Consider the following 269,233-nt stretch of genomic DNA (forward strand, 5'->3'; position numbering starts at 1 on the left):
AGGAGGAAGATGAAGAGGTTGCTCTGTGGCTTGCTTTAACTTTTCACTCATCCCCTGGAAGCCCACATGGATAAGATATAGGATTTGCATCTCTACAGATCAGTAAATAACAGTGATAGGTAAGTGATAGTGATAACAGCTAAAAAAGGTCATCACGCCTCTTACTACATGTTCAGCTACTGGCAGCAAACGTTCATGAGCAAAACTGTAAAAATTCATGAGCAGGCAGGTATGCTAACCTGTTTCCTTTGGGCAGTTAGTCTCATTGCCGTTATGTTAGAATATGGGTGTAGGTCACTTCACATTAGAAGTCCTTGCGGTGCTCTGTGTCTTCTTTACACAACCTCATTGAAAATACTAGATTACAGCTAAAATTGATCATTTTAATGAAAGTGTACTGGATCATGGTGGCTGCTGTGAATTGCACTGGGTACCTCATCAAACAGGCAATGGACAAAAATGCCTTTATGCCCCGGTCCTGTACTTACATGCCTGAGTTAAACATGTCCATAAGTGTTTGTGTGATGAGAGCTTATGTCAGCAAGTTTTCCTTTGTGGTGCTTGACCTGTGTTTTTTCTTGTATAGAGAGAAATAAAAAGGAGCTCAGTTTCCTAATGGGTTTAGAAAACAGATGACTGTCTTATGTTTCTCACAAGTTGTGAGCTGGCCTGATACTTGAAAATGCTGATGCAGGGCTGTTCTTATGTAGTATGGGGCTCAAAGGAAAGCTTGGGACCTACATTTTTGCCCGTATAAATAATCCTTGTTTTGCTTTCTTAAGCTCCTCAGGGCTCATACTGGTTCCTAGTATAGATCCCATCCCCTCTTCCTCTGCTCTACCGGCTAACTTTCTCACTTCTTCAGTCCAGGACCTCCTCCCAGGTTTTTACCTCAAATAGTAGGTTCTGGTACTGCTGCTGAATCAGTAGCTAGCTATTGGCAGTAGCTGGTTAGGAGAGACGTTCATATGTTAATGACTCTGTGCTCCAAACACTAGCATCAGCTGAACGTGAGTCCATATTTTATATATTCCCCTGGACCAATCAGCTGATGTGCAGTACCGTGAGATGGATCTTCAAAAACAGAAGACATGAAAAAGTTCACTTGGGCTGCTTATAACCAAGACTAGTCTTGATTTAAACTGCTCAGCTGTGGCATTTTTATGTAGCTATAAGAGCCATTTTAAAATTATAATTAAAGGTTTAAAAACAGGTTTTGAGTTCACTAAGCCCTCCTTCTCACTTGATTAATCAGTGATTTATACATATATAATGACTTTAACTGACTTAGGGAGTAATTTATGTCATGATGTGCATGACATATGGATCTAAATAGACTAAAGAGAGGGAAAAAGGAACCATCTGTTTTCTAGAAAACCGTCCACTCTCAGGATTCAAGAACTGTGTTTGAAAAACATGTTTAGAAAATCAGGAATGAATTTCTCCAAATTTCTTGTGCTGTCTGGATGACATTCTCATCAGGTACATATTGCCCAACAAACAAGGTTAGGAACTGGATTTTTTAAGCTTTTGCAAGACTTCATATTCAATAAGTTGTTCAAAAGGCTGTATTTTTATGAACATATATAAATTGTTTTTTTTTTTTTTTTGTCCTGATCTTCACTCTGCTCATGGAACACTGTTTTCACAGCTGCAGGATGGATACAGAGATCCCAACACCCCACTGCCCATGTTTAAACACTACTTGCACCAAACAAGAAAATGGAAGTGGTATTTCCTGGGAGTAGCAGTGTTTTATTTAGAGCAGGGGTTTAAAAGCAGAGGTATCATTCTTTGTGCCACTTAACCTACATACCTAGTAGGGTTTGTCAAGTGAGCAATCTCCTTGTGCCCTTCTCTTATGCAATACGAGCAAGTTAACTATCGTAAGAATGACATTTATGTGTATTCTTAAATTCGCACATGCAAACTTTGTATGATCTTCAATAGGACGACTCACACCTGCAAACTTAAGCAAATGCACAGGCGACTGTGGGATCAGGGCTTAACTTTCTGCCTGAGGGGGAAAAATCGTATAGATGTGTGCAGCAATTAAAATACAAAGGTGGACTGGTGTGTGTTCCAGAAACTATAGACAGCAACTGCAAAGGCAGTTGCAAGTTCTTTTATGTTCTGCCTTTTCTTTGGTTGGTTGTTTTTCTTTTTTTTTTTTTTTTTTTTTTTTTAATACTACAGGGCTGTTGTTTTTTAAATTAACTATACCTGTAGCAAGCTCAGTATTCAACAGGATGCTGGAGAAAACATTTCCCGCCAAGGCTACTGTTAAAGTCAGCCTCTCCTGGCCCCCTCACCGGTGTCTCCGCGAAGTACGGAGACAAAACTCCCGCCCCGACCTGTCGCCCTCCGGGGAGCACGGTCGGTCCACGGGGCAGCGAGGCCACGGCCCCCCGCCGCCGCCGGCGCCCCAGCAGGGGTCAGTGCTGCCGCGGCGTGCGGGGCCGCGGCCGCCGGGAGGGGCCGCGGCGGCGGCGGCGGCGGGAGCCGGCGGGGAGGGCCGGCGCCGGGCACCGGCACCGGCACCGGCATCGCCCCCGCCCCACCGCCGGCAATCGGCACAGCTGAGCCCCGGGAAAGGGCAGCGAGGGTCCGGCTCCGGACCTGGGATGCCGGTAGGGTACCGTGAGATGCGACGCGGTGCCGCGGGCCTGTCCGCGTGCTGCGCCGGTGCCGGTGCCGGGCGGGCGCGGAGCAGCCAGCCCACGGGCGGCGGCGGCGGCGGCGGCGGCGGCGGCGGCGGCGCCTCCTCCTCAGCCTGGCAGGTGCCGTCTGCCGGCCTCCGTCTCAAAGCCGCCCCGGTCCGCCGCCGCCCGCCCGGGGGGAGCCCTGCGCGGCGGTCGGCAGGCGGCGGCCGGGCCGCTGCCCGGCGCCCCGCGGCGCTGTCCCCCCCGTCCCTCCGCCCCCGCCAGGGGAGGAGGCGAGAGCGGCTGCCGGCGCCCTCCCTACGTGGCCGCGGGCAGCCGGGGGACGCCAGCCCCGCGCCCGCCGGGCACTGCCGCCGCCCCGCTCCGCTGGCAGGGTCCGCAGCCGGAGGGGACGCCCTCGCCGGGCAGGGACCCCCCCCCCCCCCCCCCCCCCCCCTCCCCGGCCGCGGCGGCGGCGGCGGCGAGAGCTCCCCGGCGCCCGCTCCTCCACACAAAACAAAGAGGAGGCGCGGAAACGTGCGCGGACGGGGCGGGGGACGGGGCGGGTGGGCGGCTCGGTACCTCCCCGGGGCGGCAGCGGCGGGGGAGCCGCCGTGACAGCCAGCCGCGGGCGAGGGTTGCGCCCTGGGCTCCTTCGTAAAAAGCCGCCGGTCTTTTTGCTCGCCCTTTCCCACAGGGAGCGCCCGGCACCCGCCGTCCAGGCTCTTCCGCGGGATGGCGGCGGCGGAGGGCCGCCCCGTGGGGCTGGGCGCTGCGCCCTAGCAGCCGCCGGTCTCCAGCCGCTGCGGCGGGGCGCGGAGCCGGGCGCGGAGCCGGGCGCGGAGCCGGGCGCGGCCCAGCCCCGGCTGCGCCGCCTCAGCCCCTCTCAGCAGCCGCTCGGGGCTCTTCTCGCCTCCCCGCCCCGTCCCCGTCCCCTGGCAGCAGGCATGGGCTGTTTCTGCGGGGTCCCGGAGGAGTTCTACTGCGAAGTTTTGCTCCTGGACGAGTCCAAGCTGACCCTGACCACCCAGCAGCAGGGCATCAAGGTAAGGGCGGCCGGCGGGGCTGCGGGATGCGCAGCGGGCGAGTCCGCGGGGCCGGGCTCCGGCGCCCTGCGGTGCGGCTGCTCGGCGGCGTCTGCCTCCCCGCCGCGGCTCGGGAGCCGGCAGGGGAGCGGCCGTAGGAGAAAGGGTTTTCGGGATCCCGCGGGAGGCGAAAACAGGATTCCCTAACTTTCCTTGCGGTCGCGCGAGGGACCGACGGATCGGGAGGACGCGTGCCGGTGGGGCAGACGTGGCTCTGGAGACTTGACTTCGAGATACTCATTTAAACGAGCAGGTGCCGACCCCTCCGGAGCACTCGGGACACGAGTATTTTTCTGTACGTGCTACCAAAAGCAAACAGAAGAAAGAGAAAAAGGCGGCTGTCTACACGGGCTGCTGCGTACCCGTGTTGACTCACTCCCCGCTCCCTCTGCCTCCGGCCGCTGCGCCCTGCCGTGCCCTCCCCGGAGCCGCTCGCCTCGCCTCGGCGGGGGAAAGGCCGCCGGCAGCGGGGCAGAGCCGGGCGCCGCCCCCCGCCCCCGGGCCGGCCGGGCAGCAGCTGCCGAGCGGAGGGGGTGACGGTCCCGCCGCCCCTCCCGGCCCTGTGGCCGGTGGCCCGGTCGCTGGGAAAAAGCTCTTGGCGCTGCTGCTGCCGCACGCTCGGCCGGGATGAGCTCTTCAAAGTCGTCATCTGCCGAACGCTGATGAGGGCTGACGGAGGATGTGGAAACGGAGATTCTTCTGAGGGCCCTTAACTTGGTCCTGTTTGGTTAAGCCTGATGACAGCAAATGGCACGTCTCAGGCACTTGAAGCCCTTGTTTGCAAAGCCAGGGACTTGAATTTATTAGCAATGGTGTTGGATCAGAAAAAAAGAAAAAGGAATCGGTTCTTCTAAAATTTATTCTTGGAAAGGGCTGCTCTGTTTTAACTAAGACATTTGAAGAATAAAAATCTGTATGCCTGTATGTCACAGCTTGAATGAGTAAAGTTTGGTGAAGCAACTGGGGAAAGGAAAACCCAAACCCGGGGCCGGGGGGGGGGGGGGGGGGGGGCGCGGGGAAGGGAGTCTAAATTTAACAATATAGTTTTAGCTGTAATCTGTGGCACTGCCAGGTCTACATGTAATTGTCAAGCTTTGCTGAATCGACTGCCTGGAAATAGGCTCATAAATCCATGCTTAGCACAGAGGAGTAGGCAAATCGCTGTGACACTGGAATTCAGTACCTACATAGGGTCTTTGAAGCCTAAATTTAGACACTTCTGGAAAACTTAGCTTTATGTGTGCAGATGTGGGTATGTATGTTATGCATTCATATATGCTCTTGTTGCCTGTAAATGTGCAGTCGCAGAAGAAGTATATTAAAAGGATGATCTGCAAAGATAGCCCTATGGTTTGCTTCATGAATACAAACCCTGAAAGGTGATGGGTTTGTGCAGTGTCTAATAAAAATTCATGTCCCATGGGAAAGAAAGGGTCTGGAGACGTAACTTCTTTTTAAGAACGCGTGACTTGCAGTGTTGGGAACCGTCTAGTTTAAGATGAGGGTGTGGTTTCCTGCCATTCTTAGTGTGATCTGAATGTGGTATGATGCTGAAGATTTCACCCCTTCCACCTGCTCCTTCTCTGTCTTGAATCTAACCATGGAGCAGTCATAGAGTCAGTTGGAACAGAGTCTGGATCTGGCAGAAAACTGGTAGTTTGTTAACATTTCGGGGTAGGCACTGACACTGCACAAGCAGTGGGGAAGGGAGGGAAAGGAGAATCTCCCTTTTTGTAGCAGCCTGTGGGTTTTTTTTAAGATCAAATTTGTATAATGTGAAACCACACCCTAGCGCTGTAGCTCCATGAGCCTCTGAAAACTACAGAGAGGAACTGCATAGTTCTCTCCTCGCCAGTGGTTCCCACAATTGTGTTCTCCCGTACCTTTGTACTTGCACAAGTGTTTGCGCAGCTGTGTGTGAAAAGCAGCGCACGTCCAGCTGAAGGGCAACCACTGGTTTTCCTTTTGCTGGGTTAGTCTTCAGCTACATCCGTGCCCTGACCCGGTTCACAGCTGGAGGAGGGCAGAATGGGCTCTTTCAACTGAGTTCTGGCTTATGCCATTTTAAACTGCTCAGGGAGCGTCCGTGTTGTTTTTTTTCTACAGGCTTCCACTGAAGTTACATGATTATTTCTTAGTAAAACAGAACTTAAATTTGCCATGTTCTGTCATTTGGCACTTTAACCTTGAAATACGAATGTTTTGTTTTAAACCTTTTGTTAGCATGTACACATCTAAAAATGCAGAGTCTCGTATTTGTTTTTATAGAATTTCAGCTTTGGCACCGAGTTACAGATTATAAATGTTCTCATGTATTTTATTTTAAAACAAAGATTTTCTTAGAATGTAAGATTCTGGATGTGATCTTTCATTTGTCTTCACAGTTTTAATTCGGTTCCCAGCTATGGACGAAACATGGTTTTGGTACTGTTTCACAAATCTTGAGCTATTACAAGAGCAGAGATTTTAAGTGGTTATACAAGCAACTTTGTTCCCTTCTTTTTCCCCACGCAGATGCATGTCTGCTGGAAATAAAAACCACAACGTAATAGCTATTTACTCTCTATGTACTTACTTGATATTAGTGGATTTAGTCCTACTTGCTTTGAAGGGTGGAATACTGAGCTCTCTGACTGTAGGAGTCCTAAGCAACTCAAGTTTCTTCAGTGAATCTGAAATAAAGGCATGAAGCAGATACTTGTTTCTGAACTGATGCAGAGTTTTGAAGATGCATTGTTTAGTTATTTCTGACTTGATGTGCTTGACAGCAACTATACACTGCAAAATATGATGTTTTTGAATTACCTTTTTATTAACACATTCTTGGTACTACAGTGGGCTTTAAGTTGTACTTCAGATTAAAACAATGAGCAGAGGTGGCACAAGACTAAGACTCTGAGTGCAGTTTAGAGATCCTTGTCTGTGAATTTCAAAGAGCTTGTTAGGGAGAGGAAAGCGTTGTTTTTTTCTGGTTCCAAGTGGGGAAGCTGAGGTCCAAAGAGGTCGAGTGACTTTTCCATGTCATGCAACAGGTCCATGTCAGTCAGGAATAAAGTTCCCAGCCCTCTAGGCTGGTGGCAGCTGAGCAGTCTGTTGTGGGCCATGCTGTCTGGACGGGTTTGTGGTGATCTCTTCCTTGTAGTTGCTCAAACTGACTTTTGCTTCTCGTAGTTTGTTTTCTCACCATTACCAGTGCTGTCTTGCTGTTCTCCCTTTACGGCTTTGTGGTTTAAAGTCAGAGCACTGTTGTGTGAAAATGTGGAAGCTGGCTCTCCAGCCTTCAGGGTTACAGCAGGCTGATAATAGCTAGATAATCGGGAAGGGGCATAAAATATCTCATAATCTCAATTTTTATGTTTCCCTACAGCACATTAACAGCGAGAGATATTTTGGAGAGTACCTGTTTTGAGATAGTGAAGCAATGGCAGTTGATAGTCCAGACAATTTTGGATTAAGAGACTATTCACCAGGTCCTGGTACAGTTTGTCTCATCAAGGTATATGGTTTCAGATTGGGGTGCTATTCCTCTGAAAAGGATGTTCAAGATGACAATTAAGAAATGGGTTTTTAACAGACTGTTGCTACAAATATGGTAGGAATCAGCTGTTAACTGAAAAATAATAACTTTTCCAGGCCTGTTACTTTCATTCATATTCACATAGATTAGTCATGTGACTTAGGCATTTTTATGGTACAGTACTACCTTCTGAGGAGGTACAGCTTATTTGTTGATGTCAGAAGACGTGTCAATAGTGTTTTGACGTGGTACCTGACTGATGGGTTGAGGGCATTAACATATTTTGGCTCTGTTAGGAATTGGAGTAATTTTCCTCGCAGAAGGAGATTGGTGTGCCTTGTTGCTCAAACTTGTTATTGGAGGTCAAGCAAACCTCAGTGGGCCCTTAGAAAATACTATGAAGCCTATCTGTGATTAGCTGTTTCAGAAAGAACGGTCATCCTGTAATGCGTATGTAACAGGAATTTAACAACTCTTTTACTTATTTGTCTTGAAAGCATTATTTAAAGCAAATGTTTGTTTTCTTTTTCCTGAAGAAGTTAAAATGTTATGAAACATCTCTGTTTTATGTTTATATCTCTTTGGTTGCAATAAAATTCTTCAAAAAACAGTAGCTACTTCTCCAGTGAGCAAACTCTCTAGTCTTAAGCCATCCGGTCCTTGCACTTTTGAAGTAATCCTTGAAATTCCTCTGAGCACTATTTCTGTGCTGTCTGTGTCCTACTTAATTTGACGTGTGGCGGGCCAACAGCAAAGTTTGATTGTAAGAGAAGTGATGAAGAGGATAGATACACTAATTCTTCCTGGAAGACTCCTTTTACAGCGTAAGTTCTGTACATTATTTTATCAGGTAGTACCATCTAATAGTGATTTTCTGGCCAGCATAACACTTACTTGGTATGTTAAGGTGTTAATTAGTACTTCTGTGATATACAAGGCTGTCTGTCCCTTCATATGTGGCCCTCCATACAGAGATGCATTTCATGGTTTGTAAACTACAGTTAGAGGTCGAATCTGTATAAGGTACTCGGTCTCCGAAGAAAGTGTGTGGTTTTTATCTGAGAAATAAGCAGACAGATTTTTCTGCATGATGATTTACTGAGAATTTAACAAAATGAGATCCAACAATCTAAAAGCAGGCTTCAACATCTCAATATGGTTTAAAAAAATACACACACACCCCCCCAATACCTGAAGCAGTGAGTGACTGAGGTTAAGAAATGTATTAAATGAGTTGATACGTGAAAAACATGAGTGGGTTCATCAGAATATGATACATGTTGTTAAGAAACTTACAGAATAATTGAAAATATGATTTAGTGTGATATATAGAAATAGGTAAACGTAACGATTTCTTGGAAGGTTTTCTGGGGATTATCCTTGCATTATTCTTCTTCACTCCCCAGTGAAGTTTGTTGGGTTTTTTTTGAGTCTGAGCAGTTCAAAATGTCCCAGGCTTCATGCCTTCAAAATTTAGCATATACGGAAAATGTGGGGTGCACTTTTGGCTGAAGCTAATTTAGCTCTAGGGACTCCAAGGAATCAATATGGGAATGCTAGGCTCCTATTTTTTTCCCTGGTGAAAATGCTTAATGAATACACAGTCAGGAGGAAGTAGAGCCCTATGAATAGAAAGAGTTTACATTGTGTTAATTACTGTAATTGAGAGTTGGCATTAAAAGTCAAATTGGTAGTCATTTGCTATGTGAATATGGAATGTATTCTTTGTGATAGTGATTTCTGCTGGTTTACATTTATACATTTTTTAAAAAGGAAAGTATCTTTCTGTGAGAAATTTTCTTAATTATGCAGGTACACTATTTCAGAAATCCTAAAAACCTTTTTAATGATAGATTGCAGTTGCTTTCTGCCTAAGGTAATTTGCTTGGTACCTACAATAATTACTAAACTGTAATATCAAAGCTCAAGCATATTCTTTCCTTTGCCCTGTTTGGTATTGATTAATAGATACTTTCAAGGTACATTCTTCTAGATGCTCAGAATATTGTTTGAAAAGCATACTTAATAAAAAGTGAATTGGTTAGAAGGACACAGTCTTGAAACCCAGCTTTTTTTTTTTTTTTTTTTTTTAACACCGAAAACAGTATTTAGAAAAACTGATACCATTCCAAGTCCTGTTGGCAACCTTATAATTTCTTCTCTTTATAAAGCTACAGTTTTCTGTTTTGTGTGCATATTTTGCACAGCAGCAGGGAAACTAAACAGATAATGTTGTCAAGCTCCAAGTGTAAATAAGTACATGTTTTGTTCTTTAATATCATAGATACAGTATGTCTAAGGATTGTTCATAACAAAGCAACAACAACAAAAAAATTAACAAAAATGTAGATTAATGATACTCTGTAGCACTTCCATACTGGAAAGATGCTGTTCTTTCTTGAATTTCTACTATAAAATAGTCATCTGATTGCACACTGAGTACAAGATGGTGCATGTGGAATTGTGCACTATTTCAGTCCTCTAAAAATGGACTGAAACAGTGCGCAATTCCAAATTAAAAAAGAATGAAAGGAACAAAAAGGGCTCACAAACCTTGCTATTAGGTACTGCTCAAAATTACTGTCACATATTTGAAATAGATTACTAATTTCACCAGTATCTTTACAGATGAGACCAGCAATTTTAAATACCCCAGGGAATAAACATAAAATAAATGAACACTGAGACACTTTATTTTCCCTAGGTGCACTTAACTAAATTAATGAAACCAGCATGACAGCAAGAAGGAAATCCATTAACTTTGAAATGAGGTTACCTCTTAGTCAACCTGAGGTTTGAGCAGTAACGTTGTCAGAGGGGTCTGTTTTGGTCGTTTCAATAAGCCATAATTTCTTAATATAATCAGGGCAAATGTAAGCTGCGTGAGGCGGCCTTTTAGTTAAACGCTTTTGGATTTCTGCAACTCGAATTGAGCATTTCTTACATTAGAGTATTTAGTACAGTTAAATACAATCTGTTGATATTTTATTCATTTTAGTTTATTAAAGTTCTAAACTAAAATTCAACTGCAGACTTGCAACCCTTCCACTCAAGAAAAAAAGAAAACTGCTAAAAATTACCATGTGATGTGAGGGGAACTGTTGAAGAGACTGAATAATTTGACAAGTGCTTCAGAAACAGAATTTCATTAAGAAGCTATAGTTTTAGGTCACTTCACACTCTAAAATATCTGTTGCCAAGATGGTATTGAACACGTATGAGAAAACGAGAAGTTATGTATTGGTCCTGTTGCATTATTACTAATATCCATAGTTTTGGTAGAAAGATGAGAGGTTACTGATGCCTTCTCCTTCATTCTTGTCAGTGTTTTTTTAATTTAAGAGCTTGTTTCCCTCAAGAGGATTTCATTTTGGTAGTGATATAGCAGCTATATATTAGCTGCATTTATTCAAACGTGAGATCTTTGCAAGTGAATAATCATATTTCAATATCTGTGTCGAATTTTGCAGACTGCATTTTTAGTGCACATTTTAGATACTGCCTTTTTGATCAGAACTTGTGCTTGCTGCATACCAATTTAATTTTATAGTTTAAAATGAAGATTGTAGTTTCAGTATTGATTGTGCTTTTGTTCCCACTTCTTCCTTTGCATCCTGTGCTGGGGATGGTTGAACACTGTAGGCACTAAGGTCAAAGGGACACGCTTGGGGTCAACCCATGCTATTATTTAGGAGTGGAAAACCAATAGAAACATTGCAAAATGGAGCTCTGCTCCTTTGGTTTTCCTGCAGCATTAAGAGGGGTGCCTTCCTGGTTTGCCAAGTGGGAAACGTGCATTTTTATTTTTGGTAGAAAGCTGTATTGCTTGGTTTGTGACCATAAATACTAATTTTTTTAAAGCTAAGATTTCGGTATCGCCATAAACATACCATACCTTGTTTTGCCTGTTGTCCCACTGGTTAGAAGTAGACTGTGCTTAGTGAATCTTTGGGAGGCAGGTGCTTACCTGTAAGAAAATGGGTCGCGATGGTCCAGCCTGAGGTGTGTAAGGGAACACAGGCAGCAGTAATCACACAGCCAGGGGATCTGCATTCTGTATTTGAGGGAAGGAAAAGGGAAACAGTAGTATTGGGGAGGTTAGAAATCGAGAGAAAGAGAAACAGTTGGGAATATGAGTGAAAGAGGAAAATACATGCTATGATGACAAGGGAAGAGACCTTTTGTGAAATGTAATTCTAGTAGTACCTTTCCAGAGCTGGAAAAAACACACCTCAGTAGTTTCTTTAAGTTGATAGTACAAATCATCATTATTGAAAATAACAACTAAAATTTATAATACCCGTGTAGGGATTTTTTGATCATTCTTCATGGAAATCTTTAGTGAGTTGTATGCATCGTTAACCTATAGTACCAGGATGTTATGTTAAAGCTTGGTTGTTAGAAGTCTCAGAGGTTTGTAAGGATTCCTTTTAAACAAACCCTTCTTTGTCATTGCCCCTGGTGAATTTTTTTAAGCTGTCTTGGTGTGACACGAGGGACGTGCAGACGAGTGGGACACCCTCCCTCCTATCAGGTGTTTGTATTAGTTATGTTTAATAAGGGCAATCCTTTACATTCTGTGAAATCTGACTGCTTCTTCAGCTTACATTTAAAATATATAATAAAGTCATTATAGTCCTGGATAGTTACTAATGTGGAGGAAAAACTGGGCTATATTTTGTATGGTTCATGTACTTATTTATATGTCAGTACTTACCTTTTAAACTTTTCACAGTTACAAACAGCTCTCTCTAAGCCAGGCAAGACAGTCTGTCTTCCTGTAGTTCTTGAACTTTTGGGTATGTGGGTAAAATCTGTATGTGGTTGAGTGAGCCAGTTTGATAATAAGTGGCTCAGCACTTTACTATCTTTCCTGTGTTCTCAGGAAAATGAGAACTGAATGCACTGAGGGATAAATTCTTTGGCTGTGTGAGACTAGAATGCCTTTTAGTAATGGAAAAGGAGGATCTTTTATATCTCAATTGCATGAAAAGTATTTGGAAGGCAGAAAATGGCAGTTTCCCTATGTAATTAGTGGTAAAATTTGGCACGGCTGCTAATGTATGTAAGCACATGCTTTAACACTTTGCAAAACTAAAGGCAGTTGAGCATCTTGCAGGATTGAGCCAAAAGAATGGCTGTCCAGATAAAAAACAGCAGACCTGGTTCTTGTTTTCCACATACTATATATTTCACTGTAAGTTCTCATTTATGTCTGAGAATAGGTTATTTGTAGTGTCACAAAAAATATTTTCTGTCTATAGTAATATGCACTTTTTATTTATTGAATACTGAGGATCTAGTTTATTATTAATATTTTAAATAAATTAGATAGGTAAAAAATCACAGTTCCGGTTTTAGTTCATCAGTTTTATTCAGATTCTTAGTGTCACAGTGTAAAAAAATTGCGGCAAACTTCTTTCCTATTTTGGTGGATGAATGGTGGCTAGAAGGAATGTAATGGGGCTTAGTTCTTTTTCCTCTCAGAATGCCAGAACAAGAGTTGTCTATATAAGGGACTGCATTCAGAACCATAAGGGAAAATACACCTCTTTTTATGCCATGTCTGAGTACCACCCACAGCAAACTGGTTAAACTAGCTACTCAGACTTAAAAAAAAATGGGAAGAACACTTAGGTAAGTAATGAGGAGTGAGTTCGGCACTGACTTACAACTTGAAGCAAATGGTTACATACCCCTTCTGAAAAGAGGTAATCTCTGAATATTAGTATGACACGTAATACAAAAGCAGACGCTCCACGTCTTCCTACTGGGGGCATCTTAAACTGTCCTCAAAACTAGCTAGTGTTGGCCCACACCAGAGACAGAATACTGCTGCATTCGTTAGGACTTGCCTCTGCTCTAATTCTGTTCCAGTGGTGTTAATCTGTTTGCCTATGGTATAGAAGATGGCTGTTGTCTATAAAGTAGAGAACCTTCTCATCAAGGCTGTTGAAGGGAAAGGAAGTCATGCGTCAGAACCCAACGGGAGCGGAGAGCTGTGACGGCTACTCCTGTCTCAGTTTTTGTTCCTGCTGAGGAGCCGTCACATTCTCGTTTCCTGTGGTTTTCTGTGGCTCTGTCTGTACTGTACTGCCTGGAAAGGCTGTATGAGGGAGCGCAAGGAGCCCGTTGCATCCTGGGCTCAGCGGTGCAGCTGGCCACATCTGCACTGCCTCGCACGCAGCCCAGACCTCCCCCTTTGGGGGTCCTTGGAAGTCTGCTCGATGCTGACAGACAGTCTTTTGTCTGTACAGTTGGTTTGTTTATTCAATATGCCGGAATAAAAGCAAGCTGAGTCTCAGACTAATCGTAATGCCAGTTGTCGTAGCGTGACTGTAAGGGGTGAGTGATATGTATTGGAGTGCCTTGAAGGTGCGTGCATTGCTGGGTAATGTTGGAGGCTGGCTCGAGTGACTGAAACTAAGCTGTTTATATAGGGGAGCATGCAGCAAGTGATCCTGATGCTGCACCTGGATCTCCCTTCAAAGGAAATTAGGACACTTCAGAAGGGGTCATGGGAGAAAGGTAGCCTAAGTTCAGTACTGGCGATCAGGAGAAAAAGGCCCTGGGCAAACGAAGGAGAGATGCAAATTGGCAGTGTGGTTACACTTGAAAAAACTTTTCCCGTATCACTGTTTCCTCTGTGAAAGAAGGGAAGAAAGCCACAAGACCTTTTAGTGGAACCTTTTGAAGAGGTGTGTGAATGTCCTGACTTGCCCTCAGCTTTTTAGGTTTAATTTGCATTGGCTGCTTTGGGTAGGGGGAGGAGGGAGTGGGCTTAAGGTGTTTTTTAATAATATTTTCAGGATGAAATAAAGCCCTTAAGTTCAAAAGATCAAATATTTTGCCTCTGTTTTGAAGTGATGTCAGGTTCTTCAGCCATGTTCGTCCCCCTATTCTTTTTTTTCTCTCTAAAAGTCACGAAAAGCAGGACCTGAATGTTCCAAAACACGTGCCTATATGCCTTTTCTTTTAATGTGTAACATTGAAGTTGGCTGAATGCTTCAGTTCTCTTTTCAACGTGTATGTTCTTTACCTGGAACATAGCAAGCTCTGAAGTTGTGGGATCGTATTTGGAAACAAAAGCTTTTGGTGTCTTTCAAACGTAGCACAATTATTCTGGATTATTTTGAGTAGTGTTTTGTTCTTCTGTGTTAAAGCTTGACAAACTATAGTGCCTTTAAAATCACCTCTACAAACTGTCTTTCTCCAAAAATGGGACTTATTCTCTGTTTTCCCAACACTCCACATAGGTATGGATGAGATTTACTATTAAGAAAATGCTCCTGGTCTTGTGATTCCTTCAGCTGTTCCTCCAATGTCCCTGGGCTGTTCCTGCAAAAGCCAATTCTCTTCCTTAGGCAGCAATTTGGTAATAACATTCCTTCTTCTTATGAAAGCAATAGTGAATTACCAAAGCCTTTCCCTGATTTGGGAATACTTGAAATTGTGGACCTGGTTTCAATTCCAATGAAGACCATTGGTGTTTTGGTGTGCTTTGGCACCAACTTCAAGAGGAGCCGTATTGGACCCAATTTTTCTGCAAGCAGGTTCAATTAGTAAAAGATGACGCTGAAAATAAATGTGTTAGATCTTGTACAAAGATGTTAGATGTTGTTCACATAAAAGAAACTTATAAACTTTCTACCTTTTAAATAAAAGTTAAACTTTTCCTTAGTCATCCTTGGCCTTTCATCAGCGTTCAGATCTTCAGTTTGACTGTTTAGAGCATGAAAGCTCTGTTTGTGCCTTTCATGACTGAATCTTTATTCAGTGATCTTAGATCTGTTTTCCTCTTTTCCCACTTTCCTGAAAAAATTCTGCTATAGAAGCAGGTTTCATGGACTGTCTTCTGAAGTCCAAAGACAAACTGCAGTGCAGACCATGTTTGTTTATGATGTCTGCTGCTTTGTGAATAGGTGAGCGAAAGTCAGTATGGATGGTCAGAAAAAGAATAGGTTTGTTTTTGATATTGTGTGTGTGTCTGTACAGAAATCAGAGGGATCTTGGTGAAATTAAGATATTTGGGGAGAGGAAACTATAAAATGTCAAAAGGAAGTAAAGTTCCTCAGTACTTCCTTTCTTTTGTTGTAAATCTTTCTTTGCAGTGATTTGTCATGTTTGTGTTTTTCTAAGAGCTCAAAATTTTTACTGTAGCATGCAGAAACTCCAGAAGAAGGCAGAAGTCCTGCAGGAAGGCACGCTTCTGACATGGCATGCTTTGTTGAGGGGAAGGTTTGATTGGAAGGGAATTAAACCACCTGCATTGAGTTCACCAAAAATGAATCAAACCCAGCTTTTTGTTACAGATGTGGTTTTTTTTTTCCTGTTGCATAGTCTGTATCTGAGCCCATGACATTTTCTATTTTCTTGATTTTTAAATATTTTTTTTAATTTTATTTTTTTGTCCATGAGTATTACCTAGGTCAGGTTTGAAGCTTTGCGGTAGGGCAGCATACAGAAATACTTTTGTTGCTGTGTGTGACATACATGTAGTGTGCTTATAGAACCCTCTCTCCAAGAATATTAATCCAGAACTTTTCATAAGCAAATTATGCACCCAAAGAAACTCCAAAATCAAATGGGTAAGTGAAAGTTTCTTCAGTATTATTTAATCCTACCATGTGTCTTCACTTGATGATTCAAAACAGCTATATTTTTATATGCCTGCCTTACTCGAGCATAAGCATGTGTTTGAAAAGTCACAAAAGTACAAGCCAGTGTTCATTACTGCATTCACCTGTCTTTCAAAGTGATACAAATGTATGCTATGCCCATCTCCATGCTCAACTTGAGGTGATTGTGCTGTGTGTGTGTTTGTATCTAATCCACCAGTGGATTGCTATACGTCTGTTGAAACTGCCTTTGCCTGCAGTGGATTAAGGTTCTTCATCTTAATATGCATTTTTTCCTACATAAATCTCACCACATAGAGCAGATGGACTTGGTATTATCATCTGTAAGAAGAAGGACATCTAACAGGCTGCTGCTTATTATCTAGTTTCTCAAGCTTCTTCTGATTCATATTCCTTTTCTTGCATTCAGAAAGAATATGGGGTAAGAAAAATCACTTGAACTGCGGAAAAGTAGTGTAATTGAATTTTGAACATTGATTTGAATTTGAACATTGAGTGTACAAAAAATGAAGTGAAAGAATGTACTCAAGCAGTAAATTACAGGAGCTAGCAGAGTATACAGTGCCTTTAAGAAGCAGGTGTTTGCTGTGAAGTTCACCACGCATACAAATGTGCTTGCATTTTGAAGGCAGTTAGGAACGTTTACGGGGGAACAGGAAACCTGACCAGCCTGATACAGGCTTTTTCTATTCAGTACAGTCTCGCAAAAAGGAAAAAAAAAATAAAAAATCATCATGCAGGGAAAAGCATGATTTAAAGGAAATCGCAATAGTGATTGTTTTAAGTATACACAAAGGAAGCCTTCCGCTCTGTCAGGAGCACTAGCCATTTTTGATCTGGAAGGAGGGACTGACCATTGAATTAAACAATGCTTTTGACTCTATTAGTTCATGCTCCAGCATTCACGACACATGCAGATTTAGGTTATTTTTCAAGCGTACAGTTGCTTCCTCCTGCTGGAAGCTGGGGCTGGAGTTTTTGGTAGTGATACGTTGTTGTAGTGGTGGTAGCACTTGAGCACGCTGATAAAACATCAAAGTACTCCGCAAACAGCCATGCAAAAGCAGGCCCTGCCCCAGAGAGATACCAGTCTAAGGGCTGCAGCAATACAGGAGTGAGCAAATTGGCAAGTGTGGGAGGGGAGCTGGTTAGGATGGAGGAGAAAAGAGGCCAAGTTGCCGGTCCAGGCGGTGTTGTCTCTAGGCAGTAGCATAGCTGATTAGTCTGGGGTGGTGGTTCTGGTAGTATAAATTTGCAGAATTCTGCAAATTTGCCCCAAATTTGGTGTTTGCCCCAAATTATAGACGCATATTATGGGTAGCTCTGAACTGATGCGTATCCAGTTCTTGCACGGCTGATTTTGGTTAAGTGTGTTCTGTTCTCATCGCAAAAAAATTACAAAGGTAAACCAGCATGGAAACAGTTTATACTGGTACAAATAATTTTGTACTTACCTAGCTTAACCTTTCCTTAAGTGAGAAAGACAATAGGTTAGCATTAGAAGCTCGACCGCCCATGCCTGGGGCAGGCTGGGAGGGAGGTACACTCTGGTTGCGGGAACAGTGTGAATTGAAGAAGGTTTCTAGGCAAGCCTGAAGATTTTAAGCATCTCTAACACAAAGCTGCAAAGGTAGCTTGTCTGCCAAAGGCCTGCAAGGTAATTCCACAGTAAGTACTGACCTTATCAAAACACAGAACCCACAATCTATCAAACACGTTTGATCAACCAATCCGCCCTGCCAGCCCATCAGACCCCCAAACCTCAAGATTTTCTCTGCATGCAAAAACTGTCTTTCTGACTAACTGGATGTGCTTTCATGGGGAGGTAAAATACAATCCCACTGGAGTCTGTTTGGCTACACATTACGGTAGTGCTCATGTTATATAGGCTACTCACTTTTGGGAAGAGGAGTATGTTGGAGAAGGTTAAAGCACCTTTAAACATATATCTATCTGTGCTAAGGATTAGAGCAGAAGAAATATCCTAGTGAAATAACAGACTTGTTTGAATCCTGGTGGAACTGCTGATTTTTATGATTTTTTTATTTTAGTCTCCTTCATTTAGATAAACAGCTGGATCTGCTTAAAAGAGTTTTTTATTTTGAACAAAAGTTTATTCTGGTTTGGGGCTCTTGCTTCAACTGGGAATTATATCCTCCAGTGACACTTGATTAAGCCAAAAGAAGTCAAGTCAGTGGTTAGGCTTTAGTCAGCTCACACATATTCTGCTACAGGAGAAGAAAATGATACTATCCTTTGTTGGATTATCTCACATGTCATTTATGCAATAATGTATCAAAGCAAACAAAATTCTAATCAAAACAGAAAAAAATTATGCATATGAAAAAGAAGAAATTGGAAGGATCCAATCTTGGTGAGGAAGATCCTGTCAATGTCAATGAGGATTATTTTGTATCCTGTAATCATAGGCAGGATTGGAATTGTACACAAAGGACACAGGCATGATACTTATTTTCGCAAGTATTCAGGTGCTTGCCTAAGACTCTTTCAAAACTCTTTTCTAAAGGTTGTGCTTGGCACTCAGGTAATTCTGAAAAACTGTCTCAAGGCCTGAATTACCAGTTACAGAGTAAATATCAGTACAACAGTATCACTTACGTCAAGGTGCATTTATGATGCCTGGTGTATGAGAGCTAGACTCATGAGCTGAAACTGGGAAGCAGCATCTTAACATTATGAGTCGGCATTTTCTTACTCAATGCTAGAAACAGAAGTTAGAGGATTTTATGCTGTCGAGTCTGTATTTTTAATAAATGAACAATCCCACATAATTAAATGTGGATTTAACAGTTTTAGGGAACAGCTGCTGCTGACACAAAGAAATGTTTGGCTCTAAGCAAAACTGTAATTCTTCACATATGAACATATTAAAACTATATTTCAGAAGGAAGGTTTTACTGTTACGGAGTCATTTGTGTAGTGACGTGGAGCTGAAAGTTCTGTGATTCAGGTAGATGTGTTAACCTATCTAAAATTAAGTTCTCTGGTGCGACTACAGTATCTAAGTCTTTTACTTGCATGCAGTATTTGTGGGCTCTGCCGATTCTTAGAAGATTCTGTCAAAAGGTTTGGGCACATGATCAAGCTGGTAAGTGTTCAGCTGTGGAAGCTATCTACATGCATGAATAGGAAATATTTAGTAATTCAGTTTAGCTTGCAATAAGAGGATTTAGTTGCATTACCTTTCATTTGCTGTTGGCGAAGAGCCTGCACAGGTTGTGGTAGTGGTGGTTCAGCTTACTCAGGTATCTTCAAGGGTCTCTGATTTCTCTGGAAGGCTTCAAATCTGCAATGCTACAGTCTGATTCTTATAGTGGATTTCACTTTGGTGTTTTTGTCAATGCAAACTCTTGGAATTTCTTTCTTGCTCTCATTTAAAATAATTTAAACTTTCTGTTGTCATGGTTGCAGAGAGGAACTCAAAAACATGAACCCTGCTGACTCCTAAAACCAGTAAGCCTGCATATTTCTGTGAGGAAGCTCAGAATTAAAGCAAGTGCTGTGATTATTTTTTTTTCTCCCCTTGAAGGTAAAGCCATCATTTCTAAGTGGCTAGGATTGCTTCTGTAGAGCAATAGGGGTTGAAGGGAATTAGATGAATAGGATATATAGTCAATTTATAGTGAATTGCATTACATGAGGGCATGGTCACAAATATGTGGCTCATTCTTTACAGGTTCTTTTGGTCTCATCTGTTCTTGAAAACCTCAACTAAAGGAGCCTCCCAGGAGCTCAGCTGCAGTCCATTGTTACTCTTCCACTTAGAAAACTTTCCCTGACATCTAGCCAGGGTCACTTTTGTTTTCAGTTAAGCTACTTTTCATTTTTTCCTAACTTGAGTGGTTCTCTGCATAGCGTACTTTTGATCCTTAACCTTTTTTAACATTCTTTTTTATAGCATGGTAGGAGACTTGATGCCAAGAAGTTCTGGAAGCTTTGACATCGGGCAGGGACAGGCACTCAGGCAATTGTCTGGTACTCAAGGTGAGGGAGGTTAGGCATATATGGGGCATTAGGTTGTATACAGATGTCTGCCACTACCGTCTCATACTTGTGTACCTAGGAAGAATATCAGGACTGGTTTGCTTTACCTTAGCTGTTTCTCTCCTGCCCAATGTTTTTGTGTACCCTTACGAAACTTCATCTTTGTTTCTGCAGTGTGTCCTCACTGAAATCCTGCTTTGCGGTTCCCTTTCTTGAATAGTTCTTCTTCTTCCATTATTTCCTTCCTGGATGATAAGGAGAGAGGACTAAATTAATCTGAACAACCTTCTTAGTCTCCCCTCAACTTCTTTTGTTTTTTCCTAGTCTGGTGAGAGGGAGATAAAGGCCTCCCAGCAAGCATATGGCAGCATATACCTTGCACTGTCAGTGATACAAAAGCAAAAAACTTTGAGGAGCGATTTCATCCATGGGTAGAAGGTTGTGCATAGGTTCCCTTTCTCACTGTGTGCAGCAAATCAACTAATGTTGTTAATACATTTTAAACAGCATATACTTTTATACTCCTGTATGGATACTCCTTAGATGTTGAGCAGCAGTGGTCCTCAGGCTGCTGCGTCTAAGGATTATTGTTCTGCTGTGTTTTTCTGAGCGTCTCCATGCAGAGAGGACTTAACCTTGTGACTCTGCAAAAGCTTTGGCAGCTTCTCCCTCCCCTGCTCCAAACCACAACACACTTTCTGAATGTGTATCATTATCTCTGTGCTTCGTGTTGGCTGTCCCTGGAGCTATTTGCTTGGCAGAACATTGCCCATTCCAAGGCAGCTTTAAACTGCGCCAGGCTGGGATCCAGCAGAAATCCAGAAGATGTGACATGAAAACTGTCTTCTGAAGATGATGAGGAGACTGAAAACTGGTAAGATTGGTCTGCTGGCCAAAGTCTTGAGATGGTATGTAAGTGAGCAGAGTGCAGTTCTTGCTTCTATGAGTTTAACCCCTTTGGGAGGGTCTGGACTTCAAGTCTTTGCACTTATGAAAGGGGTAAATTATATTTCCTTTTTTTTTTTTCTTTTTTCTTTTTCCTATTTTGTTTCATTATTTTGACTTTAAGTTTTGGGAGTTAGGGACTAGTAGATGTATTTTTTACAATCCCTTCCACAGGGAACTACAGTCTCTTTGTGTCTCATCTCTGTAAATGATGATGATGGTAATAGAGCAGAAGGGGCAAGTGATGTGAGAGGAAATAAGCAGTGCGGAGTGAAACAGCTACTTCAATTAAAATCGATTTTATCAGATATAAGTCCTTCTACCAGATACAAGTTCTCATAGAGTTCTTTGTTAGAAGATCTGAGAGGACCTTGAGGACTAGAAATGTATTCAGGCAAAAATCAGGGGTTTTATTTAACCTCAAAGAACGGGCTGACTTAAAACAAACCCACAAAACAGAAGCAGGGAAAAAAAATATGCAAACAAACCTCACCACCAGCTCTGCCAACTTCCTGACCCCTCTCCCCTTAAAAAAAAACACGCCTGCAGCCATAGACAGTTTTATTTCTCTCTGCAGACTTAATTTCTAAGTTTGTTGGCTTGTTTTTATGCATTTGATTTTTGACATCTCCATGACGCTGTTGCATCCAGTGTGCCTTCCCATTTTTAAAAGTTTGTATGAATTCACTTGCCAAAAATAAAACTCACAATTTTAGAAAGATTTCAGAAAACTCATGATGACTAGAAGAGCCCTCTGCTTTCCAGAAGTTCCTCAGAGTGAACTCATGTCTTCCACAGGCAAAGCTACTTGCAATTTAGTCTCAGGCTTTGAAGGACCTGAATGTGTAATGGCTTCTTATTATGCAGGTCTCATCTTTCATATTTGAAAAGTTCTCCAGTGTCTCTGTGGTCATGTTGTTCTTCCGACACTGTAAGATTAGGCTGAATCTGTAAATAGTATTAACCAGCTTTCTTGCCAACTGCTATCCAGGCAGCAAAATTACAGAAGCAGAAAAAGGGCGTTGAACCAGTACGTTCCAATGTTGCTCCAGTTTGGGTTAAGTTTTACCGGCGTTCTGTAGAACTTAAGAGTAACAGTTTGTGTTGGTCTCCGATTTGGCTCTTGGCTTGCTGAGATGCTGTCTTCAGCAGCAGCCTGTTTTGAGTTATCTACCTGATGCATCTCCTGGGGAGGGAGGAGTACTACCTTCATTCTCAGGACTGGCATTGCAGTTGAATTTTTGTCATCTGGCCTCTTCTTTTAGGTTCCGAAAATCCTGAGTGCAGTAGAAATAGAATGACACGGCAGAGGTAATATTCCCTTCCATTCATGCTTCTTCCCGCCTAGACTTGCTAATGTTTGTATCTGTGGCGGCAGACATGGGAAGGACAGGTGGTATGCTACAAAGACCTTTGTAAAACTATGAACGCTCGGCCAAATTAAGAGGAAAAATGTTTTTGATTAAGAGAGTCTGTGTTCCTTGAACTCTATCCTAGTGAGAGCTGCGTGTTTCCCCTCTCCTGACTTGGCCCAGCCCTCTCTGAGGTAGCCTGAGGTCTACTTTAATTTACTCCAGTTGGCTGTGGTTCCCGAGGAGTCGTATGCCACCTGGCTATGGCTGGAACAGGGCTTACCCCAGCCGCTCCCTTTCCCCACCCTGAGGAGGCGCAGTGGGCAGGAGTGGGTGGGAGCTGGATCTCCTGGAACGCAGCCCGCCAGGTTGCCCCGAAGCGGGGAGCTCCCAGCTTGCTGAGAGTTTCCACGCCGAGCTGTTGGAGGCGCAGAGAAGGACTGAATGCCTGATGACCTCCTTCAAATACTCCGATATCTCCGTGATGAAAGGCTTGAATGCTACCGTCCCAGGCCCTGTCATTTTAAAGACAGGCATTATGACCTCTGCACTGAACTCGGTGTGTCTGTCAGGGACCTTCTCTTCTTAAAACCCTTCTTTAAACAACACTGTGGTTGTAAGTCAAAGGTGCTAATATTTTGTCTCTGAAGCCTTTGCAAAAAATGTACCTGCACAAGCAAAATAGGGATATTCCAAAGAGAAGTTACTTGCCTTAGCTAATTTACAAAAGATGAGTTTATTGTTCATCTTCCTGAAGAGAGTTTTATCATGCCGTTTCACTTAACTGAGTGCATATGAATAGTAAATGCAATGCATAATTACAGAATACAGTGTCACACGATAAAGGCAGGTCATGTCATACTTCATTCAACCTGTAAACTGTTTTTTTTCCCCCCACTCCTCTGGATTAGAAATACTTTAATAAATGCTATTATATCTACAGTTCTTCCTTCACCCCCTTATGTAAGGCCATGTTTTGGGCGTCATGATTAAAAATGTTTGTGCTGAAGTGTAGGAATTGATTTCTTGTCTATGGTTTTTTCTAGAGCTATTGTTTCTTTAAAGAAAAAAAAAAAAAAAAAGGCACCTCTACTGATGGTATGCTATCATCAATACTCTTTCCAGTGTTACCTTCCTGCTTTATGTATTTATTAAACTTCATCATTTATATCTAGGCCCGCTATTGACTTCCGCCTTTGTTGATGGTAGAATTAATGCAACCACACTCGTAATTTATTAGGAATTGGGATGCCATTACAAGAGTTTACAAAAATAAAGTGTTGCTCCAATGCATTGGACCAGTTCTCAAAAAATGTGTTTTTAATAATGGGGAATTGTTCTCCGCAGCCTTCTCAATAGGGTCATCATTCTAGAAGATACATCTTAAAATGCGCAATATCGTTTTGCCATAGTGTTATCACAAAAGCAGAACAAAGTATGGTTTCTTCATTTTCCCATCTTAACCGTTTCCTTTTACTTCAACTTCGTGTTGCAGTAGCCTGTTGTCAGCAAGGGAAAGTTTCACTTTACAGTTCAGCAGATTAATTAGTGGTGAAAAAAATTCATTATCTCTCTGGTTTACAGAACCTGGGCTGGTTTGAGATTATAGTGAACTACTGTATTTTAAGCTCTGTAACTGAAAAATCTGAAACTTTGAGTAAATATTGATGGTGAATATGATTTTTTTTTTGATTTTTGAGCATCTGGACGTGTTCTGTGCAAATTACCTGCAGACTGAAGAGAATACCCTGAAATTGAATAAAAGATTACACAGTGTAAAAATGCCTTTCAAAACCTTTTCCTCCCTTTTTGTGTGACAGGGGATGTGGTGAAAACAGGGGGGGAAAACCCCCATAATCTGAAAAGTTTACTCATTATAGTCATCAAACAAATGCGTTATGTAGCAGTTTTGACCGTATCTTTATTTTGTACTGTAGTGTTAGCTTGTTCACAAAGCTATTATTCATTCTCTCCCCAGAACTTTACTTTTCATCAGTAAATTGGCTATGTATTAATAGTAGTGTCAAAATGGAGGAATTACGCTGATGCATTTTTGATAAAGTGAAATAATTGTTTTAATTGGTATTATATTGAAGGTCCATGCCTGACTCTGCAGTATTTGACGAAAAAAGTATAAAATACACATTTTCTAAGTTTATGAAGGGACTGAGCTTCCATACAAAACAGACTCAAAACATTTTACTGTCATGTGTAAAATTACTGCATTGTGTGTCCCTGTTTCTTTAATATTGCTTCCTTTGATCTGGCAAGTTCAGTAGTTTGCTTGCTGAGCAGTTGAGAGTGGAGTTACAATAAAGTGTTGGCAGTTTGTAATTAAGCTTAGGCTTAATGGTGCCAGTTCAGTTATGTTAGATAATTTTTTTTACCCATTTTACGTTTTGACGAATTAATATCCCTATCCTGCAAGTCCAGCACCAGTTGTTGACAGTGTTATTCCCAACAGAATGTGGGAATGTGTTAGTACCATCTCTTGGTAGATAAACAAATGGAGCAGTAATGTGTGTGTGTAGATGATAAATACAGGTGTATTTTGCGTGTGTGTATATATATATATATATCACTTATATATGAAAAAGAATATAATATATATATAGAAGTATAAACATCTACTTATCTATCTATCTATCTATCTAAAAAAGTAATCGAAAGGCCAGAGGTCTTTTCCAGGAGACTAGTGGCTGAAGGGTGCAGTGTGCTGAAGAACGGCTGAACTGCTGTAGCTAATGTGCCACTCCTAAAAGTCTGGAAAAGGTTTTTGAACCACTTGTAAAGAAACACAGGGTGCTCAGTATTTTCGTGTGAGCTAGTTGACAATGGGATGAAAGTTAAAGATGTGTTGTCCGTGTAATGTGTGATATTAGTCATCTTCACTGACTAGGATGTTGTAAATTTGAAGAATTGGAATTGTATCTTTATATATGTAGCTTAGTTAAGTGTGGCACTCAGCGTTGTGACAACCAAGTAAGTTGACAAAAAACCCCTCACCCTCCACAACTTCTGGCTTTATTCCCCACTTCTCTGTTGTGTGCATGAGGGCATGTTTGTGAATAGCTCTTCGCATTTTGTTTTCCTCGTGTATGTAGTGATCTAGGTTAGTTGCACAATTGTTACGTCAATGGAAATTTTTCCACTGATTTCAAAAGGCTGAGGATCAGACTTTCTTGAAAAAGACCTTTGATAGCCTTGACAGGGGCCTGGAAAAAATGGGGGTGCGTGTGTATAATTTTCTCAAAAGAAATTTTTAAAATTCTGTATTATATAAATGTTGTTCTAGCAGAACTAGAATTGGTGGAAAAAGCTTCAAAACATTAGTATTCACTGGGATCTTTTAATTTTAGATGCAATTGTGCACACATGCATACCATAAAGATTGCTTCATGTGTTAATCATCTTTGTCAAGAGACTAATTTAACATGTATAAAAGTATTTACATAAAAACACATGATTTAATACAATGTTATGTGACTGCATGAACTCACTTTTTAGCCATTTAAATGTAGTGTATTGGTTCAAATTTTCCAGTATCTTTTTCAGAAAACATAAAGCCAGGATTATCAGGTATTGTTTTCAAGTGTTAGTGGCATATTTGGCATCTTACATAGCTTTGTATATTTCCATTGACTATGCATTAAACTTGTGAGTTATGTAAATGTTCCAGAGTAGATCTTTTGTAATGGTTATGTTGTTTGTATATGTTTTATCTAGGATTTTTTTATCAGTTTCTTCTCCAGTGTTTTTTTTCTTTGCAGCCTTTCTTTTCCAGTTCAGCTACTAGTCAGTTTTAAATCATCATTAATCAGTCTCTTCTCATTGCTTGCATTGGATACTAGAGATTATTCTAGCTGTATAGTGTTAACATTGAGAGGTATTTCCAGGTATTTCTGCCTATGACATGGAAAAAACAAGGTATCGGGGAAATGAGGTCAGTGGAGACAGAATTGCTTGCCCCAGTGGCAAAACCTTCACAATAGCAGGGAGCATGAAATCACCCTGGAAGCAAAGAGCTCATTTGGTTTTGGTTTTCTGAACGACATTTACAGTGCACTGCCTGAGTAGGCCAGGTGTGTTTTTGTGCTTTGTTTGTGTGTGGCAGTGTGTTCCGAGTAGGAGTGGGGCCAGACTGGGAAGGCTTTGGGTATGATCTGAATATTCCCGAAGTTTCTGTTAGTACAATGTTTAGAAGTGGGTTTATAGCTATTGCCTGGATTTTAAATAGTTCGGAGGCTTGTGAAGAAAATAGCAGTATTACAGTTCCTGGTTCATGACAGGTTTTGTAGAGCATGACTGTGGAAGTAATCTGTCTTGACATGACTGCAGGGTGCCAGTCTTTGCTTGATGAAGTCAGGTATGCTTCTGACAGTGTCACAAATGAACACGGTCTTGGACAGTTTTAAAAGTGAATAAACAACAAATCTCAACAGCACATCTGAGTCTGTTTCAGAGAATTTTGTAGGTTATGCGTGTGGTTACCAACACATTAGTAACTTTATGGCAGAGCAATTAAAATTTTTTCTTCATTCCTACTTGGGCAAACAGGGACTGCCAAAAAGCCTCTGTTTCTAGATCACTTTTCACAAATTTATCTGTCCTGTATTCTGTTTGTGAAATACTAAACCAGCTTATCCTTTCACCTGTGTAATAGCAGCAAGCCGTGGAGAAGTTGGGGATTGGAGAAGGCAGGTGGTTTTTTTTGGATTTTTGCCTTGTAGATGGTGGATAGTATGATGGGAATATAAAGCCAATCCAGGCTGTGTGCTGTATACTTCACCTTAATGGGAGTGTTCTGTAATTAGACTTACACACTGTACCCAAGAGGAAGTAAAAAATATGTTTGTTTTTGAAACCAGTTATGGATAAACTGCACAATAAATTGACGCCTGACAGGCTCTTTTCTGTGCTTTTCCTTGTGCAGTGCACCGTGGTTGCTGCTTGGTTCATATTTCATCCCCACTCTCTTCTTAACCTTTTTTTTTCTTTTATTCTGTTTCTGTTAGGTGTTGTGAGTATATGTGTTTTTTCTTTCTGTCTCCTTGGTTGCTTGCTTGCGCTTGTTACGTATGGTCTGTCTCAGTGTGTTGTGTACGATCAGATGATGGTTCTGCAGAGCCAACAATTTTACAGCTGGAATCTCACAGCAGTGCGAGAGGAGGAGGACGGGGCAGAGTGGATGTGCGAAGCTCGTGTGCTGCTTCCTGAAGGCAGACGTTTGTGCAGCCCCCTTTGCGAGGCAGGAGAAGGCAGAGCTGAACAAGGTGCTTGTTATTTCACGTGTGGCGCGGTGTTTGCAGTGGGAAGAAAGAAGGACCCGTGCTATCTCTGCCTCTGCCTCTTCCTGCTCTTTTGCTCTGCCTCCGTTTAATGCATCTGTGGCTTTCTCCTTCCTGATTGCAGTTCAGGGACACCCATCCTTCCAGTTGCTGCCCTATGTTCTTTCAGGTTTGTAGCAGGAATAAAAAAGGTTTACTTTAGGAAAACAGACTGCGGGGCTGAAATCTTTATTTTGTTGCCCAGCTGTGTTGAAAGTAGACCTCAGCTGCTATGTGTTACGTTACCTATCAGTACATGAAGCCTAATGCATGACTGCTTTCGGTACAGCACGAGATCTTTTGGTCTCAGGCACGTGGCTTTCAGGCAAGAGGCAAATTTTGTAAGTTCATTTTCTCATTCACTCAGCCAGAGAGATCCCACAAAAGGGAGCCCTTCATTTTAGTCTTTTCAAAATGCATCCGTGTCTTCACTTAAAACTTCACTTAAAAAGAGCCATCAGTATAACAGGGTTGGTTGAAAACAGCTAATACTGGGTGCATTGCTGCCATTCCTAGGGCTTCCCAGCTGAGGGTGGCTTACCTGCCAGGTGTGTGTGTGTGAGTTGTGTAGCCATGCCTGTATCTGCAGGGTGGAAGAGGGAGGGGGTTGGTTTGTTGCATAGCAGTGGTCAGAATTGTTTGGAAGGAGATTAGAGCTGATGGCAATTAACAAAGCCACCCCTTTTAATAAATCCAGTTAGCAAACAATTGATTTCCATCATTTTTCAAAACAAAATCCATTCTTCTCCTGGTTGTTCACTTCTTGTTGAGAAGGGGAACTGAAGGGTGTTTTTTAAGTTATCCATTATCTCTTTTTGGTGTAGATCAAATCAGTCATGATAAGTTGAGTTGCATGTGTGTCATGCATATGTAAGTCAAAGTGTGACACTTCAAAAGCTCAGAGTACTTCAAGATAATTGTGAACATGGAGTTTGTGGGGTCTGGTGTCACACAGATAGATAAATGTGAGTGAAATACACGTACAGAAACCTGTCAGACAGGGTGAAGTCTGAAAGGATCTGTTCAGAATTTGCTTCTGTTTATTTCATCTAAAGAATTTAGTAATTCTTTATGTTCTTTAAAAAAGCAGCATCTATAAGAAGAAAATACAGCTTATTTTATGGCAGATTGTGTCAAATTGAAGAGAAAAACCCCCATCAGTGTGAAGGGAAAAGGATTTTGTTTCTGCTTTAAGTGCTAATTTCAATGCAGCTTCAAATTTGGAGCAATCATTATATAAAACTACCCATCCTTTGGCTCATTTTTGCTAGCTTTTATAGTTCCATAAACCTGCAGAGCCTGATCTGACAGAACAGCCTGTCTGATAAAAGAACCCCAAGAAGGCTAAGTGCTTAAAAATTGGCATTCATCTTCTTTCAGACAAAATGCATTAGAATATTCCTTTGTACCTGAAATGAAATTATTGTTTTCTTGAGCTGCTGTCATGTTTGTTCGATTATTTTACTTTTCATAGAATGAAACCCAGAGCCTCAGGATATCTACTGACATAGCAATTGCAATGGAATATAGAAGTCATTCTTCCAGCCCTTTCGCATTGTTCCTGCTCATTTGAGAGCACCTTTTATCCATCAGCATTTGAACGCAGTACTGCTTTCTTGCTATAAACAAAATGACCTTTCTGTGAATAAATTCTAAAGACTAGTGAAGGGATGTAGTCTGTTGGAAATAGAGAATGATACCTGGTACTGAAGTGGGAAAGGGGGATGAAGTGGATCTAGTGTATTTACTGAGTAATCATCCATATTCTTTGTTTGATATTATATAATATAGCTATGACATAAAGCACAGTGGGTGGTATATGTTTCTTGTAAAATTTAGCTTAACCTTTCTCAGGAGGAGATCCACAGAAGGTTCCGCTGCTGCCTGATGCAGTGAGAAAATCTGAGCACCACCAAAGCTAGTGCTTTGATCTAGAAGTAGAGTTTTCCCTGCCAGTTTTCACCCCTTCTGGACAGAAACAAGAAATTAACTCCTCCACCACAGAAATCTTCAGCTTCAGGATTGCACCCCTCCCCCCTTCATGGTACATAATTTGTTCATTCACTTTCATGGTAATGTGCCTCTGGACCCTTAGTGTTGCTGTTCAGGAGGATTATGGAGAGTTTGACTGGCAATGAGCCCATCTGCTCCCCGCAGGAAGGGGGGCATTAGGAAGGAGTAGTGATGTGGGATGTCCATGGTCATGCGAGTGAAATGGGGCTTAATCTAGAAGAAACAGAACGGTTGAGGTCTGCTTTGGCTCATGATGTGTTTGGCAGAGCACGTGTATATCCATTATTTCTCCCCTTTCCTCTATCCTTCTCCAGTTCTATGCCAGTTCTTCAACATACCCACGCCCACGTAAACTCATTCGATACCCATATCTTCCCCTACCATGAGCAAATAAGGCTTCACGTAAACATTTACCAGCTGAGTGAAGCAGGGGAGAAGCGGGCCTGAGTTGCAGCATGGCACTGGGTAGGAGCGGAGGGTTCAGGAGGGTCTGCTGGGTCCTGCTGTCAGTGGAGAAGAGGTGGGAGGGGGTGCAGGGGAATGGTCAAGGGTGTAGGGGGAGCACCTTGTGTGCAGGGGGAGTGGCAGGAGATCGGTGAAGGGGAATGATACCTAGTGCATGGTGAAAGCCATTTGCCGTGGTATGCGTGGAGCGTGATACCTGCTGATAGAAAACGCACCCTGGGAAATGCCCTCAGACGAAGCATGTCTTGCAGCTCGGTGTAGTTGGTGTCCCTTAGCAGAACAAGGAGTCGGGAGGGTTGTTGTTACTGGTGCTGGCAGCTGGTCAGGTGGATGAATGCAGCTGGCGGTGCTCTGAGGAAACTGGAAAGATGAACATGGGAATCAAGTGTCCAGGCTTTGAAATATACGTGCTTCTGATGTACTGGTAGACAGCCACACATCTGTGACTGGAGCTGCGATCCATCACTACAGTAAGTACATCCTTCATTTTAGGGTGACGTCCTGCTAGCAGTCCTGACCCAGAAACCATTCCCTCTTCATTAGTTGGTGATAATTTAACTATATGCAGTACTGCCTCTCCAGGAATTTGTGCTGAATTTTTAAAAAGGCAGTGTTGAGAATGCAAGGTTTCAAATTAAGAATTACTGTCACCTGTTAGGTTGTTCAACATGCTTATTATAATTACTGTTAATTATTTTTTTATGTTTAACGTGGATTTGTGTAGATACGTTTCACCCATTTGAACTTACCCTGTCTTTTGTTGTTAAAAAGCCATCTGTCAGCTGTCTTCCTTGTACTGATACCGGGAGGCACTGACCAAGTCACCCCTTTGATCTCTTTCTGATAGACCGAATATTTCAAGTTTCTTTTGACCCCTCCCAAATCACAAGCTTTCCAGAGTTTCTCTGTTTTTTTTTAAACCCCAGTCTGAACCATGTTTAATTTCTTGAAGTATAGATGCAAAGAACTAGCTATGTTTATTGAATTGTATGAAAGTGTTGCCACCTTCCTACCTGGATACTTTTCTGTTCATAGGGCTGTTGTATTCTCCTCCTGTCCCTGCTTAATAACGGCATCACTGTGATCTCATGTTCACTTGCTTATTTGTGGTGATACCCGAGTGCCATTCAGAGCTGCAGCTTTTCAGGACACAAACCTTACATCGTAAAATTGGCATCATTTTCTTGTTATAGATGATCTTGAGCTTTGAAGTTGTTAGAATGCATGCTTTCAGAAAAGCCAGTCTTACCAAGTGACTGAGGTTATTTTTGCAAATATCTGGTTTGCCTCATTATTTGTCACTTCAGTAGTTTTTGGGATGTCTACAAATTTTACTGGGGTGGTTTTGTATTATCTTACAGGTTGTAGATGAACTCTTGCAAACCCTTGCCTGAAACTGGAAGACAGTTCTTTACTAAAAACTGTATTTGGGGGTTTATAATTTGCCCCATTTTTATTTAATTTAATTACTAGTATTTTCTTTTTTTTATAGTGTTACTTTTTAACATTGGCTAGGTCAGATGTACTTCTTGTTACTAGAACTCTCCAGAACAGTGTTGCAGTTATAACAGGCTCCTCATTTTGAGTGCTTTTGGGGCACAACCAGATCCCTATCATAATGCCCATTTATTTTATACAAAGGAAATTGCTGATTTTTATTTTTTTTTTTCTCCCCTGACTGTGGTTAATTATGTTTGGGAAGGAAATGTTACATCTGAAACTTCTGGTGCTAGAGCTGAAATGATATGAAACGTCTAAACAAAGCCTTCCCCCCCTCCCATCCTCCAGAATCACGTCATTATTGAACCATATCATCAGACTTCCAAAGGCTTATTCTGTTACCTATTTACACATTTGTATTGGGTTTACACGGCAAGGTTTTCGTAGCAGGGGTCTGCAGGGGTGGCCTCTGTGAGGGGAGGAAAAGTGGAAAGGAAGGAGTGGCAGAGAGGATCTGTTGTAGACTGATCGCAAGCCCTGTTCCCCATCCCTCTATACTGCTTGGGGAGGGGAGGAGGAAGAGGAAGTCGGAAATGAAGTGAAGATGAGCCTGGGAAGAAGGGGAAAGTTTTTTAAGTTTTGTCGTTGTTTCTCACCATCCTACTCTTATTTTTAATGGGCTGTAAATTAAATCACTTTTCTGCAAGTTGAGTCTGTTTTGCCCATGACAGTAACTGATGAGTGATCTCTGTGTCCTCACCTTGACCCGTGAGCTTTTAATCTTATTTTCTGCCTCTGTCCAGTTGAGGGGGAGTGAGGGAGCAGCTGGGTGGGCATCTGGCAGCCAGCCAAGTCAACCCACCATAACAATAAAGATTTTTGACAAAAAATGTTAGCAGTCCTATTTCCTTGAATTAGAACAATAATACATTATTATAAAGGGTTATGATAATGCTGCTTATATTAATGAATAACAGTATTGGATAAATGGAAATAAAAAAAAAAACAACCAACCGTCATACACGTGCTTGGCAATAGTCATGGTAGACAACTGCTTTCCCTCCCCAGCTGTAGCAGTGAGTTGATGCATTTTGTTTTATTCTACCGCTGTAGGTAGTTCAAAAATACTTTGCTGTCTTTTAAAAATGAACTAATTATGAGAGCTATTTATGCTTGTTTTAATAATCTTTATTTTGTTACTTCTAATGCATTTTCAAATACAAATCACCTTAGTCTGGCTGCAGAAGGAATAGCTTTTTGACGCTTTTGATAATATCATTTCTTAGGGCTTTATATTGCATTATAGACTTGGTGTAAAATAATTACTTTTTTATCTGTTTTAGTATTGGTGCATTATAATTCTATTCATCCCTTAGTGAAAAATCAGAAAAATTGAAGAAAGGAGGAAAAAATGTCAACATTTATTGTTCATGGAAGACCTTTGCAATTGTTTCTTACTGCAAACTCCAGTCAGTGGCTTTTGGAACCGCAATTAATGCTGATAATGAATTACTGATACTTTATTTTGGAATGTGACCAACATCTGAAGAGCTGAGGGTGGTGAATTAATGTATGGAGAAAATTCAGTACCTTGCAAGGTGTGTGTGTATTTATCTGCTAATGTCTTGAACATTGACATATCTGCTCTACTAAGGGGGACTTGCTTTTTGAGTTTTTGCTTTCTTCTTCTCTAAGTCCATGCCCCACATAGGCTTACTTCTTCATTATAACTGTATGTACTGTATTTAAATTAACAGGCACAGGTGTATCATGGTGGGCTGTAAAGAGTGTGCCCTCTGTCTGCTTCATTAGCCTGTCCGTAGAAGCATGTGGGTTTTTTTCCATTTATTTAATGTCATAGTAGTTGTGGGAACACAGAAGTTACCCATTCAGCTGTGTACTCTATATTATCTTCTGTTGAAGCTTCTTCCTAGTACAATCAGACTTTTCAGTGGGCTTAAAAGTAAAGTGCATATGTTGAGATCTGTTCTGCTACCAAAGTGTTACTAATAATTTATAGTGAAAAAGACTACTTTTATTATTACTGTATGGAGAGAGAGTAGCAGGCCTGAGGGCATCTCCGGGTCTTTCCATGAGGTTTGTAATACATGCACTTGTAAAACTCACTTGTGTCATGCCGCACAGAGCAATATGTTTTCTTTTTGTATCTTCGTTAACTAATACCATGTATATCATATCTCAGAGTGGAGACTGTATTTTCAAATGCACTCCTAAAGACTGAGTTAGCAGAATGAGACCTAGTATTGTGGCTTTGGTTTCGGAGACCGTCAAGATTTTGTTTCTGTTTTAAAGTATTGGCATGCTGGTTGAAGGCCAGCAAATTAGGAATGAAATGGGATTGGCGTTTACGTAACATTTATCTTTTTCTCAAAGCTGGAAGTTTCTAATTGAAATACATGTTAACTGGGTCCTGGAACCTCCTGTGGTGGTGCCTTTTTACTTCAAAGAGATAAAATGGCCTGGTATTGATTCACCTGTCCTTCTGCATGGATGATGCAAGCACTGGCTGAAGTCAAACTTGCCAAATTTTTTCATGCTCATCATGGGAACCGCTCTTTCCCTGCTTGTAACAATCTCCTCTGCTGGGATGCTGGCATCCCACATGTTAACAGCTCCACAACTTCCCATGCCAGAGGCGAGTGGCAGGCGCCGGTGCCTGGCCATGGCCTTCTCAAGCTTGCAACGGGTTTGCTGCGTATTCCTCAGCCTCAGGGTGGCTCTGTGGCCTGCCAGTATTGCATGGTCTGGATGGAGGACATGGAGGACTCGTGTGCATCCCGAGATGTGTCTGTCTCGCAGACCTTGTGGGCTGGATTTCAAGGAATTCGGGAGGTCGGAGAGAGACAATAGCATCTGAATAGTTAGGTGTGTTATCATACGCATGAACGAGCCAACGATGTTAATAGTCCTTGTTAATGCCAGTTTTCTGTATTCTTAAACTGGGCCATTTGAAACATTTGGAAGTAAGTTCTCGTGTTTAAAACGTGTTCCTTTTGTGGAAGCTGCCCGTGGAAAATGGTGTGATTTCAACTAACAGACGACCTTCTCATCCACGGTGTAATTTGTGGATTGAGACCTGGTTCAATTCTTCTGTTTTATAGAGGAATTGGACCAAAGCCTAATGCAACAGCTTTAAATCAAGATTTGCTGGCATATCTGTGTGGGGTCCAATTATCTCAATATTCCTTTCCAAAACAGTGCCTGGGGCGGCAGTACCACAGATTTGGGCTGAAATTTTGACTTAATTTATTTTCCTTCTAACAGTTTTATGAAGATAAGAAAATGAAGGACCAGTAAGATAAATATCTTGTGCATTATTAACATAAATGTCTTACATGCTAATTGATTGCACCTATTTAAACGAGTGTACATGTATAACCAGATGAACGCATCGGTTAGTTAGCTGCCTATATAGCCAAGGTTATGAAAGAGGTTATGAAATAGCATTTCACCCTGGGATATTAGCTTGATGTTTTGGGTCATGAAATTACATAAGATCAGAATGTTTTCTTACATCTTTCCATACGAAATAGTAAATGAGGGAGTATTAGAAATGTTCCCTGAAAGGCATGTAAGTATAAAGTTTTAAGGAGCATGCTGGCTTGAAAGAAACTTTCCTTTTAAATGTTAGGCTTACACAGTTGTGATGGTACCTAGCACATTATTAGCTGAGCCAGGACTTTAAAATTACCTTGCTTGGTTACAACTAAGAAACATGTCCTGCCTTTAGAACAATCAGTTTTTAACAAAGTTGGGCTTAAAAATTTTTAAAAATAATTAAATTACTCGCAAGTGTTGTTTTGGAGATGACTTTTGAGCTGTGAGGATGCTATATGGTCTGTCTGAGTTTTGCGGGCAGGTAGCACTTGTTTCTCCCTTAGGGGAAAAAAAAAAAAAAAAAAAAAAAGAAGAAATTCAGATGGAGATACTTAGAATTTGGTATTCAACTTAGTATTTTTCAGATACTGTCTTTCTCATTTCCATATATAAATGAGGGATGAAGAATAATCTTAGCTTTAAGAAGAAAAATTGATGCATCCACAGATTTGGCTGTGAAATGCTTGAGCTATAAAGCTACAGTAAGGAAACTGTCTATGTCCTTTAACAAAAGTTACACGTAAAGGAGATGTTTTTCTTTATCAACAGACTGTTTCCAAAACATAGCAAATTTGGCTTTGTGGCATAGATGGCAGGAATTACACCATTAACAGCTACAGTTCAGTGCTAAGTTCTGATATATCTGCTGTATATAATGGCACGGCTCTTTTTTAATTTTTGCCAGTTCATGAGCAGTAATTACTGAAAAGTAAAAGATTGATTGCCGGTTTCTGTTGGGACTGGTTTGCTTTCCTCATCAAGTTACTCAGTGTAAGTAAATTCACTGTTGCATTGCCTTTCCCAGAGGAAAGTCAAAGCATTTTTCTGTTACAATAGAGGTGATCATAGCTAGCCCTGTTTAAGCTGTCCAAACAGTTTTCTCTTTTCAACAATAATAGTTCATAGTAGTATGTATAGCTAAATCGGTTGAATAAAAATCGGTTGTTTGAAGGACAAAAGTACATGTGAGAATTGCAAAGTCAGTCATCTATGTTATAATTAATGCTAAGCTCTCAGATCATACTGTGCTTGAAATGGCTTCTGTGTGGGTCACTGAGATGCTTGTGCCATTGTTTCAAAGTGGACCTGTTAGCAGCATGGTAATTTATTGAAAGCAGGCTGCTTGAACTAAGAGACTTCTGTTAATAATTATTTAAAGGAACTCAGGACAAGTCTTGCTGGCCAAGAGTTTTCTAACTATTCTCTTTCGAAACTCCTCAGAGGTGACGTTTCTGGAAATTGTGCTAAAGGTAAACAGAGATTAATGGTATGATTGACTTTATGTATAACCTATCTTTTGGTGTGTTTGCTTTTAAAGTTAAGCAGACTTGCTGGTTTAACACTAGAATATATATCACTGTAGTTAAGAGTTGTAGTTAATATCTAAGAGCTTTGGATAACTTTTTTGAACTCCTGTTTTCCTTTTATATAAACATAAGCAGTGTAAAAATGAACATAAAATATTTTCGAGGGGTTAATGTTTATGCGTGTGTGCACTGTGAATTAATCATATGCCATCAAACTTTAATAAAAATTGTTTTCAGTTTGTGTCTTTATACCTTTAAGATATGCTTTCATAGTTAAAGGGAATGGCATTGACTTTAAAGTTACGTTTCCAAAGTTAAAGTGAATAGCATTAAACAATATTTTATTGTCTTGGAACAGTGAGTATACTTTTTTTAAACTTTTCAATAAAAAAGTAATGATAATGCCTGTTGACTACATGCCTATACAAGCTCTGTTGGGAGTTTTGCAGACCACTTGCCAATGCTGGGTTTTTTTTTCCAGTGTTTATAGTGATACCAGTTATACACATTTCTTTTAATATTTTCTGTATGAAGAAGAGGTTTCTTTCAGCATCCCTTAAAGCCAGGGATAGGGGCATCCTTACCCCAAACTACTATTTTCATGAATTCATGTTCGAGTCTAATTTCAGCCAAATGCAGGTAAAGTGATGCAGCATTACTCTCTTCTGTAGACTGTGTAAATGTATGGCTGTTATTTATGTGATAGGATCATTTAAGTTGGAAGGAACCTTTGGAGGTCATGTAGTCTAGCTGCCTTCCAAATTAGAGCAGATTGCTCAGGACCCTTCTCAGATGAGCTTTGACTACCTCTAATGGCAGAGGCTCCGTAATGTGCGGGCAACCTGTTCCTGCACTTACTGACTCTCCTGTAAGTAATTCCCCTTACTGCATCTTGTGATCACTTCCTCTTCTTATTGTGCGTCTTCGATGAGCGTCTGGCTCTGTCATTTCTTATTGCGACTACATCCTCCCTTGACTTCTTCTCTGCAATGCAGACAAGTAAGTTCTCCTAGACACTTGGTGTACGTTCACGTGCCGCAGCCCAGTAGCCACCTTTACGGCCCTCTGCAGAACATCATCCCAGTTTATTTTTGTACAGGACTTGGGTGAACTTACTGTTGTTTCCTTTTGTCTCTAACCTACCAGGCATATTTGTTTAGTTTATAGCTGTTAAGACTGCAAACATTCCTTGCTTTTACATTAACACTAGTGTAGTGTAAAAGAAACTTCCAAGTTGAGCGGAAAGCTCAAAAGGCATGCTGGATTCCCATTGGTGTGGTAATCTGTGTGGCTGCGGTGCCAGAACACTTTACAGCTCGCTGCCCTTCAGCTGAATATCAAAAAGGTGGTGAATTGCACCTTCACTGAAGCTGCATCGGACCATCTTGTAAACCACTAACTTGAGGTGTTCATGACAAGTGCTAGAGGTGCTGTGTGTGATTAATACACCTTTGTCCTGTGTACCCCATTTATTCTACTTCGTGACGGTCCAGCTGTAACAGAAGTGTACAGTTTGGGTCTGTAAGAACATATCCTTGCAATTTTGTCTGGTTGAATTTCACCTCATTTCTATTGATCCTGTCCTCCAGGTAGTTTTCTTTCTGTAAGGTAGTCTATCCTCTTCCTTTGTACTTCTTAAATTTAGACAGGCATTTGTATTAACTGCAGAAATGCAAAAAAAGCTAAATGATGCATGTTCCGCCTTAGAGGAACCTTAGAGGAGCTTGTTTTGGTAATGTTCTTTTAAAAAATGAAAAATCTCCTGTCATTTTTCTTTAGCCAGCCTGTCTGTTTTACAGTTCCTCTACTAAACTATACTTTATCCAATTTAATTAATAATGTCTCGTGATACCAAACCAGGTATTTTACTGAGGCTCCGACTGGTGAGACGTACTGTGTTTTCTATTCTTGAAAGTCACTTCTCAGCAATGAAGGGTTAGTTCCTTAGTACATCAGAACAGCCTACAACCAGCGAAAATGTGTCTTGTTGCATCCTGTTTACCTGTGTGGCTCTAATAATTGTTTTCTTCAAAATTATTCTAAGTTTTGTGTGGTAGAGAGGTCAGACTCACAACCCTTTTTTACAGAAGAGGAGGCTTAATCAATGTGGTATAACTCAGGCAGCCAGTACAGAGTGAGGCGTAGACATGAGTTTTCTCATGCCTGCCCATACATAATATGCAACCCCGCTTTTATCTCTGTCTAGAGTATGATGTTAATAAATTATCAAGACTTTTGATATGTAACTTCTGATCCTAATGAGCCTAGAACTCCACCAGAATGATAGAGGTGTAGATATGCCAGATTGACTGCTACCAGTCTTAGCTATTTCAGGTCTGGCTTATGAAGGGAGGCAAAAATAGGTATTGCAATATCTGTAAAATGACTTGGAGGGAAATACTAGTCCTCTTCATATTTCTAGTGGCAATCTACTCTGCTTTTTATTTTTAATGAGGCATTTGTTTCTAATGTAAATCACCGGAAGAATTTGGCAGCAAAATAGCCTTTTCCATAAACCAGAAATCTTAGACTTCCCAGTCTAAGTTCGTTAGGTCTTAAATTAGTGCTTAATGTAGTAAATGTTGTCTGTTTAAATGCTTCTGTGAAATACAGCTTTTTTTGAGTAGTATCTTGTTTGTGCGGTGAATGCAGCAATAGGAGACAATGAGTTGAATGTCTGCTGTCAAAACAGCTATGTCACCAGTTGGCTTGTCAAACAGTGAAATATTTTGAAGCCTAGTTATGCCACTTGGTTTCAATAATGGACTTACATACCTTTTCTCCTTCATGACATATCTGAGAGCAAACATTGTATAGAAGAACACAGTAAGGCTTACAGTAAGTATTCTGCTGTTTGGTATACCAACAATGTTTTTGACTTTTCAACAGCTGTGCGTTTAAACTATTCAAACATTTCCTTTAGATTTGCCACCTGGAACAGTACAGCCAACTGCTTTGTAACAGTTGTTTGAACTTTGGGTGTTTTCAGGTGTTGTGAATTGCCCTGTGGACCTAACTGAAGCTGTTCTAATCTGTATCAGCTGAAGACACTGCAGAGTCTTGACTCCCTAAGGACTTGTTGCACTAATAAAATTAAACAGATGGGGATTTTTCTTCTGCCATTGTTCAGTTAATCTGTGATAATGCATTTACGATCCTTAAGGAATGAACTTGAAATTGGGTTTCATGACCAGGAGTATAATTTTTTTTTTTCTTTCTCACCTGAAAAAAAGCAGTTGCATAATGAATGTAAGGTTCACTGGTGTATATTTGAAGGGTAGACTTCCTTAGTATAATTTGGGTCAGTAAGCTATTTTAGCTACTTGGATCTTAGTGTTGTGTGATGAAATCACGTCTAGGAAGAAAAGGCTAAATTCTCCTCTGACATAGCTCATCTCTACTGACTTAAGTGGATTTATGCCCCAAAATAATAAGGGACCAGTGAATACACAAATAAGCATTTTGGTGAGTAGCATTTTGTTTCTTATTACAGAAAGGATGAATGATCATGCTTGCAAATGTGGAGGTGAAAAATGGAAAAATTTTGATTCTCACTGAGGTACTGAGGGAAGAAGTCCAGAGAAGGCTTTCCTATCAGATCAGGAGAAGCTTTAACAATTATACTGAACATACATGTGGACAAAAGGAAGTCAACACAAATGTGCAAGCATCTCAGTCTTTGAATATTAGCATACTCTTGCCTTCTTACCTTTAGTGGTAGATGTACTCCAGTTTCAGTAAGAACATATAATGTTTTTATTTTTGCTAATTCTATTTTTTTAAATCAGGATTTAATCCTGTAATGACGGACTAAAGGGGAGTGATACAGAGGGCATATGTTAAAGTGTGATGAGAAACTGCCCCTGTCAGCTGCAAACAGTTTTGTTAATCAAATCATTTGCCTAAGTGGTAATTGTTGCCCTACCTAAGCTGAAAGCTGTAGTATTGTTTGGGTTATTGCAACTCTGAACAGGGCAACAGATAAGTTCCCTGTCTTTAGCAAGACAGTAGAGTCAAATTGTATTTCTGCTTCAAAAACGTGAAGTTACTGAAACCAGCAACTCTGAATTGAGCAAAATGCGTATCTTGGTTTCTGAGTACAGCAGCCTGCACAGACTATTCTCAATGTAGCTGTGCAAGAGGAGGTGATGTCTCCTCTTATTTTACTTGCTTGCCATTGTCTGCACTTGATTATCATACTATGCTGCTTCTGTGCCAAAATGTGACATCCCCAAATCCGTCAATTCCCTTTCTTGAGGAACTGTCAGCAGCTTATTCAGGCTTTGAAAATGTCTTCAAAGCATGGTGTCAGTGCTGCCTTTCTTCACAGTGTTCCCAAGAGAAGGTTTTGCTCTCATGGCAGGCAGTGACAGCCAGGTAATAGCTGAGTTTATAAAAGCCTTCAGACAACTCTAAAGTGCATAGATGTGAACAGTTTGAATGTAAAAGAGTGAAAACTTCTTCATTCTGGAAGAATGTCTGAGTGTGCCTAGGACAAGGCAAACCTTCAGTGTCCAACTTGGTGTTTTCCATATTTTGTTAGTTAACCTGGATGATCTTTGATCATCCGTCTATCAGTGAGGGTTGTTTTTTGGGTTTTGTTTCTTTTTTTTTTTTTTTTTTTAATTTACGTTAGAATATGGTGAAGATACTGGGATACTGTTGTCCACTCATCCATGAAAGAGAGCAGTCACTGCCTTTTGTGGGGTATTGCATGGCAGCAGGTCCAGGCTTGGCCTTAGAAGTGTCAAAGCCACTGACATTAGGTAATGAACTCCTTCTTAATAACTGGATGAATAACATGTACATCACTGGTGTAGTGTGGTACTCCTTCCAGACCTAAGCTAGATACAAGTCTTGTTTTTTAACAGCATACCTGTGTCTAGGAGTTTGCCAACTTGATGTTAAAATCTCAGGAGTTTTGCATAACTGGATGTACCAAGTGCCTTGGATGCCTGTTCTGTGGCTAGGGTAACTGATCACTACCCCAATGTAACTAGTACGGTGTGGGGGACTTGTTTATGTTAGTACTGATTAGATACCTATAGCCTAAAAAAGCCCAGCAGGTTTCTGACAGAGACATCAGCAGGCTGTGGTTGCTCAAAATCTGTTAGAATTGTACAATTTAACTGAGAGATCTGTGCTACCCTGGTTTCTTTTCAGTGAAACCAGATGAGTTACGCTCCCAAGAGCAGCTCCGTGGAGTAGGAGCAGCTGTGCAGGATGGCGTCCACCATCTCTTCAGGACAGGGAAGGGGATGCGTGGCACCTTTGGTGTCTGGGTGAGCAGCGGCTAGATTTGTTACAACTGGCAAGTTGAGTGAGACTGTCCTTGAGGACATTTGTTTTGCTGGTATTTGTATTGCATGAAATTATAAGATAGCAGAGTTTGCAGGGCAGATAAATGAATGCCTTGGTCCTTTTTGGTGCCTGAGGCATTGTGGTACATCATGGTGGCTTCGGAGCAGAGCCTGGGAGAAATAGTGCTGGGATGAATCTTTACTGTGGTGTAGGTGGATACTGGGCTAACACCTGTTAGGAAATAAAATGTTTGCTTTAGCCTTTTATGGTGCAGAAATTTTATGAAACCTACCTGGGAGGTTTTGACTCGTGTAGAACTGCTCCTTTCAGTGGGAAGACAGTCTGCTTGCAGTCCTACTACCTGTCCTCCTTTTATTAGCTACATGGGATGAAGTTTCAGATCTCACCCTGGCTGGAAAGCATCAGTATTTTGGGGGCTGCTTTAAATAATAATAAAGCCTCTTCAACTTTTAAACAAATACAATTATTTAAAAATAATTTAAGGTGTACATTGTAACTGTGCACATTGAGATATATATATATTCTAAAGCTCTGATTTTGGGTGTTGTCTCATGTAACAGTCCTGACGTAGTTATTGTCAGCAGAGAAGTTTTGTAAGCAAGAGTTTACATCACCAGAAAAAAATGATGCAAAAATTGAAAATCTTTATTTTACAAGGAAAGGTTCTTAGTAATATTTCACTCTGGAATATGAGTGTCACTGACTTTGTAGTAGCACTTCAAGAAGCACTGCCTGGGCATATCTCATTACTAGTCTGTTGCAAAGTGATGAGTATAGGCATGGTTGAGGTCCACATGAAGTGGCATGCCTTGAAAACTTACAGAAATGGTGCCTCTTAGTTAAAGTGGAAGGGGGGAACCTAGGGGCTCTTACTTTATTCAATCTGCTGATTATGCTGCTAGTTTTACTCTAAGTAAACTGTATTATTTTATCCTCAACCAATCAAATCAAAACTGAAGGATTTGAGCCTCTTGTCTTCAAACAAAAAGATTTTTTTGCCTTTGGATTTCAGTGTGAATAGGATCATGTCCAAATCACACAGTAAGCTATATTTAATGTAAACAAAAGTAATGCTGCCAAAAGTCTTGTATTCAACACAGATCAGAGATGAATCATTTTGGCTTCCAAAAATGGGTATAACCAAGTACATTTCAAGCAAGCTAAAAATGAAAGTAGTGATTTTCTATTTGAAATTTAATGGTCTAGTCTACAGAACATGTTATGATTTGCCTGCAGTGAAAGGAGTGCACTGGGCATATCCAGTACTTTAATTCACTTTAGAGCATGATCGTTTGAGGTTTATCTAGTGCTCTGTGGCAGGGTACAACTGCAACAGAACTGGATGATAGAGACTCCTGACAATACACTACTGACTTAAGCTGAAAGCTCGTGATTTAAACAGAAAAGTTTTTACAATCAGTCTTCAGTTTCATGGTTTATTTTGCTTTGATTAGAATCATCAGCTTTTACTCTGTTCAGTTATTGGGAGGGAGCTGGGAACTGTTTACTGCTTGGATCCAAAGAAAGGTGACTGAGCTTATGACTAAGCTCCACTGTGAGCAACTGTTGGCCTTACACAGAGTTTAGGCTGAAGGCTTGCAATCTTATTTCTAACATCAGTCTAAAATCCTCTATCTCAAAAAGCCAGTAATAAAATTCATATTGATTTAAACAGGATCAGGTTTTCATTCTATCAAAATTCCTTCTGAGTGAAAAAGCTGAATGAGTTCTTTTCACATCACCAGTGGATTCTAAACAGACTGTTTTTGTCTTCTGGTATTAATCAACATTTTTTTCTAATGTGAAATATGTTTGTGATTTTTTGCCTGTATTCCAAAAGCTGTTTTAGAAACTATTTTCCTTCTTGCATGAGATGTGTGAGCAGACTCACAGAGAACAGCAGATAGACACTCTCATTAGCAAAGGATAGCATGCCTGAGGCGTTTTATTAATTAACCTCTTGAGTCTGATACTGAAGACGCTGCAAGGATGCATTTTTCATTAGAGTCACAGTGTTTAGACTGTGAGCATTGAGGGGTTAACTGCTCACATCTCTGTGAACACTTTTGTTAATGAACAGACATATTCATTAGTTTTGTACTAAGTGTAGAGAAAGAAGGGTTTAGTTCAGCAAAATTCTGTGTGCCATATTTGTGTATAGATCTTGATGCTATGCTTATCACTAATCTGCCTGTCAGCTGGGAGTGAAGAAATTCATCCAATGTTGCACATATATATAATCTCTTTATATTCTCCTTCATGGAGATGTGTTACAGAAGTGCTGATTAGGAAGGTTTTTGTTTTATTTTTGTTTCTTCAGTATGTGGAATATTTTCATTAGCACAGGTAGGCAGCCACCATATATATCAATATTTAACATTATATATAAAATCTCATTTATATCATATTATATCATGTATAAGATGTTCACTTTCTTGTAGGTTCCATATCAAAGAACAAGAACCTTCTGTAGGAATAGATTTCAAAGCCAAGGTATAGCGGTTCTTTGGTTTGTATCCTTATGTTAAAGACACCTTTCCCCAACAACCTCAATATGTTAAACATTTATTAAAAATAGAGATGGTGGTAATTTTATTTTTATTGTTAAGTTTACATGTTAATCAGGTTGTGCATACCGTTTTAGAAAAATGATTCTGGATGATCTTTAAAGATATACAGTGCATATGAAACCTTATTTTCTATGCGTAATCAAAATGTGGTATATCTGAAATTTTTACAGTTGAAAAAAAGATTTTTCAGAATGTTGTCTATAATGTTACATGCTGTAAACTTTCAACACAGATTTTTGGTTAAGTAGGTACTGAAAGTTGTCTGAACAGTGACCTACTGTTCCTTGTACGTGAACATGCAAAATTATGTTCTTATGTATGCGCAGTTTTCCCATAGCATATAAAGGCACTTCAAAATATACTAATCATTTTAGGGAACAAATGAAGACTAAGCAGTGAGAAAGTAGTGTCCTTGCCTGAATCACTGGGATTAACATCAAATTACCACTTGAAACATTTAAATACTAGAAGGGGAAAGGAATGGAGGTCACAGGTAAAAAAAAAGAATTGGCTGAAAGTTTCCCTTAAAACCACACAGAATATTTTTGTGCATTACTTTTTTAGAGGAAGAAAGCTGGGTTTTCACTACAGCTCCATGCCCAGGAATTAGTTCAGAATAATACTAAAATATCTGAGGAAATAGCTATAGATTCAGTCTGAAAAGCTTGTGGGATCTTCCGTAATGGAAGGTGCTAGGGAGAGGGTTGTTACCACTGCTGAAGTTCCTTGGGCTGTTTGTAGGTTTGCCAGTCATCAAGTTCTGAACTCTGTGATGAGTTATGTTATTTCACAAAGTTTCGTTCAAAACATCTTAGTTATTTCCCAGAGTGAAACAAGGAAAGAAATTGGCTGTCAAAGAAGAAGAAAGCCAGACAACTTTTGTCTGAGAAACTCTTGAAGCAAAGCCTTGATGAATGTTATCAGTGCGGTCACCATGCCAGAGATGTGTTGTTCTCTGCTCTTTTAAAGATATGCCCACAATAAGCCCATTTGTGATGCTGAAATATCACTCTCGGGAGAGATTTCCTCAAACTTTCTATCAGTTAAATCCTGTAAGGATGCTATCTCTTGCTCTCCCTATCAGGTCCCGGTGGCCACTGCATCTGTGTAATTGGTGTTTCTGGTGCTTGAGTTTGGACACCAGATCTGAAAACATTTTTCTTGCCATCTGGATTTGTCAGGTGTGCTTCTGCGTTACCTGTCCCACACCACCATGGAGAAATTTCCTGGCTTGATTAATGTGAGGACAAGGGCCAAACTGGTGGGAGGGGGTGAAAAAGTAGATTGGAGAAGGGTCAAAGTAGAGGGGGGAGGAAGGGCCTGTGATTCAGTGCACGGGGAGTTCAGGGAATATACAGGAACCCGTGGGGATGACAGGCTGAGGGAAGTGGCAGTGTATGTGACAAGGGAGTATGAACATGGAGGGTGTGATCTGCAAAGAGACTGGTGATAGGAAAGGACAACGAACTGGGAAGTGGTTAGGGAAAACGGGGGGGGGGGGGGGGGCGGGGGGAAACACCCTGACATTGACATTGTAGGTGGATCTAATCATGGAGCTCAGGACTGGCAGCCAGGGATGAGGAATGATGCCACACAAGTCCTGTGTGAATTGGGGTGGGGGAAACAATTGATGGCAACGCTGACACAGTACATACATGCAAGAGGCTAAATTAGTGGTTTGCAGGTTGCTTTAATGCTTTGAGTTTTTATTTTGTATGTCGTTATTTGAAGTTAGCCCTTGCCTTGTGTGTTTGTTCGTGCACAGGGGTATGACTCCTTAAAAAAATCCTGGCTTGGATTCTGGTTTATCTGAATATGCAGGGCTGAAATCTGCCATGATTCAGGAACTGATTGACAGCTGAAAGAGGCACCCTTGCTGTGAGGGTGGGGGTGAGGGGGCAGGCAGCACTAGTCGGAGGGTGAGGGTGGAGAGGAGCTAGGAGCTGTGACAGATACGTCCTTTTCATCCCACTCTGCTGCCGCGGGTCTGTTAGAGTCCTTCCTTTCCCATGGAGGGGCTCTTTTGTTTTTTTCAGTCAAGGTTGTTAAAGTTGAATGCAGCCCAGTACCAGTAAAATGGTAATACGATCCCGTGCAGTGTGTGGCACTGGATAGCAGCTCTTCAGGACAGCCAGAAACTCTAGAAGGGGCAGGAGAGAATGGAGGTGTATAGAGTTCCCCATTAGCAGCCATTACAGCCTGCTAATAGGTAACTTATTCCTGTCCTGGTGCAAACATGTTGACTGGTTTTTTTTGTGTGTGTGTGTGGTTTGCTAATGAGCGTATATAGAAAACTACTTCTAGAACAAAAACACTTGCAGCATATCGTCCATTGCTCTCATAAGGAATGTCTACTTCAGAAAAAAAAAAAGAGGGCAGTTAAAAAATTTTCAGTCTTGATTCCAGGTGGTTATTATGAGACATTTGATTAAGAATTAAGTTTCCAGTAGAATCTAATCAGCTTTATGGGAAGCACTGTGTCAATTAAGTTATCAAAGCTGTACAGAAAAAGTATACACATTTTTTAGGATAACAAATGTATCCTTTCACCTTCTGTCAACCTTGCAGGAGTAAGTAATTTTCTAGTGTCAGTCAAAATGAGAAGTTAAATTCCACCGAACTGGAAATAAAACTTTTAAAAATAATTAAAATGATACAACATTTTGGAAGAACTTGGGGATGTGGCAAATCTTCATTACACAGACTGTAAAAGGACAGTACGTGTTTCAATGAAAATATGTTCAAACACAGGTGAACTATAAACTGAAAATAAGCACCCTCATACATGAGCGACAAGTTCATATATAGAAAGTTGTTGTTGACTGGTTGCAGCGTAGACTCCATTGAATTCAGTACCCAAATATCCAGTCTGCAATTGACAGGTGGAAAGAAATAGCTCGACTAGTCTGCAGGAGAGCGGCAAATGAAAACTACCACGATGTTTTCTTGGCAGGCAGGGGCTCCGCGCGTCCCGATTAGGGACCGCAGGCGCCCGGCGAGGCAGAAGGCAAGCACGCGCGCTCTGGTAACGCGTGCGCTTCTCACGCCCGCCCGCCCGCCCGCGCGTTCATGTTCAGTAATTCGGCACGAGCACGGAAGGCGCATCCCCCCCGGACCCGCCCAAGGCCGCGAAGCGGCGAGGCGGGACGAGGCCCTTTTCCCTCCCAGGCTCCGCCGTCGAGCAGGGCTCTCCCGGGTGGGAGCACGGCGGCGGGCGACAGCCCGCGTCCCCGCCCCGGGCTGCCTGGCAGCAGGCGGCGGGCGCCCGGCAGGGGCCCGGGCCCGGGGCGGGGGCCCGGGGCACCAGCTGCCCTGCGGGACGGCCCGCTGCGGGCAAGGCTGCCCGCCGAAGCCAGCTGCGCCGGGACCGGCGGCGGCAGCGGGAGCAGGGGCCGCGCTGCCCCCCGCCCCGGGAACAGCCCCCGCACGGGCAGCCCGCGGAGGCTGCTTCAGCCCGACCTCGCCTTCCCGCGCCGCGCCACAGCCCCCCGCCGGCGGCAGAAGCGGCGGGGCTCGGCGGGTCTCGCCCGAGGACAGCGCGCAGAGCCGCTCCTGCTGCAAGCGCGGGGGGCTCGGCAAAGCCTGCGAGCGGGGAGGCGGGGGGGGTGGGCTTCGGCCGTCTCTGCGGCGCCGCGCCGGCCTCTCTCGTCCTTCTGGCCGCCGCCGCCGCCGCCGCCGCCCGCGGACAGCTCTGCTTCGCGCCCTGCCCGAGCTGCCTTCAGGGGAGCCGCGGTAGCGCTCACTCTACCGAAAGGTCAGCGCTGCAGCATCGGGGGCTGTGCCTCTTGCGGCGGGAAAGATGCAAGGGAGCCAAACGTGTGTGCTCTGAAAAGTCTTGCTTAGTGGAGAGAGAGGGCTGCTCTTTTTTCCTCCGGTTTCCCCCTCTCATGTCGCCCATGTCAGAGACAGAAAAGGAGCCTCTGTCCTTTCACGAAACGAATTCTCTCTTTGGCTCTTCCATTAATCTTGCATCTGAGAAGGATTCCACTGTTCTTCTGGTAACTTTTTCTCTTGAACTGCTTGTCATGCATCACTCTTGACTGAAAGGTAACGAGAGAGCTCAGTTAATTGAATTAAACAAAACGAAGTCTGATACGAACACCTTTGCTTTTGAAGAAGGAAAATGGGAGAAATTTTTAAAAAGTGCTTTTCGAACTGAGCTTGACAGACGGCTTTAAGACGTGACTTGACTTGAAGACACAGATTTAAACCTCGGTGTTATTCCACTGTAGCCCTTACTCTTGAACACGGGGAGTGCAAAAAAGGTTAAGGAACAAACTGAGAATTTATTTGGGAATTACTGTCGTAACTTACCGACTCCACAACCAGAGCTTTGAAAAAAGACTTGGAGAAAGAAAGCGGAGGCTAGAGGGAAAACAAAAAAAAATACGTTGGGTAACGCAGGTAGAAGTCGGGAAATAGCAGAAATTAAGTATCCTAAAAAACAGAAGAAGAGGCTATTTACACTTACAAGTCATATTGAAGGAAAATACGGTCAAGAGGTTAACAGTGTCACCAGGGCCAAGAGCAAGTGCTAAGCAGGACACCAGATCTGGGCTTTGCCTGGGGAGAGGGAGCATGAGAAGTTGGTTTGCTCTTTGGTCAGAGAGACTTGTGGTGCTCTGTAGAAACAAGCTTTTGCAGGTAGGCTCAGCTCTTGACAGTACAGCCATTCATTCATTCTGAATGAAAGAAATGGCGAAATAAAGGACTAACAACGTGTATACTGATCTTTTTTTCCTTCCCATTCTTCTTGCTCCTAAAAAATCCCCAAACAATCCCCTGCCACCGTTCTACTAATAGTTTGAGCCAACTTCTTATAACAACAACAACGTAACCATATTACTGTGTTACCGCTCGGCTTAACAGCTGAAGTAGTAGTAAAATCCTGAAACACTTTGACAGAATCAGTGTCTCCTCTTTAATTTTTAACATTTTCTGTTTCTGAAAGCCTTTAAGTATTTAGCTCATTACTGACATTCTCCCTTGATGGTCTTGCACTTAGAGCAGTTCATCAAAACGTACAACATACTTAAATTGTAAGTTCTTGAGCTCTAAAACCGCTGTGCGTAATGAGCTTAATGTGCTCCATAAAAATGCGTATGACACCTGATTTAAAAGAAGTATTTAGACCAACGACTGTAGGAAAAGTTAGGAAGGTTAGAAGTGAGGCTTTGGTACTTACTTCCTTTTGCACATAGGTGGAAATCACAAAGTCTATCAAAGAGGTGGAATAGAACTAAACACAGCAGAACTAGACGATTAAAACGAAAAGACTGTGCCTTTGTATTTATTCTGCAGTTTGTATTTTGGACATACGGTGACAGAACCAATCTAAGAAATACTGCTCCAGTGAAACATAGGAAATAAAGGAAACAGGGCAAAAGAAATAAGGCAAAACAACTGAGAAGGTGACAAAATGGAAACTCAAAGTGCTTCAGCACACATTTATTTCAATACAGGAAAAAGCAGACAACGTGAAAAGCAGATTTTTAAAACTGCAACAAATTTATATGAGAAAGGTTTCGAGGAAGGCTTCAATGACTTGAAGTTCTGCAGAAACCCTGTCAGGAAGATTAATTAGAAAACGTGGGATGCTTCCTTCCTTTGGAATGAACGTGCCAAAAGTACATCGTACGTCATCTTCTCTCTGCCAGGTGAAAACCCTGCTGCGGCTCCCCTGAAGGCAGCTCGGGCAGGGCGCGAAGCAGAGCTGTCCGCGGGCGGCGGCGGCGGCGGCGGCGGCCAGAAGGACGAGAGAGGCCGGCGCGGCGCCGCAGAGACGGCCGAAGCCCACCCCCCCGCCTCCCCGCTCGCAGGCTTTGCCGAGCCCCCCGCGCTTGCAGCAGGAGCGGCTCTGCGCGCTGTCCTCGGGCGAGACCCGCCGAGCCCCGCCGCTTCTGCCGCCGGCGGGGGGCTGTGGCGCGGCGCGGGAAGGCGAGGTCGGGCTGAAGCAGCCTCCGCGGGCTGCCCGTGCGGGGGCTGTTCCCGGGGCGGGGGGCAGCGCGGCCCCTGCTCCCGCTGCCGCCGCCGGTCCCGGCGCAGCTGGCTTCGGCGGGCAGCCTTGCCCGCAGCGGGCCGTCCCGCAGGGCAGCTGGTGCCCCGGGCCCCCGCCCCGGGCCCGGGCCCCTGCCGGGCGCCCGCCGCCTGCTGCCAGGCAGCCCGGGGCGGGGACGCGGGCTGTCGCCCGCCGCCGTGCTCCCACCCGGGAGAGCCCTGCTCGACGGCGGAGCCTGGGAGGGAAAAGGGCCTCGTCCCGCCTCGCCGCTTCGCGGCCTTGGGCGGGTCCGGGGGGGATGCGCCTTCCGTGCTCGTGCCGAATTACTGAACATGAACGCGCGGGCGGGCGGGCGGGCGTGAGAAGCGCACGCGTTACCAGAGCGCGCGTGCTTGCCTTCTGCCTCGCCGGGCGCCTGCGGTCCCTAATCGGGACGCGCGGAGCCCCTGCCTGCCAAGGAGATGGACTAGGTGCCACGGCTGTGTGTGCAGAGTATTTTCTGTAAAGCAGAAAAGTAACAGTAACCATTATCTTAAGCATTCCAAATGAGTGGTTGCATGCTGTATTTTTGAATTTCATTATTATTGTAATGGTTTCTCTCTTTGATGGGGGAATTACTCACAGTGCATGGGAACAATGGAAATGATCATTGGTATTCAGTTCTTCAGAAGAGCTCTTTTCTGTGAAAAGTTGAAATGCATTATTGTTGATACCTTAACTCATCTGTCATACAGTAAATGTAGACTTCAGAGAACTGAATAATGTTAATATTAGGGGATAGATTAGTGAACAGATTTTAAATTAAAATCGATATGGCCAGAGTCCCTCTATGCAGAACTAGCTGCTGCCATTTTATGAAACGTCCACGACTTATGCAAGATCGATTTTAAAGCATTGGTAAGCATTTAATTACATTTCCAGAATTTAGTTGTCTTTCCATTACTTATTTGCTTGCTCTAATTGCCCTTTGTTGTCTTCGCTGGACTTTGGTTCCTGCTTGGCGCGTTTATTATAGTGTGTGTGCATGTGCAAATCGTACTACTGTACCAAGTAAATATAGTTGCTTACATCTACCTCCTAAAAATGGAGCCAACTGAGTTGAAGTAGTTTCCCACAAGCCAAATACTTTGTTCTATATTTATTTTTAACTTTTTTCTTCTATATATCTTTTCTCAGAATCAAGTAGATCAATTTACATCTATCTGTGATAAAGCCTCAAAGTGCACTCTAGCCAGTAGTTACAAGGGGAGAGGTTTAACTAGCTGGAGACCCAGCTCCCCAGGAATCTTCCCTCTCTTGAGGAGTTGGCCCCTGAATGGATTTTTAAAGGTATTTATTAATTCGGGGCAAATACACTAATTGAAAAAAAACCCAAACAAATAAGTCGTACCTTTGGACATTTTTCTACAATAGCATTTCCTAGCTGGAATGCATTAGATTGGTCATTAGTAAAAACAAAATGAGTCTACAGGCATCTTCACATACAGCACTTAAAAGTCAGTGTTGCAGGTTACATCCAGCAGACAAGATCGGGTGCTCTGTTGAGTCTTGGGAACAGGGATGAGGAGGTTTGTGCATGTGTCCGTAAGTTTGTGAGGAGTTCTCAGAAAAAAACTTCCGCGAACAGGTCGGCATGTCTGTTGTCAGTGAGAGACAAGGAGAAAGGGCAGGACGGATTAGCACAGTTTGGATGGTATGTTTGTACGATGCATAAAGGCAGTCTGTGGTGTTACTTTTGCATGTGTTAAATCCTCAGTTTCTGAGAAGTATTTACTTCTGTTACGTGATTTTGTTGGGGAGTGTCTGCACGTATAACGCTAACGTAAATTCTTCTCTGGACACGCATTCTAGAAATTAAGGTCAAGGTGTTTTATCTAGGTGAATATTTGTAAATATTTAGCATTGTTAATTTAAAGATTTTTCTCCGCTTGAATATGCGGTGTGCAAATTGAGGCCTGGCTAGTTGACTGCCTTGGGGAAAAGGGGTGCTTACTCTGTGTTGGTAGAGACCACCAAGAAGTTTGATTTTAGAGCCTTGTGCCTTGCTGCGTTTATAGACGGAAGGTGATAGAAAACTGCAGTGGTGTCTAGTCTTTTCTGAGCTTGAGGTAAGGGGGGGAAATGAACAAAGAACAGTGAGAAAGTGCTGTTTGGAGACACCCATTTCTGTTACATATCTACCAGGAACGGGATTAACTGGTGGCTCTGCTCACCCTCAGTTGCATGACTGTGTGCTGCTTTGTGCATGATTTTCACCTCTTCTTAGTAACCTTTACTTAGGGCAAAATACTGACGTTTGGTCTCTGAAAACGCTGCGTAAAGCTCGCTGTCTGGAGTACGTCTGCCACAGTATACCGATGCTGTCCGGCTGGTCGATGCATCTGAGGCGGTGCTGACACACACGTCAAGAGCTGTGCTTCCTCTGCCTTTCCCTGCGCCTCGGCGGGGGGGCGCGTGCTGGTGCCCACGCTCCACCGCCAGCACGTACAGAGCAGCTCGTCTACCGCGTGGGCAGTAGCTGCTCTCTAGCACATAGGTAGCAGATCAGATCCGCTTCCCACTTGGAGGGCTTGTTAGCAGCGCGACCCACTCAGCCCTGTGCTTGTCAGGGCAACGTGGGGACGTTACGCAGGTGTTGCTGAATGTCTCAGCGTGATTGTGTGTTGTGCCCCATAGCGTCCTCTTTGTTCTTCCGTACTCTAATATTATTGAACTCCCTTGTTCAGCATTAGAAACCTTCTGCTCCTGTTCTGTATTGTTATCTCCTGCCAGTATATTAGGAGAATAACTAACTCAGCATCAGGTGTGTCTTTCCAGTAGACGCTTGACAGCGGTCGCGGTGTGGGGAGGCATCTCAAAAGGCAACAGTTACGTTCAACCAAAATTTTAGGCCTTTTTTTTTCAGCGAAGGCTCATTAATTCATCTGCATCTTCCTTAGCATTTATGAGGTTGTAAGAGGTAGAATCTGTGGCTTGAATTACTTTCAGGAGAAAGGGTTCATGATGGGTGCTTGAACTAAAAGAGGCGATGTGTTTTTCATTTGGTTTTTAATAAAAAGAGGCTTCACTACCTACACCACTTTTCTTTCAAGAGAGGGACTAGCACCCTACTGAGGCAGACATGGCTGCATGTCTTGCTTTGTCTTTAAATTCAGTTAACATCGATCATGGATCTGATTTGGCCTGCGCTGCTGTGTACAATACAAAAGAGAAATTAAAAAAAAAAATCCAACTAGAAAAACCTCACTGGAGCTACAAAGCAATGAGCAGTGTGGAAGATAAGAATTCCTGGTGACTAAATATACAGTAGTGTGAATACGTTAAAATACAGGACAATTTTTAAAAGAACGATTTCTTTTTTGATTAAAAAAATACAGTTAAATCAGATCTCTCCTGAATGTTCTGGCTGTCATTTTCTTTAGCCAGTAGAAACCTGCCTTTCTGGTTTATGAAGCCACAGTGCTAACATGTAAAGGAAGATGTTATGACTCATTCGAACAATTCTTTGTTCTCTCTTGAAAGCACTGCTGCTGATATTTTCAAATATATTTGGGTTCACCCCTAAGAATGCCAGCCTCTAGCAAGTCTGAGCTTTAATGCAAGGCAGATTATGTAATTTTTGCAGTGCCCTATCATGGGAATGTAATCCTGTTAATGTCTTCGATAGTTTTAGTTTGCCGTTTTGCTGAGCTTTGCTGTAATTTTATCAGGGGAAATAAGATGGCTTTTCTTAGTTTGCACAACTTTCTTCAAATGCGGTAAACATGTATTTCAGGACTGAGAAGAAGTCACTTAGCAATTCATCAACAAAACTGCTTTCTTAACTCCACATGAAGAGGCAATTTACTTGCATGAAACCCTGAAATCAGGTGGCTTACAATGAGAACTTTAATTGAAAATGAGGTTGCAGTGGTTTCAGCAAGGGTCAGCGTTTTACCTGGAGGGTGCTCCTTAGTGCTGGGAAAATATGAGGTTAAGGAAGGTGAGGTTAGAGGGGTGTGGGGATACCTGCTGGCTCTCATCCTGGCAGTTCCCTTGTGAAGCCACTGCCTTGTGTGCGTGCAGGCATTGCTGAGGGATGTGACGGGGACTGGTGAGGAGGGCTGCGGAAGACCACTGCACACAGTCTGTTTTGGCTGAGAATAACCAAAGTGTTGAGCACCTTGCTGCTATAGAGGTGGAGAACCCCCAGCCATTTTAAGTTGGATGGTTTTGCTCAGCATTTCCCCACAGCTGGACCATCTGTCTCTGCAGGACCTGCAACGATGGCAACGTTAACTGAGCTGTGTGGAGAGAACAAGTTAACAAGCATTTATGTTTTCTCTCAGCCTAGCAATGTAAGTAAAAAGCAGTTAAAAAGCTTTTTGCACATTGTTACCATTTATCTCTGAAAGGAAGGAAGGGAGTCTTTAATTTCAGCCAAACCAGGTGTGAGACATGCGTGTTTCTTGGGGATAACACGCTAGCTTTAGCCTCCACAGGAGGAAGGGTGTCCCAAAGCGTCTTTCTTTATGTGGACCCCGTTGCAGTCCTCACCTGACTGAAGAAAAAGACTTCCAGCCAAGAAGGCTAGCTGAATCCTAAAGTGGTGCTGGGTTAGGTAAGTAAAACTCCTGCGAGACGTAAGCTTCTTTGGCATGTTAGTATGTTTGATTACTCCCTGGAGCGTGCATTATTGTTGTAAGATGCCTGAATGGAAAAGTCACAGCTTTGTCTCTGCTGCTGGATTACTGTTTCTTAGTTCTGCTAATAAAACTGATGCTACAAAGAGCGTTACTGGTCAGACAAAAGAGTCAAAAGCTCTTGAACAGCAGGTTCGAGTTTCACACTCACAGAAGCTCAGCATGCCTTCAGTGGGCGCCGCTCCGTGCCCCCCTGTGAGCCATGGTGCTGGCAGCCCTCTTTATGCCTTCTGCAAGCATCTACTAACCGCGCTTCGGTTAACTGTGTCAAAACTCTGAGCAGCTGATGGTGGAGCTCCTTCTTGTCTATAATATTCTTTTAAGGTTTACTGCGCAGTTGGAAGTGTCGCCATCATTTAACCATGCAGGTTGTTGGAGTCAGGGCTGCTTGTTTATTTTGAGCTTTTCCTGGGTCTGTTTCTATAGATGCCTGTCCAGTCCTTAGATCCCAAGACATTGTTGTACTGTTTAAATGATAATGGAAACAGTTGTAATGGTGAAGGTAGTTTGCCTTATATGACGTATGAATGATGAGAATGATGTATGAATGATGAGATAACTATGTGTTTTTTAGTGGGTCATCTCTCCTGCTTCTTTGAATAACAACTGATTTAAAGATAAAATGAGGCAGGACAATTACTGCTTCCGTCTTGAATGCCTGCTGTCTAATAATTTAACCTGTATTTTTAAAAAATTTTCTTAAGTTTTGTTGTGTTTCTCTCTTTGCTGTAGTGCTCCTGACAGTCCCTCTGTAGCTAAGAGGGGCTGATTCTTGTCTTGCATCGTTCTTACGACCCAAGTTCAGTTTCTCGTTGAGGAATCTGGTGATAAAATCACTGTGTTGCTCTGCTTTATCCAAAATGTTAAAATGAGATTTAGTGAATTTGTGCTTACCTTAGTCATGTTTTCCCCCCAAATTGGTTTCTGTTTTGTGGCCGATTATTAGTCTCACTGTACATGCTGAGGGGATATGTAATTACAGTTGCTTAGTGTAAACAACCTGTCTGATGGCTTTAGACTGGTACACACGGAGAACCCTTCAAGAACATCTCCTGGTTTAAGTAAATATACAGTAAATGTAGGGAATAGCAGGGGCACACAATTCCCAGCCTACCAGAGATGTTCACCTTGTCGTGGCTTGCTTAGAGCGTGAGTGGCCGTCTGAAATTGCTGTATTGGCCCTGCCTGTGTGACTAGGTACAAATCCTGACCAAATGCACCTGCTGAAAAAAAAAGGTGGATGCATCTCCACTGTCATGGTGTGATTGATACTTCACCAGCAAAGCTAAATTAAATGATTTTCTAATCAATATTATTTGCCATTTTGATTTTGAAATTATTTGTTCATAGGCTAAAAAGTGAAGTAGCACGAACAATATCCCACAGCTTCCTCTTCCTATTTCTTTTCTCTCCATTGATTTACTACAATCCAGCAGTTTATACAATATAAAGCAGTTAACCAAAACCTAGTTATAATTTATGTCCATATTTTCTTTTGGAATTTAGGACTGTAATAGTCAAAGGCTCTAACTGATTCTAGTGGGGATCGTTCTGTGTAATTATTCTCAGTCTTCCTAGTCTGTTGCTGGCTGCCAGGCAAACTGACGAATATGAGGCATTCAGGTGGAAGTGAGCTTTTTATAATGCATTCTCAACAGTACAACGTTGTTTGCAGTATCGTCCCCAGCATTGTTAGCAAATACTGGCATAGACCCTCAATGAAATACTATTCAAGAAAACAATAGGATTATTTCAGTTCAGGGTGTTGGATTGCTCCCACTTCTACTATCAAAAATATTTTAAAAGAAAACAAATAAAACCTAATCTTCTTTACAAAGAGTAGTAACAGAGCAGCTGATGATGTACAATTTAAATCTTAAGGGCTAAGCTTTGCCTCCTGATCTTTGTTGTCAGAGTTTGGGTGACAGGCCCATACTGGAAGGAAGAGTATGATTTTAGAATTAAAATATGTCATGGGAATTAGAATTTTGATCAGAGAACAGAAATTTTCTAGAAAAATGCTAGGTTCCCCGGTATCGTGCTTATGCAAGTACACTTGAGTGTTGGGTTTTTTGTTTTGTATTTTGTAACCATTGACCTGCCTACTACCTAATAGTATTTACAGAATGATTGATTAAGCATGTATGAGGACAAAATATGTTCTTCTGTACAGCGGAAATTTTTGTTAAAGGCACCAGGAACTGCCTCCTTTTTTTTTTTTTTTTTTTTATTTTTATTTAAGACAAAGCTAACTGAATGCATGAATGCCACTGCACATAGCTGACAAAGGCAGAGCATCTTTGTGAAAAGGCTCTGTAAATTCTTTCCCACAGAAGTCAACGAAAGGGTCGGTTGTCCTGGGCTACGTATTTCGTCACTTAAACCTAGTGGAGATAGATTACTTTGGACTGCGCTACTGTGACCGAAGTCATCAAACGGTGAGTAAAAGACATGGCAGATGGGATCCTCCATATGTAAAATTTACTCTGTTTGTGCTGTTTGCCTGTAGAGCATTAGGTTGTCATACTTTCACTATTTCCTGGCTTAGGTTTCCAGTAGTAATTTCTTTGTGTTTGTTTGCATTAGAGTCTTGGAATAGCCATTAACATCCTAGCTAGGAACAGAATCAAATGCTAAATGTTGAAAACTAAATGGAGAAAGTATAAATAGTACAAAATGATGATATGGAGGTAGGATTAATATTTTTTGCCTTTTAATACTGTGCCCCGAAGCCTGTGCTTGGTGTACTATGCTGTCCAGCTTTGCGTGGCCCTGCGGTGTTTGGGAAGCAGCGCCCCTGAGCGTGTCGTAGGCTGCTTCACTTGAACCATGTGCTGAACGCCAGTTTCAGAGTGTACGGTGTGGTTGGTGTGGTGACTGCCTGCTCACTGGTAGAGCCCCAGCAGTCAGGGTGCTGGCAGTGACATTTTCACTCTGCCTGAACCACCTCCTGGAGCCCATGCTCTCTTGAGCCTTCTTGACAGGGACTCACCAGATGTCTGAGACATTTTTCTACCAGGAGATTACAGTCCTAAGTAGGCAAGAAAGTCGAAACCAGGATGAGATGTTTCAGCCAAAGCAGGCAGTGGCTTGGGGCAGCATTGTCTGGAGTGCCCCCCCCCCCCCAAAAAAAAAAAAAAAAAAAATGGCCTGTGCAGTCAGAGGTAAGGAGCAGGGGATGCTCAGCAGGTGGGACCAGTGCTGTATTCATAGGGTGATCTTCGTATTCCTGTAATTTTATAAAGAATAATGCTTGGCCTGTGGTTAAATTAAGTCAGGCAGTTATGCTTTTAAAGTCACTCGTCTGTGCTGAGAGTCCTGCACAAGACCCTGACCTCAAGAGATGTCATGTTTCATCTAAAAAAAATAATAAGTTATTGAATGGGCTAAATATTTGCCAGTTTCTTCTGTTTAGCAGAAGTTGAATGTGTAGAGGCTGAAGTCAGAACAGTATTAGAAGATGATTAATTTCTGCTAAGAGCTACAGACTGCCCTGTTCAGTGTGTCTTTATTTCTGTGCCATAGACTAGGCATTTATGAATTCAGTTCCTTGGTAAGCTTCTAAGCAAGCTTCATTCCGCGGAGGCGAAAGTCAGATTCAGCTGTGAACTAAAGGTAGACTGTTAAAAACAGTATTTTTGATTTCTTGAGGAAATTGAGGCGTGAATGAAGAGCAGGTAGGTATTTTTTGCTCTCAGAAGTGTTTCCCTTTTTCCTGTAGAGGCAAATAAAGTCTTTTTCCTGTAGAGGGAAATAAAGTAGAAATGCCTATTACTGGGAGCATTTCCAGAGGCATACACACGGGTGTATATAGCATTATGAAAATAAGAGAAGATTACGTCTCTTCTGTGAAAGGCTTAATACATAAAGGCGCGTTGTAGGACGCATCCTGCTAACAGACTGGATGATTTGATTGTACGATACCGGTGCATTTTGTATTATGGTAGCGTGCATGAGCTGTAGACTATGACTCCATTAACTCGGCCTCTCCAAATACGAATTCAGCCTTTTTGCCTTTTTTCTCTCGCATGATGCTCCGGTGGTGTATATTTGACGTTAGCCTTCATCTTTGTTCTCTGGCCCGCCCCAGGTCAGGAAGGCACTGTGCTTCTTGATTTTTCCCATGGATTAGGAGGGTGCTCACACCGCTTCCCTCCTTCGCCTGCTCTTGCACCGACACCGGCCGTGTCGTGGGGGTACGTACAGTTTGCTCTAGCTTAGACACGGAGCCTCAGCCTCTCTCTGCCTGGAGGTCGACCGGCCGGCGTGTTGCCCGGCTTCTGCGCTGGTGGGCAGGCGTCTCTGCTGCCTGCTTGTGTTCTGGTCCCCTGAGGGGAGAGCCGTGTGTCCGTCGCCCCCCGCCCCCCCGCCTGCGGGTTTTCTTTGCAGGGAAACCCCAGGTGTGTGGGAGAGCGGTGCGCACACGGGCTCTGTCCTGACACGCAGCTGGGAAGCGGCCGGGAGGCACAACCGGAGACCGCAGCGCTGGGCCGCCTTATGGAGCGCACCTGCCCTGCCGCCTGGGTGCTGCCACAGCGACCCACCGACTTCGTGCTGCAGGCTTCGCACCTGGGCTGGGCTGTGGCAAAATACCGTCAAAACGCCCGTTCCTGTTGTTTGTCTGGGTGCGGGTAATCAAAAGTTGATGCTGTTTCCACCTGCACAGTTCATAAACGAGTAAGCCCCCGTGCTGCTGTGTTCGGTTTTGCGTGTTTTATGACCGCTGTTGCTGGCTTGCCGTTTTTAGCGAAATCTTGTAAGCTCTTAAGAACGGCCAGCATAAAGGGAAAGCGTCCATGCGACAGACAACACCTTGTGCTTTAGCTGTGAGCGTATATTGCGCACTGAAAGTGGCTAAAACTTTCTGGGCTGTTGTGGGAATTAGTCCTGTAATGGCTGGCAAGAAGCCTAGATTTTAATTTTGGACTGGAGTGTTTTGGATGGGCCGCAGTAGATTTCCTAAGGGAAGGGGAAAAAGGTTGCCTTGCTAATTAGTTTTAAAACCATGGTCCCAAGTTAGTCTGAGACGGAGAAACGTGTTTGGAGGTTTGGCTACCTATTAATACATTGCTCATGGTGGGGAATATTTTATTTGCTCGGTCGGGTTTTTTGTCACACTGTATATTTAACTGAATGATGAATAAAGCACGGCGGACAAAACTATGTATTTTAAAGAACACAACCCAGTCACAAAAGAACCATTTTTTTCTTAAGGGTCTGAAAGAGCTTGTTTAGTTATTTTCCCCATTACTTTTGCATGCCTCAGCACTTCCAGGTGGTCTTTTAACTGCTGCGTTGGTGTGCTACCTCTTATGTGGGTGGTATCATAATTATTTTAGTAGTACCAGTAGGGTTTTAATCAGTGAACAAGGTTTCACTGTGCTATGTAGTATATGAAGGCATAACATTAAAACGGCCACTTCCTGAACTAGCAAGCAAACTTATAGCGCATGAGAGAGAATAGCGGGATGCAGCAAACAGGTTGACAGAACTGGGTGGCACTGGGAAGACCATGAACAGTTAAGATAAAGCACAAATCGGATGGTGCTGTCTCTAGAGTAGTAATTTGGTCATACTACACAAATTTTGCTTTATTGGCATTCCAGGTTCCCCCAGACTCTCCACGGTAAATGGACAGTATTTAATTTGCAAAATCAGGCTCTGGAAGATTACAAGTTGCCAGAACAGAGTAAGCTGTATCTATCTTGTGCTCTGAGCAAGACAGGACTCCTAAGGAAAAAACCAAAAAGTATCTCGTAATAATTAATTAAAATATAACATTTAATAATGAATTTAAAATCTTGTAATATAAAACTGTACCCGAATGAACAGAAGGGTTGAACTAATGTTGTAGGTTGTCAGTGGTGTTTCCTAACCTCTGAGTGCTTTGGTTGACAAACTACATGGTGCTTTTTAATGCAGCACACAAGTACCTTTTTTGGTGCAAATACTTTGAAAGGAAGACCGGTTTTCTTCGAGTGCCACTGAATCTCTCGGTGTGCTTCATCATCAGCCTTCACCGGAGCCTTTTGCATTGCTGCAGCGACGGCTGACACTCAAGTTAGGCTAAGCCGAGACCAGATGCAGTCTTTATGCTTCCTAATCTGGATGGTCCGCAGGGTCCCGACTGACAGGGCTTTTTTGTCTTCTGCCTCATCTGCCGGAAATGCGGGACATTGTGCCCCATCCGGTATTCTCAGGCAAGACGTGACCACTGGAAGCTGAAGGTGGCTTAGGAAACCGTCCTGCCTTTTAGTCTCTTACCGTTTCAGTGTTCGGGGATGTACTGCCCAGTGACGTACCTCTCCTTTAGTGGAGGAGGGGCCAAATGCTGGGTAAGCCGGTCTTTGGAGGGCTGTGCAGGCCCCTCTCACTTCTGGTTCACACCGTGCTGCAGCTCCCACGTGCTCCCCACATAGTCCCTTTGCTGCTGCCTTTGCGGCATCTCCAGCGCGCCCCAGGATAGTCGTGCTAATTACTGTTCTGGCAGGAGGCCAGTATTTTCTTGGGGCACACAAAAGAGAGAATGGAAACGGCAATTTTAACGCATAACATCTCAGGAAAAGCTGAGCAGAATTTGATGAGGGAAAGGGTACTTTTGAAGCCCAAGGGCATTCCCTTGTCAGATCACAAAAGCATGCTGAAAGGAGTCATGCTATTAGAGCTGCTCTTACAAAAAAGATTTTGAAACTCCCTTATTGCAGAAAACTAGACAACCAAAAGCATTTTAAAGGTCTGTTGGTAATAAAAACTTTTTTTTTTTTTTTTTTTTTTTTAACTTCCAGAAACCTGGCTGCACTTTACAATCTCACATTGGTCAGCTTGCCCCCTCACCATCCCTAACCAAACTCTCAGGCTAAACCTGCTTAACCTAAAGCTGCAGGAGGCATGTCTGCATTGTACAGCAGGCTGCGATGCAAATATCCTTCTTTTCTTGTCTGATATAATGCTAATCTGAGCTATTACATTCACAACGTACAGCATACTGATATTCTCTTAGCACTTTAAGGGGAGAAGTACAAATACGGAAAGCCGTGTCGCCATGTTAATTCAGTATCGCAGCCAGGCTCATTTCCCCCGGTCCCAGTTAGTTCAGGTGTAGTGCTGTGCGAATACGTGTGTGGTGCTTCAAGACCTGGAGCTAGCAGGAGTCGGGCAGAGCTCTTTCTCTGTACCATGCATCCACTCTGTGGCGTAGATGTGTTTTTTCTCCCCTGCTATGAGGAAGTTCTGTTTTGAGCATACAGACCTGAGAGCACAGCACGTAGGAGGTAGCCCCATGGCAATATACTTCGCAGCTGCCTAGCCCGGAGGGCGCGTAGAGAGAGAAGGGAGATGCAGGGAGTCTCCATTTCTTGTGAAGCTGAACCTTCTCCTGTGAGTTGCTGTGCTGCAGGGATAGATCAGGTCAGGTGTGGCAAAGCTGAGCACAGAAGCCTGTGCCATAAATTGTATACCCCTGCTGTGCAGACTCATATATTGGAAAGTTGTTTCTTGATCCATCCAGTGTGATTAATAAAGTAACTGCAGCGTGCTCAGATTGCCGGGTTACCCTACCAAATTGGACAGGGCAGCAGATTGAACAGGCTGTAGAAAGAAGGGCATGATTTTAACAAAATACTTGTTTACAATAAAAATTGTCTGTTCTGAAAGGAATTACTGTCATATAATGTAGTGTGTATTTTGATCTCAAGATCTTAGAAAAACAGATGAACTGTACTTAGTTTGTATTTTGTTTTTGTATGGATTTTTGTTTTTGTATGGATTTGACATTTGCCCACAAGCATGGTATACTAAATTTTCTGGTAAGAAAAAGGCATGTTCTGCTTGTTAAAACAGATGGCACAGCCAGTGGAAAGAAAACAGAGACTGATAATATTGATTAGAAGCTAGAAACCTTAGAAGACTGTTAATGGATTAAAACAACCTAGACAAAGCTGATGGCCAGGTGAGTTAAAGGTGGTAAGAGTAAGCTGTTAGAGTGTAGCAGGATCAACAGGATACTCACATTGCTGATCTAATATTAAATATAATCAACATAACTTGAGAATCTCATAAAGACAGAAGTATTAAACACATATTTGCATGTAAGAATTATCTGATGATTTATACATTTCTTATATAATAAGGTTGTCTTGAATTTAGCAGATTTAGATTCTTTGCACTGAACATGTGCAGAAAAATCTGACAAAATAATTCTAATTGTTAGTGTTGTCTTAGCTTGTGGAAGAATCTTGGTGATTTCAGATTATAATTGAAAACTACTGGGTTTTCTCTTGAAAGTTTTGTTTTTTCATGTTGTAAACATGAACAAAAACTGTCATGTGTGACATGATGGGTACAGCTTTGTAAGAATGTAATGAAGACAGTCCAGGATTTAGTTTGAAGTTGATAGATTTTTCTCCACCAGACACTTCATTGATTGATACCACAGCAAACATTTCAGCCTAGTTAATATTTTGTTTCAAGCAGCTTCATGGAATTTGACCCAGGTTTAACCCTGTGCAGATACAAGGAATGAAGATTCCAGATTTGTGGAAAAATGTTTGCAGTTGTTTGAAAGGGCTAAATATGAAATAGTGCATGGTGCCTGGATGCATACTGCTTACGCATCTGGCTCGTATGGGGGCCAAGTTTGTAAAAGTACGAAGGACAATAGAGCCCATCTATTCTTAGATATGCTGTACTTTAAAACATATTTTTATAATTTCTATCTAAAAGTTAAAAGGGCATCATCTTCTTTAATAACATTGTACATTTATAATCAGCTGTAGTAAATAAATTATTAAATTAAATGAATACTATATGGTCTTTGTAAATTACAATTAGTAAACTAGTAGCCATCACTTTAGTGATTGGATGGTTGCATTGATTAGGACTATTTAGAAATCATTATATTTTTCCCATTTCTTCTGTAAATGTTAAATTCCCCTTTCAGATTCACAAAATTGATCCCCTGCGGTTGGACGGGAATATGCTGGGCCTTCTGCCTCTTTGCAGTAGTGGTGAGCTGTTTATAAGTCAGATAACCCTTGCTGTCTGTGCAGGAGAGATACAGGTGGGAAATCACTGAGAAGTGGCACGCTGGGTGCCAAACAGATAAAAAGAGCCAGGCTGCTTGTTGGGGCTACTTTGGCATTCACGAATGCAGGGTTTGTTGTCAGCACCTGCTGTGCAAGTGCATTGGATTAGTAAGCCACTCTGCTTTTTTTGTTCCATTTCTCTTGGCACATGTGAGCTCAAAACTGTAACTATACCCAACACTCTTTATATGTATATGCAAGGATTGAACAGGTATCTGTTGTGTATGGATTATTGTGTATACATGCGTATGTATGCTTAGAGGGCTCTGTTGTTGGGGTTTTTGGTTTTGTAAATGTTCTCATCTTTGTTGTCTAACATTGGCTTGAAAAATGCCTTTTCATTATCCATGAAATTCCATTCATCCTTGGCTTACACATAAAATGTTAGAAATCTCCTCTTCTCCCCCCATTCCTTGCATTCTTCAGAAAGATTTTGGCAGCCTTTGAAATAATAAATAGCTACACAGTGATTTTAAGCGTGGATTTGTGGCATTGCCACAATGCTAAATTCTTACTGGAGAAATGAGAACACAGGTGATATTCTTGCCTCTTCCCCACCACTCTCTGTCCCAGCAGTAAACCAGTCTGAGCTGAAGTGTTTAACTTCACCTGTGCAGCACATGGATCTTGAAGGCCTGTGCTAAAAGAGGATATTTCCTCGTGCCAGCTGACACTTATTTTCACTAGTACAAGTAGCAGCAGTCTGTCTTACAGGGATGAGGGCTGAGAGTGCAGTTCCTCCTGCCAGCTCAGTTTGGGGGAAGGGAAGGAAATGTTTAGCAATACAAGTAACCAGACTTGTTCCCTCTCCTCTCTTCAGATTCCCTCTGGATCTGAACTTGCAGTTTCCCCTCTGAATTTTGCTCCCCACCCCCCAAGCTTGGAAATTGCCTTTAGAAGACAATACAAAGAATATAATTTGACTTGCCAGTCAAGTACAGCCTAGCGAGAATTAAGCATTCCAATGCAACTCTGTTTTGATTGTATTGTCTACATGTGTCCATGTGGTCTTTAATTACTTGGCCAAATCCTGGTTTGTCTCATGGCAGCTAGTGAATCACATAGACACAAGAGGTGGTGGAGTTCAGGTTGCAGAAACAACCAGAAATCTGTAACCATTCTGTGCTCAGCTTCCAAATTTGAATGATGATCCATCAATATCCCCCCCCCCCCCCTTTTTTTTTTTTTTTTTTACAAATAATCAATCTGCCTATACATGTAAAGCTAAGCTGCAAGGAGGATTACAAGGCAATATATCTTGAAACCGAGTTCAGTTCAGTTCAGGAGAACTTGATGACTGAGTTATTCCATGATAGATTTTGAACTGATTTTGAAACAGGATAGTTTTGATCTCTTGCAGCCTAGCAAAAAGGTGTCAATGATAAGCAAGTTAGCTTGACAGTGTGTTGTTCATACTGCAGTGCCAGTTTTGAGAAGACGTCAGACCACATTCTGATCACAAATGCATAGCCAGAATGTGCACTGCAGAGTCTTTTTGCCTTTTTGCTGTCTGATGCCTGTTAAATCTCTGTATCAGCCTATTGTGCTAGTTCAGATTATTGCTGATTTGGAGTTCCAATAGGATGTTTGAACAAGTGTGGCAAGTTTTTCTTTCTTTCCCACCTTCCGTTGAGGTTAAGAGGGTTTATATTTGAATAGCTATGGGATATATTCAATATAAGCATGTACTGAATTTTTTTTTTCCTTCAAAATTTAGGAAATTTTCGTAACAAACATTCCAGGACTTGAAATAGCAATGGCCAAGAACAAGGCATACTGCTGTTTCTATTGCAGCTGGATTGGCAGCTAATGGGAGTAGTTTGTTTTCATGTTTTGTCAAAATAATGATAGTTGTTTACAACCACTTATGGAATTAGTTGCTTGAGATTTTCCACTCAAATGCTTTGTAATGTTTTTCCCTCCCTTCTTTATGCTACTCCTTCTAATAGGGAATTTTTTTTAGTCCAGATAAATTCTCTGGATAGAAGGAGCAGATTTTTTGATTAATCATTTTATTCTTATTCTCTATAGGGTTAGTTCAGGGGTGTGGGTAAGGAGTTTCTTTGTTCATTAGTCTATGTAGTTCCTCAGGGTGCACGTGGAGTACATTCAATATGCCTTAATTTGCAGCTTCTAGCAGCTGTGTTCTGCAGCTTTTTTGTTTCCTCTGTTTTAAGAGGGAGTGCCAATCTCGACTGATCCAAAAAGTCTGTGTGTGAGGGAAGAGGACTGAAAAAAAGGAAGACAAGAATGATCTTGGCCACTGCCCCTGCAGTTTCTTCCAAAACTGAATCATAGAAATGTCAAGCTAAGGAAGAAAGTAGCTGGAGGGATTACAAGAGCAGGATGCTGATGACCTGTGTAGCCATAATGCCAAGTACACAGCTGGTCTGTGGTCAGCAGTAACACCAGGATAACTTTTATTAGAAGTTTGATAAAGGCAGGGCAGCATAATCAGTGAGAAATTAGACTGCAGATTATCTGTTGATGAAATGGTACGGGAACCCATGAAACAGTTCATCCTTCTGTGGTGTACTGAGTGTACCTTGATCATTTCTTACACATTTGTACAACTAGTCCCGTAAACCATCCGGTGGAAGAGTCTGTGCCCTCCCTCCCTTGGTGCTGATTTCCAGTCATCCTATCCCCCTGCTACTAGAAGCTGTTTCTGAAAGTCAAAATTAATTCTTTGTTGCTTCTAGTTAAGCCAATTTCTTCGTACTTGGTGGACATGAAGAAAAATAGTTTGCTATGTTCTCACAGAAATTTCTCAGGTGTTGGAAGAATGCTGTTATGCCTATTTCCCCCTACAGTCTTTTGTTTTTCAGAAAACAAGTCAAGCCCTTTCATTCTTTCCTTGTAGGTCCTGTCTTTCATGCTTTGTTGCTGCTGTTATTTAGAGTTACCCTGCTTAGATTAATCTCCCATGAAGAAAACAGCAAGGTTCCGCATCCAAATACTTACTATAGCAGATCAGGGGGACACCAGTGGGTACTTAGTATGATAATTCTGTAGAGCCATCTTGTCACGAGCTTGAGGTGTGGTGGCTCTTACCAAATAGATTTCGTTTTAGGAAGACCCCTACTCCCAGAGAAGATACGCAACATTAGACTTGTACAGTGTTTCTCTGGTCAGAAGCTGGCACAAGTTTATCATTAGCAGACTGAAGTGTGTCAGTCTGCTAATAAATATCAATATATGAATAAATACAGAATTGCAATTGTTCTGTATTAGTTTTCCTGTTAAGTGACTAATTTCCATAATTATCTCTTTCACAGTACTGGCTGGATCCTGCAAAGACCCTTGCTGAACATAAAGAATTGATAAACAGTATGTATTTAATTTGAACTTAAAAGAATGTATCTGAAGATGAAGTAACAGAGGCAATGTTCCATGTATGCAGCCTGTACTACATTTACATTCTAGTCACAACAGATTGAGAGTTCTTGAACAAGTTTATTACTGCAGTTCATAGCTGTATCAAAATTTCATACATAGCTTGAACATACCATTGTTTTCCAAACATTTGTGTCATTATTGTCCAAGATTTCTCTGGGCTTATGTTTTATTTTAGAATAATAAATGATGCTATTCTTAGCATATAATTCATTTTATAGTAGTGGTGATACGTCTGCTGTACCATACCACAACCAACTTAGATTCCTTTTTGCTTCTGAAAGTAAAAGTAGTGCCTCTTACTGATAATAGTCTGCTGTTACTATCACTCTTCAGATATCACAGATGTAAGATCTGTTATTATAATTAAAGAACAGGATAGGATTATTTTACTTAAGAATTTGAAGACCTATAAAAAGAAGTAGAAGTGGAGCATGCATGGAATAAATGCAGCTCTAAGAACTTCAGTACTGAGTTAACTGAATTTTTCAGGAGAGTAACATTTAAAAACGGTAAATGAGAAAACCGTTTCCAAATATTTCTCTATTAAAGTGGTACATAATTAAAGTTGCTCCATAAGATATTTGGAAGTGTGGAGGGCATTAGTATTCAGTACTACTAGTTATGACAGGGAATCACATTTCATGCACAATTACATTTTAAAAAAAGTATCAGTGGAAAAAGTATGTAAAAGTCAAAATCAAGCAGTAAAAAAAAAATAATCTTGGAGAACTAGCAAGTTAGCAATGAAATCTAAAGTTAAATCTTCAAAGTAAGCAAAAACTCCAAGTAGACAGACAAGCTCTGAATAAATAAACACATGACTAGAAAAATAATAAACCCCCTTTTTTTTTCCCTTGTGTAATAAGTGTAGATGTATGGATTTGCTGTGTGGATGTAAGATTTTATTATGACACTTTCCAGTTTCATATAATACTAAGATAGGCTTCTTCGTAGCTGTTTTGTAGTCAACTAGTAACATTTCCTAACAATTAACAGTTCATAAGAACTAACTTTTGCACCAAATATTTTTTCCCCTCAGCTGGACCACCATACACTCTGTATTTTGGCATTAAGTTCTATGCAGAGGATCCATGTAAACTTAAAGAAGAAATAACAAGGTACAGTATTCAATAAGAGTGTAATTTGTTGATTTAAGGGTAGTAATCTGTTCCTGCCAGGTACATATTGTTGTGGTGTGGCTGGGTTGGTTTTTTTTTTTTGCTTGAACAACTGAACTTCTTTGCTTGAACATGTATTTGTAGGAAGAGAATTGTGACTAGCTTTACAATGGTTGGTATAGACAACTATTTGGAAGCCCAAGATGAAAAGGTGCTCTCTGGTGCATCAAAAACCGAAGGGACTTGATGTACATTTCTGTGGGGTTTTTTTAAGGAATGCATTGTCACATCTGCATTTATATTGTGCTATAATCAAGTTTAGAGTTTACTTGGATATCAAATATAAATACAGGGAATTTTCTTCTTTATTGGCCATAGCTTAAATTCCAGAACTGTTTTTCAAGAGGATTTCTTTTGGTCTTTCTAAAAATATGCGAAGGAAGTTGAAGAATTACATGGTTTTGGTTCTTTGAACTAAGCTTGGCTTCTACAAAATATGAGGATGCACACACTAACACCTGCACATGCATGCACATGGTGACGTATGCACACATGCTTGCTTGAACTCTCACGCACAGGGTTTTCTGTTTGCTTTACTTATGAAAGATCTCAGACAATTAGTTTTAGGTTCAAAAGGAAATTTGAGAATTTGGATGGGTAGGCGGACAAAATTAGTGCACTGGCTTGCATTAATAAATGCCAAAATATTTCTTTTGATGTCCTACGAATATGACACATGAGAATTCATTAAAATGCACGCAGGGTTTTTAATTTTCGTTAATCAAAGGTGGCAGTTGTTGCAGCACAGGCAGATTGTTTTTCTTGTACCAGAGTGAGAAAATTCTTTTGTTTCCATACTGGCAGAGCAGGAGCGGAACTCTCCAATATAACAAGATTGAGGCTGGCCTGGTAAAAATAATAAACACTGTGACTTTGCAGGTAAAAGAGCATAAGCTGGCTGCAGTGTGATGCCCCTGTACTGTGAAGGTTTGATGCAGTTTTCCTGAACTTTTCCAGAAGCACTTTCAGCCCTGCTCACAGGGGAAGACTGATGGCCCTGGGAAGGGAGCTTCGGCCACTGAACCTGTTGAGATTGCTACCCAGGGGGCAGGGTGGATTTCTCTCTGGGAAATGACAGGGACTAAATTTTCAAAAACTCTTTCTCTTTGTGTTGTGATAAGGTCAGTCAGTGATTTGCACTGCTGATCAGGTGTGTGAATCTAGTCAAAAAGCATTTTAGTATAATTAGTAAGCCTCTGTTCATGTCTGCAGTCTTTGGTCACGCAGAATTTGCACCTTAGATGGTACAGAGGGAGGGCATAAGAAAGCGATATGCTTGTATCAGCAGTCTTCAAGAAAACCCATTGAATAGTCAAATGTCCTCAAAATTTCTGAGCAAACCTTGGAAGGAAGGTATACCTTTTCAGAAAAAAATGTAATAATAATAATAAAACCTCCTTCTGCTTAGGAGGGATTAAAGGCCCTGTTTTTCTTTATAGTAGTAATTTTCTGCCAAAGTGTGTAATTCCACTGATGTGTTAATTGTTTTGTGTTAACCAACGTGTTTCTTTGGAGCATGTGTTTGTTATTTTAATGGATATGAGGCCAGAGTCTGTTGTTATTAGATGTTGATGATCTGTGTGTTACATGATTACTATTTGCAAATAATGAAAACCTGTCAAATTTGTAATTGCTTCACAGAAAAATGTATCTGGCTTGTAGGCAAAAGCTAACACTGTGGTGATTCATATTAACATTTGCTGGATGAGTTTGCTAGAGCAAACTAGCACTTAAGTGCTATTATATATGCATGACAAACTTGACAGTGTACAAGATGAGAGGGCTTTAGCTACAAGTTTGGACAAAAGGCTGGTTTTGCGAGGAGCTTAGTGGCTTCAGCGTGAATTGAGATTGTTCACTTCATACGAGTCACTTAAGCACTTTACAGTTCGCTCTGACTTTTTTGCAGGGAGGGGGTGTTAAAAAACAGTTTTGTATCCTGCTTTATTTTGAGACTACACTATGAGAATGCAGAAATATAGATACCTGCTACGTGGAAGAGACATTTGTAGCATCATCTGGTATGAAACTCTGCACTGTAGAGATGGAGAAGTGCTAACAGAAAGACAGGTGCATGTCAGAAATGCTTTTCAGGTTAAAAAGAACCTGTGTATACTGTGTACTCCACAGTGGATGTAAAATAATTTTTGTCATTATCATCATTCATACAGAGAAGATTTGGCTAGGTAGGACTGGCAAGCATAAGCTAGAAGCGGTACTGACGTATTGCTTAGAGTGAAGAAACACTGAGTGTATGTGCTTTGTGTTGCTTATGACATTCCCAGAAAATTCTTATGCGGTGTCCTGGTCCTTTAAGGTGGAGAATATTAGCCATTTTTTTAAGGATGGACATTTCCTACTATAATACCTGTCACAGCATAAATTCTGGGGGATCATTAACTGGAAAGACACTGGTATCCTTATTCAGAGGCTCATCTGGGTTCATAAAGTCTAGTAAATTTGACTGGATCTTACACGATTTGTGGATCAGCTGTCATGTAACCTGCAGTTCGTGAACTTCCCTGAAATCTCAGTGTAAATGCACTTTGAACTTAAAGATCATTCCAAGGTGCTTTTATAAGTAACTTGTACTGACACAGGATAAATTATTTGCAGTGTAGCTGAGTGGCTCTATGTAGAAAAAGTTGAATTAGTGAATAATGAAAAAGCTATGTGTTTGTATGGATGACCATTTTTTTCTTTAAAAAGTTACCTTCTCTGTATTGTTACCTTTTGTATGAACTTGATGCAAGAAATTGACTTAGGATGATGTGAAACTGCATAAATCTGTTGTAATAAAACCAGACAAAATCCAAAGAGCATTTAAAAGATTTCCTACAAATGAGTATGGGGAGTTGCAAAACCAAGCAGATCCTTGTATGATGGCTTGTTTTCTTGCCTTTATTTTTCCATCTGTTTAGTGCATATTGTTTCACTGTAAGTGGTCTCAGTAAATGCTTCATCAAGTGTAGAAGCACGTTATGACTTTAAAAATTACATTTTTAGCCCTGCTATCTCTATTCCAAGGAGAGTACCCTATGCTATGACAAATACAGTTAGCTGCTGATGGTATGCCCATCCCTCTTTTTCATGGGTGTATGGACTCCGTCAAATCTGCTTTCTGCTCTAGAGTTGATACTCTGGTGTGTGGAGAAGAAACCTTTTGAGTAAAGAAGTATCCAATACACAGTTCTGCCTTATGTTGACCCACTGATCAGGTTAAACTTCAGCCTTTGATAGGTTTCTTTTTCAATTTTTCTGATTCCTAGCCTTGTTCTCCACTTCTTCACTGCTCTATGAAAGTCAAAAGAGGGAAATCACATTTTTAGGGGGAAAATTAACTTCATCTGCATGATATAAGCAGATGGTAAAACTACAGAGTGCTCCCCTACCTAGATCTTTCACTAGATTAATCTTAGTTGTTACTTCAATTCAAGGGTCAATAAAGGAAAAGTCATTCAGCGAGGAATACGGTTTTTGACTGATGTATTTATGGTCTGTGGTATGTCTTCAGTAAACTGGAATATGAAGAAACATTACTTGGTGCATCAGACTCGATACTGAAATAACAACTTTGTTTTCTCTCTGTGTTTTAGGTATCAGTTTTTCTTGCAGGTCAAGCAAGATGTTTTACAGGGCCGTTTGCCTTGTCCAGTCAACACTGCAGCACAGCTGGGAGCATATGTAATTCAGTGTAAGTTCTTCTGGCCAACTGAGAGCTTATTTCTTTTAGTCCTGCATTATTAAGTGGCGACTGAAGACTTAGCACTGACACTTTATGCATCCATTTCAAAACAGAACAAAACTAATATGGCAGATTTCAGCTAAAGAACTGTAAATAGATGACCATTCTGAATAGATAATATAGAAGCAATACAGAAGTTAATGTAAAGAAGAAACTGAGAAGTCAGTCTGAACACTCTGGCAAGCACCCTTTCCCTTGCTGAGGAATATCTTATCATGTTCTTAAGACTTTATGATTTACTCTGGATTGCATATAGAGTATGAGAAAACGTCATCGGGAGGTTTAGAGATTTGATGGGCTATTGGCAGCTTTTAGCCAACAAAGTCTGTCAAATACAAGATTCTTTCAAAAATTACATTATGTCAATATGAATGCGCCTCTGCTTGAAGAAGGAGGATGTGTTTTGACCTGAAGTGAAGAATTTAAATTCTATCTGTCATTTATCTGCATTCACCCATCAGTAGTTAGCTTTTCAAAAGTGGATGTTACATCCTGCATACTTCGTAGAACTAGCAATCAATTAGAAAGGAGCTGTCTGTCTACCAGTTAGTTATTCCTTTCACAGTACAGCTCAAGCTCTGTATTCAAACACAATTGGTGACCAAACATCTTGTGATGAGCCATGCTGGGGCCTGTATCTGTAATTTGTTCTATGTTAAATTTAGATTTCTCATGAGTAATACGAATTAAGCAAAGATTATTTGTGTTATTGGTGTTCCAAGTGTGACTCAACAACACTTAATACAACATAAAAAAAATAAAAACATTACAAGATAAAAAACAGTCCTGCTTTCATTGCCATTTTAGAATAACAAGGCAGAATGATTTGTGTATGAAATGGGAGTGAGCATTCTTGCTCAGAATTTCATGGTGTCTTATATGTGTTTCTGAAAAGTTAAAATTTCAGGCATTTTTTATTTTTGTACAGTTATTTTCAACTTCATTTTGCCATCTAAGAAATGTGACATGTTATACTGTGAAAAACTGTTTGCAATGCACGTTTCGCTTTATTGGCAGACATGCCTTCTCTGAAAAAATAGTGCAGGTATGAAGCAGGAAAATATGTAATGATGGTAACATCTTAATTGTGTTATGAGAAATGAGTAGAAAGAATAAATTCTTGCCCTTTAGTCATTTTGTAGGGTGGTTGTAGTATGGGCAGCTGTTGCTTTGGTATAAAATCCTACTTCTGTGATTCTAATCTCAGATATTGTATTGGAAAACTATGAGCAAGCTCACGTGAGAGAGGAGAGTTAAAGCATGGCAAAGGTTACATACAGTGGGTTAAAGTTGTCCTAGCACCAGCAAGCATACATTCCCATGGGCTGTGTAAAAAGATTTGTCCTTTTATTTAGGGCCTGCAGTTGTTCAAACTGCATGAAGACACCTGAGAAATGTCTGTGTCAGACACTGAAAATACGAACCCAAAGCATCAGCACTCAGGTCAACCGCCGTTCCAAGGGTCATGTGCCAGACCGTGCTTTTTGCTTTTCTAATCTCAGATGAAGTGCATTTGTGGGAATTCAGTGATGGCTGAGAAGCTCTGCTTCTGTAATGGTATCAGTGGTGTCTTTCCCGGTGGAGCTAGCGGCTGCTGAGATCCAGAGAAGTAGCTGGGGCCGCGTGTTCTCAACGGAGTCCTCCACCCATGTCCTGCTCCAGCCATGGGCCCTGCTTTCACCGGTCAGGTTGTGCCTGGGTGTCATCTTTGGTCTGCAGGCAGATCCTGTCCTTAGCACATGAGTCGTTTTCCTCCTTTTGTCGTCAAAGGCTGCAGACTATTATAGTGGTGATGGTGGCAGAATCAGTACCCATGGCACAGTTTGCAGAATATACTGATTTTCCTCTTGGGAATGCTGAAGTTGTTGCTGTTGTAGTAATTCCTGTTCTAACTCCTGTTATGGGCAAGAATCACATTGTTTTTATGGAGATTTTCTAGAGAAATTGCTCAGCATCTCTATTGAGCAGATCACTGTCTTATTCTAGAAACATCATTAAATTCTGGAAAGAAACATGAGTTATTAGATGAGTCTTATTCTTCTTGGCTCTTGAAGACTCCTTCTGGCTATGTTTTTGGCTTAGTGGTCATTGGATAGAAACCTTCTGTGATGCTTTGCTCAGAGAAGCCCAGTCTATGCAGATTTTACCTAGGGTTATTAAAAAATCGAAATACTAACTTTTGCAGAGTTTCTGAGATAGATAAAATTACAGTTAAGATCAGTAGAAGTGAGTTCTGGCCAAGGTGCATATTATTGTATAATTGCATTGCAGTGTGTAAACTGATATGACTAATATGTGCAAATTCAAGGTTGTTTGGAAGAAAATTATGTTGGCTATTCATTATGTTCTTTTCTTTAAGAAAATGATTTTAAAAAATATTTTGATTTTGAAAGTGAATTTAATGTTCAGGAACTGTATCAATTCTTTATTGAAAATGAAGTCCTGTGTTTCCTCACAAGAAATGACGCTTACCCTTAGTAGGGCATACCTCTAAGTGTCTCAGGATATTTGTGTCCATTCACATTCCCACACTGACATTTATGTTCAGAGTCCCAGGAAGAACTCGGATCAGTTCTGTCTGTAATACCACAGCTTATTGTGAGGCCATCGATACTGAAAAACTAGACTTTTCTTCTACATTTGTTTTACACATGCTACCAAATAATACGTCATCAAATTTCAACTTTGCTGGCTTGGACAAAATTATATCTAGTCCTGTAGAAGTGGTGAATTTCCTGTCAAAGCCTCTAGCTCTTTGAACCTTCCATTTCTCTTTTAAAATGACTGAAGACATTTTTTCTTGGTTTTATGTGTGCTAACAGGAACAGTTGCGTACTGTCTTTGGGTTTTTTAACTGGCTGCATGGTAAATTGACAGTTGAAAAGAGGTGGCTTGGCACCAATAGGTGGATTATATAACGTATTTTTTGGTTAATGGAAAGTGTTGAAAATTGGTGACCTTTCTTTTCTTCCTGTGTCCTCTAGCTGAGCTCGGGGACTATGACCCATATAAGCACACTGCAGGTTACGTCTCGGAGTATCGCTTTGTTCCAGACCAGAAGGAAGAGCTGGAGGATGCCATAGAACGGATACACAAAACTCTGATGTAAGAACTCAGTACTGTTGGGAACTTGGCAGGTAACATCAGATATGGAAATACTTGGTAGGTGGGTAAAGGAGCTGCTTGTGGTGCAGGGTGGAGGTCTCTACACCCGAGAAAAGAACACAGGGCACCCAGTTATGTCCCTCAGAAACAGAAAACATTTTATGTAATTGGAGTTGTTCTTTTAGGAGCAGAGTAGGACAATAGCTAGAAATACAATGTCTGTCAGACTTAGGTATGGGTGTTTCAGAACCAGCAGTCTTAATAATGCTCCTGTTTCGTCTTAGTTTTGTAGTTAAAAAGAATGAAATAAAAATCTGTGAGTTCAATTCCCTGTTCCAGGACAGATTTCCTGCATAATTTTGGACAAATTGCTTATTATGCCCATGCCTCAGTCAACTGTCTGTAAAATGGAGATAATAAATTTCTTTTTTTCATACTGCCCTGTGTATTCAAATGAACTGTTAGGACAAACCACTTTTAATCTAATAATGTACAGCTCTTGGTACAATGAAGCCTCTATTTTCTTGCCAGATCCTCAGCTAGGGTAATGAAGGAGTGCTTGTAGCAACCTGCATGAACCTTTGTGGAAGCAACTCACATTGCAGGAGGTACCAGGAAAGTAGTTTGCATGCTCATGGCTTAAGTGATAATCTCAGTTGCAACAGCGGCATGAATTAAAGAGACAGTTTGGTTGTACAAGCATAAAGTCCTTTAATTTTATTAACCAACATGTCTTACATAAAACATATTGGCAGTGGCCAATATAAAGGATTCCACTGTAAGGAAGAACATATGAATTGTAAGAAAAAAAGCACAACCTAGATAGATAGAAACACAGTCTTCAGGCAGCACCAGGCATTCAAAGTTCTAGTTTCTGGACAAAAACCAAGTTCCAAAACTGTGTGTATGACCTTAAAGCAATGGGGACACAGGGTATCTGGTGGCCCTCAATTTTGCTTTAAACTGAACAAGGCACTACAGAAGTTCACAGGCCTCGAAACTGTACCCAATAACATTTCTTATGTACGAGAAGGAGCTGAGAAGGTGGGAGTAAGCTAGAGTTATAACATGGGGCAGGGGGAACCGTTGAAGAGATTGCAGAAGGAGAATATTAGGCACCCTGCAGACAGGACAAAGGAGAACTGCAGAGATCTGAAACACGTATGTCAACAGACCTGGGAGGTACATGCAATCCCAACTTACCCTTTGTAAAAGTTGGAAAAGACAGGTTCATTTTTATAATAGAGACTGCAAAACTTCAATTCTCTGTCTTCCAGTTGTTGCAATAACAATCACCTTGGACACAAAACATGTGAGTTGTACTATCATTGACGTTCTGGATAATCTCTGCCTGACGGTGGATCCCAAGATGCTGCTTTGGGAGTCAGCTGATTTTCTGTCAGACTGCAATTTGTGCATACAATGCTTTCCTTTGATTACTTGTCAATGGAGTGGTAAGCAAAACTGCAATAGGGGCAACCAGGAGATGGACTAGGGTGCCCAACAGACAAGCAGAACAAGATAAGAACTAGTAACTTCTGGCCCCATCGGTTCTGTCAGTGCTTGAGAGGGGAGCAACGGCAGCAACATAGAGAGGAGAAACATAGCAGTCTCTTAGGGAAGTTGGAGCAAGGAACATGATCTCCAGTAAAGAAGGCAGAGAGAAAGTGATGTTGTGTGAATATAGCTGAAATACTAGATGCATTTGCAGCAGTTAAGTAGTCTTCTTAAAGAGGAGGTTTAACTCTACACTGTCTCTAAGCGTACAAAAAATGTAAAAAGATCCCCAGCAATTGAGAGCCACTTTTTGTCCCACTTACTCATTTTTAGAAATGGCCTTCTATGTATGAAATACTTTCAGTGAGATTAGTTTTAGACTGAAGTACTCTTGGTGTATAAGTAACAGAGGCCAAACTGCCAGTCACTGTGTGAAAGCACTGCAGGCCAGAGATTGGCTTCCTGACTTGCTGTTCCAAATATTAGACCACAGTCCCTTCAAAAATGCAAAAAGTGAAATTGGTTTTGAAAATAAAACATATGCCAGAAGTTCAACTGTACATAAAGCCAAAATAAACATTTACTTTCTTATCTCCAAGTTCAGTTCCTGGTAAGTGTAAAGAAGCTTGTTCTAACAAATCCAAGTTAGGTGCAATTGTGATATAACCATTATTAAGATGAGAGCAGTAAGAAACATTTTATGAGTATGTTCATCATACCCTTTGTCAAAGTAATGTAGAGATAATCAGAGCTAGCCATCTTGTATGTAGATCTAGATTTCTTGATTCTCTTGCTATAATTAAGCCACAGTCTGGATGAAGGTTAAGTAATTTCTTGCCTGTAGTTTTGCTCGTTAGTGTTATTCGTGCCTTGTTTAATGAAAATAAACTGCTGTTCTTCTTGAAAAGTTCTCCTGTAATTGGAGTCTGTGCCAGTTGCCACGTTGACCTGAGCTTTCTCTTCCAGGGAAGAGAGTCTGTTGTTCAATAATTATTTCTGTGTGGTTACCTGACTGCCTTACAGTAATTGATGCATTATGGAGAGCTACAGGTCCTTTTATGAAGTATCTTCTGTTCCAGAGATTGGAAACTGAGTCACAGAGACTTAGTTTGGTTCAGCACCATAGATGTTGTGTTTGAGAAATGAAACTTGAGATGAATTGTTATGTGCCAGGCCACCGATACTAAGCAACCTTCATTCCTCTCAAGTTTCTGTGGTCATTAGTGTAGTAAATCAGATTAAGACCCATTTGCCTCCAAACGTTTATAATCTTGAAGATGAAATTCAGAAGCTGGGGCAACAGTGGTTGCGAAGAGGAGCGATAACTGTCTTAACACTGACTCTATTGTTTTTATATGCTTATTGATCTAGACCTCTGATACTCTTGCTGCTTGGCTGCAGTTAGGTATCAGGGATTTAGCAGCATCAGAAAAGAGAGTGAAACTTAAGGTGTGCCCCTTGCTACTTCAGCCTGTCATCATCAGCTCTGCCAGCATTGACTTCTGCACAGGTGACAGTGGTCTCTTTAGTTAAGAAGTTTGAAGCTAGAATGGCCAAGGGTATATCCCAAATTATCTCACCTGCCGGAGGCATTTTAGGTTTCTGATATGGTTTGGAAGAACTTCTTTATCCTTCCTGGACCCCGGCGTGGAAGCATGGGGTTTTTTTGCACGACAGCTGTGGCACTGCGTGTGCCTGCTAGTTATGTCCAGTTGAACTGGTTTCGGTTGCGGGCTATCTCTCAATTTTTTACATGGCACAATAGCTATTCAGGTAGTCATTCAGGATGCACTTTTTGGACCAAGTTACTAAATCCAGTACGGTGAGGGAGGTCACAGGTGGGAGTGGTTTCTGACTGCATCACGTCTCTGCAGTCTGCCTACTGTGATTGTTGTCCCATCTGTAAACCAGATTGGCAATCCCAAGGTCACATAGCAGGGTGAGGTGACCTTATGTTGTCATGCACATCTGGACGACCGAGCAGTGGCTTCAGGGCTTGCACGTGAGGAAGCAGACACTCGTGGTGCTGGGGGAGGGATACAATCCCTCAGTGCAAATGGGAGAGCTTGTATTGGCCCTCTGACATTGCCTGTTCCACACTGCAGCACATCTGGGACTATTGGCAAGTCAGCTGTTTGTGTATTTTGAATCGGTATTACATACTGTCATTGGGGCATGGGGAAAGCTACAATGCCCCCGATAGCTTTGAGAGTAGCTTTCAATGTTGTTTAGGGCCATCAGTGGCGCTCAGGTGCTCTTTGTCCATCTGAATGAGTGGAGCACCGCTGTTACGTTGCCTTCACTGTCATTACCAATTGCAAAGACTGTTTCAGTTTCAGGGTGTATTCTCAGGTTGTATGATGCTGAGGAGAGTTTGTGTTTTCATACATGTGTTTTCATACACGGTAAAGATGAAACACTTACCCGTTGTGGTGGGAATTGTTTCAGTCCCTGACATTCCCCTCTCCCCTTCACATTCTGTCTTCTCCATCTGTGTTTGGGATGACTTCTTCCTCTGCCTTCTATCTGCTTCTTTCAGAAGATCCAGCTCACATTTTTGCTTTCTTTAATATTTTTGCAAATACACTTTCTTATAAATTATTTATTATTGTGAAAATACTTATACATGTGCACGCTCTTATTTGACATATGAGCCTTTTGGTACTTTCAGAGACAGGTGAGAATAGGGGGATAAGCACATTGGCATTTTTCTAAGTATGGTCAGTAAGCAGTATTTAAATTGGTGTTGGTTTCTAGCACTAATTTGGTAATGGTGTAATCCACTTTGCTCAGGACTGATATTTAGCCTGCCTGGAAACTCAGTAAGACCATACTGCTCCAGTGAACATTTTGCTTACATTTCTGAGACCTACCAACAAGATTTTAAAAAATCAAGCTGTGGAGTAAATTTTTATAGCACAAGTGGATAAAAGACGTCAGACGTGACAATGCTGATGTGCTGAATACCCAGTGTTCTCCATAGAGAGACGAATCACAGATCTTCTGGGAAATCCAGCTCTTGAATAAAGGGGTTTGTCTTACAAGCTTCAGGTCTGCTGCTTTTCCAGGAGTCCTTGGAAAAAAAAGACTTAACACCTGAAGCAGTTATCAATGCTGCTACATGGATAAGATGGGCTGAAGCTGCCCATCTCCCAGATACAAAGAAGGTATTTTAAATACCTATAGTGTTGCCTTCATGCTAGCACTGCTGTTTCACAGTCTTTCACATTAGATGTGTTTCTTACCTCATTGGGCATAAACAAAGTTGGGAAAACCTGGAAAGTAGCTGCTAGGCTGTAGTGAATGGGGAGACAAGAAGGGAGAATGTGCATATTACAGGACTTATCCAGGTCTTGAGTCAAAATGTTGAGCTCTGCTTCACACCTTGAATTTGAAAGGTAGCAAATGCAGTGAAGTATTTCCCCAAGAGACCAATCACAGGGTGAAGCAGGAGGTGCAGCTTTTTGAGTTGGTATTTTCACAAGATGTGCTGTACTTTCCCAGTAACAGTCCAGTAGCTTTCACAGAAGTATTAAAAAGGAGCGAAGATGAAAATGCAGCTTCAATTATTTCAGGCTTGCAACAGAGTGTCTTGCTGTTGTATCAATGGCAGTTATTAAGGGAAGAACAAATTAAACTCTGAGGATAAGTCTGTTGAAGTTTTTGAATTTATTTAGTCATTTTGTTCTTTTTGAACATAAATTCTTCATCAGTGTTGTCAAATATGTTCCTAGTAGCCAGTTTTTTCCCCCACCAGTATTCCCCTATTGTTTCCTACCAGCATGCAGCTGATGGTAGTTTTTAACTGATGAATTGATACTTGCAGATAGGAAGGCAAGCTAGATCTTTGAAACTGGTAATCTCATGAGACAGACTCCAAACTTTGTTCTTACAGTAGCAGACTTGGGTATTACCAGTTGGTGGGACTTCCTGTAGGCAAGATTTTATGAATAAAGGAATATTTTATCTGAAATCATGAACCCTGCTTTCAGAAATCCTTTGTAGCTTCAGCACTGCTATGGGGAAGTAGTACCCCAGTCAATCATTCTATTCCTGCTTTATTAATAATCATGTTGTTATTGGAAAAAAAATATTTTGCATATTCAAGCCTAAAAATTGAATGTCTCACGTATGTTTGTGACAGCAGGGAAAAGATTAGCCACTGTACTAGGTGTACATTGTATATACCGTAGCATATATATGTAAGGGGATCTTTCAGCAGAGAGTTTAATAAAAGTTTATGCCTACTGTCCAGTCTTACTTGGAGCGAGCAGAAGTACAATGCTGAAAGGATAATGACAGGCTAAACAAATGTTAGGAAGAGTTGCATACCTGTTCAGCAGACTGTATTTATTAATATGATCTATTTCAATATGTTGACTGAAAGTGCAAAGTTCTTACACAGAATTTTGTTTACAGGGGTCAAGTTCCTGCTGAGGCAGAAGTGAACTACTTAGGGGTGGCCAAATCCCTGGAAATGTATGGAGTGGATCTCCATCCTGTTTATGTAAGTGTTCTTTAAATATTTTAAACTTGGTAACAATGAAAAAAAATTCTTGCAGTAATATCAGGGAGAATATTTATATAGTTTATTTGCCACAGAATAACTTGAAAAGAAACACTGTACTTCAGAAATGCAAAGGAAAGACATATTTACAGACTGAGGCGATTCAATCGTTCGTCCATACAGAAGCCTAATGGTTTTCAGATGAAAGGCTGTGATTGTAATACACCTATAAAAGACAATCAGTTATACTCTGGAGAAAACAGTTTAGATAAATAAGTAATTAGTGCAAGTGTCAGGAGAGATGGAAGAGGGTTATGACCTTTATCTTTGACACAAGAATTTGCACGTTATTCTTGTGTAAATAACATCGAGTGTGTCCTGAAACCTCTTCAATACCATTGCAAAAACTAGGGTAAGGTAGCAGCAGCATGGCTGGCCTTTTTCAGGATTCGTTGTGAAGGTTTTGCTAAAGATACAGAGTACATTTCCAGCTTTTACTCTGCTGTATCATGTAGCATTGCAAGTTGTCTATATTGCCTCAGCAAAACCCTCCACTTCTTTTGTAAAACAGCATGTATGTTGGGATTGGATCCAAGTCATCACCTGGAGGCTATGTGCTCCTGGTGGAAACATCATTCTATCTTGTTTGAATAATTGCACTTGTGGCAGGTTTTTTGAATAAAAGAAAATCAGAAGTTCAAATGGGGAGTTGTAATGTAGATAGTTCACTGAGTTAGATGTCAGTACTTTGTAAAATTACTTGAAAGAAAATAAAGAAATCAAGATACTACCAGAAGATTAAGTATGTATTTCCTGCTGAAAATTGTGTAGCCCACAATATGAATTATTTTTTAATGTACTCTGTGGCTTAATTGTATTCATATCCCATGCTGTGTGCCCCTCCCACACATAGAAAGCTGGGGGAGTTACTGGAACAAGATTTAACATGATCCAACAAAATCATGTTAAATTAGAAGAGCCTGGAAATTTTTTTTTTCTCGTCACTTGCTTTTGCTGTGCAATGAGATCTCTGCCTGGGTAATGAGGGGTGTCCAAGTCTAACTCATGAATATCAGTGTTTCTATTTATATTGCAACAGCATCAGAAGCCCTCATTTGAGACTGAAGCTGCACACATGAAGAGATGGAGTTCTTTTCCTAGCTTGGTCATACTAGAAGTAAACTTGCCTTTGGCAGTTAGCTCACTGAGGAGCACAAGCAGAGCTTGCCAGGAGTGCTTGAGCTTTCTCACATCAGTGGTTGTGCAGAAGGACACTTTCTACAGTCAGTCTGTCGCACAATTGGTATTTTTTGTGGTTCATGCTCTGCTAGTTTAGAGCTTGCAGGGCTCTTCCTCCTTGCCTCAAGTAGGCAGATGAACAAGTGTTGGCAGCTGACTTTCTTTTAACCTCATGCACTAAGGTTTGCACTATTTCAAGCTTAGGGTGCATCTGATTTTGGTTACTGACCATAAAATGGGGAGGCGGGGGCCTTCTGCCACTCAGCGCCAGGGTTTTCACCCTGTTCTCTCTGGACACAGTTTGCGATTTGGATACTGACCTCAGGAATAGTTTACTTTGGAGGAGATGATGCGTGAGGCTGTTCCTTGTGTGTTGCTACCCATTCTGAACAAAAGCATGGTCCGTATCTCTCAGAGGAGCTACTTCACTTGGTAGCAGTATGCAGGTGATACTATTTTGGCAGGGAGAAGGCAGCTGTGAGGTTATATTATAGCAGAGTAGGTCAGAAAATGAAAGTTAGGATGTCTGTTGCATTCATGTCTGAATAAAGAGTTTGGTTTCTGAGTTTTGGCCATTTGCCAAATAGCCGAAAGCAATTCCTTAAAAAAAAAAAAGTTATTTTTGTTTTTCACCGTGGCTTGTGGAATCTCCTATTCTTTCCCTTACTGCCATTCTTTCTTGCCTGTTTGCCTCTATGCCTACAAGTTCCCATACAGGAGTTTTCATCAGTAGATCAAGTACTATTATCCCATTTGCACAGGGAGTGAGACTCAGTCATCAGGCAGACTTCCTCACTAGACCTCACTGCTAAAGTGATGCAACTTGCAACTGTATGGATGACATACATTTTTATTTTCCAGGGTGAAAACAAATCTGAGTATTTTTTAGGATTAACACCCATAGGAGTTGTTGTCTACAAGAATAAAAAACAAGTAGGAAAATATTTCTGGTATGTATAATTTAAATATGCAGTCTCTGCTAAAACAGTAACAATGTTGTATGGAAATGTATCATTTGTGATATCTATTTGAAAGGTTAATTGTATCAATAAAAGAAATTATACTTGGAATTCTTAATCTTTGTCTAGATTATATAGATTTTTAATTCTTTGATAAACCAAGTATTGAAAAAAAATAGTTCACCCTTACCATATTCATGCTGAAATGTTTAAATACTGCTAATTTTCTGTTGATAACTGGTGCATACCTGAAAAAAAAAATTACCTGTTAATTTCTTTTTGTCTTTGTATGTGAATATATACAACTTTATATTTTACTATGCATGAAATTAAAGACTCATGAAATTCTGTCTGTCTTTTTTTCCAATATTACAGGCCTAGAATTACAAAAGTTCATTTCAAGGAAACACAGTTTGAACTCAGAGTCCTGGGAAAAGATGTAAGTTTTTATTTAAGCCTGAAAGAAAAGAAAAAAGTAATCTCAGGTCTAATGAAGTGGGAAATTCTGTGGGTCCATCAAAGTCTAATTTATTTTATTGAAACTTACTGCAAGAAACCATCAAAGTGAAATTAATTTTATTGATAGTTACTGCAAGAAAACCACCTTATCCTCAAGTGTAGTATGTTCCTCATGGTGCTTGCAGTTTTGTTAGAGAAAGAAGGGGAAGAAAGGTTTTGTGCCTGCATTTTGCAGGCAAGGAGGAGGGAACTTCAGCAGAACAGTATGGAGGTAGGAATTTTATAACAAACTTTTATCATTTTATATCATGCTTTGTAAATTAGAGTAGACTGCTTCTGCAGTGCCTTGCTTATGGTGTTACATAGTGCTTTTAAACTAAGCTAAATGTACAGAGAGGGCTAATATTAACCAAAATGTAAATGGCGGAAAACTCACAAAGCTATTAGGTACAAGTAATTTTTTAGCTTGGAAACAGAAGCAGCCACATAATATAGCTTGAAACCCATTTGTCAGAGTTTAACTTCATCATTGTGCTGTTAGACCATTTGAGAGAAAACAATGTTGGTTCCAGTGGAGCAAGGATAGCAGGTTGATAGCAAGAGAAGTTTTAAGATAGAATGAGTGGAAAAAAGAGAAAGATATTTATCACCTATGAAGCATGTGAGGCAGGGGAGGGAGGAGGAGAGTGTTGAGGATGTAGAGAAAATTATGAAGTGTAATAAAACAAATAGTTGCAGTCAGTCTGTGTTTTTTGATATCTGGTTGACTTATAAGTTTAGTTTGCTGAGTTATTTTTTGAAAATACATTGTAGGTCTCTTTGGAATATCAGGACTGAAAGTTTATAGTTTTGAAGAAGTACTAACCTGCTGGAAGTATTCCCCTTTACTGATTATTAATGTATCTTAATTCATCTATGTAGTGGTTGTTAGTCTTGTCCATGATTTTTCCATGAGGCCATTTGGTATGTTTGGTACATTCTGGGAAATGTAAGTGTGCACCTGACTGGTTCTCTTGCTTCTGTCATGGACAGCGTTTCTCGGGCCTCTGCAGGCCTATTGGCAAGTTTAGCTTTTGTTACTCCCAAGTGGTTTGTTTCTGTTTGGTGTGGTGATCTATGGGAAGTTTATTTCTGATGGTGTGTTTGTTGAAACTGGAGAGTTGTTTGAAGGCTGGAGGGGAGGTTGGGAAAACTTTTCTCAATGTTTCATGTGAAGGGTGAATGCCTGTTCATGTATAAACAAGTCCGAGTTTGACTTAGAGTGAATTGCATTGAAGTGATGTTGTAGTTTCTGTTTGATGCCACTTATGTATAGTTTTTATACGAACCATGTGGAATTGCAAAGGTTTAACACGCTAAGCAGAAAACCTGGAAGCTTTGGAAAACATGCTTAAGTTGAGACTGTGAATGTTGACAGCTGGTGAACACTTACTATTGTGATTATAAGGCAAACACTTTGACAGCACTTGGTAATTTCAAGTCTCGACAGGTACTTTTAGGAAATTGTTCAAGAGAACAGTAAGTACAAGGGTGTGTACCATCATTAAAATATCCTTTTGCAACTAATACTCATTTGAAGCGTTTTTACAGCGCTTCATATCCTAACAAGATCAGGAAAGGCCAAAATGGCCCTGAAAAATCTTCCTCTCCCTTTTTTTTTGAACATTCTGGTGGTGTTACTTTGTACAAAATTATGTATTGGAATAAGTAAACAGTAGCCTTAGTCTCTGGATTAAAGCTGTCATGACAATTTATGCTGTTCTGCACCCGGAGGAGGAAAAGCTCGACAGTGTATTTGTACAACTGTATGTTCCAATACTCCTTGATAACTTAATTCACTAATTTCTTTTATTCCTCTGTTTTTTTGGAATAAATGATATCTCTTTGTCCTTCCATGTGGGACGTGAGTTTGCGGTATATGATAGGAGAGTAAACGTGCCATTTTTACTTTATCCTGCCTCCTGGGATATCACTTTACAGCCCAGGGAATTAATAATTTCCATGTTTCAGATGTGGTATACCAAGTCTGGAACGTCTTACGGGTTTGCAGTTAGTTGGAGAGAATGCCGGAAAAGATTCAGGAGGAGAAGAAATAATGGAGACTTTCCCATGTCTTAGGTGGAGCTTTATGGCATATAACTAAGGAGTTAACATCACGTAGTAAGAAGAGCAAATTATTTCTCAGTATACTGAGTGCTTTGTGTGAATCATGTTTTCCATATTGTAGTGAAAACTCTGTGCAGGCTGGATTTTGGTTCGTGTTTCCACACACTAGCTACCTTTACTCACACTGATGGGCACCTCTCATGGGTATGTATACCTGCTCGTCAAGAGGAAGCTGGTGGTGCTTTGAGTACTAGCGAAGTGTTGCTCTTCCCTTGCACGGGGTTACTTGTGGTAGTGTCTTTGTTCTCCCTTTCAATAAATTTGTCTGAGATTTTTTCAAACCTACCAAAAGAACTTGAATGTGTGCTTCCCACTAACGGGGTGGCGGTGGACATCCTGATCTCCTTGACAGATGGCAGACATGGCAGTCTAAATGGACAGGTCCATGTCCTTAGGCTACCTAAAAAATAAGCTGTAGGTGCCTGTGTCACCCATATTTATGGCTGCTGAGTTGTTTACATAATTTCATTTTTTCATAAACTTGATGATTTACTGAGCAGAAGATATTTATGCTTACTGTCTTACAATAATGTGCTTCACCTTTCCTGTTCTGTAGTGTAATCTCTTGCACTTCTTCATATCTCTTCCATGAGAACATTTACTGTATATTTAACTTCTTTATATTTTCCTGCATGCCTGTTGCTATTGTGTGCAAGCACGACCATCGGTATTTTGGTTTTATCTTTCACTACTTTGCTTGTACTATATGTTTTCTCCCTAAGGTTACTGCAGTTGCCCCTTCATAAACAAATTACTGCCCTTAATATTTGGACATCCGTGGCTTATCTGACATATGAGACCGATGACCTGGGCCAGCTGACAGAAACTAATTTTCAGTGGTGTTAGTCATTGAACCGGGATTTCATTGTCCCTCAAGTGGACCCGTGCTGTGAATTCTGAGCTAGAACATGTTAGGCTTTCTGTGATGAAACCTCTAGGTATCGGCATGAAATGAGCAACCCTTCCCCTGTGAGGACTGCACAGAAGGATTCCCCGAACAGCACAAAGAATTTTTGAAGATGAGAAAAGTGTATTTTCATGCAGTTTCCTTTAAGGAAACCGAGAGATCCATCTGATGCCTGTGCACAGTTCCTGGTAGCATAGATGTCTGTTGAGCAACGTTGCTGGAAACAATCCAGCAATACAGGTGGCTGCCAAAGGCCTCCCCCCGCCCCCGCCCCGATAGCAGCAAAACGGAGCCTAATCACAATGGATGCACTGTGTGCGAATGGGTAACCAGAGGGGAGCACAGCACACCTCCTGTGCTTCCCCCATGTGAGAAACACGGCTTGCTTCCTAGATTTCTCTCTCAACTAAGGACATGAAATAAAATAGAGAAAAACTTGCTTTGATAGATTGTGTAGGCTGGGAACGTAAATGTAATAATATGCAGGAGTGAGAGATGTGGAGCATTTTTGCCTGTAGGTACCAAGTACTTCTTTGCTGTTCCCCGCAACCCCATGCTGTTTTCTGTAAGAGTGCCTTTTACTTCAGTTGCACTGTGTCTGAACATGCAAGTGAATGATTTCACTCCTTCGCAGAGTTTATGCAAAGCTTCTGTACTTGTTACTTTTCATGTTTCTTTCACCAACCCAGAATGTGTTGAGTGTGCGAAACACGCGCTTTCATTATTTTTTGTTGCAAGGGAAGGGTCTTTTGGAAGTCTGAAATTTTTGTTTTGATGGGTTTTGAAATTTGGGTTCTTTCAAGTCAGAACAAACCCCCGAACTGTGCAGTTAAAAGTGATTTACACATTTTCAAGACATGCCTTCCTCTGCAGTCTTGCTTAGTCATATGAAGAGGCCCAGCTCAGCTGAATTCATAAGGTGAAGTTGGTAAAGACTGTTTTCAAGAGCAATAGCAAGCACTGATTCATGCTAGAGGAACTTCAGGGCAATTCCAGAGCACATAATGCTCCCCATTCTGGTGGCTGAAGCTTGTCTAAATACAAGATTTTTGTGTTCTTTTAAACAGGCTCAGAAAACCCTGGAAGTATGCTTATTTCTTAAAATCTGCTTTTTGTAAGTCTCAGAAGTCTGAAAAGTGATTACATTAATAAGGGGGTTCAGCTGTACCCTTTCTTGCCCTGTCACTTGCTGTATTCCATGTTGAGTTACAAGTTCTAGGCAGGCACTTCTAACTTGATTCATTCCTCTCACAGCTTCTTGGGAAGATTGAACAGGGTTTGAAGAGATGTTCCTCCCATTCTAAAGTCCAGTTTAGCACAGAATTCAGTTCTAGACAAAAATAGCATTCTGATCTTTATTATGGTTTAAGAATTACAAATTACTTTTGTATCATTTCCATTTGCACCCACTTAAGCCAGAGTGGTAGCAGAGGGTGGAGGTGAGCAAGCACAGCGATGTTAGTACACCATAGAGAACCGTTTTGGCTTGTTTTTGTGGTTGGGGGTTTTCTTGGCTTTTCTTAACCACTTTCTAAGAAGCCATCTTAGAAGGATTGTAAGATTGGTTCAAGGCTTGATAGCAAAATCTTCAGTAATGAACATTCTTGAAGGAGAACTAGGATTAAAATTCCTGCATAAACTTGAATTCATTGCCACTACGGTGTTACTGTCAGCTTTTTTTTTTTTTTTTTACGTTCTTCTTTAGTCTTTTTTTTTGATTGGTATAATATGAGGCCGAGATATGTTTGTTTCAATCTTGACATGCTTTATGCAAACTGGCACAGCATTATTAATTCCCGACTTGTATAATGTTCTTAAAGATTGACCTTGTGTAAGCAGTAATAATACATTGTCTGTTACATAAGCTATGATTGGTATGCATTGTGTAAATATATAAAGACAAAATATTTCCTATTGGAGTTAACAATTGATAGTGTCCAGGTATGTGCCTAACCTGGCAAAGAATAATGTTGGGAAGCAGTAGCTTCAAAGCTAGAGTTAGTATTTCTGTTACATGTACATGCATGTGTATTACATGTACATACAATGTGCTCTGTAATGCGGCAAGATCCCTCCTCATGCTATATTTAATATTCAGTGCAACTAGGAAGAGTGGTGTGTGTGTGTATGTGTGTGTGCGTGTGTGTGTGTGATGGCAGGGTTCCTGCTGTGGGTTTGGGTTTGGGTTTTTCTTCTTCATTTCCTGAGCCTAGATTGGTGGGAACCAATATATGTCTTGTCATAAAGTATAGCAACTAAAGCCTGCTCTGAATCATAGGTTTTCAAAACGTTTTTGATCTGTGGATGGGTGCAGTGCTCCACGGAACGGGTGCAAGTCTGCTGTCATAAGCCCTCTTACCTCTGGAGTAATCCACGAACTTCACAGACAAGGGATCTGCGGGTCCCCAGAGGGAGGAACTGTCGTTTTGAGCATGTGTCTTCTCTTCCAGGCAGACTTGAGCTTGCCCTACCTGGGCCCTGAGCTGGCTGGGCGTAGAGCAGCTCAGCTCGAAAGCTGTGTGGTCATGCTGGCGTGGCAGAGCAAGCTGGGGGCTGTTGGCAAAGGGCAGCGTGGGCACTCCTGAACCGGTGTGTCAGCTCTGGCAGCTCCAAAGGCGTTTTGTGGTGTGGTAGAGCAATGACCCCTCTGACTGGTCTCCTTTGAAGGCGTTGGTAACGTGCTTTCAGTCTTTCAGTTAAGTGGTGGTGGGGGCTGTGGTGGGGGGCTGTACCAGTCACCAGCGGTTTGGTGGAGATCTCAAAGGCTCTGCCACATCAGTCTTCAGGCTGATTTGAGAGGCACCATAGAACAGATAAGGGCTGTGGCTACATGTTTGAGTGCCTGTGTCGTGGTTTAACCCCAGCCAGCAACTAAGCACCACGCAGCCGCTCACTCACTCCCCCCATCCAGTGGGATGGGGGAGAAGATCGGGAAAAAAAAAGGTAAAACTCCTGGGTTGAGATAAGAACGGTTTAATAGAACAGAAAAGAAGAAACTAATAATGATAATGATAACACTAATAAAATGACAACGGTAGTAATAAAAGGATTGGAATGTACAGATGATGCTCAAGGCAATTGCTCACCACCCGCCGACCGACACCCCGCCAGTCCCCGAGCGGCCATTCCCCACCCCCCACTCCCCAGTTCCTATACTAGATGGGACGTCCCATGGTATGGAATACACCGTTGGCCAGTTTGGGTCAGGTGCCCTGGCTGTGTCCTGTGCCAACTTCTTGTGCCCTGGCTGGGCATGAGAAGCTGAAAAATCCTTGACTATAGTCTAAACACTACTGAGCAACAACTGAAAACATCAGTGTGTTATCAACATTCTTTGCATACTGAACTCAAAACACAGGGAGGTACCATCTACTAGGAAGACAGTTAACTCTACCCCAGCTGAAACCAGGACAGCCTGTCTATTTATAAGCTCATAGTACAGTCAAGCTGTCTGCACCCTGTCTGCTAGTCTCTCTCTCTCCTCCCGTGGGTAAAAATGGTGGTGAGGCTATGGCAGTATGAGCCTTAGGGTGTTTTGGAGACTGCAGGACAAGCTTTCAAAGCATTTAAAAGAGGAGGAGTGTTTTATGTTTGCCCTCGTGGTGTTTCAGTGCCTTGCCTTCTTCAGGATTACGAGAAGGTAGTCAAACAGCTCAAGAACTAAATACTGCCGCCAGGGCTTATGCCCGTCCTTTTGCAGCCCCTGGCTGTGTCGTCCTGCCCCCTCCCTTGCTGGTGCAAGTCACAGATGTGATCCAAAATCACCATACAAAAATAAGTGGTTTTCTGCTTGTTTGGTGAGCTGGTTTCCTGAAAGAACAGAGAAACACCAAAGCTGGTTCAAAGGAGAGGAGAGGTCTTCAGACTGCGCAGATGACCAGGACTCCTCTGGAAGCAGTGAGCCTTCAGGGTTTATGATGCCTCACGTTTAGTACACTGGGTGCTTTGAAAGCGATAGGATGAGTAGCAGGCACTAGCTTGTGAGGCACCAAACAACACTGAATGAGTTTGGAATTGTCATTTCCTATAAATCATTAGTAAAAGTACAATAGGTCTTTGTTTCTTTTGGTTCAGATACATGAGAGTAATAAGAAAAAACCCAGCTAACTCTCACTACCTGTAAGAAATTACAATTGTTCAAGGTGCTAAAAATGATGCCTTTTATTGGAAGCGAATGTTCACGGTGTTAATAGGTAAGGTCATCCTTGCTTTACCTGTAAAAATCAATTTATTTCCTTAGGGGAGAAAGTTTAAACCTGGAAGATATTACTGCCTCCAGTACTGCTTAATTTTTATATATCCATTTATAAATTGTGAGGGTAATCACAGTACTCGTGCAAGCCTTAAATAGTGTTAAAAAGTAAATAGAGGAAGTCCTAAACCTAGATGTGCTGAATGCAGTGTCATATTAGACTTGGTTGCAGTGAGTTACTGAATCCTGTGCAGAAAAGGTGAAAAATGGTAAAAGAATTATGAATTGTCTCTTCTCTGTTGGTGAAGAGCCTTGGAGGTGAGTGTTTTAGGCTTGCTTTCTCTCTTTTCAGTAAAATTTAACTTGCTGTTTGACTTACTACAAGCATCCATTCTGAGGCAATAGTTTTCAGATGTGCTTCTCCTTCAGATTCAAATAAATAAATCTCAGTGTGTTCTCAGAAAGCTTGTTGGTCCATTCCCAGATTTTTACGCAGTTGTTTAACTTTCCAGATCTGAATTCAGTAACTTGTTACTAGATTGGATCTATAGGGCTATGCTGTTTTTTCCTGAGTGCCTTCGATTGTTGCATACTAAGTATAGATGTTTCAGTATGTAGTTAATCATTAAAATTTTTTTCTTACCAGCTGAGATGAGCTTTCTTTCGCCTTAGAAAATAATGCCTTCAAATGATGGAATCAGTAATGTTTGCTGGTCAGATGTTTCAATCATACAGCAGTGTAGCTATACTGTCCCTCTTTTAGTCACTGATTTTCATGAGTTATGCGCCCTTTGTTCTGTATATGGGAAAATTCTAAAACTTTAACTTAAAAAAAGAATAAAAAATGGACAAGTAGAACCTTTCCCCTGATGGGAGTGTTTCCCTGAATTCCAGTGGCATTTGAACTGTGCTAATAATAAGATATGGCAGAAATACCTTATTTTAAAAAGTCTCTTTAAAAAAACCCCAAACACCCTGGCTTCTCTCTGCCCCTCCCTTCCCCCAACCCACAAACTCTCTTCTCCAAGATTATGTAATTAAATAAATCTAAGTGCAGCAGAGGATTTTTTGCCTAAAAGTAAAATTTAGGAGTGGATGAAGAAGGAGCAAGATCCTGCATATTAAAAGTGAGTCACTGAGTTCTTTCCTAACAAGTTAAATTGACTCATCATATTGCATAAAGTTTGCAATACCACAGGCCTGATCTGATATTATTCTTTAAAAGTGCACTGGTGACTATAGTTGTGTGGGTTTATATGAAATCACATCAGATGACAGTCAGATCTAGAAATTGTAATGTAAATTAAATCATAAAATCTGAAGCTACTTTTCTGTTATGTGTAAAATAAGGAAAGGAAAAGTACCCCTTGACATGTCTTCTTTAAAAATGTAAAAATTCAGTATGATCTTTCAGTGAGCAGACTCTTGTTTCTGGTTGCCAGAGAAGAAAGAGCAATATGGTTACTTCTGAAAATTCTAGTATAAATAGATTTTTCTCCTTGGCAATCCTCAGGATTCTCCAGGAAGCTTTTTTTTTCAGGTTTTTAAGTTTCTGGTTTTACTTTTTATAAATTAAACTTATTTTTGCTTCAAGTTGAACCGCTTGTGAATCCCACAGAGAGATGAAGATCCCTATCAAGCCTGAAATTGGATTTTAAGGAACTGTAGGAATATATTTATGGGACTAATCTATTATATAATCATTTTATGCTCTGCATAGCAATCTCAGATAAATCCTAATTTTCAGCATTCTCAGTGGCTGTATGTCTTACTGTACTCCCCTTTCTTGCTGTGATGTCCTGGAGAGGAAAACGTGTTTTTGAGAGAAGACTAGACCAGCCATTACACTAACTAAAACAGTTCATGGGAGAAAGTAAGCTCATGTGTATGTCTCAAGTTTGTGGGTTTTTTTCTTTTTTTTTCTTCTTTTTTTTTTTCTTCTTTTGGTCAGGGAATGAAATCTCAATTATTCTAACCACAGGTGCAAAGTTCTGTCATTTTTACTGTTACTTGTTTCAAGGTGGAGAAAAGGCTGCTTGAGCAGGTAACTTGTGATTTTGTGGGGCTGCCTGGCAGCTGTTAATAGAGATATAATTGGCTTTTGTTAAAGGTGAAATTTTGAATTCTAGGGAACATATTAGTTCACAGTTTGCAAGGTGCTTGCAGGTCACCATACCTCATTAAATGAAGAGTGGGAGAAACTTGGGAGAACTCTTTACCTACATGTGGATGGCACTGCAGAAGTATAACTAAGGCAAGGGTATCCATTTCCTAAAATCAGCTGCCAAAAGTGGTATGAATCATAGCACCTTTGTAATTCACATATCAGGGAAATGGTTTTAGGGTTCAGTTTTGTTACAGATGCTATCATACCGTGCTGAGGATTCACTCTGAAGTCAGTGGGACTACTCATTCTTTGTGTAAATCAGGTACAAAACTGAGCACTTAAGTTTACTGAATGACAGATATATGGAAGTGTATTTTATGTGAACATATTTGAATGTTTAGCTTGTTGGAAACAAGCAGTATGATGTGTCTGTTGCTTCTTCTTGTCTGTTGGAAGTGTATTATAGTTTGTATATGTCTGACTTCTCTTTCATCTCTCTCTGCCTTTTTCTCATGTCTACTGTGCTGACTGCCAATTTCCAGTGATTAGGTTTTAAGCTTTGAGTGTTCTTTTTTGTTGTCTTCCTTAAGAGATTTTAAGGTGGATTTTATGGCTTTTACCTTCGACCTTCTTTCTAGTATTTTGAATTATTCTGAAGTTGGCTAATTTTTTTTTTCTTTTAAATCTTTCCTTCCTCTCATCTTTTTTATTTCCAGTCTTACCTTGGTTCTTCTCTAAATGTATGTTTTGTGCGTTTTCACTCTGCATTGTTATTTCATGTTAGTTATCACAAATCTTGTGTTTCTTTCACATCTGAGGTGCAGTCTCAGAAGACATCAGAAACATACTATTTGAAAAAACGTTGTGCTTTTTAATTAGGAAAAAAGCTGATAATCTACAAACAAGAATGAAGGAACAGAAGTGTTTCAATAATATCCTTTCGTGTCTGTTTTTCAGTATCTAAGGAATTGATTCTTTAAATAATTATTTGCAGGCAATGAGAAACCAAAAAGAAAACCTCTTTTAAATGAAGAATTCTACAGTATTATAGAACCTGCTTTTCTTCATACTGATACTTTTTCTTATGTGCATTTATACGAGATGGTTGGTTCTTGTCTTCAGTAAATGAAGATTCACTTCACTGGCAGAATCCCTCATAACAAGATTGATTTGTCTTGTTTTGTTTTCAGTGCAATGAAACTTCCTTCTTTTTTGAAGCACGTAACAAGATCACATGCAAACATCTCTGGAAATGCTGTGTGGAACATCATACATTTTTCAGGTGAGTGATGCAGAAGTTGTGGTTTTGTTACCAAGAGGAGGTAGACTATGTTGACTATGAACCTTGTTATACCTGCAGAGTGGTGTAACACAGGCTTGCTGCCTGAAACATGTTTGCGCTGTTGGTTGTAGAATGCTTTTAAAAGCTGATGCCTTCCCCTTTCTTACAAAATGTGAAACCATAAATTTGAAATTGGGTAGTTTGGTGGTTTCTTTTGTCTTAGAATTCTTTTTGAAACAGTATCTCAGGTTGCATAAAGTAGGCTTTAACAGAAGTATCCACAAATGTATATGGCAGGATTTAAGCTGCCATACACATTCTTACTTATTTAACCAACAAATATTCTGTAGCAGCATTGACTTGAGTGAGGACTTTGGGTTTCAGACATCACTATTTCCTACAATGCACAGAAATTTTGGGTTTTTTTATAGAAAGACTCATTGAATTTCCATAATGTTTTGCTTAGTTATTGAAGTGTATAAAATGTTTTTAATATTACGCATCTCAAAACACTTGCTTTTACTGTTGCAAAAACACTAACAGAAATGTTGCAAGGGTGTCTAGCTAGCAACTTGTGGATGGGATGCTTAGGGCTGGCTTTAGCAGTGCTGTAAATGAGTAACCTCAGAATCCCTCCTGAAGTCTCATTACTGTGATGTTTTTGTCTGGTCCTGTGAAATACTAAGCAAAAGGCTGCTGTTACCAGCACTTTACAGCAGACCCTGAAATAAAGTGGTGTGTAGTCAAAGCAGGAGGACATAAACATGTGGCTTTGTGGAGCTCTCAACCCCATAAGAGTCTGCCTGGAGGCGGGGATGAAGAGGAGCTAGCAGAAAATTATTTTTTTGGAACCCAAATTTTGCATTTCTCTTTTCTTTTCTTGGGAAGGGGACTGTAATTGAGACCTATCTATGTAACTTACTCTGTTGTTTTATTTTTCAAACTACATAGAGTGCCAGAGAATGAATCAAACTCTCTGTCAAGAAAATTCAGCAAGTTTGGATCCATAGGTTATAAACATCGGTACAGGTGAATTTATTTCATTGTTTAAACTTTAGTTAATTCCTTCTTCATGCCTTCTGTTCTCCTCTTTTCTTCCAATGAAAGAAAAACCCCACCCAGACTGTGACTCAGAGCAGTTCTGCTGACAAAGCATGAATCAGGGCCATTTTAACAGACTCCCCTTGGGAGTCTGGCAGTTTCAGGACAAATGTGAGTTACTTCTCATTCTCCAGATCCCCAGAGTTGGCTAGGGCCTGCTTGTAGCCCGTAGTGAAAGTGACAGCAGCCTTGGCAATGCTTTTAAGTCAAAATCTCCTTGTAAGTCCTGAAATTATGTTCATGTCCTAAGGGTTTTTTCCCAACAACTGGGGAATACCAAAATGAGGAGGCATGTTGGCTGCCGCCTTTCTTCTGGGTCTTAGCAAAGCGTTGGTGCAAAGGAGTGTATGAAGTCTGTAACTCTGATGCCCTTCTTTGCAGCTGCAATTGAGCTATGGCAAGGGCTCTTGATCCAGATGGTTATGTCTAATTCTGTGGCAGTACTGGTGTGCAGTGCTATTGACTTGAGAATAAAAATGAGGGCAGATCTGAAGGGAGTTGGGGGTATCTTTTCTGACTGGAATAGCTGGCAAAATTTGATCAGCATTCAAGGCTAGAAGCCTTGAAAGATAGAGTAAACTTCAGACTAAGCCCGTATAGGGAACACTTGGTCTCAATTCTAGCCTGTGTTAACTAAGCAGACAGTGTGACATAAAGGGCAGTTAATATTGTGATATAGAGGAAAATGTGGCAGGGAAGGTGGGTTTAAGATCCTCTAGCTGCTGTGCCACAAAGGACTAGCAGAATATAGGATGTAGTTAAAACTGTAAGATTGTCAGAAACCCAATAGTTTTTACTGAGTTTGAGACTTTATGCTTTTAAGTCTGTTGAATTACAGGGTCTTTGTCTAGTGAGTAAGGCACTTGATTTGGCAGTTGGCGACCACTATTTTAAATCTAATTCTGTCACACCGGCTGAGCAATTTTGAGCCAAATAATTTATGGTCTGATTTTTAGAATTGTTTTAAAGTTATGTATTGAGTGAACGTGAAAGGGAGGGTGGAAAGCAGCAAATCAAAACCACATCTGAAAGCCAGGCCCCTTTGTTTTTGCCATTTTCATTTTCCATGTTGGTCAAGTGAGGATAAAAATAGTTTTTCATCTTCTGTAGTTAATTGTGAAGCTGCAGGGTGAAAAGGCCCTATTTACTAAAATGGCTAATTCTAGAGTTTTTTTTCATGGCCTGCAAATATAGCAGGTTTGTTTAGGTTTATTTTTGACTTGACTGTCTGTCCTTCCTGTCTGTATTTCCACCATCACTCAAGAAATATATAGATCATAATGAGTAAGGCTGATAATCATTAGTTAGACTGTTCTTTGTCACTGGCTATTAGGAGGACTTTTCTAAAACCAAGTAAACCACAACCCCCAATTTCTCTAGCAGCTCCTGGATTGCAGCTAGTGTCAGTTGTAGGTACTAACAGCAGTGTGTAATAGTAGCTTTATTACACTTGTCCTCAGTCAATCAGAATTCATAGTCAACTGTCTGTTACCCTTGGATGTAAGATCTTGCTTGTAAGGAAGGCGTTACTGATGGAGAGATGACTATGTCCGTTCTGAGCCTGAGCTCGTGTGACTGAATCTGGACTGTCTTCAGGCAGGATCAGTGGTGTGTTTCTTGCCCATCTTCAACATATTTCATAATAGTCCAGATTATTTGGGTTATCACATTAACTGGAATGATCCAGCTTCTCCTTACTGTCAATAATAGGGGAATGACTGTACTCCCTTTTGGGTTTCGAGTTGGATCCTGACCCACATTATCACATCTGTGAAAATGGATAGGAGTTCAGTGGAATCCTGCCACACTACTGCAGCTGAGAGTTTCCTCTGTGGCACTGTTTCAGCAGATTGGAGCAGGGCACTGGTGGTAGGGAGGAGACAGCTTTCTACCTACCAGGATCTTCCAATAAATTAAAAAAAACCACCATGAAGCAGTTAACTACGTTTGAGTTGTTCCTGCTAGTGGTGCATTTAAGTTCGTCTTCCTTTTTTATTAAGTTTTAAGGGTGATCTGTTATATGGCTTGCCATGCTGGGATGACAGTCATTACTGACAGCTGTGTTTATGTTAGTTTTGCCTAAAAAACATTAAAGTATATATTTTTTTTCTAGTATGAAGTGTTGCTGCAGCGATTCTTGAGGACTCTCTCTGACCTGAGTGGATGTTCTAGTAAATGTGGGTTGTGACATAGAGTTGCACCATATTGATTATACAGTGTTAATGATAGTGATGATCAATTGGTGATTGACATGTTCACTCTTTTCTTGGAATTCAGAGCAGCAGTTACAGCATTTTCATGTGCTTTGGGAATCTTCTCTTTGCTCATCCATCACCTTTGATTGTCTTCCCTCTTTGCCTTTGGTCTCTGTTGTAGGACCAAAAGCAGTGACCGTGTTGTGTATCTGTATACATCATTAGATCAAAGCAGAAACCATAATCTCACTGTTTGACTGTGTATGTGTGGGGACCATAATATTATCCGTTGGCTTTTTTTTCTTTGCTTTTTTTTTTTTTTTTAAATCGTCTAGGTACTTCTTATTAGGTGGCAGACAGTTTTCAGGAAAGTATTTTCCTTGTCTTACGATCAGATGCTTTGGTTAACACCTGGAGGTGTTAGTGTAAGTGGAAGGTCTTATCCCCAGATGTTTTGTTAAAACTGCTTCTGGAATTTGCAAGACTAACATGGCTACCAAACTTAAAAGTTGAGCAGTGTTTTCTGACTAACTTGGGAGCAAAAAACCCATTAAACTGAATACCAAAACCCAGCATTACTGTGATGTAATGTTAGAATTTGGGGTTTTTTTGGTCCTTTAATTCTTTTACAGATTTTGAGAAGATGCAGTGCTGACTATCCCTGTGGGGCTATTCTTGAAAATAAAAGCAGTATTTAGTGGCGTCTATTTGCATAAGTCGGAAGATCTGCGTATGCAATGCCTGTATAGATGCTTGGCCCTTGCTCGTATGATACCTGTTTACTTCTAAGTCATTGAAATGCAGGTGTTTAAGCAGCTGGGAGTTAATAGTAACAATTAATTCTTTTGTGTAGTAAGTTTCCAGAAGCAGACATGGAGTTTTAGGGAGGAATATGAGACCAGTTTTACATTTTTGTTACGAACACTATGTTCTGCTTAGTCACATGGAGAGGAGCCTTAAAATGAGCATCAAAGAATTTATTTAAACTTAATAAGTTATTTAAATTGAGCAATGAAGAAAAGCCTTACTGTAAACCGGAATTAGGATGACATCTCAATTTATTGTCATTTGGGCTTGTGCTAATGAGAGTACTTTATTACAATTTGCTTTACAGGGGGTTTTCCATGCCCTTCAGGTTGTCAATCCAGATGGCAGAGAAGTAGCCCCTTACTGACTGGAACTGAAGAATGTTAAATAAGTGTTTTCCTGAGGTGAAAACTTACAGAAAGAATTCAGGAAGTAATCAAATTACTTAAGAAAGTAATATGTTATAATATTAGAGGTTACAAAAGGTCACACCATCTTAGCCTATTCCTAATAAGCCAGCATTTTTAGTTGCTTAGTTCCTGTTGAAAATGCCAAATATAGAAGAGGTTGGCACAGCCTGTTGATGATTCTGCCAATGACTGATTCAAAACAAAAGTCAGGGTAGTGCTACTCAGCAGGACAGCCAGAGCTGGGACGAGAAGTGAATAGCTAACAAAACATGCTGCTCAAACCCCACATGTTGTTTTCAGTCTAAAGATCCTCTGTTTCTTCAATCATTTTTCCAAGTGTTTTCTCATGATTTTGTTGCATTTTCAAATGGCAGGACATCTTTGCAAATGACCAGAGACCCTTCTGTGCAGCTCCCGCGGCCTGACCAGCGCATTGAAAGAAGTCGCAGCAAGACTTACCCTAAAAGAACACAACAGACAGGTAAGTGCTTCTTTACTGTGCCTGTAGAGAGATGTCTTCTTTGGTCTTTGGTTCATTTCGTTTTCAGGAGGCAGCTCAAAACTGCTGCAGTGTCCTCAAGGATCTCTCAGAATGGATTCTCTCTTTGCCTTAGGTCAGTATCTATACCTAACCTTAACTGGATCTAAAATCTCCACCTTTGTGGATAAAAGAGATGGTGTGGATCAAACATGATAAAACCACATGTTTGTAGGTTTTATGTAAAGTATGAAAGGGAAATTTGAAAATGGGCAGTGAGAATATGGTTTTTTTCAGGAGTCCTGCCTTTTGTTAAAGAATTTTATACTTGTGTGTCTTAGCTAGTATCCCATTGTTCCAGCTGCTTGACCCAGGGTGTCTCTCTTGTACATCCTCTTCCCAGTTCAAGGGCAGTATCCCTTTATTTTGTTATTAAGTGGAACAGAAGTTAGTACCATGCCCTCTGCAATTTTAACATGCTTCAGATGTGTGAGCTGGAAATCTATTCTGCATGCTGAAGATGTCAGGGGAAGCTGGAAGTTTTTACAGGTGTTAGAGGAAACATGTAAGATTAAGCATGGATCACAGGAGTCATGCCCTGAATAATGGATGTTTCTGAAATTTAGTAATAGAGGCAAAAAGCTTTTCTAATGTCAAGTTCCAGTTCTACATGTGATTATGTGTGTGTGCTTAGCTTCATCTATAACAGCAGTTGTGCAGATTTCAGTCAAACTCATGCATGGAGTTAAGCATATATGTATGTGTGTTAGCACTTTGAGAAAAAAACTTGTCTGGGCTTTAAAATGTAAGCAAGATTTCTCTTTATCATAGGTTAGTATGGCATTATAAATTTTTGAGAGTTATCAGTTTTAAAAAGAGAGCAGTTTTATACATCTGGAAACCTCCCATGTTTATTCTGGATGCTGTCTTTTGACTCAGAAACAAAGCTGGTGTGTTCTGCCTTTTAGCTACAGTGGGTCTTGAAGTGTAGTGTAATTGAAAGTGTTGCCCTTGGAAAATACAAGCAGTTTACAACAGGTATTTTTTTTACTTTTATTTTATTTTGTTAAGTGTAAGAAGAGGAGGATTGCTTTGCTTTCTGATAATGGTATTTTTTTGTTGTGTCTGCAGTTGTCGGTGGGTGCCTAAGAGGACAAGAAGCTGTTCACCCTTAAACCTAGTGACTTAAACTTTTGTTCAGCTGGGCTGTCCCATTCTTAGGGTAGTAGTTCAAGATGAACAGCATTTCCCACCTCCTTAGTTCCCAGTTCAGTTGTGCAGAAAAATTGTGTGGCTATTCAGAGGTAAACTTGTTAGCTGAAACTCAGCTCTTAGTTGAAAATGCTGTTTGCCTTAGTGCAGGCAGTGAAAGTCAGTCTCTATTGCTGCAAGGGTGTGTGTGTGTGTGTTGTTCTTGTTGATTTTTTTTTGGTCTCTGACTGGAATTGTGAGGGAAACCGAAACCTTCCTGTGGCCTGTTCTGCTAATGTAATGTGATGCTGAATTCGCTGGGCAATGTGTGTTTGTTGTTTTGGTGGATTTAAATACTTTGTTTTACTTTAAAATAAAAAGGCTGCTTTTTCACCATTTTACTCATATATATTTGTATAATCTGTATTACCCATCTGAGTTGCTTTGCTTTTAACTTAATCGATTACCTGTGTGTTCCAACTGTACAGTCATTTTCCACTGAGGCAGGTGTATTATCTCCAGTGGTTCTTAAGTTAAAATGTATTTGTTTCATTTACGACTTAAAATATGTGCTAAAGGAAGAGAGCTGTGTCATTCAAATACCATCTTTCCCTATAAATGAACATTTTTTTTACTCTATTTTTTAATTTTGTATTTGGGTATTCACAATGATAAATGTCTCATACTCTTTCTCCATTTAAATAGGCTTTCAGATGCTGAAAGCAGACTAACGCTGCTTCCTCTCCTTGTGTCAGACACCATGTGACAGTCTATTGGATGTCACTAGGCTAAATCCACTCATTTTCACCTAAACTGGTTCTTGGATATAGCAAAGTCCATTTCACACAATAAATCAAGTCTGATATATTTTAAGCATCACTTGTTTAAAAACACTAGCGCAATGTAGATTTTACTTTTACAGAATAATTTTTATCTCAGAAATGAGCCTGGTGGTGTAAACAGTTTTATGAGTTACTTAAAACTTCCCCTGACTGAAGTGTTTGAGAGAATAGTGGCATTTCTTCTTAAAATAAATATTCCTTTTGCATAATGAGATTGTGCCGATGGTTATCATTGATGTCTAGTTCTTTGTTCTTAATTTTGTGTTTCTAGCATGGTGTAATAAGATTAAATAGGCCTTGTTCAACATTTTAAACAGGGTGATTTTACTTTGCATGTATTACATATTTCTTTAGGTGTTTTCTGCCAAATGCCACTTTTAGTTAGGTTCCAGCCGTACATGGCTTATAATTTAGCTTTTTGGAATGAAATCAGAGCTCCATTTATTCTCCCAAACCCCAATAACAACTTACAAATAGGTCTCATGCAGTAAGTTCCTTCCACTTTCTCTGCATTCAGCATCTTTCCTCACCTGCTTCTTTAATTTTTCCTGAAGACTGCAAAGCTAAGTGCATGAAAGGCATCCTTTCTGCAGCCAGTTCGATTAGCCATTCTGGTTTTGTTTTTTATCTGTTGGTGCCAGTAATGGGACTAGCCACAGCAGTGGTTTTGGGGGCAATTAGATGACCCAATAGCTACAAATACATACTGCATGTGCAGTCTGCATTGCCTCCACTATAGAAGTGTGTCAAGTGCTAAAGCCTCTGACCTCTGGCATCTCATTAAAATGTTTTCCCATGTTCCTTCTTTTTGTATACATGTTCTGGTGTTATAAGCAGTTACATGGTATGTGGTTTTTGTATTTTTTTCCGTCACCTGAAGGTAGAGGTAGCTATCTTCTGCAGAGCTGAGCGACTAATAATATTCCTTTTTCTCACTGGTCCATTAAAGTACGCTGACGTCATTAAGACTGCAGCCACTTAGTGAACTCTGGGTTTAGAGTTGGAGTGGATGTCAAGACAATAGAAAATATTTACTTTTATGTTTTCAGTAAAAATATTTGTGCTTTAAGAGGGATTGAAGAAGATACTGTGAACAGAGAGAAACTAGCTTTCTTGTATAAAAGCCACTGCTGTTGACTGATTCCCCTGACTGGGTAGACAAGTTTAGACAGTTGGGCTTTAGCATGGCAGATTATTTTCCTAGAATCCAGATCATGGTGGTTTAAAATGCAGTAACCTCCCTTTTGTCACTTGCTTAATACGTTTCATATCTCAGTTGTTCTAGGGTGGAAAAATCAGACCAGAAAACTTCAGTGGCTATGCAATCAATGTTTTTATATTAGTGCATTATTATTTTTTTTGGTGTATGTTTGAGTTGGTGTTCAAGTTGGTGTTTAGTTGGAGAAGCATGTTTTGTTTTGTTTTGTAAAGTCTTGCATATGAGATATGCATAGCTTGTTTCATTTGCTTATTCTCCCCATTTCATTTCAACTGAGAAAGAATTACAGTTGCATTTTGTTCTGGTTGCAAATCACAAACTCAAACATGGAACAGGACCTCTCATTATTCTGTCTTACCCTCTTAAGGCAAGACTGATGATAATGTTCAGCTTTCACAACAGTGTGTAGGGTGAAAGCGTTTGTTATTCTTTTGGCTGAATGCTGCACAAGAAAAGCTCCTTGGGAACGTCCTATCTGGACAAACATGGATGTGACCAGACCTGTTGCTGTGGGTCTGAGTTTATTCAGCAGGGGAAAACACATTGCTTAGGCTTTGTTGTTGTTTGGTAGCTGAGGACTTGATTTGTTCCTGCCTTGCAGACTGGGCAGTTGTATAAACTAGTGTAAAGTAAGTGCTGCCATTCTGATTTAAAAGCCAGGTGGAGAATCGGGAGTGGGTATTAAAATTACAGTACTGTCTGTATTATAATAGTCCCTAAGCAATCACAGGCAGTCACAGTCCCTGCCCTTACTAACTTAACATAGTACCACAGACGCCTGTCAGTACCCTGCTTCACCAACCTCTGTCATGGTAGATAGAACTGTTGGTCTTGTGCATTCAAAGTCATGAATCTTTTCCCAGAAAATTGTGAGATTGGGTTTGAAAGTTAAATTTTAGAAAATGAATCTTGGGGTAATTTTATTTATTTACTTATTTACTTTGAGATTTAAATTTTAAAGTTGATTTTAAATCCCAGGTTTTGTAAAAGGATGGAAGTGACTGCTTCTGCATTTTGTGCATGTGATGTTGATACCGAAAAAGCTGGTTGAAGAAACTCTCTAAGACTCAATCTTGGAGTTTTAGAAAGCAGACATTCTTTATTGCAGCACTGGGTGCATGGGGGATCGCTCCACCTATCGTGCACACCCGTCAGGCCTAATTGTGCAGGTTAAGTACATGTTCGACATACATATTCACTAGATTTCTGAGAAATTTTGTACATATTCATTAGTTTTCAGGCAAACTATTAGCATATGCAAATGCCCTTTACACAGGCACATTGAAGGTCTCCGGTGGTCTTCAGGAGTCCTCTGGTGGTCTTCCGTAGTCTTCCTCACTTGTCTGCTACTTGACCCTTCTTGGATGATTCTGTGCAGTGTGATCTTCTGCATGTTTGATACATCTTATCCTAAAGAATGCTCGTTAGTGCTTCTATTATCTGTGCTTACATTTTGACGTTTCACATGGATACTTCTAAACTAGGTTACCTAAAAGGGCTAAAGTCCTTATCTTCTTCAGTGGGGGCTCATCCAGGATGGCCCAGAAACTGCAAGGCCATCAAAAAGCAGTTTCTCACACATTTTGCAACATACAGCACCCCCCATCCACCACTGATCAGCAAACAATTGGGCAAAGAAACAGCAATGCCATTGTACTCAGAAAAACATCCTGCATCAGTGTGAGATGCATAAACCCTTGAAGCTACAGGTTTGGAAACTAGTTTGGAAAATAAACATTATCAGAGAGTAGGCTATGCTAGTGTGGATGTATGGAAGTCCATTCATTTTTATAGGCTCTTAGTAACACACGGTGCAAAGCATGAGCTCATACTGCATGTTTTCCTTTTGATCACACTATCTTCTGCTCTCATTAATAGATTTAAATACAAACACTACTGCCAGATAACGTCAGTAAAATGGCCTTAGTTGATAAGAAACAGGCATGACAAGCTAATTAGCTTGCCAGGCTCCTGAGGTTTTGGACATTTGAGTTTTTTAAAATGTAATAGTCTATTTAAATTGAATGCACAAATCAGCATCAAGATGGCTCTAAAAGTATCTAAGTGTGTGCATTCACCTTACTGGAAAAGTTCAGTGCAGTGAATGCTGACAGTAACTTATCTGAAAAAGGTAAACAACCAAGAAAACCTGCTACAAGTGAGATGTTCAAGATTTCCAGCTATCTAAGGTATTTTTGAGAGGCCTATTACCTTGGCATGCAAGAAACAGTGGTATAGATAAGTTATTGCAAAGGGTTTACTGTTTGGACAGTTTTTCTGGAGTCTATTCTTTTATATTAGGGATGCTTTATTGTACAGAGGTGGATGTTTGTAGAACAGTACTGTAGTTAGTAAAAGATACACGAGGTGGAATGTACTTAAAGGCAATTATTACAGTTTCTGTAAGTGTGGATAGAAAAATCCTAATTAATTATTTGTACAAAAGAATGGTACAGCAAGAGCTTTTTTCTTTTCCAAAAAGCAAAGCAAAGGTCCTCATTGTGGGCAGCAGTGGAGTCAAACATGGCTAATATGAGGTCTTGTCTCAGTAGAAACGTATTTATATTTCTGGGTAGATTCTGCCTGTGTGTGATGGTCACTGGTATGTTGTCCTTTCTTTGGTGTTTCCTCAACTAAGTACTTGTTAAAATAGTAGAGTGGTAACCAGGGAACTCAACAATGAGAAGAAGCTGCTTCTTTTTTAAGGATTTACTGGTCCTGGCTGCTCCAAAAGCTGAGGTGCAGCCTTTGTGCAGGGTGCTGAAGGAGTTGCAAAGGCATCACAAACTTTCTGCACTTGGGTGGACTGACTCTGCATCTCATAACCCCGCATTGCCTGACACCCAGAGAGGACTGTGTGTCAGCAGAATGGTAAGGCTATTGCCAAACATAGCAAAGGATCAGTTCTGGAGGTAGCTATTACTTTTGTAGCACTTGACCATTGGATCTTTTTCTGGCAGTTGTTTCATTGCTGTGACATGTTTTGGAGCATGAGTTCTTACTGCTTCATCAAGTTATGAGCACTCTGAGGAGCTTAATTGGAAGCTACCTCACTCACACAGTAATATGTGAAGTACTGCAATTATTTCCTTTGTCATAAGAAGTCATATCTTTGCTGATTTCAGTACTTCTGTGGGCCAAGTTACTATAGTGGGTTATTTTATCTTATGTATTTGGTGGCCTAGGAAATGCAAGCTAAATGTATGTGCAGGCAAAAAAATATGGTCCGAAACCCTGAGATATCCTTGTAGTTCAACACTTTGACCTACTCCATTTTCATTTCACTACCGGTACTTTCCTTAAAGGTGGGAAATTTCCATTTCCTGTTCTTAGTGCTGTCATCTTTATTTGTGATTTTTGACTGTAGGCATCCTTCTCTCTTTAGAGGTCAGAGGAAGAATTTTTGTAGCAGTCTTTTATGGCCTTAATGAAGATTGGTGATTCTTTTTCTGATCATTTTCTCATCCACATTAATTCAATACACTTTTTTGTTCAGTAATTCTGTCATTTTACCAAGCAGGTCATAGTGGCAGTGTAGCTGTTGCTTCATTCTTGAAAACAGAAGATAACTGTATATGCAGATGTGCAGTGCTTCAGAGAGTCTGGAGGGTTGGTTGTCTCATATTGTATAAAATAGAGGATTCGTTCAGAATGCCAAAACTTTACTTTCCTTTCTGTCTGTGAATCTGTGCTCATTCTCCATTTCCTTCTTCAGAATATTCCAAATTCTTCCTAGTGCTTATGCTTGCATAAACAACAAAAAGTGACTTGAAGGAGCAAATACGGTACAAGACAGGACCCAGGCTGCTACCCTTCCTTGCCAGACATTAGTCTGAAATGGGCTAGGGAAAAGAGTAAACTACATCATTAGAAGTGGCATGGTCAAACATGTAAAGGGCTTGGCTGAATTCCTTAAACAAAGGGACTAATGCTGCTTAAGTCCCTCTGCAGTGTATGAGGCATCTGCAGAAAACAAGCAGATTTAACCTGTATAAGAAGCAATTGATGGCCAGACAAAATGCCTTAGGATGTCTCAAGTATTTGTGTTGAAGTAGAGGAGAGTCCAGAGACTTTGTATGTCAAAGGGGTGGTATAGAAAGTTGAGGGAGATTGTGGAGGAGTTCTTCCTCTATGATTGTGGAGAAGGCTAATAATGCAAAATCTTGCCATGGCTTAATATAAGACATTGTATTTTAGTTTTAGCCAAACAAAAAGGCTTTTGAGTTTTTACCACTATATTAACAACGCTGTGATGCTGTTGCTTGTGCCCAGAGGGCACAGTATTTCCTTGTTAGCAGTCTTACAGGGTTCAGTCAATCTGTTTCATTATCTTCAATGAACATGCTCAGAATTCTGTCCAGAGCTGATGTACATCATCAGTGATGTTGCTTTGTTGTTTTACTTAACATCTGTTTCTGGAAGTGGTAACAGTTTTGTAAGAAATGACTGAAATTGCCAGTTAGATGGAAAAAGAATGTGTGAACTGAAGAAGAATTACAGATTAATACTAATAGTTCAGCAGAGAAACTAAAATCATAGCACCAGTAGGAACAAACCTGTCTTGATTGATATATTACTACATACCAAGCTGAACAGAACAGTTCTTTTTTTGTTCATGATACTGAGCTGTATACATCTGTAGAGCATAATCTTATCATTCCATTTTGACATTAAGCCAGTATGAAATATCCAGATTTCCTTGGCCCTCAGTGCTCCTAAATCATAAATACACAAATCTGTTTCTTTGAAGCCTGTTACATGGGGTCTCAAAAAGAGGGGAAAGTGCATGTTCTTCCTGATTCCTCAGGTTCCCTTTCATGGCTCAGCTGGGGACTTAAGTGCCAACAGTTTGAAAAGTGCAAGATAAAAATGGAAAGAGTATTTGACACAAAATTGGAAACTAGGCAGATAACTTTCAAATATTGGCCGAAAGTTGCTGACTCATTGAAACTGATGCTTAGCTGTCTCTGTCAGAATATCTTTATTGTCTCTATTTACATAATTAGTTTTCTAATCCATTGATTTACAGTTATTATTTTCCTGGCTTTAGGAAAACTTAGGATTTATGAGCGTTGTGTTGCAGTGTGTTGCCACATCAGTTTGAAATGGTTTCTTAGAACAAACATATTCATCTTGCTTTACTATCTAATCTAGTGACTGTTTTAGAGGCCATAGTTACTGCATTGGAGATTCCCAAGCTTTTTCATACCCTGTATTCTCCTCACACCTTTCTTCTCATTGGTGACTAAGCAGGGAATTCCCTTCTGCTGCCAATTGCATAGTATCCATTTGAGAACAAAAGCTTCAAAATCCTCTGTCTCATGTGGAAGAGTAATGAATGCCCCTCATGTTAAACTTTCTTGCAATGTGGTATAGCTAGAAATAAGGATAGGATACAAAAGTGTGATCCTTATACACCCTTAACAAGCAGAGCGTGCACCAGATGTCTTGTGTATCATTTTATGTCTCATGCTGCACTGTGTTCAGTAGGTGGTTATGCTGAATAGGGGTGCAAGCATATGTGCTACAGGACTGTTCTATTTGTGGTTTGTTTTTTTTTCAGGATCTAAGAACATGAGCCAGATTACAACAAATGGGGAAAATGAAGGAACTACCAAAATTATTGCACCTTCCCCTGTGAAAAGGTACGTGGACCAGCAGTTCCCTTCCAGATTTTAAGAGACTGTGTATTGCATTGGATAGAGGAACACATTTAGTAATCATAGTAACAGTTTATCCTGCCCTTAAGTTCAGAACTATCTGATCTTCTGCTGACAAAGGTCAGAGAGTGTTGCCCAGTAATTCATTTTAACAAACCCTCATCTTCTGATGAACCTGGAACAGGGCTTTGGAAACCCATGAATCAGGACAAGTTAATGGGAAAGCAAACAGTCTCAGTTTTAAACATGAAAAAAACAGATAATGACCCAAGGGGCACTGGTCAGGATAGTCTGGTGAAGTCCTATGTGTCTGTCCCCTGGGAGCTGTGGGCTGGCTAGCAGGGCCCTCCGGGCATGGGTCTTTGCCTCTGCACAGGGCAAGCTCTGCTTGGGATGCGTGGGCAGGGAAGACCTGGGCATGGCCACTCTTCTAGTAGTGCTGTTCGTCTTGCAGTCCACTACCTGTTACACTGTTAAATCCAGAACAAAACTTACGAGTGTTTGTGCCTGATCCTTAGGAACAGTGAACTGCCAGGGCTCCTCTGGACTTCTGTGGTCTGCTGTCTTTAACTATCAGTGCTGAAGTACGCATTTCTGGTTATTAGGCATATTTGAGAGAAGGAGGTGAGGCTCAGATTCAGAAGGCGATTTATATCCCCAGCCTTACTTTTAGGTGGAATTTGGGTGCCTGAATCAAAACAGAGTGATCTGACAAAACAACGAGTCAAAAACTCAGCACCTAACTTCTTTTGCTTAGTTGCCTGAATGTCTGTCTCTGCATGCCCAGTGACCCTGACAGGTTTTTCTGAGCTGAGTAACTGGCCTTATCTCTCCATTGAAGCTGTGGGCTTCACATCCTAGGTATCAGGGCTGACCTTGGAAGAAGGGTCTAAAACATTAATGCAAATACTTGGTGGACAGTGTTTCCTATTGCCTAATATTTAGAACAGTTGCCCCCAAAAAGAAGAGCTGAGTTTAACTGCTTCCTCAATTTGAGGGAGGTTAAATCGAATGTTCTAACCCGTGGGCTAAAAGAAAGTTTATGATTTTGCCATTTGGTCATGCTGAAGCTAGGTTATTGAGCAGAAAACACTACAAAGGCATATAAATACCTGCAGGGAGGGTGCCAAGAGGACAGAGCCAGGCTCTTGTCAGTGGTGCCCAGTGGCAGGACCAGAGGCAGTGGGCACGGACTGAAACACAGGACGTTCCCTCTCAACATCAGAAAACACTCTTTCACTGTGAGGGTGACCGAGCGCTGGCACAGGTTGCCCAGGGAGGTGGTGGAGTCTCCTTCCTCAAAAGCCATATGGGAATGGCCCTGGGCACCCAGCTGTAGGTGGCCCTGCTTGAGCAGGGAGGTGGGACCAGATGACAGCCAGAGGTCCCTCCTCGCCCCAACCATTCTGTCATTTTGGGACTTGTTATGAGAGAGGAGTACAAAGCAAGAGGTACCCTTTATTCCATAGTGCAGAGATGATCATATGGGGAAGGGATAGGACCCCTTTGCTACAGCTTGTGCTCCACATGCTCTGTATAAATTTCTAGCAATGAACTGTTAAAAAGAAATGCATGGGCAGGCTGTAGAGCAAGAACCAAAACAAGGGGCTCTCAACATGGCAGCTTCGAGGTTTCTGAGTTTAGTTTCTTATCTGCACAGTTTAAAAGCAATTCACAGGCAGATTCTCACCGAGTCATGGTTTTAAATAGTGTTAGTCACTTCCAGCAAAAAAATGTTGGAAGTTGTTTTTCTTGCATGCTTTCTATTTAGAAATTGATTTGTTTTTCTCTGTGTCTCTCTCTGCACATGTAAAACACCTTTCAGGTCTGCCAGGCAGCACACATACTTTGTGAAGTGTTTACAGTTTGGTAGTTTACTCAATCCTATGTAATTCTTGCATTAATTGTCAGTCATGCTTGCAAAGCATCTTTCAGCAGCTCTTAGGAGCTGAGTTTTTGTACTTCTAACATCTCATGCACTGTTGAAATACGTAGTTGGTTACTTCTGTGTAAGTGGTATAAATTCAAGGTAAACTATAAAACCCTCCAACAACAGTTAATCTCACATGAATTTCAGATACTTTGAACTATCTCGGTCCCTTTTGCAACTGCATTCCTGGAGATAATACTAGTATCTGAAATGCTGCTGTGCTCTAGCTCTCTAGCTGTAAAGTGTGTTTTTGCTCTGAGTGAATAATGCCCTAGGAATATAATGCACTGAATTCACCTCCCAGGATAATTTTTCTCTCTCTTATTTAAGATTTGAGAACACTATTCACATTTCTTTTAAGACCAACTTCAGTCTAAGTATTGGTAGTTTATGCTGGGTGAAAACAATTGCTTTTTGCAATACAGGACTGAAACATACTTACCTGAGTTACTTGCTTAGTCTGTAGTAAGCACATATTTTTAAGCCTGGGAATAGATTGTATACACGTGAGTCAGTTGGGTGCAGTATGAAGAAAATGATTCACCTGATAAAGTGTAATTTAATTTCTTTTCCTGCTGACTTACTGTAGCTTTGCATTTTGTTCACTGTGTGAGAATTAAATGATTAACTCGGTGACCTGTAGTAACCAAAGGCTGAGGTTAAAAGTGGATTAGTGAGTTAAGTAGCCACAATTCCTTCATAAAGCCAAGTCTGTCACCTCCTGCTCTCAGCAAGAAACTCTGGCTTATGTCCTTCTCTCTGTAAGCATCTGTAAAGCTTTTCTTTTCTGCTTAAGTTACACTTTGGAAAGATATGTTGTGCGTTGCTGTCAGTAATACTTCTTGAAGAGCTTAGCGGAAATCAATATGGCTACGTAGTTCTGTATCAGGTGACCTGCTTGTTCATGTAGAAAGCGAGCTCTAGAGATGATGATGGAGGAAAAGCATGACTAGCCATTGGTGAGAAGATGGGTGCAAAAGCACACATCAGCTGGAAGCCACTTGCCAGCACTTGGAGTTGCAGTGTGCAGGCTATCTAGGAGCATTAATAGGTTGGAGGTTGTAAAACCTGACGCTGTGAGAATGGTAGGAATAAAGGAAGAATTGGAGCATCCTGCTGTTTTTCTCCTCATCTCCCCTGGGTACCATAGGAGACTGGTTACAAACACTTGACACATCTTTCAAGCCAGATGACTATCTTGACTGTCTTGGTACTTTACCTGACAGCAGTCAGTGAAGACAGTTCTTTCACATTGTCAGATCTATGCTCAGTGTCTAGCAAAAAGAAAACATAAGGAGTTACTGGGGAAGGAATGAGAAGAATATGCTACTCTGTGAACCTGTAGTCTGTCGTGTTTTGAATAGTTATCACCCCTGCCTTTGTTGCTCCCATCTTAAAGAAGGATATTCAGAGGTATGTGGTGACTTCTATACTGGGAACGATTAAACAGTCTGTGATTCTTTCACTTGGAAAAGAGTTGAGACAGTTGTTAAAAATGTATAAAAAAAATAAGCTATGGGCTGGAGTTTGTGATTAGGGAACCATCATTCATAGGGCTTTTTTTCTTTCTCTAAGCACAGATCTAGTCAGGTATACAGGATGGAAGTTTTGAACCAGGTGGAAGTTTTTAAATAAAATTAAATAATTGTTTGTGCCATAGTTAAATACTGGAGCATACTGCTACCAGACACTATTTATGCCAAAAATTAAAAAATGTTCAGGAGGTTTTTAAGTAAATCTGTGGAAGAAAGTTCCATCAAGAGCTATGTAGAATAAAAAGCAGATAAAGCCTCTGGTTCAATAATCTGTTAACTGCATGTTGTGCAAGACTGTGAGAGCATATTGTATATTTTCCCTTTTGACTTTTTGCCTAAGCATCTGTTCTTGTTTATTCTGAGACGATTGACCTTTTTTCTGACTCAGTGCCACTGTAATTATGAGCTTGTAGAGCTGATTCCCACCCCCACCCCCCACCCCCCTCCGCTTCAACCTCTCTTTCTAGGAGAGGTTCTTCAACGAAGCAGCTGTTTGCCCTCTTTCACATAGCAGGCAAATAGTTATATGCCAGTGTGGGTCTCTGTAATGACTGTATGCCTTTAAGATTAATTTTTAAGAGATCAGGGGGAGAAAACATGTGATCTGTACACTATGGGTTTAAAAAAAATATATATATCTGTACTTTTATTTAGCTTTAAAAAGATGAAAAATGAAAATAATCCAGAAACCCAAAGAAGTAAAACAAGCGCACCATGGGAGGAAAATGGCCCACAGAGGTAAGGCGAGGCATGATGTCTTAGGTATTGTGCAATGGTAAATACCATGCCATGGCAATAGGTTGAATGATATTGATAGAACATATTAATGTATTAACAGGGCCACAGTAAATCTGTATTGCATATAAGAGGATAGGTCCTGTCATGGATAACTAATCAGTTAAAAATTAGGAAAGTAAGTGTAGGAGGAAGTGGTCAGTGGATGACAGCCACCAGTGGCTTTCTACAGAGATCTGTTCCTAGACTTCTGCTTTTGAGTGTATTTGTCAAAGACCTGGAAAAGGGGTGATAAAGTTTGATGGTGGGAGACAATTGTTTAGGATAGTGAAAGTTGTCTGTGAAGGGTGGCAGAAAGATCCCTAAAGTATGAGCGACAAGTCACTAGATGGTGGATGATGGCAAGTAAGTGTAAAGAGGGGCACGGAGGTGGGGGGGGGGGGGGGCTGGGGGGGGGGGGCTGGGGCGGAGGGGGGGGTGGAGGGGAAGGTGGGGGTGCAAAAAAATAACCCTAGGTTTCTGAGTAAAATGAGGTGCTGTGGAGTTATGATGGATAACTTTGTGAAAACATCAACTATGTAGCAGTCAGAGAAACAATTAGCCATTATTAGGAAAGCAAGAGAATAGCATTATGCTATTACATAAATTTGTGGATCACATATTTGCTCCATGAATTGTGAGTGCAGTTCTAATGTCCTTATCCTGGCAAAAGAAAAAGGCTTTGAGAGGGACAGCAAGGGTAATCAAAGGTGTGAATGGCTGTGCAGGAAATCTGTACAAGGAGGAATGGCAAAAGCCAGGCAGGACTCTTCCTTCAGTCTGGAAAAGGGATAATTTCAGGGGGTGTGGTTTAGAAAATCATTAGTAGTACAGAGAAAGGAGAAAGAGATCAGGATTGTATTTTTCCAGCATAAGAACTTGGAATCTTCAGATGAAGCTATTAGAGGTTGTTTAAAATCTTTGAGAAAGGCAGTGAGTAAGTAGTAGCTTGCTGTGAGTAGGAGACCTGTGGTCCTCCTTTACAAGGGGTGCTGGAAGTTAGTGGATTCCTGGGAGAAGCTGGGCAAATCATGGAAGAGAAATCCCCAAGGGCTTCTGAACCCAGAGGTATAGCAGCTGGCTCAGTAAGTCCCCTGGACTGCGAGTAGTGGGGGACTGAGAGAGTACTGGGGAGCTGTCGTACGTATTCAACTTTTTGCTTCCTGTAGATGGTTGCTTACGGCTACTGTTGGAAACAGGCCACTGAACTAGACAGCACATTAAGTGTAATCCAATACGGTCCTGCCTTTATGTGATGCTTCGGACCTATATATGGTGTGTCTTTTGGGGTGCCATGATGATTTACCCTGTGTGCTCCTGTAAACAGCAGGAGTTTTCAGAGTAAGGACAAGGCAGTGTGCAAATATTCTTTTGCTAGGATAGACGTTTATTTGTGATTTTTAAAGAAGTGGTGTCAGCTTGTCACATTATGGCTCCAGTGTTAAAATTGCTGTCAGGACAGGAGGAAGTTTGATCCCCCAGGAGACAAAAAATGGTAGAATTGAGTTTTTGCAAGTCCATCTGTTCTAAAGGACTGCACAGTTTTAGACACATAAGCAGGCTGTATGCTGCACAGAGGCTTTCACAGCTTATCATAGTAATTCTCATTGAGATGAACTGTGGCAACTTTTCAGCTGTGCAGAGCAGTGCTGTAATCACCAGTCTGCATAAGCAGGTGGAGAAGAATTTGTCCAATTTGAAGGCCAGAGGGTTTTAGGAAAGCAGAAAGAAATACCTCATCTGGAATTTGGTGAGAATATTGTATTTTCCACATAGTTGTTGTGAAAAGGGCTAAGTGATGTTAGACAAAAATGCGTGCTTGAGTTTAGCATCCTTCCTCTAAAATGTCATGGAACATCAGTAGACCACCTTAAGAGTGATGTGTACTCCATCGCAGGCTCTGTTACACTGTTGGAAGCGGTCCTTGCACTTCTGTAGGAAGGTATCACAGGATAATCCATACAGGGATTTGATAATCTACATCTAACTCAGTAACAACCTAACCCACTGGGTTGTGTGCAAGCTTAAGTACATAACCTGAAGCTTGAAATATGTCCACACCATTGGCAGGGGGTTTTGTGGATGAACAGCGGAGAGCTGGAGCTAAAATTGTTTCAGTGTCCTAAGCACTAGCTCTGTGATGAAGATGTGTGTCGTGACAGGAGCAGTGTTTTCATACTCACATCTGTGGAAAACATAAAGAATAGAGGTACATTTGAATGCCTAGCTCTGGGTTGGATAACTCAGGGGTTATTCTGTGCTGGATAAAGCACAGAAATTTTATTACGTTAAAAGAATAGGTGTATACTTGGTTCTACATTTTATAAGCTTAGAGCTCTTAGACTAAGAGGTCTCTCTCCTACATTTTCAAGGTTCAGTGTAAAATATTTATTGTTGGAAAGCAGTACCATCTGTATTTACATAGCCCGTGCACACACACATACGTGCATTTATAGCTGAATATGTATATAAGTGTGTGGATGTGAGTATTCTGATTTTTCTAAGCTGAATCTCAGTTAGCTGGCCTAACTCTCTTGGAAGTTTTAAAGCTGACTGTTTGCCATTCTTTTTTAACCCTAGTGGGCTGTATAATTCTGCCAGTGACCGCAATAAATCACCAAAGTTTCCTTACTCTCGGCGACGGAACCCATCAGGTGGCAGCGAGAATGAGTCTGGGCAGCCAGTCCGGAGGAGGTAAGAGTCCTGGGGTTTACTGTTAGCTTCTCACAGTAGAAAGCTTGAGGTGCTACATGCTCTGTGTTCAGTAAAGGCTCTTGGAGACACAGCTGGGTCCTGGGAAAAGGGGTACTCTAGGGGTCAGTTGTTAGTCCAAAAAAATCCTGAGGAAGAATATCAGATCTGCTTTTGGAAAGGAAGCTTTGGTCAGGCTTTTTGCTTTTGTGCAGTTCTGGGTACTGGGAAAATGATGTTAAAAATAGGAGAAATTGCATTATTTGCACGTGCAAGATACTTTCAGTTGCGGCAGCTGTTTTTCCCTGGTGAAGGAAAGGATTGATGGATGTTGCTTGCTTGACAATGAGCTTCTAATACAGAGCAGTATTTTGTTTTAAATACATTGCTTTGCTTTAAGTGCAACAAAGATGAAATGAATGAGCCATAAAGCTGTCTTCAACAGTCCCATGTGTGAATTACTTTACATTGGAGGAGATGCCAGCAAAAATACAGCTATGAGATACTTAATGTTTTTTTTAAGGGGTACATGCTGAATTGAGTAACTTAGAGAAGTAAAATTAAATGGATAGAGATTCTGTCCTGTGTGTCCTGGAGTATGTCCAAAATGCAAATTACAGGGACAGTTCAGAAGTGATATAGTTTTGACAGACAATGTATTATTACCTGGGATGATTTGTCCTACTGAGAAGCTGCTTTCATCACTGAGGTACCCTGGTGCTGTGATCTGTTCTGAAGTATAGGGAAGCATAGCTACTGTGCCATATTCAGTCTTCTAGGACTGCTTTACGAGCCAGTACCTGGGAGTTACATCTCCTTCTGACATCTCTGAAGTGACTACCTGTTTGGCTTTCAAAGCCAGGGTTTGCCAAGGGGTCTCTGACAACATAGGTAGATCTATGAGGAAACCTGGTTGGATGTGGAGCTTTTATACTTGTCAGGTTTTGGAGCCGCTCCAGACCTTTTATCTGCCATTAGCTATTTAGAACAGGAGTGAAGAAACTCACCCGTGGTGAATGCTTAGTGACCTCATACCCGAGTTAAAGTAAATCAGTGTAGCTCTCTCTTAAGTCAATAGAGTTATGTTGATTTGCCCTGATGGATAGAGCCCTTGTAAGTGTTAATAGCAGTGTTTTTCGTGAATGGGTTTTCTGATTCATTGCTAGCTTAGTTGTCAGAAGGACTTGTTGGGCTTTGTAAAAGCAAAGGAATAGAGATGTGCAGTGCCAAACTGTGTTGTACCAAGAAAAGAACAGTATTTGTGCACTACGCAGCAGGAAGTTTTTTTTAAGATGCAAAGTGTTTATCATCTGGGATTTGCATTTGGCTGATCTACTCAGTGGACAGGTGGTCATGCCAATAGCAAGTGTTCTCTTGGGCCACCACACCAACAGATTGTTCTTAAAGGTCTTATCTCTTACGTGAGACTGTGAAGGCTGACAATAGTAGGTAGATTCTAACCTAATTATGTCTTCCTGAATCTTGGTAATAGCTCTGTTGTTTATGTACTCTTTGCTGGAATTAAGAGGAAGACATCAGGCTTTGCTATGCTGGAAACAGCAGGAAACTCTAAAGGCCAGCACACTATGCTTAACCTTGCAAGTCGGGGGTTTGCAATGAGAGCTTGAATGGGATCATGCCTTTACAACTTATTGTAGAGGTGGCGTGAAAAGTTTAAAATAAGCACGTGCCCTTTTTTCTCTGCCTTAAATCATGCTGAAAATAACCTTTGTAAAGTTGTGGTTGGGTTTTTTTTTTAAAGATGGGAGTTTTTGTGTATTTGTGTTAAGTGACCTGATAGTATTTCAGTAAAACTTCCTTAATGTCACAGGAAAAATCAAAACAGTGGCGAAGATTCAGATTTAAAGCAAAGGAGAAGGTAAATACATTATCTATAGCAGCCATGAAATGATAGTGAAGGTACTGATCATATTTTAGTTTACTGCATTTTCTCCCTTCCTTCCTTCTCCCCCATCTTTTTATATGTTTACAAGGCTTGTTGTGTCTACCCATTTAATTTTTTCTTTCCTATCTTAATTTTGCTAAAATGCTCTGTAGTGTAGACTTGTCACAGCACAGATGCCTACAAGCTGCCTTGCACATTGTTACTACATCATGCTAGAAACAGTTTGTGGAACTTTACTAAGGCTTGTCTGCAACTTGAAAGTCAGTTACAGAAGTTTTAGCTTTTGGATTTTGCATCTGCAGATGTTGTTTTGATTTCTCCAGCCTCCCAGTCCACTTTTAATTAATTTTTTGAAAGCAAGTGTACTATCATTTGAGATTAATTGTCCTGCAAAATGTAGGTGGAGAGGCATATGCAACTTCTTACGGTCTTCTCACTGTCTTGCACATTTTTTGCTGAATTTTTTCTTAAGCTTCTTATTTTTTTCCTGTGCAGTCTTGACTAGTTGTCACATTTCCAAATAAAATGCTGGTGTGAATTCCACTGTGCCCTTCAACAACTTCAGCTTTTGACCGATTTTTGCATCTGGAGTTCTCTAGTGCCACATCTGCCTGTCATGACTCTGTGTTGTGCTTCTCCTTGCTCTTGTGCTCCTGTCCTGGCTGCTGGAAAAAGGAGATAGTGCAGTGCATTTTAATGTCAGTGTCTCTTGAAGATTGGGAAGGAGAGGAGGCACTCCCAGGATCTGACTCACTGCTGCAGCACGGGAAAGGAGCTCTGGCAGAGGTGCAAACATCTCCGGGACAATCACAGGAAGTCAGGGAAAGTGCTCACATACTTTGCACCTATTATGAGATAACATTATTTTTTTGAAGGATGTTACCATTATAAGCTGCCAGTGATAATCCTGTGGTAGAAGTCCAGCACATAAAACTGAAAGGATTTAGTTAGGCATCACAGGTGGAAAATGTCAGTGCTCAGAAGGGACCTCTTCCCGAAGGCTGTGCCTGCTGTATTACATTGCAAATGTACAGGTTTGGTATTGTATATTGGAATAGACCTTCTCTACCTTCCTCACAATTTGGCTACTCTCCCCTTGTTTTAATCAGAAAAGGGCTGCACCAGAATATGAGCCTTCTCTGTCAACTGTTTCTCTGAAATACCAAATCCTGCAACCCACCCTATGCCCCAAGCCCCCTCCTGGACTGTTTTTGTTCTGTGTCTCTTGCCGAACTGACTATGCCTTCTTCCTTGCTCCTTGTGTCAGACCATATAGATATACCACCTGCAAAATAACAAATATATTGCATGACCAAGAAAACATGAGAAAAAAGGAAGAAGGGTGCTTTGTAATTGTCAGAGATGAGGATGATCTCATGTGTTCTTGTACCTGACTTAGGAAACTACCTTTGTTTCCATTTTTGGTATTTTATTCAGTTCAGTAAAAGCTAATGTTTAATATTCAGTGAAAGATAATATTCTGACAGCCAGCATGAGCAGCTGCCACTCAGCTGACAGCTCAGCAGCCCTTCTGTCTCACCACAAGTGCTTTCCTGACAGGGAACACAAGGTAATTTGATGTGCAGTATCCAAAAGGTGGATCAGATTTGCATTCCTGAAAAGCTAGAGAAAGGCTTATCTTGAATTTGAGCAAATAGGATGTTTTATTTTGCCCTTCTGCCATGGTGTGATTTTTGCTGCCTTGATACCTTATGGGATAAATTGCTTAAATCAGAGTAAGAAAATACCTGGAAGTGCTGAGAAATGTAGAACAACAGTCGTGCCAATGACCTGCAAGTGTGAAAGAAAGGTGTTGCTCAGATTACCTAGTAATGTTGAGATTCAAGATTTGTGGAACATTTATTAAACGTCTGATAAGATTTGGGGGGAAAAAAGGTATACTTTTGGGCATGTAAGGTCTGCTGCAGTTTTAGGGCTTTTATTGCTCTGAACTCTCTGAATGTGCTTGAGCCAGTCTTTTGGACACTGTCTTTTAATCTTCCTTCAGGGTTACATTTTTCTGTAGTAACATACATCTTTCTTATCCCCACTCTCAGCTTCACTCAGAAGTGTGTATTTTTACCTGGGAAACTGGCTATCCTGAGTCTCTCAGTGGCTTTAAATTATGAGCCATAAAATTTGGGGATGGGGAGACATTTCTGCTTCTCCTCTGGGGAAATTTAACTTTTTCAAGCCTATTTGCTTTAGACAAGCTGGGTTGGGTTGGACTGATTTTCCTAGGCTTTAGTTGTCCTACTATTCTAAAACATTTCTGTTTGAATGGGAGCTGTTTGAGTTAATGATTTCTGAGTTTAGGAGAGGGGGGATACCAGACTCCGTAGACTGAGGCATTTAATGACACAGTAATTTGATAAAACCAACCATAATTCACTGGTATTATGGGCAAACTCATGAGACTTGCAGCTGTGTCAGAGGGGCATCTATAACAGTGTCCTAGTTTCAGAGACAGAGGGTAGAGTGATGTGTCCCTGACCAGATAGGACACTCGGGAAAGGTCCATGCCACAGGTAGTTCACTAGGAAGTCTCTCTCATCTTCTCTCATCCTGTTTGGGCTCTTGTCGCTAAACTGTTAGGACATGCAGTGAGCAGGTACTTGTCAATAGCCTCCAACCTTGTCATGAATTGCTTCCCCTTACCTGTTACCTACACCTAATAAACTGCCTTCACTCCTCAGCTTGTCTGAGGTTTAGTTTAACAAGTCTGTTCTCTTATGAGAGTGGCTTATCAAAGAGCAAAAGAAAAGCCAGGAGGCACAAGAAAGTATGTGTCTCTGTCAGCAGCATCAGGAGTTAACCCCTTACATCTCCCGTTTCATGCCCAGAGACCTCAGAAGAAAATGTCTGTTTTCCATTGCAGCAAAACCATCACTGATTCTAACTCCTGATATCCTGAATCCTTCTAGGCCAGCTCAGGTTAATATTGCTCAACTTTCCCCATTAATCAGCTGGGCCATCAGTGTCACAGAGACACATGTCTTTCTCTGGAGGCATTCAGAGACCATCATCACACTAAACAATGGTCCAAACCAGGTTTTGTTGAGAGTGCCATTTTTTAGGACCTAGCCCAGCAGTACCGTAACAGAGTCCTGGTTTCTAGGAACAGAGCCCTGACAGCTGGTCTGTCTGCTTCAAAATGTTGATCAGTGGCAATCAAGGATTTAAGGGTCTCAGATAGTAGTGGCCAAGTACTTCTCTCTACTGAGAGGACTTTGCCTGTATGTAGGCAGATGCCCATTTTCTTTCTGAAGTTTAGCATCAGCCTGTTCCAGCAGTCTTTTCCAGTAATAAATAATCAGGGGCATAAACGTCACCTTACCATTTGAACCTTTGCAGTCAGAGGTGATACAGAAGTAACAGCTTTATTTCTTTTTCCTCATGTGATGCACCATCTTTGTAGCTGTGCATCAGGTCGTCCTAAAGCTGTGCTGATACACACACCTGCCAATGTGTGCACTTCAGCCTTTCTGTATTTATAAAGATCAGCAGAATCATAATGTTCAGTGGTGTTTCTTCCATACTGCCTGACACTTGAAAAATGATACGACCTTACTAGAAGCTGTTTTGAGCATTTTGTTTTGCCTGCAAAACCAGAATTACTGTATGGTTTCTGTTGGGTGTCCCACAATATGCAAGAAGAAGAGAGCCAGAACACATGCAGTTTAAAGATAAAACATTTCACACCTGAAATAAACATTTCACTGTAGCATATACACAAAGAATGCTGAGAGATAAAATAAAAAAAACCAACCAAACAAAAATGCAGTGCAATGATTCAAAAGGAAAATAGCACTCACCTGGCATTGCACCCTGGGTGCACTACTTTCGAAGCAGTTATTCCTAATCAATCAATGAGAAAAAGTTAGTATGACTTTCAGGTGTAGACAAGCTCTCTAGAGTCTTTTAATTCTGATTTTCCTAGTAGTGTCGTTCCAGTGTTGTTCATTCCTTGTTTAGTACTTCAGTACCTTTGATGTCAGTACATAAATTCATCTTGAGATGTTGCTTTTCTCCTCTCCAGATCACGGTCTCGCTGTAACACCAGCAGCGGCAGTGAATCAGAAAATTCCAACAGGGAGCATCGGAAGAAGAGAAACAGGTGACCATTATATGTTTCAGACATAGGGACATGAACACAAACAAATGGAGATGGACTGAGATAGGCTTAGTAAGAAGGAGTCTAACATGTTTTAAATGTATGCAGGCCTCCTGAGGCAGCTTAAGGTCCTTTTTTTAGTAAAAAGAGAGATAACTGCCAAAACACATATACATTGTAGGTGTATGCAATGAATACATACCCTCCTGTTGCTTGTGAAGCATTCATTAATGAACTGCAAAAACAAGTATGGGGCACATTTACAGAAGACTTGCAATATTAATGCAAATAAAGTGAATAATGGTGATGACAAGATATTCACAGCATATACTTCAATATCTCAAAAATTTCAAGTGTAGAATTTTAGCAGAAAATAAGATTTTGAGGAGAATAGTAAAAATATTTTAATGGATCTGAAACTCCATGTTGTTTTTAAATGCGTGCATTTAATTGTATAAATACTTTTATTTTCCAAAATGTAAACTAGGGTCCTAAACCCAAAATGTGTACAGCATCAGCTTTTAATAGGACAACAGTAGTTAATATCAAGTGATGTTAACAAGTTTTGGGTTTCATATTCTATTTTTCTTGTTGCTGATATGAAAAAGTTAGTATAACAACTGATTTATTGAAGCAAAACCTTTCCTTTAAAGCTGAGATAACAGCATTTGAGACTTATTTATGAAAATGTATTTTTAAAAAGTGCATAGAATTTCTTTATATTGAATGAACAGAGCATAAGAGAAATGTCACTGGACAAAAGAGGAATTTTTTAAGGCAAATTTTCTAAGAAGCTGTCTGCACAAGCTGCCATAGTTTCTTGTTGTCTCGCATGCAGTACTATGAGCGATAAATGATTTTCAGGTATTTGGAAGCTCTTAGAAATAATTATATGCTAGATAGTGCTGCAGAAGTGTGCAGTATAATAATATTTTAAGCATGACTTGCAGTAGTTAGAGATGCTAAAAAATCGTTGTGACATTCACATGGGCTGGTACGAAGCATATCTGAGCCATGAGATTTCTTTGGAGTTTACTTAAATTAGAGCACAGTCTTGTGAGATACTCGGCTAACAATAACCTAGTGTGCATGGAAGATTTGTTTTCCAGGTGAGCTCTGAAGTTTGAATGAAATGCTGAGTATAGTTTCAGTGATCAGTAGGTAAATGGTATTTTGTGTCGCTTTCTCTTAGAACACTCTTGCCAGGTTTTTTCTCCTGTGAAGTGTCTTGTTCAGGGAGCTCCACAAGCAAATAAAAGAAATTAGAGACTGACCACAAGAATGTTTTTAAGAGCTTCTTGCAATATAAAGATTGAATTGTAAGATGGACTAAGAACAGCTTATCATTTTCTGAAGAATAAAAGGGCCTTTACCAACCCTTCCTCACCTCATGGAAAAGTGCTTAAAATTAAAAAGAAAAAAAGATCAATTTGTGTGGGTTGTTTTTATATTTTTCACATTTTCAGAAATGTAAGTTACATGAAAAATGTTAATGTTGCAGCATCTTTTAGTCTTAGGTGGTCACCTGAAATCAGACCAGATAAAAATTCATTATCGGTGTTAAAGTAAACAAGTACTAAATAAGCTGGAGATCTGAGACTTGTTCCTTGTCATCAGGTGCAGGAAAACTATCACTCATAATGAATTTCTACATTTTGTTAGCAGCCACAGCAGGAATATAATAAGCTGAGAAGGCACAGGCACTGAATAGCTTTCCTGTTAACAGAGGTGAGCCAGCCCTAACAGGGTTAAATAGGACAATATATAATGAGGCTTGCAACTGCCGTTACTCAGGTTTTACCTGTTCATAGATTAATACTAACTTTTTTCTCAGTACAATAATCAGGTCCCTGGCACAAGCAGACACAAAGTTGTATTATTTTATTGGAAGAAAATGACAGAGTACTCAACATGACCCAAAAGAATCAGCTTCTGATCATAGAAGAGTAGAATATATTGTTCACATGAGATCACTGTGAACTATTTATCAGATGAAAACAAATTATCAAAGAAAAATGGAAATGCAGGTGAGAACTTCTGAAGGTACAACACTGGAAAAAGATTAGGGAGAAACTTTACTGGATCTCCATCAGTTTTTGAGGTTTCGCTCCATCATATGTGTGCTTTATCCTGGGCCAATGTTCATACAAAATTGCGGAAGAAACTATGTTGAGCACATTTCAATCATAGAAGAAACGTATTTGCTTTTTTTAATGCTGTGATCAAAATTTATTTTGTGGATAAAAATACATTAAACTAGTAGACAGTGTGTAGGGGAGCATAGTTTTCTACTTGACTACACTTAGAAGATCCATCTAATTAGAATCAGAGAATGACTGAATGGTTGAGGTTGTCAGGGACCTCCGAATATCATCTGGTCCAACCTCCCTGCTCAAGCAGGGCCACCTACAGCTGGGTGCCCAGGACTATTCCCATATGGCTTTTGAGGATGGAGACTCCACCACCTCCCTGGGCAACCTGTGCCAGCGCTTGGTCACCCTCACAGTGAAAGTGTTTCCTGATGTTCAGAGGGAACCTCCTGTGTTTCAGTCTGTGCCTACTGCCTCTGGTCCTGTCACTGGACATGACCAAAAGGAACCTGGCTCCATCCTCTTGGCACTCTCCCTGCAGGTATTTATATACATTGATGAGATCCATCCCGATCCTTGTCTTCTCCAGGCTGAACAGTCCCAGCTCTCTCAGCCTGTCCTCACAGGAGAGGTGCTCCAGTTGTTTCATCATCTTGGTGGCCCTTCATGGGATTCTCTCCAGTGTGTCCATGTCTGTCTTGTACTGGGGAGCCCAGCACTGGACACAGCACTCCAGGTGTGGCCTCACCGGCGCTGAGCAGAGGGGACAGATCATCACCCTCGACCTGCTGGCAACACTTCTTTTAATAGCTTAGGATACAATTAGCCGCCTTTGCTGCAAGGACACATTGCTGGTGCGCGTTCAACTTGGTGTCCACCAGGACCCCAGGTCCTGTTCTGCCAGGCTGCTTTCCAGCTGGGCGGCCCCCAGCACGTACTGGTGCCTGGGGTTGTTCCTCCCCAGGTGCAGCACTTTGCGCTTCCCCTTGTGGAACTGCGTGAGGTTCCTGTTGGCCCATTTCTCCAACCTGTCCAGGTCCCTCTGGATGGCAGTGGGACCCACTGGTGTATCGGCCCCTCCTCCCAGTTTGGTGTTATCTGCAGACTGGCTGAGGGTGCACTCTGCCCCACCATCCAGCTCACTAATGAAGCTGAGAAGCAGGACTGGACCCAGTATTGACCCCTGGGGTACACCACTAGTTACTGGCCTCCCACTAGACTTTGTGCCACTGATCACCATCCTCTGAGTCTGGCTGTTCACCCAGTTTTCAATGCACCTGACTGTTCATCCAGCCCATACTTCAAGAGCTTCTCTATGGGGATCTTGTGGGGAGACATCGAAAGGCTCCCTGAAGTCCAGGTAGACAATATTCACTGATCTCCCCTCATCTACCAATCCAGCCATTTTGTTGTAGAAGTACCTCAAGTTGGTAAAGCATGACTTCCCCTTGGTGAATCCATGCTGACTACTCCTGGTAACTTTCTTGCCCTTCATGTCCCTGGAAATGGTTTCCAGGATTAGCAGCTCCTTCACCTTTCTGTAGATCGAGGTGAGACTGACCAACCTGTAGTTCCCCAAGTGCTCCTTCTCGCCCTTCTTGAAGATAGGAGTGACATTTGCTTTCCTCTAGTCTTTGGGCATTTCTGCCAATCACCATGATCATTCAGAGATCATTGAGATCATTGAGGCCTTGGAATGACATCAACCAGCTCTCTCTGCACCTGTGGGCCCATGGACTTCAGTATGCCCAGTTTGCTTAAGTCTTCCCTGGCCTGATCCTTTTCCATGAAGGTTATGCCTTCCTTGCTCCAGCCTTTCCTCCTGGTCTGTAGAGCCTGGGATTCCTGAAGGCTGGTCTTGCTAGTAAAGACTGAGGTGAAGAAGACATTCAGTACCTCAGCCTTTTCCATGTCCTGTGTCACCAGGTCCCTTGCCTTGTTCAGCAGTGGGCCTATCCTTCCTTTTGTCACCTGTCTACTTACAGAACCCCTTCTTGCTGCCTTTGACATTCCTGGTCAGATTCCGTTTCGTTTGAGCTTTGGCTTTTTTAACCTCATTCCTGCATGCTTGGGCAATGTCTCTGTATTCCTCCCACATTACCTGCCCTTGCTTCCACCTTCTGCATGCTTCCTTTTTGTGTTTGAGTTTTGCCAGGAGCTCCTTGTTTGTCCATACACTCCTGGCATTTTCACCTGACTTCCTACTCACTGGGCTGGACTTCTCTTGACTTTGGATGAGGTGATCCTTGAATATTAACTGGCTTTCTTGGGCAACTTTTCCCTCCAGGGCCTTATCCCATGGGACTTTCCTAAGGAGATCTTCAAAGAGGCCAGAGTCTGCTCTCCTGAAGTCCGGGGTTGTGATCTTGTTTTTTGACCTCCTTTCTCCTCTCAGGGTCCTGAATTCCACGATCTCATGGTCACTGCAGCCAACGCTGCCTTTGACCTTCACATCCCCAACAAGCCCCTCGTTGTTGTTGTACCTAAGTGATAACTTTACACTCAGATACTTTGAATGAGATTTCAAGAATCAAGTCTTCAGCGTTGCTTGTCTTAAGAGTATGGCATAACATGGCATAAACGTAGCTTGCTATCATATCACCTGAAATGGGGAAAAAAGATCTCTAAGTCAACAGATGAGTGATGATGTCTTATTTTACCATCAAGCCTTCCTGCAAACAATGCCTACTTTGTCACTATGATAGCTATTAATCTCAACTGGATTAATTTTACATGCCAATAACAAGGATTTTTTTTCTATAAGGCATAAGTCAACTTGTTCCCTTGTGGGAGCAAAAAGTGAAAAGAATAAAAGGAAAGTTGTAAGGGACTTGGAGTACAAGGGCAAGGGCAACACTTTTTTGTCAGAAATATCTTTAAATAGACATTTAGGTTTTGAGTTAAATTTCTTTCCACTTTTTGTTGTTGTTGTTGTCATCTCGGTTGCCAAAGAGCTAAAGATTTTGCCACCAGATTGTTATGATTTGATCATTGCATCTAAATAACATATTTTATGTAGAGATTGTGTTACCTTCGTCATCCTTTACATCGTTAAATGTGAGCATAGTACCTTTCTTTGCAGCTGCAAAATGAATGCTTTATTTCTTCATATCTACATCTAGTAGAGTTCTGCTGTGGTATAACAGTACTTTGAGTGTGCTGACACTACTTGTTTTAATAGCTGCCATGCTACTTCATGTATTTAGATTTTTGATATTTTGCTCAAATTAAAGAGATAAGAGTGATGAACACTGTTGTATGTTACAAGTAGAAGAAAGGAGACAGAGTAGAAATCTGAAGCACTTGGGGATAAATGAATGCATTGCTAAGGACTGTGCTTGCCATGCAGCAGTAGATGCTAAACTACTAGATTAGTAGAATGGACCGCAGCAGAAATGATGAGTTTACTACCTTAATGAGAGGTCATTTGTGGTCAGTGTGCAAGTGTGGCTTCAAACACAGAGGTGCAGGATCTCATGTGCTCTGTGCTGCAGTAGAGACCTCAGGCTCTGCTGTGTTGTGTGAGTTTCCTGAGAAGAGTGAGTAGCTCGCTATTTTATGGCAAGCATCTGAATGCCTCCTTCAGAGCACTGGTGTCTGCTTGACCTGTTAGGAGTTGTTATTTGGGAGAGAGATGGGGTGAGGTGCTGGCAAGCAGACAGACCCACCACCCACGGCAGCAGTGCTGGCCTGGCAGCTGCATGTCTTCTTTTTGTGCAAGTGACTGCTGTATGTGGGAGGTGGTTGATTGTGTTTATACCGTGTGTGTTGATTGCTGTCCCTGCAAATTGGATTATTCAGGATGAAAATCACAGTTCATTACTTGTTGCTGTGTGAGTTTTTCTACTAAATCCTTAGATAGAAGTTTATGTTAATCCCTGTAATAGATTACAGATTTAAAAAGACTTGCTTAGAAATCAAAACCTGATGTTGCGGTCTTCTCCAGATCCTCAATACCATTTGGTACAGTTGTGGCCGTTTACAGTAGTTGGGGACCCAGCTCAAAATTCATTACCCGTATGAGAGAAGATCTGATTAAAGGAAAAGCAGCAGCTTGCGTAGCCAGTTTAGCCTGATACAATTCAAACCTCAAGAAGAAAGGTACGTCTGTAGTGAAGAGCAACAGCAACGGCATGCTTTGCATTTCCTATCAGTCACATCTCCAGTGTAATCCCTTTATCTCTGTTGGCTTGGTGGTTTGTTTTACCTGTCGGTCTTCCCTTTTTTTGTTCAGCTCTTCTGGTTTCTTCAGTATGCCAGTCATAATGTCCTATCAGAGAACCCACTCTTGGAGTGATATTTTCCAGAGTTGTTTCTAAATCCCTGTTGAATTTTAAACTCCTTCCTGTGACCAAGCATATCCATTTGTTCCACTGTAACACTTCATCACACCGTTCGTATGTGCAACCCCAGAACTGTGAAGCATCTGTAATGGCCAAATGCTGGCATGCTGGTTGGCCTGGCTGGTTGTGGCATCATAAAGTTATTTCAGCCTGCTAGCAAACGTACTGAATAGGATTTTGACATTTGGTTTAATGTGTACAACATTCCAATAACGGATTTGTGGATCTAAAACAAAGAAGAAATAAAAGGCATATTATATCATTTAGAAGCATACAAGCAGAGACAGGGGCCAAAGCCACAGGGGATGGTGCCGAAGAGGTGCAGTTGTGAGATGGTACGTGTCTGGGGCAGCCAGAGAGATCTGCATGCATCCTGGCCTTTGTTGCAGGTCAGGGTGGAGGGACCACTGCCTCTGAGCAGGAACTTGCTAAGGGCATCCCTTGGGAATTTTCCGTGGATCTTAGGAAGGTGCATGCTGCAACAAAGCATTTGGAAAAGTTGTAGTAGTAGAGCCTTGTATCATGATGTGCGGCTTAGCCTTGTTGTAGATGAGGTGGGCTGAAATATGTAAAACAGGAAAAAAAATCTAGGTGTTTGGCTTGGGCTGGGAAGACAAATTCAAGTTGTGGGCCTGTTCCTAAAGACCTGTGTCATTTCATTTTTGGCTTACACTGTTTCTAAATAACAAATCAATGAGTTTCCTTTGATACAGGTTCTTACATTTTAAGGTAGTTTGGGAACATTACTTGAAATTTAGCAAAAGAAAGTATTGCATTGTGGGAGCACCGTCATTTTTTGTGTGGGGAAAAATACCACATTACTTCTCAGAGCATCCTGCATCAGAGACCTCAGACTAAACTCCTGGTACTTCTCTTGCAGATTACGGCAAGAGAATGATATGGTTGACTCAGCTCCTCAGTGGGAAGCTGTGCTACGGCGACAAAAGGAGAAAAACCAGGCAGATCCAAACTACCGGCGATCCAGGCACAGATCTCGATCGTATGTAACCCTTGCTCTCTTTGACATGAAAATTAAGGCTGCTGTAGCATGCTAAAAAAGCAGGAGGAGTATCTCCAGTGTGATGGTGGCCCTTAGCTGCTGAGGAACAGAGCCTTAGACATGGCACGTTCTCACATGAACAGATTTGTCTTTGTGGTCAAACTCCCTTTGTTTAGTGATTTGAATTTCAGGGCACAAGTAACGCAGGAAGGGCTTTGTAACAGCGCTGGTCAGGAACTCTCTCCATCACCTTGGATGAGTTTTGTGGCTCACTGAACATTAATTCTGTAATGGGGACAGCGATTCCCCTCTTCTGGGCAACAAGTCTGTGCAAACATTCAGATTTTGTGTGTTAGGTACAGGCATTTTTGTGAAGTGCGTGCGCACTTGTTTAATCATACAATGTCTGCAGTCTTGTTCCAGATGAGACCAGCTGCTGATGTCTCCATGTCAGTTACCATTGTCAAGCAGCAGTCAGTGATTTATTGCATCCTGATGTCAGGTTTTCCATGATTGAGCCACGCTGCCAGGCAGTGCCATTCAAGCTGTCAGCTGGTTGTGATGTGGTGAAGTTGTCAGCTTCTAAAGTTAATTTTCTCTTTAACTAATGAGAATGTTGGTTTCTTTTAATTTATATTTTTCTTCTAATGGCGTGGTTTTTGGGCATAGACGCGCTGTTTCATATCATGTTTGTGTCCAGCCTAATCTGCCATCCAAGCAACCACCCAAAGCAGCGCCAGCATCGGCGTGCCTGGCAGGCAGGCAGGCAGGCAGGGCTGGGGGCGGGTGTTGAAGAGTGCCAGGAGAGCAGCTGTGAGGCACTGGGAGAAGAAAGCCAAGAGAGAGCAGTCTTGGAAACTGTGTCCCCACCCTCACTGCCTGGCCAGTGTGGGTGAGTTGCCAGTCCTGATGCTGACGGTGTAACGTGTGACCTCTGTAACACACTTAAATAGGTACTTCCCGTTAATGTCTTTTCTTAAATTTACCTTTCATGTTAAGACTTACCAAGAAAAACTGTCTAGTGCCTTAAATGATTATTTCATTCATACTGATTGAAACCGTAATCCACGCTGAAGTTTCCAGTATTAAAATACACTTGAGTTCTGTTTTCAGTTGCCTGTTTCTGTCTCCAGTTCTATAGCGTACAGTTTTCATTCTTTTATGAGAAATAGAATTTGCCATTAAGATTCCAAATGTTGGAATTTCTGCTTTAACTAGCTTTGTACAGGCTTGTTCACTTTCAGCTGCACAAAAGTCAAATGTTACTAGGTGTAATTGTACAATGATACATTACTAAAAATCAGGAATATTCGAGCTGACTTTTGTGGAATCCACAAAATATAGCTGATTAAGTTTGATTTACATTTTTTTACTATATACAGAAAGTGCTGTAAACTAGGAAATGTACTCAGTTAATAATGGTTAGATTAAATTTATAGTCAACTTTTCTTTTTTCCCATAGGCCAAGTAAATTTCATTGCCTGGACAGCACGGGCTCCCTCTTGTGGCTAACTTAACTTATGGCTTTTATTTTCCAGCACAGTGACATTCTGAGTTACATTTTATTTAAACTGCTATTAGCAAAAACCGTCAATGTGTAGCATTTTGCTTAACAAGGACAGGTCCTAGAGGAAGCAAAGAAATGAGGAAATCCTGAAGATTTTGGATGGCTTCTCATTTCTTTTCCCTATTGTGTTAGTGATTAATATATTCCTTCTTTTTTGTCTCACTCTTCAGTTTAATAAAGCAAGACCAAACCAACAAAATAAGCCCAAACCTCCCACGTATGGCACAGATCCTTAATATATGCAAGTAGGAACTAAAAAAAAAGTAAAATGGGAATTCCTTTCAAAGTGCTTTAAAAAACATTTAGTAAAAGGCATTTAACTGTTAACCTGCAGTAGGTTATAAGAGCATTTATTTAATTTAGTTTGGCTCAGCTGTTTGCTTACATGACTGGATGCAGGTCAGAGGGAAGGGAAACCTGATTCCCTGGGATGTAGGGCATGGGTGTGTGTGTTTTTAAATCTGGTCATATGGCCATTGCAATTTGCAGTTAACAATTGATACAAAACCTTCATTTTAGTAGTACAAATAAGTCTTTCACATTGAGTTCCTTATTGCAGTCAGCTTAACTAGAGGTCCGCTTTGGAAGCGTGAAGTAATGGCTGAAATATTTGTTACTGTGCCTGGCACAATGCATTTCATTTGCTTGATAATGAGTAATATTAATCATTGATGGTGGTGAAGTGGTGTCTCCTTGGTCTGAGGAATAAAAATATTTGACAAGAATTTGACCTTTCTTTCTCCTAAAGGAATCGGCAAATAGAGAGAGCTCCCTATTCTAGTTCTGCAGGGTTTATTTTCAAGAGTTCATGTAAAACATCTGTGTAGCCAAAGGGCTTTTTTTAATTAAGAAGAATGGCCATTAAAATTCCTTGGTTATTTAAATTTACCATTTGTGACTCAAACTGAAATATTAATAAGGGCGCAGATGCAGGCACAAAAAATAATGTAGACCTTATTAATGTGTAGAGTTGTTTGAGCTTGTGAAAACTAAATAAAAATAAACAAAAAACTCCCTGGAGACTCATCACTTACTGGGAATTCCCATTAGGTTTCTTGTGCATTAGAGAATCTGATTAGCCTACAAATTGTCCAGAAGCTATTGATTCAGATACGGCAATAGGACAATCCGAGTATATGTTATATGTCAAAACTGTGAGTTCTAAAACAATTCACAGCAAAAAGATGAAAACAAAGTGAAAGAGGGATTGTTATCTGGCTTTAAAGATTTAATAGAAGGATTTCTTTGTTGTGGGCTGTTAACTATACAAATGTGAATTTCCTATGCAGTATATGCAATACCTAAATTTTACCTTAACAAGACCTTTCTTTTTGTAAGCTTTTCTTCATTTTGCCTTCAAAGGAAGCAGGAACAGGCCTTTGAAAGGAAAATGCTTTTATTAAGATACTTAACTGTATCATATTTCTGGATATTCTTTTGTGAGTAGTTAACTTGAATAAATGCTGAGATGTTATCCCAGTATGGTAACACTTCTTGAACAGACAGAAAATAAATAATGTCAAGATGGGAATTCATAAAAGCAGTTTGCTCTGAGGAATCATTGTGTTTAGCCCTCCCCCCCCCCCCCCCCCCCAATGGGATGCCATATTGCTAAATTGGTATTTTACAGCAGTGGCTTCCTTATTAGTGTAGTTGCAGGGGTGGAAGGAGGGAGAATGGCAGAGATCACAGAATTAAATGCCTGGCACTGGCCACAGAAAGCAGGAGGCACAGTTCCTAGAAAATGGAGAAACAAAGATGACTTCTTATTTAACCACTCTCTTTCCACACTGCCCCACAAATTAATATTTTTTACTGTATGAGAGGCTTCACATGATGTTTGGTGATATGCAGGACTTCAGGCCACATCCTGAACTGTTGTATTTCCATGAATAAGTAAAAGCCATGAGCTGATCAGATGGGTCAGTGGTGTGCACAATACCCTGCTTTGTGGGGATCCTGGTTTTGGGAGCAGCCTTGGGGCTTTGCTTCCTCGGGCAAACTAGGGCTTGTAAGCATTACAAAGCCTCCCTGGAGAAGCTGGTGTTTTTCAGGGAGCTTTTGCATTCCCCACTGCCTGATTATTCAGCCTCAGAAGAGGATGCCTATCTTCCCAGCCCCAGGGTGAATGCAGGGTTTGCAGCTGCTGTTTTGTGAGGAGCGGGTTGCATGGAAGGAGAAATCAATTCAAAACTGAGTGGTGAAAAAGGTAGTTAAATGCCACTGCATACCAAGCTACTGCTTCAGGGAGTTAACAGCATGGACAGATGTAAGGAGAGAAGAAGAAGTAAATGCAAGAAGGGAGGAGAGATAAAAGAAGTGAAAATCAGAGAAAATTAAATGTATTATAATATGTACAAACACACAAAGCCACAAAAAGCTCTGAACACTGAGAAAAATCAGACTGCAAGCTACTTGTGGCCGTAGCTGTTGCAGCCACGAGGATCTGAGCAGAGCCGTCCATCAAGGATGGGAGTCGTCTGGGGCAGCTGCATCATGCTGCCTGGGCAGCCATCGCCACCTTGGAGCCCGAGAAGTTTATGGGTTAGTTCATACTAGTCCCACTAGGGAATCACAAGTGTAAGGTTGTTTCTCACCCCTTTGTCTCTTTTTGGTATTTATAAAGAAGTAAACTAATATCTCCCAGTACTTATGCACCTGTAAAATGTAGAAAAAAGAAACCCCAAAACATTACCATCCCTAAATAATCTGCCTTTACGCCAACTGTAAAACATTTACTGAAATGTTGATGTCTGTGAACATTATTGCTAGGCTGAATTCTGGAAATGAGCCAAACACAGTAGCAGTGAAATAAGAAAACAGTGAAACTGTTAATGTTAGTGAGCAGTTTGGAATTACTTCTGATACATCTCTGTCTCTGGGCAAAGGAGAGCTGATTTAACAGATGCTAAAACACAGAACTCTGCCGTCCTCCTTGATCTTCATTTAAATTTGGATTATATCACTCCAAAAGCATCTTTGAATATGATAGGCCCTTTTGTTTAAGAAAAAAAAAAGCAAGCTGTATGATATGATGAAATAAGACTTAATCTTTGAGAAACTGACTTCAGTGGTAGCATTTATGCATGCTGAATCTGTCTAAAAGTTGCATCCCACACATCTCAGATGGTATGGAACAGTCTAGCTGTTGATACAATCCCAATGAAAAGAGTTATCTGATCTCTCCATGCAAATGTAGTCCCTACCACTGTGTAAAATGTTTCTTTAATCTATTACTCTGCATGGGTTTTGGTGAATTCAAGGTGCAACTTAAGCAACAGCAGTGGTTTTGCACTAACCCTGCAATAAAATGGGGCAAGAAAAACAAAAATAAAGAGGATCCAGTTTGGAGACAGTATCTTCTGTAATTCAGTGGAAAATGTAAAGCATGCCATTCAGGCTTGCTTTACTAAATCTCTGTGTCTGCAACAGGGAAATTACAATTTTGGCTAAGTACTTTCCCTGTGAATTAAATACTTGCTAAAGTCTTCATGTGTGTGAGCGTGCATGGTTGCTGGTTTGGTTTGTTCCTTGTTGTTTTTTTGTCCTGAACATCACAAAGGTAAACGAAGTGAGCAGAAACCCTTCTTGGAAATGACCAGAAAGCAAGAGGCTGTACTGTTATCGCAGCTGAGCAATGGATCCTCTTTACTGGTGCTCACTGGGAGTGTCCAGGGATTACTGGTGTGTGTCCCTGGCTTGGCCTGTCCCTCTTCCTGCCCACAAAGGCCTCTGTGGGCCATAGGACATTTCTGTGTTATTCCAAAACACATTGTCCTCAGCTGGGTAAGGGGTGGCAGTAGCTGGGCACTGATTTGGCTTGGGAAGCTCTGCTATCGTTTATATTTTGTGCATACTCTTGCTGAAGGCTAGTGGAACAGGAATTGTGATTAAGAGCCTGTCATTCAAGAAATGACTTTTCAATTGAAGTGATGAAGTTTAATGCATTTTCTGAGATAACAAACCTTAAAATTGAAGTCACTGGTAGATTACATTTACCATGATTTCTGTGCAGGGTCTGTGCTGTTAAAGATTATTTGAACAGCAACATGTCAGATTATGGTTTTCACATCTCTTTGTTGTCTTTGTTGGTATTTATAGGAGAAGCCCAGATGTACAAGCTAAAGAAGAGCTGTGGAAACATATTCAGTAAGTACGGTCCTTGTAGGGACCGAGGGACTGCTTGGTTTGCCTCTAATGTAGTTATTCACATCCCCTGCACTGTGGCTGTAAGGCATTACATTCTGATTTAGCTATGTGTCACAGTAAATTATGTGTGTGTTAATGACTTGCTATGCATAGAAGATACTGCAGATCGCTGAATGCACTGAATACAGATGACCATTGTATGTAGATGAATTATTAAAGAAGAATACATAATTTTAGAGATTTATTCCTCTGTGACTTCCAAAATGTTCTTGTTTGTAATACTGACACTTTTAGGATGAGGTCCCATATGTTATAGAACTACCAGTTAGGAAGATAGCTATTCCAAAGCATATTTGATGTTCAGTATACATGATGTTGTATATACTATGAAGCATCAAGATCAGATTTGCAGGGAGGTGAGAGGAAGGTGGAACAGGATGCAACATGCAGTTGAAGCAATCAAGGCAAAGTTAATAGGTTTCCTATTTTGATGTCAAGATAGCTTCAGGGCTGACAACAGCTTGTTTCAGTAAATCTTTTCAGCCTCATAGAATAAAAATAAGAACAGTTTTGCAGTTGGTAGCTACTGTTACATTTTTTACTTTGCCTAATCCTTTCTAGGAAGGAGCTCGTGGATCCATCTGGCCTGTCTGAGGAGCAATTGAAAGAAATTCCATACACTAAAATAGAGTAAGTTTATGTCAGGATTTTTCTTTGTGAATACAAAAGCCCACTTTTCTTATTTTACTGTGAACTCTGTCATACTGAAATAGGAGTGGGTATGCACATAATCTCTAAGCTTTTATCTACTCCAAATGCTCATCCGGGATGGGTTGGGTGAGGATACATAACAATTTTAAACCCTAATATTTTCTTTTTCCAAAATACAAAAAAAATCATCTTCATCTCTCCCTATCTCTCCCCCACACTTGTGAACTTGTCTCCCTATGCCATCCATCAATCTGTTTTATGTTACACACTACAGAATCAGAGAGAACTGAATGCAAACAAGCAAATCCATTTATTTCTTAAACTTCTGCTTCCTTTTAAATTTTTATTCCAGTCGTCTAAGGCACTGTTTGACCTATTCAACCCTCTTTCCTTGCTTGTCATGGGCAGCTGCCAGGGCATAGCTATTTCCTTAAGAACTGACATCTATTTCACTGTGATAATTGCCCATTTGGGATGCCATGTGTCAGTGCAAGCAGCTGCATGTAGCAGAAATGGGATCCCTGTTTGCATTACAATGTGCTTCCACAACACCACTAAACAGGAAAGGCTGATGTTAAAGCTGTATGTGTTAGTGCATTATTTATTAAATAGTTGCATTCTCAAATATGGGCATGCTGGTTTGCGACCTTTACACTTTTAAAGCATTGAATTCCAAGTACAGACCCATAAGAGAAGCATCAGCCTTTTAAATGCAGCCAGTGCAAGAAACTGTCTGTTATACTTTAATAAGAAATGGGAGGATCTCTCAGTCTGCAGTTGAATTTATGTTTTTGTGCCAAAGATCAGGTTTACTAACCTACTGTTGTGCATTCTGTGCCTCTCTTAGGACTCAAGGCGACCCGATCCGCATTAGGCATTCACATTCCCCTCGAAGCTACCGTCAGTATCGGAGGTCCCAGTGCTCTGATGGTGAAAGATCTGTCCTGTCTGAAGTGAAGTACGTGAATGTGGTTGCTAGCAATGAACTGGTTTAGTGTAGCCCAGAAGTTGTTCAAAGATCATGGTTAGATTAGAAGTGGCATAAACGTGGTTGGTTGCTACCATAGGATTCAGGCAACCCTCTAAACAGTAGGTCTTCAGAGCTAAATGACACAAACAAGTACAAAAACGTTTCTGATCTATTCTGGGCCACAGAGGGTTGCTTGATCCCCTTGGAAGGGGGAAAAACTGAAAAAGCCAAAATAAACCTATATTGCTTTTCAGTGGTAGGTCATGAAGTTGCCTGAGGGATGAGAACTCATGAGTTGCTTTCCAGATACCTTCATGCTTAACAGAGTTAAGATGTCATCTGTATTTGTTTCATGGGAACTCTAGTACAACCCTCTTCAGCAATGGGTGGATCAGTCTTTCCTAGAAGGCTGATTTGTAAAGGGTGTACTTGCAAATGGGAAAGTGATAGCCCCATTCTCAGTTTTATTAAATATCAAAAGCAGTCCTTTGATGATATCACCTACTTGGGAGGCTAGTTCTAGCTGGATGGCACCCTGAAGGACATGTGGCACACCCATGATTTCAGGTGAGACTCATCTCACATGAAGTTGGGCTGCCTCTGTAGACCAGGAGGAGACAGGCCCCTTGAGAAGGGATGGGATGACCTGTGCCCTGAAGGTGCCCACTGTCTACTGACGATCAGCATGATAGCTAAAGTCAGGTGATAAGCCTTTTGGATTTTGCCTTTCAGATCTATGTAGCTGTCTGCGTCAGTTTCATTATTCTTCCTCTGCACAGTTATAGTTTACTTCATTATAGCAATATCCGTTTTGTAATATTTGTAATTTCAGTGCGAAAACTGATCTGGTGCCTCCACTGCCTGTTACACGATCTTCAGATGCGAAAGGTCCCAGCATACAATTGACTCAACAGGTTAGTAATTGTGCATCTGCTGCAATTTTTCTTTTTTTGGAGGGAGAAGTTGGGGTTCTAGTGCATTATTTAAATTAGATCTTTGGTTTTCAGTGAAAATTAAAGCTGACTGAGATTTTTTCAGCAGCAGTGTGACTTGAAATTTTACATTTTGCTTATATTTACACTTTGTTTATATTTCCACGTATACGTAGTTCTGTAGCATATGCCCCTGCAAACACCTGCTTCTGCTGCTGGAGGACTCTTTCCCAGTTTGAGTTTGATGCTTCCTTAAGCTGATAACCTGTTCTCCACAGAGGAGAATCAACTTTCACAATTTCTTAAAATATGCAAGTGTGCTTGGGATGCAGTTGTAATCACAACCTGCTATAATTTATTCACCTCTTCTTAGAGGTTTTCTTAAAGTTTTGTTGCTTGGCCTTGAAGCATTGCCTTTTTTTCTTTTTTTTCCCCAAATGCTGGATGTTTTTTTTATGTTACTGAAAACTTAAAAGGATAGAACTTGTCTTTTTGAATATAATCACTGGCTTTCATCATACATTAGGGTACCATATCTCTAAGCTTTGGTAGTTTTGTTAAGCTCAAAATGTGAGAAGCAAATTATATTCAAAAAGCACTTGCAGGTCTGTTGTGCAAGCACACAAAAGGAAAACCAAAGCATGGAAGGGAGAATTACAGATACCTAACTTTCCACACCAGTCATCATGTCTGTTAATCTGGCATGTGGATATACCAAAACCTCGTGCTCATACTGGATGTATTGGGGAAACTGCACAGAATACAACAGCAAAACATGCCATAGTTTGTCTTATAAGCAGTTAGAATAACTTAAGCTTGAATAATTTTAAAACAATAAACAGGTATTTTCCACTTTAAGGCTAGCTAACACACTACCTGTTCTTTTATAGGAATTAAATTCAAGGATATTTGTATTCCTGCATATGGTGGAAATTGAAAAAGATGAGCTGTCCTTGATGTTTCTGTAAGGACTTGCTCCAGCAATGAAGGGGAAGTTGGTATACTTAAGGCTAAGCACATTTATGTGCTTTGTTGAAATAGGTAACTCATGTGATTGAGTCCTGTTCAAAATTCACAGTCTTATTTCCCATACAAAGTGGCTTAAATTAATTCTCTAGAAGGAATTAATGTTACAATGTTCAGTGTCCACAAACATCTCCCTTTTTGCTTTGCCCCAGACCTCCTCACAACAGTGACCATTAATTCCTTGTGAGTGCTTGCTTGTAGCATTTTGCTAAATATCAAATAATTAGTGATGGTATTTCCTGAGTAGGGAATATGAATCCAAATAGCACAGAGAGGCAGCAGCTGGCAGGGGAGAGAGGAGGCAAGAGGGGGGAAAAGTTCTCTTTGTTCAAATAAATGTAGAGACTTTAATATTCTTGGTGTGCATATATATATTTAAATTGCTATATTCTTAGCCTAAGGCTGTCATAGCAGCAGTTATCAAAATATAGTATTTAAATTCTGCTATACCTTTTCAACAACGTTTTAATTTGTTCCCTTCAGAGACAGAACGGATCTAAAGACAGCCTAATAGAAGAAACATCTCAGCTATCCACTAACAACATCGAAGGAAAACCCACCACTAAGATCGTAAAAACAGTACAGGTGTCACGCTTCAAGGTGGAGACTTGACTGCCGTAACTGAAGGTGGTGAATGGATTTTATTCTTTGGAAACTGAGAATTTTTAGTGTGTGTGTGCAAGGGAAGAAACTGAAATCAACGTGGTAGCAATTTCTTCAGGACACTCGGAAGCGCAGCCTCCTTGCTGGGAAGGCCAAGCAATGCTTTTATCACCGAAACCGTTCTAGTGGTGTGACTGATCGAGGAGAAGCTGCCTGATCAGACAACCAAAAAGAAAAATCTTACTAAAACTGAATGATCAGCAGTTACATTCCAAAAAATGGAACAAAAAAAATTGCTGCAACAAAACAGCCTTTATGGTCTGCTCTGTAACTGAATAGCCTTTTTCCAAAAAATGACTGTTAACTGACATGATCAGGACCAGATGCTTCAAGAGAAGCAAAATAGTCATATTTTTGGCCAATTGTGCAATACAGTGTGATATGGGGAGAATTATCTTCACAATTTGATATGGGGATCAACTTGTGTCCTAAGGACTGATAGCTCTTACAAGGTTTATTTTAGCCTAGCACAACAGATGCTGATGTTGTTAATACAAATGTTGACTCAACATGTTTTGGCTCAAAAATAATAGACATGGTAACACCCTGTAGCAGAGAGTTCCAGAGGTGATACAGACATACTTTCCCTTGGCAGTTTTAAGTGTTCTCAATTTTGAATGCCCTTTTTTGTTGAGGGACTATTTAATTGAACAGTCCATACCGTAGAAATACATCTATCACCTTATAGTAAACCACACTGGAAAAAAACTGGAGAATATGTACTGACCCACTGTATTAAGACTGCTTAGCAAGGCACTTAAGTACTGGTTAAATGAAACCTGTAGAGTAGGATTTAAGACAGCTAGCAAATAGCCTTTTTTTTTTAAAAAAACTAGATTAGCAAAGTCTGCCTTAATCTCTTTTCATATTAAATAATCAATGCTAGTAACTTTGGATACTTTTCTCTGAGCCACTTCTACTACAATAAAATGACAAAGGCAGTATTTCAGGTATGATAATTGCAATTTTTTTCTGTTGTCACGGTAGGAATAGTAAGTTTTAATGATGCTGCACATTGAGTGGGTTATCTTCTAGTATGTAACTGAAGTGATGCCTAGCTCTTCTCCTGTCCTGTCACTTGGTACAAATAGTTGAAAGTCATTCCTCTGCCTCCCATTTGTCCACAGTCAGCACATGGCGTAGAGCCTTCTGGCGTTGCTAACTTACTAAGAAGCTTAGCAAAATCTTTGTGGGGTGAAAGTAACTTTTGCTAAGTGTAATCTCCGAACTAAATATTGAATTTGTCAAAGAGCATTGGAATTGGCTGTGGTAAGTAGCTCATGCTTTTTTACATCTGTCCTCCTTAAACTCAACCCCCATGGCCTTCAGTGATTTGCAGTGATCCTGTGTCTTTGTACCCCTAGCAACACCATACCAGGGGACTGCAGCCCTGTCAGAAATGCAGTACTGTTTGAGAACTGGTGTGACGATAAGGTGTCTAAGTTATGCTTTACAAGAGGCATGGGATTACGAATACACATTTTAACTAACAAAACTGAGAAGTGAAACCTTGTATGATGTTTTATTTTCCACTTCATTTTTTGATTCTTTATTGTTTCATGGTCTGAAGTGGTCAGGTAGATGCTACTAGCCAGGGTGGTAGCCTTACAGTTTGTATATTCCTCTCACCATTACGGATTGGTCTGCATGTTGGAAGATGCTGCATCGTGCCAAGGAAGGCAGATTCACTTAATTAAATATTGTTCTTTGACCACTTACTTTGGACAGTTCTGCTTCTTCAGTCTCAGTGAACAAATTGAAGGCAAGGAAAGAGCTTAGAACCCTGTTAGGATTCTGTTTTTATGGAAGTTATTCAGCATTTTCTGAATTTACTATGGATTTCATTCTAGGACATTGTTGGGCTTGGCTTAAAGTATTTGCTTAAATTGTTTTGTAAGTCTGTTAAATGGTTTCATTGTCATTGCTTCAATTTAAAGTGATCCTTTAGGATCTACTTATGACCTTGTATAGTATTCTTACAAGCACCAGTTAAAAAACAAAAACCAAAACAAAAGCAAAAAAACCCCAAACACAAAAAAGCCAATCACTGTGGCAAAGACTGTGATGATACAGATTAATCTAGAGCATCACAGTCTTTTGGAAGACTACTGAGATATGACAAACCACCCAAGAACCGGTTACAGTGTCTGCAATGAAAGCCACTCCTTATTTCTTCAAGAAGGTGTTCCAAGCTGGAGCATTATGCACTTGCTTGTAGTTTGTTGCTTTCTAAATCATTACCTTTATTCTGCATTCCTTACGCAGGCACAGGTGAGTAGAATGTATCTACTACTTGAGGATTTGTGTTGTTATTATTTGAGAATTATCTGTAGATAGTGTCTGTATCTTGCCAATCCTCAAATATTGATCAAGAAGAAAACTATTAAGGTTTATATCCAACCTCCTCTTTTCCTGTATGTTGTCATCTGCCTGTGGGCTTTTGTGGATACCAACAGCCAAATGTGTGGTATTTTACTTAGCCCACTACATCAGAAAATAGGCTGTATTTAATCTAATAGTGATAGCTTTCAGTTCTCAAGTCGCAGTAGAGTAATTTCATAATCAAGCCCACTTTTTTACATTTAAATGAGAAATTTACAGAAAGACTCCTAGATTTCAGTTAGTGGTCTTCTGTCCAATGAGACTATGTAGGAAGCAGGTTTTAGCAAGTCTAATGCTCAGTGTGGCAGTTTTATATCTGCAAAAGAAAGACTAAGCCTAACACCTGTATTACATGTTAAGTGTCAGTGCCAGAACAAAGGAAAACTTGGACAAGGACACTAGTATCAGCTAATAGTACAGAAAAATAAACTACTGCCATATGCAAGCCTCCTTTTCCTTTAGGCTTCTTCTCCTCAGTCACTTGAGGAAAGGTACCTTTTTTTGTGACCGTGTTATTTTTGTGTGAGAGAGACCTACAAGTGATGAATCACTGAAAGCTCTTACTGTGTCACAGCTATGTTCTGTAGCCCTAAACCGGCCTTACAACATCTCTTGAGTGGCTGGCCTCTTCGAGCTCTGAGCTACACCTTGCCCTTTGCACTGTTGCTACCCTTCCCTGGCTTTCTTGGGACTTTCACTGCCTAGAGGCAGTTATGTTTTCAAACCTGGAGTTTGGATGTCAGTCCATAGTCCTTGTACCTCCTGATGAGTCAGGCAAAAACCAGGAGATGTATAACCGTGTCAGGCAAAGATTACCCTGGGGTTGGATGCCATACAGACGTGTCCTCACATGGACAAAGGACTGATATTGGAGATATTCTCATCCTAATTCTGCTTCTAGTCTGCTGAACTGATCTCAGGCCAACAATTTTAACTTTGTGCCTCTGCATTTACCTCTTCTGAGACTTCTGTAAGTGCTAATAATACGTAAGTTACGGAACTCGCTCACTAATTAGCAACACCGACAACACAGACATACCTCTTTGCAAAACATGTATTTTTTACAAAAAAGAGGGCTTGCTAACCACACCGCAAAAGCATTTTTTTATAGCCCATATTGGTCCCTGTGCTTGTTAGCTGCTGTTTTCTTTCATTAAGAGCTAACCTTGACCTGCGGTTTTCTACAATGCACTTCTTACCCATCTACCTAATCTTGCAACTTGTATTCTAATTGAGCTCATTATATTCGAAGATGTTAGTTGGGAAAAAAAAAATCACTACCATTTAAGTTGCCAAATTAATCATCTTTATACAGGTGTATATTGAACTGAATAGATAGCACATTTTCTTTGGGGAAAGCCTGTTTAATTCAAAGCTCCCTAGAAAGAGGTTTAAAAACAACATACATAAACATACCGATGTGATGCTTATGTTCTATGTACATTAAGTATTCATGAAGCAACTGTGTGCTTTATTTTAAATTGAGTTTGATAGATGGCTGTGTCAATACTTGTGTCCAGGTTATTTAAAAGTCAAGTAAAACTTGAATTTTTAGGGCATTCCATGGTTGCCTGTGTGTCTTATTTACATTACACAAAGGAGCAAAGCCTTCAGAAACACAGATTCATTTGACAGCACCATCTGGTAAAAACAGGTGTCATACCAATTAAAATCCACTTGAGGATACTGCTTCTTCAGATTAAGTATTTCTCCTGGTAACAGAAAGTTGCCAGCCTAAGTTTTATACTTCCAGTGCATATCCATACTACAGTTTCCTTTCTTACCTAAACATCACCAGAAAAGAACAGCAGAGTACACAAGCTGTCAAAACCAAACATACAGATGCAAAGCCAGTGTGGCACATGCGCTCTCCTTAATGTGCCTGTTTTAATTTCTCTCCTGTTATTTGTCTCCTGGATAGGAGTTGCAGTGGGTTGCCCTTGGCTGGATGCCAGGTACCCACCAAGCTGCCCTGTCACTCCCCTGCTCAGCAGGACAGTGGGGGAGAGGAAATAAGATGGAAAAAAGAACTGTGGGTCAAAATAAAGGCAGTTTAATAAAGCAAAAGCTATGCACAGAAGGAAAGGAAACCAAGATTTATTCCCTACTTCCCATCAGCAGCTGATATCCAGCCACTTCCTGGGAAGCAGGGCTTCAGTATACCTACCAGTTGCTCGAGAAGACAAATGTCATAATAACAAATGCCCCCCGCTCCCTGCTTAGCTTTTATTGCTGAGCAGACACCATATGGTATGGAATATCCCTTTGGTCAGTTTGGGTCAGCTGTCCCAGCTGTGTCCCCTCCCAAGATCTCACGCACCCCCAGCCTGTTGGAGAAGGGGCAACGTTGGAGAGACAGCTCTGATGCAGTAGCCAAAACACTGGTGTGATATCAACACCTTTCTAGCTACCAACGCAGAGCACAGCACAGCACTATGAGGGCTGCTACAGGGAAAACTAACTCCATCTCAGCCAGACCCAATACAAAAGTGAAGAAAACCACTGCCCTCCCAGCTGGTCACCAATTAAATGATACACCTTACTCAATGTTAAAATTTCAAAAATAGCTAGGACTATGCAGTTATTTCCTCAGTGAGAATATCAGAATGTAATTGACATTCTTCATAAAATACTACAGTTTTATTTACTACAAATGAGCCCCTTTGCTAGGGAAAAGAGGTAACAATTTGACATTCAAGAATGCCTCCACAGGTCATCCACCGATAGACTGTTTTAATTTAATAGAGCTAGCCTTAGTCCACTCAGATGCAGTGTGCTAAAAGGTTAAAGAGAAATCTGGAACAAGCCAATTTTCTTTCTGTGCATATCTCTCAAAGAGTTCTGATTTGCAGCCTTTAATACAAAGCACTCTTCCACAGAGCACTGGAGGCAAATAACAGAAAGGAGGGTTGGTGCAACACCAAGACAGCCAGTACAAAAAGCTTTGTTCTCTTGCTCCCCTAGACCACCTTAAGAATCTGTCCTCCTTTCTACTTTTTAATACTGTAAACTTCAACAGTCTTGTCAGACATTTTGTTCATGTAAAACAGAGGAAGGGGAAAAAAAATAGTTAAGAAGTCTTGGAGGTTTTTTTTCAAGGGTACAGTCCAGTTAGCAACTCATAAAAACTAAAAGGCAGTCCTAATGCTTAACACCACACTTAATGTTCACCAGCATTACTATTTTAGTAATCAGTGCCCCTTACACGCACCTATTCCTCCCTCTACCTCATATTTTCTTTATTCTATGCTATGAAGCAGGTATTACACAGTGAAGCTTAAGATTCTAAAATTTTTCTTGTTGAAAGGGAATTAGCATTTTAGACAGCAGTCATTAAAACTTGGCATTAGCTGTCGCTGTCAAGAGTTTAAAAAAAAAAAAAGAAGTCTTAAAAGCTATTCCTGCCAGTCTTGCACTTTAAGAACAAAGACCCGTGAGCAAAACTCCTGAACAGATGGTATCTTCAGGGAATATAATCCCTAACAGAAACCCTAAACTTTCAAGTGTATCCAATAATTACATGTTGGATCACTAAAATTTAATTACTCTTGTCTAAACCTTCTTCCCTCTCTACAACCCAAAAACTAACTTATGCTTAGACTCTATGTTAATAATTTACTTACATTCAGTACTGAAAAATCAGACATTGCAAGATACGTAATTCCAGCCTTTGCTCTTCTGATAAAATTATCGTAAGTCTTCCTGAAAAAAAACAACCAGGAATTCCAGTTGTTATCCCTACAGTATTTCACTCCAAGTTTAGTTGAAGTACTGTATTATGCAGCTGATTAAGGTAATAATAAACCAAACTTGCAGTTTTCCATGTTGGAGAGTTTCCCGTTATTTTTAAACACAGGTTTGCTGAATTTTTCATTTCTACCTTTCCCCACTACAATACAAATCTCAGCTAACTCAATCTCCGAGAACTACAGAAGACCCTGGTTTCAGTGATGACCTCCCACCCACTTAATAGCTCCTAGGTTTTATTTAGTCCAAAGGGGTGAATTGGTATCCCCAAAACAACGTAGAGGAACTCAGAACTGTCAGAAGCAACTGCTGTTATAGCTTGCGAAAGACAGAAATTCTTAGAACAAACATAAATCTTTATTTTTTGTCTACATAAACATTACCAGATACTGCCCCAATACAGTTAGAAGCACCTTGTGCTACTACATGCAGCCTTAACATTTCATCTTTTTAACAGTTTGTTTCTTATGGAGTGGTCCTGCAGAGATTCCCATTGGTCTCAGGCTTGTTATAACAATTCTTCCTTAAGGAAAAAAGTAAACACAATGTGAGGTTGGACACATGTAGCACACAGCTGTCTGCAGTAACATCCTCTAGATTCCTGAGACTGGCACAAAGTTACAACAATCAGCTTCCCCCCCCTCATCCCTTTGGAAAAATGTTAAAAGCCAAAGTCTGAAAAACTAATTTTTCAAGAGCTTACATGCAAGAGAGGCTCTTTGCCCATCTAAGCAAGGTTTCAGATTCTAACTACAAGTTGGTGGCAGTACTAACACTTTCTAGCTGGTGGGAATCAATAGTAAGTTTTGTAGTAGTAGCTTATGTATAAAGCACAGATGTGTGTGCAACAGTTTAAGAGAATAGTAAGCCAATAATATAAAGACGAGATTAGTAATTTTATGTTGAAAAACAAGTAGTGGCCCTGTTATTAGATACATTACTCACAGTGGATTACACATACATTTCTCTTCCCAGTGTCTGGCAGGTTCATATAAAGGGTGCCCATCCTTCTCTTCAGCCTTGCAAAAAACCCCCAGTGCCTATGGTGCAGAAGGTCTGGGATAGATTTCACTAGTTCATTTTTTATCGACAGCACTGGTAAAGCAATAACTGCATCAGTGTTTTTGATGTTGCTCAACCAGATTTTCACATTTCAATGCATGAACCTTTCCGATTCTAGTATTTTCAAGGGCACTGTGATGAACTTGAAGGAATTTCATCACTTCACAGAAGACTTCTGTTACATTCTTTCCTGCAAGAAAACCAACAGTGATGTAGCGGATCTTGCATCACTCACATTGACTTTTCTATGAACATGTGCGTATTCATGCAAAATACTGAACCATCTTCAGTTTAATTTTTCCCCAAAAGTTACTTAAGTAATTTCTCATCAGGAAATAGCATATATTCTTGAAACAAATCCAGATCAACCAGTCTGGTAGCAGCTGAGAAATCACTTTCTGAATCTGTCTTCAGCATGGCCAACTAGTGGATCACAAACTTCCTTCAGAACTTGACAGAGCTCAGTTTGCACAGCTTCGCTTAAGAATTTGTCATGTTGTCTCGGGAACAGCTGCCAAATAATCAGTCTGCTTTCCCAGAGCTGCAATCACATTTTGAAAGCTGCTCCTGCAAACACCACACAATTATAGAATCTATATAGTTTGTACAGTATTATGGATTACTAGCACAGTGAAAAAAGAATAAAAAAAGAAGGCAACAAAACTGTTTATTGTTCAAAAGAGCGAGTAATCCGAAAGATTCATTAATGGGTGCCAAATGCCACCCCAATTCTTCCTAAAACTTCTCCATAACTGTTATCTCTTCCAAGTGTTCTTGAACAGTATTTATAGTTTTTCCATGGAAATACCACTGTGCAGCACTCTGCCTCAGTACCGTCCTCTTCACTATGTCTCTAGGAGAGCTGGATGCATCAGTGAAACAAAAACAATAACACAAACAAATATGCAAAAGACATTTTTGATTCTTTGTGTCCTAGAACATAATGCATAATGAAGTTTAAGGAGGCACAACTGCACAAGATGTGCAAGCAGGACATCTTTTATTGGTTTCTACTCCATTCAATCTACCTTTCATCACTGCTGTACTTTCCTATGTCTGAGCAACTAGCCCATTTACAGTCATAAAAGTCAGCTGCTGCTGCTAAAAAAAAACCTCCAGCATTTTTTTCTTTCACCAGGTAGCACACGTATTCAATGGGAACAACACGCTGTAGCATGTGGTGTAATATTGTGACCCTTTCTAATTTACAAGACAATCAGTAATTTCTTCAGTTACTTAAAACTTAAGTTTGCACTCTGAATTTCACCTTCAATATAATTGACTCAGCTCTAATACTTAATAGGCTGTCAGTAAGCTGTCAAATAGTTTACTCAGTATGGTTTGCATCCCCTGAAATGCAGGTATGACAATGATTTCTCTGTACTGGATCATTCTTAGATCACATTTCCAATATTGACCAAGAAGGTCCTGGCTTCAAAGACTTCGATTATTTGTCATGCCCTTGGGTATGTAGGTTACACAAACCACAGTTTCAGCACGGAAGATATCTTTCATAATACACGCAATTTTTATTAGTGTCTTGTTTGTACCACTGAATTTCATGCTGACTTGCACTACTCAACCTTTCAATAGTGTTGACTTTTCCAAGACCCTACAGTGAAACAGCATATTGCATATAAGATTCCGAGCTGTCACATTTCAGCAGTCTTTGATTCAGTCATTGTATTCTGAACTGCTCCACAGTATCACCCCCAAAAACCAAACATAGAAAAGCACAGACGCCTCTGGGACACACTGGCAGCCATGCACTGCTTTTAATAAGCCATTCACACCAAACCTTTTACTTTGCTTTTGTTGATGAGAACATTGTCATCAGGCTGATCTCACTCTCAATGTTTCATTTCCAATTTCTGCTCTAAAGTCATTCTACCAAACTTCTTTTTTCAACTGAAAGTCTGCTTCATTGTAAGACAAGGCTGAGGGACACAGCTGCACATGAAATTATTGTTACTCACCTAATGAAGGAAGTTGCAGGACAGCTGGGCAATCAGTACTTTGTAACTTTTTCCTACATGCCCTTCTCCTGCTTAGAGGCTTTCTCCACATCGGGCTATCTCTGTGAGCTTCTGAACTTTTAGCAAAACACACTGGAACTCTGCAAGAACTGTTCATAGTGTTAAGCATTCTGGTAGGAACAGGCTCCACAGTCCCCAAGGTGAGAGCTGCCTGCAATAGCAATATTAAAGTATACTTTACATTTTCAAAAGTGTATCAAGGAAAGACTGTTCTTTGTACAGCAGAAGAGTAGAATACATTATTACCCAATATCAAACAGTCATGCAGAGATTCTCTTTATACCTTTCCAATACCAGACATAAATAACAAAAAGGTAAATGCACGAAGGCAAAACATGTTTTTTCCCCATTAAAGAAGATTTTAATCTTTTCTGTAGCTGAGTATGCTGAAGCTGTAGAGATCTTTTTGCAATAGAAAAACTAGAGGCCACTGCAGGAGTCTGAAATGTCATGTACTAATTACTTGCAGCACAGATGTAAGATCTTATCACAATAGACAGGAGAGCTAAACAATGCTAGAAGTGGCCATTATATTTTTAGGTTTTCCTCTTATAATAACTGTCAGATTCTTCATTTAAAAAGACTGAAGCACAAAGTCTACCATGTAACTGCTCCACCATACAATTTCTAGATTTTTTTTGTCCTTGCAAAAACAGGCAGGAGAAAGGTAAATAACCAGCTCCTTAAACAGTTTGAGCAAGAATTCCTGTTTGCCTTTTTTGACACCACATTCATTCTGGACAGGAATGAACAGGCAACACAAAGGCAAAAATTTAAGTATTAGAACTGATCACCTCTGCAAAATTAAATTAACAGCATATGAAAAAGATTAATTCATCAATAGGCAAATACCTAAGAATTCACAAGCAAGTAACGTTTTATACAGAGTAAGCATTTAATAAGAAAAACCAAGCACACCATGCTCTTGGGACATCTTGTGGTCATGCTGGTGCCTGCTCTGGCCACTGACAGACTTCCATTGCTTTCATCTGAAATAAAATGGAGAACACACGTTCACTTGGAAGAGTGACTGAGATACACAAACAGCACAAGGAGCCTAACAAGAAATACCTGAAATAGTTCCCTGATTTCCAAGAACAGACAGCAGACTCTATGTCCCCCCATCACCCTCAAAAAAAAAAAAAAGCCCCAATCATCCCTATCAGCACATTTTAAGATTAAGGGTTACTCTATTACACAAGTTCCCGTGGCCGCTACAGCAACCAGGAATTATGCAGAAACCCATCAACATTTCAGAAAGCCAGGCACCGGTGGCTGTGTACGATGGCCCCAGCCATCTTTCACACGTTACTAAAAAAGTGTTCCTTTAAAACAGGTGGTTCTTCTATCGAAGGATATGGCGCATTTAAGACCATGCACTGCTGGCCACATAGCAAAAGCGTGCCCCAAAGAATTCAGTATAAACCAACTACATAAAGCAACTAGAAAACTTGTTCTTCCAAAACGTGAGCTTTTGGAAAGGTCTCCCAAGCAGCAGTGAGAAGCCTACATAGCAGCCTTCAAAACTAGAAACTCCAGAGGATGAAGGACCACCGATTCACTCAATGCTTTGTTTCACGAAGACAAAATAAGGAGAGGGAAAGGAAAGGTCGTTCGCATGCTAAAGTGGCACGGCTGTTCCCCTCACAAACTGGCACTCCAGGCCCGGCCAAGCCCTCCCAGCTCCCGTGCCCGCGGCACCTCACAGAGCGGGGAGAGCAGCACTAGGCTTTTAGGGAGGACGTTTGAAGGCCTGCCGCCGACTCCCGTTCCCGGACCAGCCCGCCCCGCCCGCTACAGCCTGGCCTACCTCTTCAGCGAGCACCCTGACCCGGTCAGCCGCTGCCAGCAGAGACCCGACACGCTCTGGACCGTTAAGGCGCCCCGGCGGGCAAGTCCTCGGTCCGGCGACGGGCGGGCTCACCCGAGCCCCGCCGCGCGCGCCTGCCGGCCCCGCGCCCCCAACCGCCGCCCGCCCAACGGCCTCCGCGCGCGCCGAGGAAGAGACCAGCGACCCCTGCTGCTCCCCGCATGCCTCAAGAGGCATGAGCCAATGATCCCGCGGGGGGGGGGGGGGCGCGGACGCGGCACACGCCGTGAGCCAGCTCCTCCCGCAGCGCAGAAGAGCGTACCAGGTCGCCCACAGACGGGAGGCTACAACCTCCGTCCCTTCACCAGATGGAATTCCGAACAGCAGCAAGACGTCGAGGTCTGCGACAACACCGCCCCGAACCACCTGCGCGAACACGGCGATGGAAGCAGTCCGGGGAGAAGGGTCAGGGCGGGGCGGGGCCTGCGTGCACTGCACGCCGTGCACCGGCATGCGCAGTGCCGCCGCCAGGCCGTTGAGCGCGGGCGGGGAGCCGAGCGAGTGCCGCCTTCCTCTCGGCGCCGCCGCCGGCCGGAGCGTGAGGGAGCTGCCGCCCGCGGTGGGCGCTCGGTGCCCTGGGGCGGTGGCGCCGCGGGTTTTGGTGCTGAAGCGGCTGCGGTGGGAAGTTTACCCTTGTACCTGTTGTCCTGTGGCAAGGGGGCTGCCGTGTGTGCAGCGTGTTTACGCCAGCGAGCTGGGCGCGTTGTGGAGCTTTCGCCACTATGGCTTGTCTAAGCTGGGCCCCTGATGGTACGACTAAGCTGTCACAGAAAACGTCTGTCGTGCCTGAAGCTCTCACTCTGTTAAGGCTCCCTGCTGCAGGCACGGGGTCCTCCTGGGCAGCACTTTCTGGGGGACTTGCGGGGTGGGAGATGATCCGCATGCTCACAGGCCCCATTAGGTTTTGCTTCTGAGCACGCTGGGTCTGCATTTTTGCAGTAGCTCTTGTGAAAGGTGACGAGGTTGATAGTGAGACAGCTGCACGTAAGTGTCCTGATCTTGTGTTTTACTCATTTGTGATCATATTGGTAGTGTCCTGCTGTTTGCTTCCCAGCCCTGCATATTTTAACACTTGAACGCTGGCAGAGGCTCTGTTCTGAGTGCACAATTTCCAGATTTGCTGACCCTGTAAGTGGAGGCAGTACATACCATATTTGAAAGATTGTGAGAAGAGGGGAATAGAGCAGTTATGTACACCAGGAGGATAAACTGGGACCACGACTGGAGAAAAAGCAGAATGAGACTAGTACCAGCTGTAGAGAAACGTGAGACCTGCACAGCTCTCTTACCTGCCTTTCTTGCTCTGCTTGTTACAGCTGTTGTGGCCTGCCTGCTTCTTCTAGCTCCTCCTTACCTGGGAATAGCAGAGAGAGTGGTTACATCTGGTGTCCAGAAGGCACAGTTGCAAAGTCACTTCTGCAGGTCAGCCTGATGTGTGACATCTTCACTAAATTACAGGAGGTAATAAAAGGGCTGCCAAATGCCCAAGTGTTAGGGAAGAGGCATGATTCATTGCAGTCTTGGTAGTTGGGGGTGGGGGGAGATAAATGTAAGAAAAAGCTAAGGCACAAGCAGATGTCTCCACTTAGCTTCTGGAGAAGTGTACAGACTTGCAGGAGTGCAGGATTCTTCCTTTGATAATTTACGCTCAGTTTGCTTTACAGAAATTAGGTTTTTTGTCATTATGCTTAGGCATATCTCTAAAACAGATGGTGTATTAGTGCTCTGTTTAAGTTCATAGCAAAACTAACAAATTGTTAACATTAAGTTTAAGCAGTTGCACCCTCAGTAGCTTTGGATTGTCATTCAAAATTCTGTTTTCCACATAAAGAAGATTGTCTCAAGCATTGCCTCAAGCCTAACTTACACTTGCAGAAAGGTCAGCACTTTGAGTAAAGTGATACTTAACATACAGAAGTAACTGGTCTTGCAGAGGACGCTGATCAGATTGTTGCTGACAGTCAAGCTAGTAAATCTGGAGATCTGTTACCTATGTTGCTGATAAAGTCAAGTGATTTGCAGCTCAGGGACAGCTGCCTGGACAGAAGTTTAAGTCAAATGGAACTAGTTCAGATTTTGATTATGTAAGTGAAGAAGAAACCTTTAATGTTTGTGACATGTTATTTGTGCCTGGGGACACAGGAGAACTCGAATAGCTACGTGAGAAATCATTCTGTCTATAAAACACTAACTGATTATATGGAAAACTTGGTCATTTCAGGTGTCCCTAGATGTTACTGAATCATAGAATGTTTAGGGCTGGAAGAGACCACCTAGTCCAACTCTCCTGCCATGGGCAGGGACATCTTTCACTGGTTCAGGTTGCTCAAAGCGCCATCCAACCTGACCTTGAAAGTTTCCAGAGATGGGGCACCCACAGCTTCTCTGGGCAACCTGTTTCAGGGTCTCACTACCCTCACAGTAAAGAATTTCTTCTTTAAATCCAATCTAAACCTCTTCTCTTTTAGTTTAAAGCCATTACCCCATGTCCTGTGACTACAGGCCCTGGTAAGAAGCATCTCTACAATTTTTTTATAAGCTCCCTTTAAGTATTGAAAGGCCACAGTAAGGTGTCCCTAGAGCCTTTTTTCTCCAGACTGAACAACTGCAAGTGTCAGCCTTTCTTCCTAGCAGAGGTGTTCAGCCCTCTGACCATTTTCGTGGCCCTCCTCTGGACTCACTCTAACAGGTCCATGTCTTTCCTGTGCTGGAGGCCCCAGAGCTGGATGCAGTACTCCAGGTGTGTTCTCCCAAGAGTGGAGTAGAAAGGCAGAATCACCTCCCTCAACCTGCTGGCCACCCTTCTATTGATGCAGCCCAGGATACAATTGGCTTTCTGGGCAGCAAGTGTACATTGCCAGCTCATGTCCAGCTTTTCATCCACCACTGCCCCAGAGTCCTTCTCTGCTTTCAATCCCTTTATCCCCCAGCCTGTATTGATACATGGGGTTGCCCCAACCCAGGTGCAGGTCCTTGCACTTGGCCTTGTCAAACTTCATTAGGTTCATATGGGCCCACCCCCAAGCCTGTCAAGGTCCCTCTGAATGGCAACCATTACCTTAGGCCTATCAGCTTGGTGTCATCTGCAAACTTGCTGAAACAATCAGATACCATAAGAAAACAGTAACCAACATGATTTTCACATTAGGCATGGGTAAGGGGCATTGGTCACAAATGCTGTATTTCCTCTCCTTACTGAACAACATGCAAAACAGTGGTTCTGCATTGCTGAATATTTTTTTTTTTAAATCTGATTTAGTCCAATCAGGAATAGAACTTTTCTGAAAGTGGTAATATAACTCAAAAAGGAATGACTTCATGTCAGGCAATTCTGTGACCTCTACTCTAGACGATCACAGTGAATCTGAATTCCTAGTCTCAGAGTTGGTAATATTTTATTTGTTATAACTGTCCTCATGAAACCAGGACATGCTAAAATGATGGCATAATTAACAATAATTCTTAGTTATCTAGTGGATAAAAATGTCCCCTTGAGGTGGAAACAGATACCTTGCTGCCACATTTAAGTATCTAGGAGCTTTAACAGAAGGTGCTTGTGAATTGTGCTTTGGCAGGTTAAGACATTGCTGTCCCAGCAGTCTGCCTTGTTGTTCTGCCACAGATTACTGTACATGTTGCATGGTTAACAGAAGTGAGTTAGCTGCTCTGATACAAAGCCCTGCTGTAGTTTTCATAGCCTCTTACGGTGAATCTGAGCTAAACCACTGACCAGCGGCATGCAGTGGCTGAGGTCTTCCAGTCTGTCAACTTAGCCACAGGACACAAGAGGAGAACTTGACCCTGCAGTGACTGACAGAAAAGCTTACCTACCTAGTGAAAGACTTGAGACACAGCCTCTTTGGCTTTGAAGTTAATAGTGAGATATTATTTTCTGTTTGGTTTCCTAAAGATGTGATTAATAATTTAATCACTGAGATGATTTTGCTTTATGTCAATGATATTTTTTAAGCTGGTTTCAGCCAAATTTGTCAAAGGGCTAGAAAAATATTAAGTTCTTGAAGGTTTTGTGAAAAATCATTATCTGGCTAGCCAAAAGACTCACTAAGTGTTTCATGCACTGCTTGTCATCCCACCAAATCAGAAAGCATGGGAGGGAGCGGTGGTAGTGTCTACACTCACTGATGTATACTTCTCCACAATTTTCTTTTAAATCCATAAAGCCAACTTGTGAGTGGCACTGCAATCTTCCAGCAGTGAGGTGCCTGTGTCTCTAAGGAGGTATGGACAGGAGTTGTGTTTCCCAGCTCCACTGAGCTGCTTAGAACCCAGTACTGAAGTCAGTCTTACCAGCTACCTAAACTGAGATTTTTCTTTCTGTTTAAATATTGTTGAGCGCTTCTGAACATGCACAAAAGGCCTCTTCTTATCCGTGAAGTAATTTATCAGACCTGAGAATATTTCTGACAAGTTAGCACTGAAAGAGCCTATTTAGGCTTTTGATGACATTGACTTTAGTTCTAGAAAGTACTTCACAGCAGCAATGATCGCTTCATTCACTCTTATTTCCTATTTTCAAAGTACAATTCAACAGCTGGCAACTGACATCCTCCGATGAGTGCTTCCTCCCCACCCCCCCCACCCCCGGAAATGTCATGTCAAATTATGTTAGTTTCTTTACAAATTTACCGCTACATGCAAGGGAGAGTGAAGTTAATAATCTGACCCAATTCAATATTCAGTCTCACTCTGCAAGGACAGTGCAGTAGAAACAGTTCTGGCTCCCCATTCGTTTCACTAGTCATTGATTTCCTGGGACACTAATAAGTAGTCAAAATCTGAATCTGTAATAAACATCTTGTTTTGTTCCACTCTGTCAGGGTGTGTCCTTAGTTTTCCTGAGTGAATTCTGACACTAACTTGTAAGGGTATAATTCCCCTCTGTGCTTTCTCCAGCAAGAAAACCAGTTCCTGCCCTTCCTGGCTTGTGGTCTCTTGTTCCTGTTGCCAGCATCAATTAAGTGCTCCATGAGTTTTGTCAGTGCCAATATTTGTGGCAGCATGCCACAAAACAGGTCACTGAAACTATCAGGACTCCTAAAAACAAGTGATTTGACTTCAAGCACAATTAAAATGTGCAATAGAAGAAAATAAAATAAACAAAAATAGTTAAATATAACCTTACTAGAGCCAAGAAAGGTTAGAGTTTAACAGACACACTTTAGTTTGGGATACGTGTTGCATAGAAAGCTTGCAGATCCACGTATTCTTTTCTTCCTTTTCCTCATATAGAATAAAGGGCTGCTGTGTACGCAGTATTCTAGTGATGTTGTAGGAAATCCTAACACAAGCGGTAAGAGTATCTTGAGGGAGCATTGTGATTAGAAGCTGAAATATCTCTAAGGTGCTTTGTAAGCAATGAGTAATTAGTGTGATATTGCTCCTGCCCTGTTGGCTTGAGTGATTGGAAGCACTTTCAATGCCAGGCTTTCTGCGTGCCCTCGCTGAATTCCACCAAAGTTGCAGGATCCGATTTCCTTGGCTTTTTGGCCGCTTCTCTACAATTTTTTTCCTGCAGCCCACCAGAGGTCAGTGTAATGCCAAGAATGCCGAGGAATAGGACCAGGACAATAATGCCAAGTTTTTGCTAGTTGCTAGGATCATAGGAATTATTTCAGTGCCGCGGTGATCTGTCTAGCAGCGTACCTCGTCTTTTTGTCAGTACCTGTTGAATTAGGGGAAGGTTATAACGCTGGCAATAGGTCAATGCAAAGTCACCTGTAGATGGTGAGACTGATAGAGGTTGACTAACCTCCAGAAGCATCAAGCTTGCTGTGTCTTTCAAAGGATGTTAACATCAACTAGCAGCATTCCTGATATTCTGGAAAGCCAAAGAAATGGCCAAGTCTTGCTAAGCTCTTGTCTCAGTGGCTCCTTGTATTAACACAGATCACAGCATATTTGCAGTTTGAATGAGAAAATAGTTTGTTTGATATTCAGTTTCTCACCTTTTGTTCAGTTATATGTTGTGGTATCATGAAGCAGGATGGACAAGTTCCCAGGATTTGTGCCTTTATTATTTTACATGTTATTACCAGTTTTACCACTTTTCCATGGAAGAGATGCACTCCTGTCTTTCAGGCTCACTTTTTCATTATTCTTATTATGTTTTCCTGACCTTGTTAGGAAATAATCCTGCCGATTTTCAGGTAGAATGCCTGGTAATGGTGTACAAAATTCTGGCTGAGTCTGCACTACTGGTTTCTACAGCAGCACTGTGTTACTATTGTCCCATCTCCCATTCATTAACAGACTTCAATGTTTCCCTTCCTTTTCCTCACAGCACCTGTTCATTGATTGAATAAAGGACTTCACTGGACTACAGTGACATTTCAGTTTCCTTCAGAACCAGTAATACTAATTGGAAACCTTTTAGGACACGTAGTTGTAACTTTTTTTTCTCCAATGTACTTTACTTTAGATTTGTTGTTACTGAATTTGTTTGCCACTGTGTTTGCCTATTCAGCTGACTTCTGCAGGCTCTTCTGAAGTTCCTCTCAGCTTCTGTTGGTAGCCTGAATAACTAACTGTTTAATTATAAAACCCAGTAAAATACTGGTGCTTTAAGAATTCTGTTAAATGTGTGATACTTTTTTCTTTCAGCAATTTCTGTAGCCACTCTGTATCACAAGTCTACATCTCATGGAATGCATTTGGAGCTTGATTCCTCAGGGTGAAGGGTTTTTCCTTCCTGTTCTATGATTTCTTTCACTATGAGCAAGGCAGTAGACTAGGTTATCCTGGAGGAAAAAAGATTTTGAGCAAGTATCTTTTCCCCGCTGTGATGTGAATCCACTGATTGACTATTTCTTTTGTGGTACTTCTAGGACTGAAAGTTTGGTAGACACAAGTACAAGAAGCCTAACCCAGGCTCAGGCAAATCAGTTAGTAAACCGGATTTTCAAACGCTGAGCATCCGCAAAAGAGGACTCGTTTACTAATGTGTGAATCTGGGTGCCGGTGCCAAATCACAGACTGCTCCCTTAAATATACTTCTAGGTTAACACTTTTCCACAGGTAGATATAAATACTTCCTACTCTTACTGAAAAAGCCACAGAAAGTCAGTCGGGTATTGCTTGGTGCAGAGATCTCCACAGCAGCATATTTCTATTTACTTGTGAGTTAAGAAGAAAACTTGAAACTGATGCAGGAAAATGACGCATTAGTCCCTGACGCAGTGTCCACAGTTCAGCTCAGCAGCCTGGTGTGAACTACTTGGCTGCTCTGTGGTAGATGAACATGCCTCAGCTTCTGCTTGTGAGAATGCAGCCTTTGTGAAGCCAAAGGATTGTTAATTTTTGTGTAGGAGGACTGATTCATTTCAGAGCAAGGCATTTGTGTGTGTATTGGCACTCTATTGCTTTGTATATGGTATATACACTACACTTGTTTTGGAAAATTTAACTCTAATTCCTGATACATTCACACATTCTAGAAATAGCTTTTATTTTCAAAACATTAGTTAGTGTAAACATACACCTACTCATCCTTGCCAGCATTGTTATGGCATTGAACTGTTTATTTGTTGTTGAGAACTGTGTAGTACTGGTAGTGCTGGTAGCTCCTCGGGGTGGTTTGTGAAAGTAGGTTTTTTCTTCCCATAGAAATTCAGTCTTACTGTGGCACTTTGCATGCTAGCCAGGAGTAGGGTGTTCAGTTCATTTCTCAATGGGCGTGTTTGAAGTATGGCTTCTAGGTTTTGCTTGACTCCTTTTTTCTGCTTTCTTGGAATAAGGTTCTTCTTCTTGGCCTGTGGAAATGGGCAGGACAAGAGTGAGAAAGATTATAATATCTTGACTTTTCTTTAGCTTGTGTTCTGTTTGCAAAGTCCTGTGGACAGGTCCAGGGCTACCTACTTGTTTCTTCCCTGTTCTTCACTTTCTAGTGAAAAGGGACGGAGGAGATCCCAGGTGTCTTGTATAGAAAAGGGCTTGTTTATTCTTGTCCAGATAATCAGGAGAGGGCATCTGGGTACTCAAATTACCAGTAGGTTTTCTTGGCAAATGTATTCTATAATCATGGCTTCTCTGGCTTTGTCAGAATGGAGCCTATAGTTGTGTTGCAGAGCGATGCATCAGTGTGCTGCCTTTTGGTTCTGTATAGGTTTGAGAGGTTGCCACAGTTCCCTCTGCACTCACTGCAATGCCAGCATTTCTCACCATGAAAACGGTGCTGGTATATCATTACTGTAAGAGCTGCTGCCTATATACATGACTTAACCTTGGTCATTGTGTCTCTGGGTCATGGGGAAGCAGGGGAAATGGAAGCATAGGGCTGTGCGGAACAGGCACACAAAGTTTATTGTGAGGGGAGTATTTAAAAATGGCCACCTCAAAAAAGTCAACAAATGACACTTGTAAGTCTTGCATCTTGTGTTTTCTGTAGTGTTCTGACATTTGCATTTCTGGTCCTCATGTGTCCCTGCTAGAAGTTCCTAGTCCTGATAGGCTTAGGAATTGCCTAATTTGGACAAATAAGGAAAGAAGTGGTGCCCTTTTAAATCCAGAAAATTTTGACATATACCTATGTTTGCCTGATGGCCAATTTTTCTAGTCAGTGAGCAGTGTAGTTTTTCCTAATGGTAGCAGTGAGCCTTATTTCTCAGCCCCTGGCCAGAAAAAGCAGTTATGCATGTAGTACAGTTCTCTTCTTCTTGTATGGTACATCTGATACTTCCTAGAAATCTGGAATAAATCAGTGACAATTCTTGATGGATCCTTCAAAAGGAGGCAGCTAGGTGCAGGCTGCAGCTGCCAGAACAATTCTTGCATCTTGTGACCTGCTTCCACTGAGCCCCAAGGAAAGAGGACAGCTGGAAGGAAACGACAGGCCGGAGAAATTGCTTTGGCTTGCTGCAAATAGCCCACAGGACTGGAAATCAGTTTAATCCATGCATTTTTCTTCCTTCTTTCTCCCTCGCCTTCTGCCATTCACCTCTATAATATTCTTTGATAACCATTGATCTTTTAATCTTTTGCATGTTTCAGTCTATTTTAATATATTCTTTCTGAGTAGGATGTAAAATCCCAGGAGATTTTTCTTTTTAAATGGCAGCACTGTGTGATTCAGAGAATGAAATATTCAGTTGTGGGACTGTGCAATAGTTGAGAAATAAAGCTATCTGCTGGTGGTAAAATGCAGCATTAACATTATTTTACACTAACGCTGCTCATTAACCCTCACCATTGTAGTTTCACTGGAAAAATGTGTCGGCCTGACATAGGCTAAGATAATCAGAGCTTTTCTTTCATTCTGTGATTGCACATCCTGTTTAATTAGGAAATTGCAGACTAGAAGATCCTTTCAAACTGCAATAAGAAAAAATGTCAGTATTAATCTACAATATTTGTCCCATTCACTAAGAGTAATTATGAGCTATGAATTATAAATGATAGATTATACACTGTGGTATTCATCTGTACTGCAACACAAATAGGTTTTCAATTCTTGTCCCGTGTATATGAAAACCTCCATAGCCTTATTCACCAGGAAAATGGGATACAAGTTTTCGCTTGTCCTCAAGAGCTATTGGGGTTAACTTACACTAGAACAGCCGCTGGTCACAGGTGTCCATTCTATAGATGATGTTTCTGTTCGGGGACCCTTGAGGACATACCCAGCTGCAATGCAGGCATGCACGTTGATTACATACCAGGCTGAGCCATCTGAAGGGCTAGATCCCTCAAATACCCACACCTCCTTGCAGATATGCCTTCTCGCTGGGGCAAATACAGTGCCAAAACTCTGGAAAGAGAAGCGTAAGACTTTTGTCGTAGCCTTTCTATTGACATTATAGTTAATACTTGCTCAAAATATTGGGGTTTTTCTGGTGCTGATTCTGAAATATTTAACTCTTCCTTTGCAGGCTAGAGAGAGATAGGCTTCAAAGCCAAGGACTATGTGGTGTCACTGTAGTACACACAGCATTGTGGAACCTATATTCCTCTGTGGATCTGACCCCTGGTCACCCAAGTCGTGATTCTGCACTGGGATGCACTAAGACCTGTGCATATGACTTGATATGGGCATGAAGTTGGAAGCTTTTCAGAGCATCCTGATGTCCATATGAAAACAGTTTTCAAACATAGATGTCACTATTTCACTATGTTTGTTGGCCTGTTTATCACTATTTAGTGCTGCCTTTGCTTACCAATGTGTACCTGCTGTTTCAGTCAGGCTTCTCAATGGAGGACTGTTGTTACCTGGTCAGGTTCAAATTTGTATTTTAAATGTTTGGAATAAATGAAGATTTCCAAACTTGACATGTAGTTCCCCAGTGGTGTTGGATTAACTATCTCAGCTGGTTAAAATCTAGAATATATGTAGCTACTCTGGAAGTTTGCCTCTAAACTGGCAACTGGATATGTCATTTTGCGATAGTATTTTGCCCCAAAATATGTTTACTTCAAACTTAAAAACTCTGCTCTGTCCCAAGATGTGATTACAAGAAACGCTTTTGTTTCTCAGCAGATCTGCTCACTGGATTGAGGGAAGATAGGATAAACAAGCATTAATGAACTTTTCCTCCTGTAAACCTTGGAGTCTGCTTGTCTAAAAGGAATACATTGAATCCTCTTTTTGTACATTCTTCATTGAGCTGCTTACTGAGTGCCAACTTGTGTAAGTCCTTTGAAAACAATGGGTTTCCCTGTTCCTGCACAAAGGCAAAATCTCTCTTGCTGAATGTTTGTTATCATCATCATATGCAAACAGGAATTAACTCAGCTTGCCTTTGAAATCCCATGCTAAATTTGGGCTTGTCAGAAATTAACTTCATTTTAATATGGACATACTGATACGAAGGTTCCAGGAGAATAATAAATACAGAATGCCCCAAACACGTGCCAAAAAGACACAAGTTTAAAAAATTATTTTACATTATTGTTTTAATATGGAGTTAGAGGAGACAAACTGGAATATCTCAGTTACAGTTGATACACTTAAGAGATGAATGCTTTTACCAGCCACAGATACCAGTTATGCTTTGTCACATGTTTGGACACCACATGTTGCCTTGGTGTACTCAGTTTTCCACTGCTATATACAGTCTGTCATCCTGGCAGTTGTGAACTCATGGTCTTCTTTTCTTCTACTACTGAAATTTGGCACAAGTGTCACTAGGTCTTGTGTGAAAGAAGCATATGGTATCCCTGTGACTGAGGAGGGATTCCTTGTGGAAGTTTAAGTGCTGGAAGTATTATGTCAGCTGGAAGCTTTTTTTTTTTTTCTTTAATTGTTATTTTTGCTTTATTGAAACTGTCACTTCAGTCTGCAATCAGGCACCTTGCCACTCCAGCAGATGGGCAGGAACATAAGTAGCCAAGAGACTAGATCTGTATACATCTCAAAAGTGTGATGATCTGATTCTCAGAAAGAGCTGTCAGTGTAGTTCTTCATAGGGAACTTCCTTGGCATATGGCTATAAGGGAGATAGTATATTATCACTTAATTACTTCCAAAAAACAAACTATCAAAAGTAGTGTGCAGTAAAGTTGCTGGGTTTTTCGCTCTAATGAATGGGAGGCAGAATGTCTGGAGTTAGCAGAAAATCTTTGGTTTGTGTGTTTATGTGAAGAAAAGACTGCAATGAAAAGCTGAAGACGGGTAGTGTGCCATGCCTGAATTGCAGCTGAGTAGCTTAAAAGAATTATAGATTTACTTCATCGGCACTGCTTTTTCATTTTTGTTTAATATTTATAGCTAGTAGTACTTCTGAGGATCAACAAGGCTTGAGAACTTTATGCAGTGTGGTAATATGTGGTAAATGATTGTTGACAATCCTGTATCCCATGCAGTGTTTACAAGCCAGAAGCACACAATAGGTAACTGGTGCTGGAGCAATCAAGCAGCTGGAGCACAGGCATAGTTATCACAGAGACTGGCTACCACAAATGTATATAATAATATGTTTTCTTTAAACATGGAAAGTATTAGAGATTTTGTATTTGAAATAATTTTTTTAAGAACTTTTCCTTGCCAGAAATTCTTTAAGCCTCACTCAATGGAAGTAGAGTATAAAAATGTCTACAGTTTATACCTTTCCTTAAGTGAAAGATCGAATCCCTTCTCCAGTTTTTGTCCAGAAGGTTTTTCAGAAGAAAGAACACTTTATAAGTTCCTTTTTTATTATTGTTACAGTTGGTTTTTTGTTAGCCTATTTTCCTAAGGAAACAAAACCTTTGTGATCAGACTTTCTTGCTGCCAGGCCTTCCCTTAGTTATTAAACCCATTTGGACATTTTCAACTGATTTCAAGGGGAAGGGAAAACTTAGAATGAGGTATACTCCTAGAGATCTAATGAAAACTAGTGGCTTTGTAGAAGCAGAAGCCCTCACTGACAAAAAAAGACAGACAACTCAGCTGTTAGATGTTCTGTTGGCAGCCCATTATCCAGACAACAGTCACACATACAGTTGCATCTTAGCAGCTGCATGTTCTATTTCTTGCCTTGTGAGGGTGTTGCCTGAGGACACAGAGAACAAAGGACACAACGCCATAGGAAGCCCTCTTGTTAGTTCTACTACCCACAGAACACCCTGTAATACTTACGCTTTTAAGTGATGAGAAAAATCAATATTTTCAAAACAGAAATTGATCCAATGCAAAATGCGAAATAAGATCTTTCTTCAGGACTGCTGATGTATTGGGCTGGCCAGATCTATGTGGGGAACATTAGAGAATATTAAACCAGAGTAATTAATAATATTCAATCAGAACTAACAAGAACATCCTTTAGTGTTGTAGGGGGATAGGAGGTTGCGTCTTAGTCTTGACTTTCTTCTTTCCTGCACATGTAGAGGAATGTATGGCCTTCACTTACGCAGACATCTGCAAGGTATTGTTAAATTGGGCCATTCTGGCATTAACACTAATGTAGGCTTAGCAGTGTGCAGCACTGCAGAAGCTAGCTGCACAAGGGTTTATTTGTGGGGACAGATTGTACAGAACCCCACGCTGCTGCAATTGCAGTTAACCTGTGTGAAGCCTGCTTGGATCAGCTCCAGGAAAATCTCTGGCTGCAGGGTAGATATGTCATTACCCACTGCACACAGCCCCAGAGGTAAGTATCAGATAATTCACTTGCCCTTGAAATGGAGGAATCAGAGTGTGTGTGCAGGAGCCCCAGTTATTGATAAACATTGATGCTGAAGCCTAGCCAGACATGTACTCTGGCACAGCCTAATGCTCATTCTGGATGCTTCTCCAAATCCTATGTTGCTCATGGATGCGCTTTTCTATTTTTAGAACTAATATTTTTTCATTCTTACAGATACACCAAGAAACATGCAGGGTCCAAATTGAAATTACTTGTTAAATCTAGGCTAATTTTTCATATATCTCTGCCCATTACTTCTCCATTTTCAGTAGTGCTCAGATGACTCAGGTAAGAATGGAGCCCTGCTGTCCTAGATGTGAATAAAATCCTTAAAAATGCCATTTCCAGCCTCAAGAACTTGTTATCTGAAGGCCTGACCAGTAGTGAAGAGCTAGTGAAAACAGTGTCATTAGATTACCTGCATTCCTGCAGGGTAACAGTGCTTAAGGTTAAGTGCGCATAAATATAAGATCTGGGCCTATGAAAGTATGTGATTTGAAAATAAAGAGAAGAGGGATGCAATTGCTATTACATAGTTGTTTAAAAATTGAAAGTAAAAGCAGTTACCAGTTAGCTTACTTGTGAAAAGCATTTAGATAAAAGACAAGTTTGTTACAGAAGGAAAAATAAAATACTCGTATGTGGATTTTTTTAAGTAAAGAGTGCAGTAGCTTCTAAAGAAGCAATATAATGCACTTGACTGCTAGAGTGATTGCATAATGCACCACATAACCAAACTGTTTCCTGACCATCACTAGAAAAATGCACTTGAAAGCAGATTGGACCAGGACGTTGTTTTATTAGTTCTTGGGCATCTTTCCTCTCTTTTTTTTGCAGAGCTCTATACATGCTATGTGTCTGAGCTATCATGGAAGCCATAACTTAGAGGATTTTAGAGGGATAGCTGTGTTTTAGGCCTAGGTTAAAAAACTGTCAAAGAAAGCACTGTTTTTAGTCAAGGGATACTCACAAACTTATGTCACTTTGCCCCTGTAATAACTCCACTGAACTCAGATGCAAAAGCTGCAGATTTACGCAAACGTAAGTCGACTCAGAACCTAGGCATTTGTCTATTATCATTATCTGATCTTAGAAAGATAAATAGTTATGTTAAAAAGAGGCCACAGCAAGTCAGGATTGCAGAAATCTTAATTTATTCAAGTCAAAAAGCAAGGACTAGCCACTTCAAAATCCATGTGATTGAGATGACTCACTCTTGGCAGCAACATACTACACTAGAAAGGAAAATCCTCTTAATTCCAGTGTTGTAATACTAAACAGGAGCTCCTATATACCGTAAAGAAGATGAGGAGGACATAGGTCTATAGGTTCAAGTGAACAGAAAATTTGGCCATACCTTTGTGCTTACTTTGAAATTATCTGGGAGAAGTTCAGGAAAGTTTGCTGTGTTGCATCATATACCAGATTGTATTTTTGCATGACAAAATCATGTCCTTGCATGTGCTTTTTTATGCAGATTTGTTCCATCATAGTGTGTTGTGATTTAAGTGAAGCATTACACAACTTTACAGATGGACCCTTGTTCTAAGAAGAAGAAAAAAGACACAACTCTATGAACTTCATATTACAGGACAAGTACCTTCTTGGTGATGTATGCTAACAGGTGAGGAAGATCATATGGAGGGCTTGATACGACTTTGGGCAGGTTAAGTGTGTAGGGGAGTGATGGAGTTTCTTCCGTAAGTGGTGGAATCCTTAGTAATTATGATTTTACCTCTTTTTTGTTTTTATCTGTATGCAAACCTTCAAACTTATTTTTTAAGTAGCTTGTGAAGTGTTTTGTTTTTTAATATAAGAGTTATTGTATCTAGAGTGGAAGAAAATAAAATTAAAGTTGTGCAGAGCCAGGCCTTGTCACTCTCATGCTGAAGATAGCCTCTATTTATGCAGAATTTCCCAGCAGTCATGATGCCAATGCTTGTTGACTATAATTTGCAGCTGTATTAAGTCAGCTGTTTCTGACCGGTTTAAATGCTGTGTCTTCTTTTGAGGGTATCAGAAAGCTCTCGGTTCCACCACTGCAGAACCAATCTTTATTTTTCTGAATTTGGGCTTGATGCAATGAGTTCCTGAACACCTTCAGAGTTACTTCCGTATGAGTTAGAGGTGCAGTAGCTGAGCCTGAGAGAACATGCTCTGCACAGAGACTGAGCCCTTCTCATCCCTAGACAGCTAACATAGTTACCTTCCAAAGGTCAGGACCTGTGGCTCACACAGCTTGTGCAGCTTATGCAGCTCAGCACATAAAGCTGTATGACTGTGTAGCACAGAGCTCTGTGTCAACCACTGTGCATGGAGTGGTGTGCGGTGTGAATAGGGGCTGTGGAGGGTACCTGTGTATCCTTAGTGTGGCCCTGGGAGACTGGAAGCAGATGGAGAGGAGAGTGAGCAGGTTTTTCCTCCTGGCAGAAGTAAGACTTTCTAGTATGTGTGGTCTTGTAGAGAATGACAGTTCAACACGATTATGCAAGGCCCTTGATCTGTTCAACAATCAGAATTGTGCTTCGCATGGCTACCATGAAAACATGAACTCTTTGTTTCCGTAGAGTTTTGCTAACCCCCTTTTGCAGACATATACACACACAGAAATTCATTGTGCATACAGGTAATACTATTTGATGCATTCTGTGAATGAACTTCCAAATCAAAGCACTCATTATGCATTGTGCTGAAAATATTTGCTGCTTCATTGCTACAGTTCAGTATGGTTCACTGAACTATTTGCAGAAAATGGAGCTAACGGAGCACTTAAAATTTTTTACTGAAGTTTAGTTGTTTGTGTGCTTTGCTGTACAGATAACCTAATACACCAAAATCAAGCCTTTGTTTAAAGGAAGATAGTCAGTCACCATGTGTTTATCTCATTATGGTCTTGATGGAAAAGGTTGCTGGTAGGGAGTGGGTTTAGCTCTGAAAAATGGAACATATAGGTTATGAATATTAGAAATATTCTCTGGAATTTTAATATTTTCACGTACACCCCTTTTTTTTTTATTATTATTAAGATGTGTAATGTCAAAATGCAAATCGACCATTACATTGTGCAAAAGAGAATATCATGCTTTATCTTGGACCTGCCATGTTTTATATGGTGCTGCAAGACTGAGGTATTTTCCAGCTAAAACCTCAATAGGGAGACTTACATATGCTGCATTCTGTCTGGCCTACCTGTTAAGTTTATATGAATGCAGGATTATTCACAAATAGGCTAACCCCCTAAAATTTATCAGTGACTTCAATCATGGTAATCTGCAGTTCCTGTTAATTTATCACCTATGAGATTTATTGCAACTTTAGAAACCTCTAAACAGAACAAATCATTAGAGGAAAAAAAGAGCATGACAAAGAAATGTTTCCTTCTTTTTCTCAAAGTATACAGTTATGTAGGGTTTTTTTTCCAAAATATTCATGAGCCATTATTAATAATTTGATCCAGTATTTGTTTGAGCTTTGGAATTTTAAGGGAAAACATGCTTTAAAACTGCAATGTTTGGTATGTTTGAAAACTGTAGTGTTTTAAAAGACTTAAAACATCAAATCTGTAGGTTTTTTTAGAAAAGCTAACTTATATAATTTATTGATGGCTTTATGATTCCTCTGTAGCACAGTAATTTGGATACATGATACATAAGAAAAAATGCTGTAAGCAGAGAAAAAAATTGCAGATCCTATACGATATTGTCATATTTTAGTGTTCTTGAATTCTATTTTTATACGTATGGTGTGTGTAGTGTATAGAAGTGAGATGAACATGGTATAGACACTATGAGGAATTACATAACACCTCATTTGGTGTTTTTTACTAATATTTAGTAGTATTCCTAATACTTTTTTTTTTTGGCAGAAATTACTGATAATATAACTATATATGTGATAGAAGAACAACTGAGCTGCCTTTAAAATACTAGGATTGGCTATTCAGGATTCAGATGTGCTCCATGTTTTCTTCATATTGTTCTCTTGTGTTTAGATCAATCAACACAGTTCTGGACTGGGATATTATCTACCTCTTACTTGTGACTTTGACCCATGTTAGTAAATCGGCCATTCCAAACACCATTTGAAAAAGCATGTGTATAGACTATTGGGGAATGTGTTACAAAAGTGATGTGATAAGCCTACTTTTTTATTTACAGAATTTGATTCTAGTGTCTTAACGTCCCCAGGACAAGGACAAAAGATAACAACAGAAGCTGGTTAAGAGTGCCTAAAAATTCGTTCTTTCACAAGTGAAAGGCAACGGTCAAATGAATGCCTCAGGCAAACACTCTGAAACACTTGAAATCAGCATTTCTCTGCAACAGATTGAAGTAGTGCTTGGTGACAATCTTTTGTGAGTAAATATTCATTAGCACAAGGTGACAGAAAACAGATGCCCTGTGCAGATACAGAAAGCTAAGTAACAATGCTATGCCCAAGACTTTAGTCATAGAGGAAAATGTTACTGACAAATAGAGGGCAGAAGAATTTCTGCACATGAGCTGTGTTTTCAGCCACTCTGTGGGATGAGAATTCTCAGAACAGTTCTGTGGGAGGTGGGGAATGATGCTCCACGGCAGTGAACAGAGTACCTTCTTGGGCAGAGCTGCCAGTGTTTTTCATCTTGCAGATTCTCTGAAAAGGACTCTGGTAGATGTGCCTTTTATTCTTAACCTTAACCTGTTTTCATAGAAATAATGCATGAGTCATCGGGTTGAAAACCACTGACCATGGCTGGTCTTTTCAAATGTGGCCAGTAAACTCAGAGGAACAGCTCTGTTCCTGGGGGATGCTGATGCCTAAATTTGCACATTGCTTAACATCTCTAAAACTCGCTCCTGGTGTATTTCATGCTGAAAATGGAGGTAACCAGAATGAATACCTGAGGCTGAAATGTTGGCTGTGAGTACATTTTTATGGACAGATACAGAAGGTGAATACATTTGCTCTGACTGCACTTAAAGTTGCCTGGAAGTGGGCCAGCTTTGGCCCGCAGATCATATAGCTTCATTACCATGGCTCTGAGCCTGTTAATAAGTTAATAAGCTGTGCTGAGCAAGCTCATGTGTCTCTGCACCTGTCTCCAGAGCTACTTCAGGAGACAGAAAAAAAGGTGTCCTTTGGGGAAAGCTGAACACTTCTTTTGTGATAATTACAAATGGTTTCTTTTAAATCTACCCTATTAATCTAGGAGGTTTTCAAATTGATTAACTCGGTTAGAGAATGGAGCTTGTGTAAGAAGAATTTATCCTGAAAAAGAAGTCCAGCTCATTTATTTATATTGCAAAGCTCCTTGCCTTGTGCTGTATCAGCTTCATCTCTTTTAATACGGACATCCTCAAAAGTTGGGTAGTTTTGGATATAAAGGTACTAAAGGTGCCCAAATCATACGTTTAATTAAAACAGTTTCCGTGTGATGGCACCACAGTCAGTGGAAGAACAAAAAAACTACTTACCATAAACTTTTTGCTTTTCATTTAACACTCAGATCACATAATGAGAACGTTGTACTTTCTACTGCTGGTCATTCATATATTGATTCTTTGAAGTTAACAGAAGTCCTAGTTTCTTTGCACTTTTCAAGATTAGACCTACTGCATATGGAGATACTTCAGTTGCAAGCAAAACTTGTTCAGAATTGAAATAAATTTGACTAGCTTCATTTATAGCAATGAAATATTTTGTAGACATAGGCTTGATTTGGAATGATGAACCTCAACTAATCCAAAATTATGCTTTTTCAGTATTTGCCATTATTGCCAGCAGTCGAGAGTTTAAATTGAAATAATTAGTCACATCACAGTTGTGATGTCTTTTGTAATGCATGCTGATGTACTTTGTAAAATGAATGTCATAAGTGTGTTTTTTCTATTCTCTTTACTGAGGCTCTTACTTTTTGTAAACTCATATAAAATATAGAGTACATCTGAATCATACTTCGGTACTACTTCATAAGCTGCTATTCATAAGCAAAAAAAGTTGTCATGGAAACTTGAACTGGGAGATGCAAGACAATAATTTGGTTCAAATCCTTTATTCAATGAATATGTTCTCTTTCTGTTAATTAATTGTGAAGGATTTGTGGTTTCCTTGTATTTGTCCGTTATTTGAAATAAGTTGCTAAGCAATTTCTATTAATAAAATTTCTGAGTACTTCTTTGCACATATTTAATATATGACATTGAAAAGGCATATTAGTTTTGGTTGAAAAGAAAGGTCACATGATATGGTGTGTTGCTTTTCCCTGTGCATCAGGTATGTTTCTCTTCCCTCAAGAAATTTCCTTCTTTCTTAGGTTCATGTTTTTGATGTGAATACTTCTATTTTTTGGATATTGACTTAACAGGCCATGTTCTGGGGGACATTCCTGCCTGCACACACATATATTATTTGTTGAATATAAGGCGGCGAAAGAAATTAAATTTGTTACTTGAGCATACTATAGTAGGATTTCTTGGAGGATTTTTTCCCAAGCTGACTGATTAATTAGGAAGCAATTTATTTGACAATATATGACCTTAGTGTTTCAAAGAGGATCTATTCAGTGAAATGCATTTCTGTCATGAGTGGAATACTGTAAATTTGAGAAGAGTCATTAAGTTAGGATTTGTTTTTTCCGTAGTGTATTTAGGAATCATAAGCAATTTTTACAGTATATTTTGTTGATCAGTTTCTTGTCAGGTAGGTGCAAAAGTCGTTCTGGTAGATGAATAAGTAGCTGTGCTAATGGCTGTTTTTATAAAGCCTGAAACTGAAATACAGCCGGGTATTTTTCTGTGAATTAATCAAATGTGGACAGTTCAGGCTGCTTGGCTTTATATTCCAGTTTCTCTTACATATCCACCTTCTTCATGATGACCATAGTATTTTGCTTAATAATATGTCTAAAAATTTTAGGGTTTTTTTCTAATAGTTAGTGAGCATTAAATATACTGGACTGACAGCCATGAAAACTAAATTCCTCTGTGAATTCACAGTTTTAATCTACGCTGCACAGTTGCTCCAAGTGAATTTTTTGTAACTGAACTGTTCTCATGGGCAAGTTACATTTCAGAGTGGAAAATACCTGTTTCTGCTCTACAGGACTCTGCAGTCTCTTCGGCGTTCTGACTTTTTAATGTAACTTTGTGCCCCCCCCCAGTCATATCTGCTGTTCTATAATCTACATGAATTTTTAAAATGTTTTTCCACCAGGGTTGTTCCCTGGGTGTTGACACCGAGTGTACCCAGCAACTGGTGTTAAGCATGGTGTAATTTAGTTCTGCTCTGAAGAAATGCGGCTGGCACAGTAGCTGGGTGGTTTTTGGCCACCAGTAGCCTGACTGCCTTGTCAGCAGTTTCAAACTCCTGGGAGATGGGCTGGCTTTAGTAGTTTCCATTCCTGTATAAGGTATCCTGCAAACAGGACTCATGTCCAATAGAAAGATCTTGCGAGCATAATTTTCCTAACAGAGCTGCAATTTATATGCAAATTTACTAACATATACCAGCAAAAGCCTTCTTTTTTTCTTTTTTCTGCATGAAATATGTCTTTAACTTTTTTTGACACTATGACACTGACCAACATTTCTAGACAGGTGGCTGCAGCGTGCTACATGGTTTAAGGATTTATGATCTTAAGATTCAGACATCTAGTGAGCATTCTGCTCATCAGACAATCTCTGAAGAGATATAATACATTAAACATTTGGTTAATAATTTCTTAAAGTAGTGATATCATAGATTTTATTTCAACTGGGCTTTACACAAATATAATTTTTTGGCTTGTTTGGAACCTGAGTGCCTGTAGAGACAAATATTAAGTACAAGCAGCACTGTGAGTAAGATGGACACTATGTGTGAAAGATGGGCTGCATTAGCAAGAATGCAACCACCAGTGGTTTCTCCTTTCTGTTTATGCACTTGTGAGGCCACATCTGGACTACTGTATCCAATTTTGGGACCCCAGTACAGGAAAGATACTGCCAAGCTTGAGAGAGGTCAGCAGAAGATGCTTGGAGCACATATTCCGTGACTGAGGGAGTTGGTTCTGTTTGGCTTAATTTTCAGAAGACTGATGGGGGATCTTACTGCAGTCTTCAGCTGCAAAATGGGGGCTGTTTAGAGGATGAAACTGTGCTGCTCTTAGGGGTGTATGCTTGAAGGACAAAAGAAAACAGTCCCAACTTGCAGCAAAAGTGATTCTAACTGGATATAAGGCAAAAAAACTGTTCACTGTGGGAGCGATTAAACACTGGCACAAGTGCCCCAAGAAGATGTGTAATATTTATCCCTGGAGATTCCATGCACTAGGCCAGGCCCTGAGCAACCTAATCTGACTTGGACGCTAGCCCTGCTTTGGGTAAGAGGTTGGACCAGATGACATACAGGGACAACTTATGTGATTCTACCTGAATAAAGAGTAAACGTGAACAAGATGAGGAGACGTTTCCCCAAGCACTACTCGCTTTCTGTGGGTTTTGTATTTTCAAATTCATCTTCTTGCATTTATTAGTGGTAAAAATCAAGTGAGGTAAGTGGTATTTTGGATGAAGCCTAATTCCAGCTGTAGTAGGTCTTTTTGAAGAAAAGCTTTACATTTTGAGATTTTAAGTCTTTTTATTTTTTTTTAAAGTAGGTAGGATATATTGAAGTAGAACTTTAAGTACATCGATGTAACATTTTCATGTCTTGCCGTTTATGGCATCTCTTTCTTGCACTTCAGACCATTCATTGCAATTATCACAACATCTGAGTCTTGGAACATTAGTGATAAACAATTAAACTTCTTATTAGCTAGCTAGCTTTAATAATAGACTTTATTCTCTATCAGTCAACAACACCTGTGATGGAATTCAACTTTCATTTCCCCCTTCAAATGCACAAACCATGAAATTACACAGAAGAATAAGATACTGAAAGTCTATCATGAAAAATAAAAACTGGGAAGTATAAGACTAGTGCCTTCCATGCACCACCATCCATAGTAATTATATCTGTGGCTCTCCCCTTCTGTAGGGAAGGAAGAAGCTCTTTTGCTGACACTTACTTGGTAGAAAAGCTCCCTTCTCCTCTGTAAGCATCCCACTTCAGTGATTTCTAAACATGTGGCCAACCCACTGTTGTGAAGAAAAGAATGATGGATAGAGAGGAATCAAAGGGTCATTTTGATAATGAGAATTATATATATTTTTAAACAAAGATATTTAGTTTGATACAGCTCATGTATGAGTCAGTAATGGACAGTTTGGAAAGCTAAGATAACTTCCAAGCTTTTTCTGTAAAGCTCCCTTAATTACGCTTCATTTATTTTTTTCTTTGAATTTGGACCCTGGCTATATCTACAAAACAGGCTCATGGGGAGTTGTATTGAAGAGAGAAAGCTTTTGGTCTTCTGGGTGGGCTATGAAACATGGTGTCTCTTGTTAATTTCCCCCCTTCTTTTCTTTGAGGAAAAGCTTCCAGCTGTCCCCACGTAACGATTATATGTTGGTTATAGTAAGAGAGGGAAAAGTTAGCTAACTGGAGCAAAGGTATAATTGGGGTCAAATTATGGAATATCACCCATCCTCCTGAGAGATGGGGAAAAAAGAAGAGAATGGGAGAAAAGTAAAATACCTGACTGAAACTGTTCCATGGGCAAGTATGCTGTTTCTTTTTTCCACCCGTTTCCAGATCTAGACCTTAAAATTACTTTAAAATTAAATAATTTAGCAATTGTCTAAATAGCAAATTATGGAAAGCTTAATTAACTAGAATACATCCATTCGAAACTTGAACAAATGTAGAACAGCAGGGAATAGACCTACCCACACAAATTCTCCTTCTTCCTGAAAGACATTAGACAGATAATTGCCTTCCTTTTGGTCCAAGTACCTAGAAAAGATTTAGGGCTTTTTAGGATATGCCAGCAAGAAAAAGAGGCTGAGCATCGAGCTGGGTTTGTTTGTGCTGGTTTGTTTATTTGCAATGACACAGAGAATTTGGATTTTTTTGAGCAGAGGAGGAATCCAATAATTTCCTCCTCACAGTCTTTTAGTTTAGGACCAAGTTTGTCTTAGTACCTCTTGCTGGGCCCCAAGCAAATCTAGTTTTTTTTGTCTCCCTCTGTCAGCATCTCACTTCTTTTCTAGCTGAAGTGTCCAGCATCCATTCAAGCTTCGAATAAAAACATATCAAATCCCTTTTACCTATAGCAAAGGGATTCCTTTTGCCTTTGTTTTCAGCAGGAAAATGTACTTAACGTTTGCTGCAACTATCTTAAGTGAAGGGAAATTGTTGAACTTCCCCAGTTCAACGAGATTTAATTCAGTGTCTAACAGTACCCATTGCAGTGGTCTAAAAAAATCCCAGGCAGTTTTAGTTGAAAGATGAAGATGTCCTGGAGCTTAGGCCCTAGAAGAAAACATCTGTCATCATTCCCTTTCTTTTATTTTTCAGGGCTCCAAGGTGGAGCAGCACCTTTGGCAGAAGCAGTAAGAGTATCCCAGGAGAAAAGAGCCATTTTTCCAAACAGATAGCTCTCATGCTATTCAGGTCAGAGATTATGCTGTTAAATGTCATCTAAAATCCAACAGACAACTAATTAAAGTCAAAGAGTGCCAGTCCCATGCACTCTCAGAAAGTGATAGTAATTAAAAAGCAAATCCATTGTCACTTTTTCAAGTTTGGAAGAGGAAACATTAAGACCATGCTGCAGTACAATCAGGTCAGTGAGACTAAGGTGTGGATAACAACAGAGAGGTCTAAACTCAAAATCTTTGTTCTAGGACCAGGACCTGACATAGATGTGGGAAGGCGCTGCCTTGGCCATTGAAGTAACATGATTATCTTAACCAACTGGGAATCTAGCAAAGGTCTTGTAAACAAGAAAAAGAAGCATAAAAATAATTTGTTAATGTGTGCTAGGGTATTTTTTATTAATAAGTGGGAGCAGAAGTCAAATGAACAGTTGACTTTTTTTTTGTACAATCATAGTTTTTCATAGGGGGCTGAAGCAGTGGGCTTAAGTCCCAGTGCTGGTGGCGTACTGCTCCCAGCTGTTTCCCAGCCCCTTCCTGGAGATCACCACCTTTATGGCAAAGAACATCTGGGTGATGACCAGTGAAGACACTTGGGCCACTGCTGTTTCCAGCCTGTTACAGTGGCAATATAAATACTTGGTCCAGGTTCAACTAGTAGTCCAGGAGCTGTTTCACCTAGAGCTCAGATGTTACTGTTGCATATTGGTGACCTCCAGGAGAGTAGGGCAGACAACTGGTAACCAAAACTGCTGTAGCCACCTAACAGCAGCATCCTCTTTTCAAGAGTCAACACCGTAAAGTTGTTGTGCCGAAACTATTAATTGTGTAGGCTGAAAAGAATGGTATCAGATTTGGAGACGGTGCAGAATTCCTGTTGAAGCAGCTGCATTTGGTCTTAAAATCCTTACCCACATCAGACCGAGGATGGCTGAGCAGACAGAGGAGGATGAAGCAGGGCTGCAGTGGAATAATAGCTCCCAGCAACACTGAGTTTAGCTGTCAAAAAGCCATGCAAATTCTATCAAATATTTGGAAAGATGAAATAGATGCCTGCCAGGACATAACCTGTCAAGAAGCCTAGGGCCTGGAGAACTCAAATGATTTGTTTTTACAAACCTGCATAGTCACTAGGCAGGTTTCTGTGAATTGCCCCAAAGCTGGAAATAAATGACTTTTTCATTACCTTCAGCCATGTGGAAACCTTCTATATCATGAGAAAAGTTCTTTGAGAATGCTGCACTGGTTGGACCAGTATTAAAAATGTGTTTTAAATCAAATGGAAGGGAGAACAAAAAGAGTGAAATACAGAGTGTAAAGAAAGAAGATGGGTGTCTGGTATGATCTAGTTCAAACTTGTAGTTGCTTCGCCTCTGTTCACAGTTTTAGCAGAGGCCTTCAGGATTAATAACTAGCCCAAAGGCTGACATATTTTTATTGTCTTAATAATCTTTTTTCTAAGTGATGGTTGAGACCCTCAGTGTACATAAACAAAAATGTTTACACTGTGTTCATGCCTCTGGGTGTAAGTACAGGTATCTAATTATTATTTTTGCACAGCTTTGGTAACTGAGTGAAAATTGGCTAACCCTACTGCTATTGATGTTGTGTTTGGTTTTTTGTTTGTTGGGGTTTTTAAAATGTTTTTTAAAGATGCTTGCTGTTTCAAGGGTCAGATTTCAGTCTATGTACAGTAATAATCCCACAGCAAATCCACACTGTAAGTTTATGTTCAGTGTACTAGAAACAGGAGCATGCATATTGGAAAGGTTTGCTTAATTATGTGTACTTTTCTTCCAGATATTTTAAGGGGATACCTACATGCTTGCCTGCAAAGCACTGCAATGCTCTAAGATAGGTTAAACAATAGGAGTATGGCTATCTGAGCTCTTTTTCAGGTTCCCTGTTGGTCATAGTTGGACTAGATGCAGCAGTTTCCACCAGAAGTCTTGTAAGAGACTGTGCTGTACCCCAGCTGCTGGCTCCCCAAGTTCATGTCAGGTCAAGTCGATGTTCTGGCTGTGGACTGCTGCTGCTGAAAGGGGACACACTGTCTTTCTTGCCCCTACTGCTTGGTAGGTGATAGATAGGCGGAGAGTGATCACTTTTTAATGTGACATATGTCATCTAACTTTGACAATAACCATGAGTCAGAGTATTCAGCAGGGTACAGGCACAACACAGTGTCAGTCTGTTCCTGGGGCTTCTAGAGAGGATCTGCCTTGTGGCTTGCCAAGTCATGTTTGTGGGCAGAGCAAGTCCTGGACTACTCTCACTGAACTATGCAGATAATTCCTATGCCTTCTATATATATTGCACGTGTTTATCCTTTTATTTCTGGAGTTAGGTCTAATGCATAGGGAAATCAATATGCTTAGCTCACCTCAGAGCACATAGCATCGCATTGCTTATACCGACAGATGTCTCGCACATGAATAGTGAAAGAAGAAGGCCAGATAAAGTGACTGTATGCATGCAAATACCCCAGCAAAAGCAAAATGCTCAGGCAACCCAGGCTTGATTATGTATCTGTTACAGCATTATCGTTGGTAGCACAGCTCTGTCTGCTAGAGGTGCATTGTCAACAAGGCCTTTGTCCATATCGTCATTATTAACATGGTAAAAGCCCCATGAGGCCCCAGTCATGCTTAGTGCTCCACAGTCCTCAGCACGCTACCACTGCCACTCTACAGTCAAAAGCCCTGTCCTGAAGAGTGGTCCGGGGCTGTGGGGTACTATACTTTCCCTGTCTAGCTTCAACAGCATAGCAGAACCGAAGACATTGATGTGTCTCTGTGTGTGAGGGAAGACCTGGACTGGTCACAGCCAGTCTGCTATGCTTTTTACTCCTCTTTTTTGCCTGCTCTGTTTTAACTTGGTTTGTAGGTGCAAGCGAGTGCTCAAGCAGGATTGAATTTTCATGCCTGAAATAATTTGTTATACATTCATACTGAAATAATACCTCTACATACTGATGTTGTAAACAGCATTTTCTGTATCTTACAGAAATTTGTAAACTTACATGCTTTACTGGTGCTTGTTTTCCCTACAATAAAATCCATCTGCACTTGGAGGAAAGACATAAGGCTTGGCTGAACACAGAAGTATTCCTCTCTGTAAATTCTTATTCTCTTTCCAGGAATTAAGTTGCTGTTTGCCCTTGCCTATTATCTTGTCTCCATGGCCTTGGTAAGTTGTTGGAATGTAAGAATTCAGTGCACACTAACTTTGTACATCTGCTTTGCTTAGTTTAAGACTGTTTCTGTGGCAGCAGGAAATGAATTTTTTGACGAAAAGTAGGTTTTCTTGTAGATCTAATACTGTTAACTTCAATAAGAGGAAAACAAATAGAGTCAACTACTTGGTTGAACCTTTCTATACTGTAAGCCTGTTCATGTATGTATATTTACTCTCTAATTGGATATGCACTTGTCCACGCCATAACTGGGGTCAGACAGGTCAAGCAATGCATCGTTATGTTCACAAATGAAGCATTGTCTTTTGCTATATACCAGACTTATTTCATATCAGGATGTATATCAATAAGCAGTTAATCATATATAGATGTATTAAAAAAATACAGAAATTAACTCTTTCCCAAATATATCAGGAGAGGGGAGGAAGTCTCCCATGATCTCTGATAAGCTGTGTTGAGCAGCGGCTAACACTGCAACATACAAGTTACAGTGAATTTGTCACTGCAGTCAACCCTGCTCTAGATGAGACAAAGTTGATCACAGAGCAGGAAATGTACCCATAGTCTGTTTCTTCAGTACAGCTCTGCAGTGAGTAAGACAAGATTTTCTGTCCATGGCTTATATGGGTGTTTGAGTAGCTGAAGTACTGACAGCACTATCTATAATTCAGTGATAAAAACTGTAACACTATACACATGAATGGCTGCTGTTCAAATACCAGGGTGTCCTCAGACTGGACCAGTGATATCAACAAATATTTTTATCCTCATCTGGCAGATTCTGAAATTGAAAGAGGGAGTGAATATACTACCTCAAATCGCACAGCAAGTTAGAAACTACTGATGAGTGTTTAATATGTATTATATAATATTCTGTATAATTTAACATATATATTTAATATATATATATTAAACACTCATGGATAGTTTCTAACTTTGTGTGATTCACAGCTGTGTGAATCCCTCCTTCAGTTTCTGAATACATAATTAATAAACCTATCAGTGTTTAGATTCTAATTTTTTATGCTTCTGTTACTTTTTCTCATTCTACCCTCTTGCTGTTCTTTCCTAGTTGGCAGTAGATATGCACCTGGTAACTGCCATGTTTTAAAGGTGCTTTCTTTAGCTCTGTCAACTAATCTGTTCTGGGCACTCAGGAACCAGCAGTCTGCTAGGAGCATTTCTGAAAATCCTCTCTAAGTTGTACTTGAAATTACCAGTAACTTTAGATTTGATCTATGAATTGAGTAAAACTTTTTAATCTGTAACTTAATCAAAAGCCTATGGTCTGTGACAATTTTGTGTGGCTAATACTTTATTTTGGGATATATAACAACGTAACAAGAAAGCCACTAAAAACAAAGAGCTAGCAAAATGATCTGGTACTCATTCTTCCTGCAAGAATTATACCATAAATGTAAGTAGATCAGAGGATGTTTATTTATTTATTTGTTTAGGTTTAGATTTCAGGTGGGACATATATAAAGTAAAATATACAAGAAAAAATTGCTTGCTTCTATGAAAACAAAGGCTGCAGAGTCAGGCTTACCCATTTATTTACCATGCAGAGAAAATATTTACTTCTAACTCATTTATAGACTTTCTTCCCTTCCAGTGATATGGAAGCAGTTCTGTGGTCAGTGGGATCTGCTGGATGTCCTTTCCTAGTTCAAGTATTAGATATTGTACGTGAGGCATACAGTCCTGTGTGTAATGTACTCCATCTGTTACAAGACTGAAAGGAACATTTGGTGCACATGCCTGCCAAATGAACTGCTGTGAGCTGCCAAAGTGTAACATGTTAAAAGGGAGAGAAGGTTGAATTTCCTGATTCTCTGATGCCTGAGAATGTGGCAACTGGAAAATAATTTCTAGTGTGGCATAAAGTGGAAGAATACAAAATTATTTATATTCCACTCTCTCTGGTGTTTTCAGTCATTTCCCCACCTTCCACCCCTGTCCACAGTTGTCTCTCTCAGCAGTGAGCGGAGGTTTACTGCCACCGGGCATTACTCAGTCTCTCCCTGAGGTGAACAATCAGGTATCCTGTTTTTCCCTTGGAATCTCCTTGCCTCCTATCTCAAAAATATCACCTTCTCTGCTAGAAATCATGGCTAAGAGCAGACCTGGGTTTTTTTAAGCCTACGAACCAGACCAATGATATGCATCCAATTGGTGTTTTGTTAAAGCAATGGAAACTTGAAATAATTCCCAAGGGGGAGCTTGAGACCCCCGTTAAGATAGGAAGCACGCCCACAGTCACAGAAGAATGTGCCTCTCTGGTTTTCCTCCATTTCCTTATGCTCAGTGTAAGGGTGGCTTGAGGTAGACCGGAGGACGTGGCACTCTGAAAATTGCAGGCTGCTGGTGCATTGCCAAGGTGTGTTCCTCCTGCTCAGCTTAGAGCCCTGTTCTTGCTGCTCCTCAGCTTTCCTCTGTGGAAGAGTTAGTGCTTGGTCTGTGGAGGAATGACAGGGAGGACAGAAGGATTTTGGGGCATGGCTTGGCCTCAGCTGGCTCCTGTGGCAGGAAAAAGAAAGTAATTTTCAGGGCATAAAAATACCCCCTTCTCCTTGCTGCAGCAATCAAGAGAGGGCAGTGGAAATCTTTTAGCTTATGAATTGTGCAGGCTGGGCACTACCTGCATTGGCACTGTGCAGGACTGACAACATAAGATCGAATTAAACACAGATAGACTGACCCAAAGCCCCAAGTTCCCATGGTCTGTGAAAAGAGGTCTAAAACTTGAGTGAAAACCTGCATCTCTTCTGTTTGTGGGGACATGCACCTAATGAGTGTGTGTATAGTGCAAGGGACAGACCATTTGGAAATCTGAATATCTGATATTTGGAATACTTTGCTATTTGATTCCCTGAGGATTATGTGTGTGAACAGAGGACATATGGTGATGGATATAGATGCAAAAGGACAAAACACACTGATGTCATCAAAACAGAAACAAGAAGTGTGTGGGTGTACAATGAAATCTGCAACTGCTAGATCATCTCTCTTTCCTGCTCTCCCCTCGTCTTCCATGAATAAAAGATAAGCCTGCCAAGGCTACCGTCTAGACTGTGTATTGAAGAAATTTCTGCACAAAAAAAATGGGTCCACAAAACAGATTGCATTGAAACTTGAAGTTTTTAACAGGTTTTAAATTCTGGTTTCCCTTTTGAGAATATTTGCTTTTGGGACATTCTGCTTGAATAGGTAGTTCTTGGTTGTGTTGAAAGGGTTGAGGTTTCCCTTTGCCTGTGCAAACAAAGCTGAAAGCTCTGATTTAGACAGAACTATTGTGTGCTTTAATTTAATTGAACAAACACAATCAGCTATAATGAAAACAAAGTATTTCTGTGCTGTACTGCGGGCGGGTATTGCACTTCTCAGGGATGGATTATGAGGTTGACAGTATCTGCCCTAGCACAGTCTGGTATTGTCTTTCTCTTTAACGCTTCTCATGGAGAGTCATGTTGGAAAAAAAATAAAATACACTATAAAAACCAGGTAAAGTAATGATGCATAAAATATAATAACAGAGCAGATTTGCATCTGACCCAGAACTCTTTCTAAATGGTCAGTGAGGTCACTTGCTAGTAATGGTGGCAAAGCACAGGGAATGATATAGCTTAATAGACCAGAAATTTTTTGTAGGTTGTCCAGTACAAATTAAATTTTAGGTACTTGTTCTGTCCCTGACTACTCAGTTTTCTGCTTGGCTGGGAGCACATAGTTTTGCCTGGGTCCTGTCTCCTGACTGTTTCAGAATGGAAGGCACGCTGTGGGAAATGTGCACAGCTGCAGCATTCCGGCAGTTCCCTACTGCTTGGAAAGCTGTGCAGCAGCCATTGAAACTGCGTATAATTTAAGGTCAACAGTAACGCTGATCTGTCTTGGGCAAAGAAGTATACTGTATGGCTCCAGGGTTAGGTGCCCTCCCACTTAAACTCAAGTCGTGTGACATACAGAGCATGAGTAAACCCAAGGATCTGGAGATAACGCTAGCCACTTGAGGATATAGATACTTATTTTCAGTATCTAGCAGAGTCCAACTTTTATCCCCCCCAGCCAAGAAATTTAAGGCCATGGTGTTATTAGCTCCTCCTCTTATCATAGGTCTGTGCATGTGTTGCAGAAGCAGGATGACACATACAGGTGTCTCACCAAAGGACCCAACAGCAAAAATGACAGATAAAGCAAAGGAGGAATTTTACAAGTTGATAAAACAGGGTGTTACTCACGTAAGTTCTGACAGTAGCTGGAGGCACGGTTACTTTCATAAAACCAGACAAAGTAAGAACTTGCCTAAACCCAAAGTTTTAGCAAAAGCTACAAAATGCAAACTCACAGGAACAGTGTGAGAATTTGTCTACATTTCAAACTGTACAAGTATTTTTCAGCTCAAGCCTCTTAAAAGGTTTACCCAGGAATCCCAGGGGATTCAGTGGGAGCTAACCCTTTGGATAGGCTCCTGGACCTAGATGCCAAACTTTGCACATTGAAAATACTGCAATAGCCTCAGCAACCATGTGGCATGAGACAGATCTTTCAGGATATGCTGCCCAGGGACAAAAATGATTAATACTGCAGTAAGCAGTGGTGCAATATTCTGCAGCACATTACTAAAAAAAAAAAAAAAAAAAAAAAAGAGACTAAAGTGAAGTGCATTTCACTTTAAGCTGAAACAAATTAGTTATGTTTGAGATTACCTGTGTAGTCAGTGACAGTGAGCTGAAAAAGGTAGAAGGAAAGAGGAGACAACTGTACAAATGGAAAGGCTTCCTCAGTTGCAACTCCCTGAAAACTGAAGCCATACACAGACTCCTTTGCAGCTGATGAGTAAAAACAAACAGATGTCTCATTTGCCTCAGTGGAGTGTATGTGCTGTGGCGTAGAGAGGTGTATGTTTCTTGAGTTCGGAAGGCACTGAGAAGGGTAAAAAGAAAAGCCTTGGGCAATTAAGAATTAGGTGCCCCAGAAGCACTTCTAGATATTCTGAGATTAATAAACAATCCACAGTCATGGCCACTGCAAGACAGTAGTGTGAAGGATGGTTAAAGCACTCAGTAGCCTCAGAGGAGTTAATTCCAGGAAGAAAAGGAGTAAAAGAAAGCTAGAGGCAGAATGTGGCTGCAAGCACTTTCATGAACACCTCTGTGTAGAAATCACAGGAGAAGGTGGCAGACCTTAAACCACTGGGAGCCACTGGCTGAGTGAGAAAGCGGCTCACCCGGTCAGCCCTCGCTCTTCAATACAGCTTGCTTCCTGCAGCCCATCCTCTTTCCCCCAGGACAATGAGCTCACAGCGGATACTCTTCCACTTGGCTGTGTGCCACATGCTGAAGTGGATTTGGAATGTGATCTGTATTAGCAACAAGCTCATGATGTACCGAGGCAATTCTTAGTATATTGCTTTTGCTGTAATGCCCCTCATATAATTATGATTTAATTGCGATACAGTCATTCAGGCTAACCTATGGCTGCATTATCTCATGCTTTTCTGTGGGTAGATTTTACTCAGCCTGTTTGGCAACTGTCTCAGCAACAGGCCATGGTAGGATTCTTCTTCCGTTTGTTTATAAACATTGTATTCCTGCCTGATAGTGTAACATTACATGTGGTTCTCAAAAGGTCACACTAGCCTTTTTGCCCTGTAGTTTCTGCAATTCTACCTGCTTCCATCTCGAGCAACACTGAAGCATACATATCTCCCTTGCAGCTAATCACTTCAGTATGCCCCAAACCTGCCATTATTTCCTTCCCTGGTGGTTAAGTATCTTTCTCTTTCAAAATGGTGTTGCAGGTACTGCATGCAAAATGCAGATGACAAGGACAACGGAAATGCAAGGAAAAGGAAGAAAAATGCAAAAGGAATTCACTCATTATTCTTTAGGAAGATTCTTTGCCCATTACAGAAAGCTGCACGTGCAATCGTCCTGGGACTAGGGTATAGGCTGTTCCAATACCTCAGTGGCCTGCAGGCATGAACATGGTCTCACTCCTATTTCCATGCTTAGACAGCAGGAAGGACTGTAGAAGGTCTCAAAGCAACAGATACACATTAAAAAATTTTTTTTAAAAATTAAGACCAGCAATGTTTCCAAGCCCCTCCAATTTGAGATGAGCAGTAATCACTGCTGGCTACATTTGTAAGAGGGACAGAGACAGGCCTATCTGTGTCTGTGCTTACAGTTGTATAGGCATGCAAATATGCCTGCAGATGTTTACTCCACTAGGAAAGCTGTTGGCAAGAGTGGGATTGTTGAAAGTACGCTGTGAGATGCACTTTGTGCACAGATTGCTGCTGCCAACACAGATTGCTGCTGCCAACTTAGTGGACTACATACTGAGTGGTGCTTAAAATGCCTTCTGATTGATATTACAATGGTAATGCAGGGGCACATTTGGCCACATCTTTAAGTGCGTGTGAAATAAACTTCTGTACAGCCAGTGAGAACAAATGAGTAATGCAGGTGCAGATTAGAGACTTTGTTTGAGCAATAACCTGTGACAATCTAGGCTGCATCAGCAAAACCACAAACAGCAAGGTAGAAACCACTGATTTTATATTGGCTGCAGTGGTGAGTTATAGGAGCAATCTTCCTGTATTCTCTCCACATTAATTTCCACCCTAGATTAAATTTTGTCCTTTGCTATTCTGATTATCTAAATGATGATCCCCAAGCAAGGTCATCCTACACAGCTATGGATTTACTATCTGCAATAAGGTTCAAGGACAGCCAGTGTATGTCATAACAGCATCTCATGCTTTAGTCCCAGTACAATGGTGAACTGCAAATCAGAAAAATGTAAACACGGAGGAGATGTATTGTCATTTGCTATGGCCCAGTTGAGGGTTAAGGAAAGCACAGCTTTTAAGAAACCTTGTCAAACAAAAGTTCAAGGTATCCATCATTTTCTAGAGCATTTTTTCAAATATGTTACTTCCCTTTGTACCAAATGAAGTGTCTCTGGAGAGAAGATACTCTTTCTCCCGGATGAGCTAACACATAATGGGGAAAAAATAAGATACATTTTCTATAATTCATGAAAAGCTAATCAGAAATGGTCCTTAAGTTTTGTTTCATTTGTCTCAAGGCCTCAGGAGATGGGCAGGAAGTATATTGCCATCAGAGGGTCTTAAACTTTTGTGAGGTTTTTTGTATTTTAAATAGAAAAGAGTCTTCCACCAGTCTCACTGAGTCAAATGTTGTCTTTTTTGACAGTGAGGACAAATTTTCAGAAATTGGTTAACATTTCAACACCTCGGCTTCAGTCACTGTAATGAGCCCAGGTCTTTGCTTTCAGCTTCAGGAATATGCAAGGTATGTGTTCAGTGAATGCAATAAGCATTAGTCTCTGATCACAGGAGATCTTGGATATGGCCACCAACTGGCAAGTGCACTCAATGCTTTCCTTCCTGTGTTTTGTGGTTTGTGTTTGTTTTTTTTTTTAAATTTATTAATTTATTCCTGTTTGGGATTCCTCAGCTCTCTCTTTGTATTCTTCCTATCATTCTGCTTTTGTCATTTCTCAAACTTGCTACTGAAAGAGGTAGTCATAACATCAGAAAGAGTAGAAGACGACTATTCACAGTTAAGCTTGCCTTTTAATTTCTAATCAGCATTAGATAAACTAGCAATATACTTGCAGACTGCAGTAGAACTGAATCTTATTACTTTTATTTATTCTTTGTCATTTAGAAGTACATGTAAATCCCAAGCAGTACTGAAACCTCTCAGGTTACAAGACAGTAAATAAAACCAGAGCATGTCAGGAACTTCCCTCAGGACTTTATGATCAAATTCAATCTACTCACATCAGATGTATCCAACTGGAAGTAAAAAGAACAGGGGAGGGAACAGGGGAAGTCTTAATAGAAGTAATATTTTAATAACTGTTTGAGAGATGTACAGCACAAGGTTTTTGACTTAGAGTCAGATTTGAGGAAGTCATAACTTGCACATGATGTATAAGAGCATGAAGGGACAGCTAGAGGTGAATTGAACAGGAAAAGAGAAACGTGATGCTCCAGCTACTCTTTCTTAGGAATGTCAATGGGAAGAGCGAAGGAGAAGAGGAAAGGCCAACATAAAAATGTTGGTTGTATTAATTGCAGGGATCTAGGGCCAAGGGAGACATCTAGATACTGTAGGTGACTCCTGAAAATGGGTGAAATGTTATGTGGAGAAGGAGGAAGAGAAGCATGAAGATAGAAGTGAGGATTGAGTGGGAAACTGTGGAAGAGCAGAGGTGATAATGAGGTAGGAGACAGTGCCATGGTTGAGCAAGACAAATGGCATGGAGGAAGCAAGAAAAGTTTGCCTGGAATAGATAAGAAGAGCAAGAGTGATGGTGGAAACAGCACTGTGAGAAAGAGAACAAGGAATTAAAACAGGCATGGGGATGAAGAAGGGGAAAAATAGAAGACAGAAAGAAGACAAAAGATAGTGCAAGCTGTTAGGAGGGAGAAGGAAGAGGCAAAGTGGCACAAGTATGGTGAGACAGTGAAATGACACCAAACAATTACTTGGGGAAGAATCAATAGCACTGGGGAGTAATCACTGAAAACAGGTGGTAAACCGTCTGTCAGTAGGAAGCCTGCGCAGGTAGCTCATGAGTGACTCACTGAGGTGCAGAGCATCAGGTTCATGAACGAGATGATAGAGTGGAGAACAGCCAGGCTGCCTTGTCTGTGGCTGTCCCTGCGAGTCTGACAGGTGCCAACTAAAAAGTGGGGCATTGGCAAGCCTCTTATCAGTGCTTCTGTGAAAAAGACAGAATGTGGCTGTGTGCAAATACTTCTGAGGATGTGTGCTAAACTGACCTGATTTTGGTGTTAGGAATGAGTGATGTGTGGACCAGAATCCTGGTCTGTCTGATGCTGTGGGGAAAATCAGGGAAGGAGAAGGGACATCTGTCTTTTCAGCTGTTTCTGAGTCCCTAGTGTTGGAAGCTTCTGATGTGCGAGGTGCGTAGGTTGGTAGCAGAGGCTCCTTGAGGGCTATTCTGCTACCCCAAATCACTAGAAGACAGAAGTCTTGAGCTATGCTTTCTTTTCCTGCTTTGCCAGGTTCCTCTGTTGGAAAGGAAGAGCCCAAACTCGGTATCACTTTGATTCTTTAATGAATGACAGTCTTCATCTTCTTGCTTAGGGCAGCTTTCTTAGTATTTTGCTTATGTAGCAATCCCACATTTCTGGTCTCAAAAATGGTTTAGCTTTCAGTAGCAGTGTGACATGAGCAACTGATTCAAAAGAAGATTTGACTGAAGCAGTGGTTATTTAGACATAAACCCAACTTTAAATTAGCCCGCAAACTAGTTGCACTTACTTATCAGCACAAAGCATCAAATTAGGGATTCATTTATCTTCATCAGATTGTTTATGGAAACTTGATTAGAAAGGGTGGCTGCAAAATGCAAATATTAATTTTGAAATCTCATAACATGAACCTAATATACTTCTGAATTATTCAGTGCGACACTGCAGTATTGGTAGATGATATTTAAATTATTAACAGCATAGCTTTCGATTTCATAGGCACGACAGTTTCTATAGGAACCTTCCAATACAGTGTGATCAGACTGATAACATCTGTTAAGAATTCCAATCAGGACACTATAGTACAGTGTGTACTGCTAACAAAAAAACCCAAAACAAAGTAATATACAGAGGTGTTATTCCAAATTTTTACAGGATGTTCTGTCATCTCCTAGGTTTTAAATTTTTTAAAAAGAAATGAAACAGTACTCATGCCATAATTTTTGTGTGATTTTTCTTTGTTTCAACTAGTTAGTGGTTATTGCCTCAATTGTATTACTTACACAGTACCATAGATGCTCGTGGTGCTTTACACATAAGCATGCCAGTTCCTATGCTGAAGGATGTGTCATTGAACCAAAACAAATAAGTGTAATGTTTTGCATTTCAAAATCCATGTATCTGTCTGCCTACCTCTGCTTAGTTACTTGATTTACCACACACATTTTTAACGACTGTATGACTGTAGTATCTGGCCAGCCTACAAATGGATGAAATTATACATTTCTTTGTCATTTTAGACCCCAAATAAATCAGATCCTGGAACTGAATGATGGACAACATGCCAGCTTGATTACAGCATGCAGAGGTGGATACTTCATCCTTCATGCTTTTCACAGCAAATACCAGTCCCAGCAGAAGAATGTCCTGCCTTACCTTCCAGGGACTTCTCCCAAGAGTCCTCAGTAGAAGTCAGTATTTGCCATCAGGATGGGCTGCAAGGGTATGTCATCTACTGGGTAAATTTTTCTGATACAGACACTAAGTTCCAAACAGCTGACCAGCGCAAAGTACGGGCTGGTGTCACAATGTGGTCCATCAGGCAACGTTGGGATACCCCATTCCCATGGCATCAGCAAGAGGCTTTACACAGTTCCCCCATCGCTGACCAGTGAATGATACCACATCTGCCCCAACGCAGCCCAGGAGCATGCTGTGAGATGACATCACTGAGTTGAAATTACAGCTCCAAGTACAGTTGAGGTCACCAGTGACAGAAAGACCCGCAGAATCTGGCAGCTACTGGGTAATCTGAAGAAAGTTGAGTTTCAGCCCTTTCCCAGTGAGAAGTGTTTCTTGCTGTAAGATCCACTCTTAGCACTTTTGTCAGCTGGCTGCTTGGAAATGATAGATGTGAGATTAAAAGTTAAGGCCCTGGTCCTGAAAATGCTTCCTGATCCAAATATTCCCACTGATGTAATTTCTGTGAGGTTTTTCTGGTCAGGCATGTGTTGGTCCAGAGCCTGAGATGCTAGAAATTGTTCTTCCAGCTTGAGGGCCAAGTTACATTTGAGAGAGGAAAGCTGAGCAACTTCTATGGCTTTTGCCCTTCTGGGTCTGAGCAATGGCTTTCAGCCACTAACATTAACAGTTGATAGTAATGAATTAATTTGAAAATCCTGATTTGTGCCCATTCACTGTGCTTTTAACAAAATCAAACCCATTATGCCAAGTAGGATGGTGCATAAATAAATAAATAACTCATAGCAGCTGTGAAACCAGTGCTTGCCAGAACTGTATATAGCAGTTCCCAGAGATCACTAGGAAGTTGTAGAGGAAAAACAGTTTTAAAATAACATTTTAAAGTACAATTTTTAAGCCAACTAATAATTTAGAATGTAACTGCATCTGTGGATTTGTTTAAATAGAATAAATGTGGAATAAATGGAATATTGACATCAAGCAAATATTTAAAAGGATTGATCAGAAGTATACTCTTCCTCCACACTGTACATCTAGAGCACTACAGATCTGCAGAAGTGATTCAGACATCATCCTTCATCTTGAAATTTGATACAAATTCATTTCCACCCCATTCCTGATTTATAACCTGAAGGATTGTTAGTCAAAGGATCATTAGCCATGCTAAAACAAGAGATAATGTTGACTCCTGAGTATTGTGTGCCTGATCTTTTGAAGAAAGTGAAAAGTATGTAATGCTAAGTGCATTCACTTCCTATTGCAATTACCAATTTAGGAGCTTTTTTTTTTTTTTTTTTTAATGCTCATTGCTTAGCAGTTCCCATTGTGACACTAATGGCTGGACTTCCAAGAACTTTGTGCTTGATATATGGTGCTTTTCTGAAAATCTGGCCTCAATTATGGAAGCTAAGAAGTTTTGAAAATCTGTCCCTTATTTTAAATCTTAAACTTAGCTCATAATTGAACTTGGAATTATAAGAGGTTTACAGATGTCCTCAAAAATACAATGAAAAATTGAAGAACTCTTGCCCTGTCCTCCCAATCTACCCTTGTGCACATGGAAGAACCTCAGCTGGAAGTGTAAGCTTTGGAAAAGTTTCCTAATAGGTCACATTGCACAGTTCAGATGTGAGATGACTTACTTTTGAGCACTGGAAGAGTTATGAGCTGTATTGGCTTGTTCTCTGCCTACAAGGGTGCTTTGCACCCAAATGCTTGGTTTGAATCACCCTTGGACAGGCTCTCGGAGATCTGTTTTGCATTGCTACATCAGAAATTCCATATAAACAATTCATAGTTGTGGACATGCCTACTCCTGTATACTAGTTTAAACTGAGTTTAGTAGCCTTTTTTCAATAACTGTATACATCCCTTTGCTGCAGGAAACAGTAATATTCTGTTGAAAAAGGTGATCTGACCTCTTCTGTATTGGGGGATGATCAGCTTCAAGATTCTGGTGAAGTCTTCACTGGGACAGGGCTTAGAAGCTGAAAGCTCCAAATTTTCAGCCTGGCTGAACAGTGAGCTTTTGCTAGGAGTCAAGAAAAAAAGGAGAGTTTATCATCTCTGGAAGAAAGGGCAGGCAACTTGGGAGGAGTACAGGGATCTTGTTAGATCATACAGAGAGGAAATTAGAAAGGCAAGAGCTCAGCTAGAACTCAATCTGGCCACTATTGTAAGGGACAACAAAAAATGTTTTTACAAATATGTTAACAGTAAAAAGAAACCCAAGGAGAATATCTGTTCTTTAATGGATACAGAAGGGAATGTTGCCACCAGAGATGAGGAAAAGGCTGAGGTACTTAATGCCTTCTTTGCCTCAGTCTTTAATAGGGAGACCAGCTATCCTTTAATAGGGAGACCAGTACTCTGCCTCCTGAGCTGGAAGGCAAGGATGAAGAGCAGAATACACCCGCCTTAATCCAGGAGGAATTAGTGACCTGCTATGCCATCTGGACACTCACAAATCTATGGGACCAGATGGAATCCATCCAAGAGTACTGAGGGAACTGGTGGAGGTCCTTGCCAAGCCACTCTCTATCATCTATCAGCGTTCCTGGTCAACAGGGGAGGTCCCAGATGACTGGAGGCTTGCCAATGTGACACCCATTTACAAGACGGGTCAGAGGGAGGATCCGGGGAACTACAGGCCTGTCAGCCTGACCTCGGTGCCGAGGAAGAGTATGGAACAGTTTGTCTTGAGAGCACTCGCATGGCAAGTCCAGGATAAGAAGGGGATCAGGCCCCATCAGCATGGGTTTATGAAAGGCAGGTCCTGCTTGACCAACCTGATCCCCTTCTATGGCCAGGTGACCAGCTTAGTGGATGCGGGAAAGGCTGTGGACGTTATCTACCTGGACTTCAGCAAGGCCTTTGACACTGTCTCTCATGGCATACTCCTTGAGAAACTGGCGTCTCATGGCTTGTTCAAGTGTACTCGTCACTGGGTGAAAAACTGGCTAGACGGACTAGCCCAGAGGGTTGTGGTGAATGGAGTTAAATCCAGTTGATGACCGGTCACAAGTGGTGTTCCCCTGGGCTCAGTATTGGGGCTAGTTCTCTTTAATATCTTTACTGATGATCTGGATGAGGGGATTGAGTGCACCCTCAGCAAGCTTGCAGACGACACCAAGTTGGGAGGGAAGGCTGATCTTCTCGAGGGAAGGAAGGCTCTACAGGGGGACCTGGACAGGCTGGATCGATGGGCTGAGGCCAATTGTATGAAGTTCAACAAAGCCAAGTGCCAGGTCCTCCACTTCGGTTACGGCAACCCCATGCAGTGCTACAGGCTTGGGGAAGGGTGGCTGGAAAGCTGCCTGGTGGAAAAAGTCCTGGGGGTGCTGGCTGGGCCCCTCACTACAGGAAAGACATTGAGTTGCTGGAGCATGTCCAGAGAAGGGCAACCAAGTTGGTGAGGGGCCTGGAGCACAAGTCTTACGAGGAGTGGCTGGAATGAGGAGGAAACTGGAATTGTTTAGCCTAGAGAAGGGGAGGCTGAGGGGAGACCTTATCGCTCTCTACAACTACCTGAAGGGGGGTCAGGTGGCTGCAGATAGGACGAGAGGAAATGGCCTCAAGTTGTGGCAAGGGAGGTTTAGTTTGGGTATTAGGAAAAATTTCTTTACTAAGAGGGTTGTCAGGCATTGGAACAGGCTGCCCAGGGAAGTGGTGGAGTCACCATCCCTGGAGGTACTCAAAAAGTGCGTAGACAAGGCACTTCAGGACGTGTTTTAGTGGGCATGGTTGATGGTTGGACTTGATGATCTTGAAGGTCTTTTCAAACCTAAGTGATTCTATGATTCTATGAAAGCAAAAAATTGGGGTGGGTATTGCTGACTATTGAAAATACAGAACTGGATAGATAACATTTGTAGTCACCCAGTTTTCATTCAGTGGAAATTGGTGAAAGACAAATTGATTTTAAACTATATTGAACATCAAATAAAATAGCAGACATGGTTATAAAAAGAACAGAATTTGATTTTCCAAAAGTGACTAGCAAGTCTGAGTTGTGGATTCAAACTTTGAGTGCCCAACTTTGGATACTGTTAAAGATTTTTTTAGAGATTGAGGTCTTCTTAATGCATCTAAACTTGATGCACTAAAAATGTAGTCAAATTTTATCTGTACCAATTCATTTAGTGGAGCAGTACATAAGATGCTCATGAAAGGATAAAACATTAACAAAATCTGGACAAATTTCATTAAAGAGAAAAATAATTCTAAATTATACTACTAATTTCATATAAATTTATGATCCACGGGATACATAGCCATTAAAATGTTGATGTGATATAGGATGCTTCTGAAGCTAAGAAAGAAAGTGCTGTTGCAAAGAGACATAACTAGTGGTATATGAAATCAGTGATTAAGTAGGAGTCCTCAGGTTGGTACATAATGATACAAGAGTTCTTGTAAAGGACTAATAGTAACAGGTAAATGATCTCATGTTTTCTGCTTTTCTTGGGAGCATACAGATTAATTGAATACAAAAAATATTTTGATTCATTGGATCAAATTATACCATGAGTTATGATTATGCTGTTCCTGATTATAATTATACAGCTCCTCAGATCAGCTGATGTGATGGAGAATAGAACTGACCTGTAGTTTCTGATTTAACAGTCCTGTTTTTAGTATGAGAGAAGGCTTGGTGTCTGAATTAATTGTTATATTAATCATGAGATAAGCTATAGATGAGCTTTTCATTAGCACTGTAGAACATTAGTTATTCAGTACACTGTTATGTGTACTAGTCATTCCTTAGTGACTAATTACATTGATGATTCCTGTGATATTTGAAATGTTGATCAGTTTGTTCACTGCTGCCATGAAATGTGGGTAACTTCAAGTACAGGCTGTATGCTGTACAGGTATTGCATGCTATATGATATAAACTTGTATTAGCCTGTAAACTTGTCTGGGATGGCTTCCAGACTAAGTTATTAAGATCAAACTATAAGTATGTCACTCCAGCCAGTAATGTACACCCCATTGTTATTTATTTTGTATATGCCATGTACTTAACTGAGAGACAATTTCAAATTTGTTGAGGATTTTTAAAAATAGTAATTTTGTTTATCAGTCAGGCAGCATTATTGTTATGTGCAAGAGATCTTTCTAGGTAGAAGAAAATTACAATTAATGTCAGTAAAATACCTATAAGATTATTTAAAAAAATTCTCTACACATTAACATTTCAGTCTTTACTAGCCTCGAAGCAGGTGTTGAGTGTATCACTACATCTATAGGATTCTCTTTTTTCTGATGCTCTTTATTAGAGTCTCTTTGAGATATTTGTCTGTAATCTGTCCTTGATTATCAGTGAATATTCCTCATTTCACTTTTTAGTTCACTAATTTATATGTGTAATTTGTACATGGGGTCAAGGGAAGACAACAATTTTTAAAAAAAGCTGTGATGGCTGATGGAAATTTGAGAGACAGGAACAGGAATTTAGTTGGTAAGAAGTTGTAATAGGCAGTGTACAGGTTAGAAAACCAAAGTCTAATTTTTGAAGAATGAGATCTGTGATTTCTTTCAGAATTTAATTTTGAAAGACAAAACCTATGGCCAGTCCTCAAGGTGCCACTGCACTTCTTATCCCTTCTGGAGTCAACCAAAACTTAGTATTGTAAAAGAGTGTTGTAAACTACTCATTTTAGGAGCTGTGTATCCTAATCTTAGCAAGAGGCATCAAAGTATGCCAGTAGACACCTCCTGAGTATGCTGTTGTTAGGTATGCACGCTGTTACCAGCTTTCTGTTGGCTGACCATGGTTTTGAACACAGTCATAATCATTGCTCTTGTGCTTAATGTGGAGCCTGATGCTGTTGGAATGTTTTGGGCATAATTTGAGCATGGCTGCTAACCTCAGCACCTTGGGACTGAGGTAGGGAGCATCTGTGGGCATTGATGGACCTAACTGGAGGGGGCCAGGCAGTGAATTCAGCAGTGATGTTTCTGACTCATGTCTGCACAGATGCTGAGCTGAACCAGAAGCACCCCTTAAACTGCCTGCCTCAAATCTTAGGTGTCTTTAAGATCTACTTACCAGTGTGTTTAGACAGAAGTCATGAGGCTTGCATGTTTTGACTGAAGTTCTGTTTATGCCTTACTACAGAGATCTAAATCCTTTTATGGGTCTGAGTCATAGGCTTGGATCTGTAACATGAAAGCTGTGAACAGACTGCTGCATCTTTATGGGGACAAGGTTCTGGGATGACAGTCATTGTGAGATTCATAGCTTTAAACTAGGGATGACTTGTCAGTCTCTGATGGGAAGGGTTAAATATCAGCTTCGTGCTACCTCCTGGTAGACCCTATTCTGTGGACTAAAATGATGCATAGTTCTGGGGCAGATCCTCCTCTCCTCTCCTCCCCACCCATGAAGATGAATATCACCCACACGGAGTGGGAACTCACAAGGACTGAGATATTGAGCATTGGCATTACTCATTTTCTAATGTGAGCTAAGACCAACGTCTCTCCTCTGTTAAACAAGGAAAGAAGGCTATTTCTAGTGAATCTAAGGATGAATCAAATGCCATGAGTATAAATCAAATAAGTAATAATTTTAAAAAGGGCAAGAATTTTATACATTTAGAACAAGGAATATGGAGAAATTAGTCAGAGATTTGTGATCCACTCTGTATTCTGCTGTTCTTTTTTGTTGTTGTTGTTGTTGTTTAGGCATTGACTTTTACTCACAAGTTTACACAAATGGAAATGTGGCATTCATGAGTCATTGATCTTAATGTGGTATTAGGAATGAAAACCTAATGCTTCTTGACACCTATCTTCAGGTAAGAAAACAGACTAGCCAAGCTAGATGTTTTTACTTGTCCTTGAACAAGTGATAACAGGGAAAACAATGATGCAGAACCTAATTAAGCAAATATGAGAAAAGATATACATGGAGAAACACACATCGTAGAACATCTGCTATTTTGGAATTACTGTGTAACACCAAAGACCTAGCCAGTGGGCTGCAGATCAGGCCATAGCATTTGCCTTATTTTGGAAAAAACATAATGGAATGGCACAGGAAAAATAAAAAAAAAAACCCTCTTATATCCAAATCTTACACAGTCTGTACAAGACGGGATGTTCACAAGATCCTTTTGGGCTGGTCAGAAAGAAAGAGACTCCTTCATCCAGTATCTCATATGCCCATGGCAGTGTAGAGAATTTTGTCTGTTGTCATGCCTGTGAGCATGAGATTGTAGCTTCCCTTCGTCTTCATGGTGGTTGCCTCACTTGTGGATTCATTTGCAAGAACCACTCCTTATGTAGTCCATTGCTCTGAACTAGTGTGCTTTGGGTAGAAGAAGCCAAGGTGGAAGGAACAGGTGAAACTTTCTACATCTTGCTCTTCCTTGCTCAGTGGAATTGCAGTCACATGGATCTTGAATCCTATGGCTTTAGCTATGTCATGCTTTGTGAGTGGTGTCAGAAAAGACTGTGAACATCACCATTAGGATCGACTTCTCTTTCTAATCCACATGACGGCTGCACTGGCTGCCTACAGGCAGCCCATGGGGAGCCTGTCTGCTATAAGGTGCATATTAAGATGTCCTGTAACCCACCAGGCCTGGGCCTGTAATGTGCTTCATAAAGTGGCCTCTGGCTGCACCTGAGGCTGTTATGAGCTGTGCATATGGTCTTGAACCTTGCCTTGGGGCACCCTTTACAAATGCAAGATAGATGTATCCTTTGCACCTGTAGATAGAAGGGAAGGTCTTTTGCCACAGAGCAGCAGAGGTCTGCTTTTTGCACAGCTGTATTTTATATAAATGTATAAATATAGGCAAGATTTGATTTGAAACTAGCATATTCTTCATAAAAGATACTTAAAATCCTGTAGAGTTTTTTTTGTGTCCCATAAGTAACATAGTGGAAGAAACTGGAATCTAATATGAAAAGCCAATATGATCACAATTGCTTAAGATGATCTACAGCTCTTTTGTGGTATGGAGATGATTTATACTTCCTTTTTGTTTTTCTCCTTTTTTATTATAGCATACTTAACTGACTTATCTTGGCCCAGGATCAGTGTTTCTAGTACATCCAGAATTACGTATTTGTGGAACTTGAGTACTAAAGATGTACAATTTGTTCTTTACAATTTGGCTTCTCTTGTAATCTTAATTTATAAACCCAGATAAATAAAAGAACACACGCCTGGCTGAAATGTACAACCCTTGCAGTTCCGCCTAATTGCTTCCTCAATGCAGTCCTAGTTCAACCCTTTCCCCTACAGTTTTGTTTCAAGACTGTGAAGACATTTCTGCCTGGCTTCATGTTTGGCAGATGGTTGAAGGCAATTGCTAGATAAACTTGGTCACCGTTCAGGGGCCCTATAAAACAATAGCTACCCAGCCTTCTGCATGATGCCAAGCCAAAAACTTGGCCAGAATAAAACTTGTTCCAGTTAAGCCTAATGTTTTATATGGAACATTTTCAATAAGTCAGCAGAAAAAATGTGGGGGTTTTTGCATTTTAAATAACATGCTCAAAGTACCCTGACCAAGAATCCAGGGAGTAATTTGTTTTAGCTCAAATGGCAGGCTTGTGCAGGTAGGTTAGCATGCTTACAAGAGGAGGAAAATGCTGAACCAGCAGTTGCAGACGTTGCCAGCAGTGGGTATGCCAGCACTGGGACTATTTTTATATGCAGATACATGGCAACTATCAAACTCTTCCAGGAGATGTGAATCAGTTTCGTTAACTATCAGAGAACATGGTCAATTTGTTTCTTGTAGTTTTGATTTATTAATTTTTACTCTGAAGATTGCAAACCTGAACAAGCAACATGTTCGGGTTGCTTATATGTTAGTGTTTCCTATGCAGTAAATAACATATATCCTACTTGGATGTGAAGGAGAATGAAAAAGATATGCTTATTCTATAGTATTGCCTTCAAAAGGTCATGCCTTGGCCATGCCAAAAGAATTTTGCTTGGGTGACAGCTTCAGAAATGCACACAGACTATGCAATTTTATCTGAAAGGTGCTTTTGAAAACACAAAAGTCTAGAGAATTTAACAAGAAAAGGTTAACCTTTAACCTGTGTTTGCATAATGAGTGCTTTACAGGAATGAAAAGACATAGGTGTTGTCTATTAGCATTAGAGCTATAAAGGCAAAGATTTGCAATTCATACATACAGCAAAGCCACGGTGGTCTCCCCCTCACCTGCCCCCAGGGGAAACAAGCTATTCTTTAAAAAAAATGTTGTTTTTCCTGTAAGGTCTTTTGTCTGTATAGCTGTGTTGGGTAGGGCTTCCCACTCTTCATCCCTTCATACTCTTCCCAAGCAAATTCCTTATCGTGTAAACCTAGATGAGTATTGGATTTTTACTTGTAATATCTGCACTTGGAGGTCATTTGTTTCTGTCATATCTCCCTGGGATGTACTTTCTCCTGGTTTCCTAGCAAATACCCATCCTTGGGTATGACCTTTTGGCTCAAATTGCCTTCTGAAGTGTTTTGTTCAAGCTGATTCATCTTCTTAGTACCTTCATCTAGTCAATTCCAAATTTTCTAGATTCCTGCCGTAGATTAGATCATATTGTGAAGAGGAGCTGCCTACAATATTTCATGAATATAATATGATTCATCATTCGTTCGCTGTTGCATTGGTTGCTATACAATTTCCTGCTAGAAAGAACCCTTGGCTGTTTCCAATAGTTTGTCTCATCACTTATTAGCCGTGGCACTTATGTGAAATTTTACCTGTGGCCTGAGTTCTGCACCATGGCATGGTACAGGGAAGGAAAAATCCAGGTTGGGAGTTGAAACAAAGCTCTTTGGCAAACCTCTGAAGTATGGTAGAAGTAAGAGGTTTCTGCAGAGTATGTCATACCCAAGGCCCTGATAAATGATATATCCAAGGCAAGATAGTTCTTTTTATACTAGCAAATAGGCCCGAGTCATTGTCTCAAGTGGACTGCAGTTGCCCGTGCTGCCTAACTCTTAGGAGACTCCTTGACACAACTTTGGTAAACATTGGCTTTCCTTGACAAATTCTGGGAGCAGTTGGGGCGTGCAGTCTAGGAATTGTTCCAAGTGCACAGTATGGCTGAGACTGGCCTTTTTAAAGAGGAGGAGGAGCACCAAGGGAGAGGAAGAGCTCTGCATTTAGCAGTATAGAAGTAGTCCGTACTACATTTGTCTAGGGAAGATAGGACCAAAGACCTTTTATTGCCTTAAGGACTCTGCTAGTAATGTTTCATTCCTCCTGAGGAAGCTATTTGCATTCACTGCTGTCTGTCACTTGCACACAATCAGCACAGCTGTGATAGCAGAATTGGGTACATTAGACCTGGCCTAAGTGGCACTTTGACCTAGAACTTTCTGTTCAGTGAATGAAGTCTTGGATATATGTGTTGGTAGCACGTGCCAGTCATCTTGCTGAGTAACCAAGACTGGTGCCTGGCCAAGCCAGTTTTGGGCAAAGGCAGATAAAAGAGGCTGCTAGTGTGGAAGGGGTGGGGGTGGCAAAATCCTGCTCCTGGTTCCCTGGACCTGAACTACAAGCTCTGCAAAGTTGTTCTAGTCCTCAAGGCAACAAAATTTGTTTTGTCTGATTGGCTGAAAAAAATGTGAACTGGCTCTGGTCAGAAGAGAAGCTGGGACTGGTAGGTAGTGAGCTGTGCTTTCAACCTGAGGAATTTTATCTACAGTTTCACATGCTTTGCTTCCTGGTTGGTAAAATTTTGGTAAGGATACATATTAAAATCAAAGTGACATAGAAAAGTGAGTTTAAACCTTGTTGAAGAGTCTGTTTAGAAAATGTTAACTTCATAAAAAAATTCAGTTTGGGCAGGTCCTCTGGAGATCATCTAGTTCAACCTCATACCCAAGTTGGATCAGGTGGCTAGGGCCTGGCCTAGCTGAGGACAAGACATCTCCAATGACGGATATTCTTTACCTTCTTGGGGCACCTGTGCTGTTGTTTAACCACTCCCACGGTGAACATTTTCTCCTTATATCCAGTTAGAATTTCTTTTGCTGTAGGCTGTGACAGTTGCCTCTCATCTCCTCACTGCACATTTGACATGAGCCTGTCTTCTTATTTTCTATAATCCCCTCTATTTTAATGATGAAAAGTCTCTGTACATGACTACCCTGGTTTAATCTTGTTGTTCCCAGGGTGCAGGTTAACAGTTATGTAGGCCCCAACTGCGTATTTGCCCACTGTGGCTGTAGTTTTTCTACAGCTTTTGCAATTGAATGGATGGCAAAATCAGAGGTCAGTAGAATGCAACTTATTTCATGCTACCCCCAGCTTATACAGCCTGATCTAATGATATGTAATGAATGTTTCCATAAGGCAGATACACTTTCATGGCTCCAGTAGTGAGGTCACCTATTTGAAGTGACTAAATTATTATTGTAAGATGATACTGCACTGTAGACAAGTTACTAGTTCAGCAGCCATTTGTTATGCGCCATTGCATTTCTTCCAGTTCCATTCTCCATGCTGGTGGGGCTCAGTAAGATTGCATGTGCATATCTGGGCAGGAATGGGGCAGGTCTAGGAAGTAGCTGCTTTGTTGTGCATTTTCCTTGCAAAACCTGGAGGAAGCCTATACAGTATGTCTTCAAGGCTTCTTATTACAAGTTATGTCGTGTGGTTTCCCTATGGAAAATATATGGCTGGAAAGGAGAAGTTGGACAGGCTGCAGAATGTCTTGTGTCAAACCTCTAGAATGCAAAGAATTTGGGAATCTGGTGTCCTCACATGGCTCTGTATTTACTCTTCAAAAAAAAAAAAAAAGCATCAGAAAAGAAAGGCTCTTTGTCACATCCTGGGTCTGTTATCTCCTTTATGCATGATTTAGGGTGGGAGGTTATGGCAGAGCCTTGCGTTATTCTAAAGGTCATTTTAGTCTTCTCACTGGGAGAAAGGTGGAAGGGGAGGGGAGAAATGGGAGGGAGAGAAAGGGAGTGAGATCTCCTACCAAGTGAAATTACTGGTCCATTGGCAATGCTGATGTCTTTCCACTAGATTCTATAGAGAGCAAAGCAAAGGATGGCATAGTTTCATCTTGTTTAATTGCATGGGATTTGTTAGCAATGTAACCATCCTACAGAAACCTTCAGCAATCATAGGCAGATAGTGATGCTGAGAAGAAATTTTGACTGTACATGACACACTCTTTTGCATGTTGTAGTTCCTAATGGTACTCCTAGCAGATTCCAGTGATCTCCAGTACCTGCTGCTTTATTGGGGTTAGGAGACTATATCCTGACATTGCAGCCTTTTCTAATATTCTGAATTCTGAACAGGAATTGCTGTAGAGTCTGAATGTAATAACAAATCTTCCATGTAAATACATTCTATATTGTAAATAAAATACTTTTTAAAAAAAAAGAAGTTGTAAAATCATGAAATGCAGCTCAGAAAAGATGACATTTTCATTTATTGGTGTGTATTGCTGCACAGAGGGTCACAAATGATTGAAGGGAAAAGCACTGAAATAATTAATCTCCCAATTAAATTATATTCATGATTCTGATAATGTTCAAAATTTGAAATGAACATCTGGACTTTTTTTACACTCTGTGAATTCTTCTAAAAATGCTTAATTCTTTACCCTAGGAAAATAAAATTGTCTAAGAGCATGATTGACTTTTACAAACAGCAGATAATATGATTTCAAAATACAGTCTCCAAGGAGAAGTACATACTTGGATTAGTAGGATATTATCATTCTTTCTCAGTGGTTCAGTGCTTTGGCAAGGTATCTCCTTGGATGTTGGTAACCAGCAACTGCAGATGGGCTGGAACAGCTGAAGAGGGAACATCCGACGTGATTTTTTACATGTAGATGTAAGTCACACTTCTGTTTTAAATTAGTAAGATGTAAAACATCATGGTAGCAGATGTCCGTCTCTGAGGCTAAACATTTCAGAATGGAAATCTCTCTGTGTGTCTCCCTCTCTGCATACATAATATTAACAACACACAAACTTATCTAGTCAATCTGAGAAATGTTTTCACCTACATTCAATTGCTGGCTTTTTTAGAGGAAAGTTAATAGTATTAACAGTGTCAATAATCTTCTTGTGCCTGAGTGGAGTAAGTACTAAGGCCCTATGAATATGTATGATAGTCAAAAGAATCATTCCTTATCTTTTTGTTTTGCTACCCATATTCATTACTATAGAGGATCGTGACTTAGCCATTGGACAAAAGCTTTTCAATTTTGTGTGAAAACCTAGGTTTCCCCAAATGTGGGCCATGCTAACTGGATCAGTGGAAGTGAATGCTGGAAGATATATACATTAAAATAATTAGGATTTCAACTTGAGGTCTATTGCAGAGATGATATTTTCCCAAACAGTTTTCAAATGTTCAAAAGGTATTGATTATTAGATCATTTGAGAAGATGACTTCTATTTCAACAACACACAATACATTTCTTTCATAAATGAGTTGTCTTCCTTCATTTATCATCAGCATTGAAAATAATCCCTTTCTCCCACTGCTAAATCTAACATATTTTGTGTAGGATCAGATAAAAATACTTTGAGTTTCCAAAAAAGTTTCTACTCCTCTCAGGTAAGGTAAGTTTAGAGTGGATATTTTAATGCCAGTATCTGGTGCTGGCATTTAATAGTGATTAGAAATGGTAAGTGATTAAACTTATCACAAGATGAAGTTTCTCATTTGCCAATTTAGAAATTAATCAGAAACATTAATCAGACCCATGATCTTAATTTTCTCAATCTATTCTGGAAACTGAGAACAGATCTTGTATTTTCTAAAGATGGAGAAAGAACCCAGAAAACATAATACAGAAGCATGCATGGATTCCTTATTTTTTTTTGCAAAATAAATATTTTAAATATGGCAGTTTTATTGTTTACACAATACCAAAAATCAGCATACTTGAGAAGAAATACTGTCTTAAAATTGAGACTTGGGAGACTTACTTCAGACAGTAGCCTGAAAAACAGTTGTGGACTCACAGACCTTTATTTTACTTGCATGTATGACAGCATTCATCAGCGAGAACTGCCTAAGTGGAGTAAGCTATTTTTGAGGAGTCCCTGTAGCTAGTGTTAGTTTGCTGTTCCTGTCTCAGCCCAGGTGCTTAGTTGGTGGGTGGAATCCTGAGGACTGCTTGTAGCAAGAGAGATGCCTTCTGTAAGTTACACACTTTGAGCCTTTATTTTATTATTTATTAGAACAACGCGTTCAGGTTTTGTGTCTCTGAACACAGGGCAAACAAAAGGAAGTCAGAAAATTTCTTCCATGAAGTAGCATTCATTCTTAGGCATTTGTGGTATTTTTTCTCTCTCTGAATACCTTTCAATACTTTTTTTTTTTTTTGACATTTTGTCCACCTTTTTGTCTCTTCTGGGACTGGTAGAATTACACTGGGGACCAATTCCCCCCATCTCTTTCCCAGTCCTCTCCAGTTGTGTGTAAGTGTCCGAGTCATTCCAGCAGGAATCTGGCAGTGTCATGCATCCCATTGCCTTCTCTTCCGCTCCTGTGATGATCCTTTCAGAGGCATGCCCACGTTTTTCATCCTGGCAGACAGCCCACTCTCCTATTCTCTGAGTCTGCTCTGGGGACAGCCCATGAATTTCTCCTTAGGAGTCATGTAAACCCGCTTCTGCTGTTCGTGTGAGATTCCTCCCCTGCATGTTCTTCCTTCTGTTTGCATATCATTCTGTATTTGGCCCTCTTTCTTGTGATTTTCTGTCTATCATCCTTATGCCACCTTCTGTTAAACCCTTGCCTATTTTTGTTATTTCTTCTTCTCCACCCTCTTTTGGGAAGAGCTGCTTCATAGTTCTCACTTTCTGTTTCTCCTTAGTGCAGCCAATCTCCTCCTAAGTGATATCTTTCCTCTGGTAGCTTTCTTCCTCTTTCTTCTGTCCTTACATTCTTCCAGAGGTAATCCATCTAAGCCAAGGTGTTCTTCTGCTCCTCTTCGCTAGCAGGTGCCTCTCAGTCTTGGATTACTTACCCATTTTCTGCTCCTTCACAATGACAAACCTCTGTTGAACTCTGATATTTCCAGCTACATTTAGGTCTTGGGTCTCATAATTTGTTACCTTAGTTAGGCCACACCATTCACAGCAACTGTTTGTGCCAGATGCCCCTGGAGAGACAATGGACATCCCTCTGCCTCTGCATCCTCTCATTTTTGACATGCCAAGCCTCAGGTCACCTCCACTTCTCCCCGTCTGTGTTTTATCACTGCCAACTTCTTCTTTTTCATTGGCCTTAAAAAAGAAAGAACAATATCTCCCAACCTTTCTTTTGTGCACTTTGCTTTACTAGCTGCATTTCATAAAATGGAGAATGTCATAATTATGAAAGTTATGTTTCTTTCCACATGCATAACAAAAGTGGCTGAGTTCCTGCTTTAAATGCAAAATTTTACTGTATGTTAACTGTTGAAACTCAAGCTGTATAATTAGTTGGCAACTTTTGCAAAATAAAAGCAAATGTATGGGATCGTATGCAAATGTCAGTTACTAGCATCTGATTCGATATTATACTGTAGGGGAACAAATGGAGAAGGATGGCTTCAGGAAGATCCTCAGCTAGCTAGTACTGATCATACAACTCCATTGCTAGGGAATTTTCCTCTACTCAGGACATTGCCATTAGAATTGGAAAGATTGTTTGAGAAACAGCTGTTCTGGTCATCAGCAATATCTGAATGTTGTCAAATGCAAACACCTGTATCCATTAAATCAATGAGACTTAGAAGAGTATGAACTGGATAGTCTACAATTTTCAAGAAGTTCCAGCTTCTGCCATTTAAGCACCAAATAAAGTTTATATTTTGGGGAGGCACGTCCATGCTCAGCATCCAACAGCCAGCCATAACTCCCAGTCACAGGACTCCGCTTAGTCCCCACTGAATCTGGATGACAGAGGTCAGGCCAGGCAGAAATTGGCATTCCAGAAATGATTCTTTCACCACAGGCTTATATATCTGTGCCTGGTTTGGTGAAAACCAAAGGTTCAGATTTTCACACACTCCCTGTGATTTGAAAGTAACATCAAAACGGTAATTTTAGGAGTCAGTACTCATAGCACTGGTTCTGAATTTTAAACCAGGTAATCCAAAATAATCACTCTTAGAAGGAAACTGAAATACTCTTTTTTTCTGTTAAGTATTAGAATTCACCTGCATGATTCATTTCAAATGACCAATTCTACTAATGCTTAATAAAAGCAGCATATACAACAGATCCATTTGTTAAACTGCATTCTGCCTACCAACCAACACAAATTTTTGCACTCTCTTTATTGAACCTCTTGCAGTTTATTGCTTTGAAAATTCTCTCGTTTCAATTCTGTTGCAGTGAGACAAGCGGCCCTCTTTGTAGGAAGTATGGCATTTGCACTTTTATGACTGAATGTGAAAATTCTTATCACCCTCTGTTTTGCCTCACTTCTGCCTTTTGTCTTACTGAGCAATCTGCTTTTGCTGCTGCAGGGAGCTCTCCATAGCAACTTTGTATTTGACCTTTCTTATAGTGCAGGTTACTCATTCCAATTAGGAGTGCTTCTGAGGATGACACTGTGTGGCCATTTAAACTGTAAATAATTCTGCTGCTTGAATCATCGTTAAAGATTTCTCCACTGATGAGAGAGGGGGTGTACATTTGCTAGTGAGTAAGCAGTATGGTAAGGCCTCTGAGCCTGTAGCGCTGCTCATGTGAAGGAGATGCAGTGTTGCAGGATAAGGTGCTAACCTGGGTGACTAGCCATAATTTTCGGATCAGGTTTCTAGCAGATCAGGTGCTTGCTCCTTCCTTTCCTTTTCTAGCATTTCCACCCCCTTTGTCCAGGGAAGAAATTCAGACATTTTCTTGATTGCTATACAAGATGTTTCACATTTATTTTCTTCTTTTCCATGAGCTTCTTCCCTTGGAATACAATTTTGAGGGGAATTCAGAGGACAGAGGGCTGCTGTGGATGAAGGTGCTAATTGGCATAAGCATCCATGACAGAATCAGGTCTTTCAGTGAGGTTTCTGGTTTGTTTAATCAGAGAGTCTTAAATTCCATAGCAGAGTAATACAGAAATTCTCTTGGATTCATGGATGTTACAGATGGAAAAGTCATATTTAGTCATATGGTTCATCCTTCTGAGAGCACAGGGTTATTCAGCAGGACATATGTTTCTAATATTTTATTTAACCTACTTTTATAGGGTAGGTGATGAGTCATGTGGCTTACACCATCCCCAAAGGAACAATATTCTATGGCTAATCAAATTTCAATGACGGGAAGATTTTTTTTCCTGCTATAGATTTTCCATTTCTTAATTTTATTTCATTACACTTGCCCTCTTCTAAACACTTCCTCTCAGCTTTTGTATTTAAGCTCTTCAGCTGTATCTTTGCTCCTATCAGATCATGGCATTTTAAACAGGGCAAGTCGTTGAAGCCTATCTTTATTTTTGCCTGGCACGTTGCCTAATAAAACCCTGTGTTCATTAGTGTATCATTTAGTCTTCAGGCTTCAACATTTTAGAAAGTTCATCCATATCTGAGAACTGTATGAGGCAAAAATACTCATGTTCCCCTCCATGTTAATAAAAGCAATACAGTCATTCTGTTGGAGCTCTGCACACCCATGCTTTGAAGCAAGGGTGTGAAATTTGGCAGGAAGGGTGGGTGCTTACAACCAAAATGTGCCTTTTGCCATCACTGCAAAATGTATTTTAGAGAAATGATAAACCTAAAAAAATAAGTCAGTTCTCAGGCACAGAGTGGGGTCTTGTCAGAGTTTGGCCGTTGGCTTTTGAGCATGGAAGGCGCTCTGTCCCGCCACGGCTGCTGTGCGGTGAGCGGAGCGTGGCTGCTCCAGCTCTCTGCCCTGGGCGCTGTGCCGAGGAGACCCTCCAGCAGGCAGCCCCCCACCCTGCCTGCAGGCATGGGGGACCCTGCCTGAGGCTGGCACAAAGCGGGCACGAGGAAAGGAAGAAGAAACGAGCTATGCGGGGAAGGGAGAATAAAGGCCAGGGGAAGGTGATCAAAAGCAGGGAGAAGGAGCACATTGACAGAAAGAGTAATGGAGCAGAAGAGAAAGAGAGGTCTGAGCTGGGAGGGAGGGGAGATAAGAGCAGTCGAGGAAAACAGGGTAGGCTAGGCATAGGAAGCAGTACAAAACTCCATGTTATACGGTCCCCTCCAGAACAGGGCATGTGATAACTAATAGAAAGGCATGTTCTTCTGTATCCTGTGGACATGGGCAACTGTATTTTGCAGTCCGAGTTTTACAGACCTAGTTTTCTTTTCCAGGGTTTTTTTTGCCTGTCGCCTAGAGTAGCTCTGTTCCCATCTCTCACCTCCTCGGTCCCATGTTCTGAACTTCTTTCTACCTAAAGGCAGCTCCCTGTTTCCCCCACCTCCTAGCCCTCCCTCTGTATCTGTAAACTCCATTTGTTACCTCCCCCCCAGCTTGTGCTCCTCTTCCTTTCCATGGCAAAAAATTGTGCATGTCAACAAATTTAGGGCTGTATCCTTTTATTAGGTACTGTGAAGTACAGTGAAATGTCCAGAATGACTGATTTGTACACAGTGATAGGAATCATGACTACTGTCATTTCAGTAACTGTCAACATATGAAGAATCTCTCAACAAAAAATACTGTCTAACACTTCTCATTTCAATGTCCATTTCAGTATTACGTTTAATAGTAGTTCTGGTTTTTGATAAAATCAGGATTTTATCAATATTTGTAAACAAATAGTTCTCTTGACCTAGGCGAGTTGAAGCAAAAATGAATATTGCTATTGTGCTTTAAAGGAAAATATAATTTGCTGTAGTAGTGCCATAGTTGTAAAGAAGGTAAGCAAGTTGACATTTTGTCTCCAGGGATTTTCCTTCAGTAGAGGCTAAAAGGCTGCCAGATATCAAGGGTGAAGTTGTGAATTACAGTACTGGAGTATCTTTCACTGCCTTGAACACTACTATGTCAGTCATAAACCAACATAAACTTGTTTTTATTAGTCTCCTTGCTGTCAGTATTAAAGCTGCTTTTTAAGATCATGACTTGAGAACTGAGATCACTGTAAATTCAGCTACTGTGTCATAAAGAAAACTTTTCTTGTTGAACTAGGGATGTTTATGCTACTGCAGTAGGAATGGCATGTGGGGAAATGCACTTGATGCTTTTGGATTTCTTAACGGTTTATCATCTAATTCCTAGTGTATGATTTTTTTCTACCGTGTTCGATTTCTTTTGCAATACTTGTATTCTTTGATGCCCTTGCAAGCAGTCATTTCAAGGAACAAATATTGCTACATCACTACTGAAAGTAAAGATAAACCAGTTGCTACTGGTTACCCAGTTCCTAAATCCAAGCCATTATATCTCCTTGGGTATGTCTTATTTTTGTTTTCTGAATATAATCCTGGATTTGCAGTCTTGTAAATGAATGAATAGAAGACCTCTCCTTTGCAGAAAGTATTGTTATTTAACCAGCTGTACTTCAGGATTTAATGAGCTAGGATTTATCATGACCTCTCACTAAGCTAGTTGGGATTGTGTCAAATACAAAGTGTACATTTTAAAAAGCTGTGCATAGTGATCTAATGTTAAGGAGTAACTCAAATCCTTTAAAATATCAGAGATCATTCTGTTCAAGACATATTAATCAGTAAAAAAATGCTAAGAAAAGTATTATCACCAAAATGATAGTTTCTTTTCAGTGTTTATTTGAAAATAGCAAATCCTTTAAATTAAACTGTCAAACCCACATTTTTCAAAAACTTGGCTATACTGTCAGCTATCTTTGTGAATTTATTTTGCTGTTGCGATAGATTATTTAGCTACTATTGTGTTACTGTTAAAGACATAAATAAATTTAAAAAGCGATGAATTCATTGTGTGATATTTATGAGAACTAGATAAACTTGTTCTTGCTGAAATTAGAAGCAGATAAACTCTTCTCACCACTGTTTACCCTTGACTGCATTGAAGTATTACAGTTAATTGTCACCTCTATCACACGCACACCAATACACGTTGTACTCTTTCATTTACTGAAACAATCTAATATTTGAGTGTATGTATAAATAAGAGAGAGACTTCTACTCGGAGCCAAAATTTAGACTGGTAAACCCTTCCTCTTCACGCAGCCCAGCATGGGAGTGCCAGCCTTTCTTGCTTTGAGTCAGTACTGTGGAAAGGGTGCTGAAAACTGTGTCCTGAGGAACAAGCTGGGCAGAGTGCATGACTGAATTACTTGTTCCTGTGGGCACAAAGATTCCCGTGAAAGACTACAGCTTCCTTAAGCAAACTGTCCTTGGTACTCCTCCTGAGCGCTCCCCCTTACATAGAGTAATGACACGAAAGCGACCATCTACACAGCCTGAATCACTGCAACCGCACAATCCTACCCCTGGCTTGCTTGTCTTCCCTCCCAGTTCTCCTTGCTTGTGACTTGCTTGAAGTACGTGACAAGCACCTCTGGACAAGGACTGCCTGCTTCTCTGCATTATTTCATTATCTAGTGCAATAAGGTTCAGTCTTGATTTGGGATGCAGGTGAGCATTAGGATGCTACTGGTAAACTAAAGAGAGAACATTGATTATAAGGGAAGGAGCTTCCATATAAGAAGTCTGGCAAAAGAGTATGCTACTGCCAACATGACTGCATTAGATTGCAGTGTATGTGGTCTGAGGCAGGACCTGGTGAAATTACAAACTGCTGTGTTGGAAAGTATGCTTTGGTTAACGAACTGGTGAGGGATTAATATACATCTGCATACTTCTCTGGTGATTTGGAGTATTTCCTTGCCTCTAAAACATTAAGACTGTCCAGAATAAACTCTTTTTGTTTTTCTTCTTGAACAGGAAGGAGAAACCATCAGGAAAAGTAGTTATTTCATCTAAGGGTTAAGCAGGGATAGCATCATGCCTTTTCAGTCCTGGTGATCTCTCATTCCCATGGAAGGGCAACAGAACCTTGAGCTGGCTGTAGTGCAAACAAGTACATTTCCAAATCTGGATTTCCAGAGTGCAGTCTAAGAGAAGATGACCTCTTTGGGTGTCACCTGTCAGAGGGGATAAGAAAGTCAGTCTAGAAGCCAAGACTGGAGAAAAGGAAGCAGAAGACCCTGGAAGATCATTAAGAGACATTGACAGGAGAGGCAAGAGAGGTCAGGCAAGGATCTGGTCAGACTCAGTAAGCTTGAAAGTTTCTAGCTTTCAGAAAAGCTACTTGATAGACACTTTTGGTGGGAAGGCCAGATGGAACACTATCAAGACTATTCAGTTCATTTGTTCATCAGAACTTATAATGAATCTTCAATAATGATAGTTCAGTCGAAAAATCCTGCAAAAGATAAGGTGATTGTAGCACAGCTAGAGAAAAATGTAGGCTCTCCAGTCCCAAACTGCACTTCTATAAGCCCTCCTTTGTTGGTCTCTAACTGCTGTAGCTACTGTAGTCTGCCACTTTGGAGTTCTCCCCCTCATAACAGTTTGCCTCTCTACAGGTACACAGGAACGTCAGATTTGTCATGGCAGAGAAACTTGGTGCCCAGCTCATCCCTGCAACTGTTTTGGATTTTTGAATGAACCAGTGTGCCTAAGCCTCCTGAGATCCTGGTCCCAGGGATGCTTGAGAACACACTTCTGTATAGACCAGTGCCCAAACATGATTACCTTAGATGGAGACAGTAACATACATGAGAGCTGCCCTGTTGTAGTTTCTAACCAGAGCTGCCAGGAAATTCAGTCAGAACAGAGACAAAAAATGGACACTTCCTGACTGAGATATTGCATTCACTGATGAGAAATTGTTTGGAAATGCCTAAAATTCAAGTGCCTGCATGAGAACATTAATTCTGAGCCTGATACCTCTAACAGAAAAGGAAGAATGGATTGTGAAGGCATTTAGTTTCATAAGTACTGTGCCTCTGGACTGAGGAGAAATTGCATCCTAGCAGACTCTTAGGCTTTTTTGTTAGAAGTGCTAAATTATTGGCACAATGCTAATCATCTTCTTTTGGTGATCTGAACAAATGTGGCATTTAACACATCAGTTAATATGTAATCAAGATATGGATAAACCAAACCACCTAGTAACTGACTAATATGCAAACAAGTAGTATTTTTGAAGTCTCTGTTACCTCAGGTTTCCTGCCATATTCTCCAGCTGCTACTTAAAAAATTTTGCTTGTGTTATTACCAAATTGCATATTTTAAAAAGTCATCATGCAAAAGCTGGCTGATTAAAAGCAAGTTACTCATCAAACTCATTACAGCTTTCATGAGTATCTGTCTCATAGTTGCCGGAAGAGTTATTCTGCTATAGTGGCATTTTCATTAAATCTTCTATTTTAGTTCTGTTTATCAAGCCTCATTTCTCCAAGGAGTAGTTGTCTTACAAATGTATCCAGCATTCTTTTGATTTTGCCAACCAATTTCTTTGAGGGAGGAGGTTTGGCCTGAAAACTGTGCTGAAGACCATCAACGTGTCCCTTTAAAATTCATATTTAATTTCTCAGTTCTTGCTGCATAGATTTGTATTCTTTCTGATCAATGAAACCTCCCTTTTCTACCTCCTCCAACTATCCATTAATTCCTTAAGCAAAACTCAATTCAATCTGTTCCTGTTTATATTTGTATCTTCTAGTGTCTTCAGAGCAAGCTGCATTTGATGCTTCCTCAGCTGGGTTGTTACTGGTTTTTCAGCTCATAAATTACTGAACTGGTAAGATAATTCCACAAAGCTTGTATTGGAAGGCATTAATTTTCTTTCTGTTGAACTCAGGCTTTTCCTTGACTATAGTGCTGAAGAAGTGCCAGTGATATTACAGCAATGATACATTTAGGCTCTCAGTTCTGTTTTCAGCTTCTTTTCCTCATAATCTTCAGACAAATTTTCATGGGTTTCCTGCTTATCCAGTGGGGGAAAGGCATCGTCATTTTTGGCTATGAGGCTATTAAAAATGTTCTAAACTGCCTTTTTTTTTTTTGTTTGCTTCTGTGGAATTAAAAAAGAAAAGGCAAAAAACCAAGCGTGCTTTGGTGTAAGAATGCTCTTTGTTTCCAGGGTACTCCAGTTAAGTGGCTTGAAAAGGAGGCAAAGTTCACTTACTCACCTGACAAGAAATGTGAATTAGCTTATTTTTCCATTATAAGTGCTTAGCTAAAATACTTAGACTAGACGAGTTCTGTGGCATGTCTTGAAGGCAACATCAGAATTCCAGGAGATACTGGTTTTACCTCTTGACAACAGCTTCACCATCAGTGGGCAACACTTCCACTGAGGACTATCCTCTTTCGTTTGTATTCACGTTGTATTTCTAAGGACTTCTGGCATAAACTGTGCTATTACAGTTTAGAAGTAGTTATATTTATATGACTGCCATTATCCAAGGTATCAATGGTGACAGGACAATGAGAGCTTGCATATGCTGAGTGTAGATAAACTTATAGTTTGGTGTAAGCTGGAAGGGAATGTAACCCTTAGTGCTGAAAATCTGATAGCTCTGAGCCAGAAAGCTGTAGCAGTGGCATAACCGTGAAGAGAAAAGAAAAAGAAGAGAGAACATGGCTTAGAAGATCTGGATGCTGAACCTGCTTCTGCTGGAGAGAGTAAAACAAGATAGTGAAGGCAAACACATCTAAGGTGGCTTTATGAAAAACAAGAACAATTTGCGTTCAGTTGCTTTCTTATAACAGCCCTCTCTTTAACCAGCCGTGGGGGAAACAAGTAGTAACTTCACGCACAGAAAAAGGATTTTCCACAAAGTTTCAAGAAGTTTCATCATTCTACTACTGTCAGAGGAGGATGAAAGGGGTGCTATGGTAACATCAAAGAAAAGAGCAAAGCTTGGCACATGACAGGAAGACAGAGAAATTCCTTCTCTCTAAATGAATTGCTGTTTCATTTTTTTCCTTTCTATTCTACCTATCTATGATTACGGAAAAGCCTTTCATGGTTCTGGAAGAAAGAGCATTGGTTGTGAAGCATGTTGGTTTGTGAAGCCAACATTCAGAGCTTCCATGCTTATTCTTCAGGATGAAATACAGGACATAGACCTCTGTGTCATCCCTGCCATGTGAATTGCGGAAGGTTCAATCCAGTTTGGAGACTTCAGAAGTCTTTTGAAACCTCAGGTACAACTGACACTTTCCTTTTTCATGAGAGTTCACCATCAATGAAGTGAATGAACAGAAAATTGTCTTGCTGCAGCTCCAGAATAAATTCTTAGTATCAGTAACAGGAGATATTTTTAGATTTTTATAACATCTATAAAATTAGACTCATATCAATTCAAGTTGTCAGCCTTGTGTTTTGAACAAAAATGCGATAATCTTTCCAGAGAAGGATGGCACAACGGTGTAAAAATTTCATCAAACATTGAGATACGTAGTGTGTTCATTATCAGTGTTATCAAGATTGGAGACTTTGTAAGTGATCACAATAAATTAAAATTTTACTTATCATTTAGTTTGTTATAAAAGTCTTTGAGCAACAGATAAGAGGCTTATCAGCCAACAAGTCTAATCTGTATTTTAGCATAGCACTGGGACTGGCTGTTTGAAATGTGCTGTTCTTATAACTTCAGTAATGATGTTCCACCTTCCTTTTAAACTTCTCTAAACAATTTTTTCTGTAAACCTAAACCCATCTTAAGAATCTGTGAGGGATTATTTACAACTGGAAAATAACATTATGTACATCAGGTACAATTGGCTAACTGTAAGTCCAGAAGTAAAACAACTATCTTCCAAGTAGCAGGCCTGGGTGCAACAAAACCCCTGATAGCAACTGGGAAGCTATTTTCACTCCCAAATACATTCCTTTCCAGATTATTAGGAAAAACAGTCAGCATCTAATATCCCTGTAGGAACTAGAAATCCATTGTCATGAAGGAAATCCACCTTTTCTCTTAAAACAACACTATGGATACAGGTGATGCAATGACATTTTGAGTTTTGTAAGCAAGCTAACAATAAGCTAAGAAAAATGGTCTGCTACTAACACATAGCTACTTACATTTTGGATCCCTGGCATCCAGAGTTCAAACAAGACAAAGACACAGAAACGGCTCTTCTAGATTATTTTTGTATTTCTATAGAAAAAAGAAAGTGTGTTCATTCTTTGTATTTTGGGTCTCCCTTACATATGGCAAACCTGTCCCTCAGGTCTTTTCTATTTCCAGCAGACTGTGGGACACAGTGGAAGTGCTAGAATAGCATAGGTCTTTACACTCAAGTGGGGTCAAAAATAAATAGACATGCAAAACTGTGCTATTTCCTTTCAACTCTGAATGCTGAGTCCTCAGTCATGCAGTCTTCTCTATCGTTGAGATCATGGTATCTACAGATATGCTGGGAGAGCAACCGTGGCAAGGTAAGTAAATAGTAATACAAGTAATATGTAGCTTTAGCAAGGATAAAATATACTCTCTCCATTCAATTCAGCCCAAACAAAGGCAATGGTGTCAGAAACATCAAAAGTGCTTTTGAATGTCTGGCACCAATAATTTCTCACATTATTAGTCATACCTACCCTCTGATTACTTACCAAAAATAATACAGAATAAAAACAATGCCCACCTTCTACTCACTTGGTGGCAGACATGGCTCCTGTTATCACGAGATGTATTTATCATCTCTACGGCTCTGGTTATGGCTTCTTATTGACGCTGACTGTCATCCTGTACCATGATGAATTGGAAATATATTCCAGTGAACATAATGCAACAAATGCAAAACTGGTGGAAGATAGAAGCCAGTTGGCCATTATATCCAATAATAATAATGTTATAGACTTTGATAAAGCTCCAGCAAGTATGAAATACAACAGCCTGTTTTCTTCACAGCAAAAATCACTGTGATGAATTTACACTGGTGTTTTACTTTCTGTTGGCTATTTTCTATTCATTTGCTTTTGAAATAATGGTTCTGTAGGGTAGTGTTTCCACTTGTTTTATTGGATTAGTAATTAGAAATAGCCCTTGACGGAGGTGTTTTGCAACAACTGCAGCATGCTTGATCAATGAAATAGGGGTAGGCTTAAAAGTGATGAAGGCAGAACTTCCATAGCAGCTGAACATGTACTAGATTACCCATTTCTAAAACAAAAATGGCTCAGGTTTTCTCATAGACATAAATGTAAAAGTATTTATTTTATTTTCCCTTAAAATGATTTTTCAGATTCAAAACCACAGCTCAGACAAACATAGACAATGTGCTAAGCATAGGGTGAAATAGTCAAGCTAGTCCTTATTCATCCTGGGAAAAACAGGAGAGAGACTGGGAAAGAGACCTTTATGGTCATTTACATTTTTAGTACTTTGGAAGTATCTAATGAAATACATTAGATCATCTGGATGGTAAAAACAGCTATTGTTATTTGGCAGATGGTAGAGAAAATAGATACACTTAAACACTTAAAGACATATGCCACTCTGGAAACTGGTAATAGGTGACCTTTCACTGTCAATATGTTCTTACGTAATGCACCCACCCCCCATCGCCCATTGTTAGTCATTAAAGTGAATTAAAACCCTTCAGAACAGGTATGCCAGAGAATGCAGCCACTTTAGTTAGACTCAGTTAGAAAGAAATCTGGAGAATTTCTGACTCTTCTGTGCCAAACCTTCTAAGAGCTCTTTCTGTTGCTTTCCTTTTTTCTTTTTTTTTTTTTTTTGTTTGTTTGTTGGATTTTTGTGTGCGTGTGTGTACAGCCAGCCTACGTCAGTATAAAATGAAATAATTGCTGCCCATAAAGGGAACGAGAAATTCTAGATTCAAACTCAGGGCTCCTTTTCTTCGCTGAAACAAGGTTACCAAGCATCAGACTAATTTAATCATATCTCAGTTTGCTCTTTCTTACCGTTATGCTGCTTTTATGCCTTTAGTAAGATAGATCTCTTCAATTGAAGCATGCAACTCATGAACCATTTTTAGTCAATAAAGCTCCAGCATGAAGAAAACATGGATGCTTTTCTCTAGCTTGATCTTTCCAAATGGATCCCCAAATGCAGGTAACCTGCTGCTCAGAAGTAAATGATACCTGATGTCCCAGAACAGTAAAATAAACAAAACTCTTCTGTCTGTCAAGTGTATCCTAAAATCTCTCCCATTCACAACTTCCTCATCATCTTTTTACAGTGGCACTGGGACCATTTCATCTGGAATGAATTTTGCCTGTGGCTTAGAATTGGTTCTGGATTTGAATCTGTCCAGACCAATCCGACAAGCTGCTGTGCCTATGGGTATGTGGTGTTTACATGGGAAGTGTTGTTTCAGAGCCAGCTACAGGCATATGTGAAAAAGAAGATAATTTGCCTGGGGAAGCTGAATGCCCAGGGCCCTGCTGCCTTGTCTGTGCCAGGGCTCTGGAAGGGTTGGCTGCCCACTGCCAATGTGCTGGAGCGATGCTGTGGCCCCTGTAATGACCACCAGCCCCACTTCGGCGAGCCAAGGCAACCAGAGAGCGTGTGGTTCTCCGGCTCCCAGGCTGTGTCCTGGACAGAGCCCCGCTCTGCCCTGCAGCGAGTTGGCAAAATTCAGTTTTACCTACACTGCTGAGAAGCCTTATGATGGCTTTGTCTTAATTTAACACAGAATTTGTGTACAGGAGCGCAGGAGATTTAGGAGGATCTATCTGCTCTCTTTAACTAAGCTGCGTTAGAATGAAGGAGTGTGAAACTAACTATCTTTAGCTGTATTTAGGTGGCATCACTTTCACCTGCAGAAACACCTGGGGTCTCTGAGCTACAGAAAAAAAGCAGCAAGAAGTATATTTAGTTATTAAATAATAGATCTCAAATAACTTTGTAAGCAAAAAAAAAAAAAAAAAGTAAAAATGAAAAAGAAAAGGAAAGAAGGTAAAATTATTATTAAAAAAACATTGCTTGGGAGAGTAATATTCCAGAAAGACAATGTTTCTTCTTGCTAGCTCTTGTGATTTTTAACATTAGTCTCACAATGCTTCATATTTTCCTTACGGTGCCTGTTGCTGGGGTCAATGTAACATATTTTTCATAAGACATTTTTTAAGGAAGTAGATATGAAGGGTGCATAAATGAAGGGTATACATGAGGTTTAGAAATTGCCCGTTAATGTATTTACAGCCTGAAAAAGATCACTCTGGAATAGACTTCTGTTTTCTCAGGGAATCCAAGTCTTTAGTTTACAAGTCAAAACTGAGATACAGCATTTCTTTTTTATTGTTTCAAAATGAAAACATTGTACATGTGTTTGGGGAGCCACCGAGAAAGCACCAACTAGAGAGAAGAATGGAAAACACTTTTATTCTGAGTTCTCTTGACCAAGCTAAGCTCCAAAGAGAGCTTATCTTCCTAGACCTCTTGTGCATATTGCATTCACACAGGAAGTATAATCCCATGTCAACTTAATTTTGAAGAATATATATAGAGAAATTTTATTTCAGTTCGTATTTCCTTGTTCCTTCCATGAGATATTTAGCATGTACTTCTAGGGCACAGTCATTCTGGGGGCATTCCCAGTTTAGGTCAGTGCAATGACACCGTAAGTATTACTGTTTTTCTGATTAATGGCATGTCTTCCTTTAACAGCAAAAAATCATGTAAATTTATTTGTCGTGTACTGTGTAACATTAGGATTTTGCCTTGTAATCAAAGCATCACAGTAACTGTGAGCCGAAGTGATGTGCCCTTTTTTTATATTAAAAAAATGGCAGATTGCTGTAGTCATAAATAGAGGCTAAGAACGAATCACAGTATGTCTTGTTACAATTATATCAATGGCAGCAAAAGAAGGTGAACAGTTCTTCTAAAGGACACCCTTTAGTGCAGTGTTTGTAAAGGGGTGGTCTCCATCTTTGTGCTCTGCTGGTTTTCAGCATGTTGTCCCTTTTTTGCCACAGTACTGCCTGGACAGAATGAGACACAGTTTACAAGATTAAATTAATTCATTTACTACTTTATGCACTGCTTATCAGTGCCTCACTTTAAAACCTTCATGCATCAGTAAGCAATATGTTAGTATGATTTTCAGAAATGAACACTGCAGTGTGTGCTCTTCACATGTGTTTCAGTTCAGAGCCATGTTTCCTTTTCATATTAGCAGGTACTTAATAAATGAAAAGAATATTCTATTCTCTTATTAAACCAGATGTTGCTATAACTCTCTATGGCTTCATGAATAAGCATGCAGGATTTCACTAAAAAGGCTCTAATTATTCCATCTGCACTTACACTTATATAACCTTCATTTGTAATTAAAATCTATTTCTGTCCTAATTGTGGACTTGATTTTTTTAACAGGGGATATCAATGCAAATGCCATTTTATGCACTCATAGCCACATGTTGTTAGAACTATACATGCATACATGACTAAGCACTCATAACCACAAATCAGAAGAAGTTTAGAAAGGTATTTTTTTTGCTCATAACTTCAAGACAACCTTATGCAATCTCTCTGTGAATCCATTTTCTATATTCTGATAGTATATTTGCAATTGCCGGCTTCAAAGATTAATCAGACACCGTATTATTGTGGCTTTGATGTAAATTCAGCAAAAAATAATTCATAGTAGGAAAAAAATTATACCTCATATTTTCTCTGTCCCTTCAAAAATGTAGAATATAATTTTGAAAACAGCTGTTCAGAATGTAAATTAACCAGTTAACCAGCCTCAACCTAAAGTTTAATCATTTTAGTTCATCCATTGCTTGACAAGATTTCATTTAGGTTGGCTAACACCTGAACACAGAATGTGCCACTTAGTGCATTTACATTTCCTTGGTGACAGTGTTGAATAAAATGGGCTTAATGTCATTAAGTACCTTGATGGACTGGGTCAAGTGCCTGATGAGAATAGTAGTAATTCATGTGTTGTGGATCTGGGACAAAAGTTGTTTTGATAGAACATAGGCTTGTCAAAACTTCCTGCTTTCATGCACAGCTGCACAGCCATAGCTGATTCTTCAACCTGCCCTTTGGTCCATGGCAAAGTTTGACACACATTTGCTCTTTTTACATTTGCAATGATTATATGTGTACAGGCAGCTGGTATATGAAAATTATTTTTTAAAATTCTTTTGACTATTTTAAAATTACTGCTGTTGTTTGGTTAGACTGTATGTCAGTATAGGCATTATTCAGAATGATGAAAGAATCAGAAAGTAGCAGATTTTTCTGAAATAGCCTTTCTAGGACAACATATGGGCACAGTGGGAAAGGAATCTCTTTATCTATTTTTCCTTTGTCAGCTATATAATGCAGACATTTCTTGAGCTTCCTTCAAACTAAGTATTTCCCCATCATCCCCTGCAGAAGATATGCAGTTGTGCCATCCTCCTTTTGGTCACACTGGCACTTAATAGGCAAAGGCACTAAGGTTATGGAAGTAGAGGACTGCCAAATGCAAGCCCAGCAGCCAGCCTGCCACTTCTAAGTGTGCCACTACACTTCTGACAGGTGGTCTTTTTTTTTTTTTATTGGTACAATTTCAGGTGTTATTAGAGGTTAAATGGGGTTTTCTAAAATGTGGGAGAGGGCAGATATCACCGTGGGAACTGTGTTATGTGAAATAAATAAGAGCTTTGCCTCTCTAAAACGCTAAATGGAAAATCTCTGCCACATCTTGATACCTTGCATATGGGTGAATCTGGCTTTGTAATCAAGAGAGGTCTGCAGGATATCGGACTTGTTTCCCTTGTGGTTCCTGTGCTTCTTGTGATAAGGAGAATACCGGCATGTTCACTGAGGCACCTGATGGTCCAGGACAGCTGAGAAAGCCCATTCTTTTGAGCCAGTTTTCATCACAACCATGTTACTAATGCTCACCACTGTTGAGTAAACCTCACAGCTGACTGCTTGGTAGACCTCCACCACTGGTAGCACTAGCAGTTGACTTTCTAACAGCAAAGTGACAAGCTATGGGCATGTACTTATTTGGGTTGCCCACTTTTGGAAAGCAGTAACGAACTGCATCTGGAGGATTGTTACTTCTCTCATTTGCTCATCTTGGCACTGAAGGACCAGGGTGAGCTTTTCATATAAAGGTTTTTCAGCTATTGTTCATAGATTCAGATCTTTAGAGAGTATGATCTTCTCCCCAGTCTGCCACCAAAGAACTAGCTAGATTGGTTGTATTAATGTATGTCTTTCTGAAATGAGGATGTGGCTGTGCTGTGCACCTGGGGACCAGCCTTACAAGCCATGCCACAGCATGTGGCTGCCTTGTCATGTTGGGAGCCACTGCGTCTGAGTGGGCAGTGGGTGGCCAGGTTATGCGTGGGAGTCCAGATCAGGTCCCTTCTGCACTATAGTCATGCATTCAGACAAAGCTGATAGGTTGCCCTTTTAAAGAAAAGGTTGACTGGTGTAATCAATGACTAATGCAACCGGCTTTAGATTCCAAACTGAGATGAGTTGGGAGGCAGCTATAAAACAGTAAGTCATCCATGTTTCTTGTGTCAGGGCTTAAGGTGAAAAAAACACCTTCCCACAAAGTTTTCTTGACTGATATTGATCATTGGAGGCATCTTGAGGTCATTGATGAAGAGGCTAATAGTTTCCCACTTGTTTCAAAAACAACATCCCTTTGCTCGGGCTGCAGGGAAAACCCATGACTTGTTAGTGCAAAATAGCTCTGATCTGATACAGGTGTCAGCCTACAGCTCCTACAAGGAGTGACTGAATGTGCCAGTATTATGACTGTTGTGCTGGAAGGCACATAAAGAAGTAATCCTGAAAGTTTTGTGACTCATGGAAGCTGTACTGTGAACATCTTTTCCAAGCTGTGCTGCTGAAACTTTTTCTTCTGTTGCAACGCTGTGTGCTGGTCTGTGCTTTTTGGTCCCTGTTTACATCAGAGCATGACCCATGACTCAGCTCTGGAAGATCTATTTTTAGAGAAAAAACTGAAAGAGATCTAACAGCAAACTCTTCACAAATGAAAAAGTTTTCATTTCAAGTAGCCCAGTTCTGCAGAGCCAAGGAAGAAGAAAACATCTAAAAGATGTATGACATAAGCCACTGTCTTATCCATACTTACAGACACTTTCAGAGAAAACAAAAAGTAAACAGTGTCTAATTCATAAACAAAACAAATATGTTTGAAAAGCACCCCCCCAGCTACTCTAGCACATTACTACAGATGCAGACATTAAGAAACCTCTTCAAAAACACAAATGCAGTCATAGCTTTGAACTGAACACCAGAATAATGATGCAAATGCACAAAACTTCCTTTAGTCACTTTATAGTTCTTAAGAAACCAGTGATTAGTTTCTAGCTGCTGCTTTGGGTTTTTTTTAGAGATATGCATGCTTTAATATTCTGATACAGTGTGTCTTTGCTGAGTAACAATTCTTTTTGTTTTTCTGACTGAAGGCATTTGTGAAAATACTGCAATATTGAAGAAAAATACTGTTGAGAGTCTACAACATTGCATTTGGAACAAGTATTTTTGAGAAGACAGGAAAAAAAGAAAGAATAAAGAAGACCAAAACTAGGTATTAATTTTCCAAGGGATCTTTTTCCTAAGGCTGTGCTGTTTCTGTACCCAGATATAAAGGAAACTGCCCAGAAACCAGAAGTACAATTTGAAATTTTTGGAAACACATGGAATTTTTCAGCTTCTCCTTCAAAAGTGTGCTCTGCTTCTCCAGTAATTAAAACATTTCAGAGGGGGAAAATAACAGAGTTAAGAATAGAGTGAAAATCTCAGTGGGAAAAAAGGATCATTTTATCACTCTTTCTTCAACAGTGCTCTGTAGTCCTTTCATCAAGTTCTTTGTAATATCAGCCAACATTCTGACTTTATTTTTAGACTGGACTTAGAAAAGCTACACAGTCTAAGGCAAAAATAAATATGTAGCAAATGAGATTCAGCCTCCCATTCCTTCACCATTGCTGTGAGTGGGTATGTATGCACTTGGCTTCACATTTTTCTCTTCTGTGAATCCTTTCTCACAGCCACATTTCCGGTGACAACAAGCAGTGCCGTGCTGGGGGTAGGATGTGAATTAGATAATCTCTTGAGGTGCCTCCTAGTCCTATTTTTCTGGATTTGTATGATTTTTATGGTTCTCCGGCACTTTGCCTCCTAGGATGGTGGCCCAGACTAAGTAAGCTTGTTCCTTGTCCTGTTTCAAGCAGGTAGTAAGGTGACAAAGAGAGTTCCCTGTCCTAGCCTATGTTGCAGGTGAATCAGAGCACCACCCCAGACTGCTTGTGCTAAAAGTCCTCTGTGAGTCTTCTTCTGGCAAAACTGAAAGTTTGTTTGGCTAAATCACAGGATACAGATGATGGCTTGTGGGACAGAGTCCTCTTGGCAAATTGTTCCATCCAAGTAGGTAAGCAATTCAAACTGTTGTAGTGTTTCCAGAAAAAAAACACAAGCCTTGGCTATCTTCTGATATGGGGCCAGGCAGTCAGGGAGCCCCATTCTGTCCATTAGCTCCTACCACTTTGCTTATCTCAAGGATATGCTTTAAAATTCAAGCTACTTCTTGTCAAGCAGCATTGCCTGGTTTTATTTAATCCCTTGCATTTTTCCTTTCTCAGTATAAATGTTACGCATTAAGCCTTAATTACTATGTTTTCCTGGGAGAGGTTTAAGCCACTTCTGCCATCAGAAACATGTCCATTTACTTTCCATGGATTCCTCTACTATGAACTTTCACAGTTGTATCTTCTTCATCCAGCTCTGTCGTATTCTCTTCTCTTGAATTTAAGTCTTATTAGAGGGTGCTAACAACCGAATGGTATAATTAAGCTGCAGATTACTAGAGGAGAAATAGAAGTCAAACATGCATTTTTACTATTTTGTCTGCCATACCGAGCCAGAAAAAACAAAGCTTAGAATAACAAACCAATTAACTTGATTATCACAAGGCAGCTACTTTACCTTATTTCAAGCTTAGGCACATTTGCTCATGTTAGACATATCTCTGGGTGAGGCTTTGTTGTCCAAATAGCACACAAAGCCCAAGATGACCAGTAACACCAAGAGCAAAGGATCATTGCAGAGTCTCTTTTGTCCCATCCAGTCTGTGGCTAAGGGTTGAAGTTATATTCCCTTGTAAAAGTGAAATCAGCTTCACCCACCAGGCCTGTGTTGGGGCTGGGGGTGTGCAGAATGTGGAACGACTGATGAGGTGACATTTCCAGCCCTCTGTGTTAAAGCACAGGGTTGCTGGGTAACTCCTTTGTGGCTGGTATTTTGATCTATAGGAGGGATGAGATTCGGTAGCCCCTCTGCAGGTGTTGCCCAAGATATTTGAAACACTACAATTGGGCAGAGGCAGTTCAGTGGCTCCTCTCTTGGGTAACTCCTCCTGCGTTCCTGGTTGGATTTTGTTGGGAGGAAGTGTTCACACCAGCAGGCTGGCTACCCACTACGGGTGACTTCTGTTTTCCTTCTCCAGTATTAAAAGAGGTGTTAGGAGGCTCAGAAGAACTTGGAAGTTTTGTTCAGAGAGAGTAGAAACTTCAGCTCATCCTAAAATCCATACATTAATCTCCCTATTGCAAACGGCTTCTCATTTGTTAGTATCTTCCACAGCTACTCCTCCAGGCCTACAATGTGCCTCTAAACACCCTACTGAAGAGATTAGCAGCTAACTTCTAATCAGGCATATTTTACTGGCAGGAAAGGCAGATGTGTGCACATCTGGCTCTAAGCCCATCACCCATCATAGGCAGTCACGGGCGAAGATAAGGTTTTTACTGTCTCTTACCTAAATAATGCATGGCCACTTATTTTATTTGTTTGCCATCTATTTGCATGGCTGTAGCACGCTTTAGAATAAGACCACACATATGATACTATGGCATATGTGTTTTTCTTTTACCTGTCTTGTATTTTGAAGTAAACAGTATCATATTACTCCCATCACCTCAGAGCACCTTAGGAGGATTATGAAGCTGAGTGAAATCCCCTCATGCTTCTATCCGGCAGGATCAAATTTTGCAACTAATCAGCAGAAAAACACCAACTGTGCCTGTTCAGCTGCACTGCTCAGTATGTTGGGGAGGCAGAGCCAAGGCTTTACCCTGACCTTACACAACTGCTTTTGGTGGGGAGAACAAGTGATAAGCATATGGTGCGCAATTCTTTTCAGATCCCTTAACCTGGCCTGTAGTAATTCAGGGCTTTAAATGGGATTCTTGTTTCTGTTGGCAAATTAGTTGTATCTAATTACTTAATTATATTTATTGGCGGACTGGTGCTTAGGGACGTAAGATTGGTGGGACAATAACACTGCTAATGCCTGGGCTGCAGTAAAATATTGATTTCACTTGGAAGACCTGAAGTGAGAGGGCTGTGACATGACCTGACAGAGCCATGAAATGGTAAAATGACAGTTTCACTGACGGGAACTAAATGAGCAGTGTTACAGTAAGTCCTTTTCATTACAAGCCATAAACCTGATTTTAAATGGATGACCATAACTCAGTTCATTGAATCTGCTCAGGCTGGAATGTCCAACATTTCCAGTGTTGCACATGGAACATTGCACATAACCTCATAACCATAAAGGACATATTTCAAGCAGCAGTAGACTTGAATTTCTTCAGTACATGTAAGATTATTTTTTTTTTAGCTCAGTTTCAGTATTTCTGTTGTCAGCAGTATATTCATCAGCCTTGCGGTGGACTAGATCAATTTGGGTCTAAAATAAATGGTGTCCCTCATATTGTTTGAGACAAGCTGGCCTAGTGACTACTACAGCGAGGAGAGAAAATAATTTTCTTCTGTGTGATAATTCACTGACAACATGTTCCACACTGGCAGGGGATATCAATGCTAAGAATGGCCAGTCAAAAAATCATCATTCTTTCTCAGGAATTGACTTTCCACAAAAAGTTAAGCCAAAAGATTTTACTGTTGGCAAGATATTTTCTGTTGATATGTTTCTGTTTTAAAACTCATACAAAAAGCGAAAGAATAAAAGCCAGTTTTCAGCACACAAAACCTGAGCAAATTTTTTCATTTTCTATGGTTTCATTGGAATAAAAATCTCCTGGAAATGCTGACCAAATTAAAATATTTGCACAAGGTATTCTCTCAACACCCGCCCCTGCTCCCATCATTTGATGGATTCTTTGACTACTTCTGCTTTTGAGGAGCTTTTTCAGCAAAGGTAAGGGGAAAAGAAAAAAGAAGAAGGAATATCAGTATTCCTTTCAGATATATAGTAGTTATATACTGTAATTTGTAAACCTTCTTTTATGCCCATTTTGTGTAAAACTTTAGCTCCTATTTTCTCCAGCTGCAGAGAAAAAGCAAAATAAGCCTCAGGCACAGGGACTAATCAGAACAAAGGTATTCCTCGGGCACACACTTTCAGTAGGATACTAAAGCCTGTCTGTAGGAGATACAAGTCCTCTCCACAAAATGCAAAAATCTGAAAATTGTCTAAAAGTCAGTTTTTGGAGTGAGAATACTAATAAAAGTAAAGAAGCTTTAATACTTAATTTTTTTTCAGGAATTTTGCCTGGGTGCCTCTTTTAGACATAACTTCCTGGGAAAAATCTACCACGCGTACAGCTCCACAATCTGCCGAGAGCTGATTACCTCTCCATACCTATCCTAAAAGTGTCTCTAAATACTAATTTTATATTTAGATTGATAGGATTTTTTTCATCCTCAGTAACGTGACTACTCCCAATCAAAGATGTGCAGAGCTCTCTGCTTACCAGCCTGCTACAGTGGGAAGAAATTTAGACTTTGTCCAGATGGTGCCTCGATCAGGCAGAAAACGCAATGCTGTGTGCCCTGTGCTGAGGGAGATGGTGCACCAGCTGACTCGTGGTGAAGCAGTAGAGCATGGAAACCCTATGTTTCAGTCACAGTGTTACACACCAATGAAGGCATCGTTGAGCTTGGTATATGGTTCAGATAGATGATAACTCAGTACTCAGGAAAGGCTTGTTTGCCAAGGTGAATAATGGAGTAGCAATTGCCCCAAAAAGCTCTTTAAGGATGCCCTAGTGGACACCTTGGTTTAATATTGCTGTCTGGGCAGTTCCTTGGAGAAGAAAGAAAGTGCCAAAATAAGCCTTTTTCTTTTCTTTTTTTTTCTCTCTCTCTTTTTTTTTTTTTTTTTTTTTTTTTTTTTTTTGTCTTTTTTGTCAGCAACAATTGCAGGATGAAAATTACTCATGCTGAAGGAAGCCTCAGTATCAGGATAGTAATCAGCTAATAAACTAACTTGTATAGTAACCATTGCTCAAGCAAAGGTGCTTATTGTACATAGCCTGGATGGTCATCTCACACCCACTGTGCTTGGCTTTTCATAGCCACTACAGCACACTCGTCTTTAAAAATGAGAGATTCACCATAGCAATAGAGAGGTCTCACCAGGATTTGCCATGACCACAGGGTCTCCTGACTACTTCTTTATGGTTGATGCTCCCCCTACTTGATTGCCAATATGAGCAGGGGAGAAAATACAATGAAGCCCAGGATTCAGGTTAGCCAAGAGAAACCCAAGAATGGATAATCAAGAGCTGAAGGTATAGGAGGCATGGCACTTCTCTGTTTAAAGAAGATTGATTTTCTTCATTAAGGTTATTACAACAGCAGTACAGTTGGCCTTGATCCACAAGTACAGCCTCTCGTCTGTCAGAGAGCAGTACTGGAGATTGTGACCTGAAGTTTGTTTCACAGAATTAGCTATCTGAAAATGGGACATTGTGTGAGAACACTGCAGATACAAGAATGGGGGAAGAAAATGGGTAGGGTGAAGACAGAGGAATGAAAAACCTTGTGTTAGGTCTTGGCCCTCCCTGAGCTGCACCAGTACAGCTGAAGCTGCTTCTTCTTTAAGACTCAAAGAAGTGCCAAAGTGGCACTTTACAACACAGGTCTGTTGATATTTAGGTATCTTTCTGCATAAGTAGGAGTGAGGCAGCACAGTGTTTTGCTTAACATTAGAAAGTGGTGATTAGAGGCTTGAGAATAGGTGCTTCATCCTTTTGTAAATTTATCTCAAGGTGTTTACTCTGGGGCCACAGGGTTGAATAGGAAGGAAAGTACACACAAATTAGGTGTAAGACAATCAGTGCAGTGAGCTGGGAGCCTACATCACATTTTTTAAAATGTCTAGACATTTGTGAACCTACATCTAGACTCAACAATTCTCAAGATTTTATTATAGGTCTGCCAGTAGTATGGCTTGTTAACTTGATGTGAACCTACTTAGCTAGATTAAATACAGATTCCTTGACTGCTTGACTGGCTATTTTTTTTTTCTTTTTTTTTTTTTTTTTCCTTCTTTTTTTTAAGAACTGTGTAGTACAGTTGATTTAGTACAAAATCAATCTTGGTTGTAAATCACCAGATTTTTCAGTAGTGTGAATCATATTTAATTTCAGGAAATAAATTAAGTCAAGGTAGTCACTGTCAGATGTTTTGATAAGACTTTCCATGCTGAATGACTGGAAACAATTAAAGCCAATTGCTTAATTTTGATGGCTATCCTTTTTTAAACCTCACATAAATTTGAACTGGTACTGGTTGGGGATTACTCTTTCATTCTATTTGATTAGGCATGAACTTAATAAAAGCAAAATATATTTTTAAGGCAATTCTAAATTCTGATTTTGACTGTTTTGGCTGACACTGATGAACAGCATTCATACAGCATGATTCTGCATGGCATGATATTAGCATGAGAACATTAGGCAAGATCCTATTAGAATGCAAACATGTCTTTAAAAGATACAATATTGAATCACTTATGTATATACAAATACATCCACTTTACATCATCAGCTACTGCTGCGGGTGCCATGGCAACTTGTCCATTTATACCTGGTTTGTGCTGCTTCAAGCCACAATAAGTTTTGTGGGGCGATGTGGTGGGACATTTTTCTAGGCTTCCTTGGAAATGACAGAAAACTCCCAGTAAGGGTCGTGGCTGTGCCTCAGATGTGTTCTCGACTGGATGGCTCTGCCCGATTTGCAGAGGTTCTCCTCAGGTTACCATATCTTTGAAAACGCTCTGGCAGAAAAAACAAACAAGATTTCCAACACATATGGCCCTCATTATGAAATTCTGTTCTTATAGAGGATATGGCACTAAAAAAAATGAAACAATCTTTTAAATATTTATTAGCAAGTTGAGAAATTGGATCTAGAGCAATCCCACATACCTGTGACAATTACCTGCTTCTATTCTGTGTCTAAGTCAGAAGACCTGTCTACCTAGACCTTCTGTATACTCAGTGAAGAGCCATATGCACTTCTGCAGAGACATTTTCTTGTATGTCTCCATTGACATGGCTGATCTCAAAAGCTGGAGGTGGGTATGCTCCTGATTTAAAAAAAATGTTAGAGGCAAAACACATAGTGCATCAAATGAGGCATGGTAACAGTCATTCCAGAAAGTCATGCTATAAAGAATGCTTTATGTTACTCGATTCATAATTTGATCTCATTCAAATTATGGACATCCGTGATACTACATGAAAATGACAGGAAGTGTGATCAGTTTGCCTGGAAGACATTGCTTGTTTTGGAACAGGCTGTACTCAGTGTTCTTCTTTGAATAATTGGACATCAGCTTTCTTGTTAATTCTCTTGTCAGCCTCTGGATGAGTAACCCTGCTTCACAGACAGGCACTGCATCAGAAAAACCCTCCACCTTTATTTCACATTGTTGTTGAATTGGTTCATGTCCAAAAAATTGAAATTGGGTGACTCTGGAGTCAAGTGAGGAAAGCTGGTAGTGACTCATGGAGATGATAAAATTCAGATTTCCCCAGTCTGGAGAAAGACTTGATTGGACTCGGATCCACTAGATGAGTCAAAGAGAGCAGAATCCAAAATGCTGTTTCTTAACTGAACTTATTGTTTATGGAAAAAACGTGCATCTTAAGCTCTAGAGGCTTAGTAAGCAATGCAAACTGCCTTGTATGAGAAGAACAGATTTCATCTGTCTGCACTGTTCTCACTGGAATATCTAGACAATGGATGTAAACATGAGAGTAATATTAAATATGTTCACCCATTCTGTGAATGAGTTGGTCACTGACAGAAAAGACCTTCCCCTGACTTTTTCCGTGGTTCCATTACAATCTGCTCAAGAAAAATTTGCCAGACTTTTGCCAGGACTTTGTTCAAAATGACACTTTCACTGTACCAGGATGAGTCTCACTCTGCTTTTGTAGAGCACGATTCTCATGAATGTGTCTGGTTCTTTAGCTTTTTATTCTGCATCTGTGTAGCTCAAGGTGCAGTAGGTTGTAGTAAGCAAGCAGAACTGAGCATGAATCATGGCAGCAAGGCTCTGGTCCAAGAGGAAATGACACAATTTTTTTGGCTTAAGGATGGAAGGAGGCATTTCTTACCACTGTTGCTGTTGGTGTGTTCATGTACAGTAGCTAGCCTAACATATGCATGCTCCCTATTGGCACATAAACTAGATAGAGGGCAAGTTTCAGTTTCCTGGATAGGTCCACGACATTTCTTCTTCTCATGCCAGTACCCATTCTGGCCTGTTTGAGTCAAGCTTGAGGCAGCTGCTTGATATCTACATGCAGTCAGTCTAGCACTTGGGTCTGACTGGGTCTGCTATGAAGAAGTTGTTATTATTACTGATGCTGTTCTAGTCTAATGCTGAATTCCTGGTAGAGTGCACCATGTTATGAAGAGCCCAGTGGATGATGCTTTGATGTAACTTATGGGAGTGAAGTAAGTCCTTCAGTCTGAGTAAACATGCATCATGAATACTTCACATTTTTTTCAGAGCAAGAGAGATCTCACTCTTTTCATCACTGCAAATGTGGAATTGCTAAATTATGTACTGAACTCCCTCGCAGAGACTGTTGGATATAGAGAGTTCTGGGAACTGAATGGTTGGAAAGAAAAATTATGTGCTGTAATTTCACCTAGGATAGCAGTTAAAAAAGTGCTTGTGATTGGATACATTTAAAGAATTTGAGTCCATGTATGCGAAATCACAATCTGTTATAATATGTCATAGCATGATGGGCTTTTGTCTTCTAATTGTTACCTGCTGTAAATACTTCAGTGCAAACATTCTGAATAGTTTAGAAACACTGCCAACTTTAGGCAGAAATAAAAGTTATTCTTATCCTTGTGAAAAAAGACAGAATTAGTATGATCCGCTATCATAAATTTTGGTTGCTGCTGCATTTCAAGAGATGCTTCTAGCAAAATCAAGCCAGCCAAGAACTCTATGAGGAAAAGAAATAGTTAATACTACAGCTGCCCTCTGAATTGATGCACTTGTTCCCACTTACTTGCCTCACAGTATAATTCCTGGATGGTATATCACAGGAAAAAAATTAAGCAAGAAGTCTCGGGTGACATTGCCTTTTATCACTCTTATCACAGACAGACACACAGAGAAATGATGCTTGAGAGCTGTAAGATGCAGATGGGAAGGAAGTGCTGAGTAAATTACTTCTCTTTTGGCAACATGGAAAGGCGGAGTCAATGCAGACCACTTGTGGAGTAGTTTCTGGACCATCTCACTGCTGTTTCATTTGTTGACACTTCTCAGTACCAGGACACTTTGGTGGAGAATGAAAATTTTTCTCTGCAGGAAGGAGCTCTCAGCTTTCACAGAGCTCACAGAGCACAAAGAAGCAACTGTAAGTACTGGCCATTTGATATTTGTGGAATTACTTGATAGCAAGTATCTAAAGAAGCTTTGGACAAAACAGGATGTCAACCTCCAGAGCTATCTGCCAGGACCTTTGACCCTCTCCATCATGCTGCAGCCAAAGCACAGTACTTAATCTACCGTACGAACGATCGCTGTCCCTGAGGAATGGCAGTCACCCTCACCCCGCTGGCCCTCCTTTGTGGATCACCAATGGCTTTAAATCAGTGCAAAGAAAATAATCCAAGAATAAAAAAATGTTTAACATCCCATTCAGAGACCCAGTGGGCAGCTACCGTCAGGGTACATTAGGGCTGGCCCAGTCCTAGCTCCATGTAAGGGCGAAAATTCCAGCGATTTTGATGGAACACTAAGAAAGTCAATTTAACTAAACAAGACACTCTCTCCTGATTGAGGAGCAACAGAGGGAAGGAAGAGGATTTCCACTGGATAGGAACTAAAGATTGCTTCTGGACTGGTGTTATTTTGTTAGCTGGAAGAAAAAGGGATGGAAAAGAGACAATGCAGGGGGAGGGAAAGACACACTAGATGAGAGAATGAAAGGATCCAAACCCTAGACTGGACAGGGACTTTGTTGAAGAAGCATAGAGAAAGACTGGAAAAATCATACTGGAGAGAATAGGTAGCTTTTGAAAAATGAGTAACAACATAAAAAGCAAAGGAACCCCAACAAACCCTAAAAAGTAAACTGACAGTATACCATAGGGAATGGTTAGTGGTAGTGGTTTTCTACTAACAGTTTACATTCAAGCACAACATTAAGTTCCCATTATGCAAACTTTGCTAGTCTTTCCTACCAGGCATTATGCAGAGAAAAGTGTTCTCAGAACCTTGCTTTATACCATACATTCCTTAAATGAGGAGCTTTTTGTGTCCTTATGTAAAAAGTCCAGTTGCTTTTATTTCAAAACTGAGCAGTGTCAGCAAAGCTGTCACTTAGTACGTTTCCGCCTCTGTTTTGCACAGACTGGCAATAGAAGTAGAAGCAGTATTTACCTGTCACTGCTCTTTGATAGATGCTACTCATTTGTATGATCTTTTGTGCGATATCTGTGGGTTTATGTTGCTCTTGGAAACAGCACTAGGAGCAGCATTGGCCTGCAGCCCCTCCGGGAGAGCCATGCAGAACTTGTGTGCTTGTGCATGTCAATCCCCATTGACATAAACAATCCTTTAAAATGGGTCTGTGGTACCAAGTGAGGTGAGAGCCTTGGGTGTAAATTCTGGATCCAGAAGGGAATGCATTTAGGATCAAGCATTCCCAGTTTCTGCCCAGAGGAGTCAGGGGTCCTGCAGGCATAGCACTCAAAACATAGATATGCACCAGCAGTTCTTCAAGAAAAACTCATTTTCACAGCAATTTTATTTTGGTCTGCTTTCTGAGCCTGGTAGTGTGTATTACATTGGCTGCTAACTGGTGATCACATATTAGGAACCTTTGGACACTGCTGATCTAGGCGAGAGTGAAACTGTAGTATGGTAAATTATCCATAGTAATTTCATGAGTTAAGGAGCACATTTTCAGTACAACATGAAAAGGGGTTACTACCCATTTTTGATCACCTTTGGGAAGTGATATTCCCCATTCCTAGCATATCAATCTGAAAAAAGTACTTGTAAGTTGTCTCAGAGTTGTGCAGCAAAAATCACTGACCTTTTTTCAAGTTTCCATTACTTCCCAAATATCCAAGATAGGCTGACAGGTGCAACAGTTTATCTGAGCAAGCTTCGCAGCACAATGGCCAAATTAATTCCTGAAGAAGCTCCAGAATTTTCTGAAGAGCTACACCAGAAGTGAATTTGCTTTATGTGTTAAAAAGCGGGAAAAAAAAAAAAAAAAAAAAAATCAAACCCAGCTTCCCTGTTTACGGGTGATATTTTTAATCTATGCTCACTTTTTTTATTGTCTTCACCATTACCTGTGTCAATATATGGAAATCTATTTTGGCATTAAACTACAGTCTCCAGTCTAAATATATACTTGTATTGCATACCGGTTAATTTCTTTAGGTCTTCTTATTGCTGCTCACATCCTAATTTTGTTAATCCTTACCCTATCACTGTAAATTAGGTAGCCTCTTGCACTACTGAAGTTTAAAATGGCTTCAAAATTGTTTTCAAATGCTTGTGAAGAAAGGAATAATGAAAGAAAGATTGCTTGCTTGCTCTTTTCCAAAATCTTCCATGATAAGACTTAAAACTCAGAGCAAATTCATCAGCTGAATAATAATATCTTGAAAATGGGGGTTAAATGGAGAAGCTGACAGGCTATGAACTGCGCAGTCTGACTGAAACTGTAATTTTATATATTTTCCCGGTGTGTTGGGATTCTTGTTCTCCTTTCTCCCTAACCCAAAATGACAGGTCTGTTATACATACGTATGCGAAGTGCCTTAATGGATTTGGATAGCCTCTCCCTGATTTCTAAGATGCAGTCATTAGGTGGTTCTTGGAAGCAGGTGCTATTTATGGGTTGAGCTCTGTTTCTCTGTCTCTCCCCTGCTAACCTTTTCATCTCTGCTAATGATTAACAATGATGGGGTTTGAATGACAGCAGGGCAGTGGCATCAGCGGCACTGCCGGGGAGGTTGGTTTCAAACTTGCTTATCTCTCCCCTAGAGTTTTGAAAAGAAGGGAGAGATGTATGGTTATACAGGCATCAAGTCAATATTTACTTCCAGTTGATCTTCCACTCTCCTCACTTAGAGATTTTTCTGCAGGTAAATCTCTGGGCCACCCATTTCTCCTTTTACTCTCATGACACTCCAGTGTTTCCGCCTGGCATGAAGGGGCCAGTGGATGAAGCAGGAGATGTGGAGAGTCTGACAAAAAATGGGCGCTGTCTGCACCCATTGCTGTTAGGCATTTTCTTTGCTGCTCAGCTCATGACATATCTAAATAACCAAGAGCAGAGACTACTGGATAATCCCAGCCTGGTGTGCAACAGATCCCACTACACCTGCAGTACTTCCTAACTAACACCTCTGTTTAAGGACTGGGAGAGGATGCCCAGCTGTGTGCTACCTCATGGAGAGATGCTTGGCCTGGCAGAGCATACACTGATGCAGGGAGGAACGAACCCTGAGGAGCACCTGCTTTAGTGTAGCCCAAACCCATGCCTGCACCGGCACCTTCTGAACAAAGAGTAGGAAATGCGCCGGGTGGTGCAGGAGGTGGTGGCTGCAGGTCTATATTGGACAGGTGTTGATGCGAGGGCACCATATGCTACCTCACTGCCTAGCAAGTGAGATGCCTTGCAGCAGTCCTCCTGCACCTGACGTGCGCAAGCAGATGGCCTGATTGTATTGCGCGGCACTGTTGCCAGCATTTGTCCTTTCTGGTGGTCAAGACTGGAGCAAGGACACGGTTTGATCCACAGCATTGGTTAATCACCACATGTCACTGAAGGCCTTCCACTTCTGAGTCCATTGAATTTTGCCAGTTTGGAGTCTGTTTTGAGTTGCTTTCCTCAGAAGTAGCTAAATCAGAAATTATTTTTGCCCCTCCTTTTAAATTTACTAATATTTCTGTAGGAAAACGTGGTCGCCAGCATGGAGAAATTGATTTACACATATTAACCTTCTCTTTGACTACTTAGTCTTGTCATTTAACATTTCTGACGTGAAAATAGGTAGAAGTGAAAATAGGCATGAATGAAAATAAGTGTGTTTACAATATTTCTACAGAAAAAAATTACTTTACTTGTAATACAGGTATGAAGTAAATTACTAAAGCAACTATTAGGGCAGTATACATATCAAATGGGTAACCAAGGTATATGGAAAATGTGGAATATTGTTAGCAGAGAGATAATAGAATAAAATCTTCTTCCAACTACCTTCATTAGAAAACTCCTTGGTTAGTAATCCTTTGCTTTTCATTTTTTATCAAGGACAATAAAGTGGCTGAGAAACATTAGGTAATAAAGATGCAAAGTCCTAGTGGCAGCAGAGGGAAGCCTTGCAGAATCTGTGTGTTGCACAGTGAAGTATCCATGTCACATGTTTTAATTTGATGCATTTGTAAGAGTGTTTGGGAGAACTCACACTAATCACCAAGCTAACAGGATTCCAGTAAAATTTCAAATAAGGTGATATTTTTGGAGGTGCGTTTCCAAAAGAATAGTACAGAAACTTGACCCTTGTAGAAGATTTATATAAAGTACACATTTAAAGCATTATATGACACCACAGAAGAAAGATCACATGGTTTTGCCAGTATGTCCTCTGGTATAATGACCTGATACAGCTGCTCTTACTGCTACTGTATTAGCATGAGTACTTTTAACAGGAGGCTGACATACCCTATCATTTCCCCTCCCCATCCACCATTGGTCTGAGCATTTATACCAGGAACATTACTGTAATGGCAACCAGGAGATGGGAAAGACTTGGAAAAATATGTACCATATCCCAGTTTTGGTTCATAGCTATTTCACAGCAGCATGATTGATGAGAACAGGCTTTAGAAAGAGAATATTAAAAAGAAAGCAGAATTAAGAGCTAGGGACACAGGACATAGGACATTCCAAATGAAGTATTTTAACAGCTTTTTTTCCCCTCAGTTGTAGCTGTAAACCAATCTGGTTTTGTTGTTAAAGCACCCTTCAAAACATGCTGGACTCAAGTGGGAGAGCTAAGAGTGAGAAGAATTTATTCAAATCTGATGAGGGATGAATTTTTTTTTTTCCAAAGCCCCGAAGAAATAATGTGAAAGATGATATCTTCCGAGTGCTTGTTGAGACAAGAAAAATGGAGGCATATCACATTAAGATGAGGGTGAATTCTGTCATCTATATCCAAAACCTGTTGCTTTAGAAAAAGCACGCTGGTGGGTGCAGCAGTCTTTTTATATGCTCTGCATCTTTCTGCAGGCTGCATAATTTTTCTGTAGAGCAGCCAGTAATAATTTGGAAACATAACATTTCTCCCTACAAAGTTCATTCTTGGTAAAGACATGATAAGAAAATTTGGCCTTCTGTTATTTTTATGGGCCTATCCTTTAGATTTAAAAAAAAGGCGAATCAGAGCTAAGTTCTCACTGCTTGCTGCTATATGTAGTGAAAAGTGTTGTTATTTATATAGGTATATGTATCACGGGTCAGGGCCCAGTGATACTATATGCTATTGAAAAGAATACCCATGACATTTATCAGGACTTGAATATGAGGGCCCAGATACAGCTTGAATGGGAGACAATGATGTTCACTAGGAAAAACTTGCTGAACCGGTTTGGCTAGAATGAGAGAGTTCTAGGCTAAAGGGGTAAAATTATGATTTCTCTACAGGGCAGATGATTCTTAGGCTTGCATTTGCAAGCAAGATAACTGAGAAATACAGTAGTAAAGGAGAAGAGAATAGAATGGAACCTGCGACAGTGCTCTGTGAGAAATGTGGAAGATCAAGCAAGGGGATCAGACTGCGAGAATGTCAGAGACTCATGAAGACAGACAGGAGAGGAAAGAGACACAAGTCAAGCAAAAACAAGATTTCAGGAAGAAGAACACAGCTGACTTTTCACAAAGATTTCTGACAACTGAATGAAGATGGGAATAAGCTTAAGTAGGGAAACATTGGAGGTGATGTATGTCTTGTTTCATTTTAGTTATCCTTGTTGTCTGTGTCTGCCTAGTCACTGGAGACCAGAAATTGATTCATCTGATGCTAAAGCAGACACCTATGCTTGATCAGACTGATAGCTTTTTGCAGTCTACTGACTGAATTGACCAGGACTTCATAGACACCTATCTCACAGGTAGACACCTGCATCAATGACATTTAAAAATAGGGGCATGAATTCCACTCTGGTTATCTCTTGTGTATGTGCTATGTATGTAAGAAGGTCCTGTCATAAAATCAACTTCTAGAGGAGTTTTGCAAACTCAATGTCATGCACAGTGCAAGAGAGAGAACAGGCAATATATGCAAGATCCATGAGAATGAGCAAATGGGAATTTGCTTGCACTAGAATACACTTAGTTCTTTACTGTCCATGAGCCGAATAAACTATGGGGTATCCAGGGATCTAGACTGTCATCTGTGTTATGTGGAGCTATAAATTCTGACTCTTCCCATCCTGCCATTTATTGAGTTCATGCTTTCTCTTGCATTTTCTCTGACACATCATTTTTGCTGCATAAAAACAGGAAGAACAGAGAATGATGGGTATATGCATATACATACACATGTTCATCTGTATATTGTATGTGTAGCTGTATACAAATTGGCAGCTTGATTTTCTAGAATGCTTAATAGCAACAGCTGAATGAGAACTTTCAATTGTCCAATTGATTTTAAAATCAAGCCACTCATTTGGGTTGCTAAGTATGATTTTAGGCCTTCTATTTTGAAATATTCACACTTCTTTTTACGTACCACTGAAAGAGAATACTGTGACTATGTTTTAACTGACATATAGCAGTGTTACTGCTGTTCTCAACAGCACTAGAACAGTACAGAAATTAGCCTGACTCCTTCAAAATGCACAGAAAAGTTAAGTAGATCTCATGTTCATGATTCAGATGCATGGTTTCAGGTGTCAGAGAGGTCACTCTGTTCAGGATTTTACATTATGCCCATTACAGTGATCTTAGATCATCTCATTCATGTCTTAAGGAAGAATTCGACTTCATGCAGTTAACTGAATTGGAATGTGATCAAGACACCTCTTACATGGGTGAAATGGGAACTGAGTTCTCTCAGAGCACTTAAGCTGAATTTTCTACATCCAAAACACTTAGATATACTTTCTTTCATCCTTTACTACTTCTGGCACTCACGCAGGCCTGTGAAGTTGAAGTGTGTTAGGTTAATCTCAACCTATTTATTTTCATCTCTTTATGCCCTGAGCAAACGGTGGCATTAGACATAAAAATAACACACAGGGCTGTGCCTGCGACAGAGGGTAAACACAATCTGTGTAATTCATTTGTGAGAAATAATAATGGGAATTTACCCAGTACCAGTAAAATCCAGGTCAGGACACTTTCAAGGTCCTGCACTGCTCCAAGACAATACAGCTGATGCTTGTTTTGTGAACTCAGTGTTGATAAGGAAGACCAGTAATTTGAAGTTGCATGATAATACTCTTATTTATCTTGTAGTACTTCACTGCAGGAGTAGATCTACAGAAAAGCTTCCTGTCAAAGGGCAAGTAAGAACAGCAGAATCCTGCTTTTGGTTATGAAATTTAAAAAAATTACTTAGCCTGTGGACAGCATGTGTCAACAGCTTCAGCACTTAAAAGGAAATAATTTAAATTAGCAATGGTTTTCAGCTTTCTGATCCAGAAACTCTCAAGGGATGCCTCTAAGGGATCCATAAAATGCGGTTAAGGAAAGCAAAGCTGTTGTCAATAGTGTTCTGGTTTTAGGAGAACCACAAATGAAAAAAGCCCATTACCAGAAAAAGCATTTGTATTTGTATCTTTACCTAGAACACAAATGATGGAAAATAACAGTGTGCAAATTATAGGTGACCCGAAGGCAAACACAAATTTGACCAGGTACTGTATACATTGTGAATATTTGGTGACCAGTGAATTCCCAGGCTAAACAAATGCTCCTGGACCAGTGTGTAACAGTGTATAAACTCTGTGGCTCATTCCACCTTGTCAGATTCAATGAGAATAGGTAGCGTTATCATGACAACTAGTCCTTCAGTGCAGGCTCACAGGGTTAACTGCAGAAGACCTTATTGGGTCCTTCCTCAGGCAATATTCCATTCGCTCAGCAGGAGTTTGTCTGGGTGAAGAGTTTGGGATTTGACAGACAATGTTTATGAGTTATACAGGAAAACTAGCTGAAATAGCAATCTTTGCAGCCTTTCCTAATGGACTAATAGATTTTTTCAAGCAGCTGGAAGATTTTCTATAATCCCTCCAGGCCCTTAATTTCAGGTTTACAATTATGGCTTCCAATAAACGATGGAACTTTCTTTCAATTTACCACCTTAACCAGGTGCCCTAATGAGCTCTGCAGGAGAGCTCACACAAGTTAAAACAGGAGCTGGAAGAAGAACTGCCTGCTTTAGGCACAGAACAGCTGCTTACAGATGGCTTGTGGTGAAGAACCACTCCCAGAGCCTCTCCCCAGCTAGAGGAGATTCTGCATGTCAAGGACAAGGTTATGCTAGGTAGAACATTGCCCCTTTTCTTTCATGTCTGGCTGAATATTTCCCTGCCTGTGTGCCTGCCTGCATCCTCAGTAAGGATGGGAGGGGGCCATAGACACTTCAACTGTTAAATCTGTTGGTGGGGCTGAGATGTACGAATATGTGATCTGTACTGAAAAACTGTTTTAGAAATGATAGACTGAGTAGGAGATTTTCTCTTGCATAGTTTTATACTTCCTACTACAAGGGGCAGAAGACAGTTTCATTCCTAGAATATACCTCTGTGTTTTCATGACTGTTTTTTTTTGTTGTTGTTAATACTGGGTTTAAGGATATTTTAATCTAGTAAACACTTACATGCAATTTTAATTCCAGTTTGAGAAAACCTCTTTCTTCCTTTCCCCCCAAAATCATGGTGTAATATTTTTGATAACCAACCTCCAAAGTGCTGAGGTATCTTCCCCTCCCGGTGGCTACTGGGATAGATGGTGTCTTGCTAGTCTGAGGAGGTCATTATTTTCTCAGTTAAATAGCTCCTTTTCTTTTTATGTCTATGGACAAACTGAACCATGGACTGATATGTAATCTGTGATTCAGGTATTTCACATCTGGAAGCAGATACTAACAATATAGAAGAGAATGCTTAACACACTTCACTTCTGTACTGCTTTATTCCAAAAAGTTATTGTGGGATAAAGTGTCACTTTTTATTTGGAGCAAGTTACAATCCAGTGCAAGATATATTACTGCTCATGTGGCAATAGGAAGAGTGATGCAGGCACCTATCATTTCCAATATCTGTTTGGCAGGGAGCTTTGTGCTTCTGTCTGGCTTGCTGAAGGGACTGTGTGAGCTTATCTCAGTTTTTTTAACTGTATCAGCTAGCTAATAAAAGATGCTATCTCTCCTGAAAAGCTTGGCTTTTTATAATAGATAAACACAATGGAAGAGTTAAGATTGCATGTAAACTTGTCTTGATGAGTCCTTTATTTCATGGAGAATAGCATGAGGCTTCATAAAAGCAAAAGCTTTATACTCTGCAACTGCATTTTTGTTTCAGTCAATGGTGTTACAGCAGAAGCTTACATAAATTTTACAAAGCACAGAAGATAACCAAGAATTTTTTTGCAACTGTATACTTCAGCTCTGGGCATTAACAAAGTTAGGGCCACAACAAGATCCACAATAAGACGGGGAGCCCAATACACTGGTTCATCATGTTAAGGAACCCATCATCGCTTGGAACTGCCTCCCACAGGAATTCATGTCCATGTGCAAAACCGACAACATGCTTTCCAGAGATAGTTATTTTTCCTTGCAGCGAGATATCTTCAAGGCTGTCCCTGCATTATCTTCTCTGGTGAAAAGGAGTGGAGCAGGCTAAACATTATTACTGTTTGTTCTGCTGATAAGAATTCTGTGAAGAACTGAGAAGAGCAAAACATTCAAAGAACTTTACTCCAAATTCTTGGCAACACAGAGCATTAGCATTAAGGTGGAAGGTTAAAAAAGTTCCTGGAACTAGGGACTGCTCTGTTAGCCCACTTTGCTCCTTTTACCTATACTCTCCTTTTTCTTCATACTCTTATCTGGATCTCCTGGGAGAAACTGAAGGGACCTTTTCCTGGACTGTATGAATGCTTTACTAAGGGACTCCTTTTTACAGCTATACAGTTAGAGTTCTTGTTTTCTATCTGAAGGCTCCCTGAGAAATTTCTTGCTTTGCTCCTATTTGAACCATTAACTTTTACTAAGGTATTATATTCATCCGGCACTTCCCATCTCTCAAGTATGTCTGGGGAATCAGTATGATAGAGCACAGTGATTGCATTGTATATTAATTTGGGAATGTGAAAACTATCTCAGAGATGAATGCACAGAAACGCGATGCCCGTACTTACATTCTGTACATCTGCTTTACTCCCAGTAAACAGCTGCAATGATTCACGTGGTGGTGCAATCTTGCATAATTGCCTTTGAGTTGCTGCACTTTCAGAAAGTGCCTTTTCTTCACGTTCTCCTCAAATCCACTTTCTTTGTAAGTTTCCCAACTTTGATCCTGAGCTTCACAAAACAAATCTGAGAGGAAAAAAATCACACGAGTATCACTGGAAATGACTGTGATTCATTATTTGCAGCTGTTGTGTTCTTGGACATCTGCGTTTGGGCAGGACTCAACACAAGACTTTCTAATAGCATCTGAATTCCCCGACAGCAATTATTCTCCCTGTAAAGCTGAATCGAAATTGTTCCCTGAGGCTGTATTCTGTCACACCTAGGATTCCCCTAGGAACCCTGGACTCCCCTTGGACCATGCAAGCCTGGTTGACTCTAAACAAAAATTTGGCAGTAGCTGAGAGTCTTGTTGACTATATCAGTAGTAATATAATGAAAACTGAAACACCTGGGAATGATTTTACTAAATCAGAGCTGAAGTCTATTGATGTGGAAGCTGCTGACTTGTGTTTCTGCCTGGGGAATGAGAGGTACACCACCCCTTCTGAGGGCATAGCTAGAAGACAGAATGTTTCATAATCACTGCATCTACCTGTCTTAAAAATATTTAGGCTAACTAGGCCCCACTTCTGTTAAATTTACACCCAGCTGAGACCATTATGCTCCAGTCACTTCTTTTTCGTGACCAACATGCACTTTTTGATCACCTAGGCTGTACCTGAACCACTGGCTGAACTGACAGGTTCTGAACGCTCTTTGCCAACTAACAAAGACACAAAGGCTTCTCTACAAATAACTGTTAGGTCAAGGTTTTGATAAAAAGCTTTATTCAAAATGCATGGCTTCTGATAAGTCTAGCTTTCTGACCTGGTCTGGGAAAGTGAAGACTGGGTTTTGTTTAGCAAAACCAGGGGTAAGCATTCCTACCTTCACCACTTCTCACTAGTCTGGTGCTCCTGAAAGCTACATTATTTCTTAAGTTCCAAATGGAAAAAACCCCAACTGTTACAGAATCACAAACTGATGTTAGATATTACTGTTTCACAGAAGTTTAGACATCGATTCTTCCTCGGGATGTAATTTAATGGAGGGAAAGAAGGAAAGAAATATCAGAATTTAAGCAAGAATGTAGATGTCGGCAATTGTGTGTCACCATATGATGGAAGGTTGGCAAAAATGTACTCCAGATGGGCTCTTTTTCCCTTGACTATATTTCCAGTAATAATGAAATGATCCAGAACTCCTTTACAGAAGAGCTCATTGCCAGCTTCTTTTACACAGGGTTATAAAATTATCTTCAAGAGGAGAATGTGAGGGACTTCCCTATGGATATTTGGAATTGCTCATTTACTGAGATCCATGATCAAAGAAGTGCAGTATACAAAGTAACGAATGATTGAATCTCATTGAAGGTGAGTAAGAAAGAGTTGGCAGTTCTGCAGTGCCTCAAAATTTAAAGCCTAGTGGGGCATCCTCCAGCAAGGATTCATGACAGCCGCACTGGATTCAAGGCTCTGATGCCTAAGCTGACATTCTGCTCTTGGCAGCAATCCCACTGCAATCTAAAACTCTTTACAGAGAAATTGTTTTCCACTGAATACTGGATCAGGCAGTACCATGTCAGTGTTGCAGATAAGAGCATGAATTGGCAATACATTTTACAGACCACTGCTCCCTTTCTCCTCAGATACTTTTTATGAACTGTGAGAAAAAAAACCCAAACAACTACCACCAACCTCACTGGAATAGTTCAAGCAAATAATTGATGTTGCTCTCTTAAGTCTACCTACACATACCGCTTACTGTATGGTGCCATGTACAGTAAGCTGTACAGGTAGGTATTATTTAACAACAGCTCTGGCACAATGGTCTTCAAAAGTTAGTTGACCTCTTGTGACCTCCTGCTGTTTCAGGGGACTTATGTATAATAATGAACTAAGGTGAGGAGCAAAGGGCCTGGCAGCAGAGAACAACTCTGCCAACCTCTTATTTGCAGCAAGTGTTGGTAAAGCACAATAAGACGAATTCCCAGTACAACTGCTGCATATAGAATAGTAAAAGATGTATTTGTATCTGCTGGAAGGCAAATCCAATGGCAAAAGTGTGTATATTTGTCTCTGATTCAGAGAAATAGTCTCTGCACCACAGAGAAGATTTGAACAGGCTGGTGTGATGTAGGTCTTGATTGTCCTATGTATGAGCCTCACACTCAGGTCCCATGTAAGGGTCTAGCCTAGGTCTAACAACATCAGAAGCATTTTCCTCTGTGTCATGTTGTTAATTTTTAGGACTTTTCATTGCCATCTATCACCAGAATATAATTTTCCAGTTAAAACCCACTGCCCAAAATTTGCAGGTGGTTTCATAGTATTGGATGTCAGCAAAGGGCCCCTGAAGACACCTAGAAGTCCTCTAACTGGGTGGAAGTAATCTCTGTATATTTTCTTAGACACCCAAGTATTTCAGTAAAGATGAGGACTCTCTACCTGGATATATTTCTGTGTTGGAAGGAGTCCCAGCAGGTCCAGATGATTTTTCCCTCCTGAATAAAAAATGCAGGGAGGGGAGCAGACAATGTGAAATTTATTTCCCAGTGCAGCAGCTGGCAAGCATCTCCTGTGGTCTAACCCACATTTGGGCCACCAGCTAGAAAGAGATTGAAGGTGCCGTTATTAACTCCCTGTCAGCCACCCCACTCTGCCAAAAGACAGTGGGAGCTAGACGCCACAGACAATCTGATCCCCTGTCTTTTAGACTTCAGAGGGCAGAATTCCAATGAGTGAATTAATGCTCAGCTAAGGTTTCAGGTGAGCAAAACTGTTCCAGTAGCAATTTTGGCTGCATGAAGCCCTGCAATTACTTCTTTGAAAAAGGCATGCAGGACCTCATCTCTAAGCACAGTTCCCTCAGGCTGTGCAAATCTGTCTGTGGGGTTTCAGGACTAGCATTTCTTGCTGGGGAGGTGAAAGAGACTGCTGTTTCCAGGGCAGAGACGGAGGTCTCCATCACAGCTGCCAACATGGTTGCTTGCTTACAGGTAGCCTAGCTTTTTGACCCTTTGTATGATTTGAGTTATGACTCCAGTTTTTTCTTTTGCATGAGCAAATAATGTCAAATACTCGTCAGCATGCACTCTTGTGTTGTATTCGTTTCATCCACTATTTTCTCCTTACCAGAAGGTCAGTCAATTTTGGCATATGCCCTTTCCCAAAATCAAATGCACAGAAGACTTTTGTGGCAGAAGGAGAATGGGCTGGGAGAGTGGGATGCTGCCTGCCCAGCCATGCATGGAGACCCTTCTTTCCCAGCTCCTACACTCCCTACACTCACATATTCAGGATTCCCCATGTGTTTAATTGCAACTTTTGTACCAGTGGCTTTCACTAACATATAAAAATATGCAATCAGGCCTGAATGCTGATGAAGTGGTGTTATTAGGGGTGCAGGGTGGTGGTGTCTTATGGAGCAGCATTTCTCTTAGTAACATTTCTCCCCCTCTACTCCACTCTGGTGAGACCCCACCTGGAGTACTGTGGCCGGCTCTGGGGTCCCCAGCATAAGAAGGACATGGACCTGTTGGATCAGGTCCAGAGGAGGGCCACGAAGATGATCAGAGGGCTGGAACACCTCTGCTATGAGGAAAGGCTGAGAGAGTTGGTGTTGTTCAGCCTGGAGAAGAGAAGGCTCTGGGGAGACTTTATTGCAGCTTTTCAATACTTAAACAAGGCTTATAAGAAAAATGGAAAGAGATGTTTTACCAGGGCCTGTAGTGATAGGACAAGGGGTGATGGCTTTAAACTGAAAGAGACTAGACTTAGGTTAGATATAAGGAAGAATTTTTTTACAATAAGGGTGGTGAGACCCTGAACAGGTTGTGCAGAGAAGTTGTGGATGCCCCATCCCTAGAAGTGTTCAAGGCCAGGTTGGATGGGGCTTTGAGCAACCTGGTCTAGTGAAGGACATCCCTGAGATGATCTTTAAAGGTCCCTTCCAACCCAAATTATTCTGTGATTCTATGACAAGAGCACATGAACAAAGTTAATGGATAAACCACATTCTCTGCGCTGTCTGGCCATCTTATAAGGAAAGGTGCACTTTAATTCTTAGAACTCTCTTCATCATACTTGGGCAAGGCACTCACTTTGCACTATTTTTTTTCATGCAAACCTGAAGGAGTTTTCATTCTGTTGGTGTTAATCCTTTTGGTAACACTGAGATCCTGTTGGTTGCATCTCTGCGTGGTTCTGCTAATACAGTAAAGAAGGTCTCTGTTATCTTAATTTCTTCCCATTACAATGGTTTTAGATGTTCTTGAAATGACAAATCTGTCTGAATTTTGATATACAATGTTCTGTGGTCACTTGTTAAGGAGGTTCACGTCTACTTTGACAAAGATACTAAAATCCCTTTCTAGACAGAAAAGCTAAACAGTAAGATATTTCTATATTAAAACCAAAGCCAGTTTGGGGTTAGTTACTTGATGGTCTGCAACAACTCTACTGATTAGAGCTTACTTCTCAGGAACATATTTTCATCATTTTTGGTTTTAAGGATACGTAATTTTCCCCCAAGAAAAATTAGCTCAGTGAATCAGGGCCTCAGTCTTCATCTTTCTCAGGGAATGTCTTCAATTTCTCAGTGAATGCTGAATATAAATGCTATCCCATAATAGCACTGACCCAGGAAAAACTGGGAAAGCTTATGATTCCATTTCTGAAAGCCAGACAGATCCAGGAGCCATTACTTTATGTGTTACTCCATCTATACTCATGGTTCAGTGTTTCTTTCCTTTGGCATTTCCTCCTTCTTTCCATAAATACTAAGCTGAAAGGCCAAACTGCTACTGATGCTGCAGAGACAAACCCGCATGACTACAAAGACACCTATCACACCAGGTTTCAAACACCAATTAAAAAAAAAAAAAAAAAATTTCCAGTAAAAAGTCCAGTATGTAATGTCCAAATTCCACATTTTAGCTGCAACCTTCATGCTTCTAAGTCAAAATGAGATAAATTATCAGATTTTGTGTTGCAATACGATTTTGTCTCCCAATCTGATAGCAAAAAAAGACTACTGTACACCAAAGTACATTGTAAAAGAAGGCTGCTACTGAACTGGAATGAGGGCAAGCTGCCATGCTTTATTAATGTTGCTGCTGAAACTAAAAAAGAAGTATAAAAGCCAGATTCTATGGTGTGTGCTCAGTCTACCCCGGCAAGCAACATGCCAGAAGGGTTGTTCAGCCTATGGGTTCTGCTCCTGGAGGAATATTTAAACTTCAGCACCTTCTTCTCTGGAGGAGATGGCAGTAGAAGCATGAGAAGATAGCAGGATGAGAAGGCCTGTTTTGGCTTTTCCAAAGACCGTGGTGTCCCTTGAGATGGCTTGTGTGACCATTGGCCTACACAGAGCAGGTTTTCTTCTATATGTGTGTTTCATGTAATATATTTAATACAATTAAGGCTGAATCAAAATTTGGCTCACAGGTGGGAGCACCACACATTCCAATTCTGGCATGCAACACCTATGGCATGGTAGCACAGCCTGGAAGTGTGTTTGTCACAGCCCTTGGCAGCCCTCAGACTAGATATAGATAGTTACAGCCACTGTGTTGTTTCATATGTGTTAAGATAAAGTTCACCATGCAAATGCATAACATACTACAGTGACAGCTGTAGCTAAATTATGAGCAAAAACCGATTTCTGCTTTCAATTTCAATTTCATTTGCACAGCACTTCCTCTCTTTCCCAGGTTTTGTCAGGCTACAGCTGGAACAAGAATCAGACCCCAAGATCTGCACTGTGGAAGATTTGCTGCTCTCTACGTTAGAACAGAAATAGATGACATTGCTGTTACTTCTTAGTTACAATCAAGTAGCATCTATACCAAGTACTGTTTTACTACTTTGGCTGGAAAATGCATGACATTTTATGTTTTTACACTTTGTGTGACCGAGTTTCCAACTGAGAATTGTTTTTTCAAGCTAAGCACAACAGAGGCATAGATGAGCAACTGTAAAAAGTTTACAGAAATTAGATGTCAATCTCCAAAAACTACTTTAAATACTTTGTGCATATGCTCAAGATTGTCAGTAAAAACATAACAATGGGCCAAATACTTGTCCCACTGAAATAAACTCCTATTATGCTGGTAAAAAGTGGTGTTGCCTGTAACTTTTATCAGGACAACATTATCAATATTTACCTGATAAAACTATACACCAGAGAAATTATCAAGGCATCCAGAACTCCCTTCTTTCTTCCATTAGGCCACTTAGCCTAGCTGCCATTTTAGTGATCCTTCCTAGATAAGGTTTGGCAAGATGAAAGCAGTAGTAAGTGCACCAAGAAGAATAAAAATAGCAAATGTACAACAGTATACCAGAAAAGCTGCAAAGCCAAATAAGATGCTAGCTTGAAAATTCTCTGCAAATATTAGAAAGCTCTGTCCACTCAACTGAGGACCTTGAAATGGAAGTGATATGACAAAAATAGAAATTATCATCTTTTTATAGACAGAAGAGTTAAAGTAGGGTGTTTGGGGTTGGTTTTGTTTTTTTGGTTTTTGGTTTGTTTGTTGGGGTTTTTTTTATGTTACCCGGTAACTTGTAAAGCATTGGGGACAGTGACTTTTTGGGCAATTACAACAGTGAATCAAGGAAAAAAAATTCTGCTTTGCTGTAGAACTTTGCAATGTGTTTGATTTCCATGATTTCTAATAAGAAATTTTTAATAGGAGTTTGTTTTTCCTGTTATAATCTGTAAATTATTTGTCTGCTTATATCTTTTCAGCAAATGTAATATCCTTTTTAAAGAGTGCAGTGATTGTAATTGCATTTACATTACTATGCAATCAAATGTGCAGTGGTGGTGGTGGTATTATGACTCACGAAGAACAGCAGCTATTTATATTCGTATTTCACATTATATGAAACAAAAAATTATTTATTAGTTTTTATTCAATACAAACACTATCTAACACTCCTTTATCAGTCTGGTTCAGCATTACATGCCCATAATATTCCAAAGCAAATGCTTAAATCCAGTATGAATCCAGTACTTCCAGTGCACAGAGGCATTGGTATCAGAGCATAGGCAACATCATGCTCAAGCAGCTCTTCTGCATGTCTGGCAGGCCCATGGAAGAACTAGCTGATAGTAGGCCAAAAGTCACCTTTTGACATCTGGACATAATTTCTGGTTAGAAAAACAATAAACTTTCTGGAGCATCTGTATGTATAATAGACATCATTCTTCTGGTATTTGAACTATGCCTCTTTATCTGCACTTTTTGCCAAAGAGTGGGAAGTATCCTGATAGTTCAGTTTGCCTCAGAAATTGAAGTGATGCTGAGCATTAAACATGAGGCATCATTCACACAAAAATCATATTCCATCTTTTATTAAACACAAATGGTAATTTTCCTAGGGGCAATACTAACACTGAGATTAAATCCTTACTCATATACAATCCCTTCTACATTAGATCAATTATTGGCATTCAGTGGCAATCTGGCTTCCTAACGGAGAATATTAAGCTCTTACAAGTAATGCTTCAGCTTAGGCACTTGACGTTTCAGGAAGATATTTTGTTCTCCCAAGAGTGTTTAAACAAAGGAAACTCAGGAAGTTTAAGCAGAAGGTAATTCTCTGTGGTAACTGCTGGGACTAAGTTGATAGGATGCTGCACATAGATGCCTAGCAACTGCACCCCTGTATATGCTACTGCTCTCATTAAGCTTGTCATGGGCTTAATTGCAACCCCAAAGCAAAACAACATTGGGTTTCAGAGAATTCAAGCATTTCCAAACAGCTACAGGTAATTAATTTGGCTGCATTAGAGTGACTTATACCAGGTGGACACTCTTATTTTAAGGCATTGGTAGAGCATTAAGTAGATAAGGGATTTTCCTAACACCGAGCCATTAGATTTATTAGTATTGTATGATAGACAGATGGTTAATGCCCACCCCACAGTGAAATCTGGGCTGGCATAGTGCTGTTGTGGTGCAAAAATAATGGGCATCTTTGGGTTGGAAAGATCAATATAATGTGATTGTACACGTCAGTAAAAATCGTGCCATGTTGCACACTGTAGTGTAGTGAATCCAAGTGAAAAGTACTTGTTTTTCAAGATAGAACATTTAGTGAGGGAAACTGTAGTGATACTTTTGAACTATAAAACATAATGTATAGGTGTTTTGCTAACCATTTCCTCATATTTGAGAAATGAATGAACATGTTACAAGAATATCCCTTTTTGGAATGATCAAATGAATCAATGTGAATGATGCTGAGCCAAGCACATGGAATGGTGTAGCATAACTCTGCAGATGTTAGGGTGGGATACTGTCATGGACATATGAACACATGACATGATCTTGTGAGCACGAGTTTGGGATAGCTGTAAAAGGGGCAAATGGCTACGTTGCAGTGGACCTAGCCAGATCCCTGGACACATGATCACCTAATGTTGTTTTTGTTAAAAAATGGCTCTTTCAGTCTTTGCTCTCAGCCTACCCAACATGTTTCAGAAAGTGCAAACTGCATCTCCTTGCCCCATACAGAAGTGTGTCAAATAAGAAGGACTCAGTGGCTAGTGTTTCCACTGGGAGCGTATTTTCTCATGGATTCAGTAACAGTCTGTCTAGACAAGGTGGTATTGGGAATGTACTGAATATGTATCTCTACCAACAATCTTAACGGTCTTCTCTTCAAAGGGAGATGCTCACTTTTTGAACAGTTCTGGCAACCAGTCAGCCCCACAACACACAAGCAGTGTGTTGGCATCACAGATAGCTGCAACACCCATCTCCGGCTTTTCCTGTGATGAGCCTGTTTGCCAGCAGGCATCGTCCCTGAATTGATTCTGGACACTTCTGTATTTCTCTGTTGCCTAGTGCCAGCCGGAAGGTTGATGCCTGCCAATGTATACCATGATGATTTTTCTCTTAGTAAAAAAAAAAAAGAAAACATAAGTATCAAGAGATAGTGTTTTTCATCTGCTGATAATAACTGTGGCTGCAATACAGAGTTTATATGTTGGCCTATGTACATTTCTGCTATCTTTAACTTATGATAAGGGCACAATTAGGGGTTAAATATTAAAAAAATCCCTAGTTAACAGATAATGATTAAAAATCCAGGTGTTTAGTCTCACAGACACCTCTGCCTGGAAATTGTGCTTCACTCCACAGAATATTTCCAAGGATGATGCTAAGTGTTATATGCAGCTCCTAGTGCCATACACCTTTTATATTTTGGGTATTAGGAATGCATGCATGGTATTTATCTATCATATGTGAGCAAGAAAATAATATCTTGTCCACCAGGAGTACTAGGGCCATTGGCTAAGCAGTATGAATAATTAGGTGGTTTTTAGTTCAGCAAAAATTAAGACTGACTCCTCCCAATTAATTTTTATTGCTTTCCTCCCCTGCCTTCTCATTGTTCTTACCCCCTAATATGTTTGCTTAGTTTAGATTGGAAATAAATGTTATGTTTTTCAGTCTCTTACAGAAAATAATAAATAGGAATGAAGGGTTAGATTCATGCTGTTGCTTCCCACTTCCAGTAGTAGGAAAGCTACTTCAACTCCTGCCTCTGTCAGGTTTATTTTCCCCTCTGTCTTCCAGAATAACACCTCAACATTCATTTGTTATGGCTCAGTGAGTATTTGCTTGTAACGTGCACAGTGGGAACAGGAGAGGTGGAAGGATGCCTGCTTAGATGTTGGTTGGGGGGAGGCTTAGGTTGGTCAATGTCTGGACGTCAGCTCTGCTCTAGTCTGTGTTTACTTACTGAAGTAAGGACAGTTCCAAAACATACGCGCTGACAGTTCAGCGTCCCCAAACATGCTGTAGCATGCTCTTTGAGACATTTTCTGGGAGGGGGGAAGACCAGAAAATCAAGTCTGTCTCTCCCACATCCTAACCATCACCATCAGGCTGTGCCGTCTTTCATGGTGAAGTTAATGCTGAAAATATGGGTTTCTTTTATTGCATGGAAAGTATTTGCTGAAATGGGCACATATTCGTGTAAGGTTCAGGGTGACTGAAGTGCCATATTTTGGTGAATAAACTCTGCTTACACGGACTGCACTCAGCTGAAGTCATGTGACTCTCTCGGTCGACACAGGTTCCGTTGCTCCACTGCCTGCAAGAAAACTGTCCCCTTCCACAGGGCCCTCCCCTGATGGGGAGATGGACAGTGCTGGGGTGCTTCATTCTGGTTTCCCCAAGATCCAACCAGCAGATATGAACCAGAAGTAAGACCTTCCTCAGGTTCTTGCGAGGACCTGCTGACCTTGATCAGTCCCAGACACATCATGCTTCTCCACAGGAACCATGAAATGGCCTTCTGCTCCTGAGAGATGCCTCTGCTCCTGGAGGAGCCCACAGGTGGTGGTGGCCCTTACTCAGGTCAGTTAGATGTCACTTTGGCATTCTTTCATGTACATCTATAAATCTGTGTGTGTATACTGAGTGAGGAGCACGTTTTAATGCTGCATCCCAGCAAAGGCCTCCAGAATTAAAAAGTTTCACATAAATTGTGGTGACTTCTGAAATGTTTTTACTCTTCTTTTACTCATTCCTTTTCTGTTGCCTCTTTTCCCCCCACTGCACCTTCTGCACACCTGGCTTTTGAAACCAGACACACATAAGTGCAGATATGTTTAATTCTGTCTAGACAAGCACCCTATTAAGCTGGGCTGGGGCAGCAGTTGCCATAGTGATGAACAAATAAAGTCTTGTAGCTGAAAACGAGGTAGCGGGAGATTCATACTTCACAATATAGTGGCAACGTCCGAGTGAAGCTACAGGATGAGAAACGGCAACTCTGTGTTAACTATTAGCAGAAGAGCCATAAATAGAAAGTGATACAGTTGATTAAGAACTTTCTATTTCACAACAAAGGTGAAAAACCTGAGTTTTGAAATAAGAGCCTCAAAACTGCTCCTGAATGCAAAGATGACTAAGTTTGCAGTATTTCAGTTTCTGTTTGGTATAAAGCATAACCTTATATCATATGCTGCTTTTACTTTAACATTTGAAGTTAATGCTGAAGTTTTAGCTTAACAGGTGGTAGTTTTTACTGTTAGAAGGGCCCAGAAAACCCTTTCTGGTTTTCACACCATTTCTGACTGAAACAGCGATGCCGGGGGAATTGCTGGGGCAGGCTCCAAGAGAAACCATGACAGTTTTTTCTCACTGCAACAAAGATTCAAGTGAAAAAACTTTCTCCTTTTCACTCTGTTGCGTAATACAAAGACAAAACCACCTCTCATTTCTCATGGAAGAAGTTAAGCTACAGCAATCTGTTTGAGGGCTGCCAAGGGGAAGGGGAAGTGGCCTTGAAGCAGCAGCACATCATGCCCGCTCTCGCTCCCCAGCCGCCCCTGCTGTGGTGGTGCCTGGGACACAGCACTGCTGCAGCCCCTCCATGGCTCACAACCCCCTCTCGTACCATGCATGGTGGCATGGGGTCCATTATAAACCCTCTTTGGTTGTAAAAGAAATCAAGCATGATGTTCACATGGCATGTTTCCTATACAAATTGTTCTTATTATCATCTGAAATTCCTGAAATATGCTTCACTGAAGAGAAAAAATATTACAACGGAAGTGTGCTTGGAGGTAATAAAGCAAGGAAGTAGCATTTCAGATGGTATTATGGCGTGCTTATGAGTTCCTTTTCTCTTTATCCCTTTTGCATAATTTTTTTATTAGGCTGTTAGACGTTGCTAAGCTCTGTATTTTAATGTATACGTTAATGTACACGAGCCTGTGAGCTCTAAGACATGGAGAAAATATTTTCCTAATAGAACAAGTTGAAACAAATATCAAATTACCACATTTAGTCTTAGTCTCAAATTTTTCAACTATAGAGTGGAACTTGTCTCTATTTCAGAGACAGGCAGATGTGGTCTCGCAGATTTCAGGAGCAAGACTACACATGGAAGCCCAGATGTCTTAAACTCCTCTTACTGAGGTGTACACTTGACCTCAATACTGTTTGTTTACTTCAAAGGGAGGTGAATAAGCTGACCATTTCTGGAAGTTTCACTTCAAAAGGGGAATCATAGGGGTTATAAATCACCTGAAAATTCCAGGAAACAGACTGACTAATAGATTGGGCTAGACTATTCAGTCATAATTATATTTACAAATACTTTGGAACTAAAAGATTAAAAATTAGCAAAAGTAGCCAAGATGCTTATTAGTATATATGGATAAAATACTAGTATTTTCCCAACCACAAATCTAGTTTTATTAATGTTTGGTTGTTGATTGGGATGAAGTGTGTACCATTAGAGATTACTGTTTCCACCCATTTCTCATGTTAACTTTTGACCAGGGTCAAAAGTTTGCTATTTTTGCTGTACATTTGAGATGGCTTGTAGGTATAGTGAGATGTGTAGAAAGAACCATAGCTGATTGTAGCAAAGGCAGTATTTTTGCCAGTACGCCCTGAACCAGGTCCCTAAGGAGTGTAACTTGTACCACTCAAAAAACTTTCGTGACCAGGTAACTGAATCTGTTAAATCCTTCTGTTCCCACAACACTGTTGATGAGATTATGTACATTTTCCTGGCTCCCTGACAATGTACTTACCTGGCTAAAAGTTGCTGGTGTGGCCCACATTCAAAACTAAATACATACAGAGAGAACTGAGACTTGGCACTCCTGCTCAGATACACTGCTACAGGGTTAGGCAAATGTGGAAGTTAAGGGCATTGGCCTCAGGAGTGCGTTAAAGAAATTATTGTCAGTGCTCCTACTGAACTGTAAATACGCAGGTTAGTAACTTCATAACGTATGTGGGCATTTTGCTGTTACTGAGGATGTATCCATCTACTCTGCAAGAATGAGCTTCTTAAAGACTGCAGTATCTACTGCTATTATTTCCAATAAATGCCCCTGTTCGTGGATTAGCTCCATCATTATGAATAGTGACCACTGCGGGGGGGACTTCTGGATTATGTATTTACAGCATACATCAAAACCTTATTTTCAAGGCCCCATGGACTCTGGGTTTTTTTGAAGCTGTTCACAAGCCGATTTTGTGCAAAATGAGAAATGTCTATGTAAAGGCCTCAGTTCTGACCTATGCTAAGAATTTTCCAAACTCATAAAAACTGCTAGGTCCTTATGCATGCCCCTGATTTCAGCATATTACTAAATTTCAACAAATTTTGCCACAGTAATATTTTAGGTACACTTGGTTGGTCAATATAATTATATGCATATTTCTCAGTATATGTGCATTTACCAAAGAACTTCTGTTTTGTCAGTGTGTTTGGCTTACCTTTGCTGGAATTTATGGTCTTTTAAATGAATCTTCCTTGGCTTCTAAGATTAAGATTCTAATTTATTAGAGCCTAAACTTTCTAAATTGGTTTGAATCTTTTCTCAGCAGAAGTGGAAATAGAAGCAATACATTTTCGTTAACCTTTCATAATACAATTACAAAAGTTTCTACATAATTTCTACAAAGTTTCTACAAAGTTTTTCTTCAAAAATATTATTGATAAAGGAGTCATTATTTTCCCCAACCTACACTATTTTCAGCTAGGTTTTGCATCTGCTATTTCCTATTTTGGAAATCAGTTTATTTTGCTTGCAGTTCTGTCAGAGAGGAGAAGAAGTCTCTCAGGTACATAAAATGTAATGATTGCTAAAAGTCTCATCCCAAGTTATTGAAGTCAACAAGAATCTAGCCAGCTCAAATGAGTTTGGATTAGGTCCAAGGTGAAATGCAAATGATTCACTAACTGAAGAGGTCCACAGTTTTTCTGGGTGCCTTTATGTGTACTGGGAAAGGCACTGTAGTTCCTGTGTATTCCTATAGTACTGGCTGGTTTATCCCAACACCAATACTACTGCCAGAACTGGTATGTAATAAACTCTTCAGACAAGTTTTTCTGGATTGTTTCATTTGGCACTGATTGGTTCTCAGAGGAGAGGAAAAGAAACAGGAATTTACTTCAGGGAAAGACAGGTATAATATACACTTTCAAATATTTATGGTGGCTTCATGTAAATCAATGATTATGACTGAGACCTTGTATGCTTCCTAAAAACTTATGTGCCTTGTTCTACACAGAATACCTTATGTATCTTTCCATTGACTTTTCTCGGAAAAGTCTATTCAATGCGTGATTTTTGTCCTTTACTCTAGCAGACACCTTCTATTCACCACCACCTCCTGGCCATTTGAGTCCAACCTGTCCATCTTTTCTTGCATTCTGGAAAGGACAACCCAGAAAGAGAGCAGTGGAGATACTGACAGATTGTGAACACTTCTCTTTCAGTTCAGTTCAGGAAGGCAGTCCATGTAATGGTAGATGCCTCAGAAATAACACTCGCCAGCTGTGGCATCCTTCCCATTTTCTCCAGGACACTTTCCCACTCTTTCATGCTTTTCCATCCTGCCCTTAAATATCTCTGTTAGTTGATAATAAGAAATAGGGAAATAATCAGTGTTCTGGTTTCCTGAAAAATTTAAGACAAGGAATGAAGAGAGAAATTGGGAGAAGAAGGAGCAGAGGAAAATGGCAGAGAAAAGAACCTCCAGGGTTATTGAGTCTAGCCTTTTGCTGTGACAGGTATCACAACATATAATCTCTCTCTGAAAAGTATCAAATTCTGTATTAAATGTTGGTGATGCCTTTTACTCCCACCACTTCTTCTGTGGAAGATGTTGTTCCAGAAACTTGTGTTCATTCCTAGCACATGTCTGGCTACATCTTCTCCAGCTTGCCATTTGCCATCCCAGAGAGTGTCCCAAGCAGACCAGCTGCGATCAGCACTTCTCCACTGGAGTGAAAATGCTGTCCTTTGATGCAGATGGCCTCTTATCTCCTGCTCGCTCTGTCTCTGCAACCTTGATCTCCAGTCTTGGCTCATTCTGAATGTGAGCTGTCCCATTAATAGCTACATACTCCTTGAGGTCACAACAGTGAGCTTTTCAAAAAATGTATTTAATCTATAGAAACAACTCTGAAAATCATATTTCTCTGCCACCTGCTTACAGATGGCTAATGCTATCTGCTATGGTTAACAATGGTTCTAGCATGATTCCAGTTTTTATTTTTTATCTAGAGCAGCTCCAAAAAGATCAGTTCTCTCCTCTGACATTAAAACTAGTGTCTATCTCTTCTGCAGTGTGCTGGGTTTGTTGTTGCACTCCACAGTCTTGGAACAACACAAACAACTGAAGGTCCTCAAGTTGACTAAAAATGCTTCAGAAGCTTACAGATCACACAGCCTTCAGATAACATGTGTTAGTATGAGCTCAGTAGTAAAATTTATGGCTTGGTGTAATATTGCTTGACAAAATAGCTTTTCATTTATCAGCTGATAGAAGTGTGAGTTCTCCTGCTGTTGCTGCCACATTGGAATTATGATTCTGACACTGTTGGTTTCATTTTCCCATTGTAAAAAGCATATGATGTCTTAGGGCTGAGTAAACAATCAAATAAGACAATGGAGCCAGGTTCTTCCCAGTGGTGCATGGGAAGAGGATAAGAGACAGTGGGCATGAGTTGAAATGAGTGGTTCAGATTAGGCTAAAGAAAAAGCTTTTTCCCCATGAGGGCAATCAAGCAGTGGCAGAGCTCACCCAGAGAGGTTGTGCAGTGTCTGTCCTTGGAGAGTTTCAAGCCCTGAGTGGACAAGGCCCTGAGTGAACCTGACTGACCTCAGACACTCACCCTGCTTTGAGCAGGAGGATGGACTAGAGACCTCCTGAGGTCCCTTCCAGCCTGAATTATTTTGCAGTTATGTGATCCGATATAAAAATAACCAGAGAGGTTGCCACAATTTCACGGCTATGAAAGAATCACCTGCTACCAGCAAACAGATCCACTCTCCCTGCCAGGCTGGTAAGATAAATGTTTAATTAGAGGTGCCTCACACCATGCCCTGATGGATACATTATGAAGATGCTACCCAGATATGAAGTAAAGCAGTTTGCATGGCATGATCATTCTGTTATGGACATACACACAGTCTGCTTGTGAATATTTCTCTTCTGCGATAAAAGAGCAAACACACCTTGGTCATCGTCCTACAGGCAAGAAACACGTAGGTAAGGAAAAGTTTCTGAAGGAATCAAAACTTGCAGAAATTCAGATCTCGCAGAAATTCAGACTTGTGAATTATAACATGGAGGAGGAAATACAGGCCACTGAATCTAAGAGGTAGAGAAACCCAGAAGTCCGCTCCAGACAACAGGTGAGCTGCTGTGGTAAACAGTCTGAAGCCTTCATTTCTTTTCAAAACCTCATTAATGGCAAAATACATTGCAGTTCAGTGAGACAGCTGCAGAAGTGCACTAAGGTGACCATTTCTGGATAAGGCAGTCTCTTGGCTCATAAACACAATAAAGCATTTAAAGTCACCATGGTTACCTTCGAATTCAAGCTATAGTTATATTCCAGTAAAATCCTGGGTCTGCAAACTGCTCTGAGATAAGAATAATGAGCCCTTTATTAGTTGGGCAGATATACATCACTATACCTATCAGGTTGTATGACTTCCATTTGAGCTAAGGAGCTTGCAGCTGAGCACCTGTCATTCTGAGGCAGTTGGAAAGCAGAAACCTTGAGTTGTTTTGCTAAAGATGAAACTAAATTGAAAACTTGATTGAAAGCCCTGTTGAGTTCAGCTGATGCTGAATCAAGCTGCCAGACAAGACTGTCACTATAATGAAAGTACTGTAGGCCAAACCACCCAGTACTTTCCCCCCAGCCATATATTAAATCCAGGTTCAATGAGGAATTTGAGGGGTGCATCTGTGACAAATCAGTCCATACTTAATTAGTATGAACTGTGATGTATTTTAGAAAAAACACGCTCTTGTGAAGTGTTACCTTATATGGTTACAACCTGTACAGAGAAGTCAGGTGGAAAAGCTAAGAGTTCAGTTAGTTTCTTTAAAAATAAAAATATTAAGATATTCTTTACTAATTTTTTTTCACACTTTATTTTCTTAGATGCAGAATGTTTCAAATCAAAATGGATAGGGGTTTTTTTTTCAAATACAGTTTTGCCAAGCAACTTTGAAAAATACTACCCAGAACCTCTGAACAATCCTAGAAAGAATCTGACTCTCAAAGAAATGTAACTATACTCTTACTATTTTCAAGCTGACCTTAAAAAATACACAGATTGCAACTTACTTTTAACTTGGGATTTAAAGTAATTAAATGATAAATTTTATATTGTGGTAGGTTTGAAGTCTGAATGTTCCTTACAAATCTATGACTTAACACACCATTTTTCTTGGTCATCCTAAAGACATTTAACAGAGAAAGCATGGTTGTTAAACACATAAAATGAGATTTTAATCTATATAATCTATCTTTAAATTGCTGTTGTGTGGGAGTACGAAGTCTGAAATGGGCCATTAGCCTTTTCCAGGGTAACAGACTATGGTCATGTAAATTCAGGATTATGACTTCACCATAGGATCAAGCAGCAGAATCTGAACAGTGATGAAAAGCACTTATTTAAAACCAAATATTAGCAGTAAAAGTGAAAGGAAAACATACAATGGTACGTATTGTCTGTTTAATTTAAAGTTTGGAAACAATGCCTTTATTATTATAATGCAACGTTTCATGATACATAGTAGAGTAACAGAAGAGAACAATGAGACAGTCAGGATCCATTATGGAAGACAATATAAAAGCAAAAGGCACATGGTTACATGACCCTCCATAATGCTGATGGAGTGTCACAGTACTGCCCTGAAGGGATTTTCTCAGTTTGTCTGTATTGCTTTTTAGTCCACCACTTTCCAATTGTGTCAGGAAATGAGAAAGCCAGTTACTCCTGATTGCAAGCACTGAGTGAAATAATATCAATTATGAACTAAGCTGATCCACCAAGTCTTTCATGCAGTTGTCAACCTTGTGTCAGATGATAGTCTAGCTAGATTCAGGAAGAGTAACCTACTGAAGACCTCCATAACCTATGGTTAAATACTGGACTTCACTGCTTGGTTGATTTTTTTTTTCTTCCTTCTCTCTCTTCACCCTCCTTGCCTTTCAAACTTCGTCTTTTTTTTTCCCAGGAGAACAGAAGTTCCTTAAAATGTGGCACTTTGGCCTTAGGTACAAACATGACCAAATGCAGAGGAACAGTTAATTTCTCATAGGTCAATCAAAGGGAGACTTGTACATTCTTACCAAGCTGTACTGATTTGCAGACCTGTACCAAATCAAAAATGCCAGACATCATGTGGATAAATGGAGTCAGTATCTACACCAGTTTTCAGGTGAGAGAAAAGTATCCAATTAAAATAACACAGAACACTTTAATCATATAGAAGATATTGAAACAACTCACTATATTCAGTAGCAGCTCTTCAATACCATCTTTGCATTCTGTCTTGGTGCAATATATCACAGAATCACAGAAGGGGTATCTCCCAAGGATGGAGAACCCACAACCTCCTTGGGCAATCTGTGCTAGTGCTCAGTCACCCTGACAATGAAAACGTATTTGCTGATGTTCAGAGGGAACCTCCTGTGTTTCAGTCTGTGCCCACTGCCACTGGGCACCACTGACAAGAGCCTGGCTCCGTCCTCCTTGAACCCTCCCTGCAGGTGTTTATATACATTGATAAGATCCATCCTGATCCTTGTCTTCTCCAGGCTGAGCAACACCAGCTCCCTCAGCCTTTTCTCTTTGGAGAGGTGCTCCAGTTCCTTCATCATCTTGGCGGCTCATCACTGAACTCTCTCCAGTATGTCTGTGTCTGTCTTGTTCTGGGGAGCCCAGCAGCAGACACAGCACTCCAGGTGTGGCCTCACCAGTGCTGAGCAGAGGGAAAGGATCACCTCCCTCAACCTGATGGCAACACTCCTCCTAATGCAGCCCAGGACACCATCGGCCTTTGCTGCAAGGACATGTTGGTGGCTTATGTTCAACTTGGACCCAGGTCCTGTTCTGCCAGGCTGCTTTCCAGCTGGGCGGCCCCCAGCACGTACTGGTGCCTGGGGTTGTTCCTCCCCAGGTGCAGGACTTTGCGCTTCCCCTTGTGGAACTGCGTGAGGTTCCTGTTGGCCCATTTCTCCAACCTGTCCAGGTCCCTCTGGATGGCAGTGGGACCCACTGGTGTATCGGCCCCTCCTCCCATTTTGGTGTTATCAGCAAATTTGTTGAGAGTGCACTCTGCCCCATCATCCAGCTCATTAATTAAAATGTTAAACAGTATAATATTACAGAACAATATAATATTATGTGATACTACAAGTGTGACTGAATGTAATCCTTCAAACCTCAGCTTTGCTTCTTCACTTCAGCAGTCACCAGCCATTCTTTACCTCAGTAAAGGCACTGAGCCAAAATTCTTCAGACTCAATTCTATTGTGTAAGTGTTCTATCAAAAGATCAACTTGATCAATTTGAAATACTTTTCAAAGTATTTCAGCAGTGAGTTCAGTTACCACACGCTTTCTTTGAAGAAAATAATAAAAGTGCACTAAGTTAGACAACACAAAGGAAAACATGCTACTCTAAGTGTCAGGGTCATTTCACAGTTGCATCACTGATGTTACTACAGTAGAGCATGAGCGCAGTGCCAGAACTGCACCCTTACAATAAACTGCATTACCAATATAATTACAGACAAAAATTAAGAGCACTACTTTTTTTTTTTTAAATAAACATGTAAACATTTTTTCAGTATGATATTAAGATCTTAGTCCTCACATTGTTTCTGATACTTATGCATTGTAGTGTCAATAAAGAGCTTATCAGATGAAAATATTTCCTTTTTTTGACAGCTGGAGGTCAGATTTTAAAACACAGGGGGAACAAAAAAAAATCAGCAAATAACAAAAGAATGTGACAGGGTCCTTACTAAGTAGCTAGTTCAGTATTAAGCTATAAAGTGGACTCTTCAAGATTATATATGGCATTCCAAGGTCCTAAAATCAATAAATAGTTGGGCATGGAATCAGTTGGTGCCCTAGGGACAAAAGAAAAATGATACAAAGGTTGGTTTAAAGGACCAAAATACAATAGCAGCGAAAAGAACTATTACAATCAAACATCTGAACCTCTTACATTACACAGGCTTTAAGACTTGCCTGAATTCGTGCCACATTTACATTCATAACTAGACTCCTGCACTATAGCAACTTGCACACCAGATGCTGGGACTGGGTTCGGTTAGCCAGTTTGCTGTAAGGGTGAGTGGCCTTACTGGTCACATAAGGTGAGGTAAGCAGGGCTTCTTCACCCACTCCTCCAGGATTCCTTGCATTTCCTCTCATCAATGTGACAGAACAGCCTAGTGGAAAGCTGCCATCTTTTTCCTCCAGCAGTTGCTGCTTTCTGGTAGGCATGGTGAATTTGGCAGTCTACCAACACCACCTCAGTCAGCTGTACTGCAAGTTTTCTGCTTCCAACAGGCATAAGAGTAGATGGTGAGCTTGTCTGTGTAATCCAGGTATGTCAGTAGCTGAGCTCTCTGAGGTGAAGTCTCTTACATCAACCCACACTAATATTTAAATAGAACACCCAGCATCTTCCTTGAGACTCTCCTGACTAAGGTTTAGACAGAGCAGTGACTGTCATCAAAGTGGCTTAATCCTGTATCTGTCAATGCTGGAGAATGATGAGGTGCAGCACTGATCACTCTGCTTGGCTGATGTTATACATCCCTGTGTTATGCACCCCTCCTTGCAAACTTTAATTGCAGCTCTTCTAGTTCTAGATATAAAATCTCTGATCTATGTTAAGCAGTGAAAGGCCAATAGCCACATAGCCTTTCAGTACAGACCCATTTGTTTGTGCACAATTACATTTTGATTGCTAGCAGTTAGCTGGGGTTTCATCCAGGCCATGGGGATTTTGAATTTCTCTCACTTTTTAATCAAACCATTATAAGTGCCCAGTCAAATGCCAAACAGCAGTCATTGCATCAACTTTATTTGCTTTATCAGCCAAACCTGTAGTCTCAGTCAAACAGCCATTATCAAGTTACCATATGCAAGATAACAGTTTATGACTCTGGCAGTGTAGATAGATAGACCTTGAAGTGAGTGTCAGTCATGTATGCTTTAGAAATGCATAAAGTGTCCAACCGTTAATTAGAATCAGGATCTTAAATCCTTCATCAGACACAATTGGGTCAAGATGTGCATTGGGTTTCAAATACAGAAAAAACCCGTAGTTTTTAATGAAGTATAGAAGGATGGTATGTGTTCATTGCCTTTACAAAGCAACTCACTTTGTAGGTGTGTAACTTCAGACCCTCTCATTGTGGTCTCCACTGGTTACTTCACCTGAGAAAACTGCTTTTCTGTTTAAACAGGTGTTCCCATGTTGGCCTCCTAGCAGAGCAGCTTGTCCTTCTCTGCACAATCCTTCAAGGAGAGGCTGGTGGCAGCCATGCCCATAGCCTCCGGCAGCTCTCCACTGCTTCAAGTCCCTGTGTGCTGCCTGTCCCCCCTTCACTGGCAGCACAGGAATCAAGAAAGCACCTTTGGACAACACAGGAAAATCCACAACAAAAAACTTTCAGTCTTAATTACTAGCTTGTGTCTCTGTGGATCTGCCTTTGTTTTTTAAAATATAAATTATGATTAAAACTAGCTATTTACAAAACCATAGAAGTGAAGGGCAGCACAGCTTCATGGAGTCCACTGAAACTGGACTGAAAATTCTGCATCAGCCTCTTAGGGGAGATTAGTAATTATTTTTTCCTTACAAGCCTGATCTTGTTTCTTCTGTGCAGTCTCTGACACAAGATGCATTTCCTGAAGAAAGGTTGGAAATTAATTTGACAAGACGTTTTTGAGTTTTAGGACTTTGAATGGAAGTATGTTTTTCATTTGGAGAAAGTCTAATATTTTTTAAGTCTAATATTTTTTTAAAGGGCTTATAGTTTTCAAATGTGTTTCTTATTAGTTCTTCATAAAAATAACACTCAGAATAACTTAAAAATTCTGGAACCCTTCACTATTGCTGATGGAGAGGGTCCTGCTCTGAGTATACATTTTTGCAAATGATGCAAACTCCGTGATTTGATCATAGAGTGTTCACAAAGATAGAACACTTGTCAGACATGCTATATATGAATGACTGAGTGGGGCCAAAGCAGGAAATTTCACATCATTAACAGCCAACATTTAACTTGAATCTTTCCTACTGCTTGTCAAATATTATTCCACAGTTCTGTGGCTGTTCTTTTGCACTTCCATCCTAAACTTTCTCATAAAGGTGTTTTGTTTGCTTTTTTTTTTTTTTTTAAGTGGAAATTCCCCTCAGCTGTGTAATTTTCTTTTGATAGTGGTAAATAACAAGCTTTGAGCACTCATCAGAGTTTAGATTTGCTTCTACAACAGCTCTATATAATGGCAGAGTACCCTTGCTGAGTTAATAAAAGACAACACCAAAAGGACCATCGTGAACAAAGCTCTTTTTAAGTACTGCCAGATACAAACCAAGAAAGCTTTCACCAAAAGCCACTTGAAATGCACTATTAACTTGTTAATAGAAAGCAACCATTATCGTCTGCAGAGGTGACTACACTCTGGATTGTAATGTGCAGCTGCCTAGGCATACAATGACCTTCTGCCCCCAGTCCTCCACCTCCTGCACATGGTTTAAATACTTCAGTTGCAGCTGTTCAAGAGGAGGAAGAGCTAGTTTTAAGAACAAACCACAATTATCCTCAATAAAAATATTACACGGTTAAAAATAAGCCAATAGAATGAAGGAAGCAGCATATTGTATTTTTATGGTTATTGTTGTAACGTTAAGTATGAAAGAGTGATTGCAGTCTTTTGGTCTCAGATCAAAAGTCCGTTTAGCCCAGCACTGCCTCTGGTAGTGGCAAAGCAAGTGTGTAGGGAGGACAACACACATACAAGAAAAACATGTCTGATAATCTACATAGGATACCTGGCAGGTGCCGGCTGGGGTAGTTACCTCTCCAGGGACAGAATTGGATTTTCATTCATCAGTGTAAAATACGGCATAACTGAACTGATCTGCTAATGACTTTGTCATTAGGAATTTGTTGTTGTTGTTGTTACAAAAGCATAGTTTCTTTTTATAACATGTTGGGATTGCTGAATCACAGGCAACCCAAGTAGTAAAATAGAGTTCTGTGAACACACACACAGAGACACACACACAGACACACAAAAAGAAAGTGTCTTTAAGGAAGCAGCTCTGTCTACCAATTTAAAAAGGATCTCTTTTCTTCTAACTTTAATCTTCTACTGCCTGGTTGTTTGGTCACTATTATGAGGAATACCAGGAAAAAAGAGAGAATTATTAGATGAAGTCCATTAGATACAATGGACTGAAGCTTACTCTCTTCAAAATGAATGGGACGTGTTGTTGGTGAAGAGTCGTGACTCTTTCCTGCAGAGTAAAAAAACATAGCTTCAAGTGAAGTTCCAGATATACCCTGCAGGCATTTGAAAGAGGAAAAAAGTAAACAATGATACAGTTTGTGATAGAAAGCACAATGCAATGCTTTGAAATAAATGAAAAAAAGGAGAATTGTGAGGCAATCAAATTCTGACCATCTCTTTCTGTAGTGAGGAATTTATAACTCATTATGGTTAAAGGGAAAATGTAATTTTTGGTTTTAGGCCTACGAAGCTAGCCAAAAAAATGTAATTAATTCCATACCCATCACTTCCACAGCTTCACATTTTCTTGATACAAGTCCTGAAAAACTCTAAAGGAAATGTTATGGCCTATAATACAGGATTAAGGGGTCTCTTAGCTGTAGCAATTTCACTTATTCCCTAGGTGCTGGTGGGTACATTGGTGGATTTTTTTCCCTTTATATACTCCCTAAACAGAAATATTTATGTTTGTGTCTGACCCAAACTGTGCTGCCTTTTATGATTGCTTTTACAGACCCTGCTTTACAGGTCTGGGTGCAGAAATTCCAGGGATATTTAATTGTTTTCTAATACAATCACATTGTTATTGTTGTAATACAGGGTGCCCAGACAGTGTAAACTCTCAGCGTGATTGGAAGTGGTGAACCTGAGTGTCTTTGTGCTTAATCTCGAATGAAATTTCCTTGACTGAATGTATTTACTTCCATTGTAGTGAGAAAAAAAATCAAAATCCAGACATTTGAAAATAAGCTGACAGAATTGATTCAAATCAAACTCCTGTCTTCTAATCCTGCTTTTCAAGAATTGATGAACTAGCAACAATTGATCCTCTGTTCTTGCATTCTAGTCAAATTAAACTTAATCTTAAACTCGCCTTTATAGCTAAACTTAAGTTGGCCTTAAACTCATCAAGGGTTGACTAAGATAATCTTGCAGGTTCTCACTAAATTGCTGAGAATAATTGAATACATGGCCCGTAATAGAAGAACTGTAGTTTGCATTTTTAATTAAATGAATTCTCACAGATTTAAAATAAGCATACTTTGTTTATGCTGATATTGCTTTGAATATTCTGGCAATCCAGCTGTACAACTGAAGGATTTACTGATTTTACAGGAAAACACAAGGCCAAGGTCAAGCCAAGTTCTAAACATTGAGTCATGCAATTCTTGATTACTATGCAAGGTTTCTTCAAAATTTAATCCACTGGCCATGAATACATCTTTTGATCTATCACTGTTTAGTATTTTGGTGGAAATATTTGTATGATAGGAGCTGGTAATAAAAAAAATGTCCCAGAAGTAAAAAGCATATGCTCTGAAAAGACAAATCAGACCAACAGATTCTAGGTTTTGTTACGTGATTCACTAATTCACATAATTGTCCATATCTGCATCTTGGGTCCGACTCTACAATAGAAACCCTAACTTCCTGTAAAACCTATGGGAATTGTGAACTCTGATTAGGGAATCATTATCCTGTTTTACTCAAACATAAGAATTAGGAGGTAATCGATGGACTTGTCAGGTAGGAGATATAAAATGAGACACAGCATTTTTTTTTCATACAGAACAAATAGGCACAATTTTTAAGAGCCAGTCTGACAACTGGTACAATTTAAACATGACTAGGGTTTGCTGGAGTTTACCAGATCACAGAGGCAGCATGTTTCAAAGGAACACCCTTGAATTAGGATGCAGGGGAAGAGTACCAGGCAAGCAGGCCATTGTAGCCCCTTTTTTTGCTCCTTGTTCTGCAAGTGCAAAGCAGGACTTTAACTTGAATTCTTAGGCCCATACTGGTACTGTGGCTGCTGTTTTCCAAGTGCACGACTGCAAAGCTGGAAATCATGAATTGCTATTGACTGAAATGAAATGAACACAGTCAGTACCGGTATCTTTTTGTTCCCTTCTATAGCAGTTCTTTTTACCATTTACTGTTGCTTTTTGAGCTCTGCTCACTTCACCATGTCTCAGGGCTGAAATGTGCTGTCCATTTTTACATTTTTTTCTCTCTGTAGCCACAAATCATGATCATACTGCTTTTTCTTTTCAAGATTCTCAAATTATTTCTCTGTCTGGTCTAAGGGAAAAAAACACTCTACCCCAGTCCATAGCAAAATCCCCTTGAATTTTAATGGATCTAGAAATTCACATTAACTTTGATGTGCTTAACCACAGCAGGGTATTTAACTGTATACATTTAGATAGCTTCATTGAACTCAAAGGGACTAATCTAACTTTACAGACCTTGCCACAATTTTCCTTCCATTGGTATATTTTTGAAGTATTCTGCATATTTTACATCTTCCTGTCAAGTGTTCAGTGTTAGTCATTATTGCAGAGGAATTGCAACAGGTGAACCAATAATCCATTCTGGAAGTGTGATGAACTTCAGTTTGTTAAAAGTGAGCATGTTCATATAGCAGCTGATGTGTTCTTCCATCCAAGCTGTCCTCTGTTGGAGCACCAGCAGAAAAATCCTTAACATTTGGTTTATTTAATGACAAACTGATCTTAATTGGAAATCTTCCAGACAAGTCGGTTTCATCAGTTATTTATGCATAGCTCATTTTGTTTGGTAATAAAAATAAATGAAAACAAAATTCTCATAGATTTGGAGATAAGCGGGAAAAAGAAGCCCTCTGAATCCAGCCTCCAGCCCCCAGGAAACTAAACTGGAAATGGAACCCACAGTTTACGTCCTCTTAAAAGTCAGTTAATAGTCTTCCCCTCGTAACTTTAATCTAGTTGCCACAAAAACATCACACATAATTTCTTACAGTTATTTTATAATCTACATTGCCCCCATAATGGCTATGAAGATCTGTTGAAGCTTTTTTATGCAGCAATGCAATAACCCACTTTCTTCCTTGAATTAATTTATTGATGAATAGAACTTAAGGGTAGGAATAGTGCAAGAGGCAGAAGAATTAGGAAGAAAGGAAAGCTGTCATTATAGGCTGTATCTTTATGCCTACACAGCAAGTTTCTTTCCAGTGCTATGTGGTGCTTTTAGGATATATCCATGAAAGTGCTGCAGTGGTGCAGATATCATTAATGGAAGCTGCATATTCACAAAAGCTGCCAACAAGTGTAACCAAATTCAGGGTTTTGGATGGCTTTACAATGAACTGCATGTACAACTTGGCTCCAGTTGCCAAACCATCAGCTTCACCCAGCATCTCACGTGCCTTCCTCCCACCTTATTTCAGGTGCTCTAGGCACTCCACAACCAATGCTTTACATGACCAGGCAGGCTCTACCTCTGGCAGGCTCGAATCCAACTCATTTCCAGACCAGAGCCTTGTTAGTTTCACGTTTTGCGCACCTTGTTGGAATTGGATGGCTGAAGGATGGAGGTGAGAAGATGAGTGGGAATTGTGGCCCATAGTGTAGGATACAGCTTCTTTGCTCCCTGTCAGAACTGGGAAGGACAACTTCAGATTTTATGCCTATTAACTGCAAGCTATGGAGCTTCCCAGCTGCTGATTTATTAACAGTAAATCTTTGTTCTGATGCTTTTACCTTCCCCTCAGGCGTAAGGGCCTGTACTGCTCTGTCTGCTTTGCAAGCCCATTTTAGGCTATTTGTATAATCATAATGCTTTTTAGGTCAGGGCTTTATCCATTTTAGGGTTTATAAGTCAGGCCAAAGAGAGAAATAAAGGGAAAAAGAATCAAAGGAAATGGTCACAGATGAGAGGGAGCAAAAGGAACAAACTTTTCCTCCCCATCTATAATTGACTGCAGAAGAAAATCAGAAAGGTTTAGGTAACCACAGGGTATGAAATTGGGCTTGGGGTTAAACCTATTTTCCTGAAGACAGCAGGACAATTTACCTGAATGCTACGTTTGTAATAATGAAGCTTTTTGTGAGTGATTAGAGACTAAAAGAGGGAAGGCTGTCATTGGACTCACAGTCAGGCTGAAGGTCCCAGCTGCAGGTGCAAAAAGATTTCCACTTCCTCACAATGTAGCATTTTAGAAAGAGCAATATTTCTCCCTAATAGGTTGGTCACCTATTGGTGTTTCTCAGCATCCTAATGCTCTTTACCACTTTAACAAAGACATGATCATAAAATGTATTTCTTTTGATGTATTTCTTGAGTAATAATTTCAGTAAAGTGTTTTTCAATGATATTTTCAGTTCAGTCTTAACAGTTTTCTTGAACTGGTTCTTAACCTTTCTTGACTTCCACCTCATTGCCTAGGGTCAACATCCTCCATGTTGGGCTTTTGTCTCACAAACCTTGGACATGTAATTACATTTCAAGAACCAGGAGTGGCAGAACCTCTCCTGTCCCACAGTGGGGCCAGACTCCCTCCTTCTTTTCTCCCTTTTATTCCTCTTACTGGCTAAACCTTCATTTCCTAGTTTCCATCAGAGCTGCTAATGGAAGCTGGCTGAGGGAAAGGAAATTCAAAACACTACAGCCAAACTAAAAAGTGCAGACTTTGAGCAGATCCTAGCAACTTAGCTTGCCACAGGCAGCAAACAGGTAGAACTTTCCAGATACAGTCAAGGACAAACAACACAGCACCTTACCTGGGGTAAGAAAGCAAGTCACTGAGAAGAAAATGAAGACTTTAAGGGCTCAGATGGAGGTTTACACCCATCCACAACCATTCTTGGTGGTTCTGGTAGGAACTTTAGGCTGTGGGTAAGTTCTCAAATGGGGAGCGAAGGCAGGAGTATATAGGGAGAAAGGACTACAGAGGCTGGGCACACAGGTGTTTGAGGAAGCAGGGGAGGGAGAAAGACACTGCAGTTGCAGCTGGGAGCTCATCTCTCCTCTCCCCACAGCTTTTCAGGAAATGCCGTGTAAAATGCAACATGCTTTACACCAGCTTTGGCATGTTCAGTCTTCTTCAGCATTTGTCATCAATACACCCTGCTCTCGAGCCCTGGTAATGTGGTTAGCATAACTAATGCCATTTTTTAAGGCAAGCCACCATTCTCGGTGACCGAGGGGGGGTCACATATTCATTCCTTTCCCCTCGATATCAGGCCCTGAAGGTCCTGTGAAGCAAGCAGACAAACTAAACAAATTCCTTTTCCCCGTCCGTACCAGCCTCAAGGTTCCTAGGCGCCAGGGCAACCACTCCTTCTTTACTGGCCTTGAAGGTCCCAGGCACCCAGCCAATTCCGTGGTCATGATGACCCTATCACAGAACAGGGAAGCGTAACGCCACCCAGAACACTGACCATAAAATCAAGCAGTAACAAGCCCTAAGCGGGGAACTTGGGCTGGAGCTGCTGCCGGAGGGTGAGATAGGGACCCTCCGGCAGCCAGGGATGCCTCCATCGTCATCTGCTTCCTCCGAGGACTGAGTGAGTGACTCGTATTCTTTTATATGATTTTTGAGTCTAGATTGTGATTGTTATATTGATGCAGCAAACCATGTTATTAAGACCTGACCAGATCTGCAGAGGGTTCAGGTGATTAAAGGTCATAAGTTAAGTTAGGATCTAGGTGATGAGAAATTATACATTGTATTATAAATTCTGAATTATGCTACTTACGGATTGTACTATATTGATTCTGCTTGTAGAAACCTTGTGCCGTTCTAATCATAATATCCTGCTAAGAATATAAAGCTTTAATTGTAACTATGATTTAGTGCCGTCATCATTCTGCCAAGGATCCCTAAAAGAACCTGCCTGTCCCATCAGTGTCAGGCGACAGCATTGCCCACTTCAGCTTCTTGGGGGCTTCATTAATGCAAGCTTCCCACCTCCTGCACAGTTATGTCTTTGGTATGTAGTTTCATTCCCCAGTGCCAAACCTCTAGAAGTGGTGAATCTCGTGACATTTCACCAGCTAGGGGACATATGCTCCAGGTCAGAAGATACACCTCAGCCGAATGGAACCCACTGCGCTTTACCTGGGCGTGTGCCGTGAAGGGCTGCTACCTGCACTGGGCCACTATTTGTTATTCAGCAAGAGTATCACTACCTCAAGCTACAGTTTAAATGTACAGCCTCTAATGTGCTGTGGAGAACAGACAGGAGCAGTAGTAACTATGTATTTCTGAGGCTAACGATCTGACCGTAATGCACTGAAGTCAGAATTACTATCACAGCCTACCAGAGGTTTAAGTATTGGTGGCTGCTTACGTCCCACATTTTCCCCCTTCCAGCTGCCGGATTTTCCTTAAGGTGAAAGGCTTGCAAAGCATTCCCAGAGATGTAGTAGCTGTTTGGGAAGGTGCAGAGAGATGCGGGCAAGCTGATTCCACTCAGCAAACGGAAGTCCTCTGTGGACCACAGAAAAATGCAGTTTCTTGGGGAGTTAAATGAAAGTGGATTTGAAAACCAAGGTTAATTGCTCAAAACCTAGGTAGGCCTAACAGAGAAGGCTTAAATCTTCTGTTAGCCTGAAGCATGCATGATTTCATACCATTTTAATTACCCTTGCCTCGGACATCTGAACCTTGAGGAAGGTACCCATGCTGCATGCTGCAGGGTAACAGGGAACGCACTTCTCACCTCTCGCTTCTCTATTTTAGCCATATATGCCTGTGTAGCATTTTAGGGAGAGACACCGTGCAGCGGCGTACCGTCTCTGCCGCGCTCCATCTACGTGCCGTATCTACGCTGCAACATTTCCCCCCCCCCCGTGCCTTTGAAGCGGGAGTCTTCACGCAGCCTTTCGTGTCGCGACGTCGCACTTGGGCTATTTCGGTCCCTCGCCCCGTGCCCCTGCGCTCAGGACCGGGGCCGCTTACAATTACCGTGCGAACTTACGCTGCCCCTGCGGAGCTCGTGGGACCCCTCCCCGGCTGACCGCGCTCGACCCGGCACAAACGGGGTCTGCGGGCCGCCGCCGGGCTGTGCCTCCGCCCGTCCTGCAGGTACGCGGGGGCCGGGGAGGCTGCCCTTGCAGTGCTGTGCGTGCGCCTGCACTGCGGGGCGAGTCCGCGCTGCGTCCACGCAGCGTCCCCGCCACATCTCC

At 40.7% G+C, this 269,233-nt stretch overlaps 1 protein-coding gene, 1 long non-coding RNA gene and 1 other non-coding gene across 10 annotated transcripts; 1 reads left to right on the plus strand and 2 right to left on the minus strand.

The window, feature by feature from the left end:
• Positions 1-2,537: 2,537 nt before the first annotated feature.
• EPB41L4A (erythrocyte membrane protein band 4.1 like 4A) lies at positions 2,538-141,025 on the plus strand. 6 transcript variants are annotated; one of them, XM_049794843.1, is made up of 24 exons: positions 2,538-2,630; positions 3,588-3,688; positions 57,261-57,365; positions 67,289-67,340; positions 68,449-68,527; positions 72,184-72,281; positions 75,317-75,437; positions 81,354-81,441; positions 83,542-83,630; positions 84,015-84,078; positions 94,661-94,752; positions 95,704-95,781; positions 99,640-99,746; positions 108,559-108,640; positions 112,775-112,858; positions 115,475-115,588; positions 117,417-117,464; positions 121,531-121,608; positions 128,919-129,038; positions 134,707-134,754; positions 135,376-135,444; positions 136,313-136,423; positions 137,268-137,349; positions 138,877-141,025. In XM_049794843.1, exons 2-24 carry the CDS (start codon positions 3,590-3,592, stop codon positions 139,003-139,005), a joined length of 2,037 nt encoding a protein of 678 aa, XP_049650800.1. In that variant the 5' UTR covers positions 2,538-2,630; positions 3,588-3,589; the 3' UTR covers positions 139,006-141,025. The 6 variants fall into 6 exon arrangements, with proteins under 6 accessions (XP_049650800.1, XP_049650799.1, XP_049650801.1 ...); XM_049794842.1 differs by lacking the exon at positions 2,538-2,630 and having other exon boundaries at positions 3,278-3,688; XM_049794844.1 differs by lacking the exons at positions 2,538-2,630; positions 117,417-117,464 and having other exon boundaries at positions 3,278-3,688.
• Positions 141,026-145,520: 4,495 nt separating this feature from the next.
• LOC126035856 (uncharacterized) lies at positions 145,521-150,236 on the minus strand. Of its 3 annotated transcripts, none has more exons than XR_007505049.1 (5): positions 150,094-150,236; positions 149,202-149,272; positions 148,224-148,434; positions 146,147-146,437; positions 145,521-145,708 (listed from the first exon to the last, which is right to left on the minus strand). It is a non-coding gene; the product is annotated as an uncharacterized LOC126035856 (long non-coding RNA). The 3 variants fall into 3 exon arrangements; XR_007505051.1 differs by having other exon boundaries at positions 146,131-146,437; XR_007505050.1 differs by having other exon boundaries at positions 146,147-146,419; positions 148,220-148,434.
• LOC126036642 (small nucleolar RNA SNORA13) lies at positions 148,920-149,051 on the minus strand. Its single transcript, XR_007505199.1, has one exon. It is a non-coding gene; the product is annotated as a small nucleolar RNA SNORA13 (small nucleolar RNA).
• Positions 150,237-269,233: the final 118,997 nt, after the last annotated feature.

Source organism: Accipiter gentilis, chromosome Z (genome assembly GCF_929443795.1).
Source record: "Accipiter gentilis chromosome Z, bAccGen1.1, whole genome shotgun sequence".
Lineage (NCBI taxonomy): Eukaryota > Metazoa > Chordata > Aves > Accipitriformes > Accipitridae > Astur > Astur gentilis.

Bases quoted from the DNA above. Each gene is read 5' to 3' on its own strand.
- EPB41L4A (XM_049794843.1), top strand. From the start codon at position 3,590: ATGGGCTGTTTCTGCGGGGTCCCGGAGGAGTTCTACTGCGAAGTTTTG. The intron at 67,341-68,448 runs GTATGTATTTAA...TTTTCCCCTCAG, and splicing joins ACATAAAGAATTGATAAACA to CTGGACCACCATACACTCTG. The intron at 134,755-135,375 runs GTAAGTACGGTC...AATCCTTTCTAG, and splicing joins GAGCTGTGGAAACATATTCA to GAAGGAGCTCGTGGATCCAT.